The sequence below is a fragment of the Siphateles boraxobius genome, unplaced genomic scaffold (assembly GCF_051911475.1).
Source record: "Siphateles boraxobius isolate OS27281-9 unplaced genomic scaffold, OSU_SipBor_1 53, whole genome shotgun sequence".
Lineage (NCBI taxonomy): Eukaryota > Metazoa > Chordata > Actinopteri > Cypriniformes > Leuciscidae > Siphateles > Siphateles boraxobius.
In genome coordinates this window covers 5911589-6182121 of record NW_027509175.1, presented here as the reverse complement: position 1 = coordinate 6182121, position 270533 = coordinate 5911589, and the positions used below count along the sequence as shown (strand labels likewise).

General features: G+C 37.4%; 12 protein-coding genes and 1 long non-coding RNA gene across 27 annotated transcripts; 8 read left to right on the top strand and 5 right to left on the bottom strand.

Moving 5' to 3' along the window:
* Window positions 1–1568: 1568 nt before the first annotated feature.
* Window positions 1569–15681, bottom strand: mttp (microsomal triglyceride transfer protein). Its single transcript, XM_077205165.1, has 18 exons — window positions 15530–15681; window positions 14198–14385; window positions 13401–13544; window positions 13184–13291; window positions 12985–13101; window positions 12771–12910; window positions 12538–12688; window positions 12065–12222; window positions 9914–10082; window positions 9544–9651; window positions 9044–9256; window positions 8751–8962; window positions 8531–8628; window positions 7536–7657; window positions 7202–7429; window positions 5392–5516; window positions 3138–3308; window positions 1569–3038 (listed from the first exon to the last, which is right to left on the bottom strand). The coding sequence occupies exons 1-18, from the start codon at window positions 15585–15587 to the stop codon at window positions 2891–2893; spliced, it is 2658 nt and encodes an 885-aa protein (XP_077061280.1). The 5' UTR covers window positions 15588–15681; the 3' UTR covers window positions 1569–2890.
* A 17843-nt stretch (window positions 15682–33524) lies between these two features.
* spink4 (serine peptidase inhibitor, Kazal type 4) lies at window positions 33525–34399 on the top strand. Its single transcript, XM_077205164.1, has 4 exons — window positions 33525–33641; window positions 33916–33947; window positions 34083–34195; window positions 34291–34399. Exons 1-4 carry the CDS (start codon window positions 33593–33595, stop codon window positions 34334–34336), a joined length of 240 nt encoding a protein of 79 aa, XP_077061279.1. The 5' UTR covers window positions 33525–33592; the 3' UTR covers window positions 34337–34399.
* A 228-nt stretch (window positions 34400–34627) lies between these two features.
* On the bottom strand, window positions 34628–47129 carry b4galt1 (UDP-Gal:betaGlcNAc beta 1,4- galactosyltransferase, polypeptide 1). Of its 3 annotated transcripts, none has more exons than XM_077205163.1 (7): window positions 47050–47125; window positions 46613–46825; window positions 45570–45805; window positions 42711–42898; window positions 39366–39488; window positions 36263–36367; window positions 34628–35934 (listed from the first exon to the last, which is right to left on the bottom strand). In XM_077205163.1, the coding sequence occupies exons 2-7, from the start codon at window positions 46791–46793 to the stop codon at window positions 35805–35807; spliced, it is 963 nt and encodes a 320-aa protein (XP_077061278.1). In that variant the 5' UTR covers window positions 46794–46825; window positions 47050–47125; the 3' UTR covers window positions 34628–35804. The 3 variants fall into 3 exon arrangements, with proteins under 3 accessions (XP_077061278.1, XP_077061277.1, XP_077061276.1); XM_077205162.1 differs by having other exon boundaries at window positions 46911–47122; XM_077205161.1 differs by having other exon boundaries at window positions 46613–47129.
* A 1642-nt stretch (window positions 47130–48771) lies between these two features.
* Window positions 48772–61173, top strand: stra6l (STRA6-like). Its single transcript, XM_077205160.1, has 18 exons — window positions 48772–51249; window positions 52070–52130; window positions 52400–52500; window positions 52607–52737; window positions 52919–53039; window positions 53188–53233; window positions 53425–53553; window positions 54505–54572; window positions 54662–54773; window positions 54868–55024; window positions 57364–57439; window positions 57545–57626; window positions 57754–57802; window positions 58068–58185; window positions 58746–58865; window positions 59065–59228; window positions 60281–60427; window positions 60504–61173. Coding segments are annotated over exons 1-18 (1905 nt in total). The 5' UTR covers window positions 48772–51247; the 3' UTR covers window positions 60725–61173.
* A 575-nt stretch (window positions 61174–61748) lies between these two features.
* On the top strand, window positions 61749–83150 carry tdrd7a (tudor domain containing 7 a). Its single transcript, XM_077205157.1, has 18 exons — window positions 61749–61836; window positions 62843–63050; window positions 63372–63516; window positions 64215–64374; window positions 64453–64532; window positions 69530–69708; window positions 76164–76600; window positions 77322–77585; window positions 77695–77881; window positions 78033–78144; window positions 78235–78437; window positions 78545–78679; window positions 78772–78855; window positions 79951–80085; window positions 80312–80422; window positions 81039–81460; window positions 81578–81738; window positions 82431–83150. Exons 2-18 carry the CDS (start codon window positions 62844–62846, stop codon window positions 82649–82651), a joined length of 3243 nt encoding a protein of 1080 aa, XP_077061272.1. The 5' UTR covers window positions 61749–61836; window position 62843; the 3' UTR covers window positions 82652–83150.
* An 82-nt stretch (window positions 83151–83232) lies between these two features.
* Window positions 83233–95234, top strand: tmod1 (tropomodulin 1). 2 transcript variants are annotated; one of them, XM_077205158.1, is made up of 11 exons: window positions 83245–83513; window positions 84344–84542; window positions 87003–87159; window positions 88056–88172; window positions 89495–89584; window positions 90769–90899; window positions 91025–91132; window positions 91808–91951; window positions 92151–92295; window positions 92832–92937; window positions 93952–94642. In XM_077205158.1, the coding sequence occupies exons 2-11, from the start codon at window positions 84426–84428 to the stop codon at window positions 93968–93970; spliced, it is 1134 nt and encodes a 377-aa protein (XP_077061273.1). In that variant the 5' UTR covers window positions 83245–83513; window positions 84344–84425; the 3' UTR covers window positions 93971–94642. The 2 variants fall into 2 exon arrangements, with proteins under 2 accessions (XP_077061274.1, XP_077061273.1); XM_077205159.1 differs by lacking the exon at window positions 92832–92937 and having other exon boundaries at window positions 83233–83513; window positions 93952–95234.
* Window positions 95235–97391: 2157 nt separating this feature from the next.
* On the bottom strand, window positions 97392–107786 carry cplx2a (complexin 2a). Of its 4 annotated transcripts, none has more exons than XM_077205152.1 (4): window positions 107385–107786; window positions 106537–106644; window positions 99686–99867; window positions 97392–98482 (listed from the first exon to the last, which is right to left on the bottom strand). In XM_077205152.1, exons 2-4 carry the CDS (start codon window positions 106565–106567, stop codon window positions 98291–98293), a joined length of 405 nt encoding a protein of 134 aa, XP_077061267.1. In that variant the 5' UTR covers window positions 106568–106644; window positions 107385–107786; the 3' UTR covers window positions 97392–98290. The 4 variants fall into 4 exon arrangements, with proteins under 4 accessions (XP_077061267.1, XP_077061269.1, XP_077061268.1 ...); XM_077205154.1 differs by having other exon boundaries at window positions 107254–107776; XM_077205153.1 differs by lacking the exon at window positions 107385–107786 and adding an exon at window positions 106926–107248.
* On the top strand, window positions 107159–141052 carry gne (glucosamine (UDP-N-acetyl)-2-epimerase/N-acetylmannosamine kinase). Of its 5 annotated transcripts, none has more exons than XM_077205150.1 (13): window positions 107159–107840; window positions 126599–126622; window positions 127426–127634; window positions 130530–130984; window positions 131122–131274; window positions 132428–132640; window positions 132843–132930; window positions 133752–133962; window positions 136414–136543; window positions 136634–136855; window positions 138073–138255; window positions 140059–140175; window positions 140265–141052. In XM_077205150.1, the coding sequence occupies exons 3-13, from the start codon at window positions 127465–127467 to the stop codon at window positions 140498–140500; spliced, it is 2178 nt and encodes a 725-aa protein (XP_077061265.1). In that variant the 5' UTR covers window positions 107159–107840; window positions 126599–126622; window positions 127426–127464; the 3' UTR covers window positions 140501–141052. The 5 variants fall into 5 exon arrangements, with proteins under 5 accessions (XP_077061265.1, XP_077061264.1, XP_077061263.1 ...); XM_077205148.1 differs by lacking the exon at window positions 107159–107840 and adding an exon at window positions 116249–117206; XM_077205146.1 differs by lacking the exon at window positions 107159–107840 and adding an exon at window positions 122692–122891.
* An 810-nt stretch (window positions 141053–141862) lies between these two features.
* On the top strand, window positions 141863–148148 carry nansa (N-acetylneuraminic acid synthase a). Its single transcript, XM_077205151.1, has 6 exons — window positions 141863–142156; window positions 142661–142876; window positions 143217–143316; window positions 144012–144166; window positions 144413–144679; window positions 147706–148148. The coding sequence occupies exons 1-6, from the start codon at window positions 142025–142027 to the stop codon at window positions 147913–147915; spliced, it is 1080 nt and encodes a 359-aa protein (XP_077061266.1). The 5' UTR covers window positions 141863–142024; the 3' UTR covers window positions 147916–148148.
* A 1694-nt stretch (window positions 148149–149842) lies between these two features.
* clta (clathrin, light chain A) lies at window positions 149843–157963 on the top strand. Of its 2 annotated transcripts, XM_077205142.1 has the most exons (7): window positions 149843–150145; window positions 152386–152411; window positions 153621–153738; window positions 153820–153931; window positions 154692–154745; window positions 156137–156172; window positions 157278–157600. In XM_077205142.1, the coding sequence occupies exons 1-7, from the start codon at window positions 149959–149961 to the stop codon at window positions 157447–157449; spliced, it is 705 nt and encodes a 234-aa protein (XP_077061257.1). In that variant the 5' UTR covers window positions 149843–149958; the 3' UTR covers window positions 157450–157600. The 2 variants fall into 2 exon arrangements, with proteins under 2 accessions (XP_077061257.1, XP_077061258.1); XM_077205143.1 differs by lacking the exons at window positions 154692–154745; window positions 156137–156172 and having other exon boundaries at window positions 149846–150145; window positions 157278–157963.
* Window positions 157964–158244: 281 nt separating this feature from the next.
* sclt1 (sodium channel and clathrin linker 1) lies at window positions 158245–173949 on the bottom strand. Of its 3 annotated transcripts, XM_077205140.1 has the most exons (23): window positions 173852–173897; window positions 173406–173455; window positions 173253–173294; window positions 173093–173160; window positions 172628–172677; window positions 170783–170855; window positions 170480–170535; window positions 168895–169024; window positions 167197–167319; window positions 166772–166837; window positions 165804–165874; window positions 165453–165543; window positions 165269–165360; window positions 164336–164513; window positions 164153–164251; window positions 162842–162913; window positions 162677–162751; window positions 161628–161773; window positions 161353–161545; window positions 160029–160225; window positions 159643–159721; window positions 159445–159540; window positions 158245–158611 (listed from the first exon to the last, which is right to left on the bottom strand). In XM_077205140.1, exons 3-23 carry the CDS (start codon window positions 173284–173286, stop codon window positions 158549–158551), a joined length of 2052 nt encoding a protein of 683 aa, XP_077061255.1. In that variant the 5' UTR covers window positions 173287–173294; window positions 173406–173455; window positions 173852–173897; the 3' UTR covers window positions 158245–158548. The 3 variants fall into 3 exon arrangements, with proteins under 3 accessions (XP_077061255.1, XP_077061254.1, XP_077061253.1); XM_077205139.1 differs by lacking the exon at window positions 173406–173455 and having other exon boundaries at window positions 173852–173949; XM_077205138.1 differs by having other exon boundaries at window positions 173406–173893.
* An 18-nt stretch (window positions 173950–173967) lies between these two features.
* Window positions 173968–177981, top strand: cunh4orf33 (chromosome unknown C4orf33 homolog). Of its 2 annotated transcripts, XM_077205145.1 has the most exons (6): window positions 173968–174092; window positions 174935–175146; window positions 175421–175481; window positions 175572–175623; window positions 177203–177402; window positions 177494–177981. In XM_077205145.1, the coding sequence occupies exons 2-6, from the start codon at window positions 174966–174968 to the stop codon at window positions 177591–177593; spliced, it is 594 nt and encodes a 197-aa protein (XP_077061260.1). In that variant the 5' UTR covers window positions 173968–174092; window positions 174935–174965; the 3' UTR covers window positions 177594–177981. The 2 variants fall into 2 exon arrangements, with proteins under 2 accessions (XP_077061260.1, XP_077061259.1); XM_077205144.1 differs by lacking the exon at window positions 173968–174092 and having other exon boundaries at window positions 174924–175146; window positions 177494–177810.
* An 11339-nt stretch (window positions 177982–189320) lies between these two features.
* LOC143714019 (uncharacterized) lies at window positions 189321–190031 on the bottom strand. Its single transcript, XR_013195383.1, has 2 exons — window positions 189983–190031; window positions 189321–189574 (listed from the first exon to the last, which is right to left on the bottom strand). It is a non-coding gene; the product is annotated as an uncharacterized LOC143714019 (long non-coding RNA).
* Between the last annotated feature and the right edge of the window lie 80502 nt (window positions 190032–270533).

Here is a 270533-nt window from a genome sequence, read left to right as displayed (position 1 = left end):
TAAAGGACCTTTAACATCCATAGAACCTTTCCATTGCACCAATATTTTTTTAAAGGTTCTTTAGATTTTTAAAATGTTCACACTATGAAAAAATGGTTCTTTTAATAACTGTTCACTGAAAGGTTCTTTGCGGAACCAAAATTGTTTCTTCTATGGCATCACTACAAAAAACAACCTTTTGAAAACTTTATTTTTTAAGTGTGTAAATGCTTAAAAATTATAATCTACATGTTCATATTTACATGGTTTTGTTGAATAACACACTCTCTCAGACAGTGCAATGCCAACATGGCCGATGTAGTCTTATGAACAAATAGCCGATGTATTGTATATACCTGCAAATTTGAGAAGTAATGTAGCCTAATTCAATAAAAAATGATTAAAGTGCGTGAATTGGGAGATAGCTGAAAGGTAAGCTGAGCTGAGGCCTGTTGTCTGTTTAAAAAGGAGTCAAGTCCCTAAATTTGTCCCACCTATACTGTTAAATGTAGGGTAGGCAATTTTCGGAGTGGCTAGCAATAGCAAGCTAGCCATGGAAGCATAAGATCCCACCCTTCAGAGCGTCTCCAAAGCCACGTCTCCCATAAAAACACATGAACACACACAGCAGAGTTTGCACAGCGTCACGACGGCGTTAAACTTCCTCATGTCTCAAAGCACATAACATTACAATAATAATGAACATGAACTACTTAAAGAGCACTGACCTGTACCACCTGACTGCTGCAGATTCATTACGCCGTTGGTGGTGTTGCCATTGAAAGGCATAAATTCGAGTCACGAACCGCTCAGAGTATAACGTCACAGGTTTCCATCTCTTCCAAATTACAGATGTAATGGTGTAAACTCAGTTGTAATGGCGTAAGCTTGTTGTTTTGGTTCAGGAGGAACTGTAAAAGGCGGCTGCTGTTTTGGTTGCGATGCTCGGTGACCGATGTCTGTCTAACTCTGTATAGCATGAAACGCACTGATGATGTGTGATGTCTATGCGAGTAGGGTGCGTTGAGGTATGATAATACATACGTTGACTGGCAGGTAGGACATTGTATTGATTGGATGAACATTTTATGGTCCTAGGCCTTCCACAGACGAGATACATATTAATACATTTAGACCACTTAACTTAGCAATGGCTATCAGAATGTGAAGAGACTTTCAACCAGCATAACAAAAAATGTTTCTAGAACAAATCGCCTACCCTGCCTTTAACTTTCTGTTTCAGAAGATATAGAAAATTTCAGGTTTAGACAAGTTATTTATTTTTTCTTTATACTTGTTCTATGTTCTCAGTACTATTAAAAATATATGTCAAATACTTATTTTAAACAATCTGTCTACCACTTCCCAAAGTTTAATGTACTGTATAGTGCTGTACATAGATTTATTCAAAGCCATGTTTTAAAAAATAAATTCAGATATCCTGAAAAAAAAGAGCTATCAAGTTAATTAGTCTGCACTCATCCTAATTTTAGCTTAATGAAGCCTCGGTAGACAATATATTCTATACAAAGGATTGACACTGTACATAAAGTAACACTTTCAATGATATTAACACCAAAAAGATGACAGAAAATCCAAAAAAAGACTTTATTCATGGTTGATTATCTTCCCATGTACAAGACTGCCATAAATATTCTCAAGAATGTAAACATCTGGTGTAATCATGGAAACCAGACAGCATGAACTGCCTGTGGAGGGATGAAGTGTGTCAGAAAGCCCTCTGATTAAATAAATAACACAGTAGCACCTCAAATACACAGTCCTGTTATAATGCTATAATGTTACAATTTATAAATATCTAACTTTTGCTTTTAGGGGTTGAATAATTATTTCACATGATGAGAGTGCCATTGGTTATCCTGACAAATTTTTTATACATTCCTCACATTTATAAAAATGGACAAAAAACATGAATTGAATTTGTGCTGATCATTCTTAAATGTATAAAACAGGGCTAGACTTATTGTAAGGACTTTAATATACTCTTAAAAATAAAGGTTCTTTATGCCAATCAATGGTTCAAATAACAAAACTTTTTTTTGCTGCACAAAATGTTCTTTAGAGTGGAATGGGTTTATTTAGATCAATAAAGGAATAGAAAATTATGTCACTAATTTCTCACCCTCATGTTGTTCCTAACCCGTAAGATATTTCTGTCCCTCCATTGACAGACTATGCAACTACCCCTTTGACGTTTCAAGAAGTTCATAAAGAGATTGTAAAACTAATCCATTTGAATTGAGCGGTTTAGTCCAAATATTCTGAAGAGACTCGATCGCTTTATATGATGAACAATTTTAATTTAGGCTTTTATTCACAGATAGACATTCATCAACTCACACATTAGTTGTGGTAAACGGAAGCTCAAGCATCTTCACTTCACAATGAGGTTTGTTTTCGCGCGTCAAGCAGGTTCGGTTGAGCTCCTGTTTATGTTCGCAGATCAACATTTTACAATCTCTTTATGGACTTTTTGAAGCGTCAAAGTGTCAGCTGTCAATGGAGGGACAGAAATCTCTCAGATTTCATCAAAAAGATTTTCATTTGTGTTCCGAAGATGAACGAAAGTCTTACTGGATTAGAACGGAGTATAATAAATTACAGAATTTTCATTTTTGGGTGAATTACCCCTTTAAAAATGCTCTTCACGGTAATAAAAAAATTGTTCTTTTAAGAACTGTTTACTGAAAGGTTCTTTGGCAAACCCAAAATGGTTCTTCTATGGCATCACTGTGCAAAACACCTTTTGGAACCTTTATTTTTAAGTGTCCACATGTCCAACAGGTTTTAGCACATACAGTCACAGCAAAACATACTTGTACAGAGTGGTTGTCTGTGTGAAAACCTTTTACATTTGCTAGTTAAAGCATCCGGTGCGGTCCCAGCTGGTCTACCAGGCCTGCTCAAAGACTTTCTTGCACATGTTTGAGTTCTCCTGGTGTAGAGGAAACTCTGAGCCCGGCACCAGCTGTTCTCTGCTCCTCTTTGAGGAGAATGTCTGTCCTGAAGGCAGCTTCTCCTGCTTGGACACCATCTCTCTAGAGTGCATCAGAAGCAAAACAGGTTAGTTGTGTTCATTTAGCACATTTTAAAATGTTATATGATTGTAACCTAGAATCTGATATGTTGATGGATACCTGAAGGGGAAAGTGGTTTTGTCCATCTGCATGCAGACGAGGAAGGGGTACTCGGAGAACTGCACGGTAGTGATGAAGTCCAGGGTGGCTTCTGTCTCAAAACCTACTTCCACTCCAGCGCTTGCAAAGTCCATATCCACTGTCACGTTTCCAATGACGACCAGAGCTCCCCTGCACACAATGTCAAGGATGAGCTTAGCAAGAACACAAACTCTAAAGGCCTGTTCACACCAAGAACGATAACTATATTAGCATCTACATCAACAAACGATAACGCTCTGTTTATGATAAGTGCGTGCTGCAGTTTTGTCATTGTTTCTCTGTGCCGTTATTGTTATAGTTGTGGTGTGGACTCTGCTATATTCTTTTATATTTAGAAAGGTTTTTAAAACCATATCTTTATCGTTATAGTTATCGTCCTTGGTGTGAACAAACCTTAAGAAACTTACTTTTTTAAAACTTACTCCTCTATTCTAAAAGCTTTCAGGGACAGTAATGCGTCTCTGTGCAGATTATCTATTTTTATTAATTAATTAATTTAGAAAAGAAAAAAAGTTGAACCAACAAGCAGAGTACAATTTTTCATAGATGCACTTTTTTTTGGTTCAGTCCCATTTACTCTCTTCATAATAGTTTGTTTGCCAGTTTAATTTAGGCATGATGCATGTATATTCCTGATAGGCAACATAATAATAAACTTAAAACACATTTAAACTTATTTGTTAACTAAAACTAGAGCTATTAAGATGAATAATTTTCATTAACTTAAATAAAGCCAAAATAAAATAAAACCTTAAAAATAAGAAATCTTTCCTTGGCAGCTAACTGGAATAAAATAAGTTTAGGTTGAAGTACTAAAATTACTGAATGTCAATTTTCAATTTTAAGATATATATACAAATAAAAAAACACAAAGCAAAATGACTAAAACTTTAACTAAAATTAAAATGAAAGCTGAAAATATGAATGCTATAATAGTATAACAATAGTACTAAAATAACAACTAAATTATTATAGTTACAAAACTAGAGTTTCCCTTAGGGTCATACCTTCGGATGTGCACAACTTGATTTTACTGTATCTCAGCTGTATTTTATGTCAGGATTTTCCATGTTTAACATCTCATTCTTCCTACAGCACATGCCACAGCGAACAATTTGTGGTAGAGATTTATTGCCTCGGTCTCTGCTGAGTCAGTTTTGGTGTTTGGGCTCACATATCACATGAGACAGTCTGGCTCCATGCTTTCAACCTCCACCTTAAATGATCTGTTGAACGCGGCTGCCCGTGATGAGTGGGCTGATTGGAGGCATGCTAATCTTGTGCGCCCGAGAGAGCTGTGGTTTATTTCGTTTCTAAACTTAACCCGCTTGTGTCTGACTATGTTTGTCTGTGTGCGTAACTATCTTTCTATCGGTTTCCCCGATTCAGTGTGCCCGCACGCACATGTGTTTACGTATTAGGTTGTCTGTCTGTCAGTGAGTCTTTGTCTGTCTACTTGTGTGTGAGTGTGCTTTCAGAGAAGGTAAAGCTTGCCTCCCTGATCCATACACCTGCCCCTGCCTGTCCTGAGGGCTGGCAGATGTAGAAAAGCAGATGTCACCCAGAAATACCCATCATGAAACAAAGAGCAGCAAACCCGCAGCACTAAATGTAAAGTAAAAAAGAGACATTTCCTCATACAGTAAGAACTTTTTTTGTCTTAAACAACATGGAATCAGTTCAAATGTAAAGATGATGAAATATCTGAAATCTGTCCCTGAGAGCATTTGGTTTCTCACAATCGATATCATAACCTAAATTTACCCTCAACCCCTGATCTTTTACTCCTACCACAGCATCTTTCCATTGCCCTCATTTCCCGTCTGTCTCATTTTAGCCAAGATGCCATTGCTCGCATCCACAACTAACAGTAAGCAAGCAGGTGCAGTTGTGGCTAAAGATGTGGATTAGCATCGAATCTCTCTGAAGGATTAATGATGTTAAAATAAGATGCACCGGCATCATATTTACTGTCATTCGAAAAACCGAGTGAAGAAAAACATCTGGCAATGGCTTCCAAGTAAGCAAAGTAAGTAGTTGATTTTATCAAAACCAACTTTGCATCCAAAGAAAACTGGGGTGAAATGTCTTACATAAGGTCATCATGGGTTGTTGTCCCATGTTGGGTTCATTTTAATCAGAGCTAGGATCTTTATCTGAATACACAACACTAATCCCATTCAAGGATGTAGTTTAAAAAGAAGAAATTCACCTGTTGTTGACGCTCGTCTTAGACTCTCTATACCATAAGCTGAACTCCATCCCTCCAGAGATATCGATGGCCAGACCGCCTTGGAACTCAGCACTGGCTCTTAGACCAGACTGAAGAGGAATCACCTTCAAAGAAAGTGAAAAAGAACAAAATTATTACTTTTAGGTCTGGTTTCACAGACAGGGCTTAGATTGAGCCAGAATTAGGCCTTAGTTTAATTGGGACATTTAAGTGGCTTTTATAAATGTGTCTTAGAAAAAAACATTACTGGTGTGCATCTTGAGACAAAACAATTGCACTGACATATTTTAAGAAATGCTTTCAGTTAAAACAGCTCAAGCATCCATTTTAGTCCAGGACTAGTTTTAGTCTTGTCTGTGAAACCAGGGGTTAGTAACATAATTTTATACATTAGAAAGAAATCCATAATATTGTGCATGTTTATAGTATATTAAGATTTTTTTTTTAACATAATTTTATACATTAGAAAGAAATCCATAATATTGTGCATGTTTATAGTATATTAAGATTTTTTTTAACATTATACACTACCGTTCATAATGTTTGGGGTCAGAAAGATTTTTTGTATAATTTTGAAAGACTTACCATGGCTGCATTTATTTGATCACAGTAAAAACTGTAATATTGGGAAATATTATTGCAAATTTAAAAAACTTTTCTATTTTAATATATTTTAAAATACAATTTATTTCTGTAATGGAAAAGCTGAATTTTCAGCAGCATTACCCCAGTGTATTCAGGGTAACATGATCCTCCAGAAATAATTTTTTTTTTTATTTATTTTTTTTTTTTATCAGAACAAGGTACATTGAAAGTATACAGTGACATAAACACTATTGAAGGCCTTGCTTTTTCAAAATTTTCACCCACAAATTCCCATCCTAACACAACTTTCCCCTCAAAAAAAAAAAAATCAATAGGGGGGGGGGGGGGGGTTTGTTTAATAATCAAATTATTTTAAAGAGGGAGGAGTATATTCTTCTCAAAATAGTTTATTAAAGGGTCCCATGTTTTGCAAAATGTTCCGGTTGATCCCCTGAGAAAATTTTTAATTTTTTCAGTTTTTAGAAACATCATTAGATCACTAAGCCATGCTGACATAGTAGGTGGATTGTGTGATTTCCACTCTAGGAGAATTCTCTCCAGAAATAATTTAAAAAAATATTTCTTTTTTTTTATCAATGTTGAAGACATTTGTGGTGCCTAAAATTTTTGTGCAAATCCTGTTTATTTTATTCGGTATTCTTTGATAAATAGAAAGTTCAAAACAATTTATTACAAAGCATTTACTTGTAGCTTTCCTGTAGCTCAAACAGTGTAGAGCGTTGGCGCTTGCAACGCCAAGATCTTGGGTTCAACTCCCAGGGAATGCAAGAACTGATAAGAATGTAAATGTGTACCTTGAAATGCAATGTAAGTCGCTTTGGATAAAAGCGTCTGCCAAAATGCTTAAATGTAAAAATGTAAATTTATTTGAAATAGTTGTGTTCTGTAACAATGTAAAAGTCTTTACTATCACTTTAAAAAAACATCTCACTGACTCCAAATTCTTGAATTTAGTGTATATGTATACAGGAAATTACACAGTTATAAAATAGACACACTTTCAAACCACGCTAAGTGTTTCAAATCATTTCCATCATTCACTTTCAGAATGTCACACACTGCCCCCAGGCTGTCAGGCAATGCTAATTGATTGCAGAACATCTGCTGCATGTGCCAGATCTTCTATGGAGTGTGATGAGTCAAGCGTCTCTTCAGTAAGTGCATATTAAGCTGAATGTCATACCTGTGAGTGGTCTGTCAGCAGAATAAGGCCCTTCACCACATTGATCGGATCTCCAGACATAGAGAACATCTTGGACATCAGGTCACTGTAGCCCTTGAAGAAGGTCACTGGGCGGAGCTGAACATCGAACAGAAGAGCAGACATACCAGCAAAAGACTCCAGTTCTTCTTCTCCTTCATCCGCTGTGGCTGCTATTAGAGACTCTAGACCTTGTGCTTCAATTGTCACCTGCAAATCAGAATGCAGGCACAAAGCACAGGTGAATATCAACACACACAATGCATGTTAATGGCATATGCTGTACAACACTGTGTTATGGTAATGATGATAGTACCTGGAGGCCATGAAGGAGGGCATTGTTGCTCTGACCATAAATGTTCATGTTGCTTCTCCTCAATACACCTGAGCCAGAGTACAGGATGTCCAAATTGTAGGTGCAAGTTACATCAGCAGTTCCTGTTGAAATAAATGATATATACTACAGACACTGCTACAAGACACAAACAACAAGATGTTTATAATTTATTTTTCTACAGACAATGTGCTAGGTTGTTCTAGGTGGTCGCTATGGGGTCAGTACGTAAAAAATAAAAAAAATACCTTTTTAAAATTAAATAAAATGCTTTAATTGATCAAAAGTGACTGTAAAGACATGTATAATGTTATGTTTCTATTCAAAATAAATGAAATTAAACTTTTTAACTTTCAATTAATAAAAAATATTGAGCAGCTCAACATTGATCACAATAAGTAGTTAATGTTTCTTGAGCAGCAAATCAGCATATTAGAATGTCATTGGGGTGTTAGCGTTTCAAAAGATACTAATATGTACCATTTAAGTACTAACCACTATGCACACTTTAGGTGTTAATATGTACATTTAGGCCCGGTTTCACAGACAGGGCTTAGATTAAGCCAGGATTAGGCCTTAGTTAAATTAGGACATTTAGTAGCTTTTATAAATGTGCCTTAGAAAAAAACATTACTGGTGTGCATCTTGAGACATAACAATGGCACTGATATGTTTTAAGATATGTCAGTGCAAGTTGCTCTCAGCTAAAACATGGTTAATACGTTATTTTAATAATAAAATATAATTTATAATAAAAAAAATAGTTAAAGACATGTATTTTAGTCCGACAATAGCTTAAACCTTGACTGTAAAACCTTTTAGGGGTAAATAAAGTACAAAGATGAAAGGTCACCACCTCAGTGACAGATTTTGTACCTTTGTTTCTGAGAGTGATGCAGACTTTGAGTCAGGTATCATTATATAAATATAATCGTGTCATAGATTTAAGTTTAAAGGTTACAGATGAGCTCACTTACGTGCCATGAATCCTGAAAAAGCAGATGATGACCCAGCCTTTGAGAATCTGTCATAGTTGTTGGAAACCATGTCCTTCATCACTTGTTGTACCAATTTACTGCAAACCGGACAAATGACTTTTATCACACAAGTGCCACCCAGTGCGCGAGACAATCATTAAGAATCAAATATTGTTTATTTTAGAATTTGAAGAATGCGATTAGTAAACGTGAGACCCACCAGGCCGGCATCTCGAAGCGCAATATGTCCTGGACTTTAGACAGCATGTATTTATTCATCTCATGCGGCAGGTGTCCGATGGAGAGCAGAACGTTCTTCACTTCCATATAGGAAGGACTACTGCTCATAATCACATCAGCTGCCGCGGCACGAACGTTCTTCTCATAAATACGCTGGTTCTGATGGTATATGCGGTTCACTGCCTTTTTCACCTGTGGATATAGAGTGTTAAATGTTTTGAAGAGTAGTTTTGTGCCCCTCTAGATAGGCTGATGGGGGAATCGATGATGTACCTCTGGTGTGATAAGCTTAGGGTCGTATCTCTGCAGCGCTGTGATGGCAATGGTGCTATATGCTCCCACTTCCGACTCAGCATATTTGGCAAGAAGAGGAACACTCTCCGGTAGAAGAGCGTTCTTCAAGGCTAGCAGGTACATCTGAACCTCAGACTCCTCCTGAGTGCTGTCAGGCCCTGCCAACAGCAGCTCTTTCACCTTAAGCACTGTCTGCACATCGAACATAAGACAAACACACTCAGGCAGTTTGAAATACTGAAAGATTAAGATGCTGATTTAGATGTAGTTTATAATGCAAGCACGGTTTAATGTATTAAATGTTGCTGAGAGTGCTATATTGTTATTTGAAGCAGAAAGCATAACCAAATTAGATACTTATTACATTCATATATTTTTTGTCATATAATCATACGTGAACAATCATGCGTATGTAGATTAAATTGCAATTTATAAATATGACTTAATCAAATTCTCCAATAGAATGTGTGCAGACTCACCGGTAGTTCACATGCACCTTTCAGACAGAGTTTCCTGAGCAGAGCTCCCATGATGATCACAACTGACTCCTTAATGTCTGAGCTGCCAATCTTTCCTTTAGACACATCCTAGATGGGAGCAAAGATAGAATAATTCATAAAATAATTCATAGAATAATTTATGAAAATTGTGAACATTGCATATATGTATATATGTGTGTGTGTGTGTGTGTGTGTGTGTGTGTGTGTGTGTGTGTGTGTGTGTGTGTGTGTGTGTGTGTGTGTGTGTGTGTGTGTTACAAAAAATCTTTTTAAAGGTGATAGTCACAGTGAAGAGGCTCTAAATTCAGATGTAAAGTCAGGTACGAGAGCAATAATGCAGGTGTCTTACCAGCAGGGACTGAAGCATGGTCTCTGTCGGGTGGGAGGCAAAACCACATGCGTACAGAAAGCGCTCCTGTAGAACTAAACCTTCCTTCTTGCTGAAGTCCAGGAACTCCAGAATGGCTGAGAGAGAAGATGAAGTCTGTGCTGATGTGACTGCATCCACCAGCTGAGGCCTAGAAAGGTGAAACAATGTAAACTGGCAGTCTAAAAAAGCAGTAAAGAGCCAGGACAGCAACAATGGCTGCTATTGTCTGAGTATATAGTGAAACTGACATGTGAAGGCCATATGGTAATTCATACTCGTAATTTATCCTCTGCATTTAACCCAAGTTAGTGCACACACATTAGGAGTACTGAGTAGGGATGACACGCTGCAAGAATCGAACCAGCAACCTTAGGGTTACCACTCTGACTCTATAACCATTAGGCAATGTCTGTAGCCATGATAATTGCTTCAGTGTCACATGATCCTTCAGAAATCATTCTTTATATGCTGATCATAACTCTGCATCTCAGGTAGCCTATCATTAGGAAATGGCCATTTACCCAGCTACCAAACTAAATGTGTTCTAATAACGTTTTGCCAATATTTTGCCTAATGTTCTCTGAACGTTCAAAACGTACAGGTTTTTTTTATGTTTTAAAAACGTTTCTTGGTTATGCGAATGCTTTAAGAAAACATTCCATTTTATCATTTTGTGAACATTAAGAGAACTTTACTTTTGAATGTTAAATATACATTCTGAAACCAGTAGTAATATATTAAAAATTAGACGAACATCCAACTAAAAACGTTTAGAAAAAAACATTCCGTAAACGAAGTATAAATAATGTTTTTGTGCTAATGTTTTGAAAATGTTATTAAAGATCAGATTACTTTGAACAAATGTTCCATTAATGTTACTGAAAGAACCTTGCCGGAATGTTCTGAGAACCTTCCCTGTATAGGGAAATATTCATGTAGCCTAAATACGATATTTGAAGAAATTACTAAAAGTACGCCGCTAACTATAATTTCAATAATGTGACAGTAGTTCAACTGTTTTGAGAATAGTTTAGCTTTTGCAGTAACAAGCCTTTTTCTACAAGTAGAGATGTAGCAAAAAAGAATGCTTCATCTTTATAGTTTTACAGCCAAGCAAGGTTAAAGTCAAACGTGAATCTGATTTGTTTTGGTGAATCGGTTCTTTTGTTCATTGATCAAAAAAAGAAAGAAACAATTCACTGATTCGAGTCTTTGCTCACAGAAGTCCACACAAGTCTTATTTTTTATGGCAACATTTGAGAATTGATGACTTCGAGAGAATGAGGTGTTTACTGTTTAGCGTCCTTGTTAGTGCACTCGTCTCACATGCCAGCGATCCGGGTTCGAGACCAAATCGGAGCAGGGAGGTTTGGATTGGAGGGTAAGCTTAGGAGGCGGAGCAATGAAGAGAGGTCTGTTATGTAGAGGTCTGTTTGTTTGGGTTGATTAAATGTCGACAATGTTCAGCAACGACTTTTAGAAATAACATACTGCACCTTTAAAGGGGCATTCGGCAACTCAAGCTATTTCTTCGCTGGTTTTCACTTTTGTTGTCGCATGTTTTCTCAACGAGCTCCCCCTACAGCTGTGAGGCGTATATTTCACAACAATGTCGTAAAAAAAAAACTCACTTGCGGCCCCTCCTCCCTCTTTCTACTGCTGCTCATGTGCATTTGTTATTATCGGAGCCAGCAAACTTTATCATGTGGAGCTATGCCTACCCAAGTGGGTAATACATCATACACATTGAGGGCGTTGTGTGTGTTTATGTCGAATTGCCGTAAAGCAGTTTGTGTTTCTCGCTCGTTCTCGCTTCTCACGAGACTTTCTATTTCCAACTTACCGGGACGTTAGTCCGCATGTTGCAAGGGTGGTTTTCCGCCTAGGAACGTTGAGGGTAGCGGGGAAAGTCACCATTCTCACCAGAACAGGTTATTAAACCATCCAAATGATTTCTAAACGGTTTTATTAAGTTGAAATAGTTGCCGAATGCCCCTTTAATGGGCATGCGCACATGACAGCCATTGTAAGTCCACACGACTGCAAGTGCACATGAAGTGTGCTGTTTGGGACAGGGCCTAAGTGTATAAATTAGAAAAGAGGAAAATACAATGAGGAGTTTGGTCTTACAGTGCAGTCTTGCTGCAGTTGCGCAGTACTGTGAGGATCTCTGCCTTGCTGGCTTTGCGCAGGCTGTGTAAGAGCGTGAGGAAGCTTCTCGGGGCTTCTGCTTTAGAGAGTGAGTTCGGCTCCAGCTGAGACCTTACCACCTTCCATGTGTCCATCAGCTATTGTACACCAAAACAATGCAATGCACAATTAGTATGAACCCAAAAAGAAATTTCACACTTTTCTCTCTGTTTTTATACAGAACATCACAGTTAAAGGAATAGTTCAACAAAAATGAAAACTATCATTATTTACTCAGCCCAAAATCTATGACTTTCTTGCTTCCAGGGAACACAAAAAGAGAGTTTTTTGGGAAAGATCTGCGACAGCAAAATGTCTCCTTTTTGTGTGCAAGAAAATCATAAGGAATAACATAAAAGCTGACAAAATAATGACAACACCAGATTTACAAGCATAAACACATAGTTGCTCACATTGGGGCATCCCTTGCACTTGGCTTTAACTTTCTCCACTATGACTCCCACAGACATGAGTTTGTCATCCAGAGACTTCACCACACCTGCGACATCTTTACCCGCCGCTTCTGCTGGCCCTGCCTCAATCTTTTTAAGCGTCAATGACTGCCTGAGGGAAATGAGAAGATGCTTTAATTTCATCCATTTAATATGCTGATCATGCGTGATAGGTTTTCTCATTTCTTTGGTACCTGGACAGGACTTTAGTTGCAGCTGTATGACGAGCATTGATGGACAAAATGTGTGTTTCTTCACTATCGGCAGACTTAATGATGCCATTCTCCAGAGTGATTACTGTTTCAGAAGCAGACTTCCCACTGACACCCAATACCTGGAAGAGCGGAGAGGAAAGGTGAAAAGTGCTGGCAATGGTGTATAAATGAGGTAAGATGAGTTTTTTCTTACTGGGCTGTGAGTGGTGAATCCTGTCTCTTGCGTTTTGCAGGTATCTAAGTGTTTTGTACGGATCACCTGATGTTTGGTAGTCTTGTACTCAACTAAGCATTTCCCTGAAGCATCAGCCTGTAGATTATGGTGAAAATATTTTTTATAAACTTACACACTTTTCACACTTCAGTGGAAAATTTTAATTGTCAGAATGTACCTCCATCATCTTCCCAGACTTTAGCTGCATCATTAGCATACTGGCCACACCCCTCTTCAAGTTTTTGATGGTAGCAGGCTCCGCCTTATGGGCATACAGGCTTCTTATCTAAGTAAGCAAGAAAAATCACACAAATCACTATGGAACATATTTAAAAGTTCAAAACTAAAACGGATATGAAACACATTTTAATGACATAATGAAGTGTGTTTGTTACCTTGCCCATCTTCCACAGCACCATGAAGGGCCTCTGAAGTGCCTCAAGCCTGACTTTACCCAGAATGCTTTCTGCTGAGCTGCCGTAAAAGATGTTGTTTTTGCGGGAGTGCTTTCCTGCACTTTCAACTTGAACATTTGAAATCTGAGGATAGGATAGGAGAATGTGATGTGCACCAATAGTATTACTCTTAGCTAAAACTAAAACCATAAAAAAAAACTTTTTTACTATCTGAAATAAAATAAAATATTAAAAAAACACCTTAAACTCATTTTAGTTGACATGGCAACATTTAAAAATAAGAACCTTGAAGTAATCTACTAAAATAACTAAAACTAAAAACAATGCCAGGCCAGTAGTTGGCGATGTCACTTTGTTGACTGAACACATAATATGCATGCGCATGATGTCACCATTCTCACAAATTCAACTTTTTGTAGTTTTGGAGTTGATATCATTTTCAAAAACATGCACTTTGAATCCCATTTTTTTGATATTGAGTAACTAGTTTAAATTATAATCAATTTAAAGTATTATTAAAATAATGATTTTAAAATTAACTTTTTGAAAGTGTACTTAAGTGTTAAGACACATAAAAGTTTACTCTCTTTAAGTGCACTTAAGTGTCCTTTTTTAATTTTATTAATATTATATTATCTGCAACTACAATTTTTTAAGTAAGCAACTTAGGCAACTTAAGATTTTAAATACGCACATTCAATACATTTAAGCACACTTCTATTTCACAAGGGTATGCAATCAAAACACGTATCAGTAAAGTACTTTCTCCTCTTTACCTGCACTTGAAGGAGCTGTTCATCCTTGATCTCTGAGTTCCTCCAGACGAGGCTGATGTCCACATCACTGCTAATCCTGAATCCAGCATTCCCCCTAGTGGATCCCGTCGCCCTGTTCAGCCCGACCTCAGCGCTGTAGCTGTATCTGTAGAGTTTGTCATTATCTAGCCGAGGTCCAGCACTCGCACCTGAAAAAACACAAAAACGTCATGCTGTGACACATTCTAGAGTTTCAGCATGTAAGACACAGCTGGACTAGAAAAAGGGAGGAATGTGAAAGGAGAGAGGCAGGAAGTGGACTGGACATCTCATACACAGCCTTAAACCCAGTAATGGATGGGGTGGAAAACACAATCTGAATTGAATCCGTAAATTTTGTACTCCACACCACAGCGTTTACATCCACAAGCTCATTTAGTTTGGTCGAGAAAAAGCAACAGGCAAACCGGAGGCACTCCAGAGGAAGTTCATATATCATTTCGCAGAAAAAATAGAGGTAATACAGGAAAAGGAATGTAGTCCTATCTGTAATTGTAGGTAGGTCTCAGATAACAGTGTACTATGAGCTAATAATCCTCAATTATCTGTAATCCTCATTTATTTGGATTATATTCTTTACTTAATCTTTTTTTTTTGTGATGCAACTTCATTTATTTTTGTCTTTGTCAGAATCATATATTCAAGGTAAAGTTTGTGCAAAATCAAGATACTTTGTGATGTTAAAGGAGTTAAAACACTGAACAAATCAAAATTTTTCAAACACATTTAATGCAATTTAATGCTCAAACATATTTTGTCTGAATATGTGGTTTTAGGATTGTTGATTCATAAAGTGATTGATACACAGTATAATGTCCTCTCTGCCAACACAGTTCAATCCTGTCCTGAAAACACTGACGTGTCACATTCAGATTGCATCACATCTTCTGATACAGAGATTATGGCCTGATTTTACCTCCTAAAACAACTAAATGTTTTTTATTTAATTTGTAAAGTTATGTATTTTTATTTAAACACACAAAAAAGGTTTTCAGTAATGATACTGTTATACTGATGAGTCTACTTGCATTGCTTAGATTAAACTGGGCACAGAATGAATGAAAGATGTGACTAACCACAAATCAAGATTAATTTTCAAGATACCTCAGTAAACTGGCTAAACCCTTAAATCGATGTAATATTAAAAGTAATTTAAATCTTAAATTTGAAAATATGAGAATAGTTGTTAGCTTTAAACAGCAAGCAAACCAACAGGAACATGCAGCCTAGAGTACATGTTTTTTTAATATATATATATATATATTTCTTTAGACTTAAAAAAAAATCGCTTACCAACAGATGAGGTACTTAGAAAGGTAACACACAGTAAGAGTCCAGCAAGCCTCAACATGGTTGGCTCGCTCGTTGGAGGTCTGCGGGCCAGAGAAAGGATGGGTGCCTGATTCCTTCAACTCTCTATAGTGTTTATCTGGATACGAGGGGCAGACTCCAAACTCCACGCTCCGGTACTAAGTACGAGATAACGGCTAATAATTAACCGGCAAAGCTCACTGTGATTTGGTGAATGAACGCTCTTCAGAGACGAAGTTTGGTTTTTATAGTTGGGAGCCTCCGGTAGGGCGCATCAATCAGCGCTCACTGAACGCGAATGCAGTGGTGTGATTTGGAAGTTTCTGTCTCATTCATAATGATCAAACGCTCATGGCAGGATTAGGTCAATTGTTTTGTTTTACTGAATCACTTTATATTTATATTACATTGAACAAATAATGAATGTCCAAAGTTAAAACGACGTTAACCCACACTGAAACACTTAAAATGCAGTCATGTAGGCTATTCATGTTTGTTTCAAACATTTTTGAAAAACGTTTAAAGCCTATATTTTTTTTTTACAAAAAATGTATTTATTTGAACTGCATGGTTTTCTTAAATATATTATAAAAAAAGATTTGAAATTTCTTACATTTCGTTGTAAAATTTCTCTTTTTACCCTTTTCTATCTATCTATCTATCTATCTATCTATCTATCTATCTATCTATCTATCTATCTATCTATCTATCACAAAAAGGTATCACCGTTTCCCCAAAAATAGCAAGCAGTTGAAGCAGCACAACTGTTTTCAACATTGATAATAATAAGAAATGTTTCCAGTAAATCAGCATTAAGATATAAGAATTTAAGATATAAGAGATTATATGCCTATATGAGATATGTGTTTAGCCAACCAATAATAAATTGGATAAAGGATGCATTATGTTGATGATGTGGTCGATGATCTTTGATGCATGGTATGATTGTACCCATATGTAACCATTTATACACAGTGATATGCTTCTGTCAGACATTTCATTTTACTGTAGTACCTTTCACCTAGATTGCAGCTATATTATCTGATCACAGCAAAACTGTCACATATCATTCTATTTCATACTGTACTCTACTGTAGAAGAGGAATTCCTTATGCAGTGTAATATGGCCTTTAGAGCTGAAGAATGATATTTGAGGTCTCGTGCTCATCAAAAAACACACTGAAACTACTGCAGGCAAGACAGAAAGAGCTTTTGATTGAATCAGCTGTGATTACAAGCTAGTTTTTATGCTGATGATCTTTGATTCTTGTAAAGAAAGCACTGTCAGGAAGTGATCAGATTAGTATGAGTAATAGTTCCTCACCTGTATTGGAGTAGGTTAACCTAATAATTATTATTCAGCACTTAACTTAGATGTTTTACAAAAACATTTAGTTAATATATAATTGGTTCCATATACTGTGTTAAAACATGTTAAGTTTTTTTTGTTTTATTGATACCATAAATTAACATAATGAATAATTATATTTATATATATTCCTTACTAGTATAAAAAAACACAATAGTTGTGAGACAGCATAGTATCTCATCACCACCTTTTGGTCTTGGTTGTGTGAATCACAGTATAGCTTATTTAATAGTATAGTATAATGTCTGTGTTTTCCATTATTGCAACCATGAAAAGGCCTTGAGAAAACAATTGGTCTTAGTTCAGTTTCCAGTGATGTTCCTTTAAGTGCAGCTGCCATTTCTTTGTCTGTTGGTTCTGTTTTCCACTGTTGAAGAGCTTCAAGCCAGCAGAACAATGTTTTACCACTCATATTATAAACATAATACTTGTAATTATTCACTTTCTAATTATCATTTTGATAACCTTTAGGTAACATCTGAAGAACATAAATGAATGTGTTTTCCTTCTAATTGTCCATTTCAAACCAGGGATCTTTAAATTATATTGTCGGTCAACTTTCTTCGGCTACTAACATTATCAGGTCATTAAGTGCACTATAAACTCACCCCTAGTCACAGATCAAAACAGCACTGCAATCCCTGAACTGTGTATTTAATTCTGTGGTCAAGCATGAAATACAATGCATTTGATCATACACTACACAACAGTGTATAATGCAAAGTAAATTTAATAAATCCACCTGCACTGACCTGTTTCAGCCTGTAGATGGAGACAATCTTCTTTTTCCAATTAACAATTAAAAAAAACTCAAAATAAACTTGAATCACCATTCCCACTTGTATCAACCTATACATTAGATGAGACTGTTTAATTAAAATGATAACAATAACACAAAATAATGAAAAAAATCTAAGTAAAAAATTCTATCTTGCTTTTTATGTATGTGTAGGCCTATATATGTATGTGTATATATACATACCAGTGTGTGTGTGTGTGTGTGTGTGTGTGTGTGTGTGTGTGTGTGTGTGTGTGTGTGTGTGTGTGTGTGGGTTTACCGGGTTGAAGCCCTTTTGCCTTCAGAACTGCCTTAATTCTTCATGTCATAGATTCAACAAGGTGCTTGAAACATTCCTTTAGAGATGTTGGTCATACTGACATGACAGAATCATGCAGTTTCAGCAGATTTGTCGGCAGCACATCCTTGATGCAAATCTCCTGTTCCACCACATAAACCTAAATTGCTGTATTGGAGATCTGGTGACTGTGGCGGACATTCTTGAGTATAGTGAATTCATTGTCATGTTAAAGAAAACAGTTTGAGATGATTCGAAGTAGCCATCAAAAGATGGACATGGTCAGCAACAATACGCAGGTAGGCATTGGCATTTTAATGATCCTCAATTGGTAAAGTATAATTGTTGGACCACTTCTCTTCTCCATCTACATGTCATCACTAGGATCTGTCATTCAGAAACACATTTTCCTATCACTGCTATGCTGATGACACACACCCTCTCATTTTCGGCTTGCCTGAAAGACATTTCTTGCTGGAAGAAGGATCGCACCTTCAACTCAACCTTACAAAAGACAGAGCTGCTTGTGGTTTCGATCAACTCAGCACTTCATCACAACAACTGCATTCAGCTGGGTTTGTCGACCATTAATACATCCAGGATAGCCAGGAACCTTGGATTTGTGATTGACGATCAGTTAAACTTCACAGACCACATTGCTAGAACTGCCCGGTCCTGCAGATTTGCCTTTTACAACATTAGGAGGATCACGCCCTTCCTATCGGAGTATGCTACACAACTCCTTGTCCAAGTCATTGTTCTATCCAGACTGGACTATTGTAATGCTCTCTTGGCAGGCCTTCCAGCATCAACTGTCAAACCTCTGCAACTGATCCAGAATGCTGCTAAAAGAGCGCACGTCGCATCTGTCACGATGCACACACGGAAAAAAGAGAGATCCAATTTGCAGTTATTTATTAGGGTAATCCAAAACATAAATCCAGTCCAGGCAGGCCTCAAAACCAACGTAGCAATCCAAAAACATAAAACAATAAACAAACTAGCACAAAGCAGAACAGACCTCAAAAGTGACGTGATGAATAACAAGGACTCCGTAACAAACACTAAACAGGCAAGGTATATATAACACAGAACTAACAATGAAAATGGGGAACAGCTGAGTGCAATGAAGATGGGGAACAGCTGAGTGCAATGATGCAGTGATGGGTACAGACTAGGATTGTGGGGAATGCAGTTCATAAAGTGGATGACACCGTGGGGAAGGAGGACATCTAGTGGACACCTGGGGAACACAAACCCAACACTGTGACATAACCCGCCCTCTACGGAGCGGCTACCAGACGCTCCAAGACAACAAAGACCACAAAACAAAACAAGAGTCCAGGATGGGAGGCAGAACAGTAAAGGCTCAGGGGGAGGGATGGGGGGCCAGGTCCGTGGAGGGGAACAAGAACAGTGATGGTTTAGCTGGCGGCCAGGGCGAAGCGGACAGTCCATCGGGCGGCCAGGGCGGAGAAGACAGTCCATCGGGTGGCCAGGGCGGAGAAGACAGTCCATCGGGCGGCCAGGGCGGAGAAGACAGTCCATCGGGCGGCCAGGGCGGAGAAGACGGCCCCTCGGGCGGCCAGGGCGGAGAAGACGGCCCCTCGGGCGGCCAGGGCGGTGAAGGAGGCCCCTCGGGCGGCCAGGACGGTGAAGGAGGCCCCTCGGGCGGCCAGGGCGGTGAAGGAGGCCCCTTGGGCGGCCAGGGCGGTGAAGGAGGCCCCTCGGGCGGCCAGGGCGGTGAAGGAGGTCCCTCGGGCGGCCAGGGCGGTGAAGGAGGCCCCCTCGGGCGGCCAGGGCGGTGAAGGAACAGCAGACACCGGCTCAGGAACAGCAGACACCGGCTCAGGAACAGCAGACACCGGCTCAGGAACAGCAGACACCGGCTCAGAAACAGCAGACACCGGCTCAGGAACAGCAGACACCGGCTCAGGAACAGCAGACACCGGCTCAGGAACAGCAGACACCGGCTCAGGAACAGCAGACACCGGCTCAGGAACAGCAGACACCGGCTCAGGAACAGCAGACACCGGCTCAAGAACAGCAGACACCGGCTGAGGAACAGCAGACACCGGCTCAGGAACAGCAGACAACGGCTCAGGAACAGCAGACACCGGCTCAGGAACAGCAGACACCGGCTCAAGAACAGCAGACACCGGCTGAGGAACAGCAGACACCGGCTGAGGAACAGCAGACACCGGCTGAGGAACAGCAGACAACGGCTCAGGAACAGCAGACACCGGCTCAGGAACAGCCACAAGAACTGTAACAGTCACAATAACAGACACAAACACAGAAACAAACACTGGCTCTGGCGCTGGAACAGGCACTGGCTCTGGAACAAGCATTGGCTCTGCCTCCGGCTCTGGAACAGGCATTGGCTCAGCCTCCGGCTCTGGAACAGGCATTGGCTCAGCCTCCGGCTCTGGAAAAGGCATTGGCTCTGCCTCCGGCTCTGAAAAAGGCATTGGCTCTGCCTCCGGCTCTGGAAAAGGCATTGGCTCTGCCTCCGGCTCTAGAACAGGCATTGGCTCTGCCTCCGGCTCTAGAACAGGCATTGGCTCTGCCTCCGGCTCTGGTACAGGCATTGGCTCTGCCTCCGGCTCTGGAACAGGCATTGGCTCTGCCTCCGGCTCTGGAACAGGCATTGGCTCTGCCTCCGGCTCTGGAACAGGCATTGGCTCTGCCTCCGGCTCTGGAACAGGCATTGGCTCTGCCTCCGGCTCTGGAACAGGCATTGCCTCTGCCTCCGGCTCTGGAACCGGCAATGGTTCTGCCTCCGGCTCTGGAACGGCCATTGGCTCTGCCTCCGGCTCCGGCTCTGGAACAGCAAACACTGGTTCCGGCTCTGGAACAGCAGACACGGGCATGTCCAGGATCCAAGCCAGACGGTCCAGATAGTCCAGGTCCAGGAAGGCGGACAGAACGTGAACAGTCTCTCGCTGGGCAGACGTGACGATAAAAGTCTCTCGCTGGGCAGACGTGACGTGAACAGTCTCTCGCTGGGCAGGCGTGACGTGAACAGTCTCTCGCTGGGCAGACGTGACGTGAACAGTCTCTCGCTGGGCAGACGTGACGTGAACAGTCTCTCGCTGGGCAGACGTGACGTGAACAGTCTCTCGTTGGGCAGACGTGACGTGAACAGTCTCTCGCTGGGCAGACGCGACGTGAACAATCTCTGACTGGGCAGACGGGACGTGAACGGTCTCTGACTGGGCAGATTGGACGTGAACGGTCTCTGACTGGGCAGACGGGACGTGAACGGTCTCTGACTGGGCAGACGGGACGTGAGCAGTCTCTGACTGGGCAGACGGAACGTGAACAGTCTCTGACTGGGCAGAAGGGACGTGATACATCTCCCTTTCACCTCCTCTGCGGCGACCTCCACGGGTCCCACGGAAATTTACCAACCGGGTCCCCTTAAACAACTCCCTTCTCTCCCGCTCGGTGGCTGGGGAAGAGATGTTGCAAAACATACCGCTGGATCTCTAATGACGGAGTCCTTCTGTCACGATGCACACACGGGAAACAGAGAGATCCAATTTGTAGTTATTTATTAGGGTAATCCAAAATATAAATCCAGTCCAGAAAGGGGTCAAAACCAACGTAGCAATCCAAAAACATAAAACAATAAACAAACTAGCACAAAGCAGAACAGACCTCAAAAGTGACATGATGAATAACAAGGACTCCTTAACAAACACTAAACAGGCAAGGTATATTAAACACAGAACTAACAATGAAAATGGGGAACAGCTGAGTGCAATGAGGATGGGGAACAGCTGAGTGCAATGATGCAGTGATGGGTACAGACAAGGATTGTGGGGAATGCAGTTCATAAAGTGGATGACACCGTGGGGAAGGAGGACATATAGTGGACACCTGGGGAACACAAACCCAACTCTGTGACAGCATCTCTCCTCATAAAACAGCACTGGTTGCCAATTGCCGCTCACATCAAATTCAAGGCACTGATGATGTTTGCCTACAGAACAACCACTGGCTCTGCACCCATATACCTTAACTCTTTACTTCAGACCATACGTGCCATCCTGAAACTTGCATTCTGCAAGTGAACGGCATCTTGTGGTACCATCCCAAAGAGGCACAAAATCACTTCCACGAACCTTCACCTTGTCTGTTCCAAGCTGGTGGAATGACCTGCCTGTTGAGTCTTTAGCCATCTTCAATAATCTATTAAAGACATATCTCTTTTGCTAACATTTGACTTAATAAAACGTAAACTTACTATTCTATATCTATTAAAAAATCCTTGCTACGTGTGCTGCGCTGATCTAGCTGAGACTGCTCACGGCATTTTCATATTGTTGCCCTATTGTTCATTTGACTGTTTCTATTACTCTCTTCATTTGTAAGTCGCTTTGGATAAAAGCGTCTGCTAAATGATTAAATGTAAATGTAATGTACTAAGGGGCCCAAAGGGAACCAAGAACATATCCTCCACACAATTACACCACCATCAGCAGCCTGAACGGTTGATACAAGGCATGATGGATCCACGCTTTCATGTTGTTTACTGTACGCCAAATTCTGACCCTACCATCTGAATGCAGAAGCAGAAATCGAGACTCATCAGACCAGTCAACGTTTTTCCAATCTTCTGTTGTCTAATTTTGGTGAGCCCATGTGAATTATAGCCTCAGGTTCCAGTTCTTAGCTGACAGGAGTGGCACCGGTGTCTTCTGCTGCTGTAGACCGTCTGCTTCAAGCTTCAACAATGTTGCAGAGATGCTCTTCTGCAGTCCTCGGTTGTAGAAAGTGGTCATTTGAGTTACTGTTGCCTTTCTATCAGCTCGATCCAGTCTTGCCATCCTCCTCTGACCTCCGACATCAACAAGGTATTTTCACCCACAGAAATGCTGCTATCTGGATTTTTTTTTGTGTGACCATTCTCTGTAAACCCTAGAGATGATTGTGTGTGAAAAGTGTGTGTGCCAGTAGATTAGCAGTTTCTGAAATACTCAGACCACCCCATCTGGCACCAAGTAACTTAAATCACACTCACACAACACACACACACACACACACACACACACACACACACACACACACACACACACACACACACACACACACACACACACACACACACACACACACACACACACACACACACACACACACACACACACACACAGTATGGCAAGCCATATTTTTATTTTTATTCATTTCCAGGATATGAATCCTTCATATCAACAATTCAATTTTCACTAGTTAAAATGATAGTTATTGATATCAGGAATTAGATTTCAACTAGTAACAATGGCAATGTTTGATATCAGAAATTACATTTCCAATTCTTGCTATCAACAATTGAATTTCAACTAGTAAAAACTGTAATTCTTGATATCTGTAATTGTATTTTCACTAGTGAAATGTCACCATAGGCTGCCATTCAAAATCAATTGTTGATATCAAGAATTGATTTCTTAGTTGAAATTCCAATTTCACATATTACAAATACAATTCTTACTTGTAAAAACCTTTATTTTTTTATATCAATAATTCCATTTTCACTAGTGACAATGTTAATTTCTGATATCATGTGATTATTACTAGTAAGAAAGCCATTTTATATCTGAAATTATATTAATATCAGAAAAACATTTTCAGATATCAAAAATTAACGTTTACTAGTAGCAATTTAATTGTTGATATCTAGAATAGACATTTTTACTAGTAACCGCACGTAATTCTTGATATCAGGAATTCACATTTTTACTAGTAACAATCAGACTTGAGCAAGGCAAGGCAAGGCAAGTTTATTTATATAGCACATTTCATACACAATGGTAATTCAAAGTGCTTTACATAGAAGAAATTAAAATAATCAAAAGAAATCAGAATAATGAAAACAGTTTAGAATAAAAGATAAAATACAGAAATCAGAATAATTAAAACATAAAATAAAATACAGTGCAAACAGTCGGACGAACAGTGGCACAGTGCTCATTCAGTAAATGCACAATTAAACAGATGTGTTTTGAGTCTGGATTTGAATGTGACTACTGTAGGAGCACATCTGATCTCTTCTGGAAGCTGATTCCAGCTGCGGCTGGCATAGTAGCTAAAAGCAGACTCGCCATGCTTAGAGTGAACCCTTGGTATTTCTAGCCGATGTGATCCTAATGATCTGAGTGATCTGTTGGGTTTATATTCAGTGAGCATATCTGCAATGTATTGAGGTCCTAGGCCATTGAATGATTTATATACCAGTAATAATACTTTAAAATCAATCCTAAATGTAACTGGCAGCCAGTGTAAAGACCTGAGGACTGGTGTGATGTGTTCATATTTTCTGGTTCTGCTCAGAATTCTAGCAGCAGCGTTCTGTATGAGCTGCAACTGTCTTATGGTCTTTTTGGGAAGGCCAGTGAGAAGTCCATTACAATAATCCACCCTACTGGTGATGAAAGCATGCACAAGTTTTTCTAAGTCTTGACTGGAAACAAAGCATCTAATTCTTGCAATATTTTTCAGGTGATAATATGCTGATTTAGTTATTGCTTTGACATGACTACTGAAACTAAGGTCTGACTCCAGAGACACACCAAGATTCCTGACTTGATTTTTAGTTGTTTGACCCCTAGACTGAAGGTATGCGTTCACCTTGAGAACTTCCATCTTTGTTTCCAAACGCAATGACTTCAGTTTTGTCTTTGTTTAACTGAAGAAAGTTTTGGCACATCCAATTGTTTACTTCATCAATGCATTGGCAAAGGGAGTCAATGGGGCTGTAATGGTTAGGCGATAGGGATAAGTAGAGCTATGTGTCGTCTGCATAGCTGTGGTAAGCGATTTGGTTCTTTCTCATTATTTGGCTCATTGGGAGCATGTACAGGTTGAATAGGAGTGGCGCAAGAATTGAGCCTTGAGGGACTCCGCATGTCATGGATGTCCACTCAGACTTATGGTCTCCTATACTCACATAATAACCTCTGCCTCCTAAGTATGACCTGAACCATTTTAGGACTATCCCAGAAAGCCTGACCCAGTTTTCCAGCCTGTCAAGAAGTATTTTGTGATCGACAGTGTCAAATGCAGCACTGAGGTCGAGTAGTACCAGCACTGATAATTTGCCTGTATCAGTATTTAAGCGAATATCATTTATTATCTTTATGAGCGCGGTCTCTGTACTGTGGTGCGGTCGGAAACCAGATTGAAAATGGTCAAAGTATCCATTCGAGCTTAAGAATTTGTTCAGCTGATTGAAGACAACTTTTTCAATGATCTTGCCTATGAAAGGAAGATTTGAGATCGGTCTATAGTTGTTTAATATGGTCTTATCCAGATTGCTCTTTTTCAGGAGGGGCTTGACAACTGCAGTTTTCAGGGAGGTCGGAAAACTCCCAGAGAGAAGTGAGGCATTTACCACTTCTAGGAGATCTGCTTCTAAGCTGTGTAACACATTTTTGAAAAAAGATGTGGGAAGTGCATCAAGGGCGCAGGTTGATGTTTTTAGTTGCTGTACGGTTTCTTCCAAAATTTTGCCATCAATTTCTTCGAAATCAGACATAGTGGCTACTTTCTCGTGCTGTTGTTTGATCTGCCTGACCCCAGCGCAACTCAAGGATGAGCTGATCACCTTTCTGATATTATTGATCTTCTCAGAGAAGAAAGAAGCAAACTCACTGCACTTTCTCACTGAGAGCATTTCACTGGGAATCTGGTTTGGGGGGTTTGTCAGTCTCTCTACAGTAGCAAAAAGAGTGCGCGTGTTGTTTATATTGCTGTTTATAATATTCGAGAAAAAAGTCTGTCTAGCTTTGCTTAGTTCCTTATTGAAAGCATGGATGCTGTCTTTGTAGATGTTATAATGGACTACAAGTTTTGTCTTCCGCCACATGCGCTCTGCTTTTCTGCATTGTCTTTTCATATTTTGCACTGCTGTTGAGTTTCTCCAAGGTGTTTTTTGTCTGCCACTCTTCTTCCTGACTTTCACAGGAGCAATATCATCAATTACACTCTTAACTTTTGAGTTAAAAGAATCAAGGAGAAAATCAACAGAGTCAGCAGATATGCTTGGTGTTAAAGATATAGCCTTCATAAATAGTACACTAGTGTTCTCATTTAAGCATCTCTTCTTGACAGACACATATCTAGCTTCAATGGCAGGAGAGATCAATATATCAAAGAAAATACAAAAATGATCAGACAGTGCTACATCCTTAATAACAATTGATGAAATGTTTAGACCCTTACTGATAAGTAAATCTAGAGTGTGTCCACGATTATGTGTGGCTCCATGTACATGCTGAGTCAGATCAAAAGTTTTTAAAACAAGCAAAGCAAACAAAGCAAAATTCAGAATTTCAGAATTGGCCTCCATTCAATTCATGAATTGGAATTTGAATTGACTCCGCCCCACAGGAAGTTGAATTTGAATGACAGGAAGTGGAATTAAATTCATGGCAATTCAAAGAAATTCTACACAGTCACACATAGGGTGACCACCATCAAACAAACCAAATGTGGGACGATGTGGGACATGTTACCAACACTAAAACATAACCTGAAACTGTTATATAATGTTCATTTAACTTAATATAAACATTTGTATTCTGGATTTCAGCTGATAAAAATACTTTGTTATTTAGTCCCTTCCAGACAACACAATTACATCACAATGTAACATAACATGTCTTTATTTTATTTGCCATTTAAATTCAACATAACTGAGCAAGGCAGCAGGCATCATGCAGATCACTATTGAAACAGTTCTGACAAAGTCCAACAAAATAAATAATGAACAAATAAAATATAAAACAACATGAAATTAGTTTATTGACAGCCTTATATATTACGAATATATTACACCAAACACTTTCATATTTTTAGAAAGGATGTGAATTAAAACAACAGCAGGCAATAAATTGATAAATTCTGTTAAATTAAAATTTTAATTTACCGAATTATCCATTTATTTTCTGACAGGGAACACATGGAACGAATCACCGCTCAACAATTTGATTGACAACCTACTAGTGACTGTGTTTACTCCTTTCTTTTCAACCATTGGATATGATTTTAAAAACGGCTGTTGTATTTGTACTTCTGACGAAGCGCTGTTAAATATAGGTGAAAAACTACGGCGCAAAAAGAATAAATAAAATGCTTTCTTAAAAAGGCAAAAGAACACATGCACATTTTCTTAATATGATAATTAAAAACAAACAGACTGATAAAAATTCGGGACATTTTCTCAATATGCGACGTGGGGGACAATGAAAATGCTGTGTGGTAGACCTACAACACAAAGCGTAACGGGTGGTCACCCTAGTCACACAACAGAAAGAGTTGAATCTCAAATACATTCAGCGTTAGGAAGGTTACTTTGGAAATGTAATTGCTTACTGTTATAAGTCACCCATTATAAATGTGGTTTGGATTATTTTATTTGGATTTCTTTATCAATGTAAATCAATTTCCTTTTAATTTGATTAGTAACTAATTAAATCACACATTTTACCTCAGTAATACAACTAAATACAATTACATTAATTTGGTAATTCAATAACATAATTTCATTACAGTTAACTCACTCATCAACCCTGCATACATTTTGTTCTAATATACTGTATATATATATATATATATATATATATATATATATATATATATATATATATATATATATATATATATATCCTAACCCTATATAGCAAATGTCCACCTAAAATTGTTTTTTTTCTTCTAAAGATTTACTAAAGTAATTCTGGGAGTCATGTTCTATCATGTTCTATCATGTTCCACAAAATTACAATTACAATAAATCAAACTTAATTATTTGTTCTGTGACTAGAGCTTTTAACATTCATTGCTGGGCGAAAATATTTCCTGTTAATGTAATCTGTACAAGTAGTTCAAACTAATATAATTTATAGAATATGTAATGCAATCATTTCTGACATATACTGTAAAGCTTCATTGTTAAACACTTCACTTAAAATATCTATATGAATTTCTTAGAATTTGTTTTGAATTGCAATTCTACTTCCTTTAATTCGATTTCGAATTGTAATTCTAGATCCTGTTTTTGACATCAATTCAAATTCAATTCAATTCAAATTCAAGAATTGAATTGGAATTTAGGAGTCATTCTCAATTCAATTCTGAATTGTGCACAAGCCTGGTACACTGAAAAAAATGTTATGTTGATTTTACTTAATTTTATTATGTCAAGGGGTTGCACGAAATAAAATTATCTAAATCCAGATATATTTTTAAAGTTAAGTGTACTTATATTTTGTAAATTGGTTTTACTTATATTTTATAAGTAATTTCAAATTAATTATATTCATACATTTAGCTAAATTATTATGAGTTGAATTTACTAAATTTTTTCAAGAATCAGCCTGTGAATCTCCATAATGGTGACAATTATAAAGCATGCTGCAGCTAAAATAAAATTCAGTGATTCAAGTTAAATGATTGTGAATGAATGGTTGTTAAATAACAACCAACGGCATCAGATTATCTTTTCTATTTGTTCATCTGGCTGTTATGACTAAGTCAGGTACAGCAGTCACTCAAAAATCTAAAGTTGAATAGTTAAGGGTCAAGTCCCAACTAAAACAAACACTAATCTCCATAATGGTGACACAAATCCTTCAGTGATTCTGCTTGTTAACATCAGGTATCTTCAATGTTGGCAATAAAAATAAAGACTTATTACTTCTTCTTTGACGTCTGTCTGTTATTTTTGTTTAAAATGCATAGGGATTTTGTATTGAACATAGCTCTGGATCACAGTGTCAAGGGGGCGGGGTCATTTTATTCAGACGACCAATCAGTCTCTCTGTTTACTCATTTGAAAATGGTTAACTTTTAAGGAATTATTTTGATTAATTATTACTCAATTCTAATGTGTTAAATTTAAATAATAATATTGCTTGTAATCTTTTGCCACAATTTTAAATTAAACATATTTTTTTCTAATTACTTTTAATTTAATAAAATTAACTTGTTTTAAACAAGGGCAGTGAATTTGGAAATTACTAATAAAAAATAAGTAGGATTAAATAACACATTAAAATCAGTGAAATTAACCAGATAAAAACATGTAACATTTACAAGGGGTCAGAATCATTTTTTCAGTGTAACAATGTAGCCTAATTATTGATATCAACAAAGCAAGTTGATATCTGAAATTGCCCTTGCAACTAGTGAAAATAGAATTACTGATATCTTAAATAATATTTTAACTAGTAAATATAGTATTACAGATATCTAGAAATGTCATTTTTACAGGTAAGAATAGCTATGGTAATGGTTCATGAATATTAAAAGCTATCGCCATGATGGAAAAACATCACGTTTCATTTGATTGGCCACTTTTAGGCTACTGTCTATGCCACCACCAGGTCAGAAAATTTGTGTTCTCATTTTTTTGTCTTCAAAACCATTCATTTATCACATATGTTGCCCTTCTCATGACCATAAACAAACCTCAAGGCGTTTTTTCATAGTATATTTTGTTGTTTTCTTCACACTTTGTTCTAATGCATCAAATGAAACCACAGTAGGCCTACAACCAAAGCGAAAAATAAAACATTTTTGTGAACATTACCATTTGTAAAGTTGTGTACTACTAAATCATGAATTATATATTTTTTTCACGCATTTTCCTTTTTGATTAATAGGTCTATGTGTTGTGTTCTTCTGTGCATACTGGCCAGTAGGTGGCGGTAGAGGTTCGTGATATGTAGAGAGAAGCGTTGCGGTTGCACCAGCTGCTATCTGCACTGTAGGCTACTATTTTGCTACTTCTATTGTTTCCTTATTTAAGAATGCCCTTAATTCCTTCTTACTAAGGACCAGAGGTGGGGACAAATACATTAAAAACTATTTTGTTACAAAATACAAATACTGGCTCATGAAATGTAACAAAATAAAATACAAAATACTGATGTGAAAAATGTATTTAAATAAAATACAAGTAATTATGGCAAGCCGTTTTAACTTTTATTCATTTCCAGGATATGAATTCTTGATATCAACAATTCAATTTTAACTAGTTAAAATTATAGTTATTGATATCAGGAACTAGATTTATACTAGTAACAATGGCAATTTTTGATATCAGAAATTACATTTCCACTAGTAACAATGCTAATTCTTGATATCAACAATCACATTTTTACTAATTAAAATGCTCATTCTAGATATCAAGAATTGTATTTCAACTAGTAAAAACTATAATTCTTGATATCTGTAATTGTATTTTCACTAGTGAAATGTCACCATAGGCTGCCATTCAAAATCAATTGTTGATATCAATAATTGATTTCTTACTAGTTGCAATTCAAATTTTACATATCAGAAATACAATTCTTACTAGTAAAAATTTTTGATATCAAGAATTCAATTGTCACTAGTTGAAATGTCTATTCTTGATATCAACAATTGAATTGCTACTAGTAACAATGTTCATTTTTTATATCAATAATTCCATTTTCACTAGTGACAATGTTAATTTCTGATATCATGAATGTGATTGTTACTAGTAAGAAAGCCATTTTAGATATCTGAAATAATATTGATATCAGAAATACATTTTCAGATATCAAAAATGAAAGTTTTTACTAGTAGCAATTAAATTGTTGATATCAAGAATAGACATTTCAACTAGTGACAATTGAATTATTGATATCAGGAATTCACATTCTTACTAGTAACAATGTAATTATTGATATGAAAAATTATATTTCTACTAGTAAGAAATCAATTGTTGATATCAACAATTAATTTTGAATGGCAGCCTATGGTGACATTTCACTAGTGAAAATACAATTACAGATATCAAGAATTCAATTGTTGATATCAAGAATTAAATTGTTGATATCAAGAATTAAATTGTTGATATCAAAAATTGAATTGTTGATATCAAGAATTCATATCCTGGAAATGAATAAAAGTTAAAACGGCTTGCCATAACAGGGCCTGACATAGCTCCCTCTGACGTAAATGGCATGTATAGCTAAGTTCACATCAATGGTGTGGTAGGCTGCCCTTAATAGCAAAACGTGTTTGATGTAGGCTACGTAGCCATATTATCCCCGTTACTCTACTCGTGCCTTAAAGGACAAGTTCGGTATTTTACACTTAAAGGGATAGTTCACCCAAAAATGAAAATTCTGTCAGTATTTACTCACCCTCATGTTATATTGTGAACGCTTGCTTAGCATGGAAATTTCAGTGGAGTTACGACAGACGTTAGTTTCATAATAGGTAGGGACTATAATTTCCTTTTATGAATGTCAACACAGTGCATTGATCTCATAAGGCACAATTATTTTCTCTATAATGCCGTTCAGTGTGCAATATTTGTGTGTAGACTGTATATTTTTCACAAAACACTTTACCTTAATGCCGTTTTTAAGAGTTCAAAACTCATTCACTTCTTGGAGGGAACCCGGTCTACAGGGTGTCACGTGATTTTCGTGCATCTAACCTGGACATTGCCATTGCCAACATCAGACCGAAAATATGGCAAAATCATTTACTATGGTGATTTTTCTTAAGTATTTAAGTATTTGAAATACTCTTAATACACTCCCTCAAAATATTTTGTTACAAACTACATTTTATTTTTTCCACACCTGCAAAATACAAATGACAAAATACACTAAAGTAATTAAATACGTATTTAAAATACATTTAATTGAAATACTGCCCATGTCTGCTAAGGACATACCACTATTCATTTAGGCTAAGTAGTCTATACATATCATTCTTTCATCGTTATATCATATTACTTTTATGCAATGAATAGGACTGTAGAAATGTACTTAACCAAGGTTTAAAAATGCTTTAAAATTATAAATTCATTTTAAATATCATGTTAATGATAGACAACCATTAGCCTATAGAATAGCCATAGACTATAGAAAGGTTTTCCAACTAATCTAACTTCTAGAAAAAATTTTTTTTTTTCGCTTTCTCAGGCTCATGGTGTTTTAGTTGCCAAATTTCAGTGCAGTAATTTATTTATATTGAATATAACACAACTCTGTAATGTAAGGGTATTGATTTAGCCTTATTGTTTATTTATCCAAGCATAACGCGCCGGCGTCTGTTATAGGCTACAGATTTAAAAGCTACACTTTTCAAAGACCTGGTAAAGACAGAACATAATGTGTTGCCTAATGCGTACAAAGTTTAAAGCAGTTTTACTGGACAATGTTTCGAGGCCGCTGCTGACCAAATGTGTCCCCTAAGCATGTGGTGAGCGAGTCTTTAAGTTCGTCCGCTGTCTCTGTTCTTAATAGACAACTCTTGACCAATTTCTAAAACATGCCTATAGGCCTATGGCACGTAGATGTCGTTGACCACAAAAGCCATAGTGGTACGTCCTTTCAATGGCAGAACATTGCCTTCTAATTTGCCTCAAAACCTTTTTTTTATATCAACAATTGCATTCCTGATATCAACAATCAGCATTTCTGATATCAAGAATTTAATTGTTTATATCAATAATTCAATTGTTGATATCAACAATTCATATCCTACATGTGTTTCAATGTTAAAAGGGAGACAGAACAGATATCAAAAATTGATTTCTAGTTCAAATTCCGAATACACATATCAGCTTTGTATTTCTTACTAGTGGAAATATTATATTTAATATCAATAATTACATTGTTACTAGTAAAAATGTGAATTCCTGATATCAAGAATTACGTGGTTACTAGTAAAAATTTATATTCTAGATATCAACAATTGAATTGCTACTAGTAAAAATGTTAATTTTTGATATCTGAAAATGGAATTCTTGATATCAAAAATTAAGATTTTTACTTGTAATAATTGTATTTCTGATATGTGAAATTGGAATTTCAACTAGTAAGAAATCAATTCTTAATATCAACAATTGATTTTGAATGGCAGCCAATGGTGACATTTCACTAGTGAAAATACAATTACAATAGTTTTTACTAGTTGTAATTCAATTGTTGGTATCAAGAATTAACATTTTAACTAGTGAAAATGTAATTATGGGTATCAAGAATTAGCATTGTTATAAGTGGAAATGTAATTTCTTATATCAAAAATTGCCATTAGTAGAAATCTAGTTCCTGATATCAATAACTATTATTTTAACTAGTGAAAATTGAATTGTTGATTATCAAGAATTCATATCCTGGAAATGAATAAAAGTTAAAACGGCCTGCCATACTATACACACACTACATGACTTATTACAGTTATTGAGAAAAAATAAAAAAATGTCAAGAAGTAGGCTAATAAACAAGAATGACAAATCATTTTTTAAAAACTTTATTTGCAATTTAATCTGTCCTTCCCTAGACAATGTTCTCATGAAGGTTGACTGTACATACTGTACTGTTTTAACCATCACAAATATAAGGATTTCATAGATGAATCCACATGACGCTGTTTACACTCCAAGAAGTTCTCTAAAATTCCATTTACAGAGCAGAGCCGATGTTCCTGCATTAAACTGTCTTATCTCTAGTAGAGTGTGTCTGTGTGTGTGTTCAAGTGTTGTAATTCCCACACTTATTGCCGTCATATAAAGTCATGTGAGTACTGTAGGGCTCATTCTCTGTCAACATGTCTATAGGAGTGCTTCTGTTCGGCTTGCTTGTGCTGATCCCTTCAGGTACAGTCAACATATAAAGCCTACACTAAATATAAGTGTTAATCAATTGATATTCATTATTTGAAGTCTTTGTTGATTATACTACAGTCTGTAACAACCTAAGGCTTTGGGTGTGTAAAATAGGAGTTAACGTCACAACAGTGTTGCTCTGCATTCCGTAAAAATTCAAATTAAGATTACCATCGTATAGAGATAAGAAAACAACAACCCAGGAACAGGTTTAACCTCTTCTGTCAGAGAAACAATATGTTTAAAAAAAATGCAATTGTTTCAGGGGCGCAAGGATCAAGTGGCTCAACCCGAAAGGTAGGGAGGATTTTTTTTGTACCTTGTAAATGTGTAACTAGTGTTTTTTTAAGTCCATTTTTCTTTTAGTGGTTAAAGCGATTGTAATGCAGTGGTTTAATTAGTCTGCCACATGTGGATGTGTGTGTTTTGTAGCCAGTGTGTGCTGAGATGGCTGAGATCCTGGCGTGTCCTATGAACCTCGCACCTGTGTGCGGCAGTGACGGAAACACCTACGGCAACGAGTGCTTGCTGTGTGTGGAAAGACTGTAGGTCACGTACACAGACATACACACAAACAATTAAAGTAGATTATACGCTATATATTTTGATAAAATGATTGCATTTTTGTGTCCTTTTTTAGGAGAACCAAATCAGAAATTGTAATCACACGCGATGGAGAGTGTTAAACTCCCGCAGAGCACACAGGATCATGAAGATTCGTGGTCAAAATAAAGCATTTGAAATATGAATTTCTTTATTTCTTCATTTCTTCTTCAACCGTGTATGTCACAAAAGTCTCTGGCCTTAGACGTTATGCTCTAGTACCACCAGAGTTCTTAAAGTATCATTGATAGTCTATTATATTCTATAATGTTTTGAACTAGATTTTATGTGTTACATTTTTTGTTTTTACATTAATTTTATCTTCAGCATTTTCAGTTCCCTTTCATTGTTGCAAAGAGGAAAACAGCCTGAAATTGTTCATGATTTGTTTATTTTTTGAGCTACTGCTATTTTTCCCACATTATCTAAGGCGTAGACAACACTCAACCTCCACCAATCAGAATTGTGTTCTATTTGAAAAAAAAACACTTTACAAGGGTGTCCGTTATGATATATGATATCGTAAAACAATAGAACAAAGCAATACCAATGTATTAAATACATTTTGTTCATTAATATTACTCAATGCTTGAGTACTTAGCATAGTAACATGGACACTAATGTAAAGTTAGACTTGAAAGATCAAACTACCAATGCATATTTACTACCAAAATATGCCTTAAGTAAACGAAAAGCTCTGTATGTCATGAGGTTAGAAGGGTGAAGAAGGGAATGAACCCAATCGCAGACAGTAGTCACAGCACACGGTTTATTATGAACAAAAAGGGAAAACAAAGCGCACGAGGGGGCAAAACAAGACAGGAATAAGGTGACTAACTAGACAAAGATACTGACAAAATACTAGAAGACAAACAAATGATACAAAAAAAAAGCTCAACAGGACGATTATTCTTGACAGGTTACTCACAAACTTGACACGGATTGACTATGAACTGACACTGGACAGCAAACACGAGGGGATTACAGTAAATAGAGACAAACTAATGAGGGAGACAGGTGATAATGGGGAAGCAATAATGACTAAACAAGGATAACAAGGAGGGTGGGGCTAGATGACTAGACAACACAAGCACATGGCCCAACAAGGCCATGTGTTTGCACATAAAACATGGGTCTGTCATGATCCTGCCTCAAGACTTAAAGAAAGACAAGAACTAGATGGCAGAATCATGACACTGTAAGGGGTTTGTAGGGAGTATGCAGGGTTGTATTATAGGCAAACACTTCATCTGCCGCTTTACATTGACGGTTTATGGAAGACTAAAGTTGAGGTTCACTTAAGTTTGGGACAGACGATTTACAAGCATACGAGGCACACAGGTGAGTCTAAGTTCCCCCATCAGGTATGTTAAAAAATTCAAATGATCTTTCGCTCAGAAGATTTTTTTTTTTTCAAACAATGTTTTCAACAATGTTTTCTTTTAGAAAATGTGTTTTTTTTCACTAGGTTTGAACCGATTCAGAGACAGCTGCACAGTCTAAAAATCCCTGAAGATTTGCAGCGAGATACAGGTTTCTTCTGAGCTCTCTTCATGGTTTGCCGATGTCCACAGTGATTTTAGTGTAGAGTTGGTCTTTCTCTATATTTATCACTTTATATTTGAGTGATTTGATGCCATCCTTGTTCATTGTCTGTTTTGTGTGAGCAATTCTCTTAAATCTATAATACAGAGATACAGCTTTAGAAATCTGTCTTGTATTCATGCATGTCTACACTCTTAAAAATAAATGTTGCCTACAGCAATGTCATAGAAGAACTATTTTGGGTTCCCCAAAGAACCTTTCAGTGAACAGTTCTTAAAAGCACAAATGTTTTATTAGTATGAGGAACATTTTAATAATCAAAAGAAATTATTTTCCCACAAAAAAATAACCTTTTTGTGCATTGGAAAAGTTCCATGAATGTTAAAGGTTCTTCATGGAACCATCAGTGCCTACCAATACCTTATTTTTAAGAGTTTACCTAATGTGTGTTTGAAAGAGATTACCTCTGTGGGTTTGCCTCATTCTTCTTGTCTCTCGAGTGACGAATCATTCTGCATTTACCGATGTCTCCACTCGGTCTTGATATTTTCATTCCTTTAAACGTCATCCTTCAAAGAGAATAGACCTTATTAAAACTCTAGAGGGCACCGACTCCTTTACATGCAATCTGCAAGCAATCACATCATCATCATATGGCACAATGTGAGTGGCCTCTGCTGATCCTGTAGCCAATTGGATTGCTTGCTCAACATTTAAACTGTCTATGACAGTGTGACTCCTGATACTGCATATGACAGTCTGATAAAGATTATTCAAGATTCCATCAAGGACACAATTCCTGAGAAGACTGTCAGATGCAGTACTACTCTCCAGAACCCTTGGATCACAAAGGGGATTTTGAAGTCAATTAAATATAAAGCTAAGCTTTATAAATCTTACATAAAAAGCCCTTCTATCTTAAAAAAAGAGAAATATATTTCATATAAAAATAAACTAACACAGATCATAAGAAAAAGAAAACGAATTCACTATACCGAACTGTTAAAAGGTTCGCAGGGGGACTGCAGGAGGACATGGAATGTTCTAAATGAAGTTCTTAATAGGAGGCATAAACCGACTGTTCTACCTGACATTGGTGATGCCAAAGCTGATCTAACACAGACTTTTAATGATCATTTTGCTTCAATAGGTGCAAATTTGTCTAAAAAGATAAGCCAACCCCAGGATGTCACCTTTAAGCACTTTCTCTCTGGTAGCTACACTCACTCATTTTTTATGATGCCAACAGACGGTACTGAACTCCTCAAGATCATTTTGGACTTGAGGAGCTCATGCTCAGCTGGTGTGGATGGAATATGCAGTAGGATCATGAAGGCAATAGCGAACATTATTGTAGAACCATTGGCTCATTGTATTAATCTTTCTTTATTTACTGGTACTGTACCAAAAATGACAAAAATTGCTAAGATAATCCCAATTTTTAAATCTGGTGACAGAAATGATATGAGCAATTACCGGCCCATATCAATTCTACCCACTTTCTCTAAAGTAATGGAGAAAGTGGTACACAATAGACTTAGTGGTTATCTTGACAAATTGGATATTCTTGTCCCTTCACAATATGGTTTTAGAAAAAAGAGCACAACCTGTATGTCAATACTCGACTTAATAGAACAAATTAATGACTGTATTGAAGAGGGAAAATGCGGTGTTGGTGTCTTCTTGGACCTATCAAAAGCATTTGACACCATTGACTTTGATATCTTATTATACAAATTACATCATTATGGTATCAGAGGTCTAGCACTTGAATGGTTCAGAAGTTATCTAAATGAGAGGGAACAGTATGTCCATGTCGATGATCAAAACTCTACTTGTATACCTATAATCTATGGGGTCCCCCAAGGTTCAATCTTGGGTCCACTTCTATTCATTATATACATAAATGATTTTATAAATTCCTCTAATATATTTCATAAAATAATTTTTGCTGACGACACAAATCTATTTGCATCACAATGAAATATACTACAAGATATAGTAAACTCAGAGTTAACTAAAGTTGACTCCTGGTTTAAATGTAACAAACTGTCATTAAATATTAGCAAAACAAATTTCATTTTATTTAATGCGAACAAAAAATCAGCTTTTTTTAAAAACACTGCACAATGCCTGGTTAAAATCAATGGGCAGGTAATAAAAAGAGTATACTCAACAAATTTTTTGGGGGTCCTCATTGATGAATCTCTTAGCTTTAAATGTCATATTGACCATCTAGTAAATAAATTATCAAAGTATGTTGGCTTGTTTTATAAGATCAGGCACTTTCTTCCTCTGTCTACCCTTATGATGATGTATAAAACTCTCTTTGAACCACATCTTATCTATTGTAATGTGATATGGTGCAACACCTTTACAAGTCATCTTAAAAACTCGAAACCTTGCAAAAGAAAGCCATACGGGCTCTGTCCTGGTCGGAGATAAATTCCCCGACCCGCCCCATTTTTTTATCACTTTAAGATATTAAGACTGGCTGAGCTAAATAAATATCATAATGCCTGTCTAATGTTTCAAATCGTAAATAGCCTGAACCCTAGGTTGAGTAGTCTTGTTCCTATCTACAGCCCCCGGCATACATACCAAACGAGAATCAAACCACTTATATTCGGAAAATACCGCCGACATGTGCGCACCAGTATGAGTGTTGTTTGTAAGGGGCCGCAGATCTGGAACGGGATTGATGATGGTCTTAAGGTGTTGCCCACTATCTCCAACTTCAAAAGACAATTAAAACATAAGTTCTTATTAACCTATATCTAATTCTAAAACTGACTTTCATGGATTACTGGGATGTGTGTATGATTGTATGAGTGAGTATGTTGTTAATACGTATGTTGTGGTATTCCCTGTGTGCACTTATTGTGTTCTCACTGTACCTTGTCTATAATTACTTGTACAAGAACCATGGGCCCCTATTTATAAGCTTTTTAGCTTCTTTGGGAGACCCATTTCATGATACTTAACCTACTTTGTATCTTCAAACTGTACTATTGTAATGTGTTGAAGAGGTATTGTATTGTGAATAAACAAACAAACATTAAATAGTCGGGTTCAGTGTTTGCTATTGGCTAGTCCTGCAAGCACATTATTAGAGTTCCTCTGAAACCATCCACCTGCCTTGATCTGCTACGTATCTGTATCTATTAGCAATAGCAAGTCAATACTTGCTTTAAAACAGTGTTCAGCCCCCCGACTGAGCCTGGTTTCCCGCAAGAACAGATGAAACTAACTTTGTTTGCATCATTGAAACATTTTCCTGTTATCACTGTAAAGCTGCTTTGAAACAATCTGTATTGTATAAAGCGTCTTATAAATAAAGGTGACTTGACTTTGCAGCAGCTTAGCAGATCTAGTCCACCAAGTCCAAATACATTAACATTGCCATATTCAATAACAGGCTAAAACTATTTTGAGGGTTGTCATGATTGAAATGAAAGCAAATCATTGGTTATAAAAAAACAAGCGTCTTGCATGTTTGTCTAAATGATCTCGTATATGATAGGACAGAATTTGTAATTAATAATAACAGTTAGATATTTTCCTCACCTGTTAAAGATGTCATCGTCTTCTCCTCCCCAGCCCCAGTAGTTATTAGGAAAGCCATTAATTTTTTGAAACTGCTGATTACTCATTGCTGATACACCCCCAAAATACTGTTTATATGGCAACCTGTATTCAAACAAAAACAATTGTTGAGTGAAAAATTGGTCATACTGACAATGAATATATACCAGTAACAACATTCTGATACCATATGAAGTTTGTGTAAATGATAACTTCCAATATATGAGTTTGAATGATATAATTAAGGCCCGTTCACACCAAGGACGATAACGTCAAACGTTAAGGATAACGTTAAAAGTTACAATAAGTTTTAAAAATCGTTAAAAATGTCAACAAGAAGTGATGTCACCCAACATCGCTTAGAGCACCTTTAATGCATTCTTGCTGAATAAGACTATTATTTATTTTAAAAGAAAATGAAATGGTAGTGTATATGGCATGCTTACTGCCTTTTAAAATATAAATTGTACAGTCAGAAATCACAATTAAAACTTACTTATGATGACCAATAGAAATGTGTTTCCTAGGGCTGACTTCTAATAGTCGAGGATTCGACGATTCGAATCGGAGACGTCTGATTCGACTATGAACCTCATAGTCGAATAGTAGTAAGGAAGTGTTATGTAACCAATAGGGGGGTGACGGTTATAGTTAGTGGTGCTTCGGAGGCTGAGTGCTGGAGATGAATCGGGAGAGGTCTGTGCACCTTTACCGATCAGAGCGCGCGCTGACACGGAGTAAAGCCTTGTTTATACTCGACGCGTCCGCTGGAGCGCGAAGGTGCGCACGGCAAAAAATGACGCGTTGGGTGCGCAAGACCAGCAAGACCCCATTTCGCTTGGCTGTGTGCACGGCTTTTTTGTAACAGCGCCCGCGGCGCCGCGTCCGAGGATAAACGACTTCAAGCCGAATCCGCCCGAGCATGTAGGCTACGTCTCACCGCACCGGCACGCAGTTTGCGCGAACTTTTCAAGTTCATTGCAAAGTTTTTTTGTTAAGGTTTTGTTTACTGTGTGTGATTTATTTAAAACAAAGCACATTTTGCCACATTGTTGTTTTTGAAGCCAATTGGTTCCTATTTTATGTGAACTTTTCTGATGTTAGATATTTGTGATATGTTTTGTTCATCTGGCTTAAAAATGAATAGCCTAAAAGGTATTTATTACACAACATGTTTGTCTTTTAGTTTTTTTTAGCTCTTTTGTTTGAAATGGAAAAAATCTAGCTGCTATCTAAAAAAAAAAAGGTTTGACTATCAGTCGACTACGGCAAAATCTAACGAATCAGATTCGACTATGAAAATCCTTAGTGGAACACAGCCCTAGTGTTTCCATTATAACTCTTTAATTGGCATGCCCCCAACTTGAAACATAAAGGTTCAACAACAACAAAAGTTTGATTGTAAATAACATTATGATTATGTAATTTATAAAGAGAGGTAAAGCAACATTCCTTAGTGGTTGAAACTATTTGTCATGAAAAACTGTGGGCACACAAAGACCTAACTAACAACACCTGATACTTCAGGTTCTTCTACAAACCAGATTTTTTTATTTTCATTTAGATCTGCTAGGCTTGCCACACTGCATTTGACACCTTTTATTCAACATTTGTATACCACTCAAAATCTATATAAACAGGAGATTTTCAGCAAAGAAGCTGAAGAAAATATATTTTGAGGCTGTATATTGTGTAGCCAACTGCTGATCTGTATAGGCTACTACAAAGACAAATGGGGATAACATTCCAAGCAGGAACTTACATTTAAAATTATTTGATGGAATATTTTCAGTGTACAGTACAATAATCTGAGTGTGGCGAGCAGGACGAGGCCGAGGGCCGTGAGAGAGCGGCACGAGGCCGGTGGCGTGATTACTGATGAGCACACCTTCGATCTCCACTCTCGTCGCTCCTCCTTTTACGTATCCGCTCCTCCGTGAGAGATACGAGACGGTGCGTCGCACAGGTGGCGCTAATCAGTAATCACGACATTGGCCTCGTCCTGCTCGCCACACTGAGTAATCTCACATGATTCTGCAATTAAAAGGCAGAAATCTCTTAAATATGTACTTGAATATGAATAGGCCTATAAACTACAATTTCTCATCAAATTCTTGAAAGACTTGCATGACTGAAAATAGCACCCAGGGAGTGTTACAAAAATGACTGTCATATGAACTGACTTGCCTTCAAAATGAACTCTGGAGCAAACAGTATCATTCAAAAGATTGATGAAAGAATTTATGAAAGAAGTCTCTTATGCTCACCACCGCTGCATTTATTGGGAATTACTGTATATTGGGCAATATTGGGAATTATCATTACAATTTAAAAGAAATGTTTTCTATTTGAATATATTTTTAAATGCATTTATCCCTGTGATGGCAAACCTGAATTTTCAGCATCATTACTCTAGTATTCAGTGTAACATGAACCTTCAGAAATCACTTGGCGCCCAGGAAACATTTAACATCCGAGCAGGTTATATTGCCATGCTCTGTATATTGAGTTCACAAAGCTGTATTGTGATCAAATACTTGATTCAAATGATCCAGGAACAACGTTCACCAAAATACTTTTAATATTAGCCATCTTTATTCTAACATAACAGGATAGATTTAATTTATGTAAACATTGAATTTGCGACCTGCGCTTGACTTTAAGGTAATTTGGTTTTAGGTAAATACATTTTTGAGGCACTGTTTTTTTTAAAGGAGAAGTTCGGTATTTTACACTTAAAGCCCTGTTTTAAGATCGTTTCTGATGAAATAGAACGGTTAAGATTGAAATTTGGACAAATGCTGCTGTCCCGAGAATTTTCGGTTTCTGTATTACCACCCCCCCACCTACACAATGGTTTCATAGGGGCACTGGAACAATCATTCATAAAACGCATTAAACTTTAGTTTACAAAGACGTGAAACTCACCGAGTGGTCTGGGGTGTTCACTGATATGCTCACACAAAAATCGCTGCAAAAGATGCTTTCCAAAAGGTTTTATCGTAGTTTTTGTCCAACTCCATGAACTTGTATTGGATGTTCTGTGAGGTACGGTACATCTTTTGGAGCCATCTTTGTGTGAGCAAATCAGTGAACACCCCAGACCACTCGGTGAGTTTCACGTCTTTGTAAACTAAATTTGAATGCGTTTTATGAATGATTGTTCCAGTTTAACAGTTCTATTTCATCAGAAACGATCTTAAAACAGGGCTTTAAGTGTAAAATACTGAACTTGTCCTTTAAGGCACCACTAAAACTTTCAGATGCTTGTGTCACTTAACCAATGTTACATATCCTTTTAAGTGTATAGGTAAAGCTTCATCTTACTTAAATCCAAATTTGTCCATGGACACAGAGAGGTGACGCGGCTGGCTGGAGCACTTGTAGGTGTTGCGGTCGTCCATAGGGATGATGTCTACATCACTGAAGATGAAACAGTCATAATCATACTCCTTTAGGGCCTCTGCGTAACCCACATTGAGCAGTTTCGCCCTGTTAAATGTGTCCTGTCCTTCCTAAACATGCAGCATAAAGCACGTTTACATTAAATGTTATGACTCACACAGGAGGGAAGGCATCTTAATTTTGTGTAGGAATGTAAAGTTCACATGAAAACTGTCCATTGTTTTTATGCAAAAAAGATTGGTTTAACATTGATTAGACCTTAATGACTACAGCTAAAAAGAATGCAACTCTTAGTCTGCATGATAGTTTGCATGCTGATTTTCCTGTGAATAAGGTGAACGGAGCATGAAAAGGGGGCTGAAATGACAAGAAGAAAAAAACGGAGGTAGCTATGTACTGAGCCATGTATTTGGTGAAAAGTTAAAATGAATATTTTAAATTATTTTCAGAATCTCTTTTTTGGAATGTCTCCCCTTTGTTTTCTTTTGTTTTAATGTCAGCAGCACTTAAGAAGACAAGGACAAAACATATATATATATATATTGGATATACACTTGTGTTCAAAAGTTTGGGGTCAGTAAGAAAATAATATTTTTATTCAGCAAGACTGCATCAAATTAATCAATACAGTAAATAAATACATTCATAATATTACAAAGATTTCTATTTCAAATAAATGCTGTTCTTTTGAACTTTCTATTCATCAAAGAATACTGAAAATGTATGAAAAAGTATCACGGTTTCCACAAAAAATATTAAGCAGCACAACTGTCCTGGCACCTCCACAACACTGCGTGTTTTCTTTGTCTCCCTAATCAAACACACCTTATTCAACTCATTAGCTCATAATTATAAGGAGCTGATGAGTTGAATCAGGTGTTTGATTGGGGAGACAAAGAAAATGTGCAGTGTTTGGGGGGGGGATGATTGAATGATTGAAACTATTTGTCATGAGAACTAAACTGTGGGCAAAAAATTGATAATAAGAAGAAATGTATTTTGAGCAACAATCATCATATTAGATCGAATTCTGAAGATCATGTGACACCGAAGACTAGAGTAATGATGCCAGAAATTCAGCTTTGCCATAACAGGAATAAATTACATTTTAAAATGTATTAAAATAGAAAACAGTTCTTTTAAACTGTAACAATATTTCACAATATTACTGCTTTTGTTGTGTTTTTAATCAAATAAATGCAGCCTTGGTGAGCATTCTAGACATTAAAAAGTCTCACTGACCCCAAAATTTTGAACAGTAGTGTTTATTTCAGAGCTCATATTGACCATTTTTAGCAGTAGTCTGAGGAGCCTTTCAGACCCAATCCAGCACCAATGATCCAAAGTTCAGTTTTAAAATACATAAAAGTATCTACACCCAAATAAACGAAAAAAAACAGGTATTATATGTTCTATTTATGTTGGTGTTCAGAGGTTGCGTTTCTCTTTTTCCCTTTCGTTGTTATTGCATAGAAAATTTCAAAGCAGTCAAATGTCAAAACAAACATCTTGTCTATGCAAAGCCATTTCACCGCATTTCCATACTTCAAGGTGGCCTTCTCCTGAAGAAAAGTCTAACCTGCAAAAGTATGTCTATCTATCTATGCATCTATCTATGTATCTGTCTATGTATCTATCTATGTATCTATCTATCTATCTATCTATCTATCTATCTATCTATCTATCTATCTATCTATCTATCTATCTATGCATCTATCTATGTATCTATCTATGTATCTATCTATGTATCTATCTATCTATCTATCTATCTATCTATCTATCTATCTATCTATCTATCTATCTATCTATCTATCTATCTATGTATCTCTATCTATCTATCTATCTATCTATCTATCTATCTATCTATCTATCTATCTATCTATCAATCTATCTATCTATCTATCTATCTATCTATCTATCTATCTATCATCTATCTAACAATAAATAAATCTATTGGAGGTTTGTGTGGTGTGACTAGGTGTGGACTGTGGATCTCAGCTCATTGTATTGATTTGTGTGCAAAGTGAGTGTATCTAAGAACCACATATTTCTTGTCCACCCAGCTGCTGTCATCCCATACAGAAATGTAATATATGTCAATATATGTAAATGACATATATAATGTCAGTGCCATCTATGTCTGCTGCCTATATGAGAATATATGCAAAATTCATATATATAAAACACAGACATATATGAAACATATATTTCAAAATATAGCAAAAATGGCCGTTTTCATGTAAGTGCCATATATTTTCCCGTATATGAACATAAATGTTAAATATATGTAAGACGCATATATGTTTAAATATATATTTAAAATGTACTGTTTTATATCATATATCTGAATACCTTGTAATTAAATGCCTATAGTTGGAGATTTTGTCTGTATTGTGTGAATACCAAATATAGTATTTTTAATACAATAATGCAGTGTTTTCTTTGTCATTTTTGACAAATACTTCCACAAAGTACCATAACCATATGCCACAGCTTTAAAAATGCATCAGTATCACATGCATGTATGTTTACATACATTTATTAAATATGTGGGAAACAAACATGTATGTCACATATTTATACGTAATGTTGTCCATATATGCGAGAAACCAATACTATACTGTAATATATGCAGATATATGGTATCATATGAACTCAAATAAGTCAAATATATGTATAGATGCTATTTAAAATATAAGTACATATATGGCCATATATTACATTTTTGTATGGGATCTGAGTAATATGGAGTAGTAAATAAATAGTTTGTAAGTGATGTACCTGTTGTATGACATAAATCCCATAATCAAGCTGCTGTCTCTGTAAGATGGGGTGAAGGTAGTGGAGCCAGTACTTCAGGTGTTCATCTCTGTTTCTGAATGGGATGATTAATGCCACTTTTTGCAGAGCCACACAATCGCTGGGTTTATTCCTGCCGCCCATCACCAGCTGTGGATTATCTTTACGTACCATATCCAAATCCACTGTCTTAGAAAATTCAACTCGCATTGGACCCACTGAAATGGGAACGTAAAGAGGGAGAGAGAGAGAGAGAGAGAGAGAGAGAGAGAGAGAGAGAGAGAGAGAGAGAGAGAGAGAGAGAGAGCATGAAAGTGGGGGTCCAAGGGTTTGCACATATGAAATAGGAAGATCCCTTTTAAGCAACAACAACTTACTTCCTGTTTCATTCAGGCCACCTTTCTTTCCTAGTCTCTTTTTCTTTTAGTCACTCACAATATTTCTTTCCAGCTTTCTCTTTTACTGATATGACGGTAAAGCTTTGTAATAATAAATATAGTTGCCACCTAACACAGGAAAATACCTTTATAAAATATTATACATTTTTACTTTTGTAATATTTAGTTCATGTCTGTTAGTGCTCTGAATGGTAATTGTTCACCTAAAAAAAATATTTTAACAGGCATTCACATTTAAACTGTACAATCTTTCTCTTCTGGAAAAAGCCACCGAAATATTGATGACTCATCCTGCACTACATATATTTTCATCTAATCAGATTCTTGATAGAGTAAAATAAAAATATCCCAACCACTAAAATCACCTGAAACAAGTAGCAAATTTCGTCTATGATGTAGCTAAGTATGGCCTATAATAAATAACAAAGGAACAAGCCACTCTTTTTATCCAACACAAATTTACAGCTTAACAGTAGTCAACAAATTTTAAACACATACAATTCTAAGTAATCCTATTCAAGTCCCTGTATCCCGATGTGAAGCACCAAAAAAAAAGAAGAAAAAGAAAATGGGCTTACATGAACAAATAGTAGCCTAGTAAATAATTTTAAGTTCACGAAAACTTACCCAAAAGTGGAGACGTCTCAGGACACGATTTTAGAACTGTGGGTTCTTCAACGTCATCTTTAATTACACTTGCTATAGCATAGATCAGTTTATTTACGTCTGTTTCTCCTGTTCCATTGTCATATTGGAGTGCGGCTATTCTGTGAGTTTGTGAAGTAACTAAATGAGAGTCTGATGACATTTCCCGGTAATACGTAAATTTTGTAGGTGACTCTGTTAAATAAAAAAACAGTGCAACGATTAGGTTAACCCCGCACAGACACACGAGCACGACGCATGATTTAGCCGAGAAACCCACATTCATCAGCACAGACTCCTGCATTCTCACTAAATAATGGGAGACCGCGAAGAATAAAACTAAGTAACAAGACGTTCATTGGATGATCAGAATTATAATCTTATAATTTAAACTTTTTATGATATTGATCGCGTCTGACCACTGTTAATCGTTGTGTTTCAGGCATTGGCGAAGAGCTGTCTGGAAAAGCGCAGATCCACTGGAGTGACAGCGGTAGGCGTTACCAGTGAACTAGTAGATGAGCTATGAGCTACACCCAGGGGTGCCGCTAAGGGGGGAAAAGTTAGGACGATTCTAAGGGCCCACACACTTTTGGGGCCCCCAGAGATCGATTTTATTAATGGAATGGGTGGGGTAGGGGGCCCAACCTCATGTTCTTTCATAGGACCCAACATTTCTAGCCGCGCCCCTACACCCACACACATTGATGTGTAATTAAATATAGGCACAGAAACCATAAAAAATAATATAATATACAATTACATCAAATAAATATTTACAATAATACATGTATTTTACGTCACTATTAATTTAAATAAGACTATTCTAGACCTTCAGAACTAGGCCTACAGGTGTAGTTTATTTCATATGTTTCACTAACGTTTGACAAGCTGAAAGTGTCAAAAGTAGCCTACATTCTGACCAAACAAACTTATTTTTTTTGCTAAATGTTTTGTGACAAAGTGTGCTGTTGTTTTTTTATGTAGCCTAATGCAATAACTCTCGTACACTTTTAGGCAAAGGGTTTTTAAAAGTTCAAGTGTCTTTTTATCTTGACCTTTTGAGGTCACTGTATGAAAATATGTTAATCAAACAGACAAATAATCAAACTACCGTAAAAAGGGCTTCTTTCAGAAACTTAAAAAATTAAAAGATATTTTGAAGATACAGATATTCCATACATTAAATAGCATATATAAATGGTATATAATAGTCTATTGCAACTTATTCACATTAAAGGGATAGTTCACCCAACAACAAAAAAATTCTGTCAGTATTTACTCACCCTCATGTTGTTCCAACCCCGTAAGACCTTTGTTCATCTTCGGAACACAAATTAAGATATTTTTGATGAAATCTGAGAGCTGGATCACTCCTCCATACTAGTTTATGGGCTTCTTCAGGGATTGAAACTTGCCAGCCCCGAAAAGCGACGAGAATACTTTTTGTGCGCAAAAACAGACAAAAATAACGACTTTATTTCAACTATTCATTTCCTTCTCTGTTGCCCTCTAGTCAGTTAACTTAGTATGTTTGCTTAAAGCTACGTCGGCTGTAGGCTCACTCTTGGCCGACACTGGTCATTTGTGTGATGCGTGTGACGTACAACAACAGAAGCTTACGCTATTACACTGACTCGAGGCCCACAAAGGAAGAAATGAATAGTTGAAATAAAGTCGTTATTTTTGGGGGGTTTTGTGCACAAAAAGTATTCTCGTCGTTTGATAAACTTAAGATTGAGCCACTGTAGTCACTTGGACTATTTTAACGATGTCTTTAATAACTTTTCGGGGCCGGCAATTTTCAATCCCTGAAGAAGCCTATGGACTAGTATGGAGGAGTGATCCAGCTCTCAGATTTCATCAAAAATATCTTAATTTGTGTTCCGAAGATGAACGAAGGTCTTACGGGGTTGGAACAACATGAGGGTGAGTAAATACTGACAGAATTTTCATTTTTGGGTGAACTATCCCTTTAACTCCACTCATCTCATCAACAGCGCCCCCGTGTGTGGATTTCCGTGATCAGCAGCATATCCTGCCATAACATGATTCTCACCTGTTATATGCCTTTCATCTGCATCTACAGTAGTTTCAATACCATCGTAAATGCCAAGAAGTTCTTAATACTGATGCATTGTAGATTATAGTTTGTTTGTTTATTTATTTGTGTTATGAACGATGTGACAATATTAACTAATTTAATTCTGATTTATATGATCATTTCTGTGCATGATTTCTCAGATAATTTACATGACATAAATTAGATAACACTCTCTGTATACACCAATTTACTTTACTTTTAAAATATTTTAAAGATTGGTAACACATTACAAGAAGTTCCCATTAGGTAACATTAGTTCTCTTTCGAGCCGTCAGTCGTATTGCAGCTATACGCTATGGGGAAAATTCCTTCGAATACTGAAGCATTTTATATAATAACGCAGTGCTACTGCACAGCCCGCATAGTGCTGAGACTTACCTGCACGCAATTGGTTGGTCAGTGGTAACTGCACGAACCTATGGCAGAGCGACGCAACTGCGCAAACTAATCGGTGCGAAGCCCACCAGCCTGAGCGCAGAGCCCGCCAGAATGGGCGGGGCATCTGCATATAAAAGACGCTCGATTTTGCCATGGATGAGCTTGGTGAGCTTGGGGATAGTCTCGAGATGAATGGTGGTCACCACAGATGCCTCCAACGCAGGATGGGACGCTCTGTGCGATGGCGAACCGGTCTCTGGCTCTTGGACGAGCACAGAGGGACGTCTGCATATCAACTGCCTAGAAATGCTGGCGGTTTTGCTGGCGCTCAAAACCTTCCTACCAAGTCTGACGGGTCACCATGTCCTGGTCCGTATGGACAACATGACAGTAGTGTCCTACATAAACCGCCAGGGCGGGCTCAGGTCGAGACGACTGTACAAACTGGCCAGAAGTCTCCTCTTTTGGGCAGAAAGCAACCTGCTCTCGCTGAGAGCAACCCATGTGCCGGGCAAACTGAACCGGGGAGCAGATATGCTGTTCCGGGGGCAACGTGTCCACAGGGGAATGGACCCTCCATCCCCAAACGGTTCAAATGATCTGAAACGTTTTCTGGAGAGCAGAGGTCGACCTCTTCGCATCCAAAGACAAATCTTATTGCCCAATATTTTTCTTGAAAACAAGGGATGCGCTGGCCCACGAATGGCCCAGTCTTCCCCTTTATGCTTTTCCTCCAGTCTCGCTCCTCCCTCAGGTCATAAAAAGGACCAGGGAGGACAGACATTCAGTCCTACAAGTGGCCCCTCTCTGGCGGACCCAACCTTGGTTCCCCGAGTTGATTCAACTGCTCACAGCAGCCCCATGGCCAATACTCCTGAGGAAAGGTCAAACAGGACAATTTGGCACCCCTGTCCCAAACTATGGGCCCTCCATGTGTGGCCCCTCGACTGGAGCTAGTGGACCTCCCAGCGAGTGTCCTAAGCACAATCAGTGAGGCTAGAACTCCGTCTACAAGACGCCTCTATGCTCTTAAGTGGTCTGTGTTCTCTGGCTAGTGCTCAGCCAGGAACCAGGACCCAGTCTCGTGTGTAGTATCACTGACACTTTCATTTCTCCAAAAGCTGCTGGATTCAGGCTGTGCTCCATCCATGCTAAAGGTCTATGTGGCAACCATCGCAGCCTTCCATGCACCGGTGGCTGGCCAGTCGATAGGCTGAAGGCTTAACCCTCCATGACCCCCTACGCTGCCCCCCTGGGACCTATCAACGGTCCTTTGGGCCCTAAAGGGACCCCTATTCGAGCTGTTACAAACAGCCGAATTAAAACCAGTCTCGCTCAAAACTACACTACTGCTAGCCCTAGCATCAGTTACGCAAGTGGGGGACCTTCAAGTGTTTGGCCCTGGCGACTCTAAAGTCATCCTTAAACTAAGACACCGCTATGTGCCTGAAGTGCTTTCAACCCCTTTCAAAGCACAAGTAATCACGCTCTCTGCTCTTCCCACATTGGAAGTTGTCAAAAGGCCCTTACTTCAGACCCTTATGCAAGCATCCCAACTTGGGTATCAGAACATGTCGTTGCGCTTACCATAGCACGGCGTGATTGGATAGGTTACCCATAGCATATAGCTACGCAATACAACTGACCGTTCGAAAGGGAACGATGAATGAAAATATGTCACCGGATGTATCACTTAGCACAAGCGGCATGTGCCAATGGGTTCTGTGCATAAGATGCCATGCTATAAAGTTAATACCGCCACTGGGCAATGCTAATAACACACAAACAGAGAAGGAGTGAGCTATAAATCATCTGCTCTAGTTCAACAGCAAGTCTTATCTATGTTTGAACTCCTATTACACAGTAACAGTACAGTCAATAAAACGCACTGGCACATTTCTCTCTTTGAGAGTTACACTAGTACATGTGTGGCCTAGGTCGAAGTTTGTCCAGTCATGTGACTAGATATCTATATCCTCATTCATGAAGTGAAAGCTGTACTTCATGTCATATTTTATTGGAACTATAGTGTCTGTTATGACGGAGAGCTACTCTAACTTGTCTTTTTCTATAAGCAACAGAGCAATAGATCGCTCCTGTACTTCACCAGCACAACGGGAGTCACCGCAGAAATCATGTGAGTTACTTCTGCTTTTGAAACACTTTTCAGAATGACAGGAAAATAACAGTCGACACTTAGTACTCGCAAAGACATTCTGCCTTATAATGTTTAGGTAATATGAGTTTTTATTATTATAGTTTTTTTTTTTGTTGATAATATGAGTTGGCCACTGTTCATGCTAAAAGTTTAAACTTCACTAAAAGTTTTAAATTTGTATTTAAACAAGATTTTTTAATTTTTATTAAATGTTCTTTACCTAAACCAATATTTAATCTAAACCGATCACATATTAGTAACTATCTCTTTAAAAATAAGTAATTAACACATTAACAGACATATTAAAAGCATGTTTTGTTTTGTGAGACAAGCTGTAGAAATGGTTCAAATTGATGTAAAATTGAATAAAACATTAAAATTATTTGAAAATAAAATAGAAAAATAGTGTATTTTTAACAAAGGCAAAGTGTATTTCAAACAAAGGTCCTAGAATTAGGTCAAATCTTGCAAAATGATGCAGCAAAAATAATTTTTCTGTTGATAAGGGGAAGTGTTTTTAGGTCACTGGTGTGTGATAAATCTTATCTTTCGATGTACAGATAGATACTTTTTTTAGGACACAACATCTTATATAATAACAATTAAACAATATTAATCATTACCCTAAAAATAATGCCTACTTTTATTAAAGTAAGTGGGTCAGTTTATGTTTACAGAACTGAATCATTGAAGCTGTTTTCATTCAGCTTCCATTTTATTCATTCATACGTTCATGCTGTGCTTTAAACCCTTGCTCAGTCTTTCTCATTTTTCACTCTCTCTCCATTCTTTCTCTTAGGGAGGAATGTCAGAATGGAATTTCCTTGGATTTGTTCCTGCATTGCTCTCTTGTTCCTGCTGTGAGTGATGCCTGCATTTGTCCAGACAGATCTCTCTTCCCTCAGGATATGACATCACAACACTTTTGCTACACTGATGCTACACTATTAGATAAAAATTGTCATGATTACATGAATATAATTTTTGCAGTTACTTAATCAGTTTGTGTGAACTGCTGCCTAAATACTGTTTGGAGCCACTGCAAGTTCCCTTCTTTATTAGAATCGTTGCATCATTAGACTTCTCTCAGAGTGTATTTGTAATGGGGTTCATTTTCTTTGCGTTTCAGGTCTGCATTGTGTTTCTGCTTTCATTTGTACAGCGCAGAGCGAAGGCTCAGCCCTTTGAGGATCGCTTTCCGTATCTCAGGGGTCGATTTGGCATTGTGGTGTGAGTGATCTCGGAACAAAATCTGAAGCTCTGCATTTAATATTCATCTGTGTTTTTAGTTGTCTAAAGACTTTTTGTTTGTGTGTGTGTGTATTTTCCTTTGCAGTCCATTGGATTTCATTGGCAGTCTAAGTAACCGATGGTCTTATGGTTTTGCATTTGGTGCTATTGCTCCCAGTGTGATTCAGCTTTTCTCTGAGTCCTACACACCATTTAATGTGCCGAACTGGGCTAAAGGTAGTTTAATTGTAACAATGCAAATATTTTATATTTGTTATACACTACCGTTCATAGGTTTGAAAGAAATGGATGCATTAAATTGATCAAATGTGACAGTAAACACATTTATAATGTAAAAAAATTACGTAATGTTAATCAAAGGAAAGTTACAGTTGATCTATATGTGCATTTCTTGCAGCTATTTTGTACCTGGTAGGAGCAATAGAAGTTGGCGTGGCGTACCTGCCATTCTTTGCTTGTCTGTCAACGCCACACCGAGAACTAGGAGGGGCTTTAGGTCTTCTATACACACTCATGTGGTGCATAAAAAAACAACACGCACACATACTGTAGATAAAACATTTTGTCTGAAATCTTGGCCTAGCTCACTACTCTGTTTGTACTTGTAGCTGTTGGATTTTGTATTGTGTTGTTGAACTGACTGTTGACTATTCTGTGGGTTTTCAGGCTCATTGTGAGACTGTATGACACGATAAGCTGTCCCTCTGGAAGGGTTGGTGGATATTATTAATAATTAACTTTCATTTATTAATTATTAACTTTTTATTATTATGTTTATGTTTGATTGTTAAGATTAGTATCCCACAGTATACAAATCATGCAATGGTGTCTTTAAATGAATAAAATTAATATAGCACTGTAGTTGTGATAATGGATAATTAAAAAATATTTTGCTGGTTGCAGATTTTAGGTCGTCACGAGAAATTGATCATTCTGTGGCCTTTCTTCCTGTGCCTGCTTTTCCTCCTGGGACGGTTTGTGTATATCATTGTGAAGGCAGTAAGAATCCACCTGCAGCTACAAGCTGATGAGGTCAGATCATGAGACAGTCTTGTTGGAATTCATTTTATGTTAATAATTTACAATAAGGTTAAATTCGTTGTCATTAGATAATAAAGTAGTTCAAATTAAATTACAATGACCAGTAGCCTACTTTTACAGCGTTTATTAATAATAAAGGTTCTTTATTGGCATATGGTTTCATGTTAAGGGTTCTTTAACATTCATGGAACCTTTCCTTTGCACAAAAGGTTCTTTATAGTGGAAAAAGGTTCTTTATAGTGGAAAAAGGTTCTTTAGGTCATTAATTGTTCTTCACACTAAGAAAAAAAAGGTTATTTTATGTAAGATCTGTTTCACTGAATTATTCTTTACGAAACAAAAAATGGTTCTTCTATGACACCTTTTGGAACCACTTTTAAGAGTGTTAATTTCTACATATTCACATACATTTTTTACATTTTAACTCTTTCCCCACCATTTACGGGTATTTCCGGATTTCTGTGTTTTCACTGTTAAATGGTGGTGGTGGTGGGGGGGGGGGGGGGGGGTTGTCTATTACACATCTTCTGAAGGAATACTGATTGAATCTCCTGATCAAAACTCATCACATATCTATATCACATGTTATTATGTGCATATAGATATATAAAAAAACTCAATCACAAAAACGTATTTTTCTATATCTAGAACAAATTTTTATTTTTTTTATTTTTTTAAAGCCGAGGCCGAGGGTCTGTTCTTTTTTTGTTGTTGTTATATTGCATGTTCAGATATTCATACAACTACTTGTGAAAATGATCAAAAATGCTGGCGGTGGCTGACAACTCTTTTTTTTTAACGCTGGTGGGGAAAGAGTTACTGTAAGTTGTATAAATTAACATTAGTATCTAGTCTATAATAAACAGATATTAATTAAGATTAAACAATAGTATATTTATCAATTAACAATAGTTTATAAATAAATGTTCCTCTGATATATAGAATGAGGAGGATCTACAATTCCATCAGTTCAGATATGTACAGACTCTACTGAAACGCCCCTCTGAACAGTAAGCACTCATCCAAACATGAACATGCATTTATCACTCTTCTGTATTCAAACCAATCAGCCGATACTCATTCTTCTGTTGTCCCTCAGGCCGGAAGAAAAGAGTTGGTTCAGAAGAAAAATATATGACTGGGATCCTAACTTTAAATTCCCTAACAGAATGATTGGCACATGCATTATCTCTTTGATTGGTTTGTACATGGTCAGTTGGCATTCACTTGTGGACATGCAATATTGTTTTTTGGTTTTTGAGATTAGTGATGTAAGACAATGCAAATGTGTTTGCCTATATGCAGATGACCCTAGCAGACTACAGCTTGAGTGACTACACCTTTGACAGACTAGATGCTTTGAAGGACTCACTTGCAGAGATAGCATCATCCTGTAATAATACAGACAACATTTTCACATCCCTCATTCCCAGAATGAATGAGTTCAGCATTGTTGCACGAAGTAAGATTTTTTTCTTTTTCTCTTGTCTTTTTGTTTATATTTATAGTCTCTGTACATATGACAATACTATTCAAACATTTGGAGTCAGTAAGATAAAAAAAAAAAAGATTTTCATGCTTTTATTCAGAAAATATGCATTAAATTAATCAAAAATGACAGTAAAGACTTGTTACAAAAGATTTATATTTCAAATAGATGCTGTACGTTTGAACTTTCTATTTATTGAAGAAAAAAATCACAATTTCCACAAAAATATTAAGCAGCACAGCTGTTTTCAACATTGATAAGAAGAAGAAATGTTTCTTGAGTACCAAACCAGCATATTATAAGGATCATGTGACACTAAAGACTGGTGTATAATGTCCTCTGAACTTTGGCATTACAGGAGTAAAATAGAAAAAAAAAATTTTAAATTGTAATAATGTTCTACAATATTACTGATTTTACTGTATTTACTGTATTATTTATTTAAAAAATGCAACCTTGGTGAGCATAAGAGACATCTTTTAAAAACATTTAAAACTCTTACCGACAACAAACTTTTGAACAGTAGTGATATAGACAGACAGACAGATAGATAGATAGATAGATAGATAGATAGATAGATAGATAGATAGATAGATAGATAGATAGATAGATAGATAGATAGATAGATAGATAGATAGATAGATAGATAGATAGATAGATAGATAGATAGATAGATAGATACACAGATGGATACAATTGTACTTAAATTATTCAACCCCCCATTACAGGTTTATTGGCAACATTTACAGACTTTCAGCTGTTTGCAATTCAAATCAAACAAAAGTGATTGAAATATCTCAACACAACAAAAGTAGTTTCCCCAAATTCAACTGAAAACTGCCACTTTTAAGGACTTCTACCATCTCACAATTATTCAAACCCTTCATGGCAAGTATCTTTAGTGTTTAGTAGAACTCCATTTTGCTGTTATGACCTGCTGAAAACAAGATGTATAACCAGACATCAGCTTCTGGCAGTGTTTCTGAGGAATCTTATCCCATTCCTCATGAGCAATTGCCTCCACTTCAGTTAAATTCTTGGGTTTGCGTGCTGCAATCACCTTCTTCAAATCCCTCCAGAGATTTTCTATGGGGTTCAAGTCAGGTGACTGTGATGGGCACTGCAGAATCTTCCAGGACTTCTTCTGCAACCCAGCCTTGGTGGAATTTGAGGTATCATTTTACTGTTGGAAGGTCCAATGACGCCCAAGCTTCAGTTTTCCTGATGCTTCAATGAATCCATCTTGCCTTCCGCACGCTGCAGGTTTTCAGTGCCAGAGGATGCAAAGCAGCCCCAGAGCATCACCGAGCCACCACCATGCTTAACTGTAGACAGGGTGTCTTTTCAGCATATGCTTCATTCTTCTTCCTCCAGACATACCGCTGATCCATAGGGCTGAAAATTTTGTTTCATCGCTCCACAGAACAGGATCCCAAAACTTCTGTGGCTTATTTATATGATTTTGAGCACTTTTATTGTGCTTTTGGGTCAGTAGTGGTGTATGTCTTGGAGTTCTGGCATGGAAGCCGCATGCATTTAGTATGTGCCTTACTGTGCAGCTAAAAGCTAAGTGTCTGTTGCCACCAAGTCTTTCTGCAGGTCTTTTGCAGTCCCTCAAGGGTTTTTCTGAACCTGCCTTCTCAGAAATCTGGGTTGTAGCCGTTGATAGCTTCCTATTTCTGCCGATCCAGGTAGTGTAACCATTGTTCCTTTAACTTTGAACTTGCCAACTATGCTTCCAACGGTGTCTCTAGGAACATTTAGTGCCTTTTTATCTTCATCCTGTCCCTTGTTTGTGAAGGGCGATGGTATCTTCTCTTAACTTTTTGGACCATTCTTTTGACTTTTGACCCATATTTCTGTAGTCAGACACTCAACAAACCTAGCCAGTTCAGATATTTCATGTGTTCTAGCTCAAGCACACCTGGTGCAGCTAAGGAAGCCCTTGATTAGTTGCATCAGGTGTACTTGAGACAACATTTGCTTAGCAGATTTGTGCTGTTGTGAGGGATTCTATTCAGGGAGTTGCAGAAGTCATTAAAAGTTGTATTTTAAGTTGAATTTTGGGAAACCACTTGAAAAATGTTTTTGTGTTGGGCTATTTTTATTACTTTGGTTTGATTTGTTCATTGCAAACAGCTGAAAGTCGGTACAATTTACAATAAACCATAGATAGATAGATAGATAGATAGATAGATAGATAGATAGATAGATAGATAGATAGATAGATAGATAGATAGATAGATAGATAGATAGATAGATAGATAGATTTATGCTGAAAAGTAATTTAATGTTTAATATTTTTGTATTAGAGTCGTGGCTGGCGACAACCATTTTTTCTACTCTGACATCTGTTACTTACACGTTTCATGTGCTAGTATGTTACAGGTATGATTGCTTAAGCAGGTTTTATATATAAAATTCAACACTATAGCAATTTCAGTAATTTAAAAAAAAACTTAACCAAACAATTAGCTGCATTTATGACTGCAGGAAACATTTAAAGAGGTTGTGGAGGGGCCAAAAAACTTTTCTTCCTGAGAAGTTCCATAAACCAAGTCCTGCAGTCAGCGTGGTAAGTAAAGATTTGTGAAGGGATCATGTCATAGGGTCTCCTCTAAGATTGAGGTTAACAACATCATTAAAAAGACAAACTCAGTGGCATGTATGTGGCTCATCATACTAATGCTTTTCTCTCTCAGGCTGCTATTACAAGATATTCAGGCTGGCAGATTGCCTTCACTCTTTGGGGTATGTAAAACTTTTTAAAATTTGGACTGTGTTATTCAGTGTCCATGTATTGATCTTCTTGTGACCTCATATCCTGTCCTTTGAAAATGTGGTGAGATCAGCTTATAAATTTTACCTTCTGTTCAGAGAGGTCATTAGCTTCACGGGCATCTGTCCCCTGGCATACTTTGCTATCTTCCTGCTTTTAGTCAGTGTGAATCAAATATATGGAATAATTTGAAGACATAGTTTCCGGCATTGCTTAAAATTATTTTTGTTTCTGCAGGGTTTCTGATTGTTCACTTTGTGCAGTTTCTTTTTGCCTTAATGTTTGTGTATGGAGTTGTTCTACCAATCCAGAAGGGCCAATTTCTCAGCTGGCTTTCTAGTGTTGGCGTAATTCTGTGAGTTCTGACATTTCAAGTCCACATTATTTTCATAAGCATAATCATTAGGCCATTTTTTTTAACTTGCATGAAAATATTATAAACTACTTTTCAAAAGTATGGGGTCAGTAAGTTTTTTTTAGTAAAATAACTTTTTATTTAAAAAAATGTAAATTATTCCTGTGATGGCAAAGTTGTATTTTCAGCATCATAACTTAAGTCTTCAGTGTCATGATCCTTCAGATTCTTCAATCTAATATGCTAATTTGGTGCTCAAGAAACATTTCTCTTTATCATACATGTTGAAAATTGCTTCTTATGTTTGTGGAACTGAAAATTAGCTACAGTATTTATTTGAAATAGTTAGAAATGTATCATTTTTAAATTTACTTTACTGTCAGTTTTGATCAATTTAGTGCATCTTTACAGAAAGTATTAAGAAAAGTCTTACTGACCGCAAACTTTTGAACAGTATTGTGTTTTATAGCCAATACCCTAACATGTTTATGATAATCTAATAATAATCTATTAAAGATGCTGTTTAAGTAGCATTAAATTGTGTTTTTATGTAATTTCAGGCTCACAATATTCATAGTTATAGCCTTGGTGGTAGGGCAGATTATTCTGGTCCAAGTGTTTTTCCTGCAGGACAAACTTTCACCTGAAGACAAAGAAAAGCCTCTTGCAATCAACAACAGGTAGGACCATTAAAAAGCAATTTTCATGAAATTAAAAACAAATAGAAGAGGCTATAAATATATGACCTTAAACAGTCATGATTCAATGTGGTTTCTAAGGTGCCCTGAGAGAAAAATATAATTATAAATATGAAACATAAAAGCCTTTTTTAAAAGATATTTCTGAAATAACTCTCATCTCTCCTTTGTTCTTCCACAGAAAAGCGTTCCACTGCTTTAACTACTTTTTCTTCTTCTATAATGTGATTATGGGGTTGAGCAACTGTATTTTGCGCCTTTTAAGCAGTTGCATTGTGGGTACATGGCTGGTGTCGCGCATTGATCGGACCATCATGCAGCGCGGCTATGAATCCATGGATCCAGGTAATAATGGCATATGCAGGGCTGTGCAGTGAAAATGTAAATTTCCAAATATCATTGCAGTCTTAGTTAAATAGTTCACTCAAAAATTTAAATTCTGTCATTAAATACTCCTCCTCCTGTCGTTCCAACCCGTAAGATTTTCGTTCATCTTCGGAGCACAAATGAAGATCTTTTTGATGAAATCTGAGAGATTTCTGACCCTCCATTGACAACTGTACGCAACTACCACTTTGACACTTCCAAAAGTTTATAAAGAGATTGTAAAACAAATCCATGTGAATTGAGTGGTTTAGTCAAAACATTTCTGAAGAGACTTGATCGCTTTATATGATGAACATGTTTAATTTAGACTTTTATTCACATATAAACATTCATCAACTCACACATCAGTTGTGGTAAACGTAAGCTCAAGCATGTTTACTTGACGTACGAGAACCAATGAGGTTCATTCTTGTGTTACGCAGCCCGTTTGAGCTTCAGCAAGAACATATGAGGTTCATTCTCGTGTTACGCAGCCCATTTGAGCTTCAGCAAGAACCAATGAGGTTTGTTCTCGCATATCAAGCAGGTTCAATTGAGCTTTAGTTTATGTCTGCTGATCAACATTTAAATGTGAATAAAAACCTAAATTAAATCTGTTCATCATATAAAGCCATCAAGTCTTTGGACAGAAAATTTGGACTAAAACGCTCAAATCATATGGATTAGTTTTACAATCACTTTATGAACTTTTTGAAGTGTCAAAGAGGTAGTTGTGTAGCTGTCAATGGAGGGACAGAAATCTCTCAGATTTCATCATAAAGATCTTAATTTGTGTTCCGAAGATGAACGAAAGTCTTACGGGTTTGGAAAGACATGAGGATGAGTAAACTAACCCTTAAAGTCGATAATAGGAACATGATAATTATGATGTTATTTATTTCATTATTTTTTTTATTTTTTTTCAATTAATACTAATTGGGGGATGGAATATTTCCCTTTACAGGCTCTAAAATGTAAGATTAATTCCAGTTTTTCTGCACAATGGTTATAATTTACTTTTTTTGCGGCAGGATATAGCACATGGATAGGGATGATATTTGCTGAACATTACCACAGCAACCCAGTTATGGTGTCTTTCTGCCATCTACTGCTTGGGAGAATAGTGGAGAAACGGGGACCTGCAGTGCCCTCTTATGCAACTTTTAGCAATAACACAGGTAACAGAAATCTAAAACCAAAGCACACATTTCTTTAAATCCAATAAAATAACTTTGCCTGTCTGCTGTTTAACAGGATGTTCAGGAGGGGGCAGAGTACGTGTGCGCTGGCTGCTGCTTTACACACTGCTGAGGAACCCTGCACTCATCCTGATGAGAAAGAGAAAAACACTGAGACAGAACGACAACCAAGACCCACTCCTCTTGGCCCGAACCATCACCTCACAGGCTCAACAAGCAAACGAACTGGTCAACAACAAAACTACCGAAACAGAACCAACACAGTCAGAAATCTGAAAGAACTTTAGCTCTTGAAACTGGTTCCTGGAAAGCAGAGCAGTGTCAGGGTGTCTATCTGTGTGAAGACAGACAGCATGTTTCAAAACTGAAGATTGTGTCTGTAATTTTGAGGTCATCCACTGTATATGCTGTTGCACTACTGACAAAAGAGACTTCTGTCCTCTTTTTTGATACAAAGAACCAAAATGATTGATGACTCATCTGCATATCAAATTTTATTGACCAATAAAATGTTCTCTAGAATGAGAACTCATCAAAGCTATTAAACAAACTCAATTTTGTTGAGTGATTGTATTACAATTTTATTATTATCAGCGAACTGGACTGAGAAAATTATGGATTCGGTTGTACAGGGTTAATGCATGAGCTTCTGTAACAAATTTTAATGTTTAATTTGTTCAGTGGTATTGGGCAAATAGTATTTTGTAATAAAAATATGAAATATTTGTTTTGGTGAATTAATTTAATGTATGTCACAAAAAATTTAAAATGAATAAATATCCTATAAATTAAATGAAATACTACCTTAGTACTTTTTGGTAAGTTTTCGAAAGTCATACATGATTATTATTTTACTATAATAAGAATTCACTTATTTGAATAATATTTTCTGCAGCTTAAGCCTTTTCTCCACTGATTCCTTACTGAATAGGTTTTGACTTTATAGTCAGACGTATTAAGCACATGACTGTCATCACCCTGAATTCTCACAGCATGAGTTTTATTTATCGCTTTTTGCCCTCAGCACCATTACAGAGCAAGATTACCCATTTTAATAGGTGTTTAAATGCTATATTAAATGCTGCCAAATAATATTATACTGCTTATGTAGCCCAGGCCTAAAAGAATGTCTGGCTGGCCCTTCAACTAGTCTAGTCAGGGATGTTGGGTTTTCTATATTTATTTATTTGCTTGGTGAGTAAATATCATAGAATTAGTAAATAACGTACTTGGATTTTTTTCTTTTCTTTTTTGTCTTTCTAAAATTTGAACAAAAAGGCCGTTTTCAGATGACGTATGACGTATCCACAGTGATACCAAATACACGTGTCGTACGTGTGCTCGCGATATTCAACGGCTAATTTAGTGTGAAGAGAAAAAGCAATCAGGTGAGTTTAATTAACAGTTCTTCTTCCTTTAATAATGTTTGGTGATATTTGTATGATGTGGGAATAAAAAGTTTCTTTACAAGTTTAAAGAAACAGAATAATAAAGTTAAATCATTTGCATCGCATGCTTAGCTAGTTAATTACGGTCTGATGAAAGTTAACGTTAGCTTCCTCTCTTCCCGCCTGTCTTTCTGATATTTGAGTTATTAAACGCTAATGTTTTACGTTAGTGTAAGGTTATCTTGGGCTGGCTGATACCCACTACCAAAATTAGTCAGGCTTTAAAATATAAAATTTTGGAAAAACTGAATTTTTTTTATTGAATGTTATGTTTGTGACATTAATATACGGCATTCAAACATGCAAAAACCAGTAGGCCTACTTTTGACATGAAAATGATTTCAGTCTAAGGGATCGATGACACAAGTTTATAAGAGTTTAAATTCACAATACAATAATATGAAAAATCTTTTAAAATGTTTAACCGTGATACGTTTAGGCCTAACGTTACGTAGTGTAATATATGTATTTTTCTGTTCATACATTTTTGGAAAACGAAGTGGTAAAAAAACATGAATACCCTTTTAAACAACAATAACATAAAATGAATGCGTGTACAACACTGATTTTTGCAATCATTTTCAAGAAAAATAGTTTTTATTTTTAGTTTCAAACAGGTTTTCTTGAGGTTAATCAATTAACCCTAACTTTTCACTTAAAAGTTTGCCATTGTTCTGTTATACAGCTTGATTTTGATTGGTCGCTCTATTGTTATGTAGACTCAAAGCATTCCTTAATTACCACAGAGATAACTAACTATAAACCTTCAAAGCATATTAGTCTCACAGAAAGATGCCTATCTAGACAGTATTTTTGGATAATTCATATGACTCTGAATGCGCCTGTGATGCCCCAAATTCTATCTAGATTGGCAACTCATTAGGTTACAAAAATGCTGGATGCAGTCATAGTGTCTTCAATTGATTGGCTTTGTGTTTGAGTGCAGGATGAGTGATCTGGAGTTGGTGAAAAAGATGCTGCGAGCTGTTCTTCAGAGCAGTAAGCATGGTGTGGCCATGGTCCGTCTTCCGGGAGATTACCGGGCTCTGACAGGAGAGATGATTCCTTTCCGGAAGTTTGGCCATTGTAATCTCGAGAGTTTTCTGCGCAGCATTCCCGGTGTGGTGCGGCTTGAGCGCTCCAGTGCTGGAGAGGTGACGCATTCATTTGATCTGTTAATAGATCACTTGCATTTATTCACAGATGCTGTGCATGGACTTCAGGCTATGTGAAAAAAGCATCAGTGAGGATTTATATAAATGTATAAGTAGGGCCATGGTGAACCAATTTCAGATTTTGTGAATCAGCAATTAAATTTTTCCTTACCCTTCACCAACTGGGAATTTGTGTGGTTGTGAGAGAAATGCCAAAAAATTTAAACACTTACGGTAAAGAAAATGTTCACTTATTGATTAGTCTATGTACCATAATGCCAGAACCAAACTAAATGTGACAGACTTTGTGTATGTTTGTAGGTCATGTGTTTTGCTGGTGTGTGTGAGGAGACGGCACACATCGCACAGCTGGTCGCCCGGCAGAAGAATGTGAAGAAGTCTGGCTGCTCTAAATTACTGAACTTCCAAATGAGAGCAAAGTCTTCCTCTTTGTTTTCATATAACGGTAACACAAGCACAGACAAACGAACCGAGAGATGCTGTTTGGCTAATGTGATGTAATTTTTGTGGTTAATTTCAATCAAGTTTTGCATTTCATAATGATTTCCTAATCACTCCTTTTTCTAGCTTGTACTATTCTAGGCGATGTTTGAGTTGAACTTTGTATTGCTAGCACTTCTTGTGTTATTGTCTCCTTAAGATGAATCACTTGTTAAAGACCTCATTTCCAAGTTGCTTTGGAGAAAAGCGTCTGCTAAAGAATAAATGTAAATATAACGTTGATATTATTTTGCTATTCATAATTGAACGGCGTATATCTTAAAAGAAACTTAAGCTTGAATTGTGTGAGGTGCAAAACCTTAAATTGATTTTATTATTTTCTGTGTGTTACAAAGTCAAATGGTGTTCTTTAGTTGTAAAATAAGAAAAGTGTTTTAATACACATCACCTTAAAAGAGAATGTCATCCACATAAATCAAGTAAATGGGATTAATGACATTGAAAATCTAGTTTGTGTGCCCACGTCCCAAGAGAGAGCTTATTTAAAGGGTTTAATGCGGTTTCTTTGCCCACTAACCTTGTCTGTATGTGTGCTGACTATATCTGTGCCAGTTGGTCACCATTGCACACTAATGCCGCGAACTGTTTTAGCCCTTCAAGGTATTGTTTATTGATGTGGTTTAACTGATTTGGTCTGTGCAGCTAAACCTCGCTTGTCTCTGCGGCAACCGGGCCACATGACTCATCCCGCTCGGGGCACCACATCCAAATCTAGTTTTTACCCTTACCAGCGGCAGCTTTACAGTAGTGACCTCCCCTCCTCCCGGGTTCCTTCCCGTCAACCAAACAGGAAATCACCAGGGTGAGTGATGTCAGTCAAAACACTTGTGAGCACTAATACATTCTCAAAATATTCTTCAAAACACTTATGTGATTTTAGGTTTGGGGGATCTACATTTGTACCTAGCAAGATCAATACAGGAATAAAGACTTCACCTCATAAGACCAGTGGGACACCAGGTAAACCTCAGGTTTTGCCCTATTAATAATATTTGTATTTTCTTCATGACAACGGCACAGTTTATGTTGGCTCAGATACAATGTTTTATTTAAAAAGAACAGAATCCTGAAGCTAGAGCTGCATAATTCTGGATAAATATAGAATCACAATATTTTTTTGCCTAAAATGATTCTGAATATAAAACTACCGTATTTTCCGCACTATAAGGCGCACCGGATTATAAGGCGCACCTTCAATGAATGACCTATTTTAGAACATTGACTGTATATAGGGCGCACCGGATTATAAGGCGCATAAGATACTGCAGTCAAACGTTTGACTGGGTTTGCGTTATGCATCCACTAGATGCTAAAGGGAATGTAGCGACTGCGCGGCGCCGGAGGCGAGGCGTTTATTAGTAAGCGTGAGCGCGCTAGGGCGGGCACGTAACTTACAATCGCAGCCTGACTCTAACGAGTATTCATGTGCGGCGGCTCGCTGACAGCAACAGCTGGCTGTTTTGAATGAGACGACCCGGTTACTGTGAACGGGGAACGCTTTATGAAAATTCTGTGACGCGCAAGCAGCGCCGGGGACAATGTGTCTGTTCGTATGTCTGTTAGTAAGAGTGAGCGCTCGTGAGAAGGCACGTGACTTACACACATAACCTGATTTATACGAGGTTGAACTGGCCGTGTGACAGAGCGGGCATAAGATGGACACGAGTGCGAGTTCGCGGGCAAATTTAATAACGCGGAGCGTTATTAACCAATAGGTCCAATTAACCAATTGATCCATATATAAGGCGCTCCGGATTATAAGGCTCACTGTCGTTTTTTGAGAAAATTAAAGGCTTTTAAGTGCGCCTTATAGTGCGGAAAAATAGGGTAAACAAAATAACATGTAGTTTCCTAGAGGTTCTCACAAAATGTTAATTGCTGCTGTCTGTTTAATTTTTTTTAATTAATTTGAATTAATTAATTTAAAAATCTGTTTGAATGAATGATTCATAAATACTTCACTCGTTTTTCTAAACTTACACAGCTATTCTGAACTAATCTCTTGAATGATTCAATCACAAATAAATTTAAGTCACTTGTAAGTAACAATGTAATCCATACAATCGTAATTACTTTCAAAAGGTGATTTGCTCTATTTTAATTGCTTCTGTAGACTTCAGTGTTTATATCCGAACTATAAACTTTTATCCGTACTTCTGTGATCTTTAGAATATTTGTAACATGGAAATAGAGATACTGTGTGTGTGGTTAAAAAGACTCTTTGTTGGAGCAGTTTCATATCTAGACAGCCCAACTGCTTTTTCTGGCTCAGCGCCAACACAGATTTGAATTTTTCGGTGTGATTTTATCAAAGTTTTAGGCCCTGTCCACACGGCCACGGGTATTTTTATAACCGTGACTTTTTTTACGCGGTTCGGCCGTTCGTCCACACAAAAACGCACTGAAACCGAACATTTTTGAAAACCCCTGCCAGGGTGAGGATTTTCAGAAACGCCGGTTACAGTGTTGTCGTGTAGACAGTGAAACCGGGGTTTTTGCCTTGCGACGTCAGAGTGTGCGCCGTTATCAGCTGTGTTTGACATCAGATTTGCGCTTCTGATTGGCCAACGTGGCTTTAGGGTTAAGGTTTATATCACCGCCTGCTGGCGTGGCATGCTCTTGACCGCGCTTGATTGCGTGTTTTTACGTTTTCATGTAGACGGAGACCGAGCATGTGTGGACGGGATTTTTTTTAAAAACGCTGTAGGAAAAACTCCGGTTATAAAAATACCCGTGTCCGTGTGGACATGGCATTAATAGATATGGCCAAATCGTTGTCATTTAGGAATCAAATTGCGATCTTTTAACAATTAATCGTGCAGCTCTAACTGAAACCTAAACTTATCACTAAACCTAATGCTTAAAGCCTAGGTTTTAAGCAGATCATAAAACCCGGAAAAAGTTTGCATTATTTCAGGCAAAAATGCAAACTTTTTCCGGGTTTTATGATCTGCTTAAAACCTAGGCGTTAAGCATTAGGTTTAGTGATAAGTTTAGGTTTCAGTTAGAGCTGCACGATTAATTGTTAAAAGATCGCAATTTCATTCCTAAATGACAACGGTTCTTAGGGTTGACAAGCTACGTCAGTAAATCTTAAAAAAAAAAATGTTTGTGATTAAATGGCACTACAGAGGCTCTTGGGACATTAAACGTCATCAAACTGTCAGATTTAAAGATTTTACATAAAAGATTGAGAGTTTTCACCAGCTTAGTGGTAGGGCTGGACGATATGGCCAAATTTTATATCACGATATATTTCTCAATTTCGGTCGATACGATATAATTCCGATATTGATATTAACAATATAAAAGCCTCAGAAAAACTGCCAAGAACGCCCATAACAGATGTCTGTACCTACAATCTTTTGAAAAATGAATTGGCCAAGTCTATGAAATCTGCTGGACTCTTCGGTACTGCACCATAACAAACTACATGAACCAATGAAATAACCCATCATAACAATAATATTCTCTTCTCAATACCTGCTACAAGACTATGAAAGCATTTGGGTAGCAATATTCAATTTCAAATGTAATATGCAAAATGACAATGCAATATGTAAAATGGCAATGCATTTCTGTTTTTAAATTTACATTTGCCATTACATTTATGCAACGTTTGGTGCTAAATTAAAATTCAATAATCTAATTTACATTTTATCTAATTTGATATGTAAATTGAATACATATTTTAACGCTTTATAAGTTGCAAAATTAAAATGTATTACAGATATGATTAGATATGTTTAACATTTATTTTCAAGCATAAACTATAGCAAAATGATCATTTGAATGTTATTTTTCTTAATTGCATTTACACTCACAGTTAGACACTTGCGATTGCATTTTCATTAAATGTCCCGCAATGAATGTAGCAAAATTCAATGTGCAAATTGAAAATACATTCCGAGCCGATCACGTCCCGCCCCCTCCCGCCCTGTCAATCACTGCGTGAAGTTTCGGTTTCTTAGTAGGGATGGCCCGATACCGATACTGGCATCGGGGATCGGGTCGATACTGTCCTCATATACTCGTACTCGTACTCATAAAAATTCGCCGATACCACGCCCCGATACCACGTACATTTTGCGAAACGAAACTGGCCGCCGCGGGTGCTTTGTCGAGGTGAACTGAGGCATGGGGACGTCCACTCCCAACGCAAAAGAGTGCGGCGCGGCACTAGATCTGATGGCGGTAATGCACTCACTCTGTGTGTGCGGGTTCCGGGAGAATAAAACGATTCGCGGGACTCCCGCAAACTAGAAATATCTATGAATACAACATATTAAAACTAATAGATTTTCATTCATCTGTTGCAGAAAAGCAAGAAGAACAACTAAAACAAAATAGAAACGATTTACAGGCCAGAGTTTCTATTCATAACATGTTTGCAGCGTTGAGCGATGTAGCCAATCACAGACATGTGTGTTGATTTCTTGAACGCAATGGCTAATCAGAAGCATTTAAGATAGACTCCCCTCACTGCTCAAAACTTTTTTGTTCAGTGCTGAATTCTGAATGCTGGCAAATCCTCTAATTATAACAAACAAAGTGTGGATATTATGAAAGATTCATTGTGCAGTCAGCTTCATTGATAATAACAGATGTGTGAGATCGCGATGAACTGTCAGCTTTTTAGGAATTAGACTATTAAGGGAGCGCACTTTGGGCGCATTCAGTCATGTCAGACCATGCACGCAGTAACTGCTTGCTTTTATGTTAAATTAACAGTGGTTTGTGTGTTAATACATTTATTATTTTACTCATTATTTATTTTTAGACTTGTTAAAACAAGCAGAGAAGAAAATAAAAACAGTCTTCTAACCTGTGTTCTAAAATAGTCTTCTGTCTTCTTTTCTGGGAGCCTATAGTTACTTTTGCGGTAGAAATATCGGTATCGGTACTCGATATCGGCAAGTACACAAATGTAAATACTCGTACTCGTATCGGTTTGAAAAAAAATGGTATCGGGCCATCCCTATTTCTTAGATATTAAAATCATATTTATTGGTCATTCTGAGGTCACTCAGCATCCCCACATGCTCCAAATTAACGCAAAAAAGTCTCGTTTGTTGGTGCCGGTTAAAGTGTTGTTTGTAGTGCTTCTATCAGGTGGAACAGATTTGATGTGTCCCCGCTGCTAGTCGGCACCACTCCCTGTCTCATTTTGCAGCGCGCTGAAACCTGAAGTTTTGAGATCTCAGCCGAAACACCACTGAATTTATACCATTGAATTAGTCTTTCCTCTCTTATCAACTATTTCGTCTGCTTTCTTCTCACTTGTGGAAGCTCGTTAAGTCACATTTGTATTGCGGTCGGGGGCGCTCATTCTGTAGCTGAAACTTGCCGCGTTGGAGATCAGCCTAGTAGTGCTGAGCACTGGCTGCGTCCACGTGTCTGTGTTGAACGTCATCACGAAAGTAGCCAATTGTGTTCTGCTCTTTCTGACGGCTGCGCGCCTAACGCCAGTCAGTGACAAATGCTGTATATCGAAATATCGAAAATGTGTTTAAAAATCATATCACCGTTATCGGAAAAAAAAATATTGCGATATATATTGATATTGAATTATTGTCCAGCCCTACTTAGTGGTGGTAACATTGAAGTCCTGTATCTGTGCTGTACAACTGCCAATTGTATTTAGACTTCAGAATTCATAAGTTGAGTTTATTTCTGAAGATTAACTTAACAAAACCTGTAAGCATCATTAACTTTTGTCTGTCATAGAGTCTATTTTCTGTAATAATCCAAAAGCCAATTGGGAAAATCCTGTTGGCTTTTTGTCTAAGAAAGAAACCAGGGTGAAGGTAACTTCTGGGATGGCCAACAAAAATATCTCATCACTGCAGCACTGTATTGTCTTCAGGATATGCTAATTCATTTAGTTTTCTAATCTCTGTTTTTGATATACTCAATTAATTTAAGTGTGACATTTTTTTCTGTGTTGCATTCTTCAGCTCAGCAAAAGCCTGTAAACCGTGCTGAAGTTGAGGTGGTTCAGGATCGAATCAAACAGATATTACAGAAGTACTGCAGTGGAGTCTGGCTGTCCAAAATCCCTCAGCTATATAAGAATATGTTCCAGGAAGAGCTCCATATGCACAAAGAAGTGGAGACGTGGACGCACATCTGCACTGTGAGAGAACTGAAAAACACAAACACATGCTGACTACTAAAATCACCCTGTACCCTCCCATCTAACTACATCAGTGGTTCTCAAAGTGGGGTCCGCGAAATAATTTTAGAACCCTATGAACGGAATCGCAGAATCCAGTCAGACCATCGGGGAAATTCTTGTCAGAGCGCTCCTGCTCTCTCTTTCTCTCCCCCCACAAATGCGCGCGCATATCCAGAGAGAAGAGTGAATCCGCGAATATACAGTAGCCTAGCCTAGTTGTAAAATCAAAGTTAAGAGGCTAGGTTTAAATTTTTCAGTTCTTTTTTTTTTATCCATCAGTTTATTTAAACTGTTTTAAATCAATATTGTTTAAGACGTTTAGTAGCTTGCCTATGTCATTTGTAATGGAAGCCCGTTTCCGCCACTGAATACAAAAAAGACATTAAAGTCAGAATTGTGAGATTAAAAAGTCACATTTAGCCTACCTTTTTTATAGTTTTATATGGCGGACACGGGCTTTCATTTTCTTTGATGGGCGACATAGGCCTACATGAGTAAAAATGTATGAGCATTTTGCATTTACACAAGAGTGTCATCTCCAGAGCTGCTATGAGTCACTTTATGAAAGTTTCAGCATTTAATTTGATACAAAAATAGTTCTAGGGTCAGTCAGTGGATATTCGGGGCTTTAGCCCAAACTAAAATTGGGTATTTTTATTTAAATTAATGAATTGATTATAAAAGCGATTTAAAGGAATAAAGAAAGCCTTATTGTATTAGTGAAATAATTACAGTTGTCAAATATTAAATCTTTATTTACTTACATTTTAACATCCTTCTGTGAACAGTAATAAGCCCTGCATTCTTTAATCATTTTGACATTGATGAGCTACACCGCTGAACTTTTTGTCATCCAACAAACAGAGCGGTGCGTAATGGAGTGCATCAGAGCAGCATCAAGAATATCAAATACATTGCAGTGAATCTCTTATTTGCATCTTAAGGTTATTGCCAATAATAATAATGACAGGTTTGCTAAAAGTGTAGAACTCGGTGAGCTCGCGCAAAACACATCTTTAGCACGCGACTCGTTTAAACGCCTCTGATTGGCCGATGCGTTTAACAGACATGTCTGTGATTGGCTACAATGCTCAACGCTGCAAAAGCACGTTGTAAGTTTCTTTAATGCAAAGGGAAAAATATAAATAAAACTGTAATATGCACTTTTCATGATTAGGTGTCACGGCAGCTGTAATCTTATTCACATTTGTTTTTCTGATTAATTGTTTTGCTCTATGAGAAAGACAAGGTAGCAAAATATTCAGGGCTTTACTAAAAACATTCCGCCACTGGGCCTACATAAATAATAACAATACAAAACTTTTATTCACTACAACCCGCCAAAATAAAATTTTGGTTTAAATGAATTACTAGGATGTGTTCTGCAACAGTGTTAATTCTGTTATGATTTGTTAATTGTTCTGCCATTGATATAAGTAGTAGTCGACCGATATGGGTTTTTTGATGGCCGATGCCGATATCTTAGAGAGCAGGGTGGCCGATGGCCGATATAAAGCCGATATTTATATTTATATATCAAACATGTATATATATACACACACACACACATATATATATATATATACACACTTTATATTTATATAAATCAATACTTAATAAATTAGATAAATTTAATAAATACTTAAAATAAACATGCTTAGGCCCTATACTTTAGATGGCAACTTCTTGAATCTGCAATCATATTACAGTATTTTTCACAAATAAAGTAATTGTTTAAAAATATATGAATATGTGAATAAAAAGGAAGTAAACACTGTAACAGGGCACTCAGTAACCTGGTAATTTCATGCGCACTGATAATCATATTTTTTTTACCCTGACTTTTGACAAGGTAGGCTAACGCTAATTTTACATACAGCACACAGTAAAAACGACATGAATATGACACAGTGGGCAACTGGATATAGCGTAGCATATTTTAAAATGAAGGATTTAAAGTTTTCTATCGCGTCTCCTGTGAAGCTGATCTTTTGTTCGCATTTACTCACTTTGCACGGACCGTCACTCGCAGGAACACGTTTATGCAGGCTACAAATGCACACTTCACAAGATATCACAGCTGGATTCGATTAAATCTGCAAGGTTTGTGAAATTAAATGTTTATTAGATATTCAGAGATTTGTTTAAATGATGTAGATGCGCATTTGCTGAATGTTGACGGTAAATGAGAAGGTATTTTAGCTTGATTGTTTGGCTTTTCGGTTACAAATAATATAAAAGCAAACGCATTACTTTATCATATACCATTTACTTTCTTTGATTACCAGTTCTGTAGCCACCCGTTCTGTCTAACAAACTATTAGATATGACTGACAGAGAGACGGAGAATGTGAGTGAGCGCTGTGTGATCAGATTCAGGCGCTGCCGTTCTCTTCTCAGGTGTGCTGTTCTCAGCGCCGCCCGTCAAAATAAAAGTCTGCAGCACCGTCAAAATAAAAGTTCCGCTTCCAACACATCGGCCAATCAGAAAAACTTATCGGCCGATATTTTAAAAAAGCCAAAGATCGGCCGATATATCGGCCGTGGTGATATATATTCGGTCGACCACTAGATATAAGGTGCAATGAGTTAATTATTTTAAAGTTGATGCACGTAAAGTAACATTTAATTTAAATGTTATTTTAAATGGATGGTTCACCCAAAAAAATTAAAAGTGAGTCATCATTTGCTCATTTACTTGAAATGCAAATGTAAAATATAGTCTTGAAAAATCTAACAAAATTGAGTTTGATTAAAAAAAGCACAAATATGTCAATGAGTTTTATGAAAACTTTCTTTTGAATTAAGTCGATTTGTACTTGTTTTAATCAAAAACTCGCTTAATTTTGATCGATTTCAAGGAAAACAAGACTTTATATTGTCATTTTGTATCTTTAGTAAATGTATCTTGAATTAAGAATCTTTTGAGAACTGCTCTAGAAAATAAGAAAAAAATACTTTGACCTACTTGACAGTATGATCAGAAAGTACAGCAAGAGTTATTTTTGTATTCTAGAAGTTGGGAGTGATTCAAGCTACTTTTTATTTGTAAAATTAATTAAAAAGTAATGGATATATGTTGAAAATTCAAACTCTGAAGCGTTGCTAATACAACTCATTGTTTCTCTCTATAGACATTTACATTTAGAGAACACATTGACATATTTCCTGTTCAATTTATTTCTTAAATGTTCTTTAGTTTGTCTTGAAAAGGTCTTAGATTATTAAATATACCTTCATAAAACCTGCAGAAACCTATATATATATATAAATAACTAATTAAATTTAAATAAATAAATAAAACTAATAAAAATGACAAAAGTACATGACAAAATTACTAAAAGAATAAAAATTCCTATAGAAACAGTCAGACGTGCGCTTGCAGTACACATTAGCTTGACCAGCCAACTTTTTGCATTGTTTTGCTTCGCTTCAACTGTGATTGAGATCCAATATGGCATTGTGTGTTCTAGGGCTGAAACGATTCCTCGAGTTACTCGATTACAAAAATTCCTCGAGGCAAAAACTCGAGGCCTCGAAGCCTCGTTAAATTCCTATGTAAAATGTAATTCACTATACGCGGATCTATACTATAGCGCGTGATACATTTTGAATTTATTTGGCACGATGGCGGAGAGTAAAGATGTCCATAAACGGCAGAGAATGTCTAAAGTTTGGGATCATTACATACTTAATAAGGAAGAGAACAAGGTGCAATGTGTCTACTGCGAAGTAGACCTGGCATACCACAACAGTACGACTTCAATGATTCAGAATCTGAACTGAAAACATCCACTCCATGCTCTCACCAAGCGTCACTGAAACATAACCTAATGGTCTGTTCACACCGAACGCGAATAGAGCGTCAAATACGCGTCTATCGCGTCTAGTTAGACGCTTAAACATTCGCTCGAGTTAAAAATTTTCAACGTGTGCGGAAGACGTTCGCGTCATTCGCAACGCCCGGCGCAAATGATGCGTCTATTCGCGTCTTTGCACTGACTTTGTATAATCTACTCGCGCAAATAATTAAAGTTGCGTTCGGTGTGTGAACCCCTTCACTTACACACACACACACACACACACACACACACACACACACACACACACACACACACACACACACACACACACACACACACACACACACACACACACACACACACACACACACACACACACACAAACAAACAGACACAGACACACACGCATACACACACACACATGCACCCTCGTCTCTCTCACGCGCCAGTCAGATCAATTGCGGCAATGCATCACATATGTGACCAGTCACGGAAACTAGGGACACAAGTCGGTTCTGGGGCATTTTGAGTTATTCATAGATTCTGAGAGTGTAATATCCAAGCTTTCCAACGATGTGTAACATGTGGAAATCTGATAATATTTGGAGAAGTTGTGGCCATTTTAAAGTAGGCACTTAAAAAAGCTCAAAGAGGAGAAAACGAGCTCTAAAAGATTGTGCAGTTCTCACCTGTCTCTGCTGCTGGGGGTGACAATAGGGCTCATTTACATCTCATTTAGATAAGCCATACCCCCTGTAAAGCTCCTCCATGTGCTTTACAGCTTTTTTTACACATTGAATGAGTGCACTTCTGCCGCACTAGGCGAAAAACAATTGTGCTGCCCCTCTATTTGCAACGTACCAGCAACAACACACAAAGACCAATAATGCCATATAGCCTGCATATAACGCGAAACCAGCAACAACACATAAAGACCAATACGCCATATACATATAACGCAAAACCAGCAACAACACACAAATACCAATATGCCATATAGCCTGCATATAACGCAAAACCAGCAACAACACACAAAGGCCAATATGCCATATACATACAGTATAACGCAAAACCAGCAACAACACACAAAGACCAATATGCCATATACATATAACGCAAAACCAACAACAACAAACAAAGACCAATAAGCCATAGGCCTACATATAGCGCAAATAGTACGCAACGCTCGTGTGCCCAAAATGTCAACAATATTAAAGTTTATGTAGGAGGCAAATGCCTGCTGGCATTTTTCTTTAAGCAGTCATTTCTGCAATTTTCCAAATAATCACATTTCACCTCCTCAAATTACTGTTGCAAATCTCTTTACACCACTTTCTTATGTGCGTATACACACACAAATGAAATGTCCGCAAGCACATTATATCATCAGCAGGTTCAGCATCTTAAATAACGACTAAAGAGCAAATGAAGCTTAACTTACATTTCAGAAACACGCCGTATTGAAGCACTGAGGGCGAGCGCGCTGCGCCCATACCTCCGGTTCAGTTTCCCGAGCCCACGAAGTGCGGCGAAAACATTTTCGGTGTAACTGCCAGACGGTTCATCTCGTCTGCGACAATCTTTGCGGCATCCATCTTCATTGAATTTTGATATCAGAGAGAGCTGGCCAGAGCACAGCATAATAAGTAGCCATGTGGTTGACTTGGAGGGCGGGGGCAAAAGCGCCGGGTTATTCAGTATGGAAGTACACACAGACAATGACACGCCACGCCCCTACTGCATGCTAGAATCTTCGAAAACAAGCCGATTTCAACCTCAAAATGTTAGCTTTTAAATATACCAATACTGCTATCTCAAACATGGAGAGGCTTCTTCGTGATTTCAATTATCAGATTCTCCAAAAAATTGAAAATCACCAATTTTGAAAAAAAACTCTTCTTTCTCATTTTGCTCGAAAGTTGTGCTGCCGACTTGTGTCCCTGGTTTCTGTGACGGGTCACATATGCTTAAACTTTCATGTAGCCACGCAACAATAATTTCAACATGCATTCACTGTACAGTCTTTGCGAGACCTTGTTTGTATGTCACGTCTTCCAAATAGTTACAGACAACAACAAAAAATGAAATTCTCCAGCCTGCTTCTTCAAATCCACACGTACTTTTGGGGAAGACATTTTAATTGGCTACCAAAGTAATTGAGCATAGAACATTGTTGGCACTTATACTAAATGGGTAATAATTGCAATAAATAGGCCTAGTTTTGGAGCCAAATGTTGGAGTTGGAATAAGTTTTTTTGTTTGTTTTTTGAGAAATAAAAGCCAAATGCTTGATCATTTTACAGCCACATCATTTTCGTTATGCATTATTTGTTTTAGTTGTTTAAAAACACACAAAAAATTATCCGATTACTCGATTAATCGATCGATTAAGTGCTAGATTAATCGATTACAAAAAGAATCGATAGCTGCAGCCCTAGTATGTTCATGAATTTTCGGGGCGGAGCAATAAAGGGGTGTGTTTGTTTGGGTTGATTTCAAATATCAACAGTGTTTCTCAGAAATAACTTACTGAACCTTTAATGTAATAAAGTTGGTGATCGTTATATGATAAATGATCAATTTGTTTTCTTTCTCTCTGCTGTCCTTTAGGTTGAAAAGCCAGGCAGCAATAACATAGTGGACCGCCTGGTGTACCCTGTCATAGATCCTGGCCCAAAACCAAGCACTGTGCCTGCTGTAGCTGCATGCAAACAGTCTCCAGTCTCAGACACTGCGTTTAGGAAACAGCCAACACCTGCCCAGCAAACTACCCGCATCCTCAGAACTCTTGCCATCAACATTCCTACTTCAACCCAGAAATCCCAAACACTCTTGAGTCCAACATCGCCCAACTCCACCATGCTGGATTTTACTCTCCCTGAAACACCCAAAGCTCACTCCAACTCGCTCATCACCCCTCCCTCAACTCCACCCTCTCAAAAGCCTCTGACTCCAGAGATCAAGCAGAAGCTGCAGCAGCTGCTCAATAAATACAGCCATGGCTTGTGGGCTCATGCACTTCCACAACTTTTCCAGGAGGCCTTTGGGTAGGATGCTATGCTGATTACTGTATATTTGTAGAGTGCATACTTTTTCCAGTACATTCATTCGAACAGAAGTATGCCAACGCATAAAATATGAAGAAATATCAATGAATATTCAATCTTGGCCAAATAGCATATTAAAAGCACTTGTGTAGCAAAATCTAGTATACACACTACCATTCAAAACTTTGGCGTTGAGTACGTTTTTAAAAAATATATTTAAGAAGTCACTTATGCTCACACAGTCTGCATTTAATTGAGCAAAAATAAATTAAAAACAGTAATACAGTGACATATTAATTTATAATAACTTAATGTTTTCTATTTTAATATTTTAAAGTTTTATTTATTTCTGTGATGGCAAAGCTGAATTTTCAGCATCATAACTTCAGTCTTCAGTGTCGCATGATTCAAAAATGATTCTAATATGCTGATTTTCTGCTCAAGACACATTTCTTATTAGCAATTTTGAAAACATTTGTTCTGCTTAATATTTTTGTAGAAACACATTTCACAGTATTGGCCTGGATTCTTTGAATGGTAAAGAACAGCATTTATTTGCAATAGAAATCATTTGTGAAATTATAAATGTCTTTACTGTCACTTTTGATCATTGCTTTAATGAGATGTACGAGAGAGTAGCACAGTGAAATAATTTTTTTCCAGGTACCGTGACTTAAATAAATAAATGTAAAAAAATATATATTTTCTGCTTGTCTCTCAGGTGCGAGTTTCCACAGTACGTGTTGGAGGATCTGTCTTTGTTGGCAAATACGTGTATGGTTGAGTACCCCATGCCGGACAATCGAAAGCGAGCCATACTGTACGCACTACCATGCCAGGTGCAGTCAGAGCCCCGTCCTCGCCCACCACCACTGTTTATGCACTGTGAAAGCAATCCACATGTGCCTCCTCTGGTTATCCCAGTGGCAGAGTATCTATCTGTTTTGGTGATGGAGGTCAGCAGCACCAACAACGTTGTTCTCCGGTAACGCTAAAAAAAAACACTATTTTATAATTAGATACAAGATGAATTTCTAGTTCTTTTGTTTTCATTATTTTAGATTGTGGATTCGTGATGCTGTCTTATTTTTCAGGTTTGTCGGTGAAGGCTACTCTAAAGCTCTGGAGCTGACGGAGGAGGCTATGCTTCAATTCTATAATACAGTTGGTGCTGGACTTCGTCTTCTCTCCCCAAAAGTTGGACAACTGGTGGCAGTTGCTATGGAGGAAGATGCAGTACTAAGAGCTCAGGTTCACCAGGTCACAGAGGACAACGTGAAGGTACCAGACACTTCTGTATCCACTTCATTGACAACTTAAGAGCAGATACGGCTATTTGTAACTTGAATGTGTGAGGCTTCCTGTATCATCTGGTTCTAGTTATTTTAGCAGTTGACCTGTGCATCTCTAACTTCATCTTTCCTTTTCGTAGGTGTATTGTGTGGATCATGGGTTCTTTGAGGTGGTCAGAAGGAAGAAGATATTCCAGCTGAGGGATCAATTCCTGACTCTTCCTTTTCAGGGAACGATATGTCAACTTGCAGGTAACATTTATCAGAGGCCTTTGTGTATATGTGTGAGAGAGTAATATGTTATGCAATTCCTTTTTGTGTTCACATTCACTTGCTTGTTAGGTCTGGAGCAATTCAGTACAGATCCGGTAGTTCTGAAAACTCTGAAATCATTAGCTGTTGGTCGTACGCTATTGGCTGAGATTCTGGAGCGAGGGGACACACCGCTTATTGTGCTTTATGACACTTCTCATAACGATGATGTCAATGTGAACGCTGTATGCTTGAAAGCCCTGCAGGATAAGTCCATGGAGAACCCTCTACAGGTCAATTATAAATAAAATCACAAAATTATAAAATTGCATTTTTCAACAAAAAAAAAACAACACGAATGAATTATAATAATGTGTTTTTCTCCCTCTTGTCTCTTCAGGTGAACAGCGTGTACACAAACGTGTGTGTGACAAATGTGTGCTCTGATGGCAGTATTTACTGTCAGCTGCCTTCTCGAGGCCAGGCCAAACTTAAAGACATCATGGACAAGATTGAGGCACTTTTCATCTCTCAGGTAAAATAATTAAATTGAGTGTCTTTTATTTTAGGCTTATGTTAACTGTATATGATCATGGGAGCATTACATGTCTCTTATGTGTTTCTAAGTTAACATGGGAGCTGTTGGTGTCCAAACCATTCTGTGGGAAAGTGTGTCTAGCTAAATACAAGGGCAAATGGGCAAGAGCAGAGGTGAGAAGACATTCTACTTTTTCCCTTCATCACTCACGTCATGTTCTAACTATTGTCAAAATCTCCTTGTAAGCGCAGTCGGTTCAGTCTTATGTGAACATAAAAAGTTGAGTAAGAAAACGCATGTGTAACAAACAACAGTATATTGGACGATAATCATAGAACAAAGGGAAAAATCACTCATCTTGAATGAATAACTTTTGTAACTGTAATCAGAATTTTTCTATCTATATTGTGTACAAAGAAAACTATGCAGTGTTATTTTGAATTTGATTACAATTTTTGTTCCTGAACTTTGTTCAATTGTATTTATTTTTGCTATTGTTAATTTTTTTTTGTTCTTATAGTATTACTGTTCACTTGTCTTGAATGTTTACAATTTTTATTATTTAGTCCAGTAGTTTTTGCTGTGGTGTTTTTGTTAAAACCATAGGAAATTGTTTGTGTTCTTTAGGCTGCTGATTTTTTTTTGTATGATGCTGATTTTTGTTCATGGAAATCATCTGCAACAAAACGTTTTGCCAAAAGACGTAATAAATATGTTAGATATAAATGTTTGACTAAATTGTTTTTCACTTTAATGGAATCTAAAAGAATCTGAATTGATAAACAAAATCGGAATCGATAAAATCAAACAATGCCCAACTGTAATTGGCAATGCCAATTACAATGCCCCATAAATTGGCAGTAAATGCTATTCCACACGAACCTCATCTTTGTATGTTCTGTGACTTTAGTTTGCTTATAGCGTGCATGTGAGTGCACGTGCCGCACTCATTTCACTAGATTTGTAATGAGGAGCGTTTGTGAACCTGTTGACGGCAAAGGAGAAACTTTATGGACTCGTAGGTTTAACGTTTGAAAATGACGAAATAAATGTAAATATTCAGCATTTATATTTTATATGCAAATGTACTCTCCTACAAAATCACTCTTTCCAAATACAGCTATCAAATTCCTGTGTTTTTGTATCGCAATGTTTCAGAAAAACTAAATATCACAATGTCTGTTTTTTCCCCCCCAGTATTGTGCAGCCCTAGTGAAAATTAAATTAGTTCAATTGGTTATATGAATGTGTGTTTCATCTGTGTGTAGATTGTTACCCTTCATGGCAGTCAAGTGTTGGACATCCAGTTTTTGGATCTGGGACTTCCTGCTTCTCTGGAGGTTAGCGAGCTCAGGGAGATCCCACCAATCTACCTCAGAGAGCTCATCACCATACCACCTCAGGTACACACATCTGTTATTTTTTCGCCTCACTCATTTCCATTCATGCTCATCACTTCCTACAACTGTGCAGGCCATTGTCTCATTTAAGTCATGAGTCAAGCTGTGAGTTTTTGTTTTTTCTTGTTTTTGAATGATAAAATAACTTGTTTAGCATGTAAGGAGTGCTGTAATTGCATTAGTCTGCTTTATGAATGAAAGTAATTGTTATATATTTCTGCCCCTGTAGGCTATAAAGTGCCTCCTGGAGGATCTGAATGCAGATGGGGGTGTTTGGCCTCCTGAAGCCGTTCTGTGGTTGAGAGAAACAGTCCACAACAAAGTCCCCAGTTGCATGAAGGTCTTGCGCATTCATTTATTGTTTACTGAAAAAGTAATTTATTGTTTAGTGCTATTATCACATTGCAAAATAAAAGCTCTGGTTTGAAGTGAACAAACTGTAATGTAAATATTGTAATTTTACAGCTGTACTTTTAAAATACTATACTATAAATACTATTTAACTTTTTATTTACAGTAACTATGTAATAATAATAATAATGATTAATGTGTAATAAAAATAAACAAAACGGGTAATATATTGTAATAACAATATTGTACTGTAAATAAAAAGAGATTAAAAGTTTAATAATAGTATTTTATAGTACAACTGAAAAATTACAATATATTACCTGTTTTATTTGTTTTTATTACATATTAATCATCACTATTATTATTTCATAGTTATAGTGAACGTGTCAAAACAGTGGGAATGTAGCCTTTGATTAATCAAATTTGAACACCCAAATTTTTCCACGTTTTCCCAAATCTTTCAGATCGAAAAGGATAGTTTGCACTAAAAAATGTAAATATAATTCTTTCCAAGTAGAGTTATTCAGGTCATCTAGTGAAAGTTCCTGTATTTTGCAGAAAAACTAAATAATGTCCATTTATTGGCATGTTTGTTGTGTGTTTAGATAGTCAAGCTTGATGAGACCAGGATTGTGCACGTCTACCTCTTCAATGGAAATGACCTTCAGAGCAGCATTAATCACCAGCTAGCCTCATGTCCATTCTGGCAACGTGATGCCTACTTCAGCAAGATCGACAAGGTTGCCAAACCTATCTTGACAGAGGCAGGGGACAACCCCTATACATCTCCCACACTGTCGAAGCCCCTCACATTGCCCTCTCAGATGGACTTACCTCTGGTTGGGCAAAATATGGATGTGTTTGTGTCGGTTGCATGTCACCCTGGGCACTTTGTGCTGCAGCCGTGGCAGGAACTGTACAAGCTAGTAGTGCTGATGGGAGAGATGATCCTGTTTTACAACAAACAGGAAGTAACCCAAATCAACATCCAGAAAAATAACGTCTACGCTGCCAAGATCGACAACAAGTAAGATCTGAATGGCACCTCTGATTGTAATTCCCCACCTAAATAACACAACTAAATAATTTACTCTTTTTCTTTCTTTCACACTACATTCGTCTTGTCCCCTCTCATTATCTATAGTTGGCATCGCGTTTTGGTAAAGGGCATCCTGACCAATGGCTTAGTCTCTGTGTATGAACTGGATTATGGGAAATACGAGTTGATCAACTATTCCCAGCTCCAACCACTCATCGATGAGTTCAGGCAGCTGCCATTCCAGGGCATTTTTGCTCAGCTGGCTGGTAAGAGAGAAGCTGGAGCCAAATGGAGCTAAAACAAAATTATATCTTTATTATTTTTCAGATTTGTACTAATATTTAATGATCACATTGAATTTGCTCTAAAATGGCTTAAAAAGTTATGTATCTTTCAGAGGAGCCATATATGTCAGCCAAACACTAAAATGTTGGATAGTAGATCAACATTTTTTTAAAGGAAGTATGGTTAAAAAAAACCCATTTTACTAAAAGATCAAAAGGAAGAATATTTGGTTATATTTATGAATGCACAAGTATAATAAATAGTAATATTTAGCTGCACTTTTTTTTTTTTTTTTTTACAAATACTTTTTTTAAAGCATGTGAAATTCCATGTGAACTTCTGTGAACAGTTTTGAATGATTGCACAAATGAAGTGTGGAATCGGTGATTAATAACATCTCTGATTTAAATTGAATCAGTTCATAAAGTATATTTATCTTAAACCAGTCGTGACAAAGGGCTGTTTGCATATTCTTTAGGAAAGTTAACAACCAAATACTAATGTTAAAATCATCACAATACTGATGTTGTCAGTATTGATGTTTTATGCTATTAACAAAATAGAAAATATATTGTAAGTATTCGATGCATCACCCAGCCTTATTGCAAGTTACCTCAAAACTAATGCATGTCTGTTAAAGCTTCTGATTTACATGCATAATACTTGTTCATAGGTATCAAGCAAGGGGTCTGGTGTGAGGAAGCTTCTATGGTGTTCCGGAACCATGTTGAGAAAAAGCCGCTGGTGGCCCAGATTGAGTCAGTTGAGGAGGGGGAGTGGCCCTGGGAACGCAAAATCTCCGTCTACCTGGTGGACACCACACAAGAGGACAATGACATCTGGATCCACAACATTATGGTGGAGTTTTTAGATGAGATCAGCAGTGCTGCATGAGACTGTTACAACTACCCTTTCCCAGAACCATGCTGAAAACCTGAGCCTGAGGAAATCTGGATCTAGAATTCAAAAGCACTCTATGTATGTTTGGTCAGCTCATTTTATTTACACGTTCATGAATAGTTTCAGTTATCGTTCCGAGTGCCATGGGAAAGGGATTTATTTACCTGTTTTTGCTGTTGTGATAAATAATAATGATATACCATTGCCAAATTAACTCGTTCTTACCTGAACAGCTTCCCTTTACTGTCTTTACCATAGGGCCATTTGTCTTGGAGTAATTTGATTTATGTTGGTTTTGTGTGAGACACTACTGCTTTTTATTGTTTATACTCTTGATTTTGCACTTTGATTTGTTTGCTGTGGTCTTATTGTGTGTTTTCTGAAAGGGAAATGGCCTAATTGTAAAAGAACATTTGTATTTAGGTTCTCATGTTTGTTTAATTTCTAAGTTAACATTTGGTTCGAATCATTAAACGAGATGACAACAACCCGATACACTTGGGTGACTCATTTGTCTCTACAACTTGATTGGTGAGCTGTATGAATGGCGTCAGTGATTGGCAGGTCTACGCGGTGGGCGGGGCGAATATTTGCTCCATGGGTTTGTGGAAACTCTTTGATCGCCACCGACTACTGGACTCTTTGAAAGAAGGCTCGAGCAGTGACTACTATTTAATATTTGGACTTTCTCCGCGGTGTCAATCGTTGTTGTTCTATGAACCTTGGATTTGAGAAATCATTGCTTGAGGCAGCAGCTCATTTGTGTGAAATAGCGGCTCCGAAAAGAAACCATATCTGGTCAAAGTATTCAGCTGTCACATGCGCTATATATAGTGTGGGATAAGCGCTGCCTGAAGTAAGTGAGAATGATAGAGACTCCTGCACTAACGCTTTGTTTTCATCATTGCATAGGGCCATGAAATATACAAATACTCATATTAACAGGACAGGTGAAGCTCGGAGAAAATTATATTTGATTAATAATTTAGCTTGCGGTTTAAAATGTATTTTGTATTGTTTTAATGTCAAAAGTTATGTATCTGAAGCAACACAACTGTTCAGACGTCATTAATTGTAGTTTTAATAACTGAAGTGGAAAAGCAATTTGTTTGAGGAACTGTCTGGAAATGTGTACATAATAACTAGTTTATTGATTTGGAAACCTAAACTAGAGGCAGTTGTTAATAATAAATTTGCATTATATAGCGTGATGGAGTTTGCTGGTCAATGTCCTTGTCTTTTGGATTTACCAAGGACAATGGAGATGGTCCAAAGTGCCGAGGCCAGCCTTTACTTCTCATAAGATATATTATTATAAATGGCGTAATGTAGCCTATCTGTTGTTTAAGATCATAGTGTAATATTTTTTTAATAAAATTGGCATATATATAATTTAAAAAAAAACAATCGTAAGTAAAACATTTTGCACAGAGACATTCAAACGTTTAAGTTTTAAAATGCAGAGCAGATACTGTCCAAAGTTAAGACAAAATATTTGGGCTTTTTCTGTTTGTCCAGTGGTAACATAGCGTGTCCTCAGTTAATAAAATGAAGTATATCTGTGCTCTCCATAACCCATATGATGTGAATTTGTCTAGAATAATCCACTTAAATACTGTAGAAAAGCATAAACTTTGAATTTAGAATAGGCCTAATAATGGATCTGTCTCTCTTGTCTTCACCAAGGTCCTGTGATAGGGGGGCTCTACTGTTCCTGCCTATCATTTTTTCTTTTCTTGTCCTCTTCCTCACTTTTATCTTATTCATCATGTTCCGTAAAGAGATGGATAAATACCGGGATGTGGATGAGGATGAGCTCTTGCAGAAGCTCAGTGAAGAGGAGCTCAGGAGACTTGAGGATGAACTTGAAGAGCTTGATCCTGATGTAAGTGCACTTAAAATAAGGTGAAACATGTCACATTCGACCTTAAAAGCTGCATGAATTCACACTCAATTCATGAATGTGCTGCTCACACAGGTCAGTTGCCTCTGAATACTTAGCATTATGAAAGGTTGATATCATTTTAATTTTATTTTATAACAAATCCTCTCTTCTGTAATTTTTGTATTTGGACTTTTAAGTAGTGCTTTGGCACTGACACTATTGAGTTGAGTCACCGTTTTTTAAATTAGTGTTTTTTTGTGGGATTTGTTAGATTGGGCTGTTGTTTTATAATTTGGTTTGATTGGACTATGCTGTTTTACATTATGGTTTGTTTGAGTGGACTGTTGTTTTCTGGTTTGTTTGTCTGCACTATTTGTCTTGAATGTGTTGTTTCCTAGAGGTGATTGTTTGGTTTTCTGTTCTCTTGTTTGGCTGGACTGTTTTGTGTGCATGTGTGATTGCATTTGTTTGACTCAACTGTGTTGTATCCCATTTTTGTTTGTTTGTTGTTGAAGATTGTTTTTCAGTGCCATTTTTTGTTTAAGAAGCAAACTTTATTTTTTTGTTTTTTGTTTGTCTGGTCTGTGTTTGATGGCCATGTTTGTTTGGCTAGACTATTTTCTGTTACGCATAAAGGTGTTTGTTTGAGTGCACTGTGTTACTACCTATTCTAGTATGTTTGTCTGGACTTTGTTATTTCTTAGTGGTGTTTGTTCGGCTTGTTTGTTTGTGTAATGGTGTTTGTGTGACAGGACTGTGTTGTTTTATATTGGACTGTGTTGTAGCCCATTATGTATTGTTTGGTTTTGGACATTGTTGTTTCAATGCCATTTTTGTTTGAGAAGCCCACTTTATATTTGTTTTTGTTTGTTTGTCTGGACTTTGATGTTTCTGACTTTAGACTATCTTTGTCAGTTTGACAAGACTGTTGTTTTACAGTGGTTGGAGTGTGCAGTGTTGTATTGCAGTAGTGTTTTTTAGGGAACCCCCTGTCGTAAGGCTGTGGTTCTCTCTGTTGATAGTGTTCTTTTTCTCACTCAGACCACAGTTTTTTATTTGCTCCTCAGGAATCTGGTTTCACTCCAGCATCTAAGCACTTCTTGACAGATTTAGAGACAGACGTAGGATAAATGTCCAGCAACAGAGAAGAGGGAAAAGAGAATTTCTTCTCCTCTACTGAGATGTTCAGCCAGAGGTGCAGAAGTTTACCATAAATACTGGTGCTGGAACAAAAGTTAATCTGCTCAAATGTAACAAAAATAAACATTCTCCACCAAAGTCGAGCCTTTTCCCGAAACACTAAATTGTGCTGTAAATTTACCAGTGGAAATCTCTACTTTAATGATTTTAAATGTCACTTTAGAATTAATTTGTCTCCATTTGCTCAATTTTATCTGCACTAAGAATAAACAATACTGAGGTGCCGTATAAAGTTCTGTTCTCTCTGAAATGCTATGTGTTCTGGATTCTGTCATCACATTTAACATGCACGTACATTGACATCTCCCCCCCCCCCCCCCCCCCCACCCCCGCCCCCTTAGCTCTGCGGCCCTTTTTTGTGGATATGGCCTGATAGGCCCTGACTTAAAAGAATGTTATCATTGCTTACTGTTTCAGGCAGTGATGGAGTTTGCCTTTTCAGCATGTGGTTGAAAGTTAGAAAACCTTTTAAAAAACATTTTAAGATATGGCAAATTCTTTTATGAGTGGTGCTTGCCAAAGGCATCACTATTGTTATTGCTACTTAAACTTCGGCCCGCAACTCCTCCCGCAACGTTTGTCGTAGACTCATGAATGAGGTGTCAAATCAACCGGTTTATTGAGGAGAGGTGTGCTATGACTTTTATAAGTGATTGGGTGTATGATATTCGTCCGGCAGGCGATAAATCATCCGAAAAAAATTCCATAGACTTAACATTGGCACAAAATTTGTAAGTTCATATCTTTGGATCAGAAGTTCAGAGAGACTTGGGGTTGGGCTCTTTTGACTCGGCCTTTGAAGTAGCCAATAACATAACTTCATAGCCACACCATAGCAACCAGTTACATGACCCTAGCAATTGTAGAAACACAGAGTTGGCCTTTTTCGACCCAGACTGGCAAACAGTCTTTAAATATCTACCCATAAACTGTATAAGCAAACCCTAGTAATCATAAAGAGTACCCTAGCAACCGTACAAATACATGAATAACCTATATCTCAGCACCAGCACATCGTATAGACTATAGACATGGAGGTGGGCTTGTTTATTTCGGTTGGGAAATCAGTCTGTAAATCTCACCATGGTAACTGTGTAACCACACCCTAGCAACCGAGTGGCGAGTTTTGCCACTGCAAGCACCACTCACATTTTCTTCAGGAAATGTGCATTCTAGTTGTAATATGCTATCTTACATTCTGTTTCTTTTTATGAAAGTTTGATGACAAAACTAATGTTTTATGAATTGTATTGTTTTCAGAATGCACTGTTGCCTGCAGGATATAGACAGAGGGATCAGACTAAGAAATCTCCGACTGGAACGTTCCAGAGAGATGACCTTCTAGCTCACTTGGAGAAACAAGCCAAAGAACATCCAGACCGAGATGATCTTGTTCCCTACACCGGCGAGAAAAGAGGTGAGAAGCGACTTGCATTTAGAACCATGGGCACTTTTGACCCTGTGAACTTTTATAAAATGAACTCTTTTTATGCTTTCATTAGTTTGTAATTTGTCCATTAACAATGTGCAACAGTGTGTGACATGTACTGTACGTCACAGAAGAAGTTCCGTCTTTTTTTTTTCTTCTCTCTTTAACCTGAAAGTTATAATTGAAAGTCTTTTTGCATTTATGCATCAAACTTGTTTTTCACTTGAGAGTATTGTCTCCTTTATTTAGAAGTATACTGACATTTTGAAATTTGTTTTTTGGGGGCAAAATCATGATTTTGAAATGATGGCACATGTAGGACTGTCATAGCCTAGATATCTACAGTAGATGCACCCTAGCGGCAGCAAATGTAATTTTCAGCCAGGGTCGTCTAGCAACTCTCCGTTGGCTTGCGAGCTGGAAAAACCAAACTCTAGTCAGGCCAATCACATTGTGTATAGAGTCGGTGGGCGGGCTTAACATAATGACGACAGAGTTGCGACGGTTCCGCATGAATTCCCTGCTATGGCTGGTGCTGCTGGCGAACAGCGGTCTTTCAAATCGGCTTTGGCTACGACTCTGGAAGACTTGGAGTTAAGCTTTTCTTTGAGAAAAGAACAAAGAACGGCACTGAAGTACGTCGCTCTGACTACGTCACCTTCTTCGTTGCTCTGGTTGGTTGTAGCGCTATCCTATTGTGTGCAGAGGGAATTTGAAAGGCAACCGTTTATCCCTCCCCTCGGATTGAGCCCTGCCAATGGTGTGTTCCCAGACCCAACATCTTGATGTGGGTCTGGCTTGTCAGGCTAGGACAGTCATAATTTTAGCAAAAATAAATGAAAGCATTTTTCCCTCACTCTCTGTTTCTGTATGTGTGTATGTAGGAAAAGTGTGGGAGCCTAAAACAAAATTGGACCCTATCCTTGAAGATGTCACTCTGGAGCCTGAACTAGAAGAGGCGCTATCTAGTGCAACTGATGCAGAATTGTGCGATATAGCAGGTACAGTGTAATGTTACCAATTTAATTCCTGTATGTAGTACACTATGCTTTTTTGAATCCAAGAGTTTAAAGAATCCAGTTTTTACTGTTATTTTGTAACCTCACTTAATCTTTATTAAGGCATAATTAAATTCAGTTCACTCAATTTTAATATTAATTCATATTCATATGAGTCAATCCATCTGTAATTTCATTGACTAATTTGAACTTCCTCTGTGTGTGTCTATCTCACAATGTCCGTCTGTCTGGTCTGTCTTTTAGTCCTCTCCACTCCATTCTCACATCTTCATTCCTAATTCTCTTTGTCCTCTCCCCTGCTCCACCGTTTCTAAGCCATGGATCACTCCAGTAGGTTAATCTGCAACATCGTGTGCTGCTCTAACATTTCCAGAATGTTTCTTATACATTAGCTGAATATTTGCATGGGATATTCAGCATATTATGTTACTGCATGATTATTTAAGTGTTATTTCTTCAACCAAAAATGAGAACTGTCATCTTGTACTAGTCATGATGTTCCATACTCATTTAACTTTCCTTTCCTTTCCTTTCCTTTCCTTTCCTTCTCCACTGTATACTTGAGCTGTACAGGAAAGGGCAGCATGAACATTCTTCAAAATTTCTTGTTTTGTGTTTCACGAAGAAACAAAATCATACAGATTTAGAACAACAGGGTAAATTATTCATTTTTATTTTTTAAGTGAACTAGTCCTTTACGTGAAGCATGCATGTGTTAGATCTTGAAACTGCGTATGCAAGTTGGAGTTCTTTTTCTTTCATAACAATGACTCATCCATGTGCACTAAGGACACTTGGCTACCAAAAAAGGGGAACAAGGTTTTCTGCTGGCAAAAAAAAAAAAAAAAAAAAAACTCTCAACTGACAGCTACTTACTCTACTCCCATTTAACATGATGGAGTGGTTTCCCTAAAAATGAGGTCAATTGTTTTTTCCCCCCTTTGGGATCATGTTTCAAAAACAGCAGGATTTTAGGAGTTGACAGTCTGAACATCTTATGTGTTCTTATACAGAACATCTTATACAGACCGATTACAGCTTCATATGGGAATGAGGTTAGTTCAGTTGTCTTTGGCCCACGGTCAACTGTCAGATACAGCATACATTCCCGACTCTTAAATTGCACTTTCCTCTTGACTTGCTATTTAGATGTTTTACAGTCCTTTTTCATTTTATTCAAATTATTATTATTTTATTTTGTTTTGGTCTAGTTAATTTGATGCGATTTCTGTTCTGCTTGAGATATGCCTGTTTCATTCAGAGGATCATATATATAAAATTGAAAAATATTTCTCTTGCTGCAGCCATCTTGGGCATGCACACACTGATGAGCAACCAGCAATATTATGAAGCACTGGCCAGCAGTACTATCGTCAACAAACAGGGTTTGAACAGTAAGTGAATACAGCACTTATCCTGTAATGCTTTTGTCTGGTTTGAAGCTTTATATTTGTCCGATTGATTGTTTTATGATCAATCAAGTTTTTTGCATTAGTATTTGTTTGTGTTTGCGTTGTATTCTTTAATCAGAAGTAACTGTAAATACAAGTTATATATTAGTTCAAGTTATATACTATAGTATATTGGATAACCTTAGGTTGAAAGTGCTTAGAAACTTAAGGCACACTGTAAAAAAATAAATCCCATTAAATTCAAATAACTGGCAGCTGTGGTTGACAATAATTCACCGTAAAAAATACTGTGAAAATGTTTCCATTTTTACAGGGATGCCTGTATATAACTTATAACCATTAAGTGATATAATGTTAACTTAACTACTTTAACTACCAAAATCTGCCTTTTTACCTTAAAATGTATCAATAACCACCACAATAATACAGGTGGCACAATAAAGATAGTATTGTATATGCAAATAATACAGACAGCGCACAGGGTCATGCGTACAAAGACAAATGACCATCAGGGTAACACACTTGATGCTAATATAATGCAATAAACTAAATGACATAAAATATAATATAAAACACACTAATGTACATTACTGATAGCAAAAATAAGTAGTAAAATAATATATGTAATGTTAAACCATTTACAGTTTTTCTCCGTATATGGTAAGGCAACGTAGTAAACCAATTAACATGTTTTACTGTAGCATTTTTACAGTATTTCTTTCTGTAAAAATTGCAAACATTTTTTACTCTGCACCTTTAAACATGCCTGAATGTCAAATGCAAAATATCAAATCATGTGGCATCTACAAACAAATTATGCTAAATCTTTCTTTTTTAAAGGACATTTTTGCAAATCCTTTTAACCAGCTGCTCTTCAGGTAGAGAGAAAATAAATTCAACTTAGTTTGATATTTAGTTCTGTAAAGTATTCCTGTTACTCAAACAGTAGAATACAATTTTGAATCTTGAATGCATTGTCAGTTTGGATAAAAGTGTCTGCCAAATACATATATGTAAGATGTAAATAAATGTAATGCAAACTCATACATCTGTAATGTGGCTTGGGACCACATTAAATAGGTATGTGCCGTGTGATATAGTATTGTGTTATATCTGGCATTGAACCACATGATTTGTTGTAATTCAGAACTGTATTATAAACACAGGTGTAATCCAGTGCACTCAGTATAAGCCAGTGCCAGATGAACAGCCCAATGACACAGATGTAGAGGAAGCACTACAGAGAATCAAAAGCAATGATCCAGATCTTATTGAGGTCAACCTAAATAACATCAAGGTGCCACTTTCACTCTTTTATTTATACTTTCTGTTAAATAGTGTGTTTTTATGCGTCTGCTAGCCTGCCGTTTTGATGGTTTGCCCTGTTGTGTGTTCTCTTTTTTTCTCTCTGGTGATATGTAGAATATTCCAATCCCAACTTTGAAAGCTTATGCTGAAGCGCTTAAAGGGAACAGTGTTGTGGAGCGCCTGAGCATCGTTGGCACCAGAAGTAACGATCCCGTAGCCTTTGTGAGTTAAAGAAGCACGCTCATTTTCAAAGTTTAGTTTTTTCAAATAATTTCAAATAAGAAATTATATTTTCCAGAACGAAAATGCAGCCTGGAAAAGGCAGCCTTTTTGGAATTGTGACCCATGACAATTAACCACATTACTGTAATAATCCAAATATATATATTTTTATATATATATATATATATATATATATATATATACACACATACATACGTATATACGGTATACACACACATTGAATTCTTTTTCAGCAAAGATTTTAGATTTTTATATATATATATATATATATATATATATATATAAATTTCTCAAAAATATTAAGCAGCACAACCATTTTTAAATGTGGTAATAAGAAATGTTAAATGAGCACCAAATCTGTAAATTAGAATGATGTCTTCTGAAGGATCATGTGACACTGAAGTCTGGAGAAATAAGGCTAAATTCAGCTTTGTCATCACAGGATTAAATTACATTTTAAAATATATTAAAATAGAAAAAAACATTTTACGTTGTAATAATATTTTACAATTTTACAGTTTTGACTACCGTATATTTTAATCAAATAAATGCAGTCTTGAGCATAAAAGACTTTCAAACACCATAAAAAAAATCTTACTGAGCCCAAACTTTCGAACGGTAGTGTAGTTACGTGTAATGTTGTGTGGTTCCCAGGCACTAGCAGACATGCTGAAAGTGAACACCACTCTGAAAAGTCTAAATGTGGAGTCAAATTTCATTACTGGAGCGGGAATTCTGGCACTCGTGGAATCCTTAAAGAGCAACACTACACTGCAGGAGCTAAAGATTGACAACCAGGTACGCTCACACACACAGGCACACAGAATTAAGTTATATAAAGGTCTGAGCCAATATCGATGAGGTCAAGGGGTTCAGTCTGAATGTAGATGATGGAGGGGCAAATGAAGCCAAGTGATAGAACTGGTTTAAATGAGTTATTGCACTATATCCTGTATTTATATCTTACATGTATATCATCTGTGTATGTGTAATACAGAGCCAGCCTTTGGGTAATAAGGTTGAGATGGAGATAGCTAACATTTTGGAGAAGAACACTACTCTGTTGAAATTCGGATACCATTTCACCCAGCAGGGTCCACGCTTGCGTGGATCTAATGCCATGATGAGCAACAATGACCTTGGTAAGAAATACACGCTCTGATGTCAGATTTGTTATTTGTTTGTGTATTTTCAGAATTAACATTGATTGTGTGTGTGTGCGCGCGTGTGTGTGTGAGTGCGTGTGCACACTGGATGTGCTGAAATGGGTACAATCCAGTTTAAATTTTTTTTTTTTTATAAAGAAGTCTTATGCTTACCGAAGCTACATTAATTTGTTCAAACAGCAATATTGTGAAATCTTATTACAATTGATGGCAAAGTTGAATTTTCAGAAACATGTCATATTATTAATGTTGAAAACGTTGTGCTGCTTAATATTTTTGTGGGGGGAAAAAAATCTGGATTCTTTGATGAATAGAAAAAAGAGCAGCATTTATTTGAAATTAAAATGCAAATTTTTATCAATGCAATTCAGTTTTCCTTGATAAAAGTTTTAATGTCTTCTAAAAATCGTCTTACTGGCCCCAAATCTTTTGAATGGTGTGTGTGTGTGTGTACCACACCACTCTGTAAGTATTCATTGAATGGTGTGTTCATGCCATGTATGTATTTACAGCACGTGTAGTTCGGTCGGACGCAGACGGCGCGATCACATTCACTCTGTCGGTCCCTGAGCTGGAAAGAGCCTTCTGTAAAAAGTTCAAGTTCACATCAAAACCCAAGTAAACACGGAGTCTTGCCCTCCTTCTCTCCCTCTGGGCACTACCTGCTGTCTTTATGCTCTTATTTTAGCCTTTTCGCAGTACCTTAAGTCTCTGAATCGTTATGAACTTTTATACTTTTCCTCAAGCTCCCTTCTGCCGCTTCAGCATCTCCACTACTGCATTTCCCTCCATCAAAGTGAATTCAAAACCTGTCTGTTTCATTATCTGGTTGTTTCTTGGTCATTTTGTTCGTCTGCGCTGTTTGCCCGACTGTCAGATGGCTTGTCTTCAGGTTTTCAGGTTTAGTCTTTACTTTCTTCTGCATAGAGAGAGTATTCTGATGCCAAATCTACATAAACATTATTGAAAATGGCCTCTGGCTTGCTGTGCATGCATTTTCTTTAAGGAATAGCTCTCCCCAAATTATGATTATTTTTCCAAACACAAATGGCTTTCTTTAAAAGGAGAATTAACAGAATGCCTCAATAAAAGTGATTGGGGACTGGAGCTTTGAGCTCTAAAAAGCACCATAAAAGTAGCCCATTTGACTCGTGCTATTTTTCAAGCCATTTGAAGCCATACACATTACTCTTTTTAATTGAGTGAACTATTCCTTTAATTGCAATTTCCATATGCAATAAGGATTTCCCAATGTCTTACATTAAGTTTTTATGAGAAATTGTAAGAATGTCCTTTAATAGTCTGGGAAGAAAAGAAATCAGAAATGTGTTGTTTTCCAGCAAAAAATGCATGTATGAATTCATAGCATCAATGCAGTTACATAATGGTTTTAAATGTCAGTTATTATAGCACATTTTATTTTATTTTTAATGTTTAGAAAATATTTTACATGTTTTTAAATTATTTTATTTAAAAAAAAAACATTAAGAATTTAAAGAAATGATGTGGGCTAGTGAAAATCTTTATTATTGAACCCTTTGTAGGCTGTTCTTATGAAAGTATAATTCCTAAGTATGTCACCTTTTTTGTGTCCTCAAAAGTGATCGACTCTTTTTTTGTTTGTGTGTGCAGTAAGAAAGAGAAGGCTTGAAGGAGGGCCCATCTTTCCTAAATGTCGGACAAACGTGTAGCAGCAACGGGAGAACCCTCTATGGCCTGGGACCTGCACCAGTATACTGTACATCACATCACACCCCATCTCATCCCATATATCCTCCCTTCATTTCTGTTCCTTTTACAGGTAACCCTCAGGGTCATCTAAAGAAAACATATTCAATTCAGAATGCTTTTTTTTCAAAGCCCCAGATATGGAAACCCGAAGGTACCACACCACTCTGTTTACCAGACACAGTTACTCATGGCAGAGCGTTTTATAAATGTGTAAACTACCTGCCATAACATTAGTAGGGAAAAATCACCTACTTGTGTTGATGGAAGCAGTAAAGATGAAAATGGCGCTCAGTTTATCACACTGTTCTCAGCTGAGATAATCTTCTTGCTGTAAACAGTTTGACCTTAAAGGCTGCCATTTTGGTGTGTTTGGATGCACACCAAGAGCATCAAACTTCCAACTTGACTGATTGTAGCTGTGGTTTTGCCTTCTCCGGGCTAGTTTGAGTCTCACTATAGTGGTAGTCCTCACGCACGTCGCATTGAAGTGCTTTTACCGCATGTTTTTACTGTGTGTTTTTAGGATATGCTGTTATTTTGACATGTTCTTCTCTCTTTAAATGTTTAACAACTGGTTAATTTGTCGCTCTACAAATGTGCATTTGACTGTAGAATCATGTGATTCTATGCGGCGAATACCAAAGGAAGTGCATTGTTGGTCCATATTTGTCGCCTCAAATCACCAACTCGCATTGAAAATGAACGCGAATTCATTTTGCGAAGTCAATATGAATGTACCTTTATTGGTCACCTGAAAGCAGCACAAAATCCAAGCTCTATGTATTGGCACCGCTCCATCATATTTATGAAATTATTTATAGATTTTATATTCTTTGTTTGATGAGACAAAACATCATCTTTTATGTTCAGGACAATCTGTATTTCATTTCCCACAATTAGCAATGATATCTCTCTTTTATTATCCTAACAGTCTCTTTCTATGATAACCACAAATGAATTTGATTGACGTGTAGACAGTGTTCCCTGTAGTAGTGTTCCTCAAATACTTTTTACTCTTAAGTGAGGATCTTAACACACAATAGAAAACTTGTCATAAAACTATATGTAATGTTGCCTATGCCTGCTCTCACGAAGTAACGTCATGTTTTTTTTTTTTTTACTTTATTAGAATGGTACAAAACTTGGTAAAGGTTTTTGCACTTGTTGTGTAAACACACACACACACACACACACACCAAAAAGATCCTGAACATGATTCCAAAAGGTTAAATGGTCCTGAAATATATATAACATATACATATATATATATATATATATAACATAGCCACACTTGTTCGTGGTCAAAAATGACCGCATTGGAATTAAATGGAAAAACGAATTTCATCTATTGGAAATGTGTTTATTGCCAAAACCAAAACCCATTACCGAAAGCTAACTTGTTTAGATTTATGGCTTTGATTTTCTCACAGTTTTAGAGTAAATGTTTTGGAAAATATATATTTCATATAAAAAATATATATATTTTTTTTAAGAGATCAAACTTAAGTCTGAGCTCCAAAGCATTTCATATTGATGACTGTTTAAGCTGGAAATTTAATTTTCAGGTCCATTCTCAAAAAAATTAATAAATGAATTATAACTACTGCATATATATAATTTAGTACCATAAACTCTTCTAAAAATACAAAATATTAAATAAAAAATTAAATATAACTTAAATAAAATATAAGAACTAAAATGTAGTACTATCATTTCATTGAAATAATTGTACAAATAAATAGTCATTTTTGACTGACAGTACCAGTAATTATCAAATTACCATGCAAGTATTGTGATGGCATCATGCAATTAAGCACATTTTCTCCTGAATTCTCATTATAGTAATGTTTTTACTGTAAATGAAAAGTTCAGTACAATTACAAACAACTCAATTGTACTTAATTTAAATAATATCATTATTTTGCTAAATATAATTCGTTTTTCATGCATCCTGTTTTTGAGATAAAATGTGACCTGGTCATTTCTTGGCAGTTATCTTGAGAATAGGCATCATTTGCAATCTTGCGTGTGTGCGTGTGTGCGTGTGTGCGTGTGTGTGTGTGTGTGTGTGTGTGTGTGTGTGTGTGTGTGTGTGTGTGTGTGTGTGTGTGTGTTCTCAGATATTTGTCAGGCCTTACTCCTTTTGCACTCTCCCAGCACAGTAAAAGTCCGTATGTTTTATGGATGTAAACATTTTCCTACTGTTTAAAGGACAGAACATTTATAGGACTTTGTCTTGTTCAGAACCAAAAAGGGAAAATTCACTGTTGATTGTCTTGTCCCATGTTTGGATGCAGGTCCATAATCATTGCCATAGAGTGCCTGTGCTGGTGCACATAATGTACATTTTGTTAGTGCACCTTACTGTATGTGGTTTATTGAGTAAATAAAGATGGAAAAAGTTGTGTGAAAATGTTGCCCTCAGCAGAAAGGTTTTTTTTTTTTAATGATCATATTCATACGGGGAATGCTATTTAAATATTTATGCTCATAAAAGTTTGACTAACAGTGGCACTTTATGGTCTAGTGTATTAATGGTGGCTGCACCTTTTTCAGATACAAATATCTTTATCTAATCTTTAGGCTTCATGTGTTAGCATCATTTGAGATGCTAACACCATTTTCTTTAAAAGTTTAAAATGTATGTGATTGTTTAATGTAAATTTTATTTTTAGTTTACTGCAGTGTGAAATTTGGATTAACACGCAAGTACATATGCACTACTATCTAAAAGTTTGGAGTCAGTAAGAAACGTTCTTTTAACGTTTTTGAAAGCCTGAAAATACGATAAAACAGTAATATTGTGAAATATCATTACAATTTAAAATAGCTGATTTCTATTTTATTATATTTTTAAGTGTACTTTATTACTGTGGTACAAAGCTGAATTTTCAGCATCATTACACTCCAGTCTTCAGGGTCACGTGACATGATCCTGCAGAAATCATTTTATGATTCGCTGCTCAAGAAACATTTCTTATTACTGTCAAAAGTAATAATTACCAGGATACATTTTTGTCAGGATTCTTTGATTAAAAGAAAATGCTAAATGGAACAGCATGTATTAAAACAATTTTTTTGTAACATTAACAATGTCTTCAACTTTGATTATTTTATTCAGCAAGAATGCATTAAATTAATTTATTTCGAAAAAAATCCAAAACACTGTAATATATATATATATATATATATATATATCAAAAGTTCAGTCTCTCAATTTGCCTAATATCTGTTCATAAAATCAAATATACATCATAATAACTACACATTTCCTCTTAAAATATTGAAATATCCCAAGGTCCATTAAATGCTGTTTTTAGTATTGAAACACAACCAGTAGATTTGTGTGACTGTTTTATTGTAGTGCCATACACATCAATTCTTGAGACAGACATATCACATTTAATCTTTTTTCAAAACATTAGAGCCATTCATACAATTCATACGATTTTATTTCTTGTTTAACTGCAAGCCAAGCAAACAGAATATGTTATTATTGCTGAGAATGTTGTAGGTCACAGACAAAAATTCCCCCATGGCTCCAACCAGAGAAATTACAGTCCATTCAAAACACATAGAGTGTTCCTGTGAAACTGAGTTTCAATCATAAATCTGACGTAAAGCGCTATGATAATGTGAAAACGCATCTCGACAACACTGTTAAACTGATTTGAGGCATTACATGTTCCAGACTGATGATACTACAGTGCAAGTGTGACAAGATTCACCAGAATGAACTAAATGGCATAGTGACAAATGTATAAAGGTTGTTGTCTTTTAGCTTACAGCGTGGGAAAATGTTATTGCCGCCTTTATCTGATTGCAATCTCAAAACAAGATGTCAGTGAGCACACAAACACTATGGACACACACATGCAAGACTAGAATGTCTTCAACAAAGTTAACGATACTTTTTCCTCATATCGAACGCTAAATGAACACGGACAGGTGGAACAGACACTCGAACAATTCATGCATATATATTGCTTTTTACGTATTGGATAATAAATAACTGCCAAAGAGATGATGTGATTTCAGGTTTCCGCGTAAAGATCAAATATGGCTTATATTCTGATAATTAACCCCTCTCGCTTGATTGATCGGTCACTAATATCTAAAGATCCTCACGAATCGAAATGTGTGAAAGGTAAATGGTGTTTTGCTCTAGCGTGCTCTCTCCGAAGTCAGTACACGTTAAAATAATATCTAAAGCTTGGTGTGCTCAAGATTATTCAGGGTATTACTTCTTGAGCATGTCCTGCAGCGGACCCGGTAGATACTTCATCATCGTGTCCATGATGTTTTCCTCCTCGTCGTCGTCTCCGCAGCCGGACGGTACTGCTTTCTTTGGACGGGTCAGACTGCCTTCGCTCGCCTGCTCCATGGCCGCCTGCGCCTCTGCTTCGGCCACTTCACGCTTTTTAATGCCGTACTGATACACAACCATAGAGCATGACATTAAATGTTAAAAATTCAAAATATTAGAATAAGAAATAACATTCCCTCGGCCATAAAAGGGCTTACAGCTACAGAAACTCTCATTTCAATCATGCACTTTACGTTAATGTGGCCAAACGTTTGAATGGTTAATGTGATATGGTACTAAACGATTATCATACTCAAAATATCATGGTATTTACATGGTACGTCATTATGGTATTACCATGGTAAAACTTACAAATATAAGTTTAGCAAGATATTGCCAAACAAAACTAACTGGAAGTCGTGTGCATTTATTTTATTTAAATTATTTTAAAGCGGTATTTTAAGCACTTTTTTTGATGTTCATTAAAGGGATAGTCCACCTAAACATTAATATTGTCATAATTTACTTAATCTCAAGTTGTTCCAAACCTGTATGAATTTTTGTCTTTTGTGGAACATAACGGAAGATATTTTGAAGAATGTTGGTGACCAAACAGTTTTGGTTCCCATTGACTTACATTGAATTTTCTTGTCCATTTAAGCCCCGTTTACACCTGGTATTAAGATTTGGTCCATCGCCCAACTGTGGGCGACACTGAATGCAGGGGTAAACTGGGTGTAAAATGTTTTGAATTTGTGAAAATGATCTGTTCTCTCACCATTCCTGCACGCACTTAGTGTTCGGCGTGGTCTTGCGGCTGTCAGAGCAGAAATGAAAGCTGCTGCTCTCCTTATGCTTTTTCCATCATTTCATTGTTCACATGTAAATTACTTAAGCTTATTTTGTCCATTAGATCGAAAGATCTGAAGAAAAAAAACATACATAGACCCTTCCCTCAAAGAAATCAGGACAGAAGTGGTTGAAAGCGGACAAAAAAGACGGATTAAAACATCCCATTGACCAAAACGCATCTTAATCCCAAGTGTAAACAGTCTGCTGATGTCAGTGGGAACTGAAACGGTTTGGTTACCAACATTCTTTAAAATATATTTTGATGTTCCACAGAAGAAAGAAGGATATACAGGTTTGGAACAGCATGACTGTGAGTAAATGATGATTTTTGGGTGAACTGTCCCTTTAATAAGATAAAAAATGTTGACTTCAGAAGGTTTGGCAGAGACATTAAGGTTGGCTAATGATTATCTTCCAAGAAGCAAATGAAACTAGATGGCATTTGATAATGATGGCTTTACGTAAGATGCATCTAACCTTGTCTCTGATGCCCTGTCTTATGACTTCCCGCTCAGCTTCCATCTTGGTGTGTTTGGCCTTCCTCTCTTCCTCCTCCTGTCTGAGAGCTTCCTGTCTCTCCTCTTCCTTCTCTTTTTCTGCTTCAGGGTCTTTGTCCCCCTCATCTCCTCCCAGCATTTTACCAACATCAGGGGGGCCTCCTGCAAACAAATAAGAGATGAGTTATGTTACAAATTAAAATGTATGTTTTTTTAAAAAACCTATAATTTAGGACTGCCAGTAGAACTACCATTCATTAGTTTTTTAAAAGACACTCTAGTCTTCTGTGTGACATGATTCTTCAGAAATCATTGTTGTATGCTGACTTGATGCTCAAAAAACATATCTAGTATTATCGATGATGAAAACAGTTGTGCAGCTTGTATAATTTTGTAGAAACCATAATACTTTTTTTTTCAGGATTCGTTGATGAATAGAAAGTTCAAAAGAAAAGAACTCATTTGAAATAGATGAACATTATAAATATCTTTACTGTCATTTTTGTATCGGATTAATGCATCCTTGCTGAATAAAATAAATTTCTTTCCAAGACAAACATATAAAAAAAATCTCGCCGAGCCAAAAACTTTTGAATGGTGGTAGTTCTGAAATTACATTGGTTTGCTATAAACTGAAAAACACCATCCCACTTTATCTAGAGAAAAAAAAAATGATGACGAAGCCAAAAAAGCCCAACCAACTCAGCAAAAAGTGACCGTATAAATAATACATTCACCAGAGCTGGTCTAACCTGGAGGCACACATACACATTCTACAGCATCAGAGAAAAATATCAGATGAAGGATCTATCCCACCACTGAATGAAGTACTGTCTGTGGAATTAAACAGTAACACTGTAGAGCATCCTAGCAGGAACAGGAATAATTTATGGACTGGTCACAGTACCACTGCCTCTGTCCCGGGGAGGCCTTGACACACTTCCAAAAATATACTGAGGGAATGTCACCTTGCCTCTATAGTACTACTCCGAGAACATTAGTTTCAGATCTCCCAAGACTTCTTCAGCAAAGTCTGAAATGTGAAACGAGGATATACGCGACAATGATCTGGCTTTGTGTGATGTGAAGAAGAGGGAGAGTGCTATGTATCAACTCTCTCTCTCTCTCTCTCTCTCTCTCTCTCTCTCTCTCACACACACACGCAGATCAATTTTTGTGGTCTGGCTCTCACCACCCACTGAAACACAAACTGTGCATCATCAGAACATTACACGACAAGGCGAAGAATGTTCTAACTAGTGCAAAATCAACGGAGAAGGAGAGTAAACGCATAAAGAACGAGATGTCCAAACACAAAACGGTTAAGAAAATAAAATTGACCGAAAAATATTGTAACACCATAAGTGGCTTGATTGCCTGAAAACTTTCCAAGTATCTTTTATCTTATTAGGTTACCCAAATACAGTATTTTTTATTATTACTTTGAGATTAAATATCAATTGGTTGGACCAACTTCTGAAGACATTGATTAGGTGTAGATTATAATTTAAAATGTGTTATTGCAGATGTCACAAGCAATATATGCCACTGATAATAACCTTCATTTTTGAGACGATGAACTTACTGATATTTGATATTCTGCTGATTGACCTTCTGCCTATAGGTGGCCCTATTTTTTTGGTGGGGGAAGGGGATATTTGTGTATGTTTTTCAGTGTATATGCATATGCTCTCTGTACCTCTGTGTCTATGCGCTCTTGAGAGCCTGTTTATTTTTCAGTGTATTGCATGTCTGTGGAAGTCATGTTCTTGACTCCTGTGCAGTCTGGTTCACTTTACAGTGACAACATATGGTGTTGCATGTGCTTTTTTCTGCATTTGTTCCTCTCGACAGATGGCATCGAAATGGTTCTCCTTCTGAAACGTTGAAACAAAGCTGGTATTTTCACACAAGTCTGTGATTGAAGACTCACTGTCCCTAACATACTGCTCTGAGACTGAAATATTTAGTCTTGTGAACAGTGAGGGCAGCTGGTGCTCTTCACACTGTCCTCTGCTGCTGTCAGCTGCTCTGTGGCATCGCTCCAGCGGTGACATCAGCTCTTCTACTGTAAACACACTCCAGCTCGCGTCTGAAAGCGCTGAAGCAAATATTTGAACTGCATGGCCATTTGGGCATCCACATCACAGGACCACACCACATCACTCCACACAAACAAGCTTTCACATTAAGCATATTGAAGGAGAGAAATGGTCCGTTATTATATGAACCAGAGCCTTGCCTCTATATTCATGCACCATTATATTTATATGGCACTTTATGGTATGAATCCTATGGCACATTCCAGAAATACACGGTAGGGTAGAGACCTTGATTGATATTTTTTAAGTCATCATCATGAAACGGAAGTTGCGATTGTCTTTTCTTCCATATTGGGACGTATTTCCGAATGAAACGACTTCACGAACAAGAAAAAATGTTGGCGGGACTTAATTTTTTTGTCCACTGGGAATCGATTGGATGGTTGTGGTTTGCTATAGCTGTGATTTCATGTGAGTGACAGGCTGTCCCGCCCTCACGCCAGTAGCACGTCATCAGAGAAGAGATGTTTCAAAAGGGAGGGGAAGTTATTTTTAATAAAATAAATGACTATAGGACACATGAATTAAAAATAATAATAATGATGTGCACAAAAAAAAGTAGAATAAGGCAATATTTTATATAAATAATTTTGATTTCAGGGTGACTTTAATAAACTATTATATTGCATAAAATTGCCTAACACGATAGCTATAAGCACATAATTTGAAAAATTTATTTAAATTAAATTCAAATCAAAAATAAAATTTTATTGAACAAAAACATATTTAGCTGTGTCTAACCCTGTTCCCACATGATTTTTTCCCAATTTCAAAACGTGTAACATTACTTAAAATTGGTGACACCCAGGAAGTGACATCATTCGGACCCTTATTATGTTATGATGTGAAACCAAGTGGTAACACTTTACAATAAGGTTTGTTAGTTAACCTTAGTGCATTAATAATGAACTGCATGTACACAGCATTTATTAATCTTTGTTAATGTTGATTTCAACGTTTACTAATACTTTATTTGTAAATGCATTTTAAACTAACATGAACTAACCATGAACAGCTGTATTTTTATTAACTAACATTAACATAGATGAACAAATGCAGTAAGAAATGTATTGCTCATGGTTAGTTCATGTTAGTTAATACATTAACTAATGAACCTTATTGTAAAGTGTTACCAAACAAGAGAGCACAAACTTACTGCATTTGTTATGCTTAAAGAGTTAGCTCACCCAAAAATGAAAATTTTATGATTAATTACTCACCCTCATTTCGTCCCAAACCTGTAATCTTTCGTTCATCTTTGGGAACACAAATGAAGATCTTTTTGATGAAATTTGAGAGCTTTCTGCCCCTCCATTGACAGCTACGCAACTACCACTTTGATGCTTCAAAATGTTCATAAAAAGATCGTAAAACTAATCCAATTTTTCTGAAGAGACTGGATCGTTCTATATGATGAACAGATTTGATTTAGGGTTGTATTCACAAATAAACCTCTTGCTGAAGCTGAAACCTGTTGTGTAACACAAGAATGAACCTCATTGGTTCTTGCAAAAGTTCAAACCTGATGCGTAACACGAGAATGAACCTCATTGGTTCTTGCAGAAGCTCAAACGTGCTGCATAACACAAGAATGAACCCCATTGGTTCTTGCTGAAGCTCAAACTTGCTGCGTAACACGAGAATGAAGCTCATTGGTTATGCGAAAGCTCAAACGTGCTGCGTAACACAAGAATGAACCTCATTGGTTCTTGCAGAAGCTCAAACGTGCTGCGTAACACAAGAATGAACCTCATTGGTTCTTGCAGAAGCTCAAACTTGCTGCGTAACACAAGAATGAACCTCATTGGTTCTTGCTGAAGCTGTAGTGTGCTGCGTAACACAATAATTAACCTCATTGGTTCTTGCTGAAGCTCAAACTTGCTGCGTATCATAAGAATGAACCTCATTGGTTCTTGCTGAAGCTCTAGCGTGCAGCGTAACTCGAGAATGAACCTCATTGGTTCTTGCTGAAGCTCTAGCGTGCTGCGTAACACGAGAATGAACCTCATTGGTTCTTGCTGAAGCACTAGCGTGCTGCGTAACACGAGAATGAACCTCATTGGTTCTTGCTGAAGCTCAAACGTGCTGCTTTACACGAGAATGAACCTCTTTGGTTCTTGCTGAAGCTCAAACGTGCTGCTTTACACGAGAATGAACCTCATTGGTTCTTGCTGAAGCTCAAACGTGCTGCTTTACACGAGAATGAACCTCTTTGGTTCTTGCTGAAGCTCAAACGTGCTGCGTTACACGAGAATGAACCTCATTGGTTCTTGCAGAAGCTCAAACGTGCTGCGTAACACAAGAATGAACCTCATTGGTTCTTGCAGAAGCTCATACGTGCAGCGTAACACGAGAATGAACCTCATTGGTTCTTGCTGAAGCTCAAACGTGCAGCGTAACACGAGAATGAACCTCATTGGTTCTTGCAGAAGCTCAAACGTGCTGCGTAACACGAGAATGAACCTCATTGGTTCTTGCTGAAGCTCAAACGTGCAGCGTAACACGAGAATGAACCTCATTGGTTCTTGCAGAAGCTCAAACGTGTGCGTAACACAAGAATGAACCTCATTGGTTCTTGCAGAAGCTCAAACGTGCTGCGTAACACGAGAATGAACCTCATTGGTTCTTGCTGAAGCTCAAACGTGCTGCGTAACACGAGAATGAACTTCATTGGTTCTTGCTGAAGTTTAAACGTGCTGCGTTACACGAGAATGAACCTCATTGGTTCTTGCTGAAGCTCAAACGTGCTGCGTAACACGAGAATGAACCTCATTGGTTCTTGCTGAAGCTCAAACGTGCTGCGTAACACGAGAATGAACTTCATTGGTTCTTGCTGAAGTTTAAACGTGCTGCGTAACACGAGAATGAACCTCATTGGTTCTTGCTGAAGCTCAAACGTGCTGCGTTACACGAGAATGAACCTCATTGGTTCTTGTAAAAGCTCAAACGCGCTGCGTAACACGAGAATGAACTTCATTGGTTCTTGCAGAAGCTCAAACGTGCTGCGTAACACGAGAATGAACTTCATTGGTTCTTGCAGAAGCTCAAACGTGCTGCGTAACACAAGAATGAACCTCATTGGTTCTTGCTGAAGCTCAAACGTGCAGCGTAACACGAGAATGAACCTCATTGTATCTTGCAGAAGCTCAAACGTGCTGCGTAACACGAGAATGAACCTCATTGGTTCTTGCTGAAGCTCAAACGTGCTGCGTAACACGAGAATGAACCTCATTGGTTCTTGCAGAAGCTCAAACGTGCTGCATAACACAAGAATGAACCTCATTGGTTCTTGCTGAAGCTCAAACGTGCTGCATAACACGAGAATGAACCTCATTGGTTCTTGCTGAAGCTCAAACGTGCTGCGTAACACGAGAATGAACCTCATTGGTTCTTGCTGAAGCTCAAACGTGCTGCATAACACGAGAATGAACCTCATTGGTTCTTGCTGAAGCTCAAACGTGCTGCGTAACACAAGAATGAACCTCATTGGTTCTTGCAGAAGCTCAAACGCGCTGCGTAACACGAGAATGAACCTCATTGGTTCTTGCTGAAGCTCAAACGTGCTGCGTAACACGAGAATGAACTTCATTGGTTCTTGCAGAAGCTCAAACGTGCTGCGTAACACGAGAATTAACCTCATTGGTTCTTGCTGAAGCTCAAACGTGCTGCGTAACATGAGAATTAACCTCATTGGTTCTTGCAGAAGCTCAAACGCGCTGCGTAACACGAGAATTAACCTCATTGGTTCTTGCAGAAGCTCAAACGTGCTGCGTAACACGAGAATGAACCTCATTGGTTTTTTGCATGTCAAGCAAACATGCTTGAGCTTACGTTTACCACAACTGATGTATGCGTTGATGAATGTTTATACGTGAATAAAAGCCTAAATTCAATCTGCTGTTCAAAGTGATCGTGACTCTTCAGAAATTTTGGACTAAACCGCTCAATTCATATGAATTTGTTTTAAGATCTCTTTATGAACTTTTTTAAATCACCAAAGTGGTAGGTGCGTAGCTGTCAACGGAGGGAATCGAAAGCTCTCAGATTTCATCAAAAAGATCTTAGTTCCGAAGATATGAGCGCGAGTAATTATTGACATTATTATTGAACTATCCCTTTTACCATTCAACTATTACCAGAAAAAAAAAATCTAATATTTTTTGTGTAATGTAATATTAATCTAATATTTATGTATGAAAAACCCCCATCTGTTTCAAAATTAGCTAGACTAAATTTGTAACCCTGTTAGCCATTCTGCCATTGTTTATTATAATTTAATAAAATTGGTCTAAGTAATTTTGATCTTTAACTAATATAGAAAATAAAATGAAACGGCTCAATATTCAGTTTAACTTCTAATTTTTCTGAAGGTTAAGAACCTCCTTCCACAGACAATTTCTTCGAAATGTAGAAAAAAAAAACTCAGGTCTTCTGTATACCCCATTCATAAAAAGCACCTAATAATGAGGATTACACGCATATGGCATGCTGTACGGGACAGTGTCCACCAAGCAGAGGTATACAGTGTACTGTGTGTCTCTGACACGGTATGAGAAGCCCAACGCCGACTAGTGTTGCTTCAGACATTAACATAACCTTCTCTCTGGTGCGTAAAGCTGAAAAGAGAACGACTTTCAGGGAGCGCGCACGTGACCACTGCTGCAGCACTACAGCACTGATTCAAGTCTTTCATTGCAACTTTAATCTTCTAATGTTGATATACTCTCACCTCCCAAAGCTGCCTTCATCAGGAAATTCATGATGGCTTTTCAAGTGTTCTTGTCCTTGTCCTTGGCACTTCAAAAATGTGAGAGCAGATATCGTTTAACTGCCAGATCTGTAATTAAAATAAACAGTGGTTTACGATAATAAATGAAACGCTTAAAATATTAATATATATATCCTTTATACATAAACATACCAAATTTTACGCGTAGACTTAAACAGCAATAATAATAATAGCAAAATTGACGAGACTGCAGCTCAATAAAGCATGCACAACTTGATCAGAACGTTTTGTCCTTCAGCTCACAAGGTGCAATGTTAAACCGGTTTTGCACATGTATTTTCTTTCATCGCTGGTCTTTGACTAAAAATAATAGAGCAAATGTCACTCACATCTTCCACAGTGACAGATCATCAAATCCCTCCGTGCGACTGATGGTGATAGCGACAATTAGCCTGTCATACTAGCAAACCCATAGTGCTGAGCTAATTCAATTCATTTGCGTCACTGTCTATCACCACCGTGCGTATTTTAGATTTAAAAAAAATATACCTATCAACTTCCGGGGGTCAGAGATACAGAAGGTAACTTTGGACTTATCGACCAATGACTCCCTTAATCCAGTACAGGACAGTAGTCATATGGCCCAAGCTCGTTAGGATCTCTACAAAGTGTTTCGCGTGAGCAGTCGTTTCGACCTCAGTAGTCTTGGTGCATTACCTTACTTGAACCCCCGCCGCAAAGGCTCGGCAGTATCTAGTACACAAGCCGTTTTCAGCACCTCCGTCGCTGGACAGCGCCTGCTCGTGACCGCTCACCTCGAAAAGCCGTAAGAAATGCGCTGTAAATACCTGCAAAGGGTCCGCGGATGGAGCGAGCAATCGTGCCGATTTGGAAGTTGACGTGGGCCAGTTGTGGAGGATGTGTATTATTAACCCACTATGAGCATCCCTGATTCTCCAGGCGTCTCTTTCTGCTCGCCCAGCGCCTGTCAGAGTGTTAGCCACGGGAACTGCAGCAAGACGGTGAAAGCCCTGTGCATCACAAGCAGCCTTTTTCCATCAAAACATCCCTCGTCCCCAGCCGGAGAGAGGAGCAATTAATTGGAGGTGCCGATGTGAAACACGCCTCTGCCAGTGCTTAGCTGATCCTTCCGCTACTGTTGTAAGCTTAGTGTAACAGATGCTGTCAGACCTGGAGAATGAAAGATGGAAGGATCTTCACCCCTCATGACTTGGGCGTCGAAGTCTCTTAAGAGGAAGTGCTGATTCAGAATCTATGGTTCAGACTGGGCTTGACCTTTACAGGTACAACACACCCACATTAACCTTGGATGCACAGTGGCCTCAAAATGCAATGTACTTGGAGACTTCAGTCACATCTTTTTGTATTCAAATTAATACTTCTATTCAGCATGCATTAAACTATTCAAAACAGAGTAAAAATGGGCCTAATTTTACAAAATATTTCAATTTAAAATAAATGCTGCTCTTTTGAACTTTCTATTCATCAGAAAATCAAGGTTCCCACAAAAATATTAAGCAGCAAAACTGTTTTCAACATTGAAAATAATAAGAAATGTTACTTGAGCTGCAAATCAGCATATTAAGATTTCTGAAGGATCATGTGACACTGAAGACTGGAGTAATGATGCTGAAAATTCATCTTTGCCATCACAGGAATAAATTACATTTTAAAATATATTCAAATAGAAAACAGCTATTTAAAATTGTAATTTTCACATGATTACTGTTTTACTGTATTTTAGATGCAGCCTTGGCGAGCAGAAGAAACTTCTTTCAAAAACATCAAAAATCTTGCCGACCCAAACTTTTGAAATCGCTTAAAAATTACACTTTATCAGGAGAACACTTTATGGTTGTCAAACATCTGTTTTTATTCTCATAGGACACCTGTGTGAACTAGACAGTGGACAGTTGGTTTAAAGTAAATTCAAAAATGAAGAAGAAAAGTTCTGAGAAACAATTCATTTAATGTGATGGTTTAGATGCTATTTTGTCATGTCAGCTTTAGGAATTTGCCAATCACTTTAAGTGCTCTGCATTGACAAATTGAATGCATGAGGTCACCCTTCCCATGCTAAAAACGAAAGATAGTTAGAAAGAAAAAGACAGGTATGGATTTTATATTCACACCAGAAGCATGAAGTGGCATTTAGCAGGTTATTTTGATCCAAAGCATTCTGCAGTGCAAGTAATTATAGGGACAAGAACATTGCATTTAAAGGGGTCCTATTATGCCTTTCCACTTTTTCCACTTTTTTTCCCATGGAAAACTGCTTGTGTTGATTACAACACACTGGGCCAGCTAACCAATCATAACACATTTCGAATGGGCTTAATCTAAATCAGCGTTCGAGCCAGACTGGGGAGAGAGGTGCTGTAATAATGTAAAATATGTTAAAAAATGTATGCGTTTTTTGAACAATCAAGCATGAAAACATATTCTTGTACACCCCAAGAACAAATTCAAGAAAATGTTTTACTAAGAGTGACTTTTCAAGATGTGTATGCAAAAAGCTGTCTGACAGCAGAAAGAATCAATATCCAGTAAGACCTTGGGGACACCTTAAAGCCGAAGACACACCACATGACTCTGCATGATTCAAACACACCCTCGCTCAACACTGCAGTGCGCAAAGGTTCTCCCTACAGTCATAACACCGCCCTGTTGCTGTTATTAAAAACTGTGCTGATGCAACTGACCCATGAAAAGGTTTGGTATTCCGGTGTTCTCTCTGCTGAGAGGAGACGGTATGTTTACAAAACTGAAAAGTACAATTCTTTGGTACACTTTTAAAAATGCCATATGTATAGCCCTCTTATTCATTTCCGTTCATTGTAAAGCATTATCTATTGTGAAGGGTCATATTCTGCACAGTCATGCAGAGACGAAGCACAACCAAAACAATGTTCTTCCGCAAAACGCAGTTTTCTTTTTTTAACTGCTAGAGAGCCAAAAATGACACATTAATAACATATTAAATATCTAAAGAACCTTTTGCGCATTTGAAAGGCTCCATGGATGTCAAGGTTTCTTCATGGAGCCGTAAATGCCAATAAAGAACCATTATTTTTAAGAGTGTATATGACATCAAAGTGGACAGGAGTAGAAGCAGTTCAGGAGGACATACTTCACAACAATGTGATTTCGTCTTTTTTTTTCCTTTGTTTAAAAATGAACAACCGTCCAGTTTTCTTCATTTCTTTCATCACACAGATATATGTCTGAGTTTGACAAAGGAGGTATAGCAGGTCATTATATCAAGCAATGAACAGAAACGCCCACTGAGATCATCAGTTGCATTGATCATGAATGTAGATCAATATTAAGGGACTGAGAGCGAGAGAGAAAGCAAGAGAGAGAGAGAGGATGTTTTACGGTCCAACTGCTTCTGCTGAATTTTTATTCTGTGAGCATTTATCACTTCTGGACTGCAGCCAAATGGGAATCACTGATTTATTCGCTCTCAGCGCAGAGAGCTGAGTGGACAAAAAGAGGAGGGAGCGGGGAGAGGAGAGCAAACTGATTATTGAAGAACTGGAAGGATAAGAGAAAGAGAATTATGAGTTTGAAATGTCTTATAAATATCGTGCACAGGTCATATTCATCTCTGCCATCTCCTTTCCACTGTGTAGAGTGTCCCTGAAGAGTTATTCATGCTGGCATTCCCCATTTATACAGGTCAGGACAAATTTAACAGGTTATGACTGTCTGCAACAGAACCCAGAAAAATGGGAAGGGACAGCATGAGAAAAGACATTTCGCAAGACTGGTTTAACTCTAGCTCCAAAATGTGATGAAGAAAAAATAAACCTGTAGGCCTAATTATTCCAAAAGTGAATTTTGGTATCCCTAATAATACACTATACACTTATATAACTACTACTTTCCATCACATACTATTACTTCTCTGCTAGTCATTTTCCCAACAGTGACAAATAATTATTTTTTGTTAGTAACCTGGACTGTCTTAATTGTAAATGTAATCTTACTTGTATTATATTTTTGACAGCAAAGTAGCCATTTTTGATTTCAATAATTCTGGAACTGAATTATTTAACTGGAGGTAACAGCAAAAGTTGGAAATATATACTTAGAAGTGAATAGCTGATCTCTTACACTGAAAAATGTGAAACGACTGTGACATTTATTTAAAGTTTTGTTCATACCATAGAAAAAAAAAAAGAAACATTTAAAAAAAGTATTTTTCGCTCAACATGGAGTGTTGATGTCGATGCATAGTGAAATTATTGTTGTTTTTATTAATTTCTCTGGTGTTTAGTACATAGAATATGAAGCATATTTTAAAAAGACATCACAGTAAATAAAGGACTTTCAAAGTTGTAAGTAAACTAAATTAAACATTGGCTAAAAAAATTTTTTTTGGTTTTATTTTAAGTGAAATTAAAATTTTATGATAAAATTAAGTTGGAAAAAAAGAAGAAAAAAATATTATATTGAGCTACATTAAGTAAAATTTTGGCTTATGTCAAAATAAATATTTTAAGGTAGGCTATATGGTCTTTATAATAGGCGAAATCTTTTTTATGAATATTTTTGTCTTGAAGAGAATACATATGTTTGATTATTATTAAAAGTTTAAGGTCTGAACCAAACCATAAATATGTAACTTGCAAAATGCAAATGCAAAAAATGCATGTATCTGCAACAAATTAAAATTGATTCAAAAAAAGAAAGTTGGCTCTTTTTTCAGTGTAGATCGTCATAATTCAAAGATAAAATTGAGCAATTTGTTACCAGTGACAGCAGAATAGTTATTTGTCACATTTTAGATAATGACAAGTATGAAAATTAAGTAATAGCCCACTTCTCAGATAATGTGAATAAAAAAAAATACTAGTCACAATTAAAGTAGCCTAAAAAAGCACCATGTAAAAAAATTATAGTAGGCTAAGTTTAAAGAAACACATTAAAACAGCTTGCCATAGGTACCTGTCATTGCATGGTTATCCAGTGACAGATAACCTCATTAAAGTCTGTGGACTGTGGTTGGTGCTTGTTTTTGCTTTGAAAGTGCCCTTCCCCTCTCTCACGTTTCACTGCGACACGCTGGGTCAAGAATGCTCTGTTACACTCCCACCCCTCCCCCATCCTCTCCCAGCCACTCGGGTTTTTACAAAGCGCAGTTTGAGGAAAGAGTCGCTTTTGATTATGCAACCTGGTCCACTTTTACGCACATCATGTCAATGCCACTGCAATGCAGCACCGAACAAGCGCGCGTCCACCCGCACTGCTGCTGCTCTTCTGCAGTCGCGCGACTGGCACGCGATCATCTCGCGCTATTGAGTAGGCGTGTATTGAATAGAATATTGATGGGCGTGAGAGTGAGCCTATAATCATTGCGCCAATTCCCCGCAACCTTTACCTTTCTCTGGTGAGAAAAGGTGCAGAGCAGCTGTATTAAGCTATACGGTCACTGTGGTTTTGACAAGTAAGACATGCTCAATATATTTTGTTTATCCTGGAACAACATTCCTGTTCAAAAATGTAGTCCTAACCCTACCCCTAAACCTACCCATAAGTTATCCCTTAAATAAGAGGAAAATTAGAGGTGAATAAAACTGATAGAAGCACCTAAACCTTGTTTTAAGCCTCAACATGACATAAACTGTAAACTTGTCCCTCAAATCTGATTGGTTGATTGCAATGTTGTTCCACAAAGATGTTAATCCAGAAACATGTTGTACTTGGTGAAATCACCTTCACCATTAAGCTGCATGTCCTAGTAGTCTGTACTGACTATAAAATAGTTAATGTGTGTGATATGTTTGTCTATGTTTGAGGAAGAGAGACACACATAAGAAATCATTTCATTGAAACCAACCCCTAAAAATAATAACCCATCTGCGGAATAAACAGCAACCCGACACATTTCCAGGTCTCATTCCATTTCCATGGAATGAGAGACTACATTAAATTCCCTTTAACATTTTGTTTGAGCAGAAATGTGTGTCGGCAGTGTGTACACAGCCACCCTATAATGGTAAAAATCCACTCCCTCCTCTTTTTTTGAATCCCCATAAATCATAAGCGGTGTCTCAGAACAAGCCCTTTGCAGATTGTAGCTTTTGTGACGTCACATCTTCTTAAGCCCCACCCACAACTGATGACGGACTCTGCCTTATTAGCATAGACCTGCCCCAAGGAGGATAGAAGAACAAGAGGCGAAACTCTGATGCTTTTTTGGTAACAGCCACTAGGTGGCGCTTCGGTAGCGCGGCCGCCATTTTGGGGTGAAAATTCCTACTGGATCACTGGACAACAGCACAGATAACGGTTGCTTTATTGAGTATTTACATTTTATGCAACTTTACACATTTACTACTATTATTAGTTACCAACTCCACTAGGGCTGACATATATTTTGTACGTTTTACCCATAGACTGTAAAAAAATACCCATACAAAAATGTAGGTAATATATGACCATGTACTTATATTTTAAATAGCATGACATATATCTATAAATATATTTGACTTATCTGAGAACACAATATATGCCTGCAACATATGTAATGAACATTTATGTCCAAACATGTGAAGAAAATATTTGAGTTCATCCATATGATACTATATATCTGCATATATTACAGTATAGTATTGGTTTCTTGCATATATAGACAACATTAAGTATAAATATGTGACATACATATTTGTTTCCCACATATTTAATAAATGTATGTAAACATACATGCATGTGATACTGATACATTGAAATAAGTACATGCATACGCGTCTTAGGCTACATATATTTAACATTTATGTGCATATATGGGAACATAAATGGCACTTACATGAAAACGGACATTTTTGCTATATTGTTTCATATATTTCTATGTGTTTTATATATATGAATTTTGCATATATTCTCATATAGGCAGCAGACATAGGCTACATGGGAATATATATGTAATTTATTGATATTATGGGTAATCCCCTGGATCATTCTACAAACATGATGATCTTATAGAACATGATGGACAGTGGCTGTGTTTTTTTGTTTACATAGTCTTGCTTTAACGGTCATTAATATAAGATAGTAGCTACTGCAAAAAAAAAATAAAAAAAAAAATTGGACTGTAAAGCTATTCTATTGCTGTTATATATAAATATTGTCCAACATTCCCAATTATCTGATATAGCATGTCCTTTACTTTTATATATTGGTATTAATTCAGTGTTTGTAATGCTAGTACACACTCCGCCATGTTTATCTCCTGGCCAGAGCATTTAACACCAGTATTCAAGTATGTATTCTTATTAAATCCACTAAAGTTATCCAATCAAGAGCAGAGAGTGATTTTCTGTTTTTCTTTTGTTGTTTGATTCATAGCTTATATAGCAGTAGATATATATGTAGATACATATATTATGCTACTTTCACACAGATCTAATATACACATGCAATTTCTTTACTTGCTGTTTACTTTCACAGACATAACCGACTGTGTTTATGTGAACTTTGTGTGTTTTTGACACACAAGGTTATTTGACACACAAGGTTATTTGACAGTTTAAGCGCTAAAAGAGATGTTAATTTAACACTCACGTACAGTCTGAAAGCCAGCTATCTGTGTGCATGCTTCGGATGTGTGCGCTCAGAAAACCATATATCAGAAGTTTAGACTGATATGGCTTTAAAACACAATGATGATGAAGGACTGCACTGTCACGTGAGCGTGACTGCGATAGAGATGATAACCAAACAGATGTACAGAGTATCCAAGGCACGAGCTGTACAGGATCCACCCTTTTCTGGAAAGCAGATTATTTAAAAAGTAGCATTTGAGTAGCAGCTCATTTGCATTTAAAGATACATGCACGAAAACAGCATGTTTTTCCTTCCTCTCAAAATGGGCTGAAACTTCACAGACACATTCTGGGGACAACAAAGATGCATATTACATCTTGTAAAAAGGGGCATAATAGGTCCCCTTTAAATACATTTTTCGTGTTCCCATTTGCTCAAATAGCAAAATAAAAACTCCACAACAGTGTTTTCACAACTTTCAAAAGAGGAAGAAAATAAAACTATATATTTAAATATATATATATATATATATATATATATATATATATATATATGAGAGAGAGAAAGAGAGAGAGAGAGATTGATAACGACAGTCGGAAGAGAGAAAGATGTCAATTTGACCATCACTCCCATAGCACCTGTATTAGAAACATCCTCACAGCAGCGTTTACTATTTCTTTTTTTTGAAATTTGAATTAATATGATATGATATAGGTCTAATATAGTATAATAATAAGTATAGTGTTATAAATGTACATAAAAATCAAATAAAATTAAAACTTTGCAGGATTTACGATGCTGATGACCACTAATATGCATCATCACAGTCTGTGAAAAAGTACACTACAGAAAATAAAGGTAAATTAAAATTCCATATAGCTATGTATTATATATTTTTCCTGAGTGAGTTTATTTAAGGTGGACAAAGCAAATCAGGCTTGGATGAGAAAAACTATATGCTCAGAAGTGCTGAGATATAAATTGCCTGGCCCATTTGATCAACTCCATCCGCTATGAATGTGTTTTAGTACAGAAAGTTTGTTTTTAATGTTATATCCATGTTAATGTCTTAGAAAGAAAATCAGAGAAGAGATTTGTTATTGATTGCATTAATGATTTTAATAATATATTTTTTAAACTGTATAGTTTAGATTAAAAAAATCAAAGCAATATTAATATTCAATTATTAAATAATATGTAATATTCAATAATTTGAATGTACAGTATTTTTGTTTTGATGAAATGAATCGAGGCCCCTTTCAGTGGGTGGCAGCAGTGAGCTGTGACTGACTCGTCCGCTCTAAGTTGCAGAAACAGAGAAAGAATTCTCACCAGTGCCATCGCGTCGTTAATGTTGATGATTGATCAAGTATATCAGTATTTGGGATATCCGATTCTATAAACGCCCGTTATCACGCAAGGGAATGTACTACAGATAATCGTGTCAAACGTAAGTAATGTGCAGTGCTAACATAGCTTGCTAGCATTCCTTGGCCAGCAGTAGAGTGTGTGTGAGAACAGACGAAACTTTTCGCCACGTTACATTCAGTTTGATCTGTCGCTGGACAGAAATATACAGTTCTTATAAACGAGTATTAGAGAACTTTTGCAGATGTCATATGTGGACTCCTTTAATTGAGTTTAACTTAAAATAAGTACCTAAATCAATATACTTGGTCTTCCCGGTGTTTTTATATGCTGTTGTGTATGTAACATTGACGATATAGAGGAAAAGCAAATGTTATATAATATATATATATTAATATACTGTATATCTATAGATAGACTATATCAATACCTTTATATATCTCATCGCTCAAGACACACAAAAAATAATACATGACAATAATTGGGTTAGTGTTATAAAGAGGGTAATAGTATAATTATAAGTTAATGTAGTGAAACATTCATGTAGGCCAAGTCAACCTGGACTTAATTCAGGTGTAATTCAGCTCAGTTTTCTGCAAGAATTTATCATAGTCCAACTTATGTTCTGATGGGTCATTTGGACACACTTACTGTCCTGTGAGACTATATCTCATGCTAATCGGTTAAAAGCTATAGATGCTTTCTGGTAGAGAAACCGGATTATCATTATGCACATCATCATTTGTTCATCCAGTTCTATTGTCTATTGCAGAGGTGCCCGATCCTGTTTGTGGAGATTAACCCTACATGCAGAGTTAGCATCCAAACCTGATTCAACAGCAACACACCTGTCTTTAAAGGTTTAGTTCACCCAAAAATGAAAATTCTGTCAGCCAACCTCGTAAGACCTTCGTTCATCTTCGGAACATGAATTAAGATATTTTTGATGAAATCTGAGAGCTGGGTCACTCCATACTAGTTCATAGGCTTCTAAGGGATTTAAACTTGCCGGCCCCGAAAAGTTATTAAAGATATCGTTAAAATAGTCCAAGTGACTACAGTGGCTCAATCTTAAGTTTATCAAGCGACGAGAATACTTTTTGTGCGCAAAAACAAACAAAAATAACGACTTTATTTCAACTATTCATTTCCTTCTCTGTGGGCCTCTAGTCAGTTAATTTAGTATGATTGCGAAGAGCTACGTCACATGTAGGCTCACTATTGGCCGACGGTCATGTGTGTGATGCGTGTGATGTACAACGACAGAAGAACTGCGCTATATTACTAGTGAACTGACTCGAGGCCCACATAGAAGGAAACGAATAGTTGAAATAAAGTTATTTATTTTTTGCGCACAAAAAGTATCCTCGTCGTTTGATAAACTTAAGACTGAGTCACTGTAGGCACTTGGACTATTTTAACGATATCTTTAATAACTTTTCGGGGCTGGCAAGCTTCAATCCCTTAAGAAGCCTATGGAGGAGTGATCCAGCGCTCAGAGTTCATCCAAAATATCTTAATTTGTGTTCCGAAGATGAACGAAGTTCTTACGGGGTTGGAACAACATGAGGGAGAGTAAATACTGACAGAATTTTCATTTTTGGGTGAACTATCCCTTTAAATATCAAGGGCTCTTGAAGATCTGAATGAGCTTTTTCAGTTGTGTTTGACCTGGGTTGGAGCTCAATTTTGCTGGAAGGTTGATCTTCAGGAACTGAAGACGCTAAATGGTAGGTGTGAGTGTGGTTGTGCGTGTGTGAGTCCCAAGCCATGTAATGGGAAGAGTTGAAAGACCTGGGAAAGTGGCAAGCTCAGAAAAATCATTGCTAAGAAAATTCATGGAGAGTCTCTCAAGTATGGTGAGAGATGGCCATAAAATCCCTAAGAGTTGGAGACGACTGAAATGGTTAATGAGAGAGAGAGAGCGAGAGATCTCCAGGAAGAGTTTCGGGCACACCTGTTCTATCGTGATCAGGTGGGCTCTGGTCCTGTGCTTGTCTCTTCGTTCTTCCAGTAGATGGCACCATTTCTCTTTGTTTTGAAAGGGCTAGTCTCATCTGACAAAGATGTTCCTCAGTTTCAGATGCTTGTTGTGAATTATCCCACTATTGGTGATACAGCTTCCAGAACAGACTGCATGCAGTAGCTGTATCTGTATGTTTTAGATCTTGTCTCATCTCTCACCTCCAGTTGAAACACTTGATCAGCACTTTGCAAGCGTGTCTCTGTCAGGGCAAAAACAAGGGCTTAGACTTTTGTCTAAGACAAAAAATCGGCCCCGGCATTTTGGCCCAGACCGGCCCACAACGTATCATAAACACAACCGATCTTTGCACGCCCTTGAATATGTATACCAACTTCCTTAAAACAACTAATGCCATGTAATAATGAATAGGAATGAGTAAAAGTTAACAGATTAAAAAACTACTAATTGTAAAATACAATTTAACTATATACTCCACAGTGATGAATCCTGAAACAAGCTATAAGCTGCATTGGCATAGCAATACCAGTGTTTCCCATAGGATTTTTGGTAAATCTGTGGTGAGAGGACCCCTGTACCTCTAGGGGGAAAATGTTGTGCTTTTTAAATGTAATTCATCAATCTGGTGCACTTTGAGAGTTCAAAATTAAGAGCTCCAACCCATATTCAGTCTGCAAATTGAACAAAGAAAAACTCAAAACTCTATTAGTTGTGATATATTGTCTGTCTACATTACACTACATAATAATAGTTATAATATTAATCCCATGACAGTAATAATAGCCATATATTGTAAAACAAATGCACTGAAAAATAAAAAAAAACTTTCATAATTAGTTTTGTACTAATTTCTATACTTGAAAGAGATAAACACATGATATATTTTATTTTGACGGAAACTGCATCTAGCTTTTATTTTGGAGGAAAACATGGTTTACAAACGCGTCTCATTACAATTCTAGTAAAATGCGTAATCGTCAAATATGCAGATGTGTAAATAATGCTTAACTGGGTAATAGGTTCCTACACTCATAGTCTAAGCCCCTGTCCACACGGAGACGCGTGTAGCTGTATACGTACAAATTTTTTATCGGATCGGCATTTCGTCCAGACGGACCCGGTGTTTTGGGAGACTGAAACCGCTATTTTTTGAAACCGGGTCCCAGGGTGGATACATCTGAAAACGACACCCTTGCGTCTTCGTGTGTACGGCCAATCCGTATATTTTGTGAAACGATGATGTCATCACCCCACGTGTCGACTAGTCAGACGCGCTAAATCAGTAGGCTAACAGCCCAACAACTGCGACTACTTGCTTGAGTTCATGCTTCAGAAGCTACTGAGCCTCTTTTATTTCTTTATTTATTATTTAGGCCTACTTTAATGTATTTGTATTTCTTTATTTTACTTCTTTATTTGTTTATATTTCTTTCTTATGCTATGATGCTTGTATTTTGTCTGATTAAGACATTTCGTATTTTGTAGGGATGGGCATTTCAAGCAAAAATAATATTCGACCATCGCTGGGAATTATTTGATTATTATTCAAAAAACGCACCTCTGCCCCCTCATGCTCACCGGTAACACGGCGTTCGCTCCGACATTACATTTCTCTGTACTGTAGGCCTACATGTTGTAGTCTATTGTAATTATTTGTAATTATTTAAACATAAATATTAGTTTCATATTTATGTTTAAATATTATGTTATTTTTTCCATTTCATATATGTTGATTATATGAAAAGTGAACAGCGTGAGTAGCCTAATCATAAGATGCGCAATATAGAGACACATAATTTTGACCACTTCATTAAGTTTTGTTTTGTATAAAGCCTTTCTTTAAAGTGAATTTCGTTTTATATAAATTGTATCTTAATTTTAATCAATGTTTCATCAACCAATTTCCTGGATTTAATAAATAAGAAGCAAATATAGCAGACAATAGCCTAGGGCTGGACGATATGGCCAAATTTTATATCACGATATATTTCTTAATTTCGGTCGATACGATATAATTCCGATATCGATATGAACAATATAAAAGCCTCAGAAAAACTGCCAAGAACGCCCATAACAGATGTCTGTACCTACAATCTTCTGAAAAATGAATTTGCCAAGTATATGAAATCTGCTGGAGTCTTTCGGTACTGCACCATAACAAACTACATGAAGCAATGAAATAACCCATCATAACAATAATATTCTCTTCTCAATACCTGCTACAAGACTATGAAAGCATATGGGTAGCAATATTCAGTTTGAAATGTAATATGCAAAATGACAATGTAATATGTAAAATGGCAATGCATTTCTGTTTTTAAATTTACATTTTCCATTACATTTGTGCAACATTTGGTGCACAAAATGGGGGAATTTTTTTTTTCCGATTTGAATCCCATTTCCTGCATTTACATAAATGTAGGGACTATGGTGTTACAAAATCCAGGAAATAATTAAGTTGATTATAATGATAAATTCTGCCAAAAATAAAAGTAGGCTACTAAACTATGTATAACAAAAATATGTCTTACTTTTTTCAAGACTTGAGATAATCATTTTATAAAGTCAAAAATGTGCACCATTAATGTTTTGTGTGTAAATATAACTGAAATATACAGAAATTGAATAAGGTTATCAAATAGTCTGAACTGCATAAATTATAAATTAAATATAGATGAATCCTTATTAAAGCTACAAACGTTCTTTAGACAAGATCAGTGAGTAATTTGCTCTGTTCCCCTTTGTTCTTTGGTTAACTTAACTGACAGACAGAATTGGCTGCTGTCCCTTTAAGATCTGTTGCTGATGAGAGGATCTTACGCATTTAGTCTACTCTTAACTTTCATTTAAGATTTTATTTAACTCATTAAAGACTGTTCTTGTGAGGATACAATTGACAAAACAGACATTTTGGCATAAATGTGTGTTATTATTCAAGCGCTAAAGAAAGAGAACTGGATTCTGCGCGTCGTGTGCGTGTGTGTGTGCGCGCGTCAGGACATTCACAGGGAGCGATACCTGCTCATTAGAACTTTCGGTGAGCTATTTTTAGAGTGTGGACGCGACGTTCCTGGCCGCGGACGCGCGCATCGGCACAGTCTATCTCCTGATCCTCGTTTGATGTGTTCCCGCTGCTAGTCGGACTCGGCAGTCACACTCCGGCACATTTTGCAGCACGCTGAAAGACCGAAACACCACTGAATAAGTCTTTCCTCTCTTATCAACTATTTCGTCTGCTTTCTCCTCACTTGTGGAAGCTCGTTCAGTCACATTTGCATTGCGGTCAGGGGAGCTCATTCTGTGGCTGAAACTTGCCGCGTTGGAGATCCGCTGCTCTGAGCAGTGGCTGCGTGTCTGTGGTGTACGTCATCAGGAAAGTAGCCAATTGTGTTCTGCTCTTTCTGACGGCTGCGCGCCCAACGTCAGTCAGTGACAAATGCTGCTATGTATATTGAAATATCGAAAATGTGTTTAAAAATCATATCATCGTTATCGGAAAAAAATATCGCGATGTATATTGATATTGAATTATTGTCCAGCCCTACAATAGCCTATAATTAGGACATGGAGGCGCCGACGTGACATAATTTGCATCGCACGTGAACTGAAGCTTGTCTCATAAATAAACAGAAACTCAGAAATATATCTAAGCTTGAAATGTCTACTTTTAAACAAAACAATTCAAAAAGAAAAGAAACAGACAACTCTAATAATCCCTATGAAGTGCGCATTTCTTTTTATAGGGACCTTCACAATAATGCGAAGGTGGCAAGTCATCATCGTCACAGAAAACACTAGTTTATTAATAAACAATTAGAATGTCTCCTAAAAAAAAGATCGGATAGGGACAGCTCTAGCTTCGTGTGGACGTGGCCTAAGTGTTCTGAAAGTTGCCTAGTTCTGCTTTCTGCAGTTCTCTACACCCACTTCGCTTCACTACACTTTCTTCAAACCTAAGGTGTTATCTCTGTTAACAGTGACAGAGTTCCTTCTTGTTGTAGATCATAGAACACATATCACTGTCAATGTAATGAATGTAACAGTTGAAATGCAAACACACATATCCTTGTCCACCACACCAAAGTTTAATGCTCTCTGAGCACACAACACACCCTTACAAATGTGCATACACTGTCAATCCCATACAGAGGCAACTGTACTTGCTTCGTCACTCTTACTGTGGAGGTCACAGGTTATGAGGACGTGGCTCTTTTACAGGGCACAATGAAAGAGTCACATCAAATACAGCTTGAGCTAAAGGATTTTTTTTGTGTTGATGTTGGATTGTTTCACTGCAAAGTAACTCAGAAATTCAGAGAAAAGAGTCATTTATGATAAACGCATAAATTAAATTGGCTATAATTAAAATATATATATATATATTAATGTAAAACATGCTATACATGCATTATATTAATAAACTATACATTTATTAACATTTATTTATTATTATAATTAATTCCCATTTAAAAAACACCCATAAAATTTGTGCCATTTATTGTCGTATGGTTGATGTTAAATTGAATAACTTTACAATTAAGTAATGAAAAGAGAAATTTATAATGAACTAATTAAAATGGCTATCATTTGAAAATATCTAAACATGTTTGTTTTCAATAATCTTTTGTCATTGCATATCAGCATAGTTTTGTTAGAATGTTGAATATTATTTATGTTACCAAGACATTATTATAATGAATAAATATAATTAATTAATTAATATTTTCAGACTTGTCTTCAAAAATATGCCCCAAAGTTCCTATTTTTTTGTAATGTCTGATACTGTATATTTTAAAATAATAATTTATTCTAATTTTCGATTTTCAATTATTTAATTAAATAAAAAAATATTTTACAAAAAAGATCTATTTTTCTGGTTAGAAAAAAAAGCCCTCTGAAAACCAGTTTCAAGGTAAAAAAAATGGCCATTTAGCTTCAAAATCTGTAATTTTATCAGATTTGTGAAGGCATTTAATATTGAAAGTGTGTTGTCGGAATTGCAGTAATGTGATCGAATGTACAAAGGATGTACACATGGAGATAAGGCAATACGATCTGGCAGAGTGAGTTATGTGTACAAATGCTTGGCAACTATTGAGTGTATGTGTTTTTCTTCCCTTTTGAACACTCGAAAAACTCCTTTCTGGACTGGAAGAGGATGCAGGGGCGGAGACACCCGTCTTGCCTCTCTCAAAGACAGCCAGTTGGTGTGCAGGAGCTGTTCTGACTCCGCCCCCTGGGTTGTTCCTTCCCGTGCTGCTTTGTGTGAAGCATTCAGTGGGCCGCTGTCCTCCTCCTTTCTGCTTTAATGTCTGTCAGAGACACTGAATAGAGGGAGAGCAGCTAGAGAGGGGTTCTTTTTAATTCAGAAGGGAGTCTTAAAGAAAACACTGCTCATACTATGATGCCGGGACATGCTAGAAACCCACACGTGAGTCAGATGCCATTTTGTCATTTGCTTTCCTCATTCCTTCTGCCTCCTTCCATCCCTCCATCCCTCCCTCCCTCCCTCCCTCCCTCCCCCGTTTGTAATGACTAGGGTGCAGCTAGAGTCTTGTGATGGCTTTTAGCAGGGATGACGAGTGTGTGAGCTGGAAACATGGTGGACTTGTGGTCTTGATGTGAACACTTTGTCAGAATGATATTTTTATGTAGAGAATACAACAGAAACACAGGGGTTGGTTGGACAGATGAGCAGTACCCTATGTAGGACAACTGTGATGAAGTGATGATTTCCCAAAATGCCTTGCACTGCCATATGCCGCTATAACTTCATTTTTGGTGGACGTGTGGGAGTTGGCCCTGAAGATGTTCTATTTACAGCTCTCAATAGGGCACAGACATTGTACTGTCTGAGACCTTGTTAATGTCATAGCACGGTTGTAAAATCACGTGTGTGGTTTTAATCCCACAAAGTGAAGTGTCTTTAAATCAGTCATTTTAATGCAGTTTTCTTCTGCCTGAAGAATGCACATACACGTCTAGATGTCAGGTTAAGCTTATTTCGCATTTAAACACCTTTAAATGTTTGTGGTCAGTGAGTTTAAATGTTTTTATTCAGCAGGGATGCATTAAATGGATCATAAGTAACAGTAAAGACATTGGATTTATTACAAAAGATTTCTACTTCAAATAAATGCTGTTTTTAACTATCTAATCATCAAAGGATCCTGAAAAAAACATGGTTTCCACAAAAATATTGAGCAGCACAGCTGTTGTCAACATTGATGATAATAATCAGAAAGTTTCTTGAGCACCAAATCAGAATATTAGAATTATTTTTCTGAAAGTTCATGTGAATGAAGTCTGGAGTAATGATGCTGAAAATGCAGCTTTGCCATCAGGATTAAATTATATTAAACAATATTAATACAGTTAAATTAAATTGTAATAATATATATTTTTTATTCAAATAAATGCATCCTTGGTGAGCATACGATCATTGTTTCAAAAACATTTAAAAAATGGTAACACTTTAGTTTAGGGTCCAATTTTAACAATTAACTTTGCTTATTAACACGCGTATTACTAGGATATTGGCTGTTTATTTGTACTTATAAAGCACATATCAATGCCTTATTCTGCATGACCATATTCTACATACCTTTTCCCAATTCCTAAACTTAACTACTACCTTAGTAACTATTAATAAGCAGTAGTTTGGAGTTTGAGGCAAAAGTCATAGTTTATAGTGAGAATTAGACCCTAATCTAAAGTGTGACCCAAAAAATCTTAACTGACCTCAAACTTTTGAAATTTTGCATTGTTTTGATCTTACCTTGGCAATAAACAGTTTGCTGTGAAGCAAACACACAGCACATAGAAAATGTTTGTTGATTTTTTTTCATTTAATTACATTTTTTTTCCCATTCATATGTTCCTTTGATCCAATTTAACGAGTTTGATTCTCTAACCTTCGATTCTCTGTGACATGTCAAGTATTACAGTTGAACATTAAGTACATTTCACAGTGTCATGTGATATTGAAAAATGAATGTACAGCACAATATGACTGCTTTGTCTTATAAAATTATCATTTTGAGAGCGGATAATTCTGCAAGCATATTTTAAAATAGATTTTTATAAATGCATTACTTAGATACTTTTTTGCTTTTTGTCACCATTTTTTCAAATATTCTATTAGTTTTTTCAAAGTTTTTATTTTTTTTAATGAACTCAACCTTCAAGGTGCTCTAAGGCTAAGCGATGTCGGGTGACGTCACTTCTTGTTGACATTCGAAGTATTGTCAGACAAAACGGAGGCTAGCTAGACCCTCCCTCCTCCTCATCCGCGCACTAACCCCCCAAACCGCACCCCCAAACCCCCCTTATCGGTTATTGGCTGGAACAGTTTGTTATGTTTCGTGGTGCGGGTAAGCCCAGTTTGTTTTTGTTGGCGTTTGTGGAGCCTGGGGTGTCTGCAGAGACCGTGTTTTTTTACAGTGTGTTCAGGGGACAGGCAGCTAGCGAGATGTTTGCTGTATGTGACAAAAAATATTTTGGCCTAAAAAACGTGTGACATCGCTTAGAGCAGGGCTTTCACATCCAGGTGCAATACATACGGACAAAGTCTTCGATACACCTCTTTCAATTGTAAGAACATGAAACATCTTGGACATCTTTATTTTTTTATTGAATCAGTTCCATTTCATTTGAGGGAAAGTTCACACGAAAATTAAAATTCGTTCATTTACTCACCCTTAAGTTGTTCCAAACCTGTATGAATGTGTTTCTTCTGCTGAACACAAAAGAAGATGTTTTGAAGAATGTCAATAATCAGGTTTAGAACAACTTGACTACTTGATGACTAATTTTCATTTTTGGGTAAACACTTTAAGCATTCAGTTCTCTAGTGAAACTGGTTTGGCATTTAGGCATACAGTTCTGATAATTTCCATTTGACAAGACCTGATTTTCTAGTTTGCTTTGGCTTTGTGACCGAACATGAGGACTCAAACCACAAAATGTAACATATTTGCAATGGTTCCAAGACACACCCTTGTGACATTCGTCTGTGTTTGGGATAATTTTCCTTTGAGTATGGTTGAAAAAGCCTCTAAATATCTCTCTTCTAACAATAATAATAAAGCTGTATGAAATCATATTATGACAATATGCTCATCTTAAATCCGATAAATAAAACTAATTGCTTTGGGATTCAATTATATTCTCGCTGTATGATGTTTTTTTCTTGTCTTCACTAAAAATTAAATTCATATCCCTTTCTTTATTCTCAAGGGTTTACATTTTATTTCAATGCAATCTATTGAATTTTATATGCTTTAACCTCATAAAGCCTACAGATTCATATTTCTAAATTATCAGCATGTTCAAAACTTTGCTGAAAAACCTATTGTACACAATCTAGGTACATAACTTTTATAGTGGCCTTTTAGTATACTTGTAAAAATGTTCATCTTCAGGTTGCATTGCATTATGCTTCGATCATAAAACTAAGCATTTAAATATCAACTTATCTTATATTATTGGGAGACAAAGAGGTGTCAAATCGATGAATCGCATCTAACAAAAAAGATTGTGTTTACATAATATATTTGTGTGTGTATATATATATATATATATATATATATATATATATATATATATATATATATTAATAAAAAAGCAATAAAGTTTACATTATCAGATTTTCATCTTCTTTTTTGGGCTTCTGAATAAAACTTATGTGTTAGTTCCATATTTTCACATATCATCCTAATGGGCATAAACGCCTGATGTATCTGACACACAACATAAAACACATGGGCAAACTTTTTATATTTTGTCTAAATGTTCAACAAGCTGACTTTGTATGGTTTGGTAATTTTATCATAATGCTGTGGGACTTTGACACTCATGATACTAGCGACTTTATTCCATGTACTTTGCCCCTTCTTTCCAGTTGTGTTTGCTTTTTGCCAATGAAACAGATTTGAATTGTTTAAAATGGCAATGTCCAAATACAGAAACAAGCGTTTGAATGTGTCCTCTGGCATAGAAAGGGTGTTTAAAATAAAGAAAGTAAAGAATTTAAAGTCATTAGTCAGACAGGTCGCTTTAGTAAGTTTTATATTCCTCTATGAAGTGACGTAGCAAAATATACTTCTTTTCTTTCCTTATTCTGTTTTCATGCCTCAGAGTGTTCAGGTCAGGAATACTCATGTAAGTATGATCCTTCTCAATTTGGCAACCCGGCATGAACGGCTTGCTCTGATTTACTGCAGTAATTTGTTTTTATGTTTTTGAAAAAAGTCACTTGTACTCTCCAAGGCTGCATTTATTTGGTAAAAATAAAATAAAAACAGTAATATTGTAAAATATTACAACAAAATAACAGTTTTTATTTTAATATTTTTAACAATTTAATTTATTCCTGTGATGGCAAAGCTAATTTTTCTGCATCATTATTCCAGTCTTTAGTGTCATGACTCATGATCCTTCAGAAATCATTCTAAATAACCATTTCTTATTATTATCAATGATGAAAACCATTGTGCTGCATAATATAATTTTGGAAACAGGGATTTGTTTCAGGATTCTTTTATGAATATAAATAAGAAGGTTCTTTAAAAAGAACAGCATTTAATTGAAATCTATCTGAAATCTTTTAGAACATTATAAATGTCTTTACTGTCACTTTTGATCAATTTATTGCAGCCTCGCTGAATAAGAGTATTAATTCCTTAATAAAATGTTACCGACCCCAAACTTGAATCTAAAGATGCTGAAATACATCTATTATTTATATAACTTTAGTTTACATGTCAGGGACTATATCTGCTAGTTATAGGATGACGCTTAATGAATTTGCTAAATAAATCATTGTTTTTTGTAGTGATTTTCTTACATTGTAACCATTTTGTAAAGCAATAAAGTGCATTTAGCCGTGACAAAATTCGCATATTCATTCTTCTTTTTGCTTTCTCGGAATACCATATATATTTGTAATCATGTTCCTCATTTAGGAGCTTTATTATCTGAAGACCCAGCGAGCACTGGAGAAGATGGAGAGATCGGAGAATGGGTTGAAGCAAAGACTACGGGTGTGCGTGGCCACCTGTAACAGAGCGGACTACTCTAAACTCGCCCCCATCATGTTCGGAATCAAGTCTCAACCTGAAATCTTTGACCTGGAGGTGGTGGTGCTGGGTTCACATCTCATTGATGATTACGGGTAAGGCTGCTGAACTGAAGTCATATCATCTGTTTAACTTATCTACATTAAATGGTTGAAGGGAACGTCAAATTTGTATTAATAAAATAAACCGATAAATTGGTTTAGTCATTTCAAACCTAAAATGCTTTCCTTTCTTCTGTGGAACACAAAAGTCATTTTGTCCGTGCATTGGAAAGTCGTTGGGGTCCAATGTTGTTTTGGTTGCTATTGGTGTTCATTGTATGGACAAAAACAGTGGAAACAATAGCCGCTTTTCCACTGTCGGTCCAAACCGTTCTCATTGCTTAACCGCTCCATTCCGTGCCGATCCGGCTCATCTGGTAAGGATATGGTTTCGTTTTCCACTGCGGGGCTATAACAGATTTACATAGAGATCATGTTATGGAGGTCGCACACACCCACCGACATACAATACATATACAATACACACACACACACACACACACACACACACACACACACACACACACACACACACACACACACACACACACAGATTATGAAAACAAAAACTTGTGTTAGATGCAATTAATCCATTTCACTTTAGACATATATGATAATGCTGAAATTTACACTCACTTTTTCACATTTCAAAGAAAATCAGTCATAATCAATACATTTAATTTCTTTTTTTTGTATCAGTATTTATTTATCCTTATTTAGTTTCAAATACAGTTTCTGAATGTTATTTACATATAAAATCACCTATTGTATTATTCATGATTGAATAGTGTCGTATTTAATGGAAACTTATTTTTACTGTTAGTTACGTGAGGCAAAATAAGTTAGAATGATGGATAAACGTATAAGATCACGGCATTTCAACACAAACACAACTTCTGTTAATATATTTAAAGGCTGATATTGGAATATTGAGGGTAACCGTCATATTATGCAACTACGCATTACTTTACGGAGAGTTTACGACCTACTAGCTAAATGGTGCAATCGGATAAAGTACAGAGTTAGTTACAAACTAGTTAGTAGTTACTAAGCCTCGTAAGTGTGGACTTTACGTTCCAATTTAAGTAAGAATGTACGTGAATGTGGCTGAGAGGTTCGAAACATGAATCAGCATTATTTCTCACTGTTGCAATGGAAATGTTGGAATGTAGCTCTTGACGGTGGGAGTTCGGCTCTCACAGTGAGCTGCTGATGGTTGCGAGAAACAATGAAGCCAAACCAGCTTTTACTCCTCCTTGGGTCAAAAAAACTTGACATTACCTTTATTCTATTTCAAAGAAAATGGAAAACAAGCTGTCTCTTAGTCTTACCATACAAACTTTTTCTACATAATTTCAGACTTTGTTACTACATACTTGAAAAAATATGATGACTTATTGAAAATGGACTTGCATTCTTAAAATGTTCACCATTCGAACATACAGAATTGTAACATACAGCGATAGTGTCTTGTAATATTTGTACACTTACTGACTGTCTGAAACCCAATTGAACTTGCATTTATTTCCATACTGAATTGTGATTGATCTTTTATTTCTAACAGCTTTTAAATGCTATTGCTCTTTGATGCAGAATAGGGGTGCAACAACTAATCTATTAAAAAAATCAATAATAATCGATCATGAAAAAAATCGACAACTAATTTTATCTTCAATTAATTGCATCTGCCACTATGTGCAGAAAACCTCCGCCAATCCAACCACATTACAGCAGTGAATAATGCATTTCTATGGACAAACAGCGGACGATGTAAAGTGAGCTGCTGTGGGAAAAGTGTAAAACCCAATTTGTCCTAAAAATGAGAGTGCATTTCAAAATTGATTTCCTCAGCACATAACTTACGTTTCACTATGTATCCATATCTGTAAAAGTAATGATTGTCCTGAGAATGTCCTGCGATCAGGACTTGGCACAAACTCTTTTTGCTCACCAGCCACTGTGGTTTTCCAAAGTTACGAGCCACTCAGCATTTGCACTGGCCACAATTTGACATCGTTACCTTGGGGAAAAACTGCCATATAGATATTTTTAATATTATCTCATAATTGGGCAGCAGGTATATTGGGCTGCTGTCACTTTAAGACTTGACGCACGGATCCATTATACTGTTACTCATGCATTTACTGTTTACGTTCACTTAAAACATAACTGACTGTGTTTACATAAGCATTTTGACATTATTTGGGGTGTATTTGACTGATTAATTGCATTAAGTAGCGAAAAAGAACTTAATTTAATACTGAGAGGCGGCTTTATATGCGCACACTATGGGAGTGAGCACAAAATATGCTGGACTGACAAAAATTATGCGCAGTCCCATACCGAAATTCAAGCCCTGGAACACCAACAATATTCATCCAGAGGAAATTAAACTAGCGAGTGAGGGGAGACTGGTTTGGGTGTAAAATCCCTGTTGGAGAGATGCGAGAGCGAAAAAGCGCAGCTGGTATTGTGTATTCTGCAAAAAATGAGTATTGGAAGCATTTCAGATATTTCAATATCGATATGTATTGAAAATCGATATTTTGACAAAACTAAATTGCACTTAGTTTATTTCAGATGCCTTTTTAAAAGACTACAATTGAATAATGTATGTATTATATATAAAATTCAACCTGCCAAAGTGGCTAGTATTTGGCGGGTGTTAATGTCAAGCCCTGGCTGCGAGTATTTAAAATTTGCATCTGTTCAATCCTGTCCTAACAGCAAGTGAGTCTTTGCTAAACTTCTCAGACCTCACAGGGCAGGATGAGGAATAACAATTTAGTAAATAATTGATTGATTCAAATGTATTTATTTGTTAATAATAATACATTTTCCATCCGATTAATCGAAGAAATAATCAGCAGATTAATCAATTATTAAAGTAATCGTTATTTGCAACACTAAGGCATATTTCATGATTATTTTTGTCTTTTTCTTTCCCAGAAACACGTTCCGTATGATTGAGCAGGATGAGTTTGATATCGGCTCTAAATTGCACACCATTGTTCGTGGTGAGGACGAAGCTGCCATGGTGGAGTCCGTGGGTCTCGCTCTCGTGAAGCTTCCCGACGTGCTCCAGCGTCTCGCCCCTGACATTCTGCTCGTTCATGGCGACCGTTTTGACGCGCTGGCCTTGGCGACGGCAGCGTCTCTAATGAACATTCGCATATTGCACCTTGAAGGTGGAGAAGTAAGCGGAACCATTGATGATTCAATTCGTCATGCCATCTCCAAACTGGCACACTACCACGCCGTCTGCACCCGCTCAGCCGAGAGACACCTCATCTCCATGTGCGAAGACCACTCTCATATCTTATTGGCTGGCTGCCCGTCATACGACAAGCTGCTCTCCGCCCACAAACGAGACGATTATGCTGATATCATCAAGTCTTGGATTGGTATGTAAATTAATGGGATGAGATAAGCAATGAAGCCTATGCAATCCAAAGAGTTAAATAGCGCAAAATGATAACTACTGTGAAGTTTGGTTAAAATGATACTATCATTTATGCATATGTGGTTCTTTATTAAACAGGGGGTGAGGTGAAGGAGCAGGACTATATTGTGGCCCTGCAGCATCCTGTTACCACAGACATCAAGAACTCCATTAAGATATACGAGTTAATGCTGGACGCTATCATCTCCTTCAACAAGAAAACTCTCATTCTTTTCCCAAATATTGACGCAGGTCAGCTGTTTCTCTCGTTTTCTGTTTTTCTTTCTCTCTGACCCTTCACACTTTTTGTGCCTCAGAAGATTATACACACATTTTCTGCCCATGTACAACTGGTTTCTGTTTCTGGCTTATTGTGACCCTCAGTGGCTTTGTCAGCTATCTAAGATAACTTGCAAGGGCTCTAGAAACAGACAGCCATGGTTTGTTTTCAGTTTGGTGTTAATGACAGTTAGACACAACTGGAAGCAACAGTCAAAACAGAGGTGCTTTTTTGTCCATTGTAATATAACTCCAGTCTGGTTACTGAGACACAAGGAGTCTAAACAATAAAATGGCCCTGCCTCTGAGGAAAGGTGATATGACCAACATTTGATATCATAGTACATAGTAAAGTAATTTTAAGGTAATGGTCAGAATATAGTTGTTGTTGCTGTAACTTTAACAAAAAAACTCAGAATATAGTATATATAATATAATAATTGTAGTGTGAAATGAATGTAATTGTATAGTGACAGTGTGCTATTAGTTATTTTTCCTGTAACTTCAAAGAAGAAATTCTGCAAAAACTGCAAACACAATATAAATGTGTGTTAATTATATACTATTATAGTATTTATTATTCATTCCAAATTTCTTTTATTTCTGTATTTTGACTAGTTTTAGTAATTCTATTGTATGTTTGAATTTTATTTGTCATTTTTTATATTTCTAATGATTTTAATTTCAATTTTAGCAATTGTAGTACTTGACCTTAAACTGCATTTTTATTTAAATTTTTTAAATTTTGTTTTTAATCTATATTTTATTTTATTTAAGCTTAATTTAAATTAATTATTATTTCAATTTGAATAGTAATTTGAAATATTTTATGTATACATATATATATAATAGTCTGAATTGAAAAGTGGCTGTGGAAGTGGCTTTGTGACGAAATGCACCTTTCTATGAAATTGTGACTCGTGAGGCAGTACTAATATATTGTTTAAAATAACTCAAATTCAGACTTTATCAGTTTGTTTCTTCCCCTGCATTTAGGAGAGAAATGACAATAAAAATCTCTTGACTTGTCTTAGAATTAATTTCTCTGAATGAACTCCCTGAATAAAGAAGCGTAGGAGAATTCCGCCCCGTTAATGCCATACTGCTCTGCGTTTGTCTCATGTAGGCAGTAAGGAGATGGTTCGTGTGATGAGGCGGAAGGGAATCGAGCAGCATCCACAATTCCGTGCGGTAAAGCATGTTCCGTTCGATCAGTTCATCCAGCTGATAGCACATGCCGGCTGCATGATTGGGAACAGCAGCTGTGGAGTTCGTGAGGCCGGAGCTTTCGGGACACCTGTCATTAACTTGGGTACTCGTCAGACGGGTCGAGAAACAGGTGAGATTAGATACGAATATGACTTGCTGACAGGATATGATCACCATTTTTCTGTTCTGTTTATAGTTTTTCAATTGGAACCTTGAAACCAGAATGGCATGGTTCTTTTCTAAACAAGCCCAGACTGCTTTTTGATAATTGACTGTCTTTAGTATTTGCCTTGATGGATCAGTTTTACCAATTCATGATATTTTGAAAACAGGGGAAAATGTTCTACATGTGCGAGACGCAGACACGCATAATAAAATCTACCATGCTCTGGAGCTGCAGTTTGGAAAACGCTACCCCTGGTAATGAGCTCTTTTTTGTTACATTTTAGGCATTTTCTATTTGCATGCATCAAATATGCAAGCATCAAATATCATGATTGTAATGCAGTTCTTGAAAATAATCAAAAATATTAGTATTATATAGTATTAAGTATTTATTATAATTTTGAATTTGTTTATTTTAATATTTTCAGTTTTCTGAAAGTTTCTTTCTTCACTTATTTTATGTCAGTTTATTGCCAAGACAGGTCAAGTTTTTCCATCTAATATTTATAAAAAATTTATTTCAGCAATATTTAATAGTTCAGTTAACAAGAACAACACTAGTCTAAGTGTGTCTTGATCTATTAAACACTAAACAAGCTAATTACAATCACGCTTGAATGTAGTTATAAAAATCATTAAATCTCATTTCATATAGTCTGATAAATCCACTCATATTTGTCCATTTGTCCAACTAAAATGAAGCTTAATTGTGTGTGTATATATATAATAAATTGCCAATACATTGCGTATCAGCCACTGCACTATTCTATGCCATTTTGTAGTATAAATAGTGTGAGTAATACCCGGATGATGCACTTAATTAACCGAAAAAATTAATGTATGGAATGCTGTACATGTCATGAACTCAATCCACAGGTTTATTGTCTGGATAGACTTAGAGTAGGGGGAATGGGGAATCAGACCTTTGAATGACTTGATAAATTTATAAAGTTCATACAGTACACGGTTGCATACATGTGCATAAATGCATAGTGTATAGGTTAATATTGCGTCATTGGGATACAAATAGCTTCATGCTCTCAACATGTCCTGTGTGTTCTTGCTCTGTCCACTAGCTCAAAGATCTATGGTGATGGAAATGCAGTCCAGCGCATCTTGAAGTTCCTTCAGGGCATTGACCTGTCTGAGCCACTACAGAAGAAGTTCTGTTTCCCTCTGGTGAAGGAGTGTATTTCTCAAGATATTGACCACATTCTGGAGACACAGAGTGCCCTTGCTGTTGACCTGGGAGGTACCAACCTGCGTGTCGCCATCGTCAGTATGAAGGTATGCAGAGCGAACCTCTGGAATCAGATGTTGTGATCCAATTCATTTTTAGGAGATTAACATCAGGAAGTGTGAGGTGGTAAAATACAAGTCAAGTCATCTTCATTTATATAGCGCTTTTAACAATGTAGATTGTTTCAAAGCAGCTTTACAGAGATAAACATATAATTTAAGGTAACAGAGATTGGTTTGGTTTTATAGTGGTTCTTGAGAAATGTTTTTTCCAGCTAAAGTTAGTTTTGATTGATTCACTTCCGTCTAAATGATCATTTGTTATTAAATTAGGGGCCGCTAAGACGACACCGTTCTCTCTTAACAGACTTTAAACGTGAACCTGTGATAGACGCTGATGGCGTTCACATGCGCATTAAGAATTGATTCTATAGTTATGTGCGTTTGAATATATGTGCGCAGGTTTGTAATTCCTTACAAACCATGCCTAAACAAACTACTTGTCTTGTCTATAAATTTTGATGCAGAATTTTATTTTATCTTATCACTTTGGGTAGGTACGCGAACCGAAAAATTCCACAACGCTTTATCTGTAGAGTGGTATAGGGATCCTCCATAGGGAGAGGCTAGTTGGCACTTCTGTACATGCTCAACACAGTTGTGCCTGCTTATGACAGGATGTGTGTGTTTGCCCAGTTGTGATGGGTAAATGTTTTTTTTTATGCTGCAGGATATGCAGCGTTTACGTCAATATTTTATTTACACACTCTGAACTCTGACTGTAAAACAAACAGCAGCAGGTTTGATCAGAAGGGTTGTGTAATCAGCTCTTTCTGTGTGTAAATGGTGCAGAACAATATTCTGAGCCACAGATTGAAGGTCACACCATTAAACTATGTAATTAGTTTAATTTAATATTTGTCCACAGTGAAGCATTGCTGAATTTAAATGTACACTTATGTTGGACTGATTTATTTTACAATATTACACAAAAGTTGACTAAAAATATTTAAAAACAGAAAATATCCACTATCCTTTTATAATGCTGTTGCTAGATATTTATGTCGGCATGAAACGGATGTTGTAATAGTCTTTTCTTCCCTATTTTGACTTATATCTGAGTGACACGGCTTCTCAACCAAGAAAAAATGTAGGACAGGACTTGATTTTGTTCTTCAGAAATTGATTGGATGGGTTGTGGTTTGCTATTGATGTGATGTCACGTGAGTGACAGGTTGTTCCGCCCACCAGTAAACGCGTCATCAGAGAAGAGAAGAAATGTCACTGCAAGAGGGAGGGGAAGTTATGTTGATTAAAGATTATGATGGCACATGACATGAAATATTAATAAAGATATGATGGCCCATGACATGAAATATTAATAAAGATATATGCACGGATCAATTATTTATTATAAATACTTCAATATTCAATGAAAAAATAAAAATTGTAAATTTTTGATTTCATGGTGACTTTAAAAACAATGTAAAAATCTCAAAATGGCCAAATATGATCCGATTAATCGTATTGGCTGAAATTTATTGATTTGTTGTTATGTTTTAACATAAACATAAACATGATGTTCATTCTGTCTATAAATTAAATTCCACTTATATTCCTTGAATTCTTCAATTTAACTTTCAATTTATTGTCTTAGGTATATAACAATCAAAGGGTCTATACTTGCAGTCAGAGTGATGATGGAGAGGTACCAACTCACAAATGATCAAATCAACAATATAAAAGCAAAAATATGTCGCAAGGAGAGATTATTGAAATGCAATTTTTAATTTGCATGTTCAAAATTGCCATTCAAAAGTTTGGGTTCTGTAAAGTTTTTAAATGTTTTTGCAAAAAGTCTCTTTTTCTTACTAAGGCTGCATTTAAAAAAAAATTTAAAATACAGACAATATTCCATATTATTAAAATTTAAAAATGTGATGCAAAGCTGAATTTTCAGCAGTTCAGGAAACATTTATTATTTTTTAGAAACATTTCTTCTCATTATCATTATGATCAATTGTGCTGCTTAATATTTTTGTGAAAACTGCAATAAATTTTTTTGCAGGATTGATAAATTGATAAATTTTGATACATTTCAAAAGTAGTTTCAGAAAGTTAATAAGAAAATAATAATTCGAAATAAAAATATTTTGTAACAAATGTCTTTAATGCCACTTTTGATAATTCATGCATCCTTGCTGAATAAAAGTATTAATTTAAAAAAAAAAAAGTCTTACTAATCCTAATTTTGGAACAGTAGTGTATCTTGCAGAACACGTTTGCGGTAAGAAATGAATGGTAATTAATAGGTGATTTGTAATTTACTGTGTAATTTTTCCTGTAATATTTCATTGTCATGGTTTAATAGTTGGTTGCTGCTTCATGTTTGTTATATATAGCATATATATATATATATATATATATATATATATATATATATATATATATATATATATAATTTTTTTTTATTCGTGTAAATGTATGCTTGTGTTTCAGGGTAAAGTGGTTAAGAAGTATATCCAGTTGAATCCTAAGACGTTTGAGGAGAGGATAGAGCTGATTCTGAACATGTGCAAACAGGCCATGGTTGACGCCGTTCACCTCAACTGCAGAATCCTGGGTGTCGGTAGGTCTGCCTCCTTTTCCCATGTCTCCTTCTATACTGTCCATACATTCACTCAATCATTCACTGTCCATTTTTTGGCATTTCTTTCAGGTGTGAGCACAGGGGGGCGTGTGAACCCACAAGATGGGGTGGTCCTCCACTCCACCAAGCTAATAAACGAGTGGAGTTCGGTGGATATCCGTACACCTCTCTCTAGCGCCCTTCATCTGCCCGTGTGGGTCGATAATGATGGCAACTGCGCAGCCCTCGCTGAGAAGAAGTTTGGCCATGGGAAAGGCGTAGAGAACTTTGTCACCATTATCACTGGAACCGGTTTGTTGCCTTTCTTATGTCCTTTACTGCTGCTATTTGCAAGGCTAGTCTGCAGACAATGCAGATAAAATGGCCAGACAGGAAGTGGATTTAGAACCGTCAGACTGGTCACACTGGTTGATCAGGTTACCACAATACATTAAAATAAAATACCACAATCAAAATAAAACTTTGCCATCACAGGAATAAATTACATTTTAAAATGTATTGAATTACTATTTTACTTTATTTTCGAATAAATAAATGCAGCCTTGGTAACCATAAGAGACTTCTTTCAAAAGCATTTAAAAATCTTACAGCCCCTATTGTTTTGAGCAGGAGTGTATAATTTATAGTTATTTTTTTCCTGATTGAGCACTGAGATTTATCTCATAGCAGAGTTATGAAATTGTATAAAAGACTTCTGAACCGTTATTTTGCATTACAAACTGAACAGACAAATATGTCAAATATTGGGACTGTCATCCTGTATATATTATATTACCTATAGTATGTCAGGGGAACAAACATGGCACACTAATTATATAGTTTTCTGAGAATGAACCAGAAAACATTGTGAAATTATGGTTCTCTCTAAGTGATACAGGTGTGTGTTGTATGGAAGCTTGTTTTCGCCACAGAATAAAAAATTTAAAAGGTAATTGCAACTTTTTATCTCACAATTCAGATTTTTTATCTCACAATTGTGACTTTACATCATGCAATTCTGAGTTATAAAGTCAGAATTGAGAGATGTATTATTGTGACTATAACTCGCTATTCTGACTTTTTTTCTCTCCGAAAATTGAGATATAAAGTCGCAATTGCGAGTTATAAAATCCAATTCTGAGGGGGGGAAAAGACTCACTTTATTTCTCGTAATTGCGAGTTTAGATCTTGCAATTCTGAGAAAACAGGTCAGAATTGCGAGATGAAAATTTGCAATGATTGTTTAAAGGGATAGTTCACCCAAAAATGAAAATTCTGTCAGTATTTAATCACCCTCATGTTGTTTTATTTGTGGGTGAACTATCCCTTTAAAATGTTTTATTGTGGTAGAAACAAGCTTCCATAGTGTTCAGTGTATGAGCATTAGAGGTTCCAGCTTCCTGTTTGATCACATGTATCTAACTCAGTGTACCTGCATAATTGAAGACTGACGCTGATATAATTGTTCCTTATGTTTGACTGCTGTAATTCTGCCTGTATATACATTTGCCTTGTGTTTATTTGTACAGGAATTGGAGGTGGTATAATCCAGCATAATGAACTGATCCATGGCAGCACATTTTGCGCGGCTGAGCTGGGACACATCGTGGTCTCGCTAGAAGGACCAGAGTGCATGTGTGGCAGCCACGGCTGCATAGAAGCCTACTCATCTGGTCTCGCCCTGCAGAGAGAAGCCAAGAGACTCCATGACGGTGAGACGAGCAGACGCGCACACACGCGCACACACACACACACATACACACACATACACACACACACTCACATGCACGTACACACACCAAGAGTTGCGTTCAAGTAAGCACATCAGCCTCACCCTCTATGTCACAATTTTTCCTTTTCAGTTGGCAGTGAACAATTAAACTGGTCGGTATAACGTCACCGTTAACAGTGGTATAATCCCTCACTATTGTTTTCCACGTTTCTGTATAATCATTTTTACCATACCAAAGGTTAACAGCCAAACATAAACCCACTCAAAAATGTTGCTGTTGTATTTGTTTTGAAATTTCTCCAAAAGCCTTCATCAAATCAGGGTAGACCAGTTTTTGTTTTTAAAGAATGAATAGATAGAGGAAACGCACTGCATGATGGAGTAAAAGTAGAAACACCTATTTTTTTTATTTTTTATAGCATGACTGATAGTAGTCTCAACAAAATAATGAAAACAGTTTTATTTTAGTGACACTTTATTTGAATTTATGTTAACAACCTTTTATAAAAAGGTCCAATTAATGCATTAAATAACATTTCACTATCAATGAGCAACATATTTGTTAGTATTTATTAGTCTTTGTTAATGCTAGTTAAAAAATTCAGTTGTTCATTTCTAGTTTGTGTTGGCTCAGTTCAAGTAAATAATTTTAACAGATACAGTTTAATTTTATATTATTAATATTATATAATTGTACATAATATAATACTAGGGGTGTAACAATATATTGTCACAATATATCGCAATACAAAAATGCAACAATATGTATCGTGGATAGTGACAATATGTATTGTGTATGGTTCACCAAAAATAAAAATTACTGTGAGTTGTCAGAGTTTTAGAATCAGTACTACATTAAACTATAATGTTGAATATTGTGTATAATAATGCAATTGGGGAATATGTATGGGTCTTGATAATGCCAAATGTATCATGTTACCAGTAAAAAGTGGCCTACATTATTTTAAATATATCTAGCCAGTGACAGAGTGCAAGCATATTCATCTAAAATAATGCTGTATTTTCAGCTGTAGAATCATGAATATTTTTATTCTGGTGTCAACATTGTCCTGTGCATTGGGTTACCAGAACCAGCACCAAGTCCAAGCCTATTCATTTACACCCTTTGGAAATTTAATTACAATTTAATACCAAATTTAGCATTTTAATCAACAGTAACCTTTTATCATATATCTTGGAGTATCGCAATAATGTTGTATCGTGAGTTCAGTATCGTGATATATGTATCGATTTGTGACAATAATAATATCTTTACACCTCTAAATAATACAGTATAATGTCTTTGTAAATATTGAAAAAAAAAGTGAACCAACAATGAAAAAAACTTTATTAATCTTAGTTCATTTCAACAAATAAAATCTTATTGTAAAGTGTTACTGAATATATTTATTTATTAAAATATTTTATGAGATTTGTATTTGAATGAATTTGCTCAACAACAACACCAAAATCACTGATTAAAATGAATTACAACTGTTTCCCCAAATCCCTGTTCTGCATTTTACATTATTTTCTTTTAAGTCTTTGCTACCTTATGAGGACTGTAAATAATATATTAACTATGATATTATATATGAAATAGGCTTATATGATATGATATAAATTATATGATATATTTTGTCCTTTCATTTCTAGTTAATAAGTTTCAAAGTTGCTTCCTAAAACTAATAAACACTGAACCTTGATTTAACAGAAGAGTTGTACACAACAAATGCATTTCCAAGTAAAATTTGACGCATGTTTCTTTCACATTTGATGACAGAGGACTTGCTGGTGGTGGAGGGAATGACTGTGAATAACAAAGAACAAGTGAATGCTATTCATCTGATCAATGCTGCTCGCCTCGGCAACTCCAAAGCTGAGAGCGCACTTCACACCGGTAGGACGCACATCCGAGTACATACATTATTCTCGGGCAGGCTTGTGGTGAAGAAAAGCACTAATAGTCTCTCTTCTCTTCCCTGACAGCGGGTACTGCTCTGGGTTTGGGCATTGTGAACATCTTGCACATGATCAACCCGTCTCTAGTGATCCTGTCTGGTGTCCTGGCAGAGTATTATGAGAATCCAGTTCGTCAGGTCATCAGTCAGCGCGCTCTGCTCTCGGCACAGGGGACCAAGATCATGATGTCTAAGCTGGAGGATCCTGCCCTGCTGGGAGCCGCAAGCATGGTACTGGACTACACCACACGCCGTACCTACTGACGGAGCGCGAAAACCAGGAACCTGTCAGTTACAGACTTAACGACCGAGGGCCAATCATTTGTTACGTCATAGTGCCTCATAGGAGCATAGTGGCTTTTTATGCCTGACGAGAAAAAGCTTTTATTTGTTTTTACTCGTCTTTATTATTTGGGATCAAACGTCTGATGAAAGGTGTGTCATTTTGAAGAATAATTTGAATATATTAAATAAGGTTTTTATTTAACATTTGAATGGTGAAACTAAGGGGTATTTGTTACTGAGAAGCTGCTATGGTTTAATTACCCGCTCTGTCTTGCTTTCTGCTCTTTGTGTTTTTTTATGGAGACAGTCATGTTCTCCGGTGCACCTTACTGCAACTTGATCTGTTGCCAGTCTTTTTTTGTCTTCAGCACCATATGTTAAGTTTTCATTCAACCTACCTGTATGAAGAAGTGAAAGAAGTTTTGTCTGTTTACTCTAATTTAATATTTTATTTTTGAATCACAGAATCTGTAAAATAATTAACATTATGTACATTAAAATCAATAAACACAAAATGTATTTTTATTGCCATTGAATTGATTTATTATATTAGAGTCTCATAATACATGCATAAACTGAAAGATATCTGCAGACAATTGATATATTTATATTAGTTCATTGATATATTTATATTAGTTAAATACAAATACTATTCTGTTTGTTTTGGTTTGCACATGAAGAAAATAATGGGTTTAGAATTTTATGTCTTTTTTGTTTTTGTTCCATGCAATGCGTTTAGTTTTTAGTTAGGATGTTTTCTTTTTCTTTTTTTATAAATTTATAATAAGTTTTATTTATATTGCGCATTTATCTTGTTTCGTCCTTCTCAAATGACTTTTCTTAAATACACATTTGGATACAATAGTGTCATCTCAAAATTTTTAGACATGTATTGAAACCTATTTGTGTGGCCTTTTGGGTTTCCTATGCTTGGTAGGTAGTAGATATCATAGACATCATATAGAGACTATGGTAGATATCCCGAGCGGAGCCACCTAGAGGCCAATGTTGTGCTCACAGTCTATGGTTGTGCTGAAAGCGATTTCTGTACCTCTGCAAAAACAGAACAAAAATTAATTTTCCGTTTTTTGCCAAGCAGACACTTCACTATATACAACTCTGAAATATACAACTCTGAAATATACAAAGAAACCATAAACAGTCCAGATTACAAAATGTGGCAAAATATGTTTTTATGCATCATTTAACTAAAATACTTATAAAGTAAGTTAAACCTACTAAATGTTAAAACATAACATATATAACAAAACAACCCAAATAAAAAGCATAATAAAAAGTTCAGACCTTTTATTGAAGCGAAAAGATAAGGTCTTTTATTTCGAATAACGTGGGCGTGTCCTATGGGGCGTGTGCACAAATAAACCCGGAAGTTCTACGTTCTCTTTCATAGAGGCATTTGACGCGTGTAACCAAAGCAGTGAGACGACTCACCCCTTGCCATTTCTGTAGCTTTTTTGCCGTGTTTTTGCACTTGTATTTAAAATGCCTCTTCAATTTGAGTTATGCCCCGGTCGCATGATCGGAGGAAACAACCCGTGTTTCATTATTGCAGAAATCGGACAGAATCATCAGGGAGACATTGAAATCGCCAAGAAAATGATCAAGATGGTTAAGGTAAGAGTGTATGTGTATTATCAACATCGATATAGTTAATTTATTAATGCTTGTAAGCCTGGGAATTAAAATAATTATTTCGGGAATTGTTAGAATGCATCATCTCAAAACACTTCCTCACACTTTGGATGTTTGTATAGCATTTTAAGCCATACCTCTACATATAAAGCAGTTTAAAAATAGTCATCAACATATAGATACAGGTGCTTTAAACATTTAAATTAGTTCTGCTACTGATTTTAGTTTCTTTTTCGAAAGTATACTTCTTGAGTACGTTGTGAAAATTCCATTCATAATGAAATTGTTGAATAAAGAAATGATTTAATAATACACCACGTTAACAGATTTAGTTCTTTTTAGATTGAACTGGTCACTAATGCTTGACTTTTCTTATTTTTGTATAAAACAGTTTTTAAAAAAATTCTGTCATCTTTACATTTAAGGTCTCGTTGTTTTACTTTTCTGATATAATTTTATTGTATGCAACTATTCCTCCTCTACTAGGACTGCGGGGCGGACTGTGCGAAGTTTCAGAAGAGTGAGCTGGAGTATAAATTCAACAAGAAAGCGCTGGAGCGGCCGTACACCTCCAAACATTCCTGGGGGAAAACATACGGAGAGCACAAGCGCCATCTCGAGTTCAGTCATGAGCAGTACAGAGAGCTGCAGCATTACGCCAGAGAACTGGGCATCTTCTTCACTGCGTCAGGAATGGACGAGGTGAGCGCAGAACGCATGCGCAAATTATTTTCATATGTTTGTTTTTTGGCTTTAGACTTACCGTTAGCTAGGAAAGAAGACACGAGCCTGCCGAACTCATCAAATAGTGATCTAATTAAATTCCAAAATGTGTTGTTTATTTATTGTTTTCTATTGTTACATCACGTTTGTCATGTTATGATTACAGCTACCCCTTACGGTAGCGGTACCATGGTACTTTGATACAGCACTAAACTATATTTGTATACCACAGCATTTACTTAGTACTTACCAAGAATGCAATGGCTCATGTCAAAAAAAAAAAAAGAAATATGTTAATTGTAGTTTTTCTCTCTTTAAGATGGCTGTAGAATTCCTGCATGAGCTCAATGTGCCTTTTTTCAAAGTTGGATCTGGAGACACCAACAACTTCCCCTACCTCAAGAAAACGGCGCAAAAAGGTCTCCATAGTTTTTTCTTAATTTTATATTTTAACATGGACAATAGACAAGTCAATAACTGCCCCAGTATTAGCTACAGAGCTACATTTCATCTGCAGTCCCTGGGCAGGAGAGACTAAAACACATAACATAATTAAAACATTCATCAGCAATAACATGTACAATAAAAAACACCCAATAATGTGTTGTTATTCTAATTTAATTTGAATGTTAGATTTTTACATAAATTCAGATGTATGCATCACTTTTTATTTAAAAAATGCCCGTATATTGGTAAAATGCCCTTGGAAATCAATTTAAGTTGGCAAATATTGCCCCTTAATAAAAAAGTAAATTTCTGTCACTGATGTGAACTGACCACCCCATAGAATATGAATTATATGAATGTGTTTGTGAGTCAGCTGTCCACAACAGGCCTAAACCAGATGTGGTACCAGCACAAAAACACACTCAGCATTAGTGTAATCAACAAAATCGAGATATCATTTTTTGTCAATATTGCAACGCTGTCACACATATTTAAAAACTGCTTATATAATCTTTTTTAAAAACAGATTGATAGTTTTATTCAGCTGATGCATTAAATGCATCAAAAAGTTACAGTAAAGAGATTTCCATGATAATTAAGTGTACATTACATTTTCTTAATACTTATTATGAAACAAATTTAACTTCTGATGCGTGTGTGTGTTCAGGACGTCCTATGGTTGTATCCAGTGGGATGCAGTCCATGGAGACCATGCGGCGCGTTTACCAGACCGTGAAGGAACACAACCAAAACTTCTGTATCCTGCAGTGCACAAGCGCATATCCACTGGAACCTGAGGACGTCAACCTGCGGGTTATCACGGTAGAGAAACCAGCTCGATGTACTCTCAAAAATCCATTTGATGTAATCCAAGTACAGTGCATGTGTATCAACATCAAAATCATTATAGTCTGCATTTCATGACCTACCTGAAAGTTTAAAACCTTACATTATATAATTATATCATTGGCTAAATTAAACATTATATAATTATGATTAGATAAATGAATCTTGCATAACCATAAAGTAAAATTATGTATTATTTTGCACTTTTTTTCCAACCTACAGGAATATCAAAAAGAATTTCCTGACATTCCCATTGGTTACTCAGGCCATGAAAGCGGGATCAGCATCACAGTGGGGGCAGTTGCATTGGGAGCAAAGGTCGTGGAGCGGCACGTGACCTTGGACAAGAGCTGGAAGGGCAGCGATCATGAGGCATCTCTGGTGCCGGAAGAGCTGGCGGAGCTGGTGCGATCCATCCGCACTGTGGAGAGAGCTTTGGGCACTGGGCTGAAACGCATGCTGCCCTGTGAGGTGCCATGCCATGATAAGGTACAATAAGAACCAGTTCGAATACATTCCCTTTTCATTTTATGTCTACATGTCAATTAGTGGCGTTAAGAGGCAAGCATAACTATTACTATTGCTCAGAATTTAATTATTTTATAACATTATTTTCTAATAGTATTATTGACCCTAACAATTATGCTACTTCAGTGTCGATTTAGTATTAATTATTCACTATTATAGTATTTTTAATAATTTGAATTCTTTCATTTTTATATTTTCATTTTTTGTTTAAATAATTTAGTTGTATTTTGTCATTTTTATTAAATATTCTATTTAGCTTTAATTTATTTTTATTTCAAGGTACACCGTGTAACTTTTTTTTTTGTACAAAATACATCGATACATGATCAATAATTCTTCCAAAATGAGTTTTTGTCTTACTCTGATTCTCTACGATAAACCTGTTATAAGTGTTCATTACACGGCTCTATGGGATACTTGATTCTGATTGGTCAATTGCGCCATCTAGTGGTATGTTATTCCCAGGTAACAACCGCTAAAAAACAGATAACGCAGGCTCATCCGGGTTACTGAAGTCAGCAGCGCTAAATGCTTGCTAGGAACGTTTTTTCTTCGTGGAAGATTTGCATTTGATGAGCTAATAAAATACTAAAACTCTTTCAAATCAATATTTTGTGTACAGTTATTTAATTATGCCTTCCAGTATCATGTGGCACTTTTCCACTGCATGGTACGGCTCAGTACGGTTCGGCGCGGCACGGTTCGGCTCGCTTCGCTTTTCCACTGCGTGGTACGACTCGGTTCGCTTTAGCTCGGTTGCTTTTCCACTGCAGTTAGTACCGCTTCAAAGTGGGTGGGATTATGACTGATCGTTATAGTTTATCCGCTCCTCGGCAACTAACAAGAGGAACATCTGCGCTTCTCGTCCACTGACCACGATTCAGCCATTTCTTTTTTGGAAGTTTTTTTTCTTCAAGCAAGTCAAGCAAGTAGTTTTAAAACATTGGAGGCTGTTACTGGCTATTTAAATGTAGCGGGTTTGATGTCTCGCAAATACAATGACGCTGGTAGTGACAATTCTGTCTGTCTGACCAATCAGTGATCTACAGTGCTTCCACGTCACATTTTAGTATCGGTATGGTACGCTTGGAACCTCAACAGAGGTGGTACCATTTAAAGCGAGCCGTACCGTACCATGCAGTGGAAAAGCGCCACAAGTGAGCCGTGCCGAGCCGTACCGTACCATGCAGTGGAAAAGCGCCAAAGCGTACCGAACCGAACCGTACCGTACCATGCAGTGGAAAAGCGCCAATGGACTTGCTCTCTCTTGTTTCATTCAAACACTGCTGCTGCCATTTTGTGACTAATGTTTTGTACTCTGTTGGATTTAAGATACATAAAGGTACGATTTTAAAACCGTTTAATCTGAAATCAATATCTCTTATCTCCGTAATTATTTATGTGGCGAAATGCTGTGTAATAAGTGATATGACTACCGTATCTCTTAAGTGTCTGTCTAGTCTGAACTTGCCACGCTAGCAACTGCTCTCTCCGTGGAGGCTTTGAATTTTAAAGTCCTAATAAAATATTTAAACTCAGCTCAATATTTCGTGTTTAATTATTTACTTATGTGGCAAGTAGCCTTGTAATAAGCGTAATAATGTACATCCAGTCGGTTATTATCTCAGAATGATGATGGAAAACGTGACGGATGGTTTTCGCGAGAAGTTGCGTACATGCGTCACTCGCCCGTGTGTGTCTCATCATATCTGTAAATAGAGAAAAGTTGCTCCGGCTACTTTGACGGGTGTATGGTGTGGTTGTCTCAGAGGTGTTGTCACAACGAGTGAGAAAAGGTTGACACTGAGCATGCTAAATCTGGAACCTCCGGAGAATCACCCGTTTTAAACAAACGCTGAACAGAGGAGGGTCTGCTGGCAAAAAGAGAATGCGACAGAGTTCGTAATAAAACAAGAATCAAAATTCGCTTGGCTTTTCCAGAGATGTTGAGAACTGAGGGATTTGTTGTAATGTTGTAAAAGCGAAGTGGAGATGGTGTCTTTGTTACTCAACAGGTTTGTAAGGTATTTATTGAACGGATAAATTGCCATATATAGCTCTCTAACAGAGTTTATTGCCAAGCGTTTCTACTGTGAAGGGTCATTTCATTATGGGTTGTTGTAGCTCTGGAGTTTATTTTCCAGGAAGTACCATGTCTGTTAATGGGTAAAGCTACAGTAACGTCTTCAGCTAGTCAGTTTGAGTTCCTTTCCATCTAAACTGGTTATATCTCTTAAACCTAGCAGAGAATGTTTTATGAGCAGTTGGATAATCTCTCTCTTTTTTTAGTTATGAGAAAGAACCATATTCATCCGCACACGGAGAGCCGAAGCACAACTAAAACAATGTTCTTCCGCAAAGTGTATGCAGTTTTGCTGTATTTTTTAATTTTTTTTTACTGAAAGAGGGTAAAAAGTTACACAGTGTACCTTTCAGTTTTAGTTTGGTTAATTTTAGTACATCTTATTTTAATTTCTAATTTCCATTTAAGTTTTTCATTAAAATATTTGATCTCAGATTTATTTCAATTAACGAAAACTGTTTGAAAGTTTATCTTAGTTTTATTTCTTGATAACTAACAGCACTTTGCTACAGATATGATGCCTCAAATAATGTGACTTGTTGAGGAAAGGTGTGCTATAGCACTCGCTCTGTGTCTGTGTTATTTTTCACATTCCTCTTTACCCCCTACTCCAACTCCATCCGTTTTTTACAGCTCTATTCTCTTTCCTTCTAATGTTGCATTCCTGGTCTTGCCCCATTTCCTCCTGTCTTAACTTTTCTTCCGTTTTACCATCAAATGCATCTGTTTGCTACTCGTATGACTCCATTCATTCTTAACTTTGCTTCCTCTGAAATGTTTTTTTTTTTACGTCAGACTCAGTGGGATGTTATGTTTTGAACAGCACAACCAAATTGTCTTCAAGTAATCTGCTCTGTCAGAACATTCCTAAAATTCTTCTTCTCCATCTTTCACTCATTTCTAGCTCGGGAAGTCTGTGGTTGCAAAGACCGCCATCCCGAAAGGTACAGAACTAACCCTTGACATGCTGGCTGTGAAAGTAGGTGAACCCAAGGGTGTAGCTCCAGAAGACATCTTCCAGCTGGTGGGGAAGAAAGTGACGATAGATTTCGAGGAAGATGAGAGCATCACTGAGGATGCAGTCGACAACTATAGCAAAAAAGCCAAAGCTTGAGGAAAGCTGTCTCTGCATGTGATTCTTGATCAGACTGGAAAGAAATTAAAGTTACAGCCAAAATAAAATCCATTATTCAAGAACCGTAAAATGGTTCTATGTTTTGACTGTCGGGCAGACAAAGACAGATGCAACAATACAAAAAATGCTGTATATATCATCAGACCCATTTTTTACCGTTTATATGGGTTATTATTTGCCAAATTCTGTTGAATAAAAAAATTAAATGGAAACATGGAAATCGGTCTCATTTTGAAAATGGATTAAAGGTAATAATTAAAAATTATGAAATCAAAAAAGTTAAAGGTTTTATTTATATGCATAAACAATTGTCTGACCAATTTAATTGAACATTTGCTACGGTACTACTACCATGGTTCTTTTTTGGATATATTCCATGGTAGTACCACAGTTGTCTTGGTGTACTATTTAAATACCATTGTACATGAATATGATATTAATTTATCAGGACAATACCATATTTAGGTGTTCAATCACGAAAAGTGCTGAAAACCTATTGTAATTGCTATTTGAAAAAAAAAAAAAAATCCCCTAAAACGCATCGTGAAGCCCAAACCATAAGGCCTAGAGACTTGAAACTCGGCCAGATGGTAGGCCACACTTTTGGGGAGAACCTATCAGACTATGACCCCGATTGGCCCATAGGTGGCGCTACAGCAACCAAAAGTACTAAATTGCTCATAACTCATAGACCGTTGGTGCTAGAAGCTGAAGCTTTTTTATACCATTGTGATCCTTGGCTCAAATTGGACAAGATGTATATCTCCGATTTCGATTTAAGTAAAAAAATAAAAAGTTATGTCGGATTTTGTCCAAAACCTACTTTTGCGAACAAGTCCCTGGTTTTTTGCCCGATCGGAACCAAACCAGTCTAGGCCTATTCTCTGGACTCTCTAGATCAATAATTATCGAAAAAAGTTGAAATTTTGCAATTGGGTGGCTGTAACAGGGTAATTTGGAAAAGGGGCATGGCAAAATACAGTCAAAAGCCTATAAATCATAAATAAAAACTCAGAACTTCACAAACATTAATGGGCATATGTGTAATAACATGGTGAAGAAGCATGAAATGTTTCATGGAGATCGGACCATAGGTGGCTGTTAAAAAGCTTCAAAACCATGTATTTCCTATGGTAAATTGACTGTATTAGCTGTAAATGGTCTTTTCCATCTACAATCATATAATATTCATATCATAATGTTCAAAACCATCATAAATAATTCTAGAATGTGGTATATCATGGTAAATCATCCTATAACATGATAAATCATGCTAGAATCATATTACATCATACTAGAATGTGTTCAATTGTGGTAAACCATGCTAGAGCAGGGTAAATCATGGTGAATCATACTAGAACTTGGTATATCATGGTAAACTATGGTAAAACTTGCTAGATTCATGGTAAATCATGAAAAATCACACTAAAATTTGGAATATCATGGTAAATCATGCTAAAACAAGGTCTATTCCATCAATGATGTCAGTGGTTAAATGCTTGCTACATGAAACTTAATGTCTTTTGATGCTTTTGTGCTGAACTGCCTTAACTGCTTGAACACTGATAAATGCTGCTTGCAGCTTTAATTTTATATATTTTCGCACAAAATGACACACACATCTTGCTATCAATTGACCTTTAAGATCCAGCATGAGTCTATCTGTGAAAGACACTACACTGTCAGTTTACCATGATAAAGCCTTTTTATATTCATTATAGACTGATACGTATGCAATCCCATTTTGCTGCAACGCCCTATCAGGGCACCCTGTTGGTCACGGGATTCGCACAGCCACGGTTTAGTCATTTCATTGGTCGTCGACTGAACTCCTCGTCATTTGTATGGGCAATAGAACTGCCGATCAAAAATACACAACTCTAATTGGCTAAGCTTCGTTTCTTTCGGGTCCGTTCACTCTTAAGCAACTCCCCCGCTGACGTTGGAAAGTCGTCGACGAGGAAGACAGTAGAGTGATTTGTGTTTTTCAGTTGTTCTCACTCTAAACACATTTAGCGAGCCATGGACGATTTTGATATGCTCAGCGCCCCCCAAGGAAGCGCAGGAAACGGTGTGGGGGCAGACGAGGACCCGGCGGCAGCATTTCTGGCCCAGCAAGAGAGTGAGATCGCGGGCATCGAGAATGACGAGGGCTTCAGCATCCTGGACAGCGGAGATGTGCCTTCATCCCTGAGCCAAGACCAGGACGGTGTGTTTACACGACATAGACAAAAAAGAAAAAAATCTTTATAATCTTAAAACCGACAAATGCATCTAAGCAAATAACTGTTTTACTCGCTCGTTAGCCAGCTAGCCTTCATTCAGAGCTCTAAGGTTATATGAAGTAACAGAGTGTGTGTGTGTGTGTGTGTGTGTGTGTGTGTGTGTGTGTGTGTGTAAATACGTGCTAACGTTACTCCGTTTATAGACAACACTGCCAAAGATGCATCCAAATACGTTAGCAGCTAGCCGTTTAAATGCTCTAATGGTTTGCATACCGGTAGTTAAATGAAGCAGGAAAATGGCGTTATCTGTTGTTAACTCCGCTCTTTATGATACTCCCTGTAACGTTAGTGGACCTCGCAACGGTGTAATCATAATTTCATTTGGCTTTAATATATATTGAATTTCCTTTAAGAGACGCATATTTACCGCTTTTTGTCTAGATTGATTGCTCTTGTAGTACTGATTGTATCCGCGAAATTCCAGTCCTTTTACCCCGGTTTATATTATACAATGACCTTTAGACTGAAGGCTGTGTGTGTGTGTGTGTGTGTGTGTGTGTTCAGTTCCATTTAGTCTTTATACTGGAGTGAGATCTGGTTATATGACAGGACCACTGCTGTGTCTCGAAATCTATTGAGATGCCAATTTAGGCAGCATTTCAAGCCATCAAAGACACATTCGAACGTAATTGAATGTTTACAAGTAAAAATAAAAAATGATTGAATGTTCCAACGCATCGTGATCCACGAAAACGAGTGATTCCATCGCTCATATGTCCAGAAATGTTCTATTCAACGGTTCGAAGGCGGCTATAAATAGCCAGAAATGCGCCCCTGCCATGTTCATAAATACTTGATTCGAACGCACCTCTACGTTACTCAACCGTCAGAAATTGATTCGAATTCGCATATGACGACCAAAAAAGATTTGTTTGGAAGATTCAAAAGCGTCTTTAATGCCCAAGAATGAACTGTTCTGAACTCTGAAGTGAAGCGCAAAAAAATGAATGATTCAAATGCATTTGTACTGTAATGCCCCAAAAAGTTTGCCCAAAATTACATTTATTCTTTTTGTAGATGCCTTTATCCACTACAACTTGTGTTGAATTCAAGGTATTGGCTACATTTTATTAGTCCATACCCTCAAAATTAGTTCAGAAGGATCTATTTAGGTAGGATGCTCGCTAGGCTGCAAGACACAGCCATAGATTTCCATTACACGCATCTTAAAGCTGCATGAATCTCTAGAGGTGCCTAAACTATAATTGTACCTTTTCTAATTAAATTGAATCCATACAATGACTGAAATTAGTATATTTTGGAGGCCTTAGGTTAGTAAACACCATGGTCTATCTTTAAAAAATCAGTATGCATTTTGAAATTAAATGTGCCATTTTGGTCTTAATGTAGTTTAATTACAATAAGGAGAATATTACCAGTCAGCTGAAGTGTCTGGTATTCCATTTTTTACTGGCCGTTGGCTTGAATGTTTCTCTGGCCGAAAGGTTTGAATAAATGATGATGGGGATGTAGTTTCGCTGGCACAAAGGCGCAATCTGACTTCGGTCTAAAATGACTGAAGACAACAGTCTTGGAAAGTACAGTGCATTGCAGTGTGCAGGAAATCAGTCGGGCCTGCATAGTTTCTGTTAATAAAAACAGTCTTGAGTTAAAAATTGATTTGCATGTGTTAAATATTTTATCCCTTATAACTGCTTGTGTGTTAACGCAAGTATTGCTTAATGAAAACGTTCAAGTGATCAAATCACTTCTTGTGAACAGAGATTACATAATGTTTTTCACTGACTCAGGAAGAAAGAAAAGAAGTCAGCAAAACCAAAGACCTAGGCAGGAGGAAAACTGTATCCTGTCCATTCAACACTAAAGTAAAGCTATGTTATGGACAACACATTATTGCAAATTAACTAGCCAACTGTTCCTTATATACTCTTTTATTTGGCAGGTGCTTTTATCCTCAGTAACTTGCATTGCATTCAATTATACATCCCCAACCCCCCCAGCTCATGCATTCCCTGGGAATTGAACACATGACCATGGCATTGTTAGTGCCATGCTCTACTGTTTGAGCTGTAGCTGAACGGAAGGCTAAACAGCCTTGCAATGCGTTTCACTCAACAACTAGGATAATTAATACAGACAAACTGTATGAAATGCATGAAAAATTGACTAGACTGTTTTTAACAGGCATGTTTTATCTTGGCAGGAGCAGTGAATGGAGATCTGCATGGGGTAAGACCTTGAAGACTTCCTGCCTGTATTCCATCAAACTCACAATCTGTTAATATTATGACATTTGATTAAGAGTTGTCTCTTGCATGTATTTATATAGCCGCATTTTCACTGCAAAGACTGCGTTGGGTTATGTGTGGATGCACAATTGCAGATGATAGGAAATAAGACGTGCAGTGTGCATTACAACAGAACAAAAGACTAAATCTAAATCTAGACTTGCTTTAAACTTTTGATTCCTTTCAAGTACTGGTTCTAAATCACTGAAAGCTGATGTGTGTATATTTATATAAGCACTATAAAGCCCAGTTTTATATTTGATGCATGAATTTCTAAGGCTTCTAAATGATCTGAAATATCTGTTGTTGACAATCGATTACATGCCTTCTCCCATCTGATTGATAGCTCATACTTTTTCACAAAGTGAAATGCCTTTTAGTATAATTGTTAAAATGTCCATCTTCAGTTTGTGGTATGTGTCTTTTGCTGTGAAATCTTTAATGATTTTTATGAAGTAAATGTACAGTTACTTTTATATTTTTAGTGATATTTCAAGATATTTACTGGACTGAACCACCTTAGGTTTATAATCCATACATTATTTTGTTTTTTAGAAAAATCATGTTTAAAAGGAAATATGAAGTATGATGCAATAGACTTTTGAGGAATATTTATTTGTATGTCTCCATTTATGTTTGTGATCATTTATATGATCAAAACTATACAGCTTTAATCATAATACTAACATATTGGGAGACATAGTGACATCTGATTTTCATATGCATTTTATGTAATTCATCTGCTGTACTGTTATAAAAATATGATTTACATTAGTCTATCAAAATTTCATCTTACTTTTTGGCCATTTAAATATCACCAAATTGCATAGTTTTGCTCCATTTTGGGCTCTGAAATTTTTAAATATATATTGTATATAAATACAATACATAAAACACACTTGCAGTTTAATTCTGGCTTGTTTAATATGTCAGGCTTTACTGAATTAAATTAGCCTGTGAGCTCATTCTCATATTTAATATTTTTTTAATATATTTTCAATTCAAATATATCAAATAATTTATTTAATATAATTGACGAATCACTGATCTTAACTAAAGGAGCTGATGCACTAATGAAATGTATCAACTAAAGGGTGTACTGCAATTTATATGGTTTGGACTCCTAATCTTTACTGTGTGCGTTTTGTAGGAGAGCAATGGTCCTTCAGACGTGTATGCGGCCATCTCCAGTGTCGATCGGTTGCAGGCTGAGCCGGAGAGCTTGAGAAAGTGGAGAGAGGAGCAGCGCGAGAGGCTGGAGGAGCTTGGTAACTTGATCAAAGATGTTATTCTTAAGATATTGAAACATTTCATCTATGGCTGACTGATATTCCTCTGCTGTTTTTCAGACGCTAACTCGCGTACACAGGAGGTCGAGTGGAAGGAGAAAGCAAAGCTGGAGCTGGAGGAGTGGCACCTCAGGCAGAACGAGCAGCTGGAGAAGACCAAAGTGAACAACAGGTACACGGCACTGTTCGAGCAGCTGAAGTCTAGAAGTGAGCTCTTTTTGTCTTTTTCTGTCTGGTTACAAAAGCACTAGAAAGTGCACGGCTACTCCATCATACTCGACGGCAAGGTGTATGCTGGGTCACAGTGTATTCTTATCTCATACAGATTTGGAATAACATGAGAGTAAATAAAGGATTCATGATCATTTTTGTGTGAACTATTCATATTGAAACCAGATGACCAAAGATGCTATATCTAGGATTGGCACCAGATGTTGTATTCAGCTATTAGAATAAAATAAGGATTTCTATGCAAAGCTCTTTCTGCTTTAGGGAAGCATCTGAATGAACTTTACAATTAGACGTTCTGAATAGGATTCAATTCAATTTTGCATTAAAAAGAACGCAAGTGAGTCAAAAGTACAATTTTCTATTTTAGTTTCAAGTGCAAGTTTTGTGTTTCCCCGGTCCTAGTGAAAGTTTCAAGTATATTTTGGTACAAATAAAAATGACGTCGTCTTAAACCTCATTCTGTATATCTGTCCTCATTCCTTTGAATGTGTAATCGTCTCTTAATTCCTTATTTATTTGTCCTGTTTGTCTGTCTTTCTCTCTTGTGTGCTATGTTGTCCACTTTTTTTGTACTTGGCCTGGTGTTAACACTGTTATGGTAACACTGCAGTGTGTTTTGACTCTGTATGAGTGTTATTTTTCTCCTTTTTACCACTCTCTCTGTTCTCTCCTGCTTCGCTGCTCTCCTCTGGGACTCCCAGGGTGCTGGATGAGGATTTCTACAAACAACCCTTCGCTGATCTGATTGGTTATGTGTATGTTGCTAAACTAACATCCTTTCTTTTCACATGCATTTCTCATTAACTCATTTTCCCGCATCTCATCTTTTTTCATAACCTGTTACTCCTAACCAAATACTTAGTTAACTTCATATTTAAAACCAGGGTGATTTTTAGTTTTTGTCAAAGACAAAGACAAATATTTCTGCACATTATGCATGTTGTCTACCCCCCCCCCCCCCTTTATGGTAAAGTTACATAACAGTTTTTGTATCTGTCTTGCCCATTAAGTCATTTCTCATTTGTCGTCTTTTGAAAAAATTTTTTTAATTTTTTCTTGGTCATTTCTTAAAGGTTTATGAAAACCCATTTTATTCTCATGTTTGTGTTGTGCATTTGTGATAATGTCTGCACTTTGTTTACATTCAAGATATGATGTCTAAACATTTGTATAAATTGTGAGATTATTTAATGTTATTTTTTTGTGTAACATTTTTTATTATTAATTGAGATTTATTGATATATACTAGCACAATTTAGCGCAGTATTATCTGTATCTGTAATACAGCAGTAGTGACTTTCTAAGCAACTACGTCTCTGGCTCGTACCAAAGCCAACCCATAGTAAACCAGCCAGTAGTATAATTACTAAAAATATAAATGTACTTGTTGTTATAGATTATTGCCAAATTTGGCAGGATACCGCAATTATTTCTAAATCTTTGGCAATTGGCAAATTGTCTTTGGATTTGCATATTTTTCCTTTATTCTGAAAGGTGCACTAGGTCATTTCTTTCAGTGCAATTTATTTTATTTTGGCCACATTTTCTCCAAATAAATTGAAATCTATTGGCAAGGCTTTCAATTGATTTACTTGCTAACTTTAACCAAGTCTGTTAATCTTCCTTTGGCCGGTTTCAGTCTCAAAATGGTCAAATATTGAGTGATTAAAATGTTAAGTTTAAACCAAGACTTGGTGCACCTTTATCCCACGGCTGGTGTTTTCGGCTGGACACCTAGTTGCTTCTGTTAGATGGAGTATTGTAGAGTACGGTGTCTAGGTTGAGCAAAGCTGTCCCAGGCTAGAACTGTAACTGTCCTCTTAGTTCTGCAGCCCTCATATTCATCATGGACATCTTACTGCTTCTGCCTATTCTGCAGAGCTATTGTAAACATTAGCTGCTTTTCTTTTGCTTGGTAAATGTCTCAACTGAAGCGCCAGTTGAGATCGCCGACCGCCGCAAGCGGCGCGTACATCAATGACGGCTGCAAGCTAAGCGCACATTGAAGCACTCCTAAGATGACTTGGGTTTTGAACAGTGCATGCCTGCTTTGGTCATCTGCATAAATCTCATTTCTTTTGGTTTTCTATATATCTGACTTGTGATCTGTTTCTCCTTGTTTTTCTTTTCTCTATGCACCTTTAAGCACTCACATTAACCATCCTTGCTACCGCCTAGACCAGTTAAGTAAAAAAAAAAAAAGCAAAAGAAAAATAAAGACAAGAAAACCAAATATGCTCAGGGAACAAACACCACTTATTGCAAAGTTATACACCAATGAATTGCTGTCTTTATTCTCAACTTGTTTCTGCTAAAAATTAAGATTCTGGATGTCCTTTTGTGGTGATGTGTTGGTGCACTAGTCCTGTACGTTGATGTAGTTGATTGTGACCGTGATTTACCTCATTGGCTTTTCATACCCATTTTGCTGTGTATACTGTGTGATAGTGGAGAGGCTAATGCAACTCTACTGGACTGAGTCCACGGCAGCGGAAAGGGTTGGTAACGGGCTGGGAGGAAACGGGAATAGTCAAATATGGTCTCAAAAAGCTCTCCGAAGATTTTTGTTAAGAGCTCTTTAGCGTATGGCTTGCCAGAAACTTGGTTTAGTTGCCCCATGCTCAGCAGAAGGCCCTGCTTTTGGTCGCTGCCAACGCATGGCACGTTCAGCCTTTGCACAAAGATTTAGTGGTTAAAATGAGCTAATTGGCCTGTCAATCGCTGCGTTGAAGGTTTATTAGCGTACATGATTCCTTGACATTCCTCTGACCGCCAAGAGATGAGGAATGACACGCAATACAAGGACTTTCAAAGTACAACAAATTGTTTTAACCAACTGAATCACTGCAAAATTTGATTGTGGCTGTTCTGGAACCTTTTCCTGCCTGTAAGATCAAGACTAGTTCAGGTAATGGTGGGTTGGGGGCATGATGCTCAAACTACCATCTGTTTTGGATGTGGTCACCTGAAGAATGTATTGTTGGATGGAAATAACCATTGTTTTTCACCTAGACACAGAGCTGCTTTGGTACACTTGCCTCTGACCTCCTAACAAAGCACCTTGCAAAACATTTCAACCATTTTTTAGAAGCACCTTTTGGTGAACAAGTTTTCAAAACCTATGTTGAGTTTGCATAGTCAATTAATGACGGAAACATTTCTTAGCCAATAAGATATCACAGTTCTCGAGGCATTATGGAGGTCAGCGGTTGTGTGGTTTAAGCGGGACGTGTCTGAGAGTGTTTTCCGGAGTCTGTCCGAAGCTGACTGTGGTTTCTCGTCGGCAGGGCGGCTGAGGAAGCCATGGTGTCGGAGCTTGATGAGAACAGCCCTGGCACAGAATGGGAGCGTGTGGCGCGCCTTTGCGATTTCAATCCCAAGTCCAGCAAGCAGGCCAAGGACGTCTCCCGCATGCGCTCAGTCCTCATCTCCCTGAAACAGGCCCCTCTTGTCCGCTAAGCTCCGCCCCTGGAGACCTCAAAACCACAAGTCCCAGCTGCCATTGGGTTTCACGACATTGATTCCTTTTTGGTCCCATCCTTATGGCTTGGAGCTCAATTTCCATATATAAATAATCTATATTGTATTATTACATAATATGATATAGATATATCTATATATTCCATCTATAAATATATATATAACAATGTTCAGATTGTTTTTATTTTTGGTGTCTATTTTAAGGACCAAACTTCATGTTCATTTTTCCATGTAGACAGAGTGTGTGGCATTGTGACACTATCTATGCATTTCCTTCCTAAGATGTTTTGGGAATACAGTACTATTGTCTTGTGTATGTTGTATACAGATGGTGGATAGCCTGTGTGTTTAACTATGTACATAAAGACCGGTCCTCTACACTTCATTGTGAGATTATGGCAAACGTTGTTGATGAACAGAGCTGTACCCCAGTAAATGTCACCTCATGTTGTCCATTCTGTTTCAGTATGATTAAACACATTTCAAATGTTAAGTGTTTGTGTTATTTCGGTGGGGAAAATTTATTACCAATGTACTTACATAAGTTTGCCAAATCTTTTAATTATATATATATATATTTTTTTTTTTACTTTGTACTTTCTAGACCGGGAAAAGTCATTGCTAACCAGAACTAGACTTTATTTCACTTTTAATTTAGGATACATATAACTCGTAAATAATCGTGTCTTTGAATAAATAATAAAGTGATATGGAACTAATGTGAAAACGAATTACACACCTTCAACCGGCTGCGAACATTCAACAGCCCTGTGGTATAAATTATTGCATTTATTGGTCAAATTTTACAATGGCACAAGCTAACCAGGTCAAATATATTTTTGAGTAAGACCATTAAATCATTTGTACACACTTTTTAAAACATGTTTTGCTGGTAATTTAAACAATATTGAAGAAAAAAAATTGGCTTGGTAGTTACAGGCATCTTTGAAACAAAGGCCTACATGATATAACATTCACAAGTAATCCTGTCCGTTAAAGCTCTTGCCAGTAAATGATGAGCCCAGTGACAAACTGAGCAGGGTGATGATGATGATGTAACAAAACAGTTGCTGTTGATCTATGACAAAGTCTCAAGATCCATCATGGATGCAGCTTTTCTCCGTAGTGACATCACATTCAGCTGAAAGAGGAAAATCAGTTTAGAGTTCTGTGCACCCTTTGTCAAGCAGCAACAGAGGGCAACAGTTGAGTTGTGGAAATAAAAATGGCAAAGTATAAAATCTTTAAATCAATTTTATTTTCTATTTTCTACATTGTTTTTAGTTGATTTAAAGCTTCAAGGGATTGTCGTTCCCTCACTAAAGCTGTTAAGTACAGCCTTGTACATGTGTGTCTTTGTCCAATTTTTAAAGGTCCCATATTGTACAACTTTTATTTAAGTTAGATGTCCTTAAGAATATATATTTGTGGTATAAGTACCAAAAACCATCTCAATATATTTTTACAGCTCCTTTCTCAGGAGCTCTGCCAAGAACAGGTCGATTTTGGCCTGTCTACTTAATATTCATGAGCCTCTCTTCTGATTGGCCTGTTGTTTTCTTAGTGACCCACCATTGGTGTGGGTGGTGACTGAAGGATGAGACTGAGTAGTTCTGACATCACATTTATATGAAAGTCACAACAGCTCGTGAAAAGGCACAGCTAGTTTATGCAGGCTGTGTGCATTTGTCTGTGGATCGACTGTTTTGAAACTTATATGGTAGTTCCATTACCCCTAGACCTCTGTTATCATGAAAAAAGCAACGAAATTTCAGTTTTGACAATATGGGACCTTTAAATATTTTGCTTCAAATCAAAGTTTGTAATGTTGTGAATCACCTCGTGGCTGGTGGTTTGGTTCATGGCTTAAAACTTTGTTAAAAATACTTTCGGAAGAAGCAATGGAAAATGTGTGCAGGCACTGCTGCATTCTATAGGCAGGAAGTGTGTAAATGTCCAGTATGGTTCATATACCTGTTGTGAAGCACTTGTTGCACGTTGCTCTGCCTGAGTAAGACGCCTCTGTAAACGCGTGTTTTTCTCCAGCTGCTCTGAAACCTGCCTCTCATACTAGAGACAGAAATGATGACATTACACACCCCATAAATATGTAACACTTGCAGTATACAACATCTTTCTAGGTAGAAACAAATTTGCAAGTACTGTCCACACCTCCAGCATCTTCTGATGATCAGCCTCCATCTGGATCTCCAGTTCCTGAACACGCTGTTTCTGTCTGTTCAGCTCTGACCTGCAATGACCACAATCATTTCATTTAATCAAGAAGCCTGTTTTAATATGAAAGCTAATTTCTTAATATGATGGTAGAAATATTCTGTGCTGAAATTCCCCTCACCAAAGTCAAGATGTTTAATGAAACAATTTTTTTATGGCAAGAGTGTTGCATGAGCATTAACAATTCGCATCCCTGTAGGATGAGTTATATACCAAAGTTTAATACTTAGTGCTCCGTTCAGATCGCAAACCCTAAATATGAGTAATTGTGATTCTTGCCTTGGCGAACTGCACTTCTGTCTCGAGTGTGTTTGAGCGTTCACCTGAGGCTGCTGAGTTTCTGCTGGAAAGCCTGTGTGAGGTTCTTGGCCTCGTCTTTGTAGCGACTGATGGTTTTCTGTTGAGCGAGCACCAGTCTGGTCAAACCGGCGCTGGAGTTTTTACTGCTCTCCTCCATCTCTCTCAGCCTGGACTCCAAACTCTGCTCTTTCACACACAGCTCCTGCTGCATCGAAGACACCTACACACGCAAAAGAATCCTGTTAAAGATGCCATATTTATTCTGCTAGTCCATTTATAATGCTACTCTAGGACTTTTACACTGGAACCACTTGTAATTTAGTTTTCCTCACTATTTGAGATGGTCTCTCTGAACATTAGAATTAAACAGGTGTGTGCCTTGAGTTGTTAAGCCAAAAATTAAAATTCTACGTCATTCCAAACCACTAAAACTTTAGTTCCTCTTACTCGAATGAAGATATTTTTTAAAACCTGACATATTTCTGACCTTCCAATGACAGTCCTTTCCACCAAACATGTTAAATGGAAGCTCAAGCGCACTAGCGTGACACAAGAGAACAAACCTTATTGGTTCTCGAGCAAAGCAAAAGCATTTGAGATTTTTATACCATATTTAATGTATTTTATGGGCATTGATCAATGTTTATATGTGAATAAAAGCCTAAATTAAGCCAATTTTAAATCATGAAAAGCGATTGTGTCTCTTCAGAAGACATTAATCTGTAAAAAATAATCTGTATGAATTTAACAAAGTTGTGTTTTGAAGATGAATTCTTATTAATTTGGAACAACATGAGGATGAGTGAAAGATGACAGAATTTTCATTTTTGGGTGAACTTAAGTTTTACAGATTTTATTTAAATGATGTCTGCTATGATTGGTTAACCTCAGGCTCAGCATATCAAAATTCACACTGTTGTTCATCAGGTCGAGTGGGTGGATATATGCTAATGTGCTCATGGTTGTGACATCAATATAAAGTTTGCTGTAACAGCCCTTAAAAAATGCTTAAAGGTATAGTTCACCTAAAATGTACTTTTCTTCTGCAGAACAACAAACACATTTTAAAGAATGTTTCTGAACTGTTTTTGTTCATACAATCAAAGTCGATGGGGTCCAAAATCAATGTGGACAACAAAATAATAATAAAAGAACACACAAACACAAGCAAAGTACAACAGTCAACATTTGAAGTCGATCAAAAACTTTGAACAATACTCGTTCTTGTCTTAGGACAACTTTGAAGAACTTTTTTGAACCACTTAAAATGTTGACTACTGTAATAGAACATCATTACATCGAGTAAATGATTTTATCCCATCTGTGTGTCACTGTGTTGTGTGTGACCTGTTGTTTGGCACGCCTCTGAGCCAGTGCACACTCTTTGCGCAGTGCTTCCATGTCTCTGTGCAGCTGCTGGTTGTCTTGCTGCAGTGTGAGTCTCTCTTCGCTGATGGCTGTGCTCTCTTCTCTCGAGCTCGACAGCGCTGACTGCAGTCTCCGCACCTCCTCCTGACAGCGCGACAGCTCCTCTGAATACCTGCACAAGCACACAGAGTAAATCTAAGGTTGGTCCATAATAGTTTCCTGTCTTGTTCATGAGTGTGTGTGTGTGTTCTCACTCCATCTCCATCTTCTTCATCTTGTTCTTCGTGCTGTTGAGTGCAAGTTGTGTTTCATCCTTCAGCCGTTCTGCATTTAAACATCTCTGATGGAGAGCCTCCATCTTCCTCATCTCAGGCTCTCCAATTTGACCCTCTTTATAGACCTACAACACACGCACACACACGCGCGCACACACACACACACACACACACACACACACACACACACACACACACACACACACACACACACACACACACACACACACACACACACACACACACACACACACACACACACACACACACACACACACACACACACACACACACACACACACACACACACACACACACACACACACACACACACACACACACACACACACACACACACACACACACACACACACACAAATTGATTGATAAATGTTTTTGAAAAAAGTCTCCTATGCTCACCAAAGCTGCATTTTTATATCAAAAATACAAGAAAAGCAGTAATAATGTGAGACATTTGTACAATTTAAAATAATTGTTTTCTATTTGAACATATTTAAAAATGTAATTTATTCCTGTGATAGCAAATCATTACCAGTACTTTATTCTTCAGTGTCACATGATCCTTCAGAAATAAAAACAGTTCTGCTTCATACGTTTGTGTACACCATTAAGAGTTTTTTCCGGATTTTTTGATCAATAGAAAAAAGCATTTATTTAAAATAATTTTTTGTAACTGCAAATATCTTTACTGTTAATTTTGATCAATTTAATGATTGCTAAATCATTATCTATCCATCCAAATATAAAGACGACATTTTTACAGATCATTTGTGTCTTACATTACATTTATGTTAAATATTTATATAAGGTAATAAGCCACTCCAGGCAGTGCATGATAACGTGTTTTTACCACATTTTAGAGGGGGTTTTGCACTTTGCGTCACTTCATGCCTTATACCAGCCCTTAACTATGATATAACAGCCCTTAACTATGATATAACAGCCCTTAACTATGATAACACAGCAACATACAGCCTTACTGCAATTAATTATGTATGAGTAAAAACCTTTTCCAGCTCCTCTTCCACAGCTTTTCTCTCCCGATGTGCTCTTTCAATCCGTGCCTCTTTATCAGCACATTCCTACACACATCCATAGGAAATATGTTAATATACATTAGCAACAGTTGCAGCAGTACACATCTGTACATATGCTGATGATGAATGTGTCACCAGTTGCAGGGCAGACAGCTCCTCAGCCATACGATGAATCTGAACGTTACACTGCTTACGAACATTCTCAACCTAATAAAAGAGGAAACAAACAGAAAACTAAGCCACACTCAAAGATGGAAATAATATATGCACTGTGATCACAGACTAGCTGGATGTCAAAACACTAGAATTAGAAACTAGAATGACACTGACTTCACTGTGCCATAACCAACATTTGTCGGTGTAAACAGTTAGGCTATTTTTGGCTGTAGATCTAAAGGGTTTGCAGCTGTACGGTTGCCTTTAGTTCAAACTGTAACGTTGAATCAGACTAGGCTTAAAGAGCAGCTTACTACAGATCTAATTAAATTCTAAAATAAAAGAATCAAATATAAACACTTTACTTAAAATATTAAGTATATTTAGTAAAAGTATAATTATTGTTTACCTGCATATCATGAGACCATTATCCAAATTCAAAGAAACCCAAACATGCAAATGTGTTATTGAACTATTGAAATGTTAACTTAAAATCTCAGAAGGAACTTAAGACTCCTAAGCTAAGCATACATCAATCCCTCAAGGCTACTCTGACAAGGACCATAGGGGCTTTCGCACTGGAGGAACGTTCTCATAGCTCCAATAACTATTGGCAGAAGTACCCGCTTTTTTTGGCATGTTCGCACCTCACTGGGAACAATTTTAGTTATAGGAACGCCTTTTGGGGGGAATAAATTAGCTCCTACTTTAGAGTAGGGTCCAACCCAGCACAATACTAGTAATGTATGGTAATTGGCTGAACGCATGCCATATGGAACACCAGCATGTAAACACAAAGTTGACATTTATCCACAAACATGGACAGATAGCATTTACCCGTCACCTTTGTCTGTGGCATTGGGTTCTTAGCACTGCAAGTTGTCGTATGAGATTTCGTCTCTTATCCCTTTCAATCGCATAACTTATACACCTACATTCCAGCTCCGTCATCACGAAACCCACGACACAACAAAAACACGGCTCCGATCACAGTATCATCCTCCAGTTGGTGTTGACGAAGTCGCTGTCTGCAGGCTTACGTCACTTCAGAGTTCCTCCTGGCCGTGTGAATGCAACCTGGAAAATGGCCCTGGGGGAAAATGTAGCTCTTGGGGGACTGCGCTGGTGTCTAGTTCCTATAACTACCCGTGCAAAATCCCCTCATGATGCCTTAAATATTGTCTAATAGGCTCATTAGGCCAAATTTAACCTATCTGAGATTAGACTTGAAGCCTCCAGCTTATTCTTTTGTCTCCCTTTGCTGAGTTCAAGAACCCTGGCTGTGATCACCTCTTTCCTGGTGCGCAGGGCAGCATCCTGGATCAGCTGCTTCATGGCGTCTTTCATCTTCTCCAGCTCTTCTGCTCTCTGTTTCTCCCTCAGCTGAGCCTAGGGTAACATACACACAAAAATTATCTTTGAGTATATGAAGTGGGTATGTATTGGGGCTGTGCGGTGTATTTGGAGCGTGACCTGTTCTCTCTGAAGCGAGGCCTCCTCAGCCAGCTGGATGGAGTTGCGGAGGCGACTGAGGGCTTCAAATTTCTCCTCTCCCAGTGAGGCACAGCGACCCTGCAGTTCTCCAACTTGCCGCTCCCACTCCGTCTGCTTCCTGCGCACTGACTCAGAATCCTGTGTCGCAGCTTTGAGTCTGGAAAACATATACATCAATAAATTAACATCCATATTTTTAACAAGATATTAAAAGGAAACAATATATACAAAGTCCTCCTTTAATTTGCAAAAATAAATGAGGTAATATAAAAGATTCTTCTACCATCCATTCTGAAATCCATGATTTTTATCTTTGGAGGCTGGGCATATTTTTAAATGGTTATATATAGAGGCCCGGGACAAGATTTATTCATCAAATATTGTGTGAATAGTTTTGTGGCAAATACCAGGCAAACATCACGTGTTTAAATGCAGTAAAACAGTAATATTGTGAAATATTATTACAATTAAAAACAACTTTTCTATTTGAACATTTTAAAATGTCATTTATTCCTGTGATGGCAAAAGCTGATTTTTCAGCATTATTACTTCAGTGTCAAATGATCATTCAGAAATCATTCTAAAATGCTGATGGTGCTGAAGGATCATTTATTATTATCAATGTTGAAAAGAGTTGTACTGCTTAAAGGGATAGTTCACCCAAAAATGAGAATTCTGTCAGTATTTACTCACCCTCATGTTGTTCCAATTTATGTAAAATTGAAATAATTTGTAACATTATAAATGTCTTTTACCATCTCTTTTGATTTATTTAATGATGCATATAAAATACATATATATGAAATTGTTTTGAACACCAGTGCACAATACATACAACTACTATGACAGTTTCTTCATCAACACAGATTTCAATCTAGCAGTCACACTGAAATCATAATTGATAGACTTCACCTGGCCTCTAAATGGTTCAGTGCTGCTTGTAGTTGCTGTAGTCTCCGGTCAGAAGCTTCCTCTCTACCGTGAGCTTCTGCTGCGTCCTCTTCCTGCACCATCACACACACACGACATTATTAGAAAACACACAGTAGGGTGATAAGAACACTTACATAAGGACAATTATAGCCACATCTCTCACCCTCCTCTGCATCTGATCCTGCACATTCTGCAGGAGTCTGGTCATCTCCTCCACTTTAGTCGCAGCAGATCTCTGCTCCAGTTTAGCTTGCCTGAAACATCATACAGAAACACAGACATACAGAAATGTGATTTTTGTGTTTTTTTGTACTTTTTAAATAAATTTGACCTTTTTACTACTTTTTATTGATAGCATAGTTGTAAGAAGACAGGGGGAACGGGATCGAAAATGCACTAGAAACTTTTAAAATCAGTAAGATTTAAAGTAGAACAGTAAAAAAAAAATGTAATCTTCCAAACAGACCTCGAGTGAAGGTTAAGTCATAAAGAGTTGGCCATCTGGAAACGCTACCTGAGTTGGCTGCGTAACTCCTCCAGCTCACTGCTCTGTTCCGCCACCGTCTTAAGGAACTGCTGATTGGTCTGAGTGTGACAGGACAGACATGAACGCCGGCCGGGCATAACGCCAAACACACACACACTTCAAAGAAATTCACAAGGATGAAGAATGAGAGGATGGAGGCTGTTTAGATGTTAAGATGGGATAGGTGTGAAAAAGTTGGGAGTGTACGAGCTACACTGCTCATTAAATATTCAGGAATAGAGTAGTGTTTCCCTTCACAACCACTACACACATACACGCACACTCACACTCACACACACACGGCTGAACAATGCACAACATTCAAACAGGTGCAGTTCTGACTGGTGTGAGAAAATGTGTGTCTGATTAAGAATGAGGAAGGATTATGCCTTTAAATCCATTGCATAACAAATGACTAAACAGAACCCTCAAATAGCACTAATAAAACCCTTCCATACAATGATATGTCCAAACATTTTCCCTGTAAAAATGAATTTGTGGAAAATTATGTAAAAAGGGGCTTGATTTTATCCATCTGGATCTGATTGGTACTGATAATGTACAATCACTTGGCTATTATCACAAAATAAAAAGGGTTTGAAGGGGTTTATTTACCAAACAAATACAAAAATGCAATATTTAAATATGCAATGTATTTGCTTATTGTATTCCTCATTTGTAATTTGATTTGGATTCAACCGCTGCTATGAACATGTAAAATGCAATGATTTTATTATGTGAGGACAAAGAGGCTGCAAAGCGATATGAGAGACAAGCTAGTTTTAGAAAGTTTTTTCAAAGGCGCAGAAACTTTTACATTATTGTGAAAGATCATGAAAGATTATTTAATTAGGAAGAAACATGCACAATAAACCAAGACATTAAATGTGGAAAGAAAATACAGTACATTTAAATTTTAACCAGTACCGTTTACATATTGAAAAAGGCAGTCTTACCGATTCCAGCTTCTGATTGGCCAGCTGGAGCTTCTGTGCATGTTGTTGCATCTGTGCCAGCTGATTCTAAAACCGCACAGTGATCGTCAGTAAGAGCACAGACAAAGTATTTCAATAATTAAGTAATGTGTATTATAATAAGCTTCAAGCCATAATTAAGCCAATATTTTACTGCCAACAGCTAATATTGAATTTATATAATCCGTCTCGGCGTGCCTTCTGGTTTATATGAAAGTGCTGGGGGTCTGTTTGTTCTGTTAACTGAGCCTGCATGTAGTTAAATACTGCCCTCTAGTGCTCAATAATCATATTACATATTCTAGGAAAAAGTGAAAAAATTGGAAGTGTTTATTAAAAAAAAGAAAGATTTACTGAAATGGGTTGAATGTTGTCTGTAAACACGAATGTGAGTTTGCACTGGCTACCTGCATGTGTTGCCGTTCAACCGCATGTAATTGTCCATCACTCATGGAGCTCTGGTACTGGGCCTGAAGACGATCCAACTCTTGCGAAGCGGTCTGCCACATCTGAAGAGCCCGTTCTTTCTCCTAAAGACACACACAGAACAAACTGAAGTTAAACATTCTATGATTGTGGCCTTTCATGACTAAACTCTCTAAATATCTTTGAGGTCTGACGTGATATTAATGTAGAGAACAGAAGCAATGTTAATTGAACTGAATGGGTAGCTGTGGTTAGTGTAGAATGGACTTATAGACCATGAAAGGTATGAAAGTGAGGCTTTAAGGAATATACTTGTCGTGTCTTCAATGGCATCTGGTGTAAAAAGCTGTATAAAGCTTCAAGATCACTTGTAATTTTAAAAAGTTTTTTTTTTTGTCCACTGAAATTTCTTGGAAAGATATTTTTGCAGTATTTTGTCAGCAGAAAAAATAAATAAATATGCACCAGGCACATAAAGGTTGAACATTCTGTAGCTTCTGGAGCAAAAAAAAAAACCATAGCTTTCATAGACCATTTAATTACAGTAACTGTTGTAACTATAATATTTTTGCTGTGAATATTTACTTGCTCTAAATGCAAGAGTTTATATAATTTATTTATAACTAGCAATTATTGTTTTTAAAAGTTTTGGCTATGACTCAGTATGCTTTTAAATTACATTTAGACACAAACGGACTTATTTAAAAAAAGAAGAAGAAAAAAAAAGGATGAAATGTAAAATGTCTATGAATACTCCTAAGTTTTAATGCAAATGAATTGCTGGCTTCAAACTGATTTACATGAATAATCATATTCCCAGATCTATCACCTTTTTTGCTAATGAGGATTAAACCAGAGTTGCTATTAAAATATTTTATAATGCCCACATTCTGTGCAAGAGAAGGAGTGGAAAACTATCACAGTGATACAATATTCACAATATTGCTTCTTTTGTATTGGCAAGATCAAAGTGAATATGTTAAACACACAATATATTGTAAAATATATAACAAAAATAATAATTGTATGTATATATATATATATATATTTTATTTATTTATTATTATATAATAAAAATGTATCTAATCATTTTAGTTACTCGTCTTAACTTTGCTGTTTCTTTACGATGAGGCATAAAAAGGTCTCACTGGATGTTTAATTTATGGCTAATTATTTCATTCTCAGTTTATTAAGAAATTAAATCTGTGAATATGATTTGGAAAAAAGTGGAAAGTCCACAAACTCAAAAATAAGTCACTTGAGGCTCGACTTGAACTGACACGCTCTCTAGAGAGGTTTAGATGTGATTTGCAACATGATGTTCTGGTAAACTGCTCCCTAAAGGAGGGCAAAGATGTACAATGTCGAGCTGAAAGTGGGACGCTTGATGAGTGACGCACTAATATCTCATTACTCCGTAATGTCAAGTGTTGATATGTAGTCCTCGGGAGCACCTGAAGCGTACTCCACACTGATTAGAACCCATTCCCTCAGCACAACACGACCTGCTCCGTCGTATCATATATTAACTAAAGAACGAAGCTTTAAGGCCAGAATAACCCCAGATCACCCCTCGCACAGCCGGAATACAGGGCCAGGAAAGTGCCTGTGGGTTTGTAGCTGCACAGACTGACTCATGGGAGTTTAGAGGGGGTTATGCAGCAGGTCTGGATACTCACCTCCACGACACACTTGACCTGCTCCTCCAGATTGCTGATGGCGATTGCATCATCTGCCGTGACTCCTTCTGTTCCAGCGGACAGAGACTGGAGCTGCTTTTCAATGGATGTTCTCTGCTCTGCATGAAGCCTGCAAATAAACATTAATATACATAGTTAATGCAAAAGGTCAACCTTCATAAACCCTTAGGAATTATCTGCAGACATGCTTTAATTTGTTCTAAAATATTAGTTGACTTGCATCCCTAAAGTCCTAGTAATTAATTGGCAGTAGTATATTTAATCAGTGCTTGATATGGGGAAAAAAAACATGTCGGTAGTCCAGGGAGGTGGGGTGTTTGAGTGTCCTCCCTCGGTTGAAATAATGCTCCTTGGGGGAATGTGAGGAAAAAGTGAGGGTACACACGCACGCACACACGCGCGCACACACGCGCGCACACACACACACACACACACACACACACACACACACACACACACACACACACACACACACACACACACACACACACACACACACCATGAAACAACAATTATATTCTATAGTAGATTTTCATAGTAGTTTTTTTTACATGCAAATATTGATGCCGCTGTTTTGTTTCATCTCCTCAATTGTGATTATACTTTAAACTGACAATCAGGGGGTTTACAGAACACCATTTTCAACTGAAAATGGAAAACTTAAGCATTTTGGCCATTCATTTACACCACAAAGTCGTTTTGGGGACCTGAAAACGCATATTTATTCAAAGTGCATTTAAAAAAAGGTTCCTTTATTATCTCTGTGTAAAAAGAAAAGAAAAAAAAGTGAATGTGAAAACAGAGGTCATTTGGATGCCATCTTGATTGTTTGTATTCGCCACTCTGTAGAAGCCATGCATGTACAGTTTCTTTACAAAGTGACATCGCCGACTACTGGACTGGCATGTATAATACAGCAATTTTAGTATTTTTCGCAGATGTGTGTGAACGGGATCTTTTTTGACTATGTAGTCATCTGTGCGCAGAATTTTTAGTACATTGCTTTAGTGTAATTGTACCCTCAGATTATGGTGGTAGGTACAAAACTTTGGTGACACTTTACAATAAGGTTCATTAGTTAACCTTAGTTGAATTCCATGAACTAAGAATGAACAATACTTCTACAGCATTTATTAATCTTAGTAAATATTAATTTCATCATTTTCCAGTACATTATTAAAATCAAATCTTGTATTTGTTAACATTAATGCACTGTGAACTAACATGAACAAACAATGACAGCTGTATTTGTATTAACTAACATTAACAAAGATGAATAAATTATGTAACAAATGTATTGTTCATTGTTATTTCATGTTAGTTAACACATTAAATAATGTTAACTAATGAACCTTATTGTAAAGTGTTACCAGAAGTTTTCTAAATTGAGAATTACTGCAAAACTTTCTCTCAACAACAAAGTGAATTTACGTAAAGGGTGTCCTGTGATTACCAGAACCACCTCATCTTGCACAGCAGAAGCTGTTAGCACTGACTGACTCCGTTAATATACCAGTTTCTCGGTGGAGAAATCAGCAGGAGATCCATTTGCAGCAGCTCTTACCGCTCATTTTCTTTAACCACCTGCTCCAGGCTTGCTTTGACGTCTGTCATCTGCCTCTGAGTGTTTGACAGGGAGAAACAAGTGTGTGCGTGAGTGGTGGGAGGAGGGTGATTGAGAGAGTTTGAGAGAAAGTGTACTCTTGAATGGCAAACTTATTACAAGACATATTCACTTGATTTGGTATTAAACTGCAATTTATAGCTGACAGCATGAAATTAGCCCCATCAAGCCCTGACAGTTGTAAAACCTCACTGTGGTGTGAGTGTTTGCATAGGGTAGAATAGTGTAAGTCTTCAAGTGTACCTGATAGAACTTGAGCTGCATCTCCATCTGTTGTATGTGTCGGTCATATTCTTCTATTAGAGGAGCCATTAGACTGAAAACACACACCCAGGTCATAAACAACATCATTATGCAATTAAGATTATAGGCTATTGACATTTAAAGTTCCATGGTACTGGATTACATGAAAGTACTAGTTATAGATAATAATAATATTTTTAAAAAAATCACAATAAACATTTAAAATCACAATAAAAAAAGCTTGACTTTATAGAAACAGTGCATATATATATATATATATATATATATATATATATATACACACACATATATACATATGTACACACAAACACACATATATATATATATATATATATATATATACACACACACAAACACACATATTATACATTTATATATATGCGTGTGTGTGTGTATATATATATATAAATAAATAAAGAAATATATACACACACACGCACACACACACGGGCAAAAGTGATGTCAAAAATTAATAAACATTTTTTTAAAGATATTGAAAGCATATTATGTAGTTGTGCTTGGAGTCAATTGTTTGTGATTCAAATTGTGTGGACTAAACTTTTGGCCAGGCTGTAATTCTAAGAAATGATGCACACGTGCAAAAACAAGAGGGAACCAATTAAATATTAATAACTGATCATGTAGTCAATGTTTGCTTTTTACTGTGAGCTTTTTGTTTTTCTATGACTTTTTTTGCATAAAAAAATAAAACATGTAGCTGTTGTTTGCATTTTTTGCTAAATAATTTTGTCATATAGCCTAAATATAATATATTGACCTTAACCAAGTTTAGTGTTTTGTCATAGTGTTTTGTGTAGTGTCATATGTTAATTTAATCGTACTTGTAAGATATATAAATAATATACTTTCAAATTTGAATTTTAAATGAAAACATAAATACTAAATGTTATGTAATTTTCTAAAGGAAATTGGAATGGTGCTTGTCTTTGCAAAAGCTGCCACCACAATAAAAGAAGGTAAAAGATGTGCACAGACTGCACACTTATGCCTTTGCAAAGCTATCTTTAAATTTCACCAATTTCTATATGAGATTATTTTCAGTAGTATGGGTTTCCTTAAAAATAGTTTATTGTTGTTAATAAATAATGGTTGCATGAAGGGTTTGAAATTAACTTTTTAACTCGCCGGCCAATTTGACTACTACATTTTTAAGTTACCAGCCATTTAGAACTTCTACTAGCCAAAAAAGAAAAGGAATAAACCATATTATCTACGTCACAAAATTTGAATTTCATACATTAATTCCTTATTCAAACAAAAACCAGTCATCCAGCCATCTCCTCCCTTCCTCTTTCATCCTCATCACCAAAATGGTATTTTAGGTGGACAGATCAATACAGTACAAAGAACATAAAATATAATAGGATGTTGGAAAATAACAATGTCTTTTCTGTTAACCAAATGCTTTTTAATCTTCGCTATTGTTTCAATGCAAATGAACAAGCGCCCTATTATTTGTTGCGTAGTGACGTGTACAGAGAGTTTAAGTAAGCCTGACATGAGCAGATTCTGCTCAATATTCTGCATTTAATATATAAAAAATGATGACTCACACGATGAGTATTTGCGCTAAATCTGCGCAGATGTGGCTAACACAAACTTCCTCAGCAAAGTGAGTAAACATAATAAGTAACCAGCAAAATTGGCTAGTGATTTGACAGTGTTACCTGCCACAGTTGATTTTTACCCACATTTGGCGGTTTGGCTGGTGCTCATTTCAAACCCTGGTTGCATGGTTAAAATAGTAGATGACTTGAGACAGAGACAGTTGTTGTAGGTTAGTAACTGGCCATAGGGACTTACCCTCTGTCTGAAAGCCAAGGAGCTGCAGATTCCATGACCACATCATCTGCCTAAAAAAAAGTCAAAATTGTATTAAGCGTCTATATACAACATCCCCAGTGCTTCAGGTCTTTACCATTATTAGGACTGTTTTCCTCCACATCACTCGGAGTTTGCTCTGTCAAAAATGAAAGCTCTGTCATGTTGTTCCAAACCTGTTTGGAAACCATTCACTTTCATTGTATGTACAAGACAACAATAACAGTGAATACACAGAAGAAAATAAGGCATACAGATTTGGAACAACATGAGATTGAGGAATTTTTCATTTATTTATTTATTTAACCTGTGAACACTTCCTTTAATACTTAAAAACACACCCACCGTGCACCATAAGAGCATTATGTTATTAATGCTAGAGATGATCTACAGATTCAACAAATAAAGCAATAAACAATAAAATTGTCATCTAATCATAAAACTAACCTGTGACACAGAGGAGGGAGGAGGAAATTCATCCTGATATCGACCGAGGACGGAGTTTAAACGATTCACTGATAAGACACAAAACAAAGTTCAAGTGACGATGAATATTTATGTTTATATGTACACTATTGTTTCTGAGATGTAAGTTAGCGTGTTTCACCTTGATCTCGTAGAAATTCGACTTCTGTTGTCATTTTTGCGTCTGTAACAACAATAAAACTCTGTTAGGTCAAAGCAAATGCCTTGTAAATATGTATCAACTGCAACTATTATAACATTTAGTTTGTTTGGAAAGGAGAACAATTTCCCTTACTGAAGCAGTCAGTTTACACACAGCCAGCACAAGTGATCCCCAGAGACTGTCTTTGTGCAGGAATATTAGTTGAATCATAGATAAATCATTGAATTAACTGACTCTATATAAACATATTTCCGTTTAACTCAGTAAACGTGCATTATTAAACTAGATTATTACGATCTACTTCACAAGATTAAGCGAGTGAAAAAGAAGCGAATCTGGCGTGTAATCTCAGCAACAGCATTAAGCATCATTGGTATCCAGGTGGAGATTTACACTTGCTAAATAGCGGGCTAACGGCTACACATATTTCAACATTTATAATCAATGGGCTGGATACTTATACAACCTTGAGTGAATTGTAAATGTTTATTTTTTTCGTCGCGTAATATGGCGTTTTGTGAAATAGCAGTAAAACGTAAATAAATAAGATTAAAAGACCTCGAGGTTATTATAGGTACCTGCAAATCCTTCCGCCTTGTAGTTTAAAGAGTCCACCAGCCAATCAGATTAATCTTCACCGACGCTCAGATTCACCCTCTGAGCCAATCAGACCAATCTTCTGGGACGCGGTGCAACTTATTAAAATGTTCCCGGGAAACTTCCACACGCTTGCGTTCCGTGTAGTTTATGGAGTTCCTCTTTTTTACATAGTTCTTGAATTTAAGACCAAGATGGGGCCACTCGATGCGATCGAATAGGGTAATACTTTACTTCATTTTGTTCCAAGAATTCACTTTTTTATTCACTAACGATTATGTGCTTGACTACTGAAACGTCTGTGGGAGGCTTTGTTGATATATGCCAGAAATCAGGAAGTGTTCTTCCTATGACCAAGTCAAGTCACTCTTTATTTATAAAGCGCTTTATACAATACAGATGGTTTCAAAGCAGCTTTACAGCGATAAACGGGGAAATAATGATCAATGATACAAACAATTCAGTATCAAATCATGTGTCAAAAAACAATTGTGGCATTATTTAGCTCAAGTATGTTCACTGTTGATTCAGTTTGTCAATAATGAAATAAAGCCAAATTAATATTTAAATCAGTATTCCCAGACAGCAACATAATCTTGGCCCACATCTGGTACATGTGGATTCCACGTGTACCAGATGTGGACCGGATCTGGGGCGACACTATGATGTTGTCTATGACTGAAAATAGTGTCCCCAACTAATCAAGCCAAAGATGACAGTGGTCCAATCCAAACAACATCAGTGACAGAAATGGAGAATTTTTTTCTTTTTTTGCAAGAAACCAGGCTATATCATCTAAATGAATGAACAGGGTGTGATCAGGTGACGTCAGGTGTTATGTTTATGATATCAGATGCATTGCTTATCAATGACTGTTGAACCTTATTGCATATCAGACAGTCCTGTGTCCTACGCAGCTTAAGACGTTATACAGCACAGAACTGTGGATGAATCCTGTATTGACGCATACAAATTTATATGAATTGAGAACTGAACAAGATAGTCATTTATTAATATTTCAGGTTTATCTTCAGAAGAAAATAAGATTTTGCAATGCTTAACAGTGTCTGCAGCGGTTGTATCCTCCTGACTGCCATGGAGTTCTATATCAGACACACCTGGGACAGCTTACCTGTGGATCATAAGCCGGTAAAGATTCGCTTCTCACCTGGCGAGGAAGGTTTGTTAATGCAGGTGACTGCTCCTTTCTTCAATGACCCCCCTGCACCAGCCGGACCACCTGGAGAGCCGTTCCCTGGTCTCTGGGACTATGAGGGTGTGTTCATATATACTGTTAAAATCTGGTTTAGAGATTCAGTTTCTTTCATATGATTATATAACAGATTGTTGGAATCAACTGATCGTTTTGCATATACACATGCAACACTTGACTGTCTAGACAAATACCAGATATATAATAAAAGTCTGATTTAACTTTGGTGAGAACTTGAATTAGAAGAAAGGTTTATGAAACACTAAGTTAAGATGTTTATCATTTCCTTTATCTTCTACACAATATTTACAGTTTGTGTTTCCGACTTATTTTTCAGTGGTAGAATCCTTCTTCTTGAACAACAACACTGAGCAATATCTAGAGGTGGAAGTCTGCCCGTAAGTTAAGCCTACTCTGTTTTTCAGGCCGCTGAAAGTTTTTTCACTGCTAATGTGTAATTGAAATAATATTTTGATGTCAAATTACAGACATGGACAACACCTTATTCTGCTACTGAATGGAAAACATAACGCGTTCATGGTAAGCAAATTCACACTGTACATCAGTTTATTAAAGGGGTCCTATTATGCTTTTTCACTTTTAGTAAGTGTGTAATGTTGCTGTTTGAGCATTAAAAAGATCTGCAAAGTTACAAAGCCTAAAGTCCACTCCAAAGGTAGATATTTTATTTTTTATCTTATTGTTCACCACCCTTTAGGAAATTTAACCTTGGGTTTGTCAATTCCTTTTTGCATTACCATAATTTTCCAACGGATTAAATGGTGGATAACATCGTATCTAAAATGTATAAGAAAAAAAACATACCACTGTGAAATCTGTGCTTGCAAAGTCTGTGCATGAAATCCATTCTGCACAATTCTCTTGTTTGTTAAAGGGGTCATTGGATGCCCATTTTCCACAAGTTGGTATGACTCTTTAGGGTCTTCATGTAAAGTTTGTAACAACTCAATGTTAAAATTCCTCAATGGGTGTAAAACAACACCATTTTAGCTCCTCAAAAACAGCTCTGTTCACAGCGAGCCGTTTTGGTGCATGTCTCTTTAAATGATAATGAGCAACGGCTCACGCCACCCCTCTCTTCCAGGGTGTGTAGATACAATACACATAAAGTGCTGCCTTGGCAGACAGTATACAAAATGGCTGAGGGGGAAATAAGCTAATACGGGACAGTCCATCAGTGGTCATGGGCGGAGCATGAGCAATATGACATCATAATGCTCAGAAAATCCAAACGGCTTGATTATTGAGAGTGTTTAGGCTTTTTGAGGATAAAAAAAAAAAGGAGTGAATGGATTTTTTTTTCATTGTATGGTGGTTGTGTCCACACACTGCAAAGACAAATTTATATACAAACATATAAAAGTGAATTTTGCATCCGATGACCCATTAAACATTCCTAAGTCTGAATGAGGCTTGAATTGGTTTGAAATTGACACCATCCTTACATCTGAGTAGAGCTTGTGGTTATGGTAAGGGGCGTGACATTTATTTCCCGAACACAAGCTAACCACAAGACACTGGGTCAGCCAACCAATCACAGCACATTTCGGAAGGAGGGTCTTCAGCGAAATTTTTGCGAAGCCAGACGGGGGACAGAGGTGCTGTAATAGTGTAAAATATGTGAAAAATAATGCATTTTTTGAACAATCAAGCATGAAGGCATTCATTTTAGTGCACCCCAAAAACAAAATCAAGACTTCGTAAAAGGGCATAATAGGACCCCTTTAATATTTTCAGTTTTGAATAAACATTTACAGGCCCGTTTAAAATTTTGGGTGGCGGTAAGTTTTTTTAATGATTTTGAAAGAAGTCTCTAATCCTCACCAAGGCTGTATTTTCTCAAAAATACACAAAAAAGTAGTGTGTGTGTTTGTTTGTGTGTATGTATGTGTATATATACTGTATATGCATTTATGTATGCATGCATGTATACACGCATATATACTTTCTTAATAAACGTATTATTATAAAAACGTCTTAAATGTCTGTAAATGTCTTAATATTAAAACTTCAGAAATGCTTAACAAAATAAAATAGTACAGGAGCAAAAATGTCCTGATGTGTAGCTTGCTAAAATGTAGCTTGCTACCTGTTACAGCAACAACTCCCTCTATCATTCAAAGCCAATATACAGAACAAAACATGGAATGGAGAAGCACTTCTGCCTTGGAGGTATTTCCCTCAGGGCATTAATAAGATGAACTCCTACGCCATCCATGGCTCGGGTGCAGGAAGGACTTACGAGTCTCTGTATCCTGTTCCTAGAGAAGACCTACAAGAAGGACAGGGACCAGACTTGTACGTTTAGATATCTTGATATTATTTCGGTTTCATTGTATTGCATAATTACATCACCATGATCTTAACATTTCTTCTCTCATCCGAACAGTCATCGACTTGAGTATTTTCAAGACTTCACTCTGCAAAGCATCATGGGAGAAGACTGGGTTCAGCCAGAATCTGACCTGTGGAATTTAGCAAGAAAATGACCAGCTGAAAATCACTAAGCAAGTCAAACCTGTCTCATAACCAGTTTTTTAATACAGCAATTACTTGCAATTTGCTTCCATGGCTAAGTTAGAGCACAAACTCCACTGCAGTCTAATCAAAGTTAATGATGTGGCTTGTTTTAATGTGGGTGTAATGGCAATATAATGGCTTTTATTATCACAATTTAATAAATCTTCTATCAGTAATGCAGCATAATCTCAGCAGTTAAGTATTCCATCCAGCACCAAGCATCTAGGCTATAGCCTACAACATGTAGCAAATGGGAAATATGTTAATTTTTATACTGAAATTAAATTAATTATTTTAAAATGGAGATGTTAAATGTGGAAATAGAACATTAAATAAATAAATGATAACATTCAACTTTTTTGGAGCTTGGAAACAACATGTTGCATGGACTATCGCATTGCTATGAGATATGGTGAAGATTCTTCCACGAGTTGCATAGAAAAATTAGTAGACTAGCAGGTTTACGTGCCTAACCCTACCATAAGATTATCCTTTTTATATTTTAGTAGGTCTGTTGCAATACTAAAATAGGTTTCGTGCAGACTTTGAATATCTGAAAGACTTAACAGTATCTGTAGTAGCCTAAAACGTATAGCAATGATAGCATATAAAACCTCTTCAAAAAACAGCCGAGCTGTTAACTCTCTCAGCAAACCCATGCGTATAATCAATAGGGGCTGCGTAAACTACAAATTAGCGGCTAATAAGACGGAACACGGGTTCATAATTACAGCCGCTGTCTGTTAAATGAATATTAACAGTGACTAATTACCGAGCCGCTGCTCTATCGCTGCCTTAACCCCTGACTGGAGCGCGCACTGCGGGCGTGAGCTGAATGCGCGCTCCTTTGTACCCGGGAGCGAAGGTCATGGCCAGGCCCGGATGTGGCACGTCCAGGGAGACATAATTAAAATGAGGACAAATAATATATCTAGTTTAATTTATTATTATTTCGTTGTAATACTAAAACGATGTAAGACAATAACTCTATAAATTAATAACATTTAAAATATCGTCACTGTCTGGCAGAAACCTTAGGCTGTAATCTCCATAATTCGTCATAAATCAATTACTATTGGTCAGCCTTTTCTTCTGTTTGTAGTTTTTGCAAACATTAAAAAGCATTTAAAACAGCTTGTGACTAAATCTCATACTGATTATATTACACATTTTATTAATGTGTGAATTAATAAAAGTAGCCTTATTAATTATTTAAATATTATGAGTAATATAAAACACATCTGTTGGGAATGCACGGAGACACTCCAGGACACATTACTAATTTAGCCTACATGAATAAATAAATAAAAATAGAAACCAATAAAAAGAATCACATCCATGGGCCGCACTCAAATTACACACACAGACTCGGAGTAATCGCATTTGTTCTCTCCACATGCAATCTATTCACTGGGGGAAATAGTAGAGTACAAATTGCTTCTTGTTAGGAGCAGAGCGAAGTCAATCAGATGGCCTTCCACTCATGTTTTTTAAATCAGGGAGAATTTATGCGCTGACATTTTATAATTGATAGGAGGCTTGTTCAAAACTGAATGTAGATTGGGAACTGGCATGTTTTCAGTGGTATTTCTGTGAGTAACACCGTTAGCCGCACAGAAATGGAATTGATTTCATCGAATTGGCCTACACATCAGATTCAACTCTGAATGCCGAAGGGAGGGGGGAATATTGCCACTTCCTTTAAAAAAAAAAAAAATGAGAATGAATCATGTTTGTCATTTGATTCCATTATATCCATAATGGACCTGTTTACCTGTCGCTTTTGCCCCTTCCATCCATTTGTCACAGGTAGGTAATATCTGCACTAAAATATTGATTCCCATCTATTCGAAAACACATTAACAAACAAATATTTTGAACACAGAGACCTGCAATAGTGTCTAGTGGCACTTTTTTTTTTAATATGAGAGATAATTTTGATATACATTTTTGTTTTGCTCATCACTAAAAAATATCAATCATTGCGCTCCGAGTTCCGAAAATGTGTTTCCGTGGCAACAAAAGCTTTTCAGGATAAAAGGGGCTGTCAGGAAGAATATTTTCCTTTATAACTCTGTCATAACCATAAACATTAGTACAATACACTCTCTCTCACGCACGCACATCAGTGAAGCCCATTAAAGGCCACTATAAAAGAAGGAGGCTTAAAAGTAAAGGATGACAAAGAACCACGCTCGCAAAGTGGAGGTTATTTTTACAGATTTTAAGGGGAGGGGAAGATGATAAATCTGAGTTGGGAGGCAGTAATAAGAGAGGATGGCAGGCAACACAACATTATCAGGCTGTTTGTGCTGTGTGGAAGTGCTGGAGGGGGAGGGCCGCTGAGGAGAGCCTTTACCCGCACGACACCCTCTGATTGATAGTGGAATAAAGGTCGTTCCGTGTGATGAATGAATATTTCGATATAACCCAATCACGGTGCACAGGAAAACGAATGACTGGATGAGAACAAGATGAGCCGGTCCACTGAGGGCACGGCACGCGGGGCCAGCAGAGGCACTAAATCACAAAATAACAGAATTGAACTTTATGTGGCCAGAAATGGGAGAGCATGTTGAGACACGGAGTTGAAAATGTGACCTGGATACTCTCAGCTTTTCTGTCAATACTAAATCCATGAAGAAAGGGAAACAGGCGGGGAAGAAGCAAGAGATTGAGCCAAGAGTCTATTCCGCAAGACATTAGAGGTCATGCGCTCTAAAGCGAATGTGGTAACTGTGGAGTTGTTCATAAAGTGGTTAATTCACAGCGAGATGTTTCGTTCGTGCACGAGGGTCAGTTTGATGGAATATCAGCTCCCATTTGTCTGAGAGCCACAGATGGCTGAGCTGAAGACAAATGCCGCAGTTAGACAGCCAAAACAACATTTTCGTCCTGATGTGCACAGCATTGTAGCCTATTGATTAATATCACTGACAAAACGAACTAGCTGAACAACGGTTACGCTCTGATGGGAAATGAAAAGCCTGCAAGGATGAGATAAGTATCTGTGATTGCGCATTAGATGTCAAGTGACTCATTGAATCATTCAACTCAACCGATTCTTTCAAAGCACTCAGGCTGTGTCCAAAATAAGTAAGATATTTTTTTATGGTTTTTTATTAGCCACTAGAAAAATTACGGTTACACTTTTTGTGCTACAATCTAGTGTGTTTATGAATAAAAATATATGATAAGCTGTTTTGTACAGCTAAATGAATGCGGATGACACCGGACTCAATTGACAAATTCAATTCAATTCAATTCAAATTTATTTGTATAGCGCTTTTCACAATACACATTGTCTCAAAGCAGCTTTACAGAAATTGCATTTCGGAAATGTACATAGAAAAATACAGTTAGTTAATCAAGTATTAATTTATGGCATAACATATCGCCGGCTTTGAGTCGTCTCTTCACAGGCGTCGAGTCGTCTCTTCACAGGCGTTGGGACATCTGAAGTCTCCGTGAGAGGCTGGATACAAACTGGAGCTGACGAACGCTATTTACCTCGGGACTAGCGTCCCGAGATAACAGCAGAAAGGCAGATGGGAAATAATTAGCATAGCTGATGTTCATAATGTTAATGCATTCGAACTGATTCAGCAGTAGTATCAAAGGTTAAGCATTAAGTGAATGCTTGGTTAAAGAGATGCGTCTTTAATCTAGTTTTAAACTGGGACAGCGAGTCTGAGTCTCGTACAATATCAGGAAGGCTATTCCAGAGTTTAGGAGCTAAATGCGAGAACGCCCTCCCTCCTTTAGTGGACTTAGATATCCTAGGAATGACCAGAAGCCTCGAATTTAGTGATCTTAAAGAACGCGATGGATTGTATGGCGATAGAAGGTCTGTTAAATACACAGGAGCTAAACCATTTAGGGCTTTATAGGTCAGTAGGAATACTTTGTAATTGATACGTAACTTAATAGGTAACCAGTGTAGAGATGATAAAATAGGTGTTATATGATCATATTTCCTTGATCTAGTAAGAACTCTAGCAGCTGCATTTTGCACTAACTGTAGCTTGTGGCCATGGCGTTATGTTAAAAATACACAGTGAACTTTTTGAGGGGACAGACATTTGTTGTGGTGTCTTAAACCACAGTGGACATTATCAAGTGTACTCATTCAATCCCATAATGCACCTACATAAAGAGAGCAAAAGCTATACACTCAACAGCTAGTCAAATACGTCTTGCTATAGTGTCCGGCTGACTATGCTCACTCATTTTTGTTCAATCATTCAGTGAACTATATTAGTGGAGTAATGTAGTGAATGAGGAAATAGGGGTGATTTCGGATACAGCCCTTAATTCAGAAACAAAACAAGTATACACGAGTGATTTAATTATGCACTCAACCTAATAGTTCAAAAGCACTGGGTTCATTCAGGAACACCGGAGTCCGGAGACACATACTGACTTGATTCGGCTCTGGCTATTTTTGTTGGCAGAGCTAAAAAACAACAAGGTAATTGGCAATATTGTGTTTAAAATCGTAAGTTACTTAATATTATTGCTAATTGTAATATCACAATCACAATCATTCTATCCTGTTATGTCTTTTTTTGTATGTGTCAGGTCTTTGTTGCATGTAATGTATATATATGAATATCTGTAGTTGTGCAGATGACTATAGCCATTTAGAAAGATTTCAAATTAATTGTTGAATAAGGCTTAATGGACTGTGCTATGTGTTAATTACCCCACAAAAAATTAAATAACCCTTTTGAAAAACATCAACAATGGAAAATCATCAATTAGTTGATCGTCGCATTGCTTAATTAACAGACATTAAAGACATCTTTTCCTTTTCTCAATTAAAAAAGTCCACACAAACACAAAATATGAGTGCATTATTTGCTTGTCAAAAACTGTCATATGCTTAAGGCATCATAATGCGGGTGTCTGAACCTGCTAGAGAGAGAGAAAGAGAAAGAGAGAGAGGGGGGGGGGGGGATTTTATTATTGCTTTTCCTTAGTCATTTGCTTCTTTATCTTCAGTGGTGATATCAGAATGCCACAGAGTAGATATGGCAGGCAAAATTTAAAACTGAAACGTCTCACTCCAGTTAACTCTGTGCACTTTCTGCCAACAGAAATGTTCATCTGCATGTCCAATAGGATCATCTCTTGCACTCAGATTAAAGTCAGAAAAGCTCAGACATATCTGCGCACTTTAGTCTTCTTTTCTTTTTGTGTCACTTTGCTTTCTGACACTGTACAATCTGTCTCACGGCATGAGTTTCTCAGCATTATCCAATTATCTAAGAGGTAAGGCATGTACCGCTCAGGTTGCTACCTTGACAAAATCAATAAGCATTGGTAATGTCTAATACCACTGTCTTCTGAGCACACTGTGATCTTCGGTAAAGAGAAGAAATAAAAAAGACAAATGACAATAAGCAAAGCTGTACAAAGTTCAATTCGGCTCGGTGAATCAAAACAAATAAGTTTTTTTATAGAGTGTGCTGAAATTATTCAGTGTTATGAACACAACACCCAGGAGGTAATGGGCTATTACAGGAAAAAGAAATGGCCATTTACACAGTGCAAATGATGGGAAAGGTCCATGCACTGCTGGCACTTTCCACAAATAGGGTATACTATATTTATTTTTAAAGCATTAGAGCCACAAATTCCATGATTTTGGTTGTGAGAACTATTAGATTGGATAAAAAAACTATTAAAAAAGTTCAAGTAACTAGAATGAAAAGTAAATAGTTTTCAAATCATCAGAAGTGCCCTCCCTCCACCCCCTAAAAATGCCTAAAATAATTCAAATTATAAAACAATGTCATAATTTTGAACTAATTTGTTCTAAAAAAAATTTATTTTTATTTTTTTGTACAAATTTAATTGCTAATTATGAATATAAATTGTAGTGCTGATTTCATTTGTCAAGCTCAACCAAGTGACAGCTAAATTTAGTCATTTTTAGTCCATTTAATTTTAAAGTATATTATTGCTAGAAAATACCAAAGTTTACAAAATAATGATTTTTAAACTAGCAAAAAAGAAATGTAAAGAACAACAACAACAACAACAACAACAAATCTGCTAGCCATATATTAGAAAAGAAAAGAAAACACCTCATATAACATTTAGTTTGACCTTCTCATGTTGATGGCCAACATTAAAAAAAAAAAAAAAAGTATCTCAGGTCCTGTTTCCACTTTTTGTTTAAAGAACTGGCTCCTAAAAAGCAAGAAAAACACATTTCAAATGGGAATCTTGTTTTCATATTTATCTGTCTGACTTATTATTTTTGTCTCTCTCTCACTCCTCAGCCAGATTTTCCCTCTTCTCTCATCCTCCGCTTTATCCGCCTTAGGGAAATATTTCCTCCAACATCATAATTCTGACTTTTTCCTCATTTATGTATTTTAGATTTATTTAATTGTTTATTTCTCACACTTCTAGTTTCTTGACTTTAAATGCGATTTCCCCAACTATGAAACATCTGCGTGTCCGTAAGTCCTTCCACTGTATAAACACTAACAGAATGTTGCAGCTGACAACTGTAAGAATTAACCAAATACATTAACTTACATCAAATTTACCATGTTAACCACAGTTTATGCCCAAATACCAGTATTGTTGCTATACTGTAAAATTATCATTTAAAATTGGATGTCATTCAAATGGATTTTTGTTCTAAATTAGCACAATTTAAATCATGCTTTTTAACTGATAGCGGGCCAAAAGTTAGTAACTCTAATGAATCCGGTAGGTAATACAAAGTTAATGCAGCTTGTTTATAACTGTACAAATATAACTGTAGTAACTTTGGGACTTTGGCAGAACTTGTTTACCATAGTTATTATTTGTAAGGGTAATTAAAGGCAACCAGAGAGACATATGGAACCAATATGCGCAAATAATTGTGACACAAATCAAGCTACACAACACAAACTGCAATCTGACAGCACCACATGCCAGAACTGAAAAGTGAAAATGGAAAATAATGTTTACAGTGCAAATGAGTGACAGGTAATGGGGCAACATCATCTAATAGTATATAAAAACAAGCAGTATTCAGTTATTTTAAAACAAAAAAGAAAATTAACAAAATATCATGTCATGCACTTTTTGAAAAATTCAGCTGCACCAGAAAATTCCCTCTAGAGTTAACACTTGCAAAATATGACATCTTGAAAAAATACACATTTTAGATGACATGCAGCCATTATAACTACATCAAATTCAAAAATAAATATCTACCCATTTTGATAGGAATTAAAAACGCAGCCTTGATAAGCACAAATCTTTTAGCAAGACCATCATCTTATGACTGCATTAGGGGCATTTATTTGATATTGACATATCCCAGCTGCCATATGACATCTGCATGAATCTGATGCCATTCTGAATTAATTACAATTAATTTTACTCAGCGCTGAGCGCAACCAGCTAATCAGGACTCCAAGTGCTCATACGTCTCAGAGAAATTGCACTAAAAATAAATACAAGGGACTTCACCATCAAGATTCATTTTAGAATCAAGGGCCCTCCATTTGGATCATCAGGACTTCAACTAGAATTTAAAATGCTTTTGGATCTCAATCCAGGAATTGGAATTCAAAGGCTAAGAAGGGTTGGAAAAGAGTCCCAGAGGGATGTATTAAAATACGAATCTATATACCGCCGTGACTAAATGATTACATATATAGAAAGAAGTCTAATACCGAAAAGGCAGCAATATTATAAAATATTTTTTCAATTTAAAAGAACTATTTTATATTTGAATATATTTCAAAATGTTATTTATTCCTGAGATGGCAAAGCTGAATTTTCAGCATCATTACTCCAGTCTTCAGTGTCACATGATCCTTCAGGAATCATCTGGTGCTCAATTATTATCAGTTATGATTGGTATTCAATTATAAATAATGTTTTTTCTCATTATCAATGTTGAAACAGATTTTTGTGGAAACTGAAACATTTTCTTCAGTACTCTTGATGAATTAAAAATTCACAAGAACAGATTTATTTGAAATAGAAATCTCTTGTAACATTGTAAAGGTCTTTACTGTCACTCATAACATGTCCTTGCTGAATAAACATATTGATTTCTTTTTTTTTTTACATACTCACCCAAACTTTTGAATGGTAGTGTATCATGGTTTCCACAAACATTAAGCAGCAAAAAACATTTTCAATAGTGATATTAATAAGAGTACAATTTGATTTTGTGAGCACCAAATCAGCATATGATTTCCGAAGGATCATGTGACACTGACTGAGGATTGAGAAATGATGCTGAAAATTCAGCTTTGACATCAGGGGAATAAATAACATTTTAAAATATATTAGAAGAGAAATAAGTGATTTTTAATTGAAACAGTATTTTACAACATTACATTTTTTACTGTACCTTTGATCAAATAAATGCAGCCTTGGTGAGTAAGCAAGACTTCTTAAAAAAAAAACATTATAGGAACTGAATACAGAATCGACTGACAAATCCACAGAGGTCGTCAGATATGTGTGATCCCTTGTGTGTGTATGTGTGTGTGTGTGTGTGTGTGTGTGTGGTTATGTCAGGTTGAAGGGTTCTCTGTGAGGTGTGGACTAGACTTCTGTCATTGGTAGATAAGAAGGGAAGAATGGAGCAAGCACTTGGGGTTTGAGGAGAAAAAATGACATTAAAACCCCAACAGCAGTAAGGATGACCACACACTGAGCATTACTAACCACCGAACGGACAGCAGCGGCACCCCTTAGCAACTGTCTCATCTCCACGGTGACAGAACCACTGCTACAGTGATAGCTCAGTGACTCAGGCTGACCATGGATATGACCTTCACTCTCCCGTTTAAGTTACACATCAACTCTCTCTCTATTTTCTTTCTATTCTCTGCTTTGACTTTTACACACACACACACACGCACACACATATTTCCATGTTTTTTGGGACTTCCCATATAAATAAGGATTTCTATACTGTATAAACTGTATATTCTATTCCCTTACACAAACCCTTCACAGAAAACTTTCTGCATTTTTACATTTTTATAAAACATCATTTAGTGTGATTTATAACCTGTTTTCCTCATGGGGACCAAAAAATGTCCCCGCAAGGTCAAAATGTACTTGTATTAACATCCTTGTGGGGTTAGTACCATATTTTTGAGGGAATTACTATGAAAATGGCAAGATAAATACATACATTTCAGTACCATGGTATATTTTAAAATACCATTGCCATATGATTCCATCACTTTATCATGATACTGCCACATTACATTTAGTATTCTTTGAAATTCCTTCAAAATATTATGTAGGCTAATTATATAAATATGGTAATCATTCAGTACCATGGTATATATAAAAGTACCATAGTATTTTCACTACTATGCCATGGTATTACTATAGTTCTCTTTTGTAATTGCCTTTTTTAAGATACTCTAAAATGGGCCGAAAACCATTGTAAGCAGCCATTTACAAACAAACAATTTACGAGTTCTTGTTTGGAACACATGGAGGAGCTTGTCTCCATCTGTTAAACAGTCACTGCACATACTTCAGACATCTGTTGGAATTCACCGTTGACTGTCCTTTGAACATTTCAAACTGGAACATTACACTTTCCTCTCAGGACTAAAACTTTTCAACGATTACTGTCTGTTCACACTCATCTGCTTGAATTGATCCTGGACTGGGCAAAATTTAAAGGGACAGTTCACCCAAAAATGAAAGTTCTGTCATCATTAACTCAACCTGTATGACATTTACTTTTTGTAGAACACAAAAGGATTGATATTTCAGAAATTAAAAAATAAACAAGAACAAAACAATGACTTGACAAAACACGTCTAACAGCACATCTAAATGATTTCATCATAATTTTAACTGAAGTGTTATATTACATTCAAATTTAATATAAGAAAAGGTTTTTTATACAGTAGAACCTTAAACGGTTCTGTCAGGCGCTTTATATATAGAACCTTTTAAGGGGTTATCTTGGGATAATTTTTATGGATTTAGTTTTAATTATTTAATTTTATTTTAATTATACCCTAGGGTTTTATATAGAACCCATTTGAACCATTTTTTTAAATGTAGAGTAAGAGTGTAGTTTAAATGCACTAAATTGCAGCTTTATCATTGCAAATGTCAATATATCAAATTACATGACATACAGTATTTGTTTTCACGGAGCCCCTAAGCTGAGAAACTTTGCATTTTCTTGGAAACCTTTTGAGTCCTTTGCGAGTGAATGCAAAACTTTTGTGAGAAAACGAAAAAGAATAGAATTTTTTTTTTCTCCCATCTCATATTTTCCCCCCCATCACCATGTCCCTTTAGGGGCTCAGTAAGTTTTAATATAAATGATATTAGTATTTGGCTATACTACTAAATTGGGTCAAAAAGAGCACTCTATTGCATTAGCGAACAGCGAATTGCATTAAACATAATTTTAAACTATACTATAATTTAAACTATAATTCATTGAATGGAGAAGAGCTGCGTGAACATTCTACCAATTTTCTCCTTTTGGGTTCCCCGTTAGAAGGAAACTCACACCGGTTTTGAACAACATTAAGATGAGTAAATAATGTCCGAATTTAAATTTTCCATTGAACTATTCCTTTAATATCAGGATTCAGCAGTAATATAATTTCCATCCTTGATTTGCCGTGGCCTGGCGCTTCTTCAGTCTGGTTGGACGGTTTTTGCGTGAGCTGCCATATGAAACCATTTGGAGAAGTGTTCTGCTGACCCCACACATTAAGCACAATAAGTCTTTAGGGGGGATTATTACACGCCATTAGCTGGTGTATTGTGTATGAGATGATGTAAGACCTTAAAGAGGACCCTCTGGCTGTGGTAAATGGTCATTTCTCTTTCTCTCTATCTTTCCCTATCTGTCTCTCTATCCATCTGTCTCTGGGAAAGAGTGCAGCTATGTAAAGGGCTAAATGGATCCACTCACGGTTCTGATGGTCTCTTGGTAACCAAAATGGATACGGGGTCCTGACCTTGACTCGGCCATCAATGTTTGCCTTGGGAACTTCCTAGCGCTAGAATGTGTGCGTGTAAGTTTATAGTTGGGAAAAATGGTCTAGCGAGGAAACTTGTCTGTTTTTGTACAGAATGATTTTGTGAATTTTGGAGTCTTTATAGCACTTGTCACATCCTGTTATGGAAGATGTGAATAAGATTGTCTTTTAGCTGATCCCACCTGATCTTCCTTCCCCCATCGCTCTGAACTCCTGACAGCAGCTACTACGGCTGTCTGTGTTTCCTTGAGCACACATTATTTTTTTTATTTAAAATGGTGTCAATCCTCCCACACATAAGGCTTATCATCATCATTGTGGATGTTCCAAAATCTGGAGAGCTGCCTGAATAAGCAGCATTTTAAAGCAACCAAATGTATCCTTTAAAAAGGATGCAATCCCACAATGCATCACGATGAAATCAGGATGGGGGTTATAATACAAGATGGCTAATTTCATTCAGCACTGAAAAGCATGAATATAAATCAGTGTTGTTATTGTTAACTAAAACTACAAAAAATTGTGTCCGTCAATTGAAATTAAGCAGAAATGAGATAAAATGAAATAATAAAAGTAATTATCTCTAATTAACATTATTAAAAAACGAATAAATAAGAGCATTATCAAAATAACACATTTTAAAATAAAAATGAATAGTTCCATTAAAATAAAAATGCATAATTTTACCCATATTTTGTGTGCTATTTATTTTTATGCATCTTACATTATGATGGATGCTTACCTAGAAGGCACTATGCAGTGAAGCAGATCAGCAGAAAGATCTAATGTGTGGAAGAAAAGTAAACCTCTCATAGACATTACTCAGGCCATGTCTCAAAATATCAGTTACTTGATATTAACATCTTGTTTCGCTCACAGTTGGTTGTAAACAATCTGAAGTGACATGCAGGTTGAAAGATTCCAGTGTAGACATATTGTAAGACCTTGAGAGGATGAGAAAGAGAGAAAGGTTTAGACCTAATAAAAATGCTTCCATTTTGCATGTTTCTAATTAGATCAAAAAATTACACACATTTATGAATACACACAATATTTATAGAGTATGTACACACACACACACACGCACGCACGCACGCACGCACGCACACGCACACACACACACACACACACACACACACACACACACACACACACACACACACACACACACACACACACACACACACACACACACACAGCCGGGTGGCCTCAAACAAACATTGACTTTCTCACTTTTTTTCCCCCTGTTTTCCACATCTATGCGCTTTCAGTCTCTTTCCCCTCCCCACACATCCACAGTCTCACAATAACACAAACAAGCTCCCTTTGCAGTGTAGCACTGACGTGTCTACCTGTTATTGATACGAGGGGCACATGATGGAGGAGGCTGTCTTTGCACCTACCAGAGAGAGAAAGAGAGAGAGAATAAAGGCTGAGTGATCAATAGATGGCACTGTGGCTCTTTCTTTTATATGTTTAAGTGTATGTATACGTATGTGTGTGTGAGTGTGAATGCATGTGTGCCAAGGTCTGCGCTGTACTTAATTACACTGAAGCAAAATCATCAAGATATGATGAAGCACAGGGGTTTAAATATAAGCACCTTACTCATAAAGAGACACACTCACACACAAACACTAGTATTCCTATCATTATGAGCACATTCTATTGGCATAATGATTTTTATACTGTACATATTCTATCCCCTAACCCTACCCATCACAGAAAACTTTCTGCACTTTTACATTTTGTCATATGATTTATAGTTTTCCTCATGGGGACCAAAGAAACTATCAAAAATGACTAGTATTACTATCCTTGTGGGGACACTTGGTCCTTGTAACACATTATAAATGTTAGAAATGTATTGCTAAAACATATTACAAAGACTGTGAACTGTGAAGTATGGAATTGTGGAGTTAGATCGTTAAACAGTTTTTCACCATTGCTATTTTCTGGATTTTTTGGGCAGGTCTAAAACGGGGCTTGATGACGCACTGGAGCCCCTGAGCTCCTGGACACGCCCCTACTTGATGACGCACTGGAGCCCCTGAGCTCCTGGACACGCCCCTACTTGATGACGCACTAGAGCCACTGAGGCTGGCCGCTCCACTAACTAAATAGAGCACATTAGCATCAGTTTGCCGCTCAATCGCGAGTTAATGTCAGTACTATTATAGTTACTACAGCGTACAGTTTGCTAGTTATTTCTTCGTCACGGAAATGCGTACTACCTGGATGCGATCATGTACAAAACAGATCGGTGTCCTTATTTAAATTTCCTGAAAACAATCACATCAAGAAAAGGTGGATTAATTTTGTGAAGAGCCACCTTGATGGAGAGCTGAGGATCACCACCAAAAACTCGCCTCTGTAGTGATTATTTTACACGGGATAGTTTTATAAACTTTCGTCGGAGACAACTGGGATTCACTGATAATCCGCTGTTACTGGTGAATAGGGCCGAACCGACTATCGCCCGCCTCGGCCTTCATCCTCCCGTCGCGCCGACAACTGGTGCCATCATCGGCAGTGCGTGTCCACCAATGAGTGTAAGTTTGTGTGCTTATGTTATAACATTAATTAACCTAATAAGCTGCTAGGAGCATCCATTCCGGCTGTAGCGGGTGACAGTTGAGTGTGGCAACGGCAGCTTTACCACAAGTGGGCGTGGTTTCAGTGCAGCCAGAGGACACGCCCCCAGCGTTTGAGAGCAGCATTTGAGACTACTGCTCATTTTTTCAAGATTTTAATAGCTTATTTTATGTACTTGCCGGCTTTTTTATCATTCAAATTTGGCTGGGTGGCTAATAACGCATTTTTCTGTGATATGACAAACTCAGAACACATACTTAATTTTGACTTTACAGGTACTTTAAATATATATATTTGTTTTTACCGCAAATTCAATAAGACATTTTTAAAGTCACCAGAACATTCAATCAATTCCTGATGAACAACATCAAGTCCTGGCCTATATTTTTCTTCAGAAACATTCTTCAGAATAACTTCTTTTGTGTGCCTCAGAAGAGACAAAAATAATAAAAGTCGTTGGAGTGACGTGAGGGTGAGTATTTATTGACAGATTTATTTTTAGGTGAACTATGCCTTTAACATGTTCATGAATATTTGTGTGTTGAAACACTAACTAGCTTGCCCGTCTTGAAGTTGGACAGAAACAGAATTTTGTGTCTTTCATGGTCAGGTCTAGATGAGTCCGACAGCATCGATGTGAGAGAGCGAGACGGAGAGTTTATAGTGTAACTGTCTAATGACCGAGCGACGGAGTGACAGAGCAACATGGGCGCCTGGGCTTTGTTCAGATTTATGGATTGACAGTGACACCCAGCGTGGATGAATTTTGTGTGTGTACGGCTCAGAGTGTAATGACACAGCCGACGACTGGCTTAGGGCTGACATGCCAACACCTCCCACAGACACAACATGCTTATGGTTCATCTTGTCGCCACGGGACACCACATCTAATGGGTAAACAAACGCAGCCATTACCAGGTCAGAGTCGGGGAGTATATATATAAATGACTGTGGAGAATATGGTGGAGAAAACTCCAAACACACATCAGAGAGCAAAGGCCCGGTGTATATATCGCAAGTAATTAATTACAAAGAGAAAAGGTCGGTGCGTGTGTGTTTGTACATGTAAAGAGCACAACAGTGCTGGGATCGCTGAGTGACAGGGGAGATGGAGGGGGAACTTTGTGCAGAATTCAATTTGGGTTGCGGTGCTGGGGAGACAATTAAGAGTGACGCACAGAGGATGACAGAGGAAAGGAATAATTACATGAGAGCATGAGGGAGTGAGAGAGAAAGAAAGAAAGTAGTTGAAACATGGAAGGTGGGATGGACTCATGTGGAGAGAGGGAGATGCGCTGATGTGTGACGGCCCCTCTGTCAGGATAACACACACACACACACACACGCACGCACGCACGCACGCACGCACGCACGCACGCACACACACACACACACACACACACACACACACACACACACACACACACACACACACACAGATTCTGATGCACACGTTGGGAGAGTCATGCAAACCCATGAAATAGAAAACCTTGGTGTTCATTCAGACTTTTAAAAACACAAACATTGATATAATAGAGTTTGATGTGCTGTGTAAACATGCTCTAAAGTTGGCATGAACCAGACATTCCGATAGTCTTTTCTTCCCTATCATGATTTATCTGCTTCTCAAACAAGGAAACATGTCAGGCGGGACTTGATTTTGTCCATCGGGAATTGGTTGGATAATTGGATGGTTGTGGGTTGTTATTGCTGTGATGTCATGTGAGTGACAGGTTGTCCCGCCCTCACGCCAGATGTCGCTGCACAGATAAATTATTTATTATAAATACTGCAATATTCCATAAAAAATATGATTGTCAATTTTGATTTCATGGTGATACAAAACTACCTCCACAACCCAGAAACATTAAAACGCTGAAGAAAATCCTTGAGAAATTATTGTTAATTCGCTGATTTGGTGCTCAAGGAACATTTATTCTTATTATCAATGTTGGAAAGTTTAAAAAGCACAGCATTTACATTACTGTCACTTTTGATCAATTTAATGCATCCTTTCAGAATAAAAAGTATAAATCTCTTAAAAAAGAAGAAAAACTTTTGAATAGTATTGAACTACAGGTTTTATGAAGGATTGGCAGCATCAATTGTATTGGGCATGTACAATTCTTAAGTATGAAAAGAGGTCAGCCAAGCATAACAGAGGTCATTTACATACAGAAGTCTGAAAGCTACATTATTAAAAACAACCTGATTAAAACTAAAGTTAGAAAATGGTCATGTAAATCTAATACAATGTGCTGCAAGAAACCTTGACAAACATTATAAATGCTTTTAAGGGGGAAAAAAACACTATTAACATGTAGACCGTGGTCCCTTAAAACAGGTGGTACACCGCAGGGAAAAAGCACCTGTACGAAACATCTGCAAACCTTCCCGACCTTTTTCTGACATTTGTGTAGATTTCTAAAGAGTCCCAGATGTCTAAGTGTAAACTCTCATTGTTTGTAGCTCACATGGACTGAGAGAATAAGACAAAAAGATGGGCTCAATGAGGAATAGGTACATTTGATGAGAAGATAAAGAGATATACAACAAATGGACAAGACATGAACAGTGTCTTTAATGCACACACACACACCAGACACACAGCTCCTCTAGTCAGACGAAGTCGCAGACAGTCAGACAACCAAACTTGGCAAAGTCTCTGGGGTTCCGAGGGCTGAAAGTCTGTGAGTCTGTGTGCCATCCAGCTGCGATCTCTCTGCTCCTTGTCCAGTCAGCCATAGACAGCTGCCCTACTATGCTCAGAATTGTGACAGCCTGTCCAAATAGATAGCGATCCCACACTGTGTGTATTTCGCACTGTGTGTGTGTGTGTTCGTGTGTGTGTGTGTGTGTGTGTGTGTGTGCATGACCATCCTCTGAGCTGGCTGACCACCACTGGACTAACTGTCTGACTTATCTATGTCAGGCAATTATGATTTCTTTGTATCTAAAAACGCAAAATAAATTGTTATACACCTTGAATTCGGTAGCCCATTTGCAAAGTGTTTTTTTGTTGTTGTTGTGTGTCTTGAGCAACAATATAAAAAACAGTGTTTAGGGTAAAAAATAATAAATAACAAAACAATAAAATAGTTCTGTCATGATAGCTCTCGGAGTGTTCGGCATGGTAATTGATATGACATTGTTGATATGTTTGGTCTTGGCGGAATAGATCTGCTACACTGCTGTAAGGAACTCAGCTTTTTGGAAATATTAATAATCAATAATATCTTGTTATTATTAATTATAAATATTTGGGTCAGTTAATTGGATTAACTTGATGTGGCTGAATTAATATTACAATCAATTAATCAGTTCTTCCAACGAACTATTTTGATTATTAATTTATTCTAATAAAGGGTATCTTCCATGGCCACCGAAGAATAATTATTTCTTCGCCTGTACAGTACTTTGAGCCAGTAGCAAAAAACGTGATCGTAAAGTGACTTGTATTGCAAACAAAACAGAACCAAATACATATTATGTACAAGTTTTATTAACTAAATATAGATATTTATATGAATATAAATAAACTAAACAACATACACACATGAATACATAAATAGGTTAGTGATAGGATGAAATTGGAAACCGGAAGAGGGTCTATGAGAAGAACCATCAGAATTTCATTTTCACATTTCATTGAATTGAATACTTGCATTTGTAATGGGAACAATTCTTGAAGTTGTTGAAAATTGGAGTCGTTGATGGTTCCGGCAGTGTCAAGTGGAAGTTGGTTGAGCGTTCTCTTTCTCCAGGAACGCATGACTGGTTTGGTGAAGGCCTGGGACTCTGTTGAGGCCACGCCGAGCACCCAGGAGAAGTGAGGAAGTCGGAAGGATGGGTGATTGGAGTCGTTGTTGGTTGGAGTCTTTGTTGGTTGGAGTCTTTGTTCCAAAACTCCTGAGATTGTCCTTGGTTCTTTGTGAGAGAGTCTTCTCTCTTTTCCATGAGGCCGGATCTGGTTGGAATCGAGGCCTGCTGGGCCCTGGGGCCCCCGTGGAGGGGGAGGGGGCTCCCCAGTCTCACCAGAACAGTGTTGCGGCTGGATGAAAAAAACTAAGAGAGGGCGGTCACTGTTGCCTGCCTCTGATATACCCTGAGAAAGAACCAACCCCTAAGGTTTGAATGGACCTATGAGTAAGGTGACATGTCCGAGAGGAGAAGCGGCTCTTAGTTGATGTATGGTCTTTGTCCCCAGCATGCTTAGACTGTTCATTCAAGCTCAAATAGACATAACAAATTCACATTGCATTCTTAGAGAAGGTGATGTACATCAAAGTGTGTGTCATTAAATGAGGATTAATTTGCTAGGAAGCATGATACAGGTGAGGTTATATTGACCGTTGGGTGGTTGTTCAACCACATACACCCCAATCAAACATACCATGTTGTTATACCTAATAGTACACGAGACAGTAAATCATCACAGTTTCTGTGAGGCATGTTCCTTCATAGATCAGAGTAACACCGCAAAGTTTATTTAATTAAAGATGGTCTCTCTCTCTTAAGCATGTGGCGCATGTGGCCACATTCCTTTGAGGTCGTAAAGTCTGTTATCAGTCTTAAAGTGTTCTGTAACCGGACACCCGGCTGACAAAGTAACTTCATTTGTGAGGTTAGTTTTGGGGGAGAGTTTCATAGACCTTTATATTCATTAAATATAGTGAATATGAATAATTAGTGTGTGTCTGATTGGTCCAGACCCTACACTGCTATTGTCAATTATTAGTATACAGGACTTGCTACTGCCAATACATACACGACACGCTGCTGTGAGCAAGTGAGAGATGCTGCTGCTGTACAGTATAGCCTACATGAATTACCCATAGCAGATTTTACAGGTGGAGCTGGGGAAGGTGGAGGGTTTCTGAAAGTGCGCTGCAAATTCTACAGCAAATGCAAGTAATTGAAGTTTAAGCAGCGTGCTCATTGACACAGCAGGAACCAATCAGCTGTGCTCTGTAGAGAATGATGTGATTGCAAGCAGGTTGAGTTTGCAAAGAGTTTTTAAAAGCAAAAATGTAACAAATCTTAGGAGTTTTCACATTAGAAAAAAATAAGGTAATACAAATAAAATAAAACATTAAAAAAAAAGATTTAAGTACATTTATCTTGTTTTAAGTACGCTTAAATATGTTTTCTTTGACGGTGTTAGAAATACACAAAGTTGATTTGTCTTATTGGTCAAAAAATCAATTCAACTAGTGTTTTTGTGGCCAGAAAGTGTGCTCTAATTGACAGCGAGAACTACTTGTGAATGTAGTCCACATATTTGAAAACACTACAATTGTCTGGCCTGCATGATTTCCCCATGGTTCAATTTGACAAGAGAAACTGAGACGAAAACGAGAGAGAGAGAGAGAGAGAGAGAGAGAGAGAGAGAGAGAGAGAGAGAGAGAGAGAGAGAGAGAGAGAGAGAAAGATAGAGAGGAGTTAAAATGAGGGCATGTGGCAGGGTCTTTTTAGCATATTTCACATAACGAAATTCTCTTTCATTCCCTTTTTACCTCTGACTGTCTTTCTTGCGAGATGCACAGTAAATCTGAGTCGGACCCCCACTAAACTACAACCTGTCAAGGTCACAAGAAACAGTGGTAACGTTCACTACGCTTTTCTCGTGATTGTTGGGTTTTTTCATGTGGGATTTCAGTATAACAGATTTGGAGATGTGTGCTGCGTGTCGTCTGAATGTTTTAGATTCAGTCATCGTCTTTCCATCAGAGTCACTCTCATCAGTTCTGACCCAAATGCTGTGCTGCACACTCAAGTAATAAATCAAAAAGCATTCAAAGCCACTTTCGGTCAATTAAGGTTTGACAGATGAACCCATGTCGGTTAGACTCATTTATTAAATAACACTGACAATACGTTTGCCTTGTGGAAGTCACCTTTTGATATTTACTTTCATCACTGTACAACATGATCTTTTCGTACTGTATAATCTTTCTGGATTTCTCGAGGACATATGTGAAATGTGTTTATAGTGTTTTGGCTATTTCAGAGATCTTGAAAAACGGTTCTGCAGCTGGTAGTTATAGCTCTCAGTACAGTTCAGTACAGGCCTAAAGACTAATATAGTGTGTGTTCGACTAGAAATGGCAATTTAATGCACATTCACATCTTTACGCACTCTTTTAGTTCACCAAGGAACTATTTATCTCCTCCATATAAAAACGTGTAATTATAAAGAAAGTAAAAAGTAAAAGTAATCTTTTGATAGCACCACAAAGCCATAGTGTTTCCATTTTTCTGGGTAATCAATAGTTTTTTTAGGTCATTATTTTTTCCATTTGGCACAGAAATTACTGCAGCTTCGAAAAACAATTCAATTTGGCCTTGACTTTTCAAATGCTTTCTTTAATAAAAAATTTGATTCTCAAGACCCACTGAGCTGAAGGTGATTCCTGCTCACTGCACTGTGATCTGATAATGTAATTAAATAATTTAGGAATCATCATGAATTTACATGTGGGCCGAGATTCAGAAATGTCAGTATATATTAAAACCAAACCTGAGGGACTAAAATGAATGTCCTCGAAATGCAAGAAGATATACTAATCATGGCCTTTGCTGGGCTGGTCTGTTCTATTTTCCCCAGAAAATCTATACACTCTTTAGATTTTCATTACTGTTATCACATCTTTTTTGGAGCTTGACAGCCTTTAGTATTAATATCTTGAATTAGCTTTTATTTTTATACTATTTATACTTTAAGTTGAAAATTCTAATAAGATTTCTTTTTAAATATTTCAATTTAGGTTGAATGAATTATCAAAACTGAAATTGAAATGTATTTAAACAAAAAAAAAAAAATTCTTGTTCCCTTTCGAACGGTCAATCCGTATTGCGTAGCTATACGCAGTGGGGAAACTCCTTTTCCTCGATTTACTGAAGCCTTTATGTAAAGCGAATTGGCAGCTGCGCAGCTAGAACATGAGCGTCTGGCTCGCTCATAGGCTGCGCTGCGGCAACTGCACATCCAATGGCGCAGGCGCCTCTGACGTGCGACCAATGAGATCACTCTGCGTCATACACGTCAGAGTCCGCCAAGGGGGCGTGACCTCAGTCTATCATAGTCCCCGAATTCGCCATTATAGCAGATTTTACTCCTTCAGCGACAAACTTCACGTCTCTGACCATTTATTGAGCCTTCGCCGTCGAACAAGCCTTCTGCCTGAGCGAGCTACAGTTCAGCAGACTACACATTTCAACCGTGTTTCTCCTGACGCCGTCTCTCCTGTGGCTATCCGGCGATATCCTTTTCAATATCTGTTTATTATGTGTTTATATCTGTAGGAGCGTTGTTCCATTTGCCTCGTGTTAAGCGAGGCCTACGAACAAGCAAGCTGCATTTCATTCCTAGGACGCTACCACGCAGAGAATGCACTCTCTGTCAGCGGATGTGCGGTCTGCGAGTGCATGCCTATCTCCGTGCTGCGAATTCGGCTAGCTCTCTCTCTTGAGACGGCGGCGCCGCGTCACCCGCGCTTCCTTCTCCGGCCCTACTTACAGCCGAGGAAGAAGAAGAGCAGCAGCTAACGGCATCCAGAGAGCACGGACGTTTGTGAACGCACGCTGGCCACGTCCCCGCATGCTTCACTCTTTCCAGCTCAGTCATCTCCGGTCCTGTTTGAGGGAGATCAGCGCCCCACCCAGGCGGTTCTCGAGACTTCGGTGAGAAGCAACGTGGGTCACATGCTTCGCACCGATGTACAGAATTCATTAGCAAAAGGGGCGATAGAATTAGACCCCCCTGTGCTAAAACATACGGGTTTTTACAGCAGCTATTTTCTAATTCCAAAAAATTTCGGTGGCCTCAGACCCACTCTAGATCTCAGACATTTGAGCAAAGCTCTCATGAGACGGCCGTTCAAAATGTTAGCTATCAGTTTCACAAGCACAACACATGGGTTCACAGTCCCCCTTCATCAGGCGGCCCCTCCCCCGTTGTAACACTGACTTCCCCACACGCAAATGCTTGTACAGTTAGTCCAACACTCAATGTGTGCACAAATCACAATATAAGGGTATCAGGTCCCCCTACGTTAGGCGACCAGCCCCAATCAGTGTGTCAAGCCCTAGCCACACGGGTTCTAGCCTGGCAAGCTCTCCCCAATGTTGAGTTGGGTCATAAACACTATAAAGCGAGGTTACTCGCTCAAATTCGCTCGCAGACCCCCGAAATTTCAGGCGGTTCTCGAGACTTCGGTGAGAAGCAACGTGGGTCACGTGCTTCGCACCGAAATACAGAATCTATTAGCAAAAGGGGCGATAGAATTAGTCCCCCCTCGCACTAAAACATATGGGTTTTTACAGCCACTATTTTCTGATTCCGAAAAAAGACGGCGGTCTCAGACACATTCTAGATTTGAGACATTTGAACAAAGCTCTCATGAGACGGCTCTTCAAAATGTTAACCCTTTCACACGTACGATCACACCGGTGTGATCAGTCTTGGCTGGTCCCTGGAGCGTACGATCACACCGGTGTGATTAGAATGGTCAGTGCTTCACGTGATCAACTGCTAAATTCAAACGTGCTTTCGCGCGTTGACTGGCGCTGAGCCAGAGACAGACGCACTCAGTGCTGTCATATATCACAACTATTGAGTGTTTTCAACCACATAATGTTTATTTTAGGTTTCAGACACTTATATACACATAATTACTAGCAAAACAATGATTTTGAGTTTGTAAAAAACACACTGATGTCTATGGAAGCAGCAATAATTCTTCTTCCTTTCCATTATAATAAGACAACACTTTTATTCATATCAGATACACATTGTGTAAGTAGCTTTACATTTTATCCTATTCTTCTCCCAGTTCACCTGCCACTTACTTTCATGTATTTCGTGAGAAGTGGAGGAATTGACGTGTTGTAAATCCAACAGATCCGATTCTCTGAACTGTGAAACAAACTAACATGGCGCCGCCCATTGCGCATACAGCTCAACTAACGCGATCGTTATAAAGGTGTTTAAACAACAAAACACTTCCACTTGCACATATTTGACAATCGGAATATCAGTGTTTCATGCTATAGCTAATACATTTGTGTATATTTTGAATTAAAAAGGAAAAATTACATAAAAGCAGATCATCATTCATTCAGCGCTGTGTTGTAGTTGCGCTGTGCCACGTGACAAGCAATGACGTGTCACCATGGAAACATTAAAGTGACAAGTTCTAAATAACGGTCGCCTTGAAAAACTCACACTGGGGGGTCAGTTAGAATATTTTAAACTTACGTGTGAAAGGGTTAACTATCAAACATATCCTCGCGCAAGTGCGCCCGGGGGATTGGTTTGTCACAATGGATCTGAAAGATGCTTACTTTCACATTCAAATAGATCCTCGTCACAGGCCATTCTTGAGATTCGCCTTCGAGGGCCGGGCTTATCAATACACCGTTCTGCCGTTCGGTCTATCGTTGGCACCCCGTACATTCACGAAGTGTGTGGATGCAGCGCTTTCTCCTCTGAGACATCAGGGAGTGCGCATGTTAAATTATCTCGATGACTGGCTGGTGCTGGCACAGTCGAGAATTGAGCTATTAGCTCACAGGGATTTGATTCTCGGCCATCTAAAATGCCTGGGTTTCACAATCAATGTTTCAAATAAAAACTAACCCCCAGCCAGAGCGTGATCTTTGGCACAGTTTTAGACTCGAGAGCTATGACAGCGCGACTCACACCAGAGCGCGCGCTCTCGGTGCGAGCGCTTGCAGGCACTTTCAGATTGCGCGAGCGCGCGCCACTGAAGAAATTTCAGAAACTGCTTGGTCTCATGGCAGCAGCATCGCCAGTTCATGCATGGCAGTCAGGCATCTTGCGCGTTATGGTGAATCACGTTTTTTTAAGAACCCTGATTCCCTGGCGGGCTCAGAACTGGCACTACGAGGGGATGACAATGGGAACAATTTCCATGAGGAAAGTGGTTCTTACAGATGCGTCCAACCTGGGTTGGGGAGCACTGCACGAGGGCATGCCTGCATCCGGCCTCTGGTCGAGCACGGAGCAGAGCTTACATATCAACTGTCTGGAGATGAAAGCAGTTGGGTTGGCCCTGAAGGCATTTCTGTCGAACCTCAGAGGTCACCACGTCTTAGTCCGCACAGACAATACGTCAGTGGTGGCCTACATGAATCGCCAGGGGGCGTCAGGTCAGGGAACCTGCATGCGATGGCGAGAGACCTACTCTATATGGACACAAACCAACCTGAGCTCTCTGAGAGCAGCGCATATCCCGGGCGTCCAGAATCTGGGCGCGGAAATGCTTTCACGGGGCAACGGTCCCCTCGGTGATTGGTCCCTGAACCCACAGACGGTCAGTCTGATATGGAAGGTGTTTGTTGAGGCCGAAATCGTCCTTTTCGCCTCGAGAATCAACATCCACTGCAAATTGTTCTTCTCGAAGAACAGGGACGCGCTGGCCCATGTCTGGCCCAACCGTCCCCTTTATGCCTTTCCCCCCCGTCTCGATGATGGTCGGTGGCCGGTCTTGTCATACATTACTGTGCACTATCACATTCACATATATATATAAAACCCGCTGCTGGCCGGTTGTATTTCATACATAAACCTGCTGTTGGCGGTTATATTTACATATATATAAAACCCGTTTTTGGCCTGTTATATGACATTTATAAAACCCGCTTTTGCTTGTTATATTCCATACATATACAAAACCCGCTTTGGCCGGTTATAATTTCATATATAAACCCACTTGACTGGTTATATGTTCATATACTAATAACCCCGACAGTGTCTGAGTTCATTGGTTCACATTCACAACTGATGTGTACTATTTTAGACCTGACGGTGTCTGGTCTATTTATACATAATTATGCGGTTATGGCTTGTTCTGTATGCTCAGGGGCCTGAGTTGCAGTGGCAGCCAGTTACTCAGTGCGGCGTTTTGCATGGCGTCCCCACTGCGTATAGCTACGCAATACGAAGTGACCGTTCGAATGGGAACTACTCGGTTACTCACGTAACCTCGGTTCCCTGAGTTAGGGAATGAGTATTGCGTAGCCAGCCGCACTATAGTAACATGGCAAGTTGTCGCTTCAGTCGTTAAACCTGCTATAATGGCGAATTCGGGGACTATTATAGACTGAGGTCACGCCCCCTTGGCGGGCTCTGACGTGCGACCAATGAGATCACTCTGCGTCATACACGTCAGAGCCCGCGCCATTGGATGTGCAGTTGCCGCAGCGCAGCCTATGAGCGAGCCAGACGCTCATGTTCTAGCTGTGCAGCTGCAAATGCGCTTTACATAAAGGCTTCAGTAAATCGAGGAAAAGGAGATTCCCCACTGCATATATCTACGCAATACTCGTTCCCTAACTCAGGGAACTGAGGTTACGTGAGTAACCGAGTAGTTTCATGTTTCATTAATAACAACATTTTGAACAAAAAAACGCATTTTTGTCAAAGACCTCGCCTGGATCAGATTCAGAATGATAATCAAAATGTTGAATGAATAGATCAAGTCCATCAACACCCCCAAAGCTTGCACAATCCTATACCTCTTTGTGGGTTTGACATTTCCTTTAGTAATGTTAGGCAGTTTTGATTTATATGTGTAATGAATGGTCATGGAGGAAAGCTGGTTGAGAACCCAAATGCAACTTTAATTATCAACACTTGAGATCAAACATAAAACAAAGGCTGGTAACTGCCTGGTAACTGCCTGGTAACTGCCTGGTAACTGCCTGGTAACTGCCTGGTAACTGCCTGGTAACTGCCTGGTAACTGCCTGGTAACAAGAACAATAACCTGGACAAGAAACATTCAATACTAGACAAAGACACAGGGCAAAGACGAGGGCTTAAATACACAGACTAATTAGTAGACAAGGGACACCTGTGAACACTGATCAGACGATTAACAAATGACAAGACACATGGCAGAATCACATGATAATCAGGGAATCACATGACAAGACACAGAAACATGACAATGACAAGTACAAGAAACAAAACCCAAACCGTGACAATATGCTGTCAGGGCCGACGCTACCTATAGGCAGAGTAGGCAATTGCCCAGGACCTTGGGCTTTGAGGCAGGGCCTCCATAACCTTTACATCCCTACATGCTAGTGCACTAATCAAGAAGAGATGCAAAATACTTAACTTTTTGTCCATTGGATATAGATTAATTGTCACTCACCTGTAATAAAACCAATTAATGTCACTTTTTCAAAATGGGTAACACCTTCTGAATGTATGAAAAGATCGGGCACAAAACAGTAGCATAGCCACGAGGGGGCCTGTCTGCCCCGCAAAGATTCCTGATTGCTTAAAATAAAAAATAAAGGAATTGTTGATTTGTTACTCTAATTGACAGACTGACCAATGTTGCACAGTAAAATACAATGGCTGTTTCAAACATATTGGTTTGATCAACATGTTGTGCGTAGCCTAAGTTTAAATTTTCTTTGTATGCGAGAGTTCATAAACATGCGGTGAAAATGTCAGATGCAAAAAGTTCAATATTACGCTTTTTCAAGAAATCACAGAAATATGAGCGAGATGGAGAAAAAGTGCAGTTTACATTGAGTCTACTTCACCTTTCCAAGAGGAGACAGCGAGTGAAGTGGCACCTGAGGCTTCCCATTTCCAGGACATGGATTTATCACTAGACTGTAGTTGTGAGGCTTCTACAACACAAATTGGCACAATGCCAAATGATTTCAGTAATTTATGGCCATACAGATAAGAGTAAGACATCATTCGAAATGGTACACTTAAAATAAAAACAATCAGTGTGCTTTTGTAAAATAAAGAAAAAAAACGGGTTGCCGCTTTCTGCCGTCTCAGTTTCCTTTACTGTATCTATCGCTTGTTTCTGCTTGTTTTTGTACCCGGAGATTCTGTACTATTTTAGAAGATGCGTAATAGTACCGTATAATAGTTAAAATATGGATTACTCTAAAAACTTGTCAATGGCAGGGAAACGTTGTGTCATAAATCACAGAAAATCTTGTCAATGGTGGGGAAAGAATTAAAGGGATAGTTCACCCAAAAAAACAAAAATTCAAATGTGCTGTGTAACATGAGAACGAACTTCATTGGTTCTCACATGTCTTGACCTTCTGGTTACCACAACTGATGTGTAAGTTGATGAATGTTAAATGAATGGTGATGAATAGTTTTAGTGTTACTTTTACTTAACGATAACAACACTGGTCCCTGGTCGCCATTTAATTTAACATCCAGCACAACATCTTCCTTCCTTTACAGAGGTTCGAATCTTAAACAAACTCCTTAAGGCGAGACACGACAAAAACATCGTTTTTTTTTCCACTGGTCAATTTTGAGATTTTGGGATATTTGTCTTTAATAACAGTCTTCTTTCAGACTTGTGGTGAAAAAACCCCCTGAAATACACATTTCAAATTCAAAAGTTGCCGTTCTAAATCATCCCGCTGCTCCGCGATCACTGCCGGCACCCTTTCATCACATACACCTTTAGAAAGCTCTCTCTCTCTCCTGTACAATGCGGTCGGATCCAAATATGGTAATTTCCTTTCAGCAACCAATCGTTAAAGTGAAAGGGGGGATTTAACTCAAAATGCGCAATCTGGTTTTACAATATAAATCTTTAAAGCCTGTTTTCTCAAAATGACAAGTCCGAAATCTCCAGTTCAGTATATACACTTAAATTTCCAGTCTTGTACCTAGTTATATTATGAAGATATTTACAGAGGGATTTGTAAATATATCATTCCTAGCCGGACTTCTATAACATTTTATTCCAAAAAACATTTCGAAAATCATTTTTTTAAGGCTATTGACAGTATATTCTGGTTTACAGGATAACAAAAGTAGATATCCATAAATCCCCCAAAAATTTTTCCCCCATCTAATATGTGAACACAATGAAAAAATAATTTTGAACCTGGCTTTGTCCAAAACTCAGATTTCGTTTTTTAAAACATATGCAAATTAGCACATATTTAATTGGATAATGCCTAATTTGCATATTTAAACATTAAATTACAGAAAACTTGTAATACATTTTTTTCTCATCTTAATGTAGGTAATTAACTGGAAAAGTTTCATGGTGATATCTGCTAGTTAAACATTTTACCCAATTCACCTGTCTCGCCTTAAGATTTGCCTTAGCAAATACCACTTATAAACAAACACATTTTTATGACTGAAATTTGAAATGTATTCTCTAGTGCTGAAATGTGAAACAGAAGTGAGGAGTATTGGGGGAGACAGATGAGTCAAGGGAATATGAGAGAAAGAAAGAGGAGATCCAGAAAGAGGAGAGGGAGAAGCTCTTTTCTAAAACAGTCCATCCATCACATAGCGTATGGAGCGGTGAGGAGGAACAGATTTAACTCAACGAGAGGCGTGACGGTCATACACCCACATTCACACACGCAGAGATGCCCAACTCACAAGCACAGTAAGGAACAGGACTGTCCACACACACAAACAGATACACATCTTCAGCAGCCCCAGTGGGAGTGGAAGAAGGCCTTGCCAAAGACTGAGACAAGGACACACACCAGCGCCTACCCTCCACGTGCTGGTCACGGGTGAATTGTGAGCGTGTGTGTACGTGTGTCTGGTAGACCTCTGGAGTGTTTTTGCATGGCCCTGAAGGTGTCAGAGCGTGCTGGGCTCACAGCATGTCGGGTTCCCACTGGGACCGTGGTGAGGAAGCGTCCCACTGGGGTTGTGGTGTTAAATAACTTGAGTGGAACATGGGCCACACACAAAAACACAGAACAACACAAACAAGCTACTCCCATAACAGAGTTCCAGTAAAACTCTGTAAACCAGGTAGTCTCAGACTCTGAGACATTAACTACTATATTCATGTATTATCATGGTATTAAGGTAATTAATACTAACAGTCTACAAATACTTCATTCTAAACCTGCTCCCAAGCATCAAAGGGAGACAAAGACACAAAAAGTGTTTCATAAAAGTAGTCCATATGACTATTAATAAATAATTAAACACTTCAATGAACTACACTGCTAGCAGATCTTTGAGTCAGTGAGTTGAACGAATCAGTCTGATTTGAATCATTCACAATTTTAAAAACAGGTGCAAACCATTCACTGAAAAGATCTGAGACAAATTAATGTTTTGTTGATGAATCTGAGCCTACATTGGTCATTATATGGTGTTCTGAATGAAATCCTGTCAATCACAATGAAAGAATACAAACACACAGCCTGCCAGTGCAGCCTTGAGGACATTTATTTGTTCTCATTTTAAGATCATCACAATTTTATACTAAATAAATAAAGTAAAATGTTATGTTTAAATTAATATTAACTGACATTCATTTAAGACACAGTATTTTCAATATCGAAATTCGAATTCAATATTCAATATCGTTTTTGCACTATTCCACCAAACAAAAAATGGCCAAATACAGTCACAGAAGAACATTCCATATTTATATATTAATTTTACTTTCAAAACACAAATCGCACTGCAGTGTAAATGCATGCATGGTATCTCTGTGGTGGAATAAAGAGTTTGTATGAAATACATCTAAATGCCACTTCAGAAGCAGCTTTTGTAACACTTCAGAGCAAATATGGATTGTGTTTGATACTGATTTCATTTGACTGATAATTGCTCTGTACCGTATCATAATTCTGATTCTGATAATTCTGATCATAATTATCTCTCCATGTTAATGTTAAACTATATCTCAAAGCTGACACCAACTGCTATTGAACACAAAAACACACCATTCAAGAATCTTATGGTCAATATCGCATGCACGCACGCGCACTAACACACGCACACACACACACACGCACACGGACACGCACACGCACCCACACACACACACACACACATACACACACACACACACACACACACACACACACACACACACACACACACACACACACACACACACACACACACACACACACACACACACACACACACACACACACACACACACATATATATATACAGAAGTTATAAAATGAAGACAGACTTCACACACACACACACACACACACACACACACACACACACACACACACACACACACACGCGCGCACACACACACAACAACAAACCTGTGCGGACCCATAGATTTAAATATAATACATGATTTGGCCTTTCTAACTAGTGAGGTGCTCGCTAGTTTGTCTTTTGGTGGGACATTTTTGAATATTGAGGACATTACAAGCAATTAACATAGTTGTAAAGTAATTATTTATCCAATAATTAATGACATACAATATTTATGTATATGACACATATAGCCTACATATACACACATATACAGTATACAGTGTATACATACATGCGTTGTATATATGTATATATTTATATATATATATTGTCACGGCCATGGCTGTAGATAAGCGCACGACACGGGACTAAAAAACTAATCCAGTAAACTACTGTAAAAGTAAAAGTCTTTATTAAATACAAAACGGAAGAACACAGGAGATTGTGGGAGAAATATAAACACAACAACCTAAACTCTGACGATAATGGAACAAATGGACTTGAGACTTATATACACAAAGAACGTAATCAAAAGAGAAACAGAACAGGAGCGTGGAATTAGGAACTATGGAAACTGATTTACAAACAGAGGACTAACTAGGAACTCAATTTATGGTAAAATTCTCACCAACATGGTCTTGCGGTTCATGGAATAAACCAAAATCAAATACTCAAGATTAAATCAAGACTCCTACACATAAACATAGACAACATTTTTGATGTAGATCGAAGATATGTGACTTTGACACTAGATTATTAATTTCTTCAAAAAATGTATTTCAGCCAAGTCATTCTTTCTTCCATCTGTCTGATTGTATAGAACTTGGTCTCTTCAGTGCCATCAACGTGCCCCATCTGTTGCGCTGCCCTCACATTTCTGTTGGCCTTGGAACAACCAGTTTTTGGCTGGGTTTTCAGCAGATCAGTGACACATGGAAGCCACATTTCAGTTTCAGTGTGAAGCCACATTTAACCTGGACTCAGACTAGCTATCCGATGAAGGCCTCTGTTAATTTGACCAAAGTTGAGGAGGAACATTAGTACAATTCCATTTAGTAGCTTTTGTTTCATGGTACAATATACCCTGCAGTAATGCCATGGAAAATTACATTTTAAAACGGCATAAATATCTGTCTGTCACTATGTATTTATCTTTTATTGCTTGCGATATTGATTGTCAGAGCGTCCTTTACTCCTAATAAATAGATGTAAGACATTTAGTCTTCATCCCTTTCCTATAACAATACATAATAATAATTATGCATGTAAATTTGTATGTCGCAATGTGCTCAATCATGTTTTTCACAACATACAAAACTGAAACTGTTTAAAGAGAACTGCTACATGTCACTAAGGATTGTTCAAACAATTGGATGCCAAGGACCCCTAAATATGATGACCCTTTTTTTTGTCAAAATATAAAATTAGCTCAATATTTTCATTTATAGACTAATTATATTGTGTGAGAAAAATACTAAGTGTGCCATTAAAGAGAACTAAATAAATAATTGTTTCTAAAATGAAATAATTGGCTTTTACAATGTCATTGCACTAAAGGGAACTGTTAAAGTCCCCCCTGTGGTGAAAACCAAGCTTTTAATGTTGTTTATATGTCTGTGTTGTGTTTTTAATATGCTTTAAGACAAACCATGTGCAAATACATAAGTCAACACAATCGCTGAGTATTTTCTCCTTAAAACTGCAGTGAACCAAAGACAGTCTCAAAAACGCGGTTTGAAATCGCTGGTGTTTCTGACGTCACAAACTACTTTGTAACCAATCACGTCAATGTGTGATCATCAACGAGTGGATTTCTGAGATGGAGTGAGTCAGGGGAGGCAGGGCTAATTTGCATATTCATAGAACTGCATACACTAAATCAGGCAAGGGTGTAGAGTTACATTCAAGCTATTTAAAGATTTTTTTTCATGGAGAAATTTTTGGATATGTCATTTTGGTGATCAAAGATGAATTTTAAGGAATACAATTATTGACTACAGAGTGACTTAAAAATATTGTGTAAAAATGTTTTTTTTTTCACAAAACCATTTGATTTGTATATATATCATGCTTTTGCATACCTATTTACGATATTAGATATTAATATCTTAATAGCCCAAAATACATTTTGCAAAATATTTTTTTTTGCAGAACCACTGCACCTGAAAGGTAAGGATAGTATAGTAAAAGGCTCACATGTATTTTTTAATTAGAATAATTTTATATTAATTTAATACTTTTTCGGCCGATGTTACTAACAAGAAATTAAAAAGTATCATGGTGTTATCATGTTTTCTTTATCTTATCAATTATCAATTTTGTGCCATATATCAAAGTGCCAAGGTATTACCACCAAAGCAGTGATGACTCTACTATGCTACCAACTAAAATATTGTTGATTTGATAAGGGAAATCCAAACAATAAACATTTTTATCTCTATTTTTATTTCTTTATTGGAAGTCTTAAAGACTTGCAGGGCGCAGTCCAGGGCTTGACACGGCACTACTCGACTTCAACTTCAACCTCAGACTTGGCTGAAGTCAGATCCACTCACACACGCTCCCACACACACAAAGAGGAAAGTTATATAAAAGACATCACTTTAAAGCACTCAGACAAAAAAACACATGCACAGTATACTCTCAAACAGACACAATGTGAACTTTAATTAGTGCTGTCTCTACTTCACTGCACCTCATCACAAGTTGATGCTCTCTCTCTCTCTCTCTCTCTCTCTCTCTCTCTCTCTCTCTCTCTCTCTCTCTCTCTCTCTCTCTCTCTCTCTCTCTCATACATAAACAGGATGTGCAATTAGAGGTGTCCTGCTAAGCTCTGCAGCCACACTCTATTGCTGCCATGTAACATCAGCTAAGAAAGAGCAATGTCCCTGTTGTCCCTTCCTCATCATCTCCTTTACTTTATTGCACCTTTCTTCTTTCTCTAATATGTCTAATTCTTCTTGAAACTTCACATTTGTTTGCACACTTTCTAACGAGAATCTGTTAATATTTGTGTGAACCACAAACAGTCAAGTATCACAAAGTATCAAGAATCTTTCACAGAAATGACCTTTCCTAGAAAAACAGCTCAAGATGTTCTCATAATGTTACTATACGAACTTTACTTTATTTTCAAAATGATTTATCCATGGATGAAATAAATGAAATTACTCATAGCAGCAGAATTTGCATTTGTAAACTTCAAGTTAAATTGTAAAATACTCCGATTATTAGGTGCAGCATATTGAAAAGCAGTTTCCCTAACTTGGTTTTTACAGATGAAACCAAAAGGGTAAAGAATTTTTGTGAACACCCCAATAATTTTTGAAGTTAGTAAAAAAAAATAAAAAAATATGAATGAACAAATACCAATGCTTAAGTCTATGTGTCAATTTTAGCTTATTATACAGCTCTCCTCTATTTGACAGATCACAACAATGGGTTCTAGGTGGCATATTGCATGCTCATTTCGCAGCTTTTTATTATGATTTTTTTATAACATTTTATTACGTAATAAGAATGTTTATGGCACAATGTATCCCAGTCTGTTGCAGCTATAACTGAGATCATAAAAACATTGTTTGCATTTACAGTATCAATATTAAATCTATAATCTCTCAGCTGAAAAAGTTTTAGCATGCTTTAATAAAGTGATATTTATTAAAACCAACTCTGTTTTGCACTGGCATCCAATGAAGTAATTTCAATCATGATAACTTTTGGAATAGTTTTAGCATGTTAATGGATATGAGAGTGTTAATGTATATGGTCTTGGTATAGAATCAATCTGCTACACATGCTAGTGCAGACCAAGTATGGACAATATACATTTGTGCGGGGTGGGGGGTGGGGGTGCGTGGTTGTTTAGGCTCATGCTGTTAAGTTTGCTGCACGTGTTAAGTGTATTATTTTACATTAAATACCCATAAATTAAAACATAACTTAACTTATTAATATTTCTTTATATTTTTATTTTGCTTTACATGTTAGTAAGCATGTGATGAGGTCAAATGTCCAGTTTGGGACATAATACCTTGTAATAAGGGATAGAAATTATGTTGCCCAATCTCATTGGTAAAGTGTTGCACAGCGACATTGCCCAAAACGTCACCTGCCATCATGTCTATCGGCTCGCTTTCGGGTTAAACTTTCCGCGACTGCGCAACTGGGATATAGGTTGCCAGGTTGAGGTGACAAACGGGTTGAAATTGGAGATTGGGCTAAAAAACGGGAGAAACCTGGGAAAAACGGGAGTGTTCACAGGTATGACACAGACACGTTGTAAGCATATAAGTAAGCATATAAGATATGCTACTGCTGCATGAATAGACAAATATAAATCCAGTAGCAGATCTAGGCAGGTGGAGCTGGGGAGGTGGAGGGTTCAGAGGAATAGAGCGCTGCAAGACCAGCTTACAGCAAACCCTGAACCAGGCTATTTAAATGTTGAGCAATCTCATTGGCTGCAGGATCAGCAGAGGCCAATCAGAAGGGGCCAATCAGCCGGTCCCATCTAGAGTTTCAAGACTAGATATGTCAGTATGTTTAATTTGTAACATATGTGATTATTTTCGGTAATCAAAGTAACCTACTTAACTTACGGTGCAGTGGGTTCATTCCTTGAAAAGAGATATATTAGACACATTACCTTTTGGAAAAGCCTTTGTGTGGCACACACCCTGAAAAACATATAGTGCAGGCGGTTCCCTAGGTTTTGGAAAATAGCTTTGGTGTCATTCTCTCAGCCATTCTGGGAAAATACGTTTTCTAAGAGGAAATACGAGGACGGTAACAGGGTAGGGACCGAAGCAGTACCAGTGGAGGTGCCTCATTCCGTTTTTCCCCAAATCTCTTTTTTTCTCACTCCATCCTTTTTCCTGTCTGTGTTGCGGCACAGTTGTTGATCGTATTAGTGTATTCAGGCTCTATGCTCCTAATTGGCTGTTAGCACTAAACTGCAGGCAGGTCCCTGGGAAGCCAATCTGCCTCAGAAAAGAGTAAACACAAACACATAAACACAAATAAACACATAAAGAAAAGGTCTGCCGAGCACAGAGGCACAGTGGGACTTCACTTTCCCAAACGTCACGTAGCACTGAGCCATACATCATTACTTTGACGGATGTTTAAACATATCTGAATGAGGGATCAGCAATGGCAACTCGAGAGCAACAGGATGAGTTTGTGATGGAATAGCACATTACTGCATAGTGTGCAGTATATACTGTGTACTACTTCTGCCAAAAATTTCCAAGGGAAAATGGTGTACTGTATATATAACAATAAATAGTATTATGCTGCTTTATTGCCACTATGTTGCATATACAGTTTATTAAGTGGCATCCAGTTAACATCTCAGAAACAAATGTTTATTTTGTATTTTTTAACACTGTAAAGGACATATATATATTTAAATGGATCCGTTTTATTTGTGTTGAGTATTTGATACATCAGGATTTTATGGCTCATATGATATGGGAGAACATGGAGCTCATGTTCAAGGAGGAAAAATATCTCAATTTTATTCAGATTTCCCATGACAATGAAATTATGATACTGTAGGTTGTATCTGTTTCTGTTATTTATAACAGTATAGCAGACTTCATAAAATGCAGATAAAAATGCAATGTCAGTTGTCGCTCTATATATCGCAATAATATGCCTTACTCAGATGATATTTATTTGCTTAGTTTTATTATTAAAGTTCTATAGTCTTTATTGTGGGGGCAAAACATATAACACAATGCAATTAAAGATGTACAAACAAACATTCCTCAAAAACCTGATGTATTACATTGGATACTTCAAATGTTTTGTTTTTGTTGTTGCTTCAGTTCAGTACGTGTTCATCTTCAAAAAATTACAAACAATATAAAATGTATTCTTACATTTACTTTATAAAAATCAGCAAAGATTTCATAGCAAAAAAACATGGAAAACCACGACCTGAAGGGGGATGTTTTACAATTATACTAAAAGGCCTTTTTACTTAAGCCCCTTTCACACAGAGATTCTGGAAAATACACGGATAAAGTGACCTGGGGTTTGACTTTGGTTCATTCACACTGCCAGTGATTTTCCGGAATCAGAGAGTGCGTTCACACACAACCCGTAAAAATCCCGTGAAGACACGTGACATTGATGTGACATGTAATGTCTCAGCAGCGTCTATAGTTTGCTTATGAGCTGCGATTTCTCTCTCGAGAAACCACGCTTGTGTATTTTTTTTCTCTGATCATAAACTATGGCATTACATACCGTTTAAGCGCCATCATTACGACACGGCATTGATTACGGCTTTTGTTCACACAGCGCGCGTTCCGGGACTGAAAGCTGCAGTAGGGAGTTTTGAGAAAATGTTGACTTAGCCTGAAAATTTGAACAAGCACAACTTACAGGTCCAACCCCCTTGCTCTCTGCTACGCTACAGCCCTCCCTCCACAGCTCCTCCCCCACAGCGGAGCCTGCCGTGAACGCGCAGGCTAGTAAGCAGGACCACCGATGACGGCGGATTATAAACAGTTATGGAACATTCACTAATAGGGACGAAACATCAACAATATGCTTTACATTGACTATGGCCTGCCCATACTTTGACTACAAACTTGGTCCTCAAATCATTATGTATTTTGCAATACATGTAACTTTATAAGGTTGCACTCTTTTATAAGTTATAAATAGCTACTAAGATAACGTTAAAGGATTAGTTCACTTTAAAAAAAAACTTTTGCTGATAATTTACTCACCCCCATGTCACCCAAGATGTCCATGTCTTTCTTTCTTCAGTCGAAAAGAAATTAAGTTTTTTGATGAAAACATTCAGGCTTTTTCTCCATATAATGGACTTCAATAGGACACAAACGTTTCGAGGACCAAATGACAGTTTCATGCCAGCTTCAAAGGGCTTTAAACGATACCAGACGATGAATAAGGGTCTTATCTAGTGAAACGATCGGTCATTTCCAAAATAAATAAAAAACTTTAAGTTTTATAAGCACAAATGCTCGCCTTGCTCTGTTCTGTGATGCACGTTCGTGATCCTGTTCGAACTCGTTCATCCAAATGAACAAATATTTTTTCGAGTCATTCGTTCATTTAATGAACGAAATGACTCCGAAAAAGACTCGTTCAAAATGAACAAATCTTTTTTCGAGTCATTTCGTTCGTTGAATGAATGAAATGACTCGAAAAAAGATTCGTTCATTTGGATGAACGAGTTTGAACAGAAGAGTCACGAACGACGGTACGTGCTCGCGCTGTGCAAGAGAGGGGTGATCAGTGCGTACACGAGTGTGATTGACACTGCTAAGACATTCCTCCTGGCTCTGATTGGTTGTTTCTGACCGGGAGCGGTGTATTTCTGCAAATGGCAGTAGGACCACAGGGAGGAGCCAGAGGAGCTTGATTTTTTTCACAGATTATCTTTCTCATATTCTACTTTCAGGACATAATGACAGTTTTAACAAATATTTGTTTACAAAAGCTACCTACTGGAGCTTGAACATAGCAATGTTATAGGTCCCCAACCCAGCATCGATGCCGGCATCAATCCCGGGTCGTGTTTGCGTTCACACAGAAGGTGTTCTGGTAATTTCCCGGCAATTTCCCGGGATCAACATGCTGTGTGAAAGGGGCTTTATACTATCAATATAAACGATCAATCAGATGGCAGAAGGCAGGCATGTAGTAGATTGTGTACAACCGGATTTTAAGCAAAGTTTTTAATCAGGTTGTTAATTTAGAAGCCTTAGAAATTTGGGTATCAAAAATAATACAGTAGGCTTCATAGGGTTCATTTCTTTTTTTAGTCCTAACATGATATTCCGAACAAAGCCTAACAGTCTGTTTTGCCTAGGTTTTTGAGTCTGTTCTCTGTCCACTACCTGTACTCTCAAGGAGAACAGTCTTTGCATAAAAATGTGCCCTATACGTATGGATCTCCTCTCTTCTCTTCTCAGTACTCATTACGCTGCTGTCAGTGTCTCAAGGATTCCAACTGAGCCTGAGTTCTGAAACACGCCTCATATCCATCAATTTTCTTTCCATGAGACCCCTACCATGAATGCTTTATCTTTTATGTTTTATCTAAATATCCTCTGTTTGGAGGAAGTCTTATTTAAAATACCCGAATACATTTCAACACATCATGCAGACAAGAAACAAAATTTGGATAAAAGCAGGGACAAGTGATTGACACACTCGAATATGTGCCCCCCCCCCATCCCCCCCAACGCACACACACACACACACACACACACACACACACACACACACACACACACACACACACACACACACACACACACACGCACACACACACGCACACACGCGCACACGTGCACACACCTGCACACGCGCACACGCGCACACGTGCACACACACACACACACACACACACACACACACAATTTCTGTCTGCCTACGCTGGGGACTTAATTATTGGCTCAGACTTGACTGGAGACAGACTTTTTATATTATTAACATCACTTCATTTCCATATTAATACTGGAGAACGTTTCTTATTAAAGAGAAAAGAGCTCATCTTCAAACACAGATGAAAAAAGCACCTGCTGAAAAATACATCACTTTGTTCATTGCGCTCAAGTCAAACTGGTGCAGCAACGCAAAGCTGAAGGTCTCGTTTTTGTAGAAATAGGAGATTATTCTAAAAAGAACATGATGACTTTTATATTCCAATAAATCCATTTGTACTTCTTTCTCCATCACACCATATCCCCTGGGTCCTTTACATCCATTTTTTTTATCTTCATCTGACGTGCTTAATAGCTGCGATATAACAGGGATGTTGCAATAGAGTAGTTAAATCAGTCATCTATGTCTACTGTTCGCTGTGTGAAGACTCTTGCAGTGGTGGTTTGTCTGCGAGTGAGCTTTGTTGAGAATTTTCTGTGCTGTTTGAAGAGCCTTTCACAGCTCGGAGTCAAAGGTTGTTAAGACTGTTTGTCTTAAGGCGTTTCAAAAACTGTCAGCCCAGTTACAAGACTCCTCAGGTTGTTTTCAGAGAAAACGGAATGATGAAATGCAGGTGGGGAGGAATATATATATATATATATATATATATATATATAATCTGTTTTCTATTTTAATCTGTTTTAAAATGTAATTTAGTGAAGTCTAATTTTTAGCATCATTACTTTAGGGTTTAGTGTCACTTGATCCTTCAGAAATCATTCTATGATGATTTGGTGTTCTAGAAACATTTGTTATTATTATCAATGTTAAAATGTTGTTGGGATGCTTACAGTTTTTTCGATTGCTAAACGACAGTGAGTACAACAGGAGCTACATGTGCAAAACTCTAACTAGTCTGCACAGCAGCAGTTCATGTGGACCAAACTCTAGTTCGTTTTTCATTGCTTGAACACAGTTTTCAAAACTCTACACATTTATCCCATGACTTTAACCACAACCGACATTGTGGATTTACAGCACTTTGTTCAAATGCTAACACACTGCTGTCAGAACTGTGAACCACACATTCAAAACAGAATAGATTTCAGCCTTGTGCATTTCAAACACTGCTGATTGCAATTTCAGCTGAAAGGCTAAACAGGTGTCTTGTTTTAGACTTGTTAGTGAACACACACTCACACATATATATATTCAATTATTTGTTCGAATTACAGTATGTACTTTTAGTTTTTACCTTTTTTTCTCATTACTGTAATTCCGTAAATTACTACAGACTATTGAAGCAAACTGCTAATTTTCATTTACCTTAAATAATTATGTTCTAAAAATGTAAATAAATCATGTGAAAGAATGTCACTCTTTTCTTTGAAGAAAACATTACTTTGTATGAAGTCACTGAAATTGTTCAATCTGTAAAAATGAAAAGTTTGTATTTTCTGTACTGGTGTAGTGTTTTTACTCTCAGTGTGTTCTGAGTGACAGTGTGTGTTATCTCAGTGAGGGTTGTGCATAGTGTTTGGCTGCACTGAGCCTGTTTTGAGCCGTGTGTTAAGAGTTGTGTTGCTTGGAATGAGTTCAACAGAACTTTAAAATTAAGATATTTCGTAACAATGTGAAAGTCTTAACTATTTTTTTATAAGTTGAATGCATCTTTGCTGAATAAAGGACCTGATATACTCACGGTGCAGTTCCTTTTCGTTCTTCGCTTTGGGATAAAAAGAAGTTTGAAAGCTGACAGCGGCGTTTAGATGAATATGTTAATATGTGCTGTGCGCTTTCCTCTCAGTGAGAAAATAAACACACAACAAAAATAACAGTGGTCAAAAAAAAATCGAAGATATGAAAGCATTTGATCATGTGGATATGTTTGCACAAGCTCTGCAATTCACCACAACAGTCAAGCCACGTCACCTTTATTTATATTGCACTTTATACAATAGTAATCACCACGGATCAATGTTAGTTTGAATGTTTTTTTTTTAAGTTTGCTTTGGCATGCTGTTTCGAACTTCTGCAACAAACATAAAACAAACTTTGTTTTGGCATGATTTTGTTTGAAATGATGTTACACTAGTTCGTTCATCGATATATAATACTTATACGATATATGTGACCCTGGAGCACAAAATCAGTCACATGGGTCACAATTTTGAAATTGAGATTTATACATCATATGAAAGCTGAATAAATAAGCGTTCCATTGATGTATGCTTTATTAGGATATTTGGCTGGGATACAACTATGTGAACATCTGGAATCGGAGTGTGCCAAAAAATCGAAACATTGAGAAAATCGCCTTTAAGTTGTCCATTTATATTCGCGATTGTGCTGCATTCACTCACAAAAATAAATGTTTTATATATTTACGGTAGGAATTAGGGAAATATACAAAATCTTCATGGAACATGATCTTTACTTAGTATCCTAATGATTTTTGGCATAAAAAAAATAATAATTTTGACCCATACAATGTATTGTTGGCTATTGCCATAAATATACCTGTGTGACTTGTGACTGGTTTTGTGGTCCAGGGTCACATATCTCCCAGCCCAGTTTAGTTTATACAAATGCTAAAAATGTCTCATGCAGACAGAGTAGAAAAACATAAACATGTAAAAATGGTTAATTTAATGGTTAATTCAACATTTACAGAAAATCTGACTTGTGCAGAGCATTGAGTGTTTTTCAAAACTGCCACAATGAGTAATATATTGATGAAAAATTATATCACGAGACTATAAACATGTTGGATTATAATCATATTCCAGTCTTGTCAATGTGAAACATAAATAATAATAATATGAGATCATTCTGTCACATCTCTGATGAGTTATCACACAGATTTGTCTCATTTATGACACTTTCCATTCAGGGAAACATTTGGTATTTGTTCGCCAAGGGCAATTATGCCTCATCACAAAAACATAAGACATGTCACATTCACGCAGAGACATATGTAGAGCATTAGAAAGCTGTTCAGGATCCAATGAGCTCTATGAGCATATGTATAAGTGATCATGTACACACAAACCTAAAGGGGATTCGCCCTGATGACAACTCCACATGTTATGGTGGTAGGCACTGCAGGCGGCTGTCAAAAAGTCGGGTATATACACAAACAAACACACTCTTACCCGTAATCCCTCACTGATGGGAGACTGACATGAAACACAATGTTGAGACATAATTAATGAGCCTGTTTCACTGTCTGTCTCTTCGCTAATATATTCACAGGCTTGATCTGCTCAATGTGACAGCTTGTTAGTTTAGATTGCAAGAGTTGATCGTACCAGATCTTTTAACACTTCATCAGCCAGTTAAAAGACTTACCAAGCTATAAAAGGTAGAGCTCATCCAAAAATGCATTATTTACTCACTATCATGCATTTTTTAATACATGATGTATTATGTAATAAAGTGCTTCAAAATCTAGTCAGACTAATCAGACTTATTGTCTTCATTTTTATGTAGTATTGCTGGCCTGATCTGTACAGTTCACTGTAGTCTGAAGCTCAGTGAAGTCAAAAATTCAAAGCTTCTGATGTAATTTGACAAGGAGATCCTCTCCGTAGACCAATTACAATCAACCAGATCTTCTCGTTTCATTTGGTTCCATTGTTGTCCCTAGCTCGTGACATTTCAACATGAGCATGGTACTATTATCATCAGTCATATCATCCTCTCTGAACAGTTTTTCTATTGTCCAATTTTGGTGAGCACATGCAAATTGGAGCCTCAGTTTCCTAGTTTCCTAGCTGATGCATTGATTGATCAAAAAAGACTATATAGATCTACCAGGAAATTTCGTAGACCACCGGCCTAGGGGGGTATTTTTTGGTAAAAAATAATATATTTTTTTGCAAGAACCCTTGCAAAATTATTTTAAATAGATCAAGAAAGCCACCACTACTGGTCACATCTATAGTTAGATTGATTTGTTTAGATCAAGTGAAGTGTGTCCCACCACATTTTCTCAGGATCGATATTGTCCCCCACCACTTTTTGAAACAGTGAGGCACATACAAATAAATAAAACATCTCCAGTTAACTAGCAGAGCATTCATTTAGTTCGCTATTAAATAAGAGATCTAGCTAAAATGTGTTTTTTTTCAATCAAGCTGAGCGCTCGTTGCCGCGGTGATCGGTTGTCATGGATACAGAGTTCTCGTGTGGCGCGCGCAGTCTTCACTCGGACGCGCGCTTCAATCTATCGCTGTTGCGAAGACTCTCTATTCATTCCGGTGAAATCACAAAAATAAAATGCAGTTAATGCACACAAACGTGTCCCTGCTTGGTATAGACTGTAACCACTGATGAACATATTCATTTTTGATGAGAGAAAAAAATAACTATACGGGTGCGGATTAGAACCCGTAACCTCTGACACGCTTGGCAAAAGATCTACCATTAGACCATTTAAGAATTGATACTGGAATTGAGGATTGATGCATTTATTTACGGGTTAAGCAGAGAGGCTGTATAGTTTGACCAGGCCGCCGGATGGTGTTGCTAAGAACTTGTAATGTATTATCAGACCGGGCCTCGAAACACTACCGGCCCACCGGGAAAAATCCCGACTCTCCCGATTGCCACTCCGCCCCTGAATGTATTTATAAAACGTGTAATTCTGTGGAATGTTCTGCAGGATTAACATGGGATTCTGTTCTACCCTGCAAGTTTTGAGACAGACAGTTCTGATGCCCTATTTACAAACAACACAAGCAAAGCATGACATTTTATCAGCTGTGCTCTCGAATCAATAAGTGATTATGATGGGGAAACACGAGGGTGATGTGCTTCCAACTTCCTCACTTCCACAGCATTTTGAACACATTCCACATTCCACTGAACAAAAGGGAATGTTGGAGCTAAACATCTCTTTCTTTACACAGACACGGTTACATGGACATGTTTCCTGGCACATCTTAGATCGCGCCCTCACTAAACAACTAACAGAACTCAAGTCAAGTCACCTTCCTTTATATAGCGCTTTTTATAATAGAGATTGTGTCAAAGCATCTTTACAGTGATGATAGGAAATTATTGCAACAAAGATTGCTTTGGCTGTACAGCAGCTCTAAAAGAAAGTCTTTTTCCAGCTTAAGTTAGTTTTTGATTGACTAATTTCCATTGCAAAAATCATTAGTTATTAACTTTGGGGCTGCTTACACGACACCTTTTTTAACTTAAAAACAGAAAATTTTAATGCGTTCTGGCTGTTCATTTACACAACAACAGCGTTTTGGTGGCCAGAGAACGCAAACTTTGAAGTAGGTTTTAAATTGGACTTTTTTTTTAAAACGAGTTTTGAAAATGATACCGTTATCATCTCTGTGTAAACTTCTGTGAAAGTGGTGACGGTATGAACATGCGGATAGGCATGCGCGTTTGAATGTGAGTGTGTGGGAGTGCGTAGTCTTTCATTACAAAGTATTGCCAAATTACTTGTCTGGAATGCACAATACCAGACACTTTTGACGTTTCCGCGGATCCATGTGAACCGGAATCATTTTGATAATGTTTTCATCTCTAAAGAAGTCCTTCATCTGATCTGGATCCGGCTGACTACGGTAAACCTCCGGATAAACAGAAGGCGTAGATGCCATTCCTCTTACGATGTAACGAGTACATCAGGGGTTTTGGTAAGTGTTCCCAGCTCTGGCTGACCTAAATTATGCAGCCTAACAATCATTTTACATGATTTGAATTATAGACATTGATAATTTGTTATGTGGATGCCAGGTTAAAGATATGTGCTTTTTGTCTAGATTTAAGTGTCTGTTTCCCGCACAACGCTAGGAAGACTGTCCCAGAGTTTGGGTGCTAAATAGTAAAAGGATCTACGGCCAGCAGTTGATTTTGATATTCTACTGTAGGTATTATCAACTGGCCAGAATTTTGAGATTGCGATAGACATGAAGGACAATGATGCGTTAAGAGCTCGCTCAAGTACTAAGGAGGTTAGTGCATTTAGTGCTTTGAAAATAAATAGCAAGGTTTTAAAATGTATGCGATGTTTCATAGGGAGCGAATGCAGTGTTGACAGAACTGGACCATAACATGGTCATTTTCCTGGTTCTGGTAAGAACTGCGTCTGCTGTGATTTGGACCAACTGGACTTTGTTTATTAAGCGTGCAGGGCAAACACCCAGTAGGCTATAGCATTACAATAATCTAGCCTTGATGTCATGAACGCATGAACTATCTGTTCCACATTTGTCATTGAGAGCATACGTCGTAATTTACATATATTTTTAAGATGGAAGAATGCGGTTCCACAGATGCTAGAAACGTGCTTTCAAATGCTGCTTGTATTACACAACAATCTTTCTTGCCATCAGTCATGTTGTTGTCTATGCAACAGAACAAAAGACAAGGTGCACAACAAACAAGTTCTTTGGGCAAAAGGCATCCCCACTACCTCTGCAAAACCATTTTCCCACATAAATACACACCAGAAACGGGCAATCGATCATGGTAGTGTAGCAGAAAAGTCAGTGTCAGAAATGAACTTTTAATGAAAGTACAGTTTTCATCCTGTGTTATTTTTAGGAACATTTTTGATGGAATACATTTTTGTAACCAAATAAAATAAAAACACACAATATTATATTTTTAGTGTCAGTTACTCCAATATAGTAAATTAAAGTGAAATATGAAAGTTTGAATATACACTATCATTCAAAAGACTTATTAATAATAATTTATTTTACATATAAAGGATGTTCTTTTTCACATTGTATTCATCAAATAATCCTTCAAAAATTTATCATGGTTTCTACGAAAATATTAAGAATGTCTAAGACATTAAAAATAATCAGCATATTAGAATGATTTCTGAAGGATCATGTGACAATGATGAATGAAGTAATGATGCTAAAAATTCAGCTTTGCCATCACAAGAATAAATTACATTTTAAAATATATTAAAAAAGAAAACAGTTATTTTAAATTATAATAATATTTCACAATATAATAAATGCAGTCTTGATGAGCATATAAGACTTCTTTCAAAAACATAGAAATCTCATACCGACCCCAAACTTTTAAACGGTAGTGTATACATATAAATGATTATATTTTTTATTTTAAAACTTAAATGCCACTCCATTTTGGCTCCACATACTTTATGCAATTCCCGTAAATATGAGATAAACATAGATTATATCAAACACTTTTTTATATCTTAAAAACAAACTGTAAATGTGGCGAATTTTTGTGTATTCAATTTATTTAAATTCAAGTTAAACTTTTTTTGCAGGTTAGATATATAAAATGAGAAAAAGAGAAAAAGGCAAAATAAAATATTGTTCATGCTTCCTCCTATCAAACATCACTGTTGCTGAATTGCTCATACGTAACGTGTGCCGGTGACTGGAGAGAGCTCGGATTTGGCTACAGTCTGTTACAGACCTCGATCTTTAATCTGCAACAGCAAATTCAGAGCAAAAATCATGTAGTGAGGGCACGGCCTTAATGATTTCTATTGTCTACAGTAGTGAAGTGTTGAAAAGCATGTGATGGTTTAACATTAACTCAACAACACCCACACTGTGCCTATCTGCTACTCAAGCGATCTGCTCTAATCTGTTTTACCCAGCAGGCTGTGGGGTAATCCACTTATAACACATATGTGCCATCATGTGATGTCTTCCATGCTCTGCCATTGGCTGCAGGGCATCGGTTCAATGTGCCAGAATGGCTGCCAGTCAAAAACCTTCAGGAACTCCGGAGCATTATTGTAAAGGTTAACATTTAATACAGTGATTTGGGTGGCGCTCTCTAATATTGATTCAGATCATGTGCCGTCCGTGTGTGCATGTATGCTGCTGTGGGAGAGAATATAAATTCCCTTTTCTTTTCTTCTTTCCTTTCAAATACCACATGCATGGCAAATATTTAACTGTTTTAAAGCGATTAATACTTAGTATCATAAATGATGGACTTTGAGAGAACAGAGGACAAAAGTCATATATTAATAACACAATTCTTCTAAAATTCTCCTAAAAGGACTACATTATCTAAGCAATGCAATTCATGATGTCACTGTTAACAATGGTCTAAAATTTAAGTCCTAAGTATGTTTATATATTACATTATGGTCAATCGCGCCATCCAGTTGAATGTTATTCCCCGATAACAACCAGTCAAAGATAACGCAGGCTCATCCAAAAAGGAACGTTTTTGCTTCGTGGAAGTTTCGCGTTTGGTAAGCTAATAAAATATTAAAACTCAAATCAATATTTTGTGTACAATTATTGAATTATGTCATCTGGGTATCTCGTATCTCGCACGCAGCTGCTGCCATTTTGCAACGATTGTTTGGTACACTGTACTGGATTATAAGATAACAAACAGGTAAGATTTTAAAACAGTTTAATCTAAAATCAATCTTTACGGAAGCTTTGCGTTTATTTTAACTCAAGTCAATATTTTGTGTCTAATTATTTATTTATGTGGCAAGTAGCCGTGTAATAAGCAGAGATAATGTACATCCAGCTGGTTGCAAGTCCTGATCTCCCTGTTGGGGTTTATTCTGCGATAACAACCAGCTGGATGTACCTTACATATTAGCCATATATAGACAGCAGAATATCACTTGTGAAAAGGGCTGCACTTGCAGTGTACTTCAAATCTAAAATGATTTTTAATGATTATGAATTATTAAAAACAAAAAAACAGTACTTGCAGGTAATATTGTATTACTGAAATTAAAGGGGCTATAATTGTGAAACCCCTGTAATCGACACCGGTGGCCATTAAGTGAACTGCAGCCAACAACTTATTGCTCATGCTCACACTCGTGCACACGTTACGTACAGGAGACTGAATGTGATTCAAGGCCCCGATATACTCATGGCAAAGATCTTATTTTGTTCTTCGCTTAGAAGTAAAAACAAGTTGGAAAAACCTTTGGAGCGATATACTGTTAAAGGTCATCGAGACACCATCCACACTGCTGAGAGCATCATTTAGATGAATATGTAAATATGTACGGCACGCTTTACATATATATGTAATATATATGGCTCTGTGAGACTGAATGAATCCCTTTTCTTTGCATGACACATTGACATTACAGTACAGAATAGGCTAGCTCTTGCGGCATTAACCTGATTAATTTTTAAGCATTCATTTTCATGTGTCATTGAACGAGAGAGAGGCTCTAGGGACTGTGCGTAAACGTCACATCCTTTTGATTTTCCTGGCAAAAATGACCTTCACATAAAAACTCAGTTTACTAGCTTTCATAGAAAAAGTCTAAGGTTATGACTATAACCCTTGTTCCCTGAGAAGGGAACGAGACACTGCGTCGAGAACTCGACACTTTGGGGACGCTCCCTTAGCGTGCGCCTCTGAAGTAAGAATGAAACTATTCCAATCCTGATTGGCGTTGCGTCCTGACGTAACATGTGACGGCATAACCGGAAGTATAAAGGTGACGCTGAAACACACACATACCAGCCTCGCGATGAAGCAAGACGCTCTAAGGCCTCGAGGGGCGTGGCAGAGCGACGCAGTATCTCGTTCCCTTCTCAGGGAACAAGGTTTATAGTCATAACCCGAGACGTTCCCTTTCGAGGGAACTCAACAATGCGTCGAGAACTCGACACTTTGGGGAACGAATGCCCACTAGGCCACGCACCGAAAAGGCCTGTCCCGGAGTGAAACTGATTCAGGCACTCAACTAGGACGAAAGCACATGTGCGCCAGGTGTACTAGGGAGGTGTAGACTGCAAAACCTAATATAAGTGTGCGGGGTAGCCCAGCCGGGTGCCTCACAGATCTCCTGGAGGGGCACTCCCGAAAGGAGGGCCCTAGAGGAAGCCACGCCTCTAGTCGAATGAGCCCTAACAGCTAAAGGTGAAGGCAAGTCGCGCACCTTGTAAGCCGAGGTAATAGCCTGAACAATCCAATTACTTATAGTTTGCTTGGATGCCGGGAGCCCCTTCTTAGGTGACCCAAAACACACCAATAATTGGTCCGACCTCCTCCAAGAAGAGGACCTCTCGAGGTACACGCTCAAAACTCTGACGGGGCAGAGCAAATGAAGCTTCTCTTCTTCTGCCGACACATGAGGTGGAGGATGGAATGCCTGAAGGACCGTGGACCAAGCCGTATTCGTAGAAACCTTAGGCACGTAGCCCGGACACAGGTGCAAAAAGGCTTTAACTCTGCCAGGGGCAAACTCCAAGCAAGCTGGTGTCACTGCCAGGGCTTGGAGATCTCCCACCCTCTTAAGAGAGGTAATAGCTAAGAGAAATACCATTTTTAGCGTAAGATCCCTAGGCGAAGCCGACTGCAGAGGTTCGAAGGGGGCCAGGGATAACCCTTCGAGAACCACCACCAGGTCCCAGGCAGGAACCTTGGACCTGGTTGTCGGTCTCATCCTCCAAGTACCACGGAGAAAACGTATGACCAACTGGTGCCTCCCCAGAGGCCCATCACTTAATGGTGCGTGGAAAGCCGCAATAGCAGCCACATACACTTTAAGCGTGGAAGGGGAGAGACCCGGAGAGAAACGATCTTGCAAAAACTCCAGAACTTAAGCCACCGGGCAGTTTACTGGATCTAACTCCTGTTCTCTACACCAAGTGACAAACACATTCCACTTGAGGCCATATCATCTCCTAGTAGACGGAGCCCTAGAACTAAGTATGGTTTCAACCACCCCAGCTGATAGACCAGCATTTAGGTACTGAACCCCCTCAGAGGCCAGACCTACAGTTTCCACAGCTCCGGGTGAGGGTGGAAGATTGTGCCCTCCGCCTGAGACAACAGATCCCTCCTCAGAGAATTCTGTCATGGTGGAGCTATCAGGAGTGATATCTTGTTTGAAAACCACACTCGGGTAGGCCACATTGGGGCAACCAGAAGTAGACTGATGCCCTCCAGACGGACCCTCTCCAGGACTTCCAGAAGCAGAGCGATCGGGGGAAATGCGTACAGGCAATGCCAATGTGTGGTACAGGTCTATCCACACATTGGCAATAAAAAACTAAAAAACTCTTACATATAAAGTTCCATTAAAGGCCACTAAAGTGCATACAATGCATGATGATAAGTGTCATGATTAACTTGAAATGTTATAAAATGAATGAAACTTGTCGATTGGGAACATAAATTTAGATCTGCTCATGTTGCATAAACTAATTCATGAACAGTTCTGGCTTGTTTTGCCTATATAGCCTAAAGGCCAATTCACACTGCACCAAAAGATGCCAACCAACGCAGACAATCGCCAGATTACAGTATCTTACTTCTCATACATTACACAACCAGACAAATGGCAACAAGCGCCAACCAATGCCAACAGACAGTGACAGGCATAACACACTGATCTGACAAAACCCGACAAAGTGTCTGTTGCCGTTGGTCGAAATCTGTCAGTGCAGTGTGAATTGCACTTAGAAGAATAGATATGCCATTTCTCCACACACACACACACACACACACACACACACACACACACACACACACACACACACACACACACACACACACACACACACACACACACACACACACACACACACACACACACACACACACACACACACACACACACACACACACACACACGTTTGTAATGTATTCTGTTAATCGGCATTAAAATCAATATCGTAACATCAAGGAAAATAATTGAGAATAATTTTTTTTTTACCCTGCTACACTCTTAAAAATGGTTTTGCAGTGATGTCATAAAAATAACTAAATAGCCTTAACCACTTTTTCTTGATTAACCTATCATTAACCATTTGTTGTGATATTATTTCCATCAAGAGGTCCATCAACTTTTGGTGTAGATCTTGTATTGATAATGCAAGAGTCCAGCACTCTGTTCAGTCTCCTCCAGCACATCCCAAAGACTTTCAATTAATTTACGGTCTGGACTCAGAGGTGCCAATTCATGGTTGAAAATTATTCTTCATGCTCCCTCCCAACCATTATTTCACAATTTGCTGTCTAGAAGAAACCACTGAGAAGCTGAACCACACTGTTACCCTCATATACACAAAACCTAATCATGTGCGTTATGAAACTGCATAGCCTATAATGTCAGCTCACTATATTAAGCTACTGCTGTTTTATTTGTTTTAACCTTAACTAATAATTTGATGGAAATCTCTGTGTTTCAGTACTTTCATTTCATATCTTGGCTTATTAAAAACAATCTACAATGACCTTACGACAATTCTAAAAATGAATTCATATATGACACATTCTTACCTGTTTTTGTACTGCTCAGAGGGAATACTGTCGGCAATATCGCGTGACTGCTGCTGAAAATTTCCTATGCGGATAATCTTACCTCAGGACATCACTAAGCCATCTGAGAGAATGTTGGGTAATTAATCAGCTGTCCTTGAATCTGTCACAGCACACTAATCACAATTCACATGGCTGGGACTCAGCCCATGACATTGAAATTTTATCTATAGCCAAAGATTGATAAAGTTGTAGTTTAACATGCAAACGCAGACTGCATACAAACTAACACGCACAAAACTAGGCCTTCCATAGCCTTTTATGTTTTTAAATATAGATATTTATAATTATTACACTCTAAATCTAACCCTTACATGTATTTTGGAATTTGGACCTGTCTATACTAATGATAATGCACTACTCTAACATCCCCAAACTAATCCCTGAAAACTATGAATAGTGGGAGTATAGATGAAACCAAATTTAATTTAAATTCTTTTTTTGCCCTGATTGGTAGTGGTTATGCAAAATATAAATAAAAAATAAACAAATACTAACTTCAGCTTTAACCTATTGACCATTTTCACAGACTGGGATGATTTGCTTTCACAGTTTTCAACATGGTCACTTTCAGAAATAGCCCTCACAATTGTGTTGTATCCTCATTTGTATCCTCTTATAATATGTTATGTAAAAAATAGATCTGCACCTTTAGAATGGAAAGTGGCTCATTAAAATTAATAACACACATATGCCCTCGTACACACGTGCACACACACGCTCGCAAACACGTGCGCGCATACATACACACACACAAAACTGCTTTTGCTTTACAGAAAAGAGCAGATGGGACATCCTACAAAATATCTTTAAAAACAGGTTTTGAATGACATTAAAATAAATTATGATTTCCTTTTTTTTTTATTACAGATGGGTAAACACACACACACACACACACACACAATGCTGTTAGGTTAGTGTTAGCTGCCCTGAATGGGATCTTGCCAAATCTTTGATGTAAGTCATTCAGAGCATTTCTGCCAAAAGCGTTTCATATTTTCTTTTTCCCTCTCATCTTTTGTCGTGTTCAGGGAGCATCAGACAGAGGCGAGTGCCATGGTGACAAACACACACACACACACACACACACACACACACACACACACACACACACACACACACACACACACACACACACACACACACACACACACACACACACACACACACACACACCAGGCTGGAGTCTGACAGCATGAAAGGTGATGGAGAGAAGGGCACAGCCAGGGAGGCTTTTGATCAGGATATAATAATTGTTTTACTTAATCAGTCAATTTTACACGCTCTAATATTTCAACGCTTGTTCAAGAACAAACAACGGCCCAGCAAATGAGAACAAATGTGATAGACAGAAAAAGAGAGAGAGAGAGAGAGAGAGAGAGAGAGAGAGAGAGAGAGAGAGAGAGAGAGAGAGAGAGAGAGAGAGAGATCTAGCACATAGATGCTTTCCTTGAGGATGAATTAGATTAGTTGAGACAAGGCCTCATGAGTGTCAGAATGACAGGCACCCAATCAGAGCTGTTGGAATATACCAATATTGGAAATTAACACCATAATTTTGGAAATAATACGATATTTTTATAGCTAAAATACATGCATTGCCACTATAGCATGCTAATTGAAATACTTGAATTTAAATAATTGAATTGTGCTTATTTGATGTTTGAGTTTTGTCGTGTTCTTGGTGTCTTGTTTCCCCCCTGTTGTTGTGTTTGTGTTGTTTGTGCCCAACTCTCCATTCTAGACGGCTGTCGTGGGACTGTCTCTGAGTCTGGACTGTTCACCTGTTGCACATTGTTCCCCATCTAGTTAATTTAATAGTTAGTTAATAAATCACCACTCACTGCTCATCTCTGTACTTGGGTTCTATTATTTCCAGTGACTCCCTGACAAGAATATGTTCACGTTCTTTCACCAAGGCCACTTTCTTGCCTCGTCACAAACTGAAAAAGAACATAGATTGCTGCAATGATCCATCATGAAGCTCTTAAAGAGCAATATTGTGTCAGGTTTACGTCAGCATATAGATTTTTATACTTGAGGCCTCTTTGAAGGATCTAAGACATGAAACGTTTTAGATTCTGATTGCGTATGGGCTTTAAATTGCAATTACACAGACATTATCCACTGAGAGTTTTACGCATCCCAAGACAATAATACAGCCATGTAAAATGGACATTCTGTAAATGTTACTGCAACAGTTTTTTTCAAGCATACAGATTTGTTATATGCATGTACTCCCAAACATCCCAATGATGTATAATAATAATAATAATAATAATAATAATAATTTCCTCTTGCTAAATGTTTCAAACAGAACAAGTTTTTTAAGTATTAGTTTATTCCCTAATGACATCTTCCTCCACAAAGTGATAGATGTTCTATTTTGAACTTTCGATAAAAAATGCTTGTAATTATTATCTGTTAACTGTCATCAGTGAGCTGAACTCCAAAGCCAGATCAGTCCGAGTTCTGAATGAATCAATTTTTTTTTTGAACCGAATCAATCGATTCATTGAAAAGTCTCAACAGAATGAATCATTCCTGAATTAGGCATCAATAACATGAATTCTTATTATTGTGGCAATCAAGTTTTACAATGCATTTGAAACGTGAAAGAAGAAGAATTCTGTTTATTACTTTTATTTACAACTAATCATAAATGAACATAAAAAAATCCCAAAACACCACTTTTTTTTTTTTTTTACAGGTGAAATGAAGGACATTCTAAACTATTCTCTATTATTTTCCTCTCTGTTTGAGTTCTTGTAACACAAAACAAGGGAGAATTAAAAGGTGAGTGGGTGAGTTTGCGGTTGTGTGTATTTGTGTGTACGTGTGATTTCCAAGGTCCCACTGCAGGATTAATGTAGCATGTCTGTGCCGCACATGGTCGAGGCCCCATTGCACAAAGTGTGTATGTGTGATATGTTTGGTCTCAAATTGATTCCTCTGTTGGGCTAAATGAAAGCTTATGTTGCTGCTTCAGGGCTGTATTTTCTATCATATTTAAACATAGACGATTAGCATGGCTTTATTTTTATTTGCAGCTTAAAAGCCTCTGGGTATCGAGTCTAAAGCGCTCCTTTTGTTTCCTTCCTCTCCTTGCATCGCTCCTTCATCTGCCGTTCTCAGCATTCTCTCTCTCTTGCCTTCTGCTTTAGTTTGATTCCTGTGCTCTTGTGGGTCTCATAGTACCTACAAAAGTTCTGCAAGAAGTTCTGAACAAATTCTGCTTACTATCCAACAAAGTTCAGCAATATACACACACTCATAAACATTATTCTCAACTCCTAGAACCTTGTCAACAAGCGTATACTTTCTTGTGCTAAAGTTCATGTTTTCCCTTCTGAAAAAGAAGCATACTAAATTGTATTGAATATGCCCTCATCATAATGTACTTCAAATCCTAATAGTACATGTTTAAAAAACTGCACGTGCATATAATATATTTATGAAATAAAAGGCCTAAGCGTACTTAGAGCATACACATTCCTGACTGTTAATTAACATACTTTTAAAAACTTTTAAAAAGAGCACTTTGCAATAATGTCAAACTAAAAGTACATTTAAACCATTGTTTTAATAATCTTTTGTTGTGCTTCAAAGATGTAAACTTATTTTGAGGTGTGGAGAGTTTCAATAAAAATATATTTGACTTACTATAAATCCTTGTCAGTACATTTTACACTTTAGCCCTATTTCAAAGACAATAATACAACAGCATTATAATATAAAGACAAAACTTATTTTGCTTTGCGGGAAAAGAGCAGATGGGACATCCGATATATAAATCTGGAAAAAACAGGGTTTAAAATGACATTGAAGTAAATTATGATTTCCTTTTTTTTATTACAGATTGGTGGACTTTAAGTTTAATATTTTATTCAATATTAAAAATATTGATTATATAAATGTCATTCGTAGTGAACACACGCACGCACGCACGCACGCACGCACGCACGCACGCACGCACGCACGCACGCACACACACACACACACACACACACACACACACACACACACACACACACACACACACACACACACAAAGAAATACAAAAAAGACAGACAGAAATGAATTTCCATCAGACATGTCTGAGCCTAGGGCCTAATTAAACATCAAACCCCTATCACTCCAATGGGCATAAGTTGCTCTCCATCAACCTGATGCAAAAAGTGTGCAACCCCTACAAATACACACACTAGCATGCACACAAATGCAATAAGCATCCCCTCACTCGAACCTGACACCCAGTCACACATGCATCCCTTCAAAACCAAGCTTCAAAGCATATCACTGATACCTCCTTTCACTTCTCACAAATAAATATGCAGGGAGGCCTCCTGAAAGCCATCACATCAATAGCAGCAGGACGGAGAGAGTGAAGAGATTGAAAAGAGAGAAGCATGTGATGAGGGAGTTTAAACCAAGAAGATTGTGCACAAGGGCTGACAGGGATGCGATAACACTGACACCCTCTGCATCTGAAGGACAGGCTTTGTCTGAAAGTTTGAAATTCACTCTGCATCAAGGGAAAAATAAAATATCCTTTTTAATTAAAGTCCAGTGCATGGCAAATTGTTACGCAAAGTTAGCCTACATATACAAGAGAAAAGCACCGTTCTGGACCTTCATGTTGTCTGCAACAACAAAATATATATACATTTATAAAACTCACTGACCCCAAATTTTTAAACAGTAGTTTAATCTTATAGTCTTGGCTTTAAAATGGCCATTTTTCACCATTATTGCCCTGTGAAAAAAGACACAGTGCAGTTGTGGAATGTATACTGTATGTATGAGCTTAAGTAAAAAATCATGAAACATGTTAAAGATAACATTTTTTGATCAACAAATATTTTGTCACGCTGAGGTTGCAGCAAGGATGAAATTACTGGATCTCATCACAACACTAATTTTTATTAAACACTAAATCAAAATAACAGACTCTCAGGATGTCAAATTACCAAAAACACAGCAAACAGAACAACCACAAAACATAGACGAGATTGGAGAACACTATAAACTCTATATATACAAAGGATAAACAAAGGGAGGAAACCAGAAACAGGTGTGGCAAATTCATCAATGTATCACTATAGAAACTAATGCAAACATGAACACCAAGGAAACAGAAAGGGAAAATCTGGGGTCCATTCTTCATACCTCACTTAATATCTTTGACACATGCCAGATTTTCTAATCGTGATGACTGATCTTTGGCTAATTCAAACGAATTTGATTAAAATATCTGGATTAAGCTGTCAGAGATTACTGTGCGTTCTTGTGTTCAATGTGTTCATAAAAGTTATAGATTAAAATGTGTACTGTTTGTTTCATGATTCCCAATTATTTCCATTATTGCAGAATCTAGTATTTGTTCAGGCTTTACATTTTTATTTAAATGTTGTAATTAACAATTCATGTAATTTTAGCTGTGAAGCAGATTTGTTATGTGACAGCAGTAATTAAAGTTTCTTAAGGGTCAGCATTTTTATCTGCATCTCCTGCGCTGCATCAAGCCACTCGCAAAATAGCTGTCGCCGTTCAAATTAATGCACGGCTTAGACTAACTCTACATCATTAAGACTAAAATAAAAGTATTAGGTAATTACTCCCTCACGAATTTAATCTCTCAGTGAGTAAAACTGGCTGTGTCTATATTATGATAGACTACACAACATTATAATATTATTTTCTAATTCATTTTTTTATTATTATTGTCCCTGGTTCAATAGGGTACTCTTGTAAGAAAGTAGCAGTGACTGGGACAGACTTTAAGCATCACCTCTGCTTGAAAAGATGCAATCTAATCCTGTTTACATGAAATGCTCCCGAGCAGGTTTGAGCTTACTGACCTGTTGCTATGACAGCTAAAATCCAGATAACCGAGTAGCTATCCACAAATGAAGCACACCCCCCTTGGTTTTTTTTTGCCTGCAACTGTTCAGGACATTAGTGGAAATTATAGGAATTAACGTGTTAGTTGTTAGAACTTAGTAGGGCGCTCTTGCGGTTTTACATTTCTGGATACTGACTGCAAAAATCTCTCTCCACGCACGCACGCACGCACGCACGCACGCACGCACACACACACACACACACACACACCATGTTCTTTGGGGACTTCCAGATTGACACACACTCACAAAAAAAATATCTTAATTAGGAAGTGTTTGGAACCAAGTGTCTGAAATCAACATCAGCATTTGTGTAATTGGACTACTGTCTAAATGGACTAATTGGACTATGTGTTAACTTGCCCGGGTCTACCCAATAAATATACACTGATAAACAAGCAGAGTATTAAGGCAGTTTTCTTCTACCTTGAGCACTGGAAAGGACACAAGGTAGAGATCAGAGATGGAGAGAGAGGGTAAATGAAGAGCTGGACCTGAACAGAGAGTGGGATGCTCTTGACATGTGAGCCAGGTGAGCAGAATGATGCAATGAGTGTCTGAATGACAGAGGGGAGTTCAGATAATGGCCATCCAGTGGACCAAACACAACAACACTGACAGGAAACTACAGAGGTGTTGCGTACAAGGGCTCATAACATGGATAACAGGATTTTCTTTCCCCTTTTCAAATACAAGAGTTTGATGTACATGGTGTAGACCAGTGGTTCCCAACCTTTTTTGGTCTGAGACCCCCTTTTTCCCAAAAAAATATTTTAGGGCCCCCCTTCACATTTAATGATATTATCGCTCTTGTAAGCTTGCAGCAAGGATGACAAAATATGTTGTTTTCAAACAAATGGTATATTTACTATAACCAGATATGTTTATGCACAAATAATAGCCTATATTATTGAAAATACAATAACAAAAACATCAGTAGGCCTGTTGTAATTTAAAAACTGCAATGCAAAATTGAAATGCAAAACCTAAAAATATTCCCACTGGTGTGTAGGTAAAAAAAGAAAGAATATAGGCTATTATTAAATGACTGCTGTCTGGGGCCTCAATACTTGCAAGTTATTTGTGAGGCTTTATCAATGTGAGGCTTTATTTTTTTACGTTTTTGGCGCTTTAGCTTGCGTTTATTAACAGAATAATGCGTCTTTCGGAAGAACATTGTAGCCGGAACTACTTCTCTCTGTGTACGTCTATGACGAGTCACGCAGGTACTGGGCTACTCCGCAGCGGCAGCGATCCGAACCAGTGTAAAATAGTCCCAATGTAAACACTTATTATAGGTGTACCATAGTGGTTCAGGATAAGACAAAAACACGGATTGATAGATTCATGATGAACTCGCTCATTATATAAATTTTGAACAGGAAAAAGTTAAGGACTTTTATTTAATGCTCATTGCTCCAAACTTTTCAAAATATGACGCGACCCCCCACAGAGCTCGCTGAGGCCCCCTTGTGGGCCGCGACCCCCCTGTTGGGAACCACTGGTGTAGACCAGCCTTTCTCAAACTTTTTTCAGTCAGGGCACCTTTCAAAAGTGCATAAAATCTCAAGGCACCCCAGTGTAAAATATAATTTAAAAACACTGCATAACCCAAATGTAAATGCAAATGTCCTGTTTATTTAGACAGAACAGTAATGAACAGAGCATAATACGAACTGTAAATAACAATAACAATAATAATAACAACTTTATAGCACCTTTAAAAACACAGGTTTGCAAAGTAATTCACAAAATAATTAATCAGAGACACAAATGCCATAAAACTGTAAGAGGTGGACCGCCCAATACAAGAACCCAACAACAAATCCAGACCAGGAGAACTAAAATGAAGTGCAGGATGCAGTTAAAATAAAATAAAAAGGGGCAGACATGAAAAATCTATATATACAATACGATAAGAAAAAGATGCATGTTAAAAAATGCACCAGAGATAAGCAGGAATGTTTTTCCATATAGTGCTTGTTTTCATCCGTGCCATGCGCATGCACACACACCCACATACACATACACCCACACACACAAACAATAATCCACAACGAGCGAGGGAGAAAGATCTACATGCGCGCATGCAGCGCGCATTCGCGCTCACACAAGCCGGGGGTGGGGGTGACCACAATCAATGAGAGACGAGAGCCTGGTGCGACGCACACAGCCGCCCTATCCTGGCAGGGATGGATGAGAGGCAGACACGGAGCTCCTGGTCCACAGTCCTCAGTCGCTCCCTGTACTTGTTCTTGATGTACGTCAGGCTTGAAAAGCTCAGTTCGCACAGATAAGTTGTGGAGAAGGGTAGCAAAATAGCAAAATGGGTGCTCGAGCCCCTGCCCCATTTAAAAATAAATTAAAAGTGCCCTTCTCAAACATATATCAATGATAATATTGTGGTCAATAAAAAAAAAATTGTATTTGCTTATAATTAACATGACAATGTGTACAAAACTAAAGTGGCCTAAATTCACGTTTATTTTTACGTTTCTGTCAGTCTGAGGTGTTGTTGCTATAACGCGTTGCTATGGGTTGCGTCACTTGCGTCAAGTTGTGTGTGTGTCTTGCACGGATTTTTATGGTTAATTTTATATATATATATTTATCTAAAATGAATTTACAATTTTATTAATACTTTCATATGTTTAAAAAGAAGAAGAATGTATTTATGTAAACTCAAATATATTTATGAAATGTCAGATTTTTTTTTTTTTTTAGCCTACGTAATTTTTTGGCGGCACCCCTGACACAGTCAGGGGGCACCCCAGTGTGCCGCGGCACCCACTTTGAGAAAGGCTGGTGTAGACAATCACAATGAAGTGCTTCTCAACTGATTTTGCTTCAAGACCCAGAATTTACACTGGACATCAAGTGGAAACACAACACATTACTGAGACATTTTATCGCACAATGTCAAAGCAAAATGTCCTTAAAATAAAAACACCAAAATGCAGCAAAATCTGAATCTGCTGCCTACTTCAGTAGAAAATACACTGCCTAGTGTAGTGAAATGTTCACTCACTAGAAAAATCACAGAATGCACTACCAAATCCAAGCCATGCCAGCGATTTTGTTAATAATAATCATTGTTTTAATAGTGAGTATTAAAGGGATAGTTCACCCAAAAATGAAAATTCTGTCAGTATTTACTCACCCTCATGTTGTTCCAACCCCGTAAGACCTTTGTTCATCTTCGGAACACGAATTAAGATATTTGATTATGAAATCTGAGAGCTGGATCACTCCTCCATACTAGTCCATAGGCTTCTTGAGGGATTGAAACTTGCCGGCCTCGAAAAGTTATTAAAGATATCGTTAAAATAGTCCAAGTGACTACAGTGGCTCAATATTAAGTTTAATATTAAGCGACGAGAATACTTTTTGTGCGCAAAAACAAACATAAATAACAACTTTATTTCTACTATTCATTTCCTTTTCTTTTGGCCTCTAGTCAGACCCTTGTGCATCCTTATGGACATTTTTGTCCTTTTCAGTTTTGTTTTTTTGATAACTTTGTCTGTGTTAATGCTAACTGCATGAAATTTGCTACAGGTGTGTATTTTTATTGGAATTTTAATATTTCACCTTCATTTCCTTTAAAAAATCTATTTTGCACTAGGTACAAAAAATACTCCCACTCAGCGCCTTTTGGACAAAAATGTCCCCATTGAAACCCATTAAAACTGCGATTTTTAATCCCAGTGCCATTCAACTATAAAATGATGCAATCTTTCTTAACAGGCTTTCATTCTGTTGGCAAGGCTTCAAAATTTACATTTTTACTATTTTTTATCAGATTGTGCCATTTTTTCAGGTTTGGCATATAAAGCAAATGATCACTTTATTGTTGTTTTCTGCTGTTTTCGGCTTATGCATATTATAGAGCCAATTAGATAAATTATGAAGCTATAATTGTGTGGGTGTGTTGGTATGGATGTCAGAGTGTGGTTTGTATGTGTGTACTGAAAGTTTTAGGTGTGTGTGTGGGTTTTCTTTCTTTCAGTTTGAAAGAAAGAAATTATATTGTACTGGAAATCACAAATCCCACCACATGTAAATGAGTCACACCCTTGGCAGAGTCACAGATCCTGCCATGTGAAAACTGAAAAGGTCAAAAAGTTACTGAGCTTTGAGGATTTTTTTCATTCAAACACATTTCTTATTACTTGCTTGCACCTTTTCATTTGTTATTGTTTTTTTACAAAGATAAAAGGTGAGCTTGACTTTGATGTAGAAGTTTAGAAGCTCCACAACACATTGTTTTTGTTTTCACAGAAAATGGTGATTGTTTTGTCTGGAGGATTTTCGTTGACACAAGTGCTCTCACAGCCAAACCTATAACATATCCAAGGTTGTAATATTTAAAGAAAAAAAAATCTGCTTAGCATTTAGTATATGGAATATTTTTATTATTATTATAATTTTTATAAAAAAAACAAGTGGCATTATGTAAAGAAACCAGCGTTTAAAGGGTTAAAATTCTGAAAATTAATGACTGTTTGGTCATTATGATTAGAACTGATGCTAGTAAAAAATCTAAGTCAGTGAAAGTGGAAAAAAATATTTATCTATAATATTTTTATGACACTTTTTTGACATGGAAATTTTTGTCCTTTATGGGCCTGAGTGGTAGTTTTGTTTTTTATCTGATACTGCATAAAAAATATGATTGCATCAAAATTAATATTGTTGTTAATTATTGACATATCCAAGGCTGTAATATTTAAAGAAAAAAAATCCTGCTTAGAATTTAGTATATAGAAAATTATTATTATTATTCTAATTTTTATAAACATCAACAGTGGCATTATGTAAAGAAGCCGACGTTTAAAGGGTTAAAATTCTGAAAATTAATGACTGTTTGGTAATTATGATTAGAACTGATGCTAGTAAAAAATCTAAGCCAGTGAAAGTGTAAAAAAATATTAATCTATAATATTTTTATGACACTTTTTTGACATGGACATTTTTGTCCTTTATGGGCCTGAGTGGTAGTTTTGTTTTTTATCTGATACTGCATAAAAAATATGATTGCATCAAAATCAATATTGTTGTTAATTATTGACATATCCAAGGCTGTAATATTTAAAGAAAAAAAATCCTGCTTAGAATTTAGTATATAGAAAATTATTATTATTATTCTAATTTTTATAAACTTCAACAGTGGCATTATGTAAAGAAACCGACGTTTAAAGGGTTAAAATTCTGAAAATTAATGACTGTTTGGTAATTATGATTAGAACTGATGCTAGTAAAAAATCTAAACCAGTGAAAGTGTAAAAAAATATTGATCTATAATATTTTTATGACACTTTTTTGACATGGACATTTTTGTCCTTTATGGGCCTGAGTGGTAGTTTTGTTTTTTATCTGATACTGCATAAAAAATATGATTGCATCAAAATTAATATTGTTGTTAATTATTGACATATCCAAGGCTGTAATATTTAAAGAAAAAAAATCCTGTTTAGAATTTAGTATATAGAAAATTATTATTATTATTCTAATTTTTATAAACATCAACAGTGGCATTATGTAAAGAAGCCGACGTTTAAAGGGTTAAAATTCTGAAAATTAATGACTGTTTGGTAATTATGATTAGAACTGATGCTAGTAAAAAATCTAAGCCAGTGAAAGTGTAAAAAAATATGAATCTATAATATTTTTATGACACTTTTTTGACATGGACATTTTTGTCCTTTATGGGCCTGAGTGGTAGTTTTGTTTTTTATCTGATACTGCATAAAAAATATGATTGCATCAAAATTAATATTGTTGTTAATTATTGACATATCCAAGGCTGTAATATTTAAAGAAAAAAAATCCTGCTTAGAATTTAGTATATAGAAAATTATTATTATTATTCTAATTTTTATAAACATCAACAGTGGCATTATGTAAAGAAACCGACGTTAAAAGGGTTAAAATTCTGAAAATTAATGACTGTTTGGTAATTATGATTAGAACTGATGCTAGTAAAAAATCTAAGTCAGTGAAAGTGTAAAAAAATATTAATCTATAATATTTTTATGACACTTTTTTGACATGGACATTTTTGTCCTTTATGGGCCTGAGTGGTAGCTTTTTTTTAAATCTGATACTGCATAAAAAATATTAATGCATCAAAATTAATGTTGTTTTTAATGATTGACATATCCAAGGCTGTAATAATCAAAGAAAAAAAATTCTGCTTAGCATTTAGTAAATTGAAAATAATTACTATTTTTCTTTTTTTCATAAAAAAACAACAGTGGCATTATGTAAACAAACCCACATTTTAAGGGTTAAAATTCTGAAAATTAATGAATGTTTGGTCATTATGATTAGAGCTGATGCTGGTTAAAAAATTGATGTCAGTGAAAGTGGAAAAAAATATAAATCTATAATATTTTTATGACAGTTTTTGGATACGGACATTTTTGTCCTCTATGTACCTATGAGTAACTTTTTTTAATTGATGCACAAGGGTTAAACTAGCGTAATTGCGTAGAGCTACGTCACACGTAGGCTCACTATTGGTCCACGCTGGTCATGTGTGTGATGCGTGTGACGTACAACAACAGATTATACACTGTTAAACTAGTAACCTGACTCGAGGCCCAGAGAGAAGGAAATGAATAGTTGAAGTGAAGTCGTTATTTTTGTTTTTTTTGCGCAAAAAAAGTATTCTCGTCGTTTGATAAACTTAAGATTGAACCACTGTAGTCACTTGGACTATTTGAACGATGTCTTTAATAACTTTTCGAGGCCGGCAATTTCAATCCCTCAAGAAGCCTATGGACTAGTATGGAGGAATGATCCAGCTCTCAGATTTCATAAAAAATATCTTAATTCGTGTTCCGAAGATGAACGAAAATCTTACGGGGTTGGAACAACATGAGGGTGAGTAAATACTGACAGAATTTTCATTTTAGGGTGAACTAACCCTTTAAGACATCTTTGTCCCAATGTGGGGCTGATCAAGGCCCTTGCTACTGCAAGGACAATAAAATTATGGAGCGGAATAAAACGCAAATGTCCTGCGATCAACATCCTTCTTGGCCATAGAACAATATTTTTTCAGTATCAGCCAATTAGATTGCTAGGATTAGGGTTCGGTCTTGAACATCAACCTTATCAACCTATAATTTTTAGGGTTCTTAAAGGAATAGTACACTTGAAAATAAAAATGCTGGTAACACTTTACAATAAGGTTCATTAGTTAAGATTAGTTAATGAGCAATACATTTGTTACTGTATTTATTAATCTTTGTTAATAAAAATCCAGTTGTTCATGTATTTTTAATGTTAATTCACAGTGCATTAACTAATGTTAACATATACAACATTTGATTTTAATAATGCATTATTAAATGTTGAAATGAATACTAACTAAGATTAATAAATACTGTAGAAGTATTGCTCATTCTTAGGTCAATGTTAACTAAGGTATTAACTCATGTTAACTAATTAACCTTATTGTAAAGTGTTACCAAAATTCTATTACAATTAACTCACCCCCATGTCATTTCTAATCTGTACTACTTTTTTTGTGGGAGATATTGAAAGACATTCATTGTTTGAAGTAAACGAATATAAAACAAACCAAAACAAAAATCCTGAGACATTTTTCTAAATATCCTTCTTTTTTATTCCACATGCAGATGACCTGTCATTATGGTTTGGAATGACATGAGAGTGATTACATGGTTACATGGCAGAAACTCTGGGTAAACTATTTCTTTCATGGTTAATGGACTGTTTCTTTGGCAGGAATGTTGTTCCATAGCCAACAAAATATGTTGCGCAAAATAAGTTTAAAACATTTTAGCTGGCAAAACTACAGTCTCTTGTAAAAAGAGGTCATTTACAAATCATCATGGTATTGACAACCAGGGGCACATTTACATATGATTTACATATAAATGCAGATTCAGTGTTGAGGATCTTGGCCTGCAATGATGAACAGTGTCAGCTACGCAAATTTGGAGGATAGCCAATCATAACAGAGCTCATTTACATATAATGTTTGAAGTGTTAAAGTGATCAGTTCATGCTTTTTGGGCTTTACCCACAACACCTGAAACTAAAGAAGAGGATGAGTTTGTGATGGGGAAATGCCCCCAAGGGGAAATGCTAAGGGAAGTTTGCAAGTGTAGAGCAAAGTGGAATACAGCGATAGACAACATAGTCAACATAGGCTCATTGGAAAAATGTGCCTTTTCCTACATTTTTGCAAAACTCCAAAAACATACCTGTAAAATTCACTGCAGTCTCCAGCTGAAATTACCACATATATTCCTTTTCACACAACTTATGACTACATGGACAGATTATTGATTTATTTTGACATGGTTCCTTGCACAATACTATGTTATGACCTCAAAACACTTTTACTATTATGCATGATTTGTAAAATACTACATTTTGACATTTGCATCACATTAGCTGCTCCATATGCTTGGCTTTTCTGACATAGTACACTTGCTCAGTAGCTCACCTTGTACAGCATTGCACTTGCGCTCCCGTGAAAAAACGAGTCACAATAAAAGAGCTCAATCACTTGTAGAATCAAGTTAAAATGGCATGATTGCTTCAGCATATTTGTTTTATATAAAAATGGCCGAGGCCACGATGAGTTGTTGATGAGGCCACGATGAAACGTGTTGAAACTGGCAGGCATGATAAGGAGGTTTGACATTTCCGAAACATTCTTGAAGCGGTTGACCAATCGCAACACACTGGTCCAGCTGACCAATCAGAGCACCTTGCACTTTTTGAAAGGAGAGGATTCATAGAGACAGGAACTAAATCGAAAGTGAAAGTGAAAGGTGATGGCCAAGTATGGTAACCCATACTTGGAATTTGACCTCTGCATTTAACCCATCCAAGTAAGTGCACACACATTAGGAGCAGAGTAGTGAACACACACACTGCAAACGTGGATACACACACCCGGAGCAGCGGGCAGCCGTGAGTGGCGCCCGGGGAGCGATTGGGGGTTAGGTGCCTTGCTCAAGGACACCTCAGTCATATTCCTGCCGGTACTGGAATTGAACCAGCAACCTTTGGGTCACCAGTCCAACTCTGTTACCATTAGGCCATGACTGCCCTAAACAAAGCGTTACTGTCAGATTGGGAAGAGAGGTTCTGCAACAATGCAAAATATTTGAAAAATGTGTTTTTTGAACATTCAAGCATGAAAACATATTCTAGTTGAGGCACTTAAAGGTGCTCAAAGCGATGTCACGGGTTTTTTAGGCCAAAACATTATTTGTCACATACAACAAACATCTCCTCACTATCCGCTATAGCTGCCTGTCCCCTGAACACACTGTAAAAAAACACGGTCTCTGCAGACACCCCAGGCTCCACAAACGGCAACAAAAACAAACTGGGCTTACCTGCACCACGAAACATAACAAACTGTTCCAGCCAATAACCGATAAGAAGGGTTTGGGGGTGCGGTTTGGGGGGTTAGTGCGCGGATGAGGAGGAGGGAGGATCTAGCTAGCCTTCGTTTTGTTTGACAATACTTTAAACGTCAACAAGAAGTGATGTCACCCGACATCGCTTAGAGCACCTTTAATGTCCAAACTGCTCTACATACATCAACTAATGTAATGGCCTAAAATCTGAAGACTCAAGAGGTGAACTAATTTTTTTGTTTCATGTAGAGAACATATAGGATGTTGCACATGCACAGTCAACACAAAATGAACAAATCACTCTCTGAGACAACTCGTTATTCCCAAATCCCAATTCTTTTAAAATGAACGAATCGTTCATGATCTACCCATCACTGATGCTGGTAGGTCACATGACAATGTAGTATGAATGTAGTAAGTCGGATTACATTCATACTATGCCACAATTAATGTACTTTCTATATAGCATGATTGTGTAAAGTAAGTGTAAATAACTAACTACTCAGATTATGCTATTTTTGACGCAGCTGCAGACTTATACTGCTGCAAATTTACTAAGGTGGCCTCAGAGGGACAGCCATCAATCTCAGCTCTGTCAGAAAGCTTTCAAAGAGAAATAAACCTGAATGAGTGCAAAAACATCCATCAATCAAACAAACAAACACAGAAAGTACAACCGTTATAAATCAAAGCATTCAAATGCAGACAGGTTATCAGACAGAGGCACAACAGCTACATAAACTCATCAGATATGATTAGTTCCACACATTATTCCCAGCAATTTACTTTGCGCCTGATTATTCAGGCTGAATGATGACTACATTAACTCTTACAAGGGAAATCCTATTTGTTTATATCATGTTTTATCTAATCTACTGACCAAAATTGATTTCGTTAAAATGATTTAGCAGTATGATCGCAGTGATAGACCCACATGAGAGCCTGACAAAACTAAATAAGATCTATATTATAAAATTACTCTATAATTTAACTTGTGCTTTAACATTTTACCTGCAATAATCCACTTAATTTCCCGTTCACCTCTGTGAGAGCGCTGACAGAGACATAAGACACAGACATACTGTGAATAACATTCATTATGGTGTTACCAAGGCCAGAGAAGACCATCAGAGAACTTATGTATTTGCGTCTGTCCCTCACGCTCAATAATTACAGCTAACGCTCATGCAGTGCAGAAGCCTTCCGGTGTGTGCACATCGCTAACGAGGCTGCTGTCCATATGAATAGCAATTAGCACAAATTACCTTATCTCTGCTTTTAGAGGGGAACTTGTATTAAACACTGTTACATACGGCCTGTCCCGGCCTATGCAACAGAGAGGAGAGACCACGCGGATTATTTGATTTCAAGAAAAATTGGTATTTATTAAAGACAAAAAGAAAAAGGAACAACCTAAAATAATTAAAGTCAGTATAATTGTTCAACTCAAACCGAAAACAAGATGCAATCAGGGTATGTGTAGTGTCATGCAAAAAGAAACAAAATCAGCAAAACGGTGCAAGAGAGAAGGAGAAACGGCGGCCTCTTGCAACCAAGTCTGGAGAGTCTTTAAACACCCAGGATACTGGAAGCAACCACACGCGGTCCTTGAGCAATCACCTGCAACACGCCACACCTGCGCTCCTCTCACCTATAGGGGAGACGTAATGAACAGGCAAACCGCAAAGGAGGAGGAGCTGACAGGTCCGAGACCGTCACACCCCCTCCCTTAAAACAGAGGCCCCTAAAAGGCCTCTGCCAAAACCTTCAAAACCCCACACAACAAAATAAACAATTTTTAATTTTCTTAATTTTATTTTATTTTTTATATAATTTCTATATCTAAAAGTGAGCACTTAACATTAGTTCCGAGATATTGATAATCCGCATACATAGACTGGACAGAAAACTCTTCTGTTCACAGGCCCCCAACCCCCCCACTTCCCTCCAGCAACTCCAATCGCCCTTCCTCATCCCAGAACTCCAGCAAATCCCGGTACCTGGAAAGCTACATTTAAGGAGACTAGGCAGAAGAGAATATAGAAATAAGAAGAGAGAAAGATGGGACAAGACAAAACATTCACTCCAGCCCACCCGGAGCACGGGACAAAGCGTCAGCCATCACATTGTCCACGCCCCGAATATGCCGTATCTCTATATTGTATGGCTGTAAAAATAAAGCCCAGCGCATAAGGCGCTGACTAGGACTCTTTAAAGAGTGGAGGAATGTCAGTGGATTATGATCCGAGTAAACAGTGATAGGAACAGCACCCCCAGCTAAATATACATCAAACTGCTGTAGACCCCAAACCAACGCCAATGTCTCCTTCTCAATAGTTGAATAATTCAACTGATGACAATTAAACTTTCTTGAGAAATAACATGTTGGCCGGTCCACACCCTTCTCATCACTCTGCAGGAGCACCGCACCAGCCCCCACATGACTTGCATCAACCTGCATCCGGAAAGGCTGATCTAGACGGGGTGCCATCAAAACTGGAGCAGAGGTCAACAACAACTTGACATTATCAAAAGCAATCTGAGAGGTCACAGTCCATTCAAACTTCACTTTAGCTTTTAACAGGTTGGTCAAAGGGGCTACTACCGTAGAAAAGTTGGAACAAAAACTACGGTAATATCCTACCATCCCCAAAAAGCGTCGCAACTCGGTTTTGGTGGTAGGAACAGGAAACTTATCAATAGCCACCACTTTTGCATGGACCGGCTTCACTTGACCCTGCCCTACGATCTTCCCCAAATATGCAACTGAAGCCTGGGCAAACTCGCACTTGGCCAGATTTATAGTGAGACGAGCGTCAACAAGCCTAGTAAAAAGAGCCCGAACACGGTCCAAATGTTCAGACCACTCCTCGCTATACACAACCACATCATCAAGGTACACAGCACACCCCTGCAACCCAGATACGACACGGTTCATAAGTCGTTGAAATGTGGCTGGAGCATTTCGTAAACCGAAACTCATGACAGAGTAAGAATATAGCCCAGATGATGTTATAAAAGCTGAAACTTCCTGAGCTCGAGATGACAAAGGAACTTGATAATAACCCTTCAACAAGTCAAACTTACTCACAAACCTTGCGGATCCTACACGATCAACACAATCTTCAACTCTTGGAAGTGGAAAAGAATCTGATTTCGTGATGTTATTCAATTTACGATAATCGGTACAGAATCTATATGTCCCATCAGGTTTACTGACCAATAAACAGGGAGAAGCCCAACTCGAATAGGAAGGCTTAGCCAACCCATTATCCAACAAGTACTTCACCTCTGCCTCTAAATGTCGCTGTTTATCTTGTGACACGTGATAGAACCGCTGTCTTATTGGTTCTGCATCACCAACATCAATATCATGCTCAATTAAATGAGTACATGATGGTGTATCTGAAAATAAAGAAGGAAAATCAGACAACAAAGACGATAGTTCTAATACACATTCCTCTGGCAAATGTCCAAACAATGTATTCAACTCCCCCAGTTTTTCAGAGTTCCTCAGACGAGGTTTCAACATACCGTCATCAGGACCTACCATATCCTCACCCTTACGCTCTGCCACCATGTAGGGAGTCTCCAAGGCCCTAGGAGCCTCGACAGCAACGGCTACAGAAACAGGCATCACTAGGTCACTAGACTCTGTTGTCCCAGAGACTGAAGACCTGCTATAATAGGACTTTCCACAGATTTATGTGACAGAGCTGAGTAGAACGCCTACGATTTGGTGTGGAAAGTAAATAATTTAGGTCTGACACCTGTCGAACAACCCAATAAGGACCCGTATATTTTGCAAGGAAAGGAGAGTTTACTATTGGCAACAAGGCCAAAACCTGATCACCCGGACTAAAGACCCTTGGTTCAGCTCGACGGTCATACCAACTCTTCATTTTCTGTTGGGCTTTAGTCAGGTGGTCCCTCGCCATCTCACAGGCTAAAAACAACCTACGACGAAAACCGTTAACGTAGTCCAACAGGACACTTCAGCTCCCCCTGTAAGACTGCTAAAGGCCCACGAACTCTATGGCCAAAGACCAGATCATTAGGCGAGAAACCCGTACTCTCCTGGGTTACTTCTCGTGCTGCCAACATTAGCCAGGGGAGCCCTTCTTCCCAGTCTCGGTTAAGCTCAACACAATAACCCCTGAGAAGCGACTTCAGTGTCTGATGAAAACGCTCCAGAACCCCTTGGCTCTGGGCGTGATAAGCACTACTACATTGAGGTTTCACACGCAACTGCTCGAGCACTTCTCTGAACATGTGTGACGTAAAGTTAGATCCTCTGTCACTCTGTATAGTATGAGGAATACCGAAAATAGAAATAAATTGTGAAAGGGCTTTCACCACTGATCTAGTGGTTATTGTTCGCAAAGCATGGGCAGCAGGATATCGGGTAGACTGACACATCACCGTCAGTAGATAAACACACCCTGACTTAGATGGAGGCAATGGTCCCACACAATCAATTAACAGGTATTCAAATGGTTTTCCTACAGCTGGAATAGGGTAGAGTGGAGCTGGCTTTAACACCTGATTAGGCTTCCCTGTTAACTGGCATACATGACACGTCTTAATGAAGGATGCCCCATCCTTCTTTAAGCGAGGCCAATAGAAGTACTTCATAAGACGGTCATATGTTTTCCTTACCCCTAAGTGCCCAGCTACCTCCCCATGAGCCGTCTATAGGACCAAATCTCTAAACTTAACTGGTACTATCACCTGAAATACTGGATCCTCAACCCCTTCGTCAGTGTGAGGAGACCACTTCCGGATCAACAACCCGTCCTGAACCAAATAACCCCTTACTGCATTGCGCAACTCCTCAGGTGGTAACACGCCAACAAACAGATCTTTTAATGTCTCATCCTCCTTTTGAGCTGCAACAAAATCACTATGAGAGAGAGAAGTCTGTAGATTAGGCAAAATTACAGACTTAAACTCTCTAGTCTGGGAAACATCATCATTAACAGCACGGCTCATAGCCCGTGTCACTGCACAAGCCGTAAAGACCTACAAATTCTGACCATGAACGTCACTGTCATCTTCAATAGAGGGAACATTCTTAACAATTACAGGGGGCGGTATATCACGCCAGACACGCCCTCCAGCCAGATTGTTACCCAAGAGAAGATGGACACCCTCTATCGGTAAGGAAGGGCGGACTGCTATTTCTACCTCCCCCTGCACTAAATCAGACTGCAGATTAACTCTGTGCAAAGGAACAGAAACAACCTGCAACCCAATCCCCCGGACTAAAACATTGTTCCCAGTACTCGAGTCAACAGAAAAAGGCAAAACAGACTCCAAGATAAAAGACTCAGACGCCCCTGTGTCCCTAAGTATCTTAACTGGCACCTGGATGGAACTACCCACCAGTGAAACTAAGCCATCTGTAACAAAAGGAAAGTAACCACTTCCACCCGTTACAACTGAATCAGCCCTACCATTTATCTCACTAACTTTAGCAGAACTCAGGCCTGATGTCTGAGATAAAGTCACAACGACTTCAGTTTTAGCCTCAGTCTCACCCACCAAAACTTTAGCAGGTATAACTGACTCAGATACAGCAAGTGTGATCCCCCTAACAACATCAGTACCATTTCTCTGACTTTTCCCCTTTAACACAGGACAGTCTTTCTTCCAATGCCCCTTTTCTAAACAATATCGACACACATCAGCATCGTTCTTAGCCTGACCAACAGGTGTAAATGCAGAATACCTAGAGTCTCTGCGAAAACTCACAGCACCTCTGCGTGACTGATTTGAGTGTAAATCTATTTTCCTCTGAGTAGTTGACTCCAATGAACCCAATGAAGAAGACCCCAAAACTCTATTGTAACGTCCAAAACGTTGTTCCTGACAACCCTTACCTGTATTGCTTTCTTTTAAACTATACTTATGTGTCAAAGCGAAATCGTCAGCCATAACTGCGGCTTCCGCTGCGGTTTTCATCTTATGCTCAAATACATGTGTAGCAACATGCTCAGGAAGAATATTTCTAAACTGTTCTGAAACAATTAAATTAGACAATTCTTCAAAAGTAGTGTCTCCCACTGCAGAGCACCAACGATTAAAGTGGCCATTCAATTCCCGCGCTACTTCTGTATAGGTCTGTTTGTCTCCTTTTCTCCAACTGCGAAACCGCAAACGATAAGCTTCAGGAACCAATTCATAAATTTTAAGCACTGCCTCTTTTACTCTGACATATTTTTTTCTATCTGACACAGGCAACGCAATAAACGCTTCTTGTGCTCTACCTACAAGAACACTTTGGACTAACAACGTTCTCTCAGAGTCAGACCATCCACGGTCATCAGCCACACTCTCAAATAAAGAAAAGAAAATATCGGGATCTCTCTCATTGAATTTCGGCAGCAACCCAACCATGTTAGATATATCAGGAGAACGCACAAACCCCCTAAGAGCAGTACCCTCACCTCCATCAACTGAAAGCCTACCTTCAGCGCTCAGTCTCAACCGTTCTAAAGCCACATCACGTTCACTTTTTATTCTTTCCAAGTATTCTTTCTAGGTATTCTACCTCACGTTGAGCTTCTCTCTCTTTTCTCTCCGCCTCACGCTCAGCCTCTCTCTCTTGAAGTTCAGCCTCTCTCTCTCTCAGCTCTGCCTCACGCTGAGCCTCTCTCTCTCTCTGCTCTGCCTCATGTTGAGCCTCTCTCTCTTTCTGTTGCATTTCTATCAACACTTTTTGTTGCTCAAACGTAAGTGACATTTTAGAAAACTCAGTCGAAAGAGGTGTCGACGTTGCTTCTCCGAACTCTAATTCATCCATAATTAGAGATGCAGGTGACGAAAGAATATTCCTAACGACCAATTCCGCCTGAACTGACACTCTAATCTGTGCTAATTTCGCTGTTCTGGGTAAACCCAAGTCAAAGTTATAATGTTCACAAACTTGACGCAACTGATCCTTTGTCAAATTATTCAGAACCTCCACAGATGGAGCTACAAAAAAATCCTCCAAACTAGCCATAAAAATTAAACTAATTCTACAGCATACAATTCTTACGGATACTAAAGAAAAAAAAAACAAGCTCACCTTTTCAAATTGTAAGTGTGGTCACAACACTGTGCATCAAGACGAGGCAAAACGGAGCTGCCCTGTAAAAACAAACAAACAAAAAGAAGAAAAACAGCGATCCTCTTCATGCATATCCCAAGGACAGAGTTTTTAATACACAATATCAGCGGTGCCTTAACTCCCCCGACAAAATGCCGTTAAAGCAGGCATCCACGACGGTGCCCTCTGCCCAGGATAGCACAAAAATAACAAACTAAAATAACAAACAAACATTTAAAACTTAACGGGCACTCGCAAAGCTCCCATAGTTATCTTATCGAATACTTTATCAATAACCTCAATCTTGCACGCACAGTGCAGACCCACACCCACCAGACAATGGCTCACCGCAAACTCTTCAACCTGGCTTACTTCAAAAACAGCCCAGGCACAAATTTAACAAAAATATTCTCCTCCTCTCCGCACCAACAAAAATAAATAATTAAATAATTTTAAACGCAACTAATTTTCAAACTAATCCACATGCGTCTTCCCAATGATTCAAAACAAAACGTTCAACTCAATTAACTATCAAAGCGCATTCCAAATCAAACGTATCTGAATGAAACGGTCCTAATATTTTTAAAGCTTCCAACGCCCAGGCCATTCAAAACCTAGTTATAAGCATCAAAATATATTTACCGATGTCGTTTCAAATCCTTATTTTGACGAGCCCCCCAGTCTGTTTTCATTTCAGATCCCGAACGTTCCAAATCCCGGACGAGCCCCCAATCTGTTACATACGGCCTGTGCCGGCCTATGCAACAGAGAGGAGAGACCACGCGGATTATTTGATTTCAAGAAAAATTGGTATTTATTAAAAACAAAAAGAAAAAGGAACAACCTAAAATAATTAAAGTCAGTATAATTGTTCAACTCAAACCGAAAACAAGATGCAATCAGGGTATGTCAGCAAAACGGTGCAAGAGAGAAGGAGAAACGGCGGCCTCTTGCAACCAAGTCTGGAGAGTCTTTAAACACCCAGGATACTGGAAGCAAACACACGCGGTCCTTGAGCAATCACCTGCAACACGCCACACCTGCGCTCCTCTCACCTATAGGGGAGACGTAATGAACAGGCAAACCGCAAAGGAGGAGGAGCTGACAGGTCCGAGACCGTCACAAACACACACAGATGCATGAAGAAACACACACAGATGCATGAAGAAACCCACACAGATGCTAGAAGAGCAGAGAGAGGTATCCTACATTAATCCATTCTGTGTTTAACGAATCACCTGTCGTGCGTGTGCGACGTCTGTGTGTGAATGAGGATGAGTGTTGTGGGAGCAACTTTTAAAGTTTGAAACCATCAATACAAATAATTTAAATCACTACAAGATTGTCACCGTTATGTTTAGTGTGTTTAGTTTTCATGGACTTTTAGTTTATCTTCATTCATCAGACACATTGAGTGATTGTCCATGAAAACTAAACACACTAAACAAAACGGTGACAATCTTGTAGTGATTTAAATTATTTTTATTGATGGTGGTTTACCTGCTTTTTTATGTGTTCCTTTGTACAGCTTCCGCCTCTCCTTGTTCGTCATGGTTTCTGTCAGTAACGATACACAGCTGATACACATGAACTCATAATTACCTCGTTTGTATTCACTACTTAAGTTTCTCCTTCATCGTCATTCAATGTCCCGGTCACGTCTATGTTAAGTGTGTGTGTTGCATCCTGTTTGCCTGTTATGATTTGGACCATTGTCATTAAAGCTTTTTGTTGGAACCTCCCTCTTCATCTTCCCCTGTTTATCTCTAACTACCCGTGACAAACATAAGAATAAGCCAATAAATAATTATAATTTTCTTAGAGTACTTTAGTGCTACACAATATATTTTGCTACAAAAAAGACTCTGTATCAAAAACCTGCTATCAAGTGTTTTAAGCTGAAATATATTAATTCTCTTAAATATCAAATATATTAAATATTATTTCCCATTCTAATGTTTTTTTGTTGTTGTATTTTTATAAATATTTTTCAGGAGAATTTGCACTGTTTTTCATGACTGTAAAGCTAGCCACATCACTTTTAAAAATATTTCTGATGTGAAAATTTTTTAAACTAAAACAACTACAAAAATAATGACATCGTCAAAAATACAATACAATAATAATCTGTCTTTTGTCCACGACTTATTTACATTAATAGATAACTGCCATTAATATAAGGAAGAGGTGCCATCATTTGAGTGTTTTTTTACTCATTTAACATGCAATTATTATTATTGTCATTATTATTATTTTTTTCCAGTGATTTTCATTTTCAGGATATAAACATGTTATTACAGATTATTTATGAACAGTTTAAGACATTTTCTTCTGTTTAAAATCGTATTTAATTCCCTGAAAAATCACTCAATGTGTCTGTGTATCTTATTGTTCGAACCAGTTCATTTAGTCATTTCATAATATGAGAGAGATGACAGTTTAGGAGAGAGTGTCTGATTATTGCTTTTGTTTGTCTGGCTTTAGAGCTGCATGAGCAGTATATTGTGACATAAAAACAAGCGATGTTGTGTTTTGTCATGCTACACTGCTACTTGTACAAAAAAGTAGCTTGTTACTGGAAAAGTTACATGGTTTTAAAGCAACTCAGCTACTGTCACACTACTGAAAAAGCATTTACGTTAATAGTGCTGCAGCTGTTAGTTACTCTGTAACTCTAATAATAATTCAAGACAAATTCACATGGGCTCAACTTTTCCTTGGGCGTCCATGCTCAAGGAGACAGACAGTAGAATCTTATTTTCTTCTCCCTCTCCCTTTTTCCTTTTCTCCCCCTACCACTCTTTTTTTTCTTTCATCCACACAAAGGCAGGGAAAGCAAGCATTCCTCTCCACATCCCCACTTTCTTCTTAGACATTCTTGTTAGCCAATATCTCCAGCAGTGGATTTACATGAATCAATTGTAGTGTGTTATTCTATTCCTTTCATTCACATTTTACACCTGCATATGATTCCTTCATTAGAGCGAGAGAGAATGAGAGAGAGAGGCAGAGTTGTCATATAGACACAGTGATGTGTGTGTCTTGAGTACTTGTGTGTGTGTGTGTGTGTGTGTGTGTGTGTGTGTGTGTGTGTGTTTGTGTGTGTGTTTGTGAAGTGGAGTTAATTCTCAGAGACAGGGCCAACAACTGTCTCTTTCATGTGCCAAGTCAATCCTATTAACACAAGCCTTCATCTCTCTGCCTTTCTCTCTCTTTTCTGTTATTCTTTCTGCTTTCATTCTGAGTGAACGAGGTTAAAAACATGCCTGATATTGTTATGCTATACACATCTATTAGTGAACATTTACAAAACAAATGTACTGGTTTATTTTCATTCCTCTCGAAGTAAAATTTCACGGTCCACGCCCTGGAAAATGAACACACAATCACATTGGGAGGGACTGTCTGGTGTTGCAGAAACCCCATTTTATCATTGAATTATTAGAATTACCTTGGCCGTGGCATATACATGTGGAAATCATTCAGTATCATGGTGTAGTATTATCATACAATATTCACTACCAATGAATGAATATAGAATAAATAACAGCCAATCAGAGTTTGATTGAGAATGCCTTTTAGATTCTAATTCAAATGCACAATTTTAATTCAAGGAAGTATAATTAAAATGGAATCAGAATCCATTTACAGAGCTCAAGCTTTTAAAGCAGCAGATGACAAAACTACACACACGCGCACACGCACGCACGCACGCACGCGCGCACGCGCACACGCGCACACACACACACACACACACACACACACACACACACACACACACACCTCTCTCCCTGGATTTATCTTCCACTGGCCTTTCTTTCCTCTGCTGCACATGGTCCCCTGTTCTGCTCTAAAACCCTCGCAGCTCAGAAAGTCTTTCAGAAAGACTCCACCAACCCCTCAAACCCCGCTCAGGTTCTCTTACACCTGCTTTCTTGACATTATAAATTACCTGTACATTAATGATTACGCCAAAGTGACTTTAACTTTGTTGTGTCAAAGTTACACACTCTTTTGTGTTTTACATATGGGTATACTGTACTCCCTCTCAGACTCTACCACAGCACTTTAACATTCCAAAAGCAGAGCATATTGATGTCATGGTGATTATAGGGGAAAAAGAGATGGCAATAGAAAAAGAGAGGACCTGACCTCAAATAGTTCTCTTGCTTTGAAAAAAAACATGCCGCTTTTGTTAAATTGATGTGCATCTCTCAGTCTCCCTCTCTCTATCAACTGTGGTCAACTAGCTTGTTATACTTTAATGTAGGAATATGCCAGTACAGCACTACAGCAAAATCTACTCTCTCAGAGAAATCACTCATCCACACTTAACCTCCACATCAGCCCCAGCAACAGCGCATAGAGACGAGCACACACACACACGCACGCACGCACGCACGCACGCACGCACACACACACAAACACAGCACTGCTGCTTCTATCTCCAGAGTTAATCCAGAGATGGATGTCAGTTTCTCCAGAACAGAGACAGCTCTGCATCTCTGTTTAACTGTGATGCTGTGCATCTGGAAAATAATCTGTGCTTGTGCAGAAATATATGCAAAAGTGTTTATTTGGATATTAATAAGAACTATTCATTTTGCAATGGGACTAACACAGCTATGTAATGTGTGCCAATAGAGATGGGATGATATATTGGCTGAAATTTGTCAGTTAAACTGGTAAAACTGTCTTTATACTGTCTATATGTATTATTTATGTATATTTTTTATCTATCTATCCATCCATCCATCCATCCATCCATCTAAATGCATGCAAAATATGCATTTTATCAGTTCAATAATATAATATGTAAGGTAACACTTTTGACAATTGAACATTATTGTAAAGTATTCTCTCTCTATATATATAACATACATAATACAATATACATATTTCATATATTTGCTTTTTTGAAACTATGATTGAAAAACCCATATCAGTTGACCCATAGTGCCAACCAACACATGACTAATTATATATCATTTTTCCTAACTCTGAGGAAATACTGTCGCTGCTCTGTTCAGTAAGACCTTACAGAGTACTCGAGTGGGTGACACAGATTGTCAAATGAGACGATTATATACTTTTTTTGTGTGTGTTAATTAAGCTATTAATTCAAATCTCAGACCCATATTATCATTTCTGAGCTTTGAAATACATTTAACCTTTTTTCTCGGCTCTCTGAATATCATTTGGTTCTTTTGACCTTGTGTCTTCCTGCTTTGTGAATGGTCCATTATTAAAGCGGATGTCCCACTGTAATTTGTGTTCTTTTAAATATCATATAATTAGTGGCAAATGATCATTAATAACATTGTGAAAAAAAAAAATCATTCCCAAGGTCAGCCTTACGGGTATGTGGGCTGATGGAAAGCATTAAAAAGCTCTTTACAGACATACAGACACACACACACACACACACACACACACACACACACACACACACACACACACACACACACACACACACACACACACACACACACACACACACACAAATGATGTGAACAGTTAGTGCTGTGAACAGAGTAATTATGGCGCAGTAAATTGGTGGCGAGAGAGAGGGATTGAGCTCAAATAGTCCCTGATGGACAATTGTGAGGCGAGTGATGCTGTTATAGTGTTTCATCGCCACCTGACCTAGTGCATAAAGAATGTTTTGATTTTTAAAAATAAAAACTCTTTCAATGTTTTGACTCACTGCTATTCTTGCTTTCAGAAGCGATTTCATTAAATGCTTTCTGGGAAAAAAATCCATTTTGGAAGACACTGCAAAAATATTTTTGGAAATTATTGAGCTTGTCTGAGTTTTGGTCATTTCAGAATCAGAATCAGAATCAGAATCAGAAAGAGCTTTATTGCCAAGTGTGCTTGCACACACAAGGAATTTGTTTTGGTACTGAGGCTTCCAGTGGACATATACAAATACAACATGAAACATAATACTACAAATTATAAGAATAAAAAATAAAAATATAAATATATGAGAATAAAACTATCACAGTTGGGTTTAGTCAGAATAGACATTTTCAGATTTACAGATTATGAACCTATTTACAGTGTTTTGAATATTATAAATAAATAAATCTACATATAAGTATCACCTGAGTTGTGGGATATTGCACTAAACAGTGGGAGTATTGCACTTACAGGCATATGCCTTGGGAGGAGTGTTAACTGTTCAGGAGGGAAATGGCCTGTGGGAAGAAACTGTTCCTGTGCCGAGATGTTCTTGTGGCCAGTGATCTGAGTCTCCGTCTTGACGGTAACAGTTCAAACAGGTGGTGTCCAGGGTGAGTGGAGTCTGTGATGATTTTACCTGCTCTCTTCCTCACTCTGGAAGAGTACAGGTCCTGGAGGTTTGGCAGGGGGGCACCAATAATCCTCTCCGCAGTCCGGACTGTCCGTTGTAGTCTCCTGATGTCTGATTTGGTAGCTGAACCAAACCAGACAGTGATGGAAGCGCACAAGACAGACTCAATGACGGCTGAGTAGAACTGAATCAGCAGATCCTGTGGCAGGTTGAACTTCCTCAGCTGGCGAAGGAAGTACAGTCTCTGCTGGGCCTTTTTCACAGTGGAGTCAATGTGATTGTCCCACTTCAGGTCCTGAGAGATGATAGTGCCCAGGAACCTGAATGACTCCACTGCTTCCACAGTGCTGTTCATGATGGTGAGTGGGAGGAGTGCTGAGCTGTTCCTCCTGAAGTCCACGATCATCTCCACTGTTTTGAGCGTGTTCAGCTCAAGGTTGTTATAACTGCACCAGGCAGCCAGCTGTTCAACCTCCAGTCTGTAAGCAGACTCGTCACCGTTTCGGATGAGACCGATGACAGTGGTGTCGTCTGCAAATTTCAGGAGCTTGACAGTGGGGTCTTTAGAAGTGCAGTCATTAGTGTACAGGGAGAAGAGCAGTGGGGAGAGAACGCACCCTTGGGGAGCACCAGTGCTGATTGTGAGTGTCTTGGATGTGTGTTTCCCCAGTCTCACTCGCTGCTGCCGGTCCGTCAAGAAGCTGGTGATCCACTGACAGATCGAGGATGGTATGGAGAGCTGGGTCAGTTTGGCTGTGAGAAGACCAGGCATGATGGTATTGAAGGCCGAACTGAAGTCCACAAAGAGGATCCTTGCATAAGTCCCTGCATGGTCTGTCGAGATGTTGCAGGATATAATGCAGTCCCATGTTGACTGCATCATCCACAGACCTGTTTGCTCTGTAAGCAAACTGAAAGGGATCCAGCAGGGGTCCAGTGATGTCCTTCAGGTGGGCCAGCACCAGTCTTTCAAACGACTTCATGACCACAGACGTGAGAGCGACAGGTCTGTAGTCATTAAGTCCAGTGATTTTGGGTTTTTTGGGGACAGGAATGATAGTGGAGCGTTTGAAGCAGCAGGGAACTTCACACTGCTCCAATGATCTGTTGAAGATCTGCGTGAAGACCGGGGCCAGTTGGTCAGCGCAGGCTTTTAAACAAGCAGATGAGATGCCGTCTGGGCCTGAGGCTTTCCTAGTCTTCTGTTTTTTGAAGACTCGGCTCACGTCCTCCACACAGACCTTAAGCTCAGGTTGGATGGCAGGAGGGGGGAGTGATAATTGGAGAACAGGAGGTGATGCTGAATGTGTGAAGTGCAGATCAGACCGGGTGTGTGGTGTGAATGAGGGCTTTTCAAACCGGCAGTAAAATGAATTTAAATCGTCAGCCAGGTGTTGATTGTCCACAGATCGAGGGGATGGTGACTTGTAGTTGGTAATGTTCCTCAGGCCATTCCAGACTGATGATGGGTCGTTGGATGAAAACTGGTTTTTCAGTTTATCAGAGTAGTTCCTTTTAGCAACTCTGATCTCCTTTGTCAATCTGTTTCTGGCCTGGTTATACAAGATTTTATCCCCACTTCTGTAAGCATCCTCTTTGGCATGACGAAGGTGTTTGAGTTTCCCAGTAAACCATGGTTTATCATTAGTGAATGATAAGAATGTCCTGGTAGGAATGCATGTATCCTCACAGAAACTTATATATGATGTTACAGTATCTGTGAGCTCATCCAGATCATTGGTAGCAGCTTCAAAAACAGTCCAATCAGTGCAATCAAAGCAGGCCTGTAGATTCTGCTCTGCTTCATTAGTCCATCTTTTCACAGTCCTTATTCCAGGTTTAGCTGATTTCAGTTTCTGCCTGTAGGTCGGTATGAGATGAACCAAACAGTGATCAGAGAGCCCCAAAGCTGCCCGTGGGACGGAGTGATATGCATTTCTTATTGTGGTGTAACAGTGGTCCAGTATATTACTGTCTCTGGTGGGACATGTAACGTGCTGTCTGTATTTTGGTAGTTCACGGGAAAGATTTGCTTTGTTAAAATCCCCAAGAATGATTAAAAGAGAGTCTGGGTACCTTTGTTCCGTTTCAGATATTTGTTCAGCCAGCTGTTGTAGCGCCGCGCTCGCGCACGCGTCTGGAGGGATGTAAACATTCACGAGAATGAAAGAGGAAAATTCCCGAGGCGAGTAGAAGGGTTTACAGTTTATGAAATGTGCCTCTAAATTAGGAGAGCACATCTTCTTCAGTGTTGTTACATCTGAACACCAACTTTCGTTAATGTAGAAACACAATCCACCACCTCTCGTTTTCCCCGTTAGCTCCGCGATGCGATCCGCTCGGAACAGCTGGAAGCCCGGCAGATGTATTGCGTTGTCCGGTATGGCTTCACTCAGCCAGGTTTCAGTGAAGCACAAAGCAGCAGAGTTTAAAAAATCCTTGTTAGTGTGGGTGAGGAGAAGAAGTTCATCCGTTTTGTTAGGAAGGGATCGGAGATTCGCGAGATGAATGCTGGGGAGTGCAGTGCGCAGGCCGCGCTCGCGGAGTTTAACCAGCGCGCCGGCTCGCTTCCCGCGTTTGCGTCTGAACGCGCGTTTGAACAACAACGCTGCCCCTCCGACGAGAATGTCCAGCAAAACGTCCGAATAATCAAAAACTGTAGAAAAGGTTTCTGGTGTGTGTTTCCTAATGTCCAGTAGTTCGTCTTTGGTGAAACTGATAGGAAAAGAATGACTAAACGCAGAACAAACGAACAAAAACAACACAATAGCTGGAGAGCTCCACACCGAGGCAGCCATCAGCGGCGCCATCTTGGATCGGAACAGTAGTTCACGGGAATCGGAAATTTGAATATTTTATGTATTTTCTGAACATTCTGTAGCACTTTAAAGTTTCTAAATTACCCGAAGAAGAGTAAAATAGCCCAATTGCAATCCCGTAAAACACTTCTTGAAAGAATGTTCCACATTCAAAACAAGTTAAGCTCTATCAATACCATCTGTGGCATGCTGTCGATTACCATAGACAATACATTCCATTAATGCACACTCATTTATGAAAGTCTATGGGGCAAAGATGATTTAAAAGCAGACATGTGCAGCTGTTTTTTGGTAAAGCACTTACATTCATTCTTCTGTAAAGAAAATGTGCGAACTGCAAAGTTGTCTAAATCATACATTTTCTGCTTTAATAACCCCCTTTCTGATATCCTTATGCATATCATGCTAAAGTAGCAGGGTTTACATAGATTTACATGACGGACATGGAAGAATTGGGTTTGCGCCGGCAAGGTTTTCACACATCTGCATGTTCACACACTATTTAAACCTTATGCCTGTACTTGGTATACTGGACATCATTCATCCTGCTGCATTACCCTATTGTAAATGCATAACCGTATACTCAAATATTTGTTATATATTAAAAAACTTTAATACTCCTAAATGCATTTGTGGAGGCTAATATACATCTGTCTGTTATATATACAGTAGTTATAATGTGAAGCTATGAAGTCCAGCATGGCAGTTAAGGCCCAAGTGACAGAACACTTCATAAATCTCTCATCACCTCATTCCTCTACCATCTGTACAGCAGAAACACAACACACTATTATGCTTACACAAGGCTACGTGTGCACACATACATAAACAGTCGGGCTCTCTCTCTAGATCTTTGACTTTATCTCTTTCCCTCTCTTTAAATTCCCTTCAGACTTGATTAAGACCCATTCTTCCAAAGCCTGTAAACTTGACTAGGATTCCTGTGCTTTGCATACGTTAAGCCTGGCTCTGCTAGCATTGGTATGACTTAGCGCATTAGCTTTGAAGCTGCTCTTATTGCTGCAGTAATACTCCATCTAAGGCTTGTTAATTCTGTTCGCTTGCCCCAGTAGACTGACTGACAGATGCACTGATTAGCGTAGCTTGATAGAAGGGAGTTTGGAAGGAAATGCATGCTGGGTGTGAGAGGGCAATATGGGATGCAACGCTTCCAATGTTCTTATGAGATTTACACATTTAATCACTTGCCTGATAACTCACAGTTACATGGATTTGCGTGATGGCAAACAGCAGAATGGTTTGGGTCGAGAAACACTGCGACCCTTAAAGACAGTACAGACTTACACTTGTGAAAAAGAAGTAGCTACACTAATAGACTTTAAAAGAATATACTTAAATGTAAAAACTTAAAGGTAGGGTGGGAAGTTTTCGGAGCGGCTAGCTATAGCAAGTTAGCATTGAAAGCATAAGATTCCACCCTCCCTTCAGAGCGTCTCCAAAGCCACGTCTTCTTACAACACATGAACGCACACAGCAGAGTTTGCAAAGTGTCACGAGAGACGGCGTTAAACTACCTCATGTCTCAAAGCACATAACATTACAATAATAATGAACATAAAGAACTTAAAGAGCACTGACCTGTACCACCTGACTGCTGCAGATTCATTTTGGCATTGATAGTGTTGCCATTGAAACAAATAATTTCGAGTCATGAAGCGCTCCGAATTGAACGCCAAGGGCTTCCATCTCTTCTAAATTACAGTAGTTATGGTGTACTCAGCATATGAGCGTTGTTTTGGTTCAGGATGAACTGTAAAAGGCGGCTACTGTTTCTGTTGCGGTGCTCAGTGACTGATGTCTGTATTACTCATTGCATGAAACGCGCTAAAGACTGTGTTGCCTATAAGCAGGGTACCATTGCATTGTTATTTAAAATTAGATCATTTATTATTGTTTAAATATATATTAAATGCAATTAGTTTAACTTTTTTGACCCACTTAGGAACTTAAGTACATCTTTACATGCAATTTCTTAATTACTTCTATTGTCATTAAAATTTGGTTAAAGTGTATTTATTTGCATTTGTAATTACACATTTGTGAGGATGACGATGTAATTGAGTACATTTAAAATATAATAACTGTAAATGGGGAATATAAATAACACTACAGTTAAAATGATAAGTACTACCAACACCTCAAAATAAGTGTACTTTTTAATGCACGACAAATGATTATTAACAAATTATGATTATTATAAAAACCTAATGACATAATGATTTAAAATGTACTTTAAAGTAAAATGTTTAATTTGACATTATTAAAAAGTACACTTTAAAAAAATGTACTTTAGTGACTAAAAATAGCCATTTAATTATCACACTTAAGTGGCCTTTTATTTCAATAATATTAAACATCTAAACATTTTAAGATTTGAAGATACACTACAAGTGCGCATTCAGTACAATTAAGCACAGTTCTTTTTCACAAAGGAAAGTCACAGTTCTCTTGTCACGAGGGACAGTAACAACCTTGAATCTGATAAAGAAAGTTTGTGCTAAAGCACAAGTATTATGACTATGTGAGGGCTGCAACTTTTAACTGAATGTGAACGGATGAGGAAACTTTTGAGAAAAAAAAAAAAAAAAAACACGGAGAAGGGAATTGCTGATGATTGGCGGAGACCATAATTAGTCTAAAACAGTTCTGTGAGACTCCAGGGAATTAATGTGGGCTTGAGGAAGGCATATTTTGAGCACAAGCACAGGTCCTGTCAAAAAACTAGATGACTCCACCTCTAAAAGGAGCTAATGGAGGTGTGGGAGGTGAGAAGAACGGACTGGCAGCAAACATTGTGAGATGTGTATATATAGAATGGGATGGCTGGCCTATGTGTAACCTCATATTACCTTAGATGTATCCCTTTACAGGTGATTTAGTGTTAGCATTACATAGTCATGTAATCTTCGCTATAAATACATCTATTATATCAAAGGCAAGAAGTTAATGAGTACAGCAGCGAGACACCATCTCTCCATTATGTCCTCTTAATACACAAACAGCTCACATACACATTTGGTAATCAAAATTCCGTTTTGACATGCAGCCTAATTGCCTCCAAACTTGGCACACATTCCCCGCTCCATAGCTTCTCTGTTAGCGTCTGGCTAACAGTGTCTGGCCGTCAGAGCTTCCCTGCAGGGCTCACTGCTCCCACCCTTCAGCGACCATAGTCTTGCACAGATGCTACATTAATAGTGAATTGACAGGCAGTCTTTGGATGTGCGTGGACCACTAATGAAGCAGCCCGCAGCCATTGTAAAACTTCATACAAATGTGCCACATGCACAAGCCCGAATCAGCGTGATCCATCACAGCTGCTTCGACACGGAGGGAAAAGGTGTAAATTTGGCCTGCCGTTCATTTGCGTGAATGTGATCTCTTTGTTTCCTCTGGGACTCGGCACACGGTGGAAAGCCCCTCTTCTCCTCTTTAGACCGCACTCGAAGCCCAGGGCACCTAGCGTCTTCATATCACTACAGGAAATAACCCCTTCTGCTGTTTGGCATTTCAGTGCGAGTTCCCATCGGGCAAAGTCGGCAGAACAGACTGGAGGCTAAAGAGACAGAAAGCGAGGGAGAGACAAGAAAGGGGGCTGCGGGAGCGAGGGAGCGAGTTCCTGGCGATGAAAGAGTAGAGTGAAGGAATGGGGAGAAGATCAAAGCAGACTCCTCCACTGTGCTTCTCTGCATAAAGCAATCTCTTTATGAGCAGCCAAGAGAGGGGACACGATGGCCAATAAACACACACACACATACAGCACACACGTCACATTCACAATATGGTGGAACAGAAAAGCCATACATGCAATGAAACGAAACAGTTTTGCAATACCATAAATGATCTGGTTATCCCAGAATAATTGTTATGGATTTTTATGCATTGATACATTGAACTTTTTTAGACAATTTTGAAACTTATCTATTTCTAAGTTACAGGTGTACACAAGCTTTGTACTTGATGCAAGCCGCAAAATAAATAGAAAATAGATAAAAAATATAAAAACCATAAAATTTAATAAGATTTAAAAAAAAACACACAAATAAACATGAATAATAAATACTTATTATTATTATTATTATTATTATTAATAATAATAAAATAAATAAATATGATTAACTTTTAAATAGCCTATAATTAACTGAAATAAAATACAATTTAAATATGAAAAGAAATAATAATAGAAACTATGCCTGGGCAAGTAACTGAAATTAAATAATTTAAGGCCAATGGATTCAATAGTTGCCTATTGAAAACCAACCTTCAGAGCTTGGCCCCTAAAAATGACAAAAGCAGCTAACACAATTACTAAAACATAAACTAAAATTAAAAAATAAAATGATGGAAAATATAAAAAGATAATTCACATTATTAATCAATACTATAATAGCGCATAAATAATACTAAAATAACATAAATTTGAATATTGATTAAGCATTTATGACTCATCTTCAACCGTACTTTCATACAATCAAACCAACTAGCAAGTCATTTGTAAACTGCTTTGGATGAATGCATCTGTTAAATTATTAAATGTAAATGTAATCCATTACATACTAAAGAAGAGATCTTCAATCTCCTTCATGACCTCTCAGAAGATTTGAAATGGAGCGACTAACAAAGACAAATATTTCAGAGCCTTCGATCATAACAATCAATCAAGTGAGAGATTTCAGGCCTTCTAAAGCTCTCACATAAGACGTTTTTTTTTAGTTGTCAAGTGGAGACACCTGCCTCACCACAATACAAGATATTCAGTCATTAAAGCTAGTCTTTAATGTTGGTTACTCTTGAAATGTATGACAGGTTAACCTGTATGATGTAGAATTCAGAAACATGTCGAAAACGTTTGAATGTCTCAGGATGGTGCATCGCTTCAGTGCGTTCGCTGAACATTTCCCTGCACAAATTATACATTTTTGACATCAGTCTTGTTTACATAATCAGAATGAAACAACTTGAAAGTAGCATTTTCTGTCAAACATTTTCTCCCCTTTGTTGACTGATGAACACATGCAGCTTTTGTCTTTAGTTCATAATCACAGAAGTTCAACAAAATGTGTGTGTGTGTGTGTGTGTGTGTTTGTTCTGTAATTTCCAGACAGTTCCTGCTAAGTTAAACAAAAGAAAACCAATAAGCAGTTTCACGCTGTAGAGAAAACTAAGATGTCTAGCACTTCTACAGGGATTAGCATGCAACATTTGGTAACAAATGAACTGTTCATATCATCAGCAAAACCATAGTAAAGTGAGAGTCTCAATGAGAATGCTTTTGCAAAGCGCTTCTAAATGTACAAATATAATTTGAGTTAAAAATATAATTACCGCTGGAGTGCTACTGATCTTTGCTGTGAGGAACTAGCGATGTGAGCAATTAGTGTAAGATTTAAGTCACTATCTCCACAGTGCCAAATATAGCATCGCCACACACACACACACACACACACACACACACACACACACACACACACACACACACACACACACACACACACACACACACACACACACACACACACACACACACACACACACACACACACACACACAAAAGTACTGTGGTGGTACCATGGTACAGGGGTGGCATTAGACATTTCACCAAAACTGTGACAAAGGGAAAAAAAAGCTTCAGATATTTAAATTGTGGCAACAAATGAATAAAGCTATTAATAAAGGTAAATAATAAATGTAATATATATATTCATATATATATGAAATATATGTATGATTGGTTATTTTATTATATTTTACATTTTATTTTATCCAATAAATAGGCCAATTTGTAAACTTTTAATAATTAATACTTTTAAGAAGTAAAAGATTAGAAGATTAAAAAGAAACTATAATGTGGCGATACTTGCTTGGGGCAAATAACCCCAGTGAAAAAAGGAAAGACCCGTCAAGCAACGAAGGAGACCAAGAAAAAAAAATAAGAAGTTTAAATACCAAGTGTCAAGCTGATACAGAGGACTCTGAAGATGAGAGCTCTGAGGATATCTGAGCATTTGGTCAAAAGAAAAGACATTGTTATTTTCCAACATCCTACTATTTTAGCAGACCCTGGCTTATCCTGAGACCAAAGGTTTGTTTTGTTCCGCGTGGTGTTTGATGTTCTTTGTACTGTATTGATCTGTCCACCTAAAATACATCTTTGGTGAAAAGTTTGAGGGTGAAGAGGAAGGGAGGAGTTGGCTGGATAGCAAGATTACAACTTAAAAAAATGTAGTAGCCAAATTGGCCGGTGAGTGAAAAAGTTAATTTCAAACCCTGGTGTTACATAACCATTGACCAAAAAAACATGGTATTTCTCTGTCTGTTTGATAACTGTTTGACCCCTAAAAATAATAAAGAGAATGGTATTGCGCCTCATGAATTTCCCAAAGGCCAATTTCGAAAAGCTTAAATCCAACACAAAATCAAAGATTTGGGGCAAAAGTTTTCCAAAAAATATTTACTTTAAAATTTCCAGAGGCCACAAAAAGGTGCAATAAAGTGCAAAAAACCCTCTATATAAAAAGCATTTATGTCACTCACCAAGTGACAAATATCCCAACTCAACCCTGTTGTGTTGATGTTCTCTCTCTGTATGTGCAGATGGTTGGCATGTCAGAGTTGTCAGTCTGATGCCCTCTTGGAGGAGAGTAAGTGGCAGCACACACACTCACCCTGGGCACCCTTAGGCTGATGGCATTTCAGTGCGGCCCATGGGCAGCACACATACTGTATACACACACTGGCACGACCCTTAAACGGTGGTCTGTGTGCTTGTGATAACCGTCACCGCCACCGCTCTTCTGCCCACTGTGCCAACCATTTTCCATCTCACACTATGACAAAGCAAACACACACTCAGACATGCAAATACACAAGCAAACACATTTCCAGACTCACACAAACACCAAGTCTTCACATCTCTCTTGCTCTCAAAGATTACAAAGCTAAAATCTTCCATATAAAGTAAGTGCAAAACTCTTCAGAAGATTACAGTACCCTTCAAAAGTTTGGGGATGGTAAGATAAAAGTATTTTATGCTCAAGCATGCCGTTATATGATCCAAAATACGATAAAAACACTAATATTGTGAAATATTGTAAGATTTTAACAACTATTTTCTACTTGAATATATTTCCAAATGTAATTCATTACTGATGCAAAGCTGAATTTTCAGCATCATTACTCCAGTCTTCAGTGTCACATGATTTTTCACAAATCATTCTAATTTGCTTATTTGATGCTCAAGAAATATTTCTTCTTATTATCAATATTGTAAACAGTTGTTCTACTTAATATCCCATATTGTACACCTTTCTGGAGTGTTATTTTAGGTGTTGATGTCTTTAAGAATATATATTTGCAGTATAAGTACCAAAAACCATCTCAATATAACAGCTCCTTTCTCAGGAGCTCTACTAGGAACAGGTCGATTTTGGCCCGCCTAAGTAATATTCATGAGCCTTTCTTCTGATTGGCCTTTTGTTTTCTGAGTGACGCACGGCCAGGCCAACCACAGGTAACTAGGGTCATGTATGCTGTAGCCTGATGTGGCTTGGTGATGTTCACAAGTAAGCTAAATAAAACACCTGTAATTATGGACATTTTATCCGGCTTTATATGTTCAAGCCGGACTCAGACCCAGAATCGGCGACGACAGGAGAAAATCAACCACCTCATCAAATGCAGATGTTTCAGAATGGTAGGCTGATTAATGTTTTTTTAATTATTTTTTTACTTTCTGCATTATTGTAAGAGTATTATAATTACCATTACATCAATGCTGCACGCAGATTTAACGTTAACGCTAATTTAAACTGTCTGTAAACAAACTCAGACTTTTGAAATAATGTTACCCATGCAAGTAAGTTACACTAAACATTAGTTTCTGTTAGCAAAACAAAAGACAAAGAGACTGAGTGAACTCAATCTCACCATCTTTAACTCAATAAAAACAACAGACGCCAACAGGGCCTGTAACTTAGGAAAACAACGTATTTTGTCCTTTTTTTTGTCGTTTCTAACAGAAATTCTATCAAAACTTCTGGCAAACAGACTGTACAACACGTCAGTATCAATTTCTATCCGTTTGCAAACTATAATTTCAGATTATGCTGGCTCCATTATAAGATAAAAAGATAAATGTGTTAGAATTTTATTTACGGGTTACGAGGTCGGACTCAACAATGTAGGGACTGCAGCATCTTTGAGGAGTTGCTTCTTTGAAAAACATTGAACTGTACCTGATTGACGAAGCAGTCACTTGTGAAATGTGCAGAACAGATGGTTAAGTCGAACTAAATTGCTGTGGTATTTCAGAATAAATAAACATTAGCCACTGGTCTCTTATAATAATGTTGTTGCCTGGGCAATGATGTAGATTCCTGACATCCATCGACTGAACAGCGTTTTCTCGACATGTGTCCGTGTTGTTGTTGCTCAGCAACGATGTTGTCTGGGGTTGGGCAAAAGTAGGGCGGACGGTGGGCAGTGTTCGGGAAGTGACTGACGGCGGTAACTGAGTATTTCTGACATCACATTTTTACGGAAGTCACAACAGCACGTGAAAAGGCACAGCTACTTTATGCAGGCTGTGTGCATTTGTCTGTGGATTGACTGTTTTGAAACTTATATGGTAGTTCCATAACCCCTAGTCCTCTGTTATCATGAAAAAACCCAGGAAATTTCAGCTTTGACAATATCAGACCTTTAATACTTGTGGAAATTACAATACTTTTCAATGATTCTTTAATGAATAGAAAGTTCAAACGACCATCATTTATTTTAAAACGTTTTTTCTTGTAACTATGTCTGTAAGTCTTTACTGCCACTTTTGAACAATTTCTAAATAAAAGTATCAATTTCTTAAAAAGAAAAAAAACGAATCTTACTGACCCAAAACATTTAAACAGTAGAGTACATTAGTAATATTTGGCTAAAGTCAAAATTATAAGAAAAAAATGATAGAATATTAAGATTAAAGTTATAATATTATGAGAATGACATCGAAAGGAAAGTAACAAAGTAAAGTGAAGTTGACCCCTGGTTGCCATTTCAGATTGCACAAAAAAGGCAATTTCCTGAATCTCTTTTTGGTTCTTTTTGAATGAATAAATTTAATTTCCTACAACATCCGCAGGGTCCGGTTACTCATGATAACTGGGTGTTGATGTGTCAAAAGACAAAGCATTTCTTTGTTGGTAAATCCTGTCCTAAAGTATAATTTAACTAAATCATATTCCTATATTGTGATAATTTGTTGTATTGTTTTTTTTTCATACACATTTTTTTCAACACAATACTACGCCTTTAAGCTTTTTATTTAACGACTTCATTTCCATAACATTATGACTTTTATCTTGAAATGTTATGAGTTTATTCTCAAAAAAAAGTTTTTTTGTAACTTTAACAATATATTAACAATAATATGTCTTTCAAAAGGAAAACATCATAATAATAAAATAAAAAATTGCATTCAAACAATTTAATTGGGGTCTTTAAGATTTTAGTTATAGAAATGTTATGTAGCTAGTGCAACATGTCCATAAATTAATTTAGTTGTCAAATCACTGTTATTCTACAAAACTATGTAACCATTATTTTTTTGTATTTTTTTCCCCCTGCAAAGTTGTGAAACTATTAGAGCAATCAGAAATTACTATTGACTACATCTGACTAAGAAAGTACACATCACAGTAGTTAGGCACAGGTCAGCGCACACGCACACGCACACGCACACACACACGCACACACACACACACACACACACACACACACACACACACACACACACACACACACACACACACACACACACACACACACACACACACACACACACACACACACACACACACACACACACACACACACACACACACACCTCTTTCCCCTGATGCTAAAATGTCTATAAATACAGTGGAGATCCCTGGTGGTTTGAAGCCATTTCAGCAGGAAATAGGAAAACAGCAGAGACGCTCAAGATGAACTTTATTAAAATTCATAAACTGTGAATAACAGCTGCCTCACCCATCAGGGAGCACTGCCTGATCTTTTTGGGCCCTTTGGGACACCATACCTGTCCTGTCTCATCACACTCAGTTAAAGAGTGAAATGAGAAACATAAGAAAAGAACAAACACAAAAAGAATAGCACAATTGTAATGGAGACCGTGCGCATAGACAAGCGCTTCTCAGTCATGTCAATCTCTCTGAATGTATTCAGAAAGTGATGAGTTGTGGTGTTCAGTCAACCTCCAGCCGGGAGCGGGCCGGACAATCTGATTGGTGGAGATCCGCATGTGGCCTACCGTCTGCATTTTCCCAGTCACTGCACTTGTGTGTAAATTTAAACTTTCCTCAGCAGGACATAAAACAGTAGAATCAGAAATGCGCACCACCAGAAGTGTTTAGTTAAAATACAATCTCTGACCAACACTGTTTTTAGACCTGTTGATTGTTTGCTTTTTTCCAAAAACAAGGATTAAACTGTTTCAATGTTGCAATGTCTTCTTGGTTTGGTTCACTTTTACAAGGCAACATTTAAATGGATCGAAATTCCCCCTGTGGTGAAACTCAAGCTTTTAAAGGGAAACTCCACCCATTTGCATTAAGAGGTCTATTGTTAGACAACCAGTCATACTATTGAATGGTCGTGCAACATTCTTTCATTTTCCCCTGAGACGAGAGAAATCTACTATTTACCTTTTTCACTTCCTCCTACAATGACGCAAAAATCGTCATTTGACGTCATTGTAGGAGGAAGTGTAAAAAGGGGGGATTTCTGTATAGACTACAAGCATAAATTCCCACCCTTTCAAACCCGCCCATAGGGGGTTGTGCCTAATGCGCTAACAGAGCTATCACAGATCAGTGGGTGGGACTTCACTTGCAGATACTGAAAGCAATATCAGCCATCTTGTTTATAAGCTAAGCTAACAAGCGCTGTGGATATAGGAAGTTACGACAATGACGGAAGAAACTAAACATGATATGGAATAGAGGATTTTGAAATTCTGCT

What these genes read in the sequence shown, in the direction of transcription:
- mttp (XM_077205165.1), bottom strand. Translation starts at nt 15,587, where the DNA reads ATGTTGAGGCTTGCTGGACTCTTACTGTGTGTTACCTTTCTAAGTACC. An exon ending in AGTGCAAGGGATGCCCCAAT is followed by an intron (nt 12,223 to 12,537) that starts GTGAGCAACTAT and finishes GGTGTACAATAG; the next exon opens with CTGATGGACACATGGAAGGT. An exon ending in CGCTTCGAGATGCCGGCCTG is followed by an intron (nt 8,629 to 8,750) that starts GTGGGTCTCACG and finishes TCCGGTTTGCAG; the next exon opens with TAAATTGGTACAACAAGTGA.
- spink4 (XM_077205164.1), top strand. Translation starts at nt 33,593, where the DNA reads ATGTCTATAGGAGTGCTTCTGTTCGGCTTGCTTGTGCTGATCCCTTCA. An exon ending in CAAGTGGCTCAACCCGAAAG is followed by an intron (nt 33,948 to 34,082) that starts GTAGGGAGGATT and finishes TGTGTTTTGTAG; the next exon opens with CCAGTGTGTGCTGAGATGGC. An exon ending in TTGCTGTGTGTGGAAAGACT is followed by an intron (nt 34,196 to 34,290) that starts GTAGGTCACGTA and finishes GTCCTTTTTTAG; the next exon opens with GAGAACCAAATCAGAAATTG.
- b4galt1 (XM_077205161.1), bottom strand. Translation starts at nt 46,934, where the DNA reads ATGCAGGAGTCTGTGCTGATGAATGTGGGTTTCTCGGCTAAATCATGC. An exon ending in TGAGACGTCTCCACTTTTGG is followed by an intron (nt 45,806 to 46,612) that starts GTAAGTTTTCGT and finishes TTCCCATTTCAG; the next exon opens with TGGGTCCAATGCGAGTTGAA. An exon ending in AATGAGGCAAACCCACAGAG is followed by an intron (nt 35,935 to 36,262) that starts GTAATCTCTTTC and finishes TCTGTATTATAG; the next exon opens with ATTTAAGAGAATTGCTCACA.
- stra6l (XM_077205160.1), top strand. An exon ending in GTTCAGCATTGTTGCACGAA is followed by an intron (nt 55,025 to 57,363) that starts GTAAGATTTTTT and finishes TTTTTGTATTAG; the next exon opens with AGTCGTGGCTGGCGACAACC. An exon ending in CATGTGCTAGTATGTTACAG is followed by an intron (nt 57,440 to 57,544) that starts GTATGATTGCTT and finishes TTATGACTGCAG; the next exon opens with GAAACATTTAAAGAGGTTGT.
- tdrd7a (XM_077205157.1), top strand. Translation starts at nt 62,844, where the DNA reads ATGAGTGATCTGGAGTTGGTGAAAAAGATGCTGCGAGCTGTTCTTCAG. An exon ending in TAAGACCAGTGGGACACCAG is followed by an intron (nt 64,533 to 69,529) that starts GTAAACCTCAGG and finishes TGCATTCTTCAG; the next exon opens with CTCAGCAAAAGCCTGTAAAC. An exon ending in TCACAGAGGACAACGTGAAG is followed by an intron (nt 77,882 to 78,032) that starts GTACCAGACACT and finishes TCCTTTTCGTAG; the next exon opens with GTGTATTGTGTGGATCATGG.
- tmod1 (XM_077205158.1), top strand. Translation starts at nt 84,426, where the DNA reads ATGTTCCGTAAAGAGATGGATAAATACCGGGATGTGGATGAGGATGAG. An exon ending in GTAACGATCCCGTAGCCTTT is followed by an intron (nt 91,133 to 91,807) that starts GTGAGTTAAAGA and finishes TGTGGTTCCCAG; the next exon opens with GCACTAGCAGACATGCTGAA. An exon ending in GATGAGCAACAATGACCTTG is followed by an intron (nt 92,296 to 92,831) that starts GTAAGAAATACA and finishes ATGTATTTACAG; the next exon opens with CACGTGTAGTTCGGTCGGAC.
- cplx2a (XM_077205152.1), bottom strand. Translation starts at nt 106,567, where the DNA reads ATGAATTTCCTGATGAAGGCAGCTTTGGGAG. An exon ending in GATGAAGGCAGCTTTGGGAG is followed by an intron (nt 99,868 to 106,536) that starts GTGAGAGTATAT and finishes ATTTGTTTGCAG; the next exon opens with GAGGCCCCCCTGATGTTGGT. An exon ending in GACAGGGCATCAGAGACAAG is followed by an intron (nt 98,483 to 99,685) that starts GTTAGATGCATC and finishes GTTGTGTATCAG; the next exon opens with TACGGCATTAAAAAGCGTGA.
- gne (XM_077205146.1), top strand. Translation starts at nt 122,862, where the DNA reads ATGATGCCGGGACATGCTAGAAACCCACAC. An exon ending in TTTCCCAAATATTGACGCAG is followed by an intron (nt 131,275 to 132,427) that starts GTCAGCTGTTTC and finishes TGTCTCATGTAG; the next exon opens with GCAGTAAGGAGATGGTTCGT. An exon ending in CACCATTATCACTGGAACCG is followed by an intron (nt 136,856 to 138,072) that starts GTTTGTTGCCTT and finishes TTATTTGTACAG; the next exon opens with GAATTGGAGGTGGTATAATC.
- nansa (XM_077205151.1), top strand. Translation starts at nt 142,025, where the DNA reads ATGCCTCTTCAATTTGAGTTATGCCCCGGTCGCATGATCGGAGGAAAC. An exon ending in TCAACCTGCGGGTTATCACG is followed by an intron (nt 144,167 to 144,412) that starts GTAGAGAAACCA and finishes TCCAACCTACAG; the next exon opens with GAATATCAAAAAGAATTTCC. An exon ending in AGGTGCCATGCCATGATAAG is followed by an intron (nt 144,680 to 147,705) that starts GTACAATAAGAA and finishes ACTCATTTCTAG; the next exon opens with CTCGGGAAGTCTGTGGTTGC.
- clta (XM_077205142.1), top strand. Translation starts at nt 149,959, where the DNA reads ATGGACGATTTTGATATGCTCAGCGCCCCCCAAGGAAGCGCAGGAAAC. An exon ending in CGAGAGGCTGGAGGAGCTTG is followed by an intron (nt 153,739 to 153,819) that starts GTAACTTGATCA and finishes GCTGTTTTTCAG; the next exon opens with ACGCTAACTCGCGTACACAG. An exon ending in CCTTGCTACCGCCTAGACCA is followed by an intron (nt 156,173 to 157,277) that starts GTTAAGTAAAAA and finishes TCTCGTCGGCAG; the next exon opens with GGCGGCTGAGGAAGCCATGG.
- sclt1 (XM_077205139.1), bottom strand. Translation starts at nt 173,286, where the DNA reads ATGACAACAGAAGTCGAATTTCTACGAGATCAAG. An exon ending in CGAATTTCTACGAGATCAAG is followed by an intron (nt 173,161 to 173,252) that starts GTGAAACACGCT and finishes GTGTCTTATCAG; the next exon opens with TGAATCGTTTAAACTCCGTC. An exon ending in GTGGTTAAAGAAAATGAGCG is followed by an intron (nt 169,025 to 170,479) that starts GTAAGAGCTGCT and finishes GTTTATTTGCAG; the next exon opens with GCTTCATGCAGAGCAGAGAA.
- cunh4orf33 (XM_077205144.1), top strand. Translation starts at nt 174,924, where the DNA reads ATGCTTAACAGTGTCTGCAGCGGTTGTATCCTCCTGACTGCCATGGAG. An exon ending in CTAGAGGTGGAAGTCTGCCC is followed by an intron (nt 175,482 to 175,571) that starts GTAAGTTAAGCC and finishes GTCAAATTACAG; the next exon opens with ACATGGACAACACCTTATTC. An exon ending in GAAAACATAACGCGTTCATG is followed by an intron (nt 175,624 to 177,202) that starts GTAAGCAAATTC and finishes TACCTGTTACAG; the next exon opens with CAACAACTCCCTCTATCATT.